General features: G+C 34.0%; 2 pseudogenes; both read right to left on the bottom strand.

Moving 5' to 3' along the window:
* Positions 1 to 69,301: 69,301 nt before the first annotated feature.
* On the bottom strand, positions 69,302 to 159,708 carry LOC130844555 (mitochondrial transcription rescue factor 1-like; annotated as a pseudogene).
* A 249-nt stretch (positions 159,709 to 159,957) lies between these two features.
* LOC130844556 (rho GTPase-activating protein 17-like) lies at positions 159,958 to 201,686 on the bottom strand (annotated as a pseudogene).
* Between the last annotated feature and the right edge of the window lie 86,672 nt (positions 201,687 to 288,358).

A 288,358-nucleotide genomic window follows, 5' to 3' on the forward strand; every position in this document is an offset into this window, starting at 1 on the left:
ATTACTTATAAAAATATTAAGAAGATTGTTTATTGCTCCTATATGTTGATTTTTAAACAATGTTGAGATATTCTATCACAGAATAGATTTTAAGTACATACATTGATTTCAAAACAATTTAAGATTAATCTGAAAGAAGAGCCAATATTAATCTTATTAAAGTTTTAAAGAACAAATAGAATATTCTTATTCTTAATATAAGTAATAAACTGAGATTTAAAGAGATAAGAGATATGCCTAAGATTAAACAGGTAGAAGGTAATAAAACTATTTAAACTTTCTCCAGTATGTCTAAACCTTACGTGTTTTCTACTGTATCACTGGATTCTCACTTCAATGTATATGATGATCTTTTCTGGAGTAAGCTTTCAGCTATTTAAAATTTTAAAATTATTTCAATCAGTTTTATCAATAAAACAGTCATATCAATCAAATAGCTACATCAATAAAATTATTTTCCACTACTTGAAGTAATTGGACCAGTTATAAAATATGCCTATAATTTTCTTTAAATGTTTCAAATTTTATTATTTACTATTAAAGTTTTTCTGATAAAACTTTTTGGTTTTATGCAGGATTTATATACCTGTTGGGCTACAACATAGGATTTTCAAACCATTTTGGTTTTTATAACCCCTAAAAGAATACACTCCTCTTTTTTACAGATTTCTATATTAATAACTAATATTTTTATTACAGTTTAAAATAGTTGCAAAGTCTTTACTTTTTGGTATACTACAATTATGGATAATTTAAACAAAAATTTCAGTCACTTTAAAGGTATCCAACAGTGTCTAATTACTTTAACATCTGATATTGTCAAGAAGAAAATAAATCAAGCCCTAAAGGAACATGACAACTCAAAAATACAGAATTAGCTGAGAATTTTTTGTTTTGCTTTTGCTTTTGACTACCATAAATAACCTGAATTCATGTAGGGCCAACAAATCTAAACTCTATGAAGTTTAGTGATTTCTCATTCCATTTATATGAACTTAAGCTACAATTGTTATATATATCCCACTTTTAATAAGTAGTCAGCAGATATTCAATTTCCATCAGTAGCTTAGAGCTTACTCTGATGTTGTGTTTTTCATAATTCGTTATCAGGTTAACTCTAATATTTCATTTCATCACGATTCTTTATTGAGCTTCCTCTGACATTTTATTCTGCAGAAATCCTCATCAGAACCTCTTACAACTGCTCCTGACAGTGTATCTAAAATATATAATTGGTCACATCCTTCAATAGTCCTTAGAACAGTTAGTTTCTCCATAACAGTCAAATAATTTCATGAACTAGTTCTTCTGTAAAAGCCAGAAAGTTTCTTTTTTCCCTCAAATGCCTACTTTCATCTCTTTTCTCCTACAGGATTTTGTGTTAAAGTAATATGTTTATTCAGAAGTCTTATTGATCACTATCATACAGCTCTAAAGAAAAATATATGTAAATTTAAATGTATTTTTATTTCCTGTGGTCATAATGCCAAATGTTCAAACAATTATTCCAAAAATAGTTATTTTTATAACCATTATTAGAGCAAAGTAGCTCATAATAAACATATTTCTAATAGTAACACATATCACGTATTAAGGTTGTTTTCTTAAAAATGTATCTTATAAAGCTTATGGAGCTAATTTTCTTCACTTGACTCATATTTGTGTAAATTAAATTACTTACTGGTGAAATGAGAATAATAAATTACTCTCATTTATTCAACTATTCTCATTTAATCAATTCTAATCCTATTTTTTCATATTTATAGATGTGTTGGGGAAACTTGCACATTTATGTGCATAGATAGAACTGGAAAATTATTTAAACTCATTCTTTGAATTTATAGGACTTTGTAAATAGGCCAAAAAGAATCAATAAAGACCTACTATAAAAATTAATGTCCATGATCATTGACTGACAGATTGTTTAGATATTCCTTTCCATTATACTGAAGAAACAAATTTTAAATAACTGTCTTGCAAGAGGATTTGATACCCAGACATTACAGTTACTCACATTCTTAATATTTCAGAAATATATAAAAGAAAAGTTTTCTTAACACTTAGAAAATACTAATACTTCTACATGATAATCTTTCATACAGAGCAGTGATTCCCAACAAGGGAATATTTTGCAACCTCAGGGATATTTAGGATGTCACACTGGTGGGGAGGGGGAGTGGTAAAGGAAGAAGTGCTACTGGCCTCTAGTGGGTAAATGTCATGGATAATGTTAAATATCCTAAAATGCACAAGACAGTTCCCCACACCAACAAATTATATGGCCCACATTTTCAATAATATAGAGGCTGAGAAAATTTGATCTAGAGAGATATTTTATTGATGGAGCTATAGTTAGGTGATGTTATGGTAAACATACCCACATTGGAAATTTTTCATCTTAATATATTTTTAATTTGACATAGCTAAAAAGATCCACATATTTAAACAAAATTTGAATTTTGTAGTACATACCAAAGTGACTTTAAAAGGCAAGAAAATGTTTCAAAATACACAAATCAATCAATGTGATATACTACATCAACTAAAGAAAGGACAAAAAAAACATGATTAACTCAATAAATGCAGAAAAAGCATTTGATAAAATTCAACACCCATTCATGATAAAATGTCTTTCCAAGGTGGGTACAGAGGAAACATATCTCAACATAGTAAAAGCTATTTATGACAAACCCACAGCCAATATAATACTCAATGGTGAAAAGCTGAAAGCCTTCCCACTAAAATCTGGAACAAGATAAGTATACCCACTGTCACCACATCTATTCAACACAGTATTGGAAGTCCTAGCCACAGAAATCACACAAGGAAAGGAAATAAAAGATATCCAAATTGGAAGGGTAGAGGTAAAATTGTCATTATATGCAGATGACATGATACTACATATAGAAAACCCTAAAGACTCCACACAAAAACTACTAGACCTGATAAATGAATTCAGCAAAGTAGCAGGATACAAGATTAACATACAGAAATAGGTTGCATTTCTTTACACTAACAATGAAATATCATAAAGGGAATGTAAAGAAAAAAATCCCTTTTAAAATCCCTTCCCCAAACAAACAAACACAATTTAGGAATAAAGCTGACCAAAGAGGTGAAAGACTTATATGCTGAGAACTGTAAGACATTAATTAATAAAGGAAACTGAAGATGATTCAAATAAATGAAAAGATATTCCATGCTCTTGGGTTGGAAGAATTAATATTATTAAAATGGCCATACTACCCAAAGCAATCTACAGATTTAATGCAATCCTATCAAATTGCCCGTGACATTTTTCACAGAACTAGAACAAATAATCCTAAAATTTAAATGGAACCATAAAAGACCCAGAATTGCCAAAGAAATCCTGAGTGAAAAGAACAAAGCAGGAGGCATGACTCCACGTCCCGCCGCCCCCCCCGCCCCCCACCATTTGAGACAATACTACAAAGCTGCAGTTATCAAAACAGCATGGTATTGGCATAAAAAGAGACATGTGGATCAATGAAATAGAGAGCCCAGAAATAAACTCACAAACCTATGGTCAATTAATCTTTGACAAGGGAGGCAGGAATATACAATGCAAAAAAGACAGTCTCTTCAGCAAGTGGGGTTGGGAAAGTTGGACAGCTGCATGTACATCAATAAAGTAAGAATACACCCTCACAACCATACACAAAAATAAACTCACAATGGCTTAAAGACTTAAATATAAGACACAACACCATAAAACTCCTAAAGGAGAACACAGGCAAAACATTCTCTGACATAAATCATACCAATGCTTTCTTAGGTCAGTCTCCCAAGGCAATAGAAATAAAAGCAAAAATAATCAGTTGGGACCTAAACAAACTTGCAAGCTTTTGTGCAGCAAAGGAAACCATAAATAAAATGAAAAGACGACCTACAGACTGGGAGAACATATTTGCAAATGATGAGACTGACAAGGGCTTAATTTCCAAATTATACAAACAGCTCATACAACTCAACAAGAAAAAAACAAAGAGCCCAATCGAAAAATGGGCAGAAGGCTAAACAGACATTTCTCCAAAGAAGACATCCTGATGGCCAACAGGCACATGAAGAGATGCTCAACATTGCTAATTACTAGAAAAATGAAAATCAAAACTATAGTCACCTCACACTGGTCAGAATGGCCATCATCAAAAAGCCTACAAGTAACAAATACTGGAGAGGGTGTGGAGAAAGGGAACCATCCTCCACTGTTGGTGGGAATATACACTGGTGCAGCCATTATGGGAAACAGTATGGAGGTTCCTCAAAAAATTAAAAATACAGTTGTCATATGACCCAGCAATCCCACTCCTGCATGTATATCTGGACAAAACTATAATTGAAAAAGATACATGCACCCCTATGTTCATAGTGTCACTATTCACAATAGCCAAGGCATGGAAACAACCTAAATGTCCATTGACAGATTAATGGATAAAGAAGTTATGGTACATATATACAATGGAATACTACTCAGCCATAAAAACAAATGATGGATGGACTTAGGGATTATCAAACTAAGTTAAGTAAGTCAGAGAAAGACAAACACCATCATTTATATGTGGAATCTAAAACATGGCACAAACCTATTTATACAGACTTGTGATGGCCAAGGGGGAGAGGAAGCAGGGGAGGGATGGAGTGGGACGTTGGGGTTAGTAGATGTAAACCACTGGATAAACAACACGTTTCCACTGTATAGCACAGGAAACTATATTCAATATCCTGTGATAAACCATAATGGGATAGAATCTAAAAAAAGAATGTATATATGTATAATTGATTCACTTTGCTGTACAGAAGAAATTAACACAACATTGTAAATCCACTACACTCCAATTTTAATAAAAGCATAAGAAAAGCAAGATAAATTGAAGAGGTGGACATTTCAAAATCATAATATATATCTAGAATAGCAGTTTTAGCTTAAGACAGAATTGGAATAGCATATAGACCTCTGAGAAATAGGAATTTGTTGTCATTAATAAAATAGTTTTAAAAGTTCTGGGTGTTATATTCTTGATTGCATTTTTGGAAATCACACATAATATGCAACTGAAAAAGCTGATTCATGAAGGAGAATATTCACCAGATGATTCTCATTCCTAGGAACTGAGAAAATGTGGATACTGAAGGTGAGAGTAAGTCTGTATCTCCCATTATGTTTGTTACAAAGCTGAACATTCTATTTACTAGATACATAGTTGCTAGAAAGAAAAAAAAAAGAGAACAAGAGAAAGAGAGAGAGACAAGGGCCATCAGGCAACAGCAAGCATTGTGTTTTGCTTTGATTTTTCATCTGAATACAATTGGTGCTACCATCTTCACTGTCCTTCTGATGATCTTTTTGCTATCTCAGGATACTTCCATAGGAGCAATGCTTTCTTTGACAATGAAGAGGGTATGGAAAAACAAGGTCGTTAAATTAAAATTGGCATCACACTTGCTGCCCTACTCAACAAAATATCTGAATTCAGAACATACCATTATGGGTCAAAGATCCTATTTTTAACGTAATGCTTTTCCATAACAGAAATATTTTGGAGACAGGGAAAGACATGAAGTCTGAATTAGTGCATGCTGCCTTGATTAAGGAAGCTTTATGAACATCAATATCTCAAGTTTTCTTTGCTGTTTTAGAAGTTTTGACATCTTAAGATATGATACTCAAATTCAAAAAAGGGTGGAAAATATTACTTTCATTTTTTTAAGTGGGAGAAGAAAATGAGAGCCTCACAATTTCTTGCCTGAAGACACATGTTTGGTAGATCAGTTTTAAAATGGAATTCATGGAAATTGGGGTCTGGCAAGTAATTCCTTTAAAGCTATTCATGTAATTTTCATGTGTGGAATGAATATATAGCTGCAAATAAATATATAGTTATAAATCTATCTCTATCCATAGCAGCTTTAATACTTTTTTGTTTCTCTGAGAATTGTCTGTTTATATGTCATCTATGGTAAATGTCCTGTTACTTTTCCTAATGAACTTTTCAATGAAGTGTAACATGGATTAAGAAAAGCATAAATATCATAAACGGGTAGTGATGCAAATTTTCACATACAAGTATCCAAGCACTCAGATCAGGAACAGAGATTATAATACCAAAAGGTGTATCTCTTCATTAAATGTAGGTTTTCTCTACCGTCTTCCAGCAATTTTTTTCTAGTTTGTAGCACAGAGATTTTGCACATTTTTAAAAATAGGTTTGTATTTGATGATTTTTGATGCTATTGTAACATTTTAAAATTTTAATGTTATATTAGCTTGCTATTAGTCCATAGAAATAAAAATTCGTTTTATAGATTGACCTTGTATGTAGAATCTTCTTTTTTGCCTATAAATTCTATAATGCGGATTCTTTTATATTTTCACATACACATTATAATAAAATATTATTAGTAAAGATTAATAAAATAATCTCAAATGAATAAGAAGAGAAGCCTAAGGAAAATATGCAAATGAAGCCTGAAGTGACAAAAGAGTGGGAAATACAAAAGAGAGGTAAAAGAGAATAAGGATATAGTGAAAAAGCCAATCTTAATTGTACTTGGATAAGAGAATAGGCAAGAGAAAATGAGGAAGAAGCAACTTAAAACCACGTTTTAGTAAAAATTATGTCAAATCAAAGGCAGTGACATAATCTTAAAACAGAGAAAAAAGGCAGATTACTTTTAAAGAAGTAACAATGATGAGATTATGTTATTCAACTGGACAATGGAACATAGAAGACAATAGAATCAATTCCTCCATGCTTAGATATAATGTGACAGCCTATAATTTTATGCACAGTAAATATAACTTGAATGTAAAAATAAATCTAATTTCAATAAAATAAATCAGAAAATCTGATACAAGCAGATCCACATAAAAGGACCCACTCACTGGCATTCTTTAGGTCTAAGAAAAATGATAAAATAATTATGAAGAAAAAAATTGAAAGATAAATATACAGGCAAATATACATACAAATGACCTAGCAAAAATACCAATAATGGCTTGGCTGCGCGTGTGTGTGCACTCGCACATATACATATATACATGAAATATACACCAAAAGTGGCACATAAATTGGGAAAGAATTAAAGTAAGATAAAATATGCTAATGTCTTTATGTTGTTTAGGAGGATATAAAAAATAATTTATATAGACTTTAACTTGGGGGTGCATAGTATAATCTCTAGTGTAAAAATTAAAATAACAAGAGTATTCATAACAAGTTGATAGAATTGAAATGTTAAAATCACAACAAACAGATAAACAGATAATCCCCCTACCTCAGTCCAAAGGAGAGTAAGTAAAGATAAAAGAACATAGCACATGTAGGAATTAGTGATACTAAATGTTACATGTTACATTGAAATACAAAATGCAATAATTGCATTAACTATAAATCTACAAAGAGATAAAATATAAAATGTAACTACATACCAGTAAAAGCAGAAGTAAAAAACTTCACAGCCACAGAGTAACTACTCCCAGTATCTGTTACACTCTTCATTTTGACTTAAGATATGAAATATGGTCAAATGAGAGTCAGAGAAAGGCAAATAATCTTTTTGTAGCAAAGTAAATCACAGTTTTGATATATAGACTCAGATTATGATAATAGAAGAGCTTACATTTCTCATGTAGATCAGATAAGTTTTAGAGGAAAGAGATCAACAAATATTAATAAATACTGATAAAGAGGTAGGAGTAAGTTTGAAATTCACTCTTATACAACCAGCCACAGACTTGAGTGGGAACTCTCACATGATTTGATTATTTCTTAAGGAAGAAGTTATAGATTCCTAGGGAAGTGGACAGTTTCATAATAAAGAGGGAAGAGTTTAAAGGGTAATGAAAATATGCATTACAAGTGATAGAACCAAATTAAAAGAAAATATGATTAATTCCTACAACTTAAATCTCATGCCCCATGAGAAGAAAAATGAAGAGACCTACTACAGCAATTTAACCGTCATGACTTTCCTCAATCCATGAAGAACTACTGCCTTGGAGAAAAGGGTTAATTATTGCATGAAGATATTGAGAAATAAATTTGTATCCTGCACCTAACACTATGCTTAGGTTTCTGAGGTATAGTGTCCAATGGGCTGTCTAGCCAAATAAATCGTCTATATCCTGAATAAGAATTAAAAAAATAAATAAACTTCTAGTCTGTTCTTCTGGTCTCTATCCCACTCATTTACTCATTTCTTTTTTCTATCTTTTCTTCCCCTCTCATGTAGCCAATGTTTCTTAAGTGAATGTGCTGAACCAGGCCCTCACAGGTGCAACATATTTCCTTCTCTCCTGGGCTCTCCCTTGGAAACATTTGGTTTCCCAGAGTAAAATGCTCCCCAGTTCTTGCCATTTATGAATAACACATGAGACATGAAACTTACAGAGAGAACAAAAGTGCTTTTATAATCCTATTATTTCTTCTAAAATATTTTTAGAAGATTTAAAATTACCATATGTTCAAACATAAAAGGAAAGAATTACCTAATAATTTTTACTAATATCTTTAAGAAAACCAGAAAGGATAGATTTAACAATCATATATTCTGGGATTTAAAATCGTATGTGCTATCATATAGCTGTGTTCTTTCTGCCTCTGATTACAATAGATGAAATGCCTTCTTCCAGTCAAGAACAAATCACTCTGTGTGCGCCATGGATCCTCACCACTAATGATGTCTCAGAGAAGTCACATCAGTCGTTATAGACTCTCCTGTATCTTCCACCCCTATGCATCTACATCAGTCCTTGAAATCACTAGTTGTCACCCTGATCTTATGGTCAATATACCCACCCACCTATCCCCTTTCACAGCCAAATGTTTTGTAGGAGTTGTCTGGATATGCAGTCTCATTTTTTTGTCCCCCAGTCTTTTTTTTTTTTAAGTCACATTTCCACTGAATCTAAACTGGCTTTTACTCCTACACTGCCACCTAAATTGGATTTTTTATGATCAGTGTAGGAAACATCAAGTGAGACAGCTGCTGGCTCATTAAGATTTCTTCAGTAAAAATTTCTTTCATCTTTCTGATATCTCTTGGCTAGGGCTGATTAAAATAAGTGTGGAGTCAGCTAAACCAAACTGAACTACTTATAAACCTTTAAATAGGATTTAAACACTTAAATAGTGAGATATAAAAACTAAAAACTGCTTTTCATCAGTCCTCCCCCAGAAAATGTCCACAAGATCCTCCTAATGAAACACCTTGGGGCATCTCATGTTTCTATCATCCCTGGCCTTAGATATTCTGCTCTTGTTTTATTTTGATGGACTCTCCTCTTAAGCAAGTATAGTCTATAGTCCAAACCATCACACTTTTGAGAGTTATTGGTGAGGCTCTTAATCATTATATCTAGACAAGCTGCATAACCAGGAACCTCCCAACAAAAGAGGACGTATGATAACTTTCCTTTTTCCTACATTTGGTAACCTAATGTAGTGTTAGCTAACACCTGCATCAAATCACATAATTATCATTTCACTTTGTGGTAAGAACATTTACAGTCCAGTCTCTTAGCCACTTTGAAGTACAGCTGACTGTTGAACAATGCTGGAGATAGGGGCACTGATCTGCTGTTGAAAATCTGTCTATGATATTGCAGTGACTCTCTGTATCCACAGTTACATATTCTTGGATTAAACCAACTGCGGATCATGTACAGATGTAGTGTTATATGGATTTAGTGAAAAGAATTGGTGTATAAGTGGACTCTGAGGTTCAAATCCCTGTTGTCCAAGGGGCCACTGTATATACTACAGCATTTCTGACTATAATTACAATGCTATGCATTTGCTCTTCAGAACGTATTCATATTTTAACTGCAAGTTTGTACTCTTTGACCAAAATCTCCCCAATTCCCCCATCCCTTAACTTCTAGTAACTACCATTCTATTCTCTGTTTATACAAGTTCAACAACAAAGCCTGTATGATGTTACTTACATGTGGAATCTAAAAAAGCCTGCATAGCTCTTGACATTCATCCTTTCTGGACTATATATGGTGGAGTTCCTCAGGGATCCTTTCTCCTCTCACCCTGTTAGCTCCTGGGTGATTCCATTCACTCAGAAATTGTAAAGTATTTTCATGTTATTGATTCACATATTTGTATCATTCACCGTCATTCTTTACCAAGTTCCAGATGCATGTACTCAGCACAAAAATAAGATGTTCAAGATTTACCCCTTGACTCCTTTGAAAATCTCTGTATATGCTGTTTCCCTACTCACATTCATGGGAATATGCCAAACCTTTTCCTATTTCTAGGATGTGTAGCTGTTTATCCTACTGCTGGAAAGACTGGCTATCAAATCTTCACCTGCTCATGCTCTACAATCTTTTAGGTTTTCTTGGAAAAAGACTCTCCTGACACTCCAACATAAATCAGGTCTTTCATTTTTTACTCTTTTTTTTCACAAAATTTATTGTCATATATTTATTTGTGTGGGGGAAAATTGTCATGGTCACCATGCCTCTTTGGTTTTTAAGCTGAGTGAATTTAGGAAACGTATGTTTTCTGCCTGATTCTCTCATTTATTCTCAGTGCCAAGCATAGTGCTTGACACAGAATAGCTTCTTATTATTTGTTGAATAAATACAGGCAATAACTCTGTTTTTCACTAAAATTCTTCTAAGATCAGCCTATTCTCCCTTACTTTCAGGATATGGATTTGTTGTCTACTTCATTGCCTAATTTTAAAATACTTTTATTTTCTTTGCATTAAAGCAATTTATTTCTGAGCCATTTAAAAATACATAGAAGAAAAAGTATTTGAAAATCTAAAGGAAAGAAACTGGTCATCATTTCTCCATTCCAAAAACACAAATTAGGTAAAAACAGCTAAGTGTCACAGAAATTAAATTATCATCAAAGTGAAGATCTCTAAATTTAACTAGGGTAAAATCTATAATATGAGAAAGACTTACTATGCAAATGTACTGTCAATGTCACTCACTTATTGGGATCGCCTCTTTTGTATTAGAGATCTTCTGTGTCATTTTTCTCCATTAGTTGATGATGCCATGTAGAAATTACAATTTTTTACATTTCAAATGTTGGAGATTGTTGCATATAGGCAATAACATATATATTAAAAATAATACTCACTGATTTTTATTACCCAGTATTATTTTATCTTACACGTATCATTCTCTTTTTAAAGGCAAACAAATCGTACCCTATTTAAGTTACATGGTCCAATGGTAACTAGCAGAAGAAAAAACAATTTTAGATATTTCTGCCTAACCAGAGAAAAAAATCTAAGAATGCAAAAAACATGAAATGTAACCCTGTACTATTAGAGTCACAAATTGTTGCTTTGAAAGACTTTAAAAAAAGTATGATGATCTTATGTACATGATTGCTCTACTCTTATACTTCCTTGAAGATTGAAAAATTAAAAACTGCGAAGCAGTTTACACCGTTTAAAAGCAGATGATGTATAAGAGCCACTTAAGTTTCAGAAGTGCTACCTGTCATTATATCTCCCACACCACTGAGAGAAATTAGATGTTTGAAAAGCTATAATGGTGCCTTCTACTTGGAATGCTCAGGCTTTAATTTCCCCTCTGTGGAGTAACTCTGATGTGATGGTGCCTGTCTCTGTTTAATCTGAACATGATACTCTTTCTTTATAAAAGGAAAATATAAAACCCTAAGAAATCTTTTTTGAATTTGCATTTATGCTGTCCATTAAAAAATAGCACTCCAAACCATTTCCATTATGTACAAAAATATGCCAGTTTCCTGCATTTTAAATCTTTATAACCAGACATTAAAAAGGACTCATTCTTCCTCAATTTCTATTGAAATGTCAGTGAGACAGAATTAGATACTAAAATGATTGTGAGACCAATATGCGTATGGAGTTTTCAGAGAAAATGATCCACCACTTTTGAGTTATAACACCTCCCCCAAGAATATAAAAAAAAAAAGATCAAAATTTGAGAAGGGGAGATTGTGTAAAATAGTTCTATGAGGCTCTTACCCTACTCATCAGGGCTTGGAAAAATTAGAACATGTAAATATATCCATTGCAGTCTAGATCAAGAACTCATGACTGAGCCACATCTTAAAAAGCTATTAGTGGTATTATGCATGGATATCTGAATTACAACCCCTCACTTATTCCCTCAGGAATTCTAGGGTGAGATGAAATGTTACAGGTCACTGATTTAGCAACAGAGCCCAGATAACTTTCAGAGTTTGTTGGATTGTTGTATATTTCAACTGCATCTTTTGTCCATGGTGGAGTCCTATGGACCATTTTTGATAGGGCTAAGTGAATCTTAGCAAAAAAGAGGCTGGTTCCACCAAAAAGAGGTTTTTTTCCACCAAACCACCCAGTAGGTGACAAAGGGAATGAAATTACATCTTAGAATAAAAATACAGGCACTACTATAAGGAAACTGTTGCAGAGGTAGTCCAGGAAGGAACTGCTGAAAAGTTACAACGTGCTCATGAATGAATTAGCAAAATCTTGTCCAGGGAATTTAGGGACACCATCTTTAAGCCTCCATCAGACCCACAGATCCCTGGGCACCTAACCTAAGGATTACTGTCCTACCTCTGACTTTTTAGGTTGAGAACAAGACAGCTCTAGTGAGTGATGCAGGACAGTTGTGTAGGGAAAGAGGAGGAAAAGGAAAACCTGTTGGGATCCCTTTTCCACCTTCAGATGTACCATATAAAAGAGCACAGTGAAGGAAAAGAAGAGATGATTCTGAATTTATTTATAACATCAATATGTAAGCATACATGTGATAGGATGTTCTACTTACTGGCTTGAGATGTATTTTTGTTTATTATAAAAAGGCTTTTTAACACCTATGAATTATTAGGGAGGTTACTGTCCTGTTCTAGGCTACATTAAAGGGCAGGGGAGTTTATAGCAGTAAATGTATTTGAAGGAACTGTAGGAGAACAAAATAAAGTTGTGCTTTGATGCAAAATTTTTTCTCATTTTATACATATCTATATATTTATATATACTTGTTCAACATGTAAGGTAAATGTAGACTAATAAAATACATTACATATTTTATATTTTGTAACACAGGAAGAAAAATTTATTTATTGATATTCTTTCCCATCCAAACTTCTCCAGTAAAATTCAATAGCATGGAACTGAAAATTAATCTAAAGAAGAAGCATCAGTTGTTTGGCAGCCTTGTTAATGAAAGTTCCTTTAAATATATTTCTCTAAGATAGCAATGAATAGGGAAGACTTGCAATTGTCTATAACATTATTATTATTAATCTTTCTTGTGTTCAAGAAAAACCTTTGTATGTTTTTATGACTCTTTAATGTGTCCTATTCAACATATCCTAGTAGTAGACTGAATAGAGTTCACCTAAAGATACGAACTTGTAAATGTTACCTAATCCCTCGAACTTGTAAATGTTACTTTAAAAGGAAAACATGTCTTTACAGATGTGATTAAATTATGGATCTTGATAGGGTTTTATCTAGGTGGGCTCTAAGTGTAGCCAAACAAATCCTGCAGAGGAAGGCTGATGCATATAGAAGAGGAGGTGGTAGGAGGTGGACAAAGCAAGGAACGGATTCTCTCCCAGGGTTTCCAGGGGAAGCGTGGCCTGCTGACTTAGTTTAGCTCAACGAAACTGATGCTGGATTTCTGGCCTCCAGAAGTGTGAGAGGATATATTTCTGTTGTTTTAAGCCACAGAAGCCACAGGAAACTAATGCAGCCCTTCAACTTCTATTCTCTTTTTCTATTTTTCTAAGATTCAAAAGCTGCAATGGACTTCTGTGGGTATTTATTCCAGCAGCTTTTTTTACACCGAAGTATAGGTGATTTACAATGTTTTTTTAGTTTCAAATGTATAGCAAAGTGATTCAGTTTTTTATATATATATATACACACACACAGAGATATAGATATACATGTATATGTGTATATGTATATATTTTTCAGATTTTTTTCCATTATAGATTATTATAAGATATTGAGTATATAGTTCCCTGTGCTATATAGTAGGTCCTTGTTTTTTACCTATTTTATATATAGTAGTGTGTATATATATGTGTGTATATACATATATATATACATATATGTTAATCCCAAACTCCTAACTTATATCTCCCCCCTCAGTGGCTATTAAATTGTGCTTCTCTGATGCTTACAGTTTCTATGAAGCTAATGAAGGGACCACTGCTTGAGGTTGAGTGAAATGACCTGTTTTTCATTATTAAATAATAATAATAATAGAAGTCCAGAAAAGCCACTTGGCATCTCAACTTTAATATAGTTGGTAGTTTACCCAATAGTTCTTCCTTCCCATCTTTCACGTGAGCAGAGCCCTGAGAGACAAAGGCATCCATCCTTTTCCCTCAGACTCACTGTTAGATCCTGAAAACTGCAAGCCAATCATTCCTTTTGGAAGTTATTGGTTTTGGGGGTGTTAAATGACTTAGTTCCAGTCAAAAATGCAAGAAGCAATGCTTGGGATAGGAAATAATAGGAGGTAATTTTGAACAAAGTATTTTGCCAAAAAAAATATATAATTCAGAAATAAATAATCTTTCTACTTTCATTTTGTTTCTGGATGTGCTATAGTTACTTTGTCAAGAGGGGGGTTACTATGAGCATCAAAAGTGATACACTGAAGATGGCAGAGCAGAGAAATGGAAAGAACATGGACCCATGACGACATGATGAAGCCAATGAATGAATGTACTATGGGAGACAGACACTTAATTTTAAACCATTTGGAGTTTGATTCTTTTTAAACATCTAGGCAGTTGAAACAATAGGAAGCAGAGATATATGATGACCAAATTATCTCTAAGTAAAACATACAGTTGATTACCAGAGCTGAAACAGAGTTAGCTGGTGCCAATATGGAAATAGTCAGGTAATGCAGTTATTAAGATGAACAGAGGACAGAATGAGGGTGGGCTTGGAAAGCAGGTTGATGTGAGTGAGACCTCTGTCCTATCTAGAATTATAGATTTAGGGAATCTTCTGAGACCTATATTTTAATTTTTCATTGCTGACATTGGAAGAACTTAATTTTTATGCCTAAAATAAATTTAAGCAATAAACATAAATTTAAAATATAAAATTAAATTAATTAAAATAAAAATTAGTTTCAGCTTTAATTCATTTATGCAAACAGCATTTAATCAGCATCTACTGTATGTATGACAGGAGCTGTTATGTGCTATGGTAATAACAGGTGCTAATTCTGAATATTTTAAACCACTACTTCATCTTGTTCTCACAAAAACACTATGAGCAGGGGCTGGTATTATCTGCCTCATGTTGATGATGGGTCATCTGCTCCAGATAACCAAACTGAGGCTGACATTCATTTCTCACTGTAACTTGCTCAGGGTTACGCAATGTAAGATCTGAAATTTGAAACCAGACAATCTGACTTCAGAACCCAAGCTCTTAGTCTCTTACATTATAACCTTATGGCAGCAAACAAGACAGACAACTAACAGTATTTTTAGTAGTAATCTGTTACCCTATTTGACACTTAAAAAAATTCCAAACTTTCAGAACTTCCCTGGTGGCACAGTGGTTGAGAAACTGCCTGCCAATGCAGGGCACACAGCTTCAATCCCTGGTCCACGAAGACCTCACGTGCCGTGGAGCAACTAAGCCCGTGTGCCAGAACTACTGAGCCTGTGCTCTAAAGCCTGTGAGCCACAAATACTGAGCCCACGTGCTGCAACCTACTGAAGCTCGCATGCTCTGGGGCCTGCATGCCACAACTACTGAGCCCGAGTGCTACAAACACTGAAGCCCACATGCCTAGAGCCCATGCTCTACAACAAGAGAAGCCACTGCACTGAGAAGCCTGCACACTGCAACAAAGTGTAGACCCAGCTCACCACAATAAGAGAAAGCCCATGAGCAGCAACGAAGACCCAACGCAGCCAAAAAAAAAAAAAAAAAGTAAAAGAAAAAATCCAAAACCCTTAAATGTTACATTATTGTTCTTCATTCAGATGAGGAAATTTCAGTTTAGAAAGATCAAGTTGCCAAAGATCTAAACGTAATTGGCAGCACTAACCTTGAATCGTGGTCCCACCAAATAAAAACCTATCTCCTTAATTAGTCTTATATTTATTGTCTGATTAAAATATTTAGACAAATTCCCCTAAGTTCAACTCATTAGAGGGCATTTAAAAAGTTATGTTGTATACTCCTTTATATGTGTGTTTGAGTGTATACTAAATATCTCTTGAAATTTCTTCAATCAATAAGGATATTATTTTTAAATAGATTTGTACATGTAAAACATGAATTAAATAATTAGAGCTAAAATTAAATCATAGGAAAATTTTTCATGGCATTAATATTTATACCATCATCATATTAACAACTATTATCCTAATATTTATTGAGTATATACAAATATAGAGTACAAAGGTAATATAGTATATACTTTTTATTAATAAAGGAAGGGAGAGACATAGAGGACAAAATATGTATTCTATATAAAATATATATGTACTGTGAAAAACCACTGTTCACTGCTTAATGTCCTGGGAATTAAACGACTAGATAAGAATGTATCTTCACAAAAAAATTTTCCAGATCATTTTTATAGTATCCTTTCCTAGAAGCAAATAATGAGTGCATGAGATATTTGGGAAAACCAATAATGTCTCCAGGGCAGCAGCATTTTCAAAACTGAAAAAGTATAAAATCTTGCAAGAAGATGCTCTGAAAAATTATATATAATAATAAATTATGTATAATATTAATAATACATTTTTTCAAATATGTTTTTGCTTACAGCTTTTATAGAAGGAAGCCACATTCATTTTAAAGATATATTAATCTTTAAGTACATGATGCCTTTTTAAAAAAAGAGTGTTAAGGGAAAATTAAGTTTACCAATAAATTTACTAATTTATCTTCCCTTATGTGGGAATAAATTAACCCATTTGTTATAGATTTTTCCCCTAGAGAAGAAATGTTTATGCAATAGTAAGTCATATCAAGGGTTTTCTGGTGTTAGGTACATGTGTATGTGTGTGTGTGTGTATATATATATAGACAGAAAGCAATCAATTCTAAAAGAACAGTATTGCATAATATTAAGCAAAAAGTTGTATCCAAGTTAATTAAAAATGAAATTATTGGACTGTTAAATGGGAAAATAAATTGAGTATGCTTTTATTTTAGAAGATTTTATATATGTTTGCTATCATTACAGCATCTATTTATGCTTGTCAAAATAAAAGAAGAACATCCCCATGTCTCCTAGCCTTTTGACATGCTATGTGACTTTGGTGTTAAAATGTGGATCAAATTTTGCTGTATTGCTCCCTATGGATGGCACTGTTGTGTGACAGCACTTTAGGTTGCATATGAAATGTTTGAACTCTTATTTTCAGCAAGGACTTTCCTGTTGCTCCCCAGGAATTAAAAAATGGGTATGTGATAACTGGAAACTTTAAAGAAACATTTGAGTAAAAATGACAGTTTTGACATCAAATATCTACCCTATGGCTTTATTTGCAAAGAGGGAACAAAAATGCATTTGTTTAATTTCTGAGAGGGTAAGTTTGGTACATTAGAAAGAAAATGGTTTTTTGAATCTGAAATTATCTCAGTTCAAATTTCAGATCCACTACTTAATATTTGGTGACAAGTTTTCTGGACTTCTATTATCCCACCATATGATTTATAATAACTAAAATATGTCTTGTGAAACCAAATAAAGCCTTATAGATCAAAGTGGTGCAAGTGAGTTCTTGTTCTCAATTCAAAAAATATTCCTCCTGTAGACACATAGACTAAAAGACAAAAACTAAAAGACAACATAGCTTCGAGAAAACATCTTCATGTACCAGAAACAGCATGGCCTCACAAAACAGTGATCCTGGTTGAGACTATTAGTACGTGGGATTCAAGATCATGAAACAGGTGGTCATATGGAGGTGTCAAAAGAACTTCTCTGAGTTCCTCAGTTCTGAAACTGAGCTCCAGAGCCATGTTTACAGACTGAAGTCAGGGATTTGTGTGGGGCATAACCCAAACCCACTGTGAAGTATGGCTGAGAAGAGCAGGAAAGTGGGAGGCAAGTCTTGCTACCAGGACCTGACTTTAACATGATTTTTGTATCTGTCATATTCCCAGGATCTGGCAGTCATTCAGAAACACTATCTGAGATACATTTTGGGAGGATAATATGAGCCTACTGAGGTAACTACAAAACAAGTAATCAGGGAGAGATAAAATAGAAAGTGGAGATTGAGGATAGTTTGAAGGAAAGGAAAGGAAGAAAGAATGATGGAAGGCAGAGAGAGAGAGAGATTCTATGCAAAGTGAACTTAGAAATAAAAACTCAAAAATACACGATAAAATTTAACACTAAAAAGGTTAGCTGGCAAAATCTAAAATTCAAAAGAGGAATTTTCAGAAAGAAATAAAAAATAACTATTTTAGTATGTTTACAGAGGTAAATAATAATATAAAAGACATCATCAAACCAATTAAGTCAAAAATGAAAAAATAATATTCAAATAGATATGAAAGTTTTAAATAAAAATGAAAAAATATTCAAATAGATATGAAATTTTTAAATATAGTCATTGATATAAAAGTGAAATAGGATAAAATCAACTAGATACAAGAGGGAAATGAGTTGTTCAATGAGTATAAAGTTTCAGTTATGCAAGATGCATAAGTTCTAGATCTGCTGCACAACATTGTGCCTATAGCTAACAATACTATATTTTGGAACCACCATACTGTTTTCCATAATGACTGTAGCTCAAAAAATTAAAAAAGAAACTACCATATGATCTAGCAAGTCCACTTGTGGGTATATATCTGAAAGAAATTACTATCTCAAAGAGAAATCTGCACCCCCATGTTCACTGCAGCATTGTTTACAATAGCCAAGATATGAAAACAGCCCAAGTGTCATCAATGAAAGAATGGATAAAGAAAATATAGTATTTACGTGTGTGTGTATGTGTGTGTATATATGAAACCTCACAGTTATATATAGTATATAAATATTTGTATTTTATATATATAATATAAAAACATACATAATGAAATTTTATTCAGCCAGAAAAAGAAGGAAATTCTGCCATTTGATACACCATGGATGAAACAGGAGGGCATTTTGCTGAGTGAAATAAACCAGAAAGAGAAAGACAAATTCTGTGTGGTATTACTTAAACGTAGAATCTGAAGGAAAAAAAGAAAGGTCAATATCACTGAAAGAGAAACTAGAATGATGGTTGCCAGGAGCTGGAAGGAGGGAGAATTGGAGAGATGTAGGAAAAGTGTATAAACTTTCAGTTATGACTATGTACTGAGGGTCTAATGTCAAACATGGTGGCTATAGCTAATAATACAGTATTGCATTCTTGAAAGTTGCTGAGTGTATATATTAAATGTTCTTAGTTAACTATGAAGTGATGGATGTATTAAAATTACCTTGATCTTAGTAATAATTCCACAATGTGTGTGTGTGTGTGTATATATATATATATATCAAATAATTATATTATATATATACTTCAAATAAATATATATTTGTCAATTATTCCTCAATAAAGTTGAAAGGAAATTTTAAAATACTGTGTTGTGCCCTTAAAATTTGTCAATTTAGATCGCTTGTTTAGTGTTCTTACCACAATGAAAAAATAAAATAAGATGAAACAAGGTTTTTAAAAAGGGAAGTAACTTAGAAAATTAAGAGGACATGTAAAGGATTTAGGAAGTAGAGACAAGGATTTTTAAAACATGTAGATAGCCATGAAGACATACAATACTTGGAGAATTCATAGCTGTAATATAAGGAAAATGCAGCTGAAGGAAATGACAGAATGGAGTGAAATCAATGTTTGAAGACATATTTGAGAATTTTCTAAAACTGAGGAAACAAAGGAGATAAAAAGACCTGAGTACAAAGCCTTAAGTATAAACATTACAAGTGAGAATAGCCATTCTGATTATAGATTTCATTTAACCCATTTAAGGTGCATTCATAGCTTAGAATTTAAAAGAAATGCAATATAGAGCAATTTAGACACCATAATAATGAACATAATAATTAAACACAATACTTAATAATTTAACACTAAATCTCTAGAGCATCAAGATTTATAATAAAATCTTGAAAATTTCCAGAGATAAAGGACAAATTTGCTACCAAAAAATGACATTTTGACATAGAAATTTTTACCAAGATCAACAAAGATTATGATAAAGTAATAGATTAAAATACTGAAAAAGAATGTCTATCATTCTAAATTTTATAATCAGGCAAGTCATATATCACAGGTGAGAGGAAAAGAAAAGATTAAGATCATAACACCATCAGTCCCTCCCTAAGTGAAATTTTAAAGAATGAATTTCATTGTTAAAGAAAATAGAATGCAGAGGGAAGTCATGGAGCCAAATATTAATAATGAGCCAGAATATTAATAAACTATTCAGTAAATTATTGCTTAATAATAACAATAAACAATTTCATGTGTCTGCTGACACAATAGAACTAAAATTTTAAATATCAATAATATGTTTTGGGAGCATAATGTGTAGTTGATAATAAGATTCTCATCAAAATTAAGAGTGAGGATAGGTGTACTGATTAATTGCAGATTTTATTTGATCCATTTAAGGTGTATTATAGATTAAAATTTGAAGACAAATATATAGCAATTTGAACATTAAATGTATAATAATACAATAACAACTTATTGAAAACATGAGTTCATGATATAAATGAATGAATGAAAATAAATAAGGAAGAAAGGAAAGCTCTTCCATGAATGTTGACTACGTCAACTAATAAATGTTGAAGGAAGAGTGAAGTTAGGAAATCAATCAGTCGTTGCTAAAAGCAGTAAGTAAAGTTTGATGAGGAAGCAGACATTTATCTAGTCTCAAAATATCTCACTGAAAATTATTCATTCATTACAAAGAGGAAAATAGTAATTTTAACATAAATGAACCTGGTGGACAGACTTATAAGTCAGTGGTAAAGTTAAGATCACTCATATGAGAGCAGACCAACACCTGGTTCCTGATATGACATACCAAGGATATAACATCATTTTTGTGATGGATGGATTTCTATTGAAAATTTGTAAGCTGAATCTAATTGTAAGGAATCATCTTATAAACTCAAAATGAGTGAAAGTCTACAGAATAACTGGCCTGTACTCTTCAAAAATGTTAAAGAAAGACAAAGAAAGTGTTAGTAATTTCTCCAGATTAAATTAAATAAAGGAACATGAAAACTAAAGGTAATTTGTGATCCTGAATTATATCCTGGACTGGGAAAAAGTTAATAGAACATTATTAAACAAATAACAACATTTGATTATGAATTGTAAACTATGTAATAGTATTTTATTAATGTCAAACATCCTAATTTCAATGCTTGTTTGCACTATGTTTATATAAGAAAATATCCTTGTTCTTAAGAAATTCACATTGACGCAGTCAGGAGCAAAGAGGCATAATGGTCTACAATTCTCTCTAAATAGCTATATTATATATATATATATATATATATATAATATACAGTTCTATATCTCATAAAATATATATTACATATACACTATAAATTATATATAGGTACATATTTATACATAATTTGAGAGAAAAAAAGAGACAGAAATTAAGGAGAAATTCTTATATATGAGAAATTTAATCTATAGTTTCTGCATCAGTAGAGGGATGATAAAGAAGATAGAAAAAATACTTAGATGAAGATGAAAATAAAGAGGCAAAAGAATGGTAAAAACTAAACTCAAAACATGATGATGTTATTAAAGAAAATAGAGCAGAAAATCTCATAACATAGATGCAGTTCTAACCCTGAATTGTAAGCAACTGGCTTGGCCTTAATCACTGATTCAAGTTATAGAAAATCATACATACACTATGCCTGTCAGTGTTTCTCCATGCAATGTTTCCCTAAGTCTTTAACAGACGTTTTCCAACACAAGAAATCCAAAGAGGGTATCATTTCCAAAAACTCTGGATTATCTGCTAGAGGTTAACAGTACCTCATTTTAGTCATGCCTTATTACTTTTTGAGAGTTTAAACTACTGAATATATGCATATAGAAATTATTGAATTATCAAAGCAGGCTCACACAAATCATAGGTTTTAACAAACACTACAAATAACTAAAAACCTACAAGCAAGACATAGACACAAACATAGCGTGTTTTACTGAGTTGCCTCTCATTCTGTCATATGCAGCTTCCAGGTTATCTCTTTCTCTGTTCTGGGATGTATTTTGGTTTCAGAGTAACAGATGAATGCCTAACAATTCAAGATGAATGCTGAACACTGACCTCCAAAGATGCTTTATGCCTTCTTAGTTTTACCTATGAGTCACATATATGGAAGAGAAATGTGTAAATAATATCCACTCTTCATTCAACCATGTCCCAAATATAAACTCCAGGTTTATTTACATTAATTAACTTGGGCAGCCTAAAATGCCTTGCTAAAAAGAAAGTTTTAAGGCAAAGACTCCTGAATGTCTTTACACTATTAAATGTTATTAGAGTGTATATAACTAGGTTGGAGGGAGATCACTCATTCTCTTTGGCATTTCCAATGTCACTCATCACTTTGGGCACCTCCAAGTAGGGAGGGAACATATCACAGGCCATTTATTATACTTTCTTTCCCACACAGCCAAATAAGTATCAAATTACCCCTAAAACATTAGAAAAATTCTGTTATTTAAAGTAAGGAGGGCTTCCCTGGTGGCACAGTGGTTAAGAATTTGCCTGCCAATGCAGGGGACACGGGTTCAATCCCTGGACTGGGAAGATCCCACATGCCACAGAGCAACTAAGGTTGCATGCCACAACTACTGAGTCTGTACTGTAGAGCCCACAAGCCACAACTACTGAGCCTATGTGCCATAACTACTGAATCCTGCGCAGCTAGGGCCCATGCTCCACAATAAGAGAAGCCACTGCAATGAGAAACAGGCACACCACAACAAAGAGTAGCCCCCGCTCATCACATAGAGAAAGCCTGTGTGCAGCAATAAAGACCCAACGCAGCCAAAAATAAAATAAATAAATGAATAATAAATCTTTAACAAAAAATAAAGGGCATGATATGTGGAAAATGATTCAAAATGGCAGAATGTGGAGAATGATATTTAACTTCATATTTTAATTTAGCTAAGTAAAAAAATCTTTTATTTTTTCAGGAATTTCTTATATATTTTTCTTTCAATTCTAGATAGGGTCACTCTAATATTTTACAGTTCAGGGTATTTTGTCATATGTCAGATGACAATTCTTACAATTATTATAAGTAAAGGGTTATGGGGTGCAGAAAGATGAGAAGTTGAATAAGGATATATTATTGACTATGATATCTTAAAGCATGTTACCTCAAGACAAATCTATTATAGAACAATTTTAATTATTTTTAAGTTGTATTTTGTTGTCCACTATTCAAGGAAAGTTTCACTAGCATTTAATTTCTTAGTAACTTCAAATCTACATTTAATTATGTTTATAGAAAGTGAAAAGAGTATGTAATTTATGGTTTAGTTGCTACTAGTAATTCTTTTTATTAACAAAATAACCCTACCATTTTCCCCATATTGCCCACTTAAAAATAAAGCACTTAAAATGTAACATTCAGTAACTTGTGTTTTTAGTGCATTCTATTGTGATAAATATGTGATTTTCTAGTTGTTAAAACCTATGTGACAATGCTACTATTTGTTGTAGAAAATTATTAGCTGTATATCAGTTGGGGTTCATTCAGGAAAGCAAAATTAGTATATTATGGGACAAAGTTATTATGGGAATTAGAATTTATATATTTGGGAAAAGAAATGGGGAAATGAAGTTCCACATAAAAGATGGAGAATCAGAGGATTTGTCCAGTGGTCACTTTGAGATGGAAAGCATGTCCAGATTCCAAAGTGTGATGCGGTTAAGGAAGTCTACAGGAAGCTTTGCCACTGTGTAGATTCTGCCTCTGTCTGTCTACAGTCCACAGTTTACTCATGGGCCAGTGGCGATTGTTCAACAAGGCCCATGGTAGGCAGAAAGAAAAATATACAGAGAAGAGAAGACTAAGGTCCAAGATGAAATGCACCTGTCCCTGCATCTGTCTGTCACTGTATCACTTTATGTGACTGCAATGTTCTTTAGAGAGCAATGACCACTGCTCAACTTCTGCCTTTCAGCTCTCATGTAGATTCCTCTTTAGGCCCATTCTAATGGAAAGTAGAGAGAAAGGAATTCTGGGACATGTAATTCTAGAATACACACATAGTCCATTGGCCACAGCAGTTTAGTCTCAATCAATAAGTAGACAATGTGCAACAAAAAGTTAGAATAAAAAGTTAACATTAAGAAACAACAAATATCTTAAATAAACAACCTAACTCTAAACTTCAAGGAACTAGGAAAGAAGGAAAAAGTCGAAATTTAGTAGAAGGGAAGAAATAAAGATCAGAATGGTGATAAATAGACACTAAAAATACAATAAAAACAATCAATGAAACTAAAAGTTACTTTTTGAAAACATAAAGCAGATAAACTTTTAGCTAGACTCACCATGAAAAAAAGAGGGCGGGCTCAAAACCAGAAATGAAAAAGGAGATGTTACCACTGATACCACAGAAATACAAAGGATCATAGGAAACTACAGTGAAAATTTATATGGTCACAAACTGAATGACCTAGAAGAAATGGATAAATTCCTAGAAACACACAACCTATCAAGATCAGTTTCATGGCTAATAAGGAGACTGAAACAGTAATCAAAAACTTTCTAACAAAAAAAAAAGTCCAGGATCACATGGCTTCACTGGTCAATTCTACCAAAAGTTTTTTAAAAAATAATAATACCAACCCTTTTCAAAGTCTTCCAAAAAAGGGAGGAGGAGGGAACACTTACAAATTCACTTTACAAGACCAGCATTACCCTGATACCAAAACCAGACAAGGACCCTACAAGAAACATTATAGACCAATACACCTATTGAATACAGATGCAAAAATCCTCAACAAAATATTAGCAAACTGAATTCAACAGTACAAGTAATCATACATCACAATCAAGTGAAAGTTATTCCTAGGATGCAAGGATGGTTCAACATCTGCAAATCAACCAGGGTGACATACCACGTTAACAGAATGAATGATAAAAATCATACGATTATCTCAATAGATGCAGAAAAAGCATCAGAAAAATTCAATATTCATTTATGATGAAAACTCTCAACAGAATGTATATAGAGGGGGAAAAAAGAATGTATATAGAGGGAACTTATCTCCATGTAATAAAGTCCATTTATGACAGATCCACAGCTAAAATTATTCTCAATAGGGAAAAGCTGATTGGTTTTCCTCTAAGATCAGGAATAAGATAAAGATGTCAACTCTCACCACTTTTATTCAATATAGAATTGGAGGTCCTAGCCAGAGCAATTAGGAAAGAAAAAGAAATAAAAGGCATCCAAATTGGAAAGAAGTAAAAATGTCTCTTATTTGCAGATAATATGATATTATAGATAACCCTAAAGACTCAACCAAAAAACTGTTAGAATTAATAAATATTCAGAGAGTTGTAGAATACAAAATCAGTATACAAAAATCTGCTGCATTTCTATACACTAATAATTAACTACCAGAGAAATTAAGAAAACAATTCCACTTACAATTCCATCAAAAAGACTAAAATATTCAGGAATAAGTTTAACTAAGGAAGTGAAAGACCTATACTCTGAAAATTATGAGACACTGATAAAAAGAAATTAATGAAGACAGATAAATGGAAAGATATTCCATGTTCATAGATTGGAAGAATTAATATTGTTAAGATATCCATACTACCGAAAGCAATTTACAGATTCAAGGCAATCCCTCTCAAAATTTCAATGGCAGTTTTTTACTAAAATAGGACAAATTTGTCCTATTTAAAATTTGTATGGAACTACAAAAGACCCTAAGCAGCCCAAGTAATCTTGACAAAGTAGTATAAAGCTGGAGGCATCACACTCATTGAATTCAAATTATATTACATGATAATATATAGTAAGCAAAATTGTATGGTATTGGCATAAAAATAGACACATAGATCAATGGAACAGAATAGAATGTCCAGAAATAAATACATATATTAATTAATTACATCAATTAATATTTGACAAAGGAGCCAAGAATATACAATGAGGAAAGGAGAATCTCTTCAATAAATGGTGTTGGGAAAACTGGACAGCCACAAGCAAAAAAAGGGAATTGGACCACTACCTTAGACCATATACAAAGATTAACTCAAAATGGATTCTAGACTTGAAAATAAGATCTGAAACTCTAACATTCCTAAGAGAAAATATAGGTGGTAAGTTTAGTGACATCTTGGTCACTTGTTTTTTGAATTTGGCATTAACAGAAAGACAACAAAAGAAAAAGACAAGCGGGACTATATCAAACTAAAAAGCTTCTGCACAGCACAAGATATCATCAACAAATGGAAAGATAACTTAATGAATGGGAGAAATATTTTCAAATCATATACCTGACAAGAAGTTGATATTTAAAAAATATAAAATACTCATACATCATATTAGCAAAACAAAACAAAACACAATCAATTAAAAAATGGGCAGAGGATCTGAACAGACATTTTTCCAGAGAAGACATACAGATGGCCAACAGGTACATGAAAATATGTTCAACATCACTAGTCATCAGGAAAATACAAATTAAAGCCACAATGAGATATCTTTCACTTCATACTTGTCAGAATAGCTATCATCAAAAAGACAAGAAATAACAAGTATTGTTGAGGATAAGGAGGACAGAGAACCCTTGTGCACTGTCAGGAATGTAAATTGGTAGAGCAGGTATGGAAAACAGAACATAGATTTCTCAGAAAATTTAAAAAAGAACTATTATATGATCCAGCAATTCCACTTCTGTATATTTATCCAAAGGATATGAAACACTAATTCGAAAAGATATATGCAATCCCCATGTTCACTGCAGCATTTTTATAATAGCTAAGACATGAAAGCAACCTAATTGTCCACTGATGCATGAATGGATAAAGAAAATCTGTAACATGAATACAATGGAATATTATTTAGCTAGGAAAAAAGAAGGAAATTCCCTATTTGTGACAACATGGATGGAACTCGAGGACATTATATTAAGTGAAGTAATTTAGACAGGGAAAGACAAATACTATATGATTTCATTTATGTGTGGAATCTAAATTAATGAAACAAAAGAAATAAAAACAAACATAGATATAGAGAACAGATTGGTGGTTGCCAGAGGCAGTGGTCGGGGGTGGGCAAAATAGGTAAAGGTGGTCAAAAGGTACAAGCATCCAGTTATAAAATCCATAAGTCCTGGGAATGTACACCATGTATAGAATAACTATAGTTAATAATACTGTATTATATACTTGAAAGTTGCTAAGAGAGGTACATCTTAAAAATTTCTCATTATAAGAAAACAAATTTTGTAACTGTGTGTGGTAATGGATGTTAACTAGACTAGTTGTGGTAACCATTTCACATGTAGAAATATTGAATGATATGTTATACATTTGAAAGTACTATGATAGTACATCTCAATTATAACTCAATTTTAAAATTAAATGAGTAAAAAAGTTAAAAAAATAAATTACATAATACTATAAAATTTGACATAAAATTAACATTAATAAAAACATAACCAAAGTATGTGAATCTATATTTTCCTATAGAACAGGTAGAATTACCCTAAAACACATTATAAACTTTACTCAAATAAACTACTTTGAGAAACCAGCCTTTAAATATATAGTGAATTATGTAAACTATATTTAAAGGGGTATCTCATATTTTCAGGGGTATCTCATATTCTAATAGGTATTGCCTAACCATAACTTTATTATTGCTATTTTTTCCTTCCACTTTTATTGAGGTATATTTGACATACATCACTAAATAAGTTTAAGGTATACAGTGTAATGATTTGACTTACATACCTCATGAAATGATTACCACAAGTTTAGTGAATGTCCATCAACTCATATAGATTTAAAAGTAAAGAAATAGAAAAAATGTTTTTTCTTTTAATGCGGACTCTTAAAATTTACTCTCAACAATTTTTGTATATAACACACATTGATAGCAGCATTAATTACATGTATCATGCTGTACATTGTATCCCTAGTACTAATTTAGCTTATAACTGGAAGTTTGACTGCCTTCATCCAATTCCCTCTCCCCTCATCTAGCCCCCCACCTCTAGTAACCACAAATCTAATCTCTTTTTCTATGTGTTAGTGTGTTTGTTTTTAAATTATTATTGACCTATGACACTTAGTTCCTGTTAAACTACATAGTGATTTGATATTTCTATACATTTCAAAATTTTCACAAGTCTAGTTACAATTTGTCACCATACAATGGCATTATGTAATTACTGAGTATATTCTGAACACTGTACATTTCATACTTGTGACATTTATTTTGCAACTGGAAATGTGTACCTCAATCTCCCTCTCCTATCTCTCTCCTTATTATTGTTATTTTTAATTTAGTCATGCAACTCAAACAAAATTATACTGAATCAATTAGGGCTATAGTACAGAATAAATGCATAAAGCACATTTAAGCACCAAGATATATCAAAGAAGTTATGATTATGATAGCATTTTATGTTTTCTGTTTTGTTCTTAGTCATGCAAAAAGAATGCCATAAATCATATTTTTAAGAGGAAATAATTTCTTCCTTCACCAAAAGTATTTATCTCTTATTCCTATATGGCTCTTTCTCTCATGCATTGTTGTAATTCATCTTGTGTTATTATCTCCTGCAAAAGAAGCAACTTTCCTGATAGCAGGCATGTTCCTTGTCCTATTTACTACACGCATACCTTGGAGATATTTTGAGGTAATTCCAGACCACCGCAATAAAGAGAATATTGCAATAATGCAAGTCACGTGGATTTTTTCATTTCCCAGTGCATATAAAAGTTCTGCTTACACTACAGTGTGGTCTGTTAAGTGTGCAATAGCGTTATATCTAAAAAAAAAAAAAAAGTGCATGCCTCAAATAAAAATAATTTTTTCTAAAATATACTAACCATCATCTGGGCCTTCAGTGGGTCATAGTAGTAAATAACATCAAAGATCACTCACTGATCACAGTTCACCATAGTAAATACAATAATAATGAAATAGTGTGAAATATTACAAGAACTACCAAAATGTGACACAGAGACATGAAGTGACCAAATGCTGTTGGAAAAATTGTGTCAAGAGGCTTGTTTGTTTGACACAAGGTTGCCATGAGTCTCCAATTTGTAAAATCTGCTAAGTGCAATAAAGTGAAGTACAATAAAACGAGGTATACTTGTATTTCCTTCTCTCAGTTCCTTTCAAAGGATGGGTATTGATAAAAAATTATTAAAAGATGAGACTATAAAATGAAGTACAAACCAACAAAACATTAATAATATTTGAATTAATGCCATTTGAAATGTATATAAGAGACATCTAAACAAATAGATTCTGAAAGAATAGCCAGCAATTTTAGGAAAGAAACAGTAATATCACTGAATATTAAAAGTCTATTTTTAAAATTGCCTGATTGAATTAATTTAGATTGTTACTTAATCTCTCTCTTTTTTTCTTCAATATTATCTTTTATAGAGTCCTTTTTTGGGAGGGTATGATATCTTTAATCACTACTTTGTTAGATGTGATAAGCAAAATTGTTTTAGATGTACATGTATCCCTGAACTTTATTACATACTATAAACACATTAAAGAAGATTTAATATGTCATGTAATTCATAAGTGGTCTTATGCTTGTTTACCTGTTCATGTATGGTATTTACCATTACAATTTTTGTGGCTTAGTTTATATAAAAGGATGAAATAGCTGAGTTTAAATAGGCCAAGTTTATAAAAACCTTAAGGAAAATAAAATTCTCCAGATCATAAACTAAGACATTATATAATGTTCAACTCTTCCTTTGACTTTGTTTATAGAAATTCAGACTTGACTGCAGTTGACCATATTTTTCAGTCTCAATATTCCAAAGAGATTTTAGAGTGGTTTATTTTATAAAATTAGAAGAAATTGGATTTTAGACCTTTATGTTGATCCACTCTTCAACTGTTAATGAAATCATTTTCCTTCATATTTGGATTCCCTTGTAACCTTATCATTTACTACATGAAGGTGAGATTCTTCAATCCTGTTCTTCATGACTTCCTGCAGGCTTCCTGGCCTGTCACCTGTAGATCATCATCTTGATTAATGGCAATTATATAAGATCATAGGCTCCCAGGGTGTAATGAAAGTTAATGAGGAGGAGGATGTCTTTAAACTAAGTTGAACTCCTTTTGGGGAGAATTTTTTCTCTCTCTCTCCTCTTAAAATAGTACTTCTTTTATAGAGACATATAGATTTTTGTCATTTCCTGTGGAAGAAAATTGTCTTCAAAGTATCATCGTGTAAAGGCGAAATAGCTATCTATAGTTAAAATGTAAAAACAAAAACACTTCAAAAACAAAAAAAACCCTCAGAAATATAAAAAATGACATGAGAGAATACGTGAAAGTGAGTCAGAAATAAAACAGCGTATAATACTTAAGACACACATGAGAAGGAGATAACCAGGCAAAAATAAGTGACACTATTAAAGGGCAAAGGGACATGTCAGTGCAGAAAATCTCGATATTGCCAAGGGTCTGAATGATCCTCTAACCTCAGTGTACATCAGAGAAACTTAAAGGTCATGCTGTACCTGAAGACCATATGATGAAAATGTGAAGACAGCCACATAAAACAATGAAATACATTTTAGCAGAAACAGATTTTTAAGAACTCTTTTAAAAAAATTGGATGGAATGCATCTTTGCATATTTCAAAGTCAATTCTTTGAGTTTGCTTTTGCAATATCTTTATTGTGTTTCTCATTTTGGCCTCAATTATTTTTCCTTACCATGTTTGTGATTAAAAATTGAGAGGACATTTTCACTATGATGCTAGAAAACTAAAGTGATCTGTGACCTGATGTGCCTGTAGAGAAATTTAATATTTCCCATAAAACTGCCTCAGTGTATCAAAAATAAAAGCTCTGTGACATACTTGAGAAAGGAAAGCAAAGACTGTAACTGTTTCTGGTAAGGTGCAAAAACCTGACACATATTCACATTATCTGTAACATTTTATTCTAACTGTGTAAGCAGTGCTAAGTAAAACAATTTACACTTGAAGTCAATTTGTTGCATGGTCTTCCAAATTTATTTACAGACCAAATATGTGAAGAAACAACTAACATCCTATTTTCTAGTACATATACTTGTTTAATATAAAGTACAAACCCCTGAAGACAAATTGTAAAATATGTGTAAGTTATATATAGTTATCTATCACTACTTTTAACATTTATTATGCATAATTGAGGAACTTTTCCCTTCCTCCCTCACTCCCTGGCTTCTTTCCTTTCTCTCTTTTCATTTACATATATAAATATAAAGAGAAATATATATGTGTGTGTACATGTATGTTCATGTTTATGATGAAGTACAATGAAGCTGTTAACATATTCATAAATCGAATTGAAGGACTTCCCCATGTTTTCTTGCTATTTATAAATGTAAATACTATATTTATAGTATGATGTTAATACTTTTATTGTACTTCAATATAAATAGGGACAATCATTTAACTACTTAAAAATTAAGTTGTCTTAAATGTTTAAATATTATGAATAATGCCCTGATGAATATACTTGTGAAAACAACTTTGAGCACCTCTTTATTTCATGGCATTCAATTATAGATGCATTTGACATTGAACAATGTATTTATAATTATTCACCACTATAGAATTAATGCACTATAATAATTTTACTCATTTATTATATGTTAGTAAATGCATAAATATATTCTATGTATCATTCTAGAAGCAAAGATATAGCAATAAAAAAAAGAAAAAAGCTCCCTTGACTTCACAGATTTTAGAGAGGAGATAGATTTAAAAAAAAGTATAAAAATATATAGCATATTAGATGTCTAGTTTTCTATAAAGGAAAATAAAGTTGAAAAAAGTAGGTAGTGATAGAGGAGGGCAATTTATTAGTGAGAAGTTAGTACTTGAATAAAGACATACGAAATACAAAAAATGGGTCATACAGTTACCTGGGAAAAGGGAATTTCAGCAACAGGGAACAAGTGCAAAGGCTTTGAACCAGTAGTGAAATATAGCAAGGAAACCAATGTGATGGGAAAAGGAAGTGGTGGCAGAGTATCAGAAGATAACCTTGGTGAGGTAGCTGGGATTGCAGATCATGTAGGGCCTTGTAGGCTTTTAAGACTTTGTATTTTGTTTTGAGTGATATCAGAAACCTTGGAGGCTTTTGAGCAGTGTGGTAAAATATCCAATTTGCTTTTTAACAGGATATCTCTGGCAGCTGAGATGGAAATCAACAGAAGAGGACCAAGAGTTACATCAGACTTTGAAAGGCATTTGCAATTTCCCAGGTGAGAGATGTCTGTGATTTGAGATGGTGGAAGTGGAGGTATTAAGATGAGGTAAAAGTCTAGTCCTATTTTAAATGTTGAGCCAATAAAATATTGTCAAAGTGTTGGAAGTGAAAAAGAAGACAAGGAAAGTGTTCTATGTGCCTCCAAAATTTACCTGAGCAATCAGAAAGATGGAATTATCATAAATTAATATGGAGAGATTTTGGAACTTGCAGTCTTGGGGCCAAGATGAGCATTCAGTTTTGGAAATGATGAATTTGTGATGCAATTGGTGTTTGGATGCAGTTGGAATTTGAGATGAAAATGATGAGATATGGAGTGTCTGCTTAAATGTGAGTTTAATGCTCATGTGCCAAGCTCAAGGAAGGAGATGTGATTTGGGGATTCTCCATTGGGTAGATTGTTCTTAATGCCATAAGACTGGATGAGATCATCACAAGATTAAATGACATAAAAGTGAAGAGATTCAAGATTGGAAAGCTGGAGGCACCAGCAATAAGAGTTTGGGGAGATAAGTAGCAATAAGCAAAGGTAATTAAATGAAGGGTCAATAAAGGCAAAAGGAAATGAGGAAATCATACTATCCTAAAAGCCTCATAAATTTTGGGGAGCTAAGAGTGATCAGCATCTTCAAATTCTACCCTTAGATCAAGATGAGATTTGAAATATAGTTGGATGTAAATGATTCAACAATAGTTTGACTAAAGTTTTCATCAAATAGTAAGGTTATGTCTAAAGGAGGAATACATTTTCCAATGTAGAATTATTTTAAATAAAATTTAAAAACTTATAAATAACACTTTAATATGTAAAAAAAGAAAATGCAGGTTTTTTTTTTTCTAATGATAGGTTAAAAAAATCAGTATCTTGTCACTTTGACATAAAAATGTAAAAATATATTTCATCTTGGCTCTTAGCAATAATGTTCAATAAAATAAAATGTTGTTATCTTTAAATAACAAGTGTTAAAAATGATATCGTGAGCACAGTTGAGTTATGTGGATGTACAAATTATCTGCTGGGATGCATTATATAAACTATGGCATTTGAATTAGCCCAATATATTAACATATGAATGAAATTCCCAGCCCAGTAAAACAAAACCTACACTATAGAAATCATCATGTTTTAATCAATGCCAGTTTCCAATTTGAGATAATTTCTGATTGTTCTGATTATGAAAGGACTATAGCTATTTTAAATGACTTCACAATCTGACTCTAACCCACATGTCCAACTTCATCTTCCTGCATCTCTCTGCCTAGGCCATCTACGTTTTACATTAAACTTACTGTCTTCTGAGCATAAATCCTTTTATAAGTCCATTTTTTAAAAATCTGCTTTTGTAACATGATCCCAGCTAGCTTTAAAGAAATAGGCAACCTATTCTTCACCCTCTCTCATTTCCTCAAAAACTTCTTGAACACACTTTTACTCATCTCTCTAACTCAGACCCCTGCTCCTGTGTTATGCATCCTGTGCACTGTGAACTCTCTTCCTGGCTTACAAAGTTCAAACCCTTTTTCCTTTGTCTTCAATGATCTTAGGTTTCATTGTTTTTTGTCCTTATTTTGTTGATTGAGAACTTGTCCCCTGACCTGTGCTGTGCAGAACCACATATTCTGTGGAGGGCATAGAGAGATTGGATGCTAAGTTAAAGTTCTCATTTTTTTGTAGGCTAGGCATGAGATCTTGGTGGATTATCTTGGTTTTGCTGAAGACCGTATTCAGGGTGATCTTGTCGTCTCTTCCTGGATTCATGTCTATTTTATGGATTTCCTTCAATTTGATATAATTTTGGATTGTTCCTTAATGACTTACAAGTGAAGCAAGCATTGAGCAAAACTATTGACTAAAATATTAAAGTAAAAATTGTATGTCTAGTAATGTAATGTTCCACCCTGTTCTCTCTAGTGGGTCAGTGCACCCATCCTGCAGTTGCTGTGAATGTGGTTGTTCATAGCTTATGGATGCCCTTCTTCTACAAAGGATTGCTCATTGGACTTGGCCAACTGAAGTTGCTTCCTCAGGAAAGTTACTTCCTCCCTCCCCCCATGATTGATTGGCACTGAGGTACAAAGTGCTAACCTCCCTCCCCTCTTTTTTTTTTTTTTTGGCTTCATTGAAGGACAGTTCCACTGGCAGAGGCATATTCCAGAGCACTCTCCCTCTACTCCCCAATTTTCAAACTCTACAATATGTACATATACAAAATAGTAATACATAATACAGAAAAAACAAGATCCAGAATAATGTGTATGCTATGCAACCATTTTTGTAAAAGAGAGAATATAAACATGTTTCTGTAAACATGGAATATCTCTAGAAGTATACACAGGAAGAAAATATATGCTACTTGAGTGTTTGAAGTATTAAGATAAAAAAAATTAAGGAAGAAAATTTATTCTCTTTTAAATGTTGTACTGCGTGCATACATTATGTATTCAAAAGTTTTATTGTTTTCATTGTCAAAGGTGAATGCTCTTTTTAGTAGGTGATTTCAATTTGTGTGGAAGGCTAGCCACTGTTAGGGATCAGAGGTAATGTCACAGAAATCAAATTGTGACCTCCTTTTGTCTGAGACAAATAAAGGAATTTGGGAAGGAATCAGTCTTAGCTATAATTAGGTCTCCTGATGGGTTGGAAGGCATCACAAGTTCAGATCAGCATTTTGGGGAGGGCGGGTGTGGATCTGGCAGTGGGGCTGCACACCTGACACCTGGACTCTACTTCTTTTATGAATCTGGGACAATGGAACCTCTCTGCCCCACGGAACAAGCTTCAGTATTCAGGCAGGTAGTCAGGGCAGAACTGTTAGATTGGCAAATGGCTGACTGATGAATTATGTATATTTTATGAATTATATTTTTATTGAATAGCTCATGCTTGTAAAATGTGAAAAATAACTTGCAACTAAAGGAAATACAGAGTAAAGATTCTGTGGAGAGGAGAGATACATCAGATAAACAAGAAAATATTAAATTAAAAAAAATTAAATTACATGTTGAAATATAAGCAAAATTAGATTTAACCAAAATATATTGAAAATAAAGATTGTGTAAGTGATTCAATCAGCATCTTTTAAGATTTCCAAGATATTTACCGAAACCCAAATTTAGCTATCTTGGAAAACCAACAAAGTTTAATCACTATATATATATATATTCATTTTGCTTTGTTTTATCTTTAGTTTTATAGGTACTGTCCAAGACTTGATGTCTACTGTGTCATTGAACAACAGGGCTGAGATTACTAGGTATGAGAAATGTCACCTGGATAGGGATTTAGAAAATAATTTTTAGATATGTGAGATTAGATTAAATGCTATGAAAATATAGTGCTTTAACCTTAAATATCCTGAGAATAATGATTGTTTAGACACTTTCTGTGATAAATATCACATACTATGTTATCTATTCCTATTATATTCATAGAATAGTGGCTCTAAATATATAAATGTCTCCCATCTCAAATATTTTGTTAAAATAGCTTTAACTATGTAACATTCATTTATAGGACTTTAATTTATAAGGACATTTTACATGCCAAATATGTACCCAGCTCTCTGCTAATATATGTATATTTATTTTATATATAAATGTGTAAAATACTATTTTTAACAAAAGAGCTTCATAATCTAGAGGGGAATAAGACATACTAAAACAAAAGAGCATTATAAGTCATTATTCTTGATAAAGAATGTAAAAATTTTGCATCATGTTACTTAGAGATTGTAGAAGACATAATAGGGAGCCCTGATTACTGGCATTTTATATAGAATGTTAGTATACTTCAAGGGACAGAATTTTAAGAAATTCTGTTTTTTGCCTGGTTAGCTAAGAAATTCAGTGTAAAACATAACTGTGTTTGAAACCACTGTTTTTGTATCATGATTTGATAGCACTTTTTATTATATGTTCCATGCTATTATAAACAGAGGGAGATATTATTTTATACAGGAGAATAAAAACTGCAAATACCATCTTCGATGAAAATGAAGAGAGATTAAAAAACAAAAAACACAAATTAGGTGGCGGAGCTGCAAGAACAGAGGAGATAAAACAAGACAGATGGAACTGGAAGCAGAGAGGGTTTCTGGACTAGGCTCTCTGAAAAGAGCTGGAAGAGTACAGTTCTCAAAAGTGAGGGCATAGCCTATGTTTACAACAGATGTGGGCATTGTCTCTGGGAGATTTTCTGAATGCTATTTTGGCCTAAGATGCAGCAAAAATGGACCTACATGAGAAATACCATAGGCAGGCCATATTTGGTTCATAGGACAAATCTGTTTCTGCAGTTGATAGAAAAAAAGACTGAATTTTGAACAGCTCCAGAGCTACATAACTTAGGTAATTGGGTCGGGGTTGGGCGGAGTGAGAGCTAAATGTACTCAATAGGCTTACACAACAAAACTCCTGGGCATAAGAACAAAGCTTGTTATCTAACTTAAAAAACAGCCCCCATCCTCTTTCTATCAACCCCCCCCCCCGCAAATACCACCCCCCCACACACCTTAAACACACACATATACCTTTGTCTTACAGCCAGCCCTAGAAAATACTCAACTATTTCAAAGAATGTATAGTCTAAAAGGGAGACAAGATAAGATCTATTCTAATGTATCATACTAGAAAGAGAGAGGAAGGGAGGTAGGGGGGAGGAGGGAAGGGGGAGAAGAAAGAAGGGGGGGAGGGAAGAACAGGAGAGGAGGGAGGGAAGAGAGAAAGGGTGAGTCGGCAGGCCAACAGGAAAAACCCTCTCCAGAAAAGAATACTTCATAGAAAAATATTGCCAAGACAAGAAACCTGAAAAAGGTGTTACTGAAACTTAAAAATAAAAGTCAGTAACATATTGGCCTGTATGGGGCTAGAGTACAAATTAGAAATAACTGATAGGGAAGAAATACTGAGGTAACAGAAAGAGACGTATAAAGTGACAAGTCGAAGCAATGGGAAAAAATTAAAGATTAAAAAATAGAAAAATTTGGAAATGTACAAAGCAGTTGTGATGCTTCTGTAATCACTGGAAATGAAGTATAGAGAGAACAAAAATTTTAAAAATAAAGTAAAATGATATGGGAAAAAGTAAGCATTAAAGTGATTAATAGGATAATTATAGAGACAAGCAAATAAATCTAGTATATACATAAAAAAAGCAAAATAAGAAAATTATTTAAAATAATTTAGTAAAACTTTCCAGATATGTGGTGACATATCTTCAGATGAAAAAGATACACATCTCAGAAAAAAACTAGTAAAGTACATTCAACATCAATACTTATGGCAATAAAATACTAGACTTCAAAGATTTAAATAATTCTATTAAAATTTTAGCCATATTTTATGATATAAGACTTAGAGTATTCAAAAACCAGAGATGTACTTAAGGACAATTGTGGAGCTTTTTCCATTGTTATGGCCTACAACCACACTGATTTGGGATGATCATATTAAGAAATGAACATGAAACTTTCTTGTTTACCATTTCACTACAACACACAGTTTCTGATTAGGCATTCAATAAACATTTGCTGAAGCAATGAATCAATCAATAAACAGTGTGGTTAATTAATTTCCTCTCAAATGAATTGGATTATTTTAGTCCTACTCTCATCTGGTAATTGTCAAAGCATATGTACCTGATTTTGATCTATAACACAGAATTTATGCAATTCAATGAGTTGTTGGATAAAACTACCAGGAACTCTACCACCTATCTAATCAAAACACCATTTTAAATAAGTAGTATAGAGATTTTACATAAAGGATATGCATTTAATACATTTTAACTTATAATCTTACATTACTTTTTAATCAGGTAAAATAATTTGATTGCCTTATACATGTACACAGTCTGGTCCCTTGTAGTGCTTACAGAAGTTTATTCTGATATTGATGCCTTAAGTCTTCAGTTAAGGGTGTCATAAGAAAGGGCACTTTATTTGATATTAAAATTATAGTGTCCATTGCTTAGGGAAGAACAAGGGAATACTTCTTAGGTCTTTTATTAGGAAACAATACATAAAGCTAAATGGAAAAGAAACTGAAGAGAGACAGTTTAAAGATAGTTGGATACTGACAGAGATCTTCAAGAGCAGATAGAATTTGAACTAAGGCTTGAGGAAGGAAAGCATGCCAACAAAGTCACCTCTAAGGACAAAACATTTTTATGCACAACAGACTGGAGTGAGGAATATTTCCACTTATAGTGAGTTTCTTGTCTAATTTTGAGCAGCAAATGATGGAATGTCTAGACATTTATGTCTCTGAGCTTGAGATCCTGCTGGGATGCCTAATCTAAGGCCGCTTATGACAACTTCTAAAAAGCAATCTCTGCTTCCTTCATCGACGCTGTTTGTTGAAAGTGCAACTTTGTCCATAGTCCTACATTTTCATCAACGTGGTCAAAAAACAACCCCCCACAATTGTAGTTTGCATCCTCTGAACTTAGTTATGCTGGACATACTTCATAAACAACATTTTAAACTTTGTTTTCTATTTTTTTCTCTGTCTCTAAGTCTCTCTCAAATCATCTCTGTGTCTGTCTCACTGTCTCACACTGAAATTAATATAATACTGTCACAAGCATTATATAATGTAATAATATCAATTTTTTAAAAGTTGTATTGATTTGAGAACTAACCAACTCTTTACAGTTAAATGTCAGTAACAATAGCTTAATGTTAAGGGATTGTGCAGGATGTTAAGATTTCTACTAAGCAGATCAACTTCCCACCAGGCAAGCACTACAGTGTGTCAGGGCTGCGAGTCTTAGAAAAATAATGGGGGTTGTTAATGAATAGTGCTCTAAGGGCTGAGAGGTGAGGACACCGACTGATGGAGAAGGCAAAGATTTATGGATTTATGTTAAGACAATATTGCTTGGGATTTTACAGGCTTCTTTAACTATTCAGTGTACTGTATTTAGTCCACATATTTCCAAATACTTGATTATATGATTACCCAATAGCCATTTGGACCTCATGGGGGAAATCATATGTATGTATTAATCTTCTTTGCATTATTTCTTTTTAATTAAAAAACAAATCCCAAGGAGCTAAATAATAAGGCCATAGAAATGAAGAAACAGAAACTGAAAAACAGTCAGTGCTGGCATTGACTGTGTTTTAAACTTTCATAAAGAGAAATAATAAGGTTGAATAAACTATTTTAATAATCCTTTGAATTATGTACTGATGCAATCTTAAAGCCCCAAAAGCCAGACTCTCCTAAAATATAAACAAAAGTGACAAAATCAAAAGTGACAAATGATTGCACATTACACTGTGATAGGTGTTATATTAAGGGAAGTGACTGTTAAATTGGGGAGGGGGTGATAGGGATGAAAAAAATCAATACAAAACTAAATTTCAAAAAGGAAGGAAAGGAGAAATGGGAGAGAGGAAGAGATGGAGGAAGCAGAAAAGGAAAGAAAGATGACACAAGTTGGAATTTGTAGACTTTAAAAATGAAAAGGAAGAAGAGTAACTTTAGGCTTATGTGATGACACAAGCAATGGAGGACTGAAAATTTATGGTGATTTAAGGATTGTAAGTAGAACAAGGTGGTTAAATATAAAGGTTGCAGAAGGAAAAATACAATTAAATACAAGAGTTAAATTGGAGCAAATTACCAGCTATGTAAAAGTGCTTTGTTGTACTTGCTGCAGAAAATAAAGAAACATTAAATGGCTTTAAATAGAGGTGATACCTAATATACTATTTATTTCTATGAGTATCAATAACATGCTCCTATTTATTTAAGTGACTATACTATTAATGTAAACCTATATAAAACAAAAAACATTCCATGCTGTGTTTTTTTTTTAAACAAATGCCTTCTGTCTCCTTTTCCTTATACACCCACCAGCTTATTGCTAGTCTCTCAACTGGTTTCCCTGCCTCCATTCTTGATCTTTCCAAACTCATCCTCAAGAATTGTTACAAAATTCTCTCTAAACTAAAATATTCAATCTGATCTTTAAAAAACTAGAGGCCTTTCTTTGCTCCCACAAAAAAGCACATACTACTTTAAAAAATTAGATTATAAGATTCATTCTAATCTCAAATATCAGTTCCATCTGCTACTTCATTCCACAGTGCTAGCCTCTGGGTCTAAGCTCCAACTCTACTTACCATTTCTCAGTATTTTTGACTCACTGATTGTTCAGTTTCCTAATCTTTGCCTAAAATACATCACGCACTCTTTGCCGCATTCAATCATCATAAAAAATTTTGACATCCCCCCGTTACATAGATGAGGAAACGCAAAAGCATATAATTTAGTAACTTACCAAAAATCACAAAACTAAATGAGGATCAGGATCTGAGGCTGAGGAATTTAGCTCCAGTGTCCATACTGGAACTGTGAAAGGAAGTTTTCAGGAAATTTTCTGAAGTGGTGTCCCAGCTAGCTAAGTGTAACAGGAAAACACTCCACCTGAAGTGGGAAAACAGTAATACACACTTCTTAAGGTTTAATTCTACGCAATGCATTATTTGTCACTTACAAATACCAGTATGTATCTGTGAAATTGATCTCAGTGCTCTCCTATACCAGACTGATTTCAATGTGCTCTAAAACCTGTGTTCTTTATATCACCATGCCTCACTCTTTCCATAAATTTTGTCTTTGGGCTAATAGTTTTGACCCATAATAATTGATAAAAGACTTGCAAGTGATAGTGCCAGACTAGTTGTGAATCAATAAAGGGGGTCATGCTGGATATTAAATTGCAGGGTTTACAATGGTTTGGGGACACTTTCAAGGAAACACTCAAGTTAACACAGAATGGTTATCAGCTGGTAAGAAGATGGACGTGCTTTGCTGTTGTGGAGGAATTATAAACAATCATTGCAGTCAGGAGGCTGATCAAAAATTGCATGAAGATTAGCATAGTTAAAATCAAAGCACTGCATTAATTTCAGGGACTGTGCAGAGAAGTGAAAAAAGATTTTTACGTAAAACGTGATCTCTTAATATGTCAAAAGAAAAAGAAAAAAACACTCTTAGAAGCCTTAGCCTTTTGCTTTTGTTTTGTTTTCTTTTGTTTTCAGTGAGAACCCCTTGATTAACTTATTTATAATTATCACAAAATGAAGTAACAGACCATAGAAGCAGCTCAAAAGCTAAAAGCTGGGACTAATGGTTTCCAGTAATGCATTTAAGAAGCTTGGAAATCGTCACTCTGTCCTAACAGCAAGTAAAAAGCTAGGCCGAAAAATCAACAACTTTTAGATCCCAAAGAGAAGTAAGTGAAAACGTACCCCCCATCCCCCGAAAATTGGAGAGACCGATGGGCGAATGCAGAGAATCATAACTTACCTGAGCAGAAATCCACAAGCTGAAACCTTAATGAAAACTAGCACCAGGGTAAAGAAAACCGAACTGCAATTGATGAATTTCTGGAGGCTCAATGTGCAAAACTCCGAGAATTAAAAACTCCAGGGGGGCCAAATCATAGTGGGGGGAACCCACACCTTTGTGAGTTTTACTTCTTGCAGTTTTACCAGGTTTTCACAATGAATAGTGAAGAAAACTTCCCTTATGCGTCCTGCAGAAGGAGAGGAAAAGGAACCATTTTGAAATTTTCCAGAACACACTGTTCTTAACAAGGTATGCCCTCAGGAGAAAGTATTTAACTAGAGCCTGACCCAGCGGGGATTTATCAGAGCCTAATTGACCCGAGAGAAGAGAAATAGCCAATTCTAGGTGGCTCTAGCCTTCCACGTAGAGGAAGGGACATACCCAAATCTAGTCCGCTCTAGCCATCCTGCTCCACCTATGGGGGGTGGGGTGAGTACTGAATAGCACATGTCAAATTCATTGTCCAGGGACACAGGCTCCTTAAAAGACTAAGAGCTAACAAAACAACTACAGCACACTTCCCCTCCCCCAACACTTTATCACCACATTACGAAGGCTTATTTACAGCAGTTCATTGTACCTAGTATATCACATTCAGCTATCAAGAAAAATATTAAAAGACAGATTAAAGGCAAAAATACAGTTGGAAGAGATGTAGCAAACGTGTGTGTAATGAGAATGCTTAAGACTTTCAGCAAATTTCAAGTATACAATACTGTATTATTAACTAGTCATCATGCCATTCATTAGATCCTCGGAACTTTATTTTATAACTGAAAATTTGTACCCTTTGATCATTTCCCATTCCCTCACCCCTCAGCCCTGGCAACCACCATCCTCTCTCCTTTTGTGAGTGGACTTTTTTATGTTTTAGATTGCACATATAAGTGATATCATATGGTATTTATTGTTCTCTTTCTTATTTCACTTAGCATAATTCCCTCCAGGTTCATCCATGTTGCAACAAATGGTAGAAGTTACTTCTTTTTTAAGGCTGAATAACAACTCATTGATACATACCACATTTTCTTTATCCATCCGATTTGCATTCTGCTAACAGTGTACAAGGGTTCCTTTTTCTCAAAACCCTTGCAAACACTTGTGATTTCTTGTCTTTTGGATAATCACCATCCTAACATGTGTGAGGTGATATCTCATTGTGGCTTTGATTTATGTTTCTCTGATAATTAGTGATGTTGAGCATATTTTCATGTACCTGATAGCCATCTGTATGTCTTCTTAGGAAAATCGTCTATTCAGGTCATTTTCCAATGTTTTAATTGGATTATATGGCTTTTTTGTTTTTGTTTTTATTTTGTGCTAGTGAGCTGTTTGTTTCCTATACACTTTAAATATTAACACATCAGATATACAGTTTACAAATATTTCCTATTTCATAGATTGCCTTTTCATTTTGTTGACTGTTTCCTTTGTGTGAAGAAACATTTTTACTCATTTATTTTTGAATTTTTCAGTTTTCTTCCTATTATTCATTTCTAGTTTCATACCATTGTGGTCAGAAAATATATTTGATGTGATTACAGCCTTCTTAAATTTGACTTGTTTTGTGATATGATTTATCCTGGAGAATGTTCCATGTGCACTTGAGAAGAATATATGGTGCTATTTAATGGAATGTTGTTTATATGTCTATTAGGATATTTGATTTATAGTGTTATTTACATCTACTGTTTTCTTATTAAATTTTTGTCTGGATGAAATATCCAGTATGAAAGTAGGGTAATTAAGTCCTCTAGTATCATTGTATTGCTATCAATTTCTCCCTTCAAGTCTATTAATATTTGCTTTAAATATTTAGTTTCTTCAATGTTGGGTATGTATATATTTACAATCATTACATCCTCTTGATAATTTGACCCCTGTATGACTATATAGTATCTTTCCTTGTCTCTTGTGACTGATTTTTACTGAAAATCTATTTTATCAAATATAAGTATAGCCATTCCTAATTTCTTTGTCCGAATTTGCATGGAATTTCTTTTTCCATCCCTTCACTTACTTCTTTTTTTAACACATCATACATATTTACTGTTTTGCACTGTCACTTCAGAAAACCTCATATCACAATTAGTCCTTCTCTCAACATATGTGTGTATACTTAAAGCTAAAATAAGTTTCTTCTAAGCAACATGTTATTGGATCTTTTTTTAAAAAAGATTTTATTTTTTATTTTTTTATTTTTGGTTGCATTGTGTCTTCATTGCTGCACATGGGCTTTCTCTAGTTGTGGTGAGTGGGGGCTGCTCTTCATTGTGGTGTGACAGTTTCTCACTTTGGTAGCTTCTCTTGTTGCAGAGCACAGACTCTAGGCATCTGGGCTTCAGTATTTGCGGCATGTGGGCTCAGTAGTTGTGGCTCACAGGCTCTAGTGCTCAGGCTCAGTAGTTGTGGCACCTGGGCTTGGTTGCTCCACGGCATGTGGCATCTTCCCAGCCCAGGGATGGAACCCGTGTCCCCTGCATTGGCAGGTGGATTCTTAACCACTGTGCCACCAGGGAAGCCCTGGATCTTGTTTTTGTTTGCTTGTCTACCCAGCCACTTTTGTCTTTGATTGGATAATTTAGTTCATTTACATTTAAAGTAATTAGTGATAGGTAAGGACTTTCTATACCATTTTGTTAACTGTTTTCTAACTTTTACAAAATTTTCTTTCTTTCTTCTTTTATTGCTTTCTTTTGTAATTTATTTTTTGTAGTGGTATGCCTTAATTCCTTTCTCTTTCGCATAACTATTATAGATTTTTTTCTTTGTTACCATGAGGCTCACATAAAACATCGTATATATAAATATATAAAACAGTCTGTTTAAAGCTGTTAATTACATGCAATTGAATACAAAAGCCTACACTTTTACTTTTGCCCCATGTTTTATGCTATTAATGTCACTCTTTACATCTTTTTATATTATGCATTCATTAACAATTCTTGTAACTATATTTATTTTTAATATTATTGATTTTTAGATTTTATACTAGAGATCAAAGTGATTTACACAATACCATGACAGTATTAGGGTATTTTTAATTTCATCATATGTTTACCTTTATCAGTGGGTTTTATATTTGATATGTTTTCATGCTGTTACTTAAGTGTCCTCTCATTTCAACTTGAAGAACTCCTTTTGAGATTTCCTGTAAGGCAGGTCTAGTGTTGATGAAATTCCTTAGCTTGTGTCTCTCTGGGAATATCTTTATCTCTCCATTTATGAAGGACTGTTTTGTTGGGTATAGTATTCTTGGTTGGCAATTGTTTTCTTTCAGCATTTTAGAAATATCATCCCCTCATTTCTTCTTTGCTGTATTATCAGTACCTAACACAATAAATGTTATATAGGAGGCATTCAATAAGTATTTGCTTATTCATTGAGTAGATACTGAATGAATGATCAATAAGTTTTGGCCATTTCAATTATTCCTGGGAAAAATAAATACGAATCTTGTAGAGATAGCCCTTAACTCCAGAGAGTGGCAGAAGGAGATTCTAAGATTCTGTGGACCCAAAAATCCTTATCTCCCACTCTCATCTGATTCCCAATCTGCTGCAAATGAAGCAAGAAGATACAAGACTCAGTTTTCAGCTACATTTCAGAAATGTGTGCCATCACAAAGATCTTTGAGCAATTCTGTTCATTTTCATTGATGTATTCACCAGAAATGGGACAGCATTCACCTGACTTTTAGCTTTCTAGTATAATTTATTTGCTGATTCTTTAGCTCATACCTAACTATAACTTTTTTAAGGAAAAGAGTAGGCATTTAAAACTCTCTTCTTTTAAACAAAGAAACAAAAGTGAAACCTCTACAACACAGCCAAGAAAAGAGAGGAGGATATTCAAAGAAGAGACAACAAGTAACATATATTGTTTACTGTGTATTCAGTTACTAAGTGTTCCAGTCCTCTTCTGTCAGGTATTCTAAGTGCTCATTTAATCCTCACAGCAATACCTTAGTTAAAAAGGTAGATAGCATTATTATAATTCCCATTTTTCAGATAAGAAAACTGAGTTCAAGAGAAGTAAAGTAACTTTATCAAGTTTTCACAGCAGAGATAGGGTTGGATCCCAGGCACTATTGCTCCAAAATCCATGTTCTTTAGTCACATCCCTCTATTACCTCTGACACAACAAAAAAGATGAGTGATAGGTAAAGCAAAGAAAACAATTGAACTGTTACAAAAATGAGATATACATTAAAAACAGCAAGTACTTAAAAGGAATGTCACTGAACACGTATCTAATGCAATAAAGAACAGACTGGTGAAAGTCACACAAAGAAACAAATGTCTTCTATATGTGGAAGAGAAACAAAAAAAAAATATCCAGAATATTCACAGAGGGTTTTCTTGAAAATCTAACAGAAAAATGGAACAGAAATCTATTAAAGATATCACAAAGGAAAACTTTACCTAAATAAAGACATAAAGCTACATAGTGAAGAAAGACACTGGAACTCACCAAAAAAGACACCCCACATCCACAGACAAAGGAGAAGCCACAATGAGACGGTAGGGGGGGTGCAATCACGTTACAATCAAATGCCATAAATGCTGGGTGGGTGACTCACAAACTGGAGAACAGTTATATTGCAGAAGCCCACACACTAAAGTGAGGGTTCTGAGCCCCACATCAGGCTTCCCAACTTAGGAGTCCAGCAATGGGAGGAGGAATCCCCAGAGAATCAGACTCTGTAAGCCAGTGGGATTTGATTGCAGGACCTACACAGGACTGGGGGAAACAGAGACTCCACTCTTGGAGGACACACAAAAAATAGTGTGCTCATCAGGACCCAGGGGAAAGGAGCAGTGATCCAATAGGAGACTGAACCAGACCTACCTGCTGGTGTTGAGGGGTTGCCTGTGGAGGTGGGGGGTGGTTGTGGCTCACGGAGGAGATGGGCACTGGTAGCAGGGGTTCTGGGAAGTGCTCATTGGTGTGAGCACTCCCAGAGTCTGCCATTAGCCCCACCAAAGAGCCTGTAAGCCCCAGTGCTAGGTAGCCTCAGGCCAAACAACCAAAAAGGTGTGAACACAGCCCCACCCATCAGCAGACAGGCAGATTAAAGTTTTACTGGGCTCTGCCCACCAAATCGGATTAAAGTCTTACTGAGCTCTGCCCACCCAGCCCTACCCACCATCAGTCCCTCCCATCAAGAAGCACTGCTCGAGCCTCCTAGATAGCTTCCTCAACAAGAGGGTAGACAGCAGTATCAAGCAGTATCAGCAGTATTTCATCTTGTGGAACTGAAAACCACAGCCACAGAAAGATAGAGAAAATGAAAAAGCAGAGGACTTTGTACCCGATGAAGGGACAGGATAAAACCCCAGAAAAACAACTAAATGAAGAGGAGATAGGCACCCTGCCAGAAAAAGAATTCAGAATATTGATAGTGAAGATGATCCAGGACTTTGAGAAAAGACTGGATGCAAAGATTGAAAAGTTTACCAAAGACCTAGAAGAATTAAAGAACAAACAAACAGAGATATGCAACACAATAACTGAAATGAAAAATACACTAGAAGGAACCAATAGCAGATTCACTGAGGCAGAAGGGAAAATAAGTGAGCTGGATGACAGAATGGTGATAATCACTGATGTGGAAAAGAATAAAGAAAAAAGAATGAAAAGAACTGAAGACAGCCTAAGAGATCTCTGGAACAATGTTAAATGCATCAACATTCGCATTATATGGGTCCCAGAAGGAGACGAGAGATAGAAAGGACCCGAGAAAATACTGGAAGAGATTCTAGTTTAAAACTTCCCTAACATGGGAAAACTTCCCAAGTCCAGGAAGTGCAGAGTCCCAGGCAGGATAAACCCAAGGAGAAACATGCCAAGACATATAGTAGTCAAGTTGACAAAAATTAAAGGCAGAGAAAAGTTATTAAAAGCAACAAGGGAAAAACGACAAATAACATACAAGGGAACTCCCATAAGGGTAACAGCTGATTTCTCAGCAGAAACTCTGCAAGCCAGAAGGGAGTGGCATGATATATTTCAAGTGATGAAAGGGAAGAACCTACAACCAAGAATACTCTACCCAGCAAGGATCTCATTCAGATTCGAGGGAGAAATCAAAAGCTTTACAGACAAGCAACAGCTAAGAGAATTCAGCACCACCAAACCAGCCCTACAACAAATGCTAAAGGAACTTCTCTAAGTGGGAAACAAAAGAGAAGAAAAGGACCTACGGAAACAACAATAAAACAATTAAGAAAATGGTAATAGGAACATACATATTGATAATGACCTTGAATGTAAATGGACTAAATGTCCCAACCAAAAGACATAGACTGGCTGAATGGATACAAAAACAAGACCCATATATATGCTGTCTACAAGAGACCTACTTCAGACCTAGGGACACATACAGATGGAAAGTGAGGAGATGGAAAAAGATATTCCATGCAAATGGAAATCAAAAGAAAGCTGGAATAGCAATACTCATATCATATAAAATAGACTTTAAAATAAAAAATGTTACAAGAGACAAGAAAGGACATTACATAAAGATCAAGGGATCCATCCAAGAAGAGGAGATAACAATTATAAGTATATATGCACCCAACATAGGAGCACCTCAATACATAAGGCAAATGCAAACAACTATGAAAGAGGAAATGCAAGGCAGAAACAGAGACACAGAGTAGAGAACAAACACATGGACACCAAGTGGGAAAAGCAGGGAGGGTTGGGGGGGGGGGATGAATTGGGAGATGGGGATACCAAATTGTACACTCTAAATATATGCTGTTTATTGTCTGTTAACTGTATCTCAATAAAAGTTCTTTAAAAAATAAAGTAAAATGTTAAAAAAAAAAAAGCTGCATAGTGGTAGTAAATACCATGTTCCTAGAAAACTTAACGCACAGTGGTGCACACAGACATATATCCTGATTGAGTATATTGGGTTCTTTTGCTCTTTTATAGGTTTTCCTCAGTGCAAATCAACTCCATAACATGAAGCTACTACAAATCAAAGGATAAATATACAAATAAAAAGTATAATCCAAAACAGATGTACAGTGCTCAGATGTGAAGCAAAAGAAAGCATTCTTTCACACACCTAGTAGTTTGAGGTCTGTTGGATCTGGTTGTCCCTGGTGAGGTTTCTAAAGATGGTAAAACTGACTTTGGTTACTAAGATGACTATGACCACATTGGACACAGCATTATCATGTGTCCATTTAAGCCAAAAAATCATGGATTGTTTATTTCTAAAAGTTTCTGTGCATTGAGGAAGTTGGAAAAAATTTACCTTCCAGATCAAGCTTATTTTAGCCTTAAGACCAAGTTCTAACTAAAACTATTGACTGGTACAGAAAGTGTCCTAAATGTAACTATTGTGATTCATGAATTAAAAAAAAAGAATATAAAGGTTTATTTTTGTATATGTGAGTTTCATGTATTTGAGCTTCTTGTCTTCACTTCCCAAACACGATTTGCATTATTTTGACTCCTTCAAATGTTTTTCCCTTAATTTCTGTTTTTAAAATAAATTTATTTATTTATTTATTTATTGGCTGAGTTGGGTCTTCATTGCTGCATGCAGGCTTTCTCTAGTTGCTGCAAGTGGGGGCTACTCTTTGTTGCAGTGTGTGGGCTTCTCATTGCAGTGGCTTCTCTTGCGGAGCACAGGCTGTAGGTGCACAGGCTTTAGGAGTTGCAGCACGTGGGCTCAATAGTTGTGGCTCACAGGCTTTGGAGCATAGGCTCAGTAGTTGTGGCTTTTGGGCTTAGTTGCTCCGCAGCATGTGGGATCTTCCCAGATCAGGGCTCAAACCTGTGTCCCCTGCATTGGCAGGCAGATTCCTAATCACTGTGCCACCAGGGAAGTCCCTCTCCCTTAATTTCATCATTTGTCAAATATGCCTTCAAAACAGATAATTTTTTAAATTGAAAAATTATGAACAGATACAGAAATAACAAGCATTTTAAGATTTAGTTGATGTCAGTGTGTGGTAGGAAATGTCTACCATTTTATTTCATAAGTGTACAAGCAAGATTTACTCATTATACTTGGATTTGGAATAGATTGCAATCCTTTGTTGACTTAGCACATGCCAATTACTATACAGGAAGTCAAGTAAAAAGTCATATCCAAAGCCCAGAGGAAAGATAACCGTGAGAATAATGTAAAACATTTTAAGAGTATACCAGGATTAAATTAGTACTGCTCAAATAATGCAGAAGACTTACAGTAACACCAGGAGAGTCTTTCCAATATACAAAAGAATCACAAAAGTGTTTTATACTACAAAATTTTTTAAAGAATTATTTTGTAGCTTTATGGATCCAATGAACCAAAAAGAAAATTGAATATCCCTTCCCTATTCATTTTTTTTCTATCCAAACCTCATCCTTTTGTTTTTCCCTGATCAAGGTGAAATTTTATTTTCAAAGTAGAGTTCTATGTCTCTGTATTTCTTTAGCCACATTTAATAGACTCATATCTTATTTCTGTATGTTTATTTTTTCTCTTCTGTACATAAAGCTCCAAAGGATTAAATATTAGTAGGCACTATATAGACAGATACTTCATATGCTCTTAAAACCAGTCAAATTTTTTGTTTGTTTGTTTGTTTTTACTTTTTCTGTGCCCTTAATATAAGGGATAGAATTAGTAGGTTTGATAAAGATTTACTTTTTATCTTGCCATACTGGACTTCTAAATGTCTTTTGGATTGGGTTTTAGAACATGAGGTACGAAAGTGGAGATGTTTCTTGGCTTGAGTCTCTTAACAGTAGAAAGGTACCAGTAGAAAAGTAGCTAGCAAGAGCAGGAAAAGACTAGCTGTGGACTTCAGGGCACTGCCATCCCTCTGGGTAGTCTGTGGCTTTGAGGCTGTTGTGATAGCTGTTGTTGGAGCTGATGTGCAGATTACTGGATTCTGTGACGCTGTGGGTAGAAATGGTGCTAGAAGGTGCAGCCTCTACCAGAAGCCACCGCAATAGCAAAAGTAACTCTTTTCTCTGCCTTCTCCTATCCCTCTTTGACTTCCACTCCTCCCCTAGAGGTTTCCAAGGACCCCTAGGCTGCCACTACTGGCAGGAAGACCTCCTACACAAAGACCTTGGGCACCCAGGCCCTTGGCAGTTGTCAGGGGCAAAAATATTACATTTTTAAAATGAAGAAATAATAAACTGTGGTTTCAGGCAGAAAAACATGTATGCCAACTAATGAAGCAGAAAAAACTCAAGTTTAGCTCAAATGTCTCGATAGTAACAGTCAATTCAAATTTACGGTAATGTAATGGCAGCTGAATTCTAAGTAATGCAAAGGATGACTCAAATGTTAAACACAAGCAAGCTGTCATTCATGCCTAGATACAGAAGAAAAACTTCTACAAACAATGTAAGAGCTTAGGGAACGTAGCACATGTAGACTCTATGGAAAGGTGTGATGAAATACTGCCCACTAATAGATTCAGTGAAATAAAGAATTCGGAAACATAGAAACCATGTCATGGAATAGCTGCTATTGAGCAATGCATCCATTTAAATACAGAAAACTACTACAGTTGCAAAAATTATGGTGTATAAGGGAAACATTATAAACAATGACAATATGAGATAATGTTATGTTATATAATAGCAAAAACATTGAGATAAAGTGGGAGAGGGAAGGTGGGTGGAAGTAGTGTGCAAAGTAATAAATTATATGATTTATGTTATGAAAATAACTTTAAAAAGAACTAAAAGACATCTGTATTCTTTACAGATGGCAAAACACATTTCCATATGTTATCAAAACAAAACAAAGAAACATAGGTTATGTAGCCAAAGAAACAAAGGAAATATCAGAAAGTTTATGCTGGCATTTCCTTTGCTGTATTGCTAGAAAACATACCAACCCTTCACATTCCCTCAAATATTTTGTTGGGTTTCTTTCTGCCAACATTGATAACTCCATTTTACCCACATCTTGGCAAGATTCTAAAGCTTTACAGCCACTTTCAAGCATTAAAATACTTCACACAATATAAATTAGCCTTTAATATCACATCCAGTTCAGTGTTTCTCTACTTTCCCCAGGTGGGGGATAGAATCTGAGGAAGAAGCAGAGAGTTAATTATTTTCATTCTTTGCTTTACCTCCTCCTTCCCTTTCTTCTGCAACTCAAACCCAAGGATAAAAATGAAAGTGATAAAACTTCCTCATGGAAATGCTATTTTAGTGAGTCTGTGCTTAGTAATTTTATCTCACATTTGATTCTTTTCTGAGAGGCATCTAAATGCAAACTTTTCAATGAGGGTACAGTAATGAGTCCTTTAAAGGACTCCATCAATCCATAATCTCCAAACTGCACTATTCCCTGAGTGTTCTTTCCTCTGTTTTACCTCTTCAGAGCTCCCTTTTAATGCTCCTTTGGTTGTTACGTGCCTGACATCTATTTTTCCTAGCACTTACCATTTCAAGATGGCATTCACATGAAAATTTACCTTATACAATTATTGCCTTCTATTTTTTGGGCACTGTTATTAAAGATTGCTGTCTCTACCCTCCTGCCTTCAGATTTTTCCAGGTGAGAGTCTGGCATCTTACTTCTCAAGATCCCCAAGTCAAGAAATCTCTGATACTCTGCTCTCATAGCAGTGTGGGCTAGCCCAATTTTTGAGATATATTAAGAATTCAATCTGACATTGTGATGCCTTTTGTAAGGGCAAGTACAAATTAAAAATAAGAAGTCTTTCAACCTGTTGAAAAATAAGTGAAAATAAAGGACAAGAGTCCCCCCCCCTTTTTTTTAGAGCATTTACTTTAGAAGGGGTGTAATGATAAAGTTCTTTATCAGTATTCTGAATATATGTAAAACTTCTTAAAATATTAATAAGCCTCTTGCCAACTTTATGACCTTGTCATGTATTTCTGAAGGAGCAGATAACCACCTCTTTGAAATGTATGCATCAAGATAGTAGCCTACTTTCCAGTTTCTGTGGGAAGGTAGAAGCCTGACTTTCTCACGGTGTCTAGTTCCAAATTGCAAAGCTACCTCCTATCATAAAAGATTGTCTTTGCCAACTCTTAGCAAATTGCCTGTGATGTCCATCACATTCTGGCTTGATGCATATTCAATATGGAATTGTTTTCTTTCTTTTCTATCACTCTGGAGAGGTTTGCTGGATTTGGAGATTTTATTTTTAATTACATTTCCCCAACATTGTCCTGCCAGCAGTCATTCTTTTATAGCCCTATTACATGCCTTGGGATATGAAAGCCTTCTCCTTTTCCATACTGAAGTAATAAGACATCACAGTACTCTCCAGGATCATGAGATTTTCCTCAATGAATTTCTTGTATGGACTGGACTTTGGTGTTCAGAATGGTTGTTTGTAGGATTGATTATAATGCCTTTCCTTCATCATGGGGGGCATTTTACTCTTTGCAATTTGACAATATTTATTACTCATTGTCCCTCAAATACACACAGAGATCCACACATATAACTGTATTTTCAGAAAAGATATTGGAAATGCGAGAACAGTTATCAGTGGTTACCTCAAAGCAATGAAATTGGATTGAGTATTAGAAACAGAGTATTTGGAAGGCTGCATAGACTTATTTTTTCCTTTCTTAAATGTAAACTTTTTTTATTTTATGGTAAAATATATCAATATATAACATAAGTTTAGCATTTTCATCATTTTTAAGTGTACAGCTCAGTGATACTAAGCACATTTACACTGTTGAGCAACTATCATCACTATCCATCTCCAGAATTTTTTACCATCGTAAACTGAAACTCTAAACCCATTAAAGGATAACAACCCATTCTCGCTTCCCTAAATCCCCGGTAACCATTATTCTACTCTCTCTATAAATTTGACTCTTCTAAGTCCCTTTACAAGTAAAATCATACAAAATTCACCCTTTGTGGTTGTATTATTTCATTTAACATAATGTTTTAAGATACATCCATATTGTAGCATGTCAGAATTTTTTTCATTTTTAAGGCTGAAGAATATTTTATTGTATGTATATATTGCATTTTTTATCCATTCATCCACTTGGGTTATTTCCATCTTTTTGCTATTATGAATAATGCTGCTATAAACATGGATATACAAATATCTATTTGAGTTTCTACTTTCAATTTTTTGTGTATATACCCAGAACAGAATTGCTGGATCATATAGTAATTCTATGTTTAATCTTTTGAGAAACCATGATACTGTTTTCTATAACAGTGGCACCATTTTACAGTCCTACCAGCAATATACAAGGATTCATTTTTCTCCACATCTTTGATGACGATGTTTTCTATTTTTTTTTGATAATAGCCACCTTAATGGGTGTGAAGTGGTATTTTATTGCAGTTTTGACTTGTATTTCACTAAATATTAGTGATGTTGAACTTATTCTCAAGTGTTTATTGGCCAACTTGTATGAACAAAAATCTATTCAAGTCCTTTGCCAATTTACTAATTGATTTGTTTGTATTTCTGTTGAGTTTTAGGAGTTCTTTATATATTCTGAATAACAATTCCTTTTCAGATGTATGATTTGCAAATATTTTCTCCCATCTAAGATTGCCTTTTCACTCTGTTGATAGTGTTATTTGATGCAGAAAGTTTTCAATTTTGATGAAGTCTACTTTTTTATTTTGTTGCCTGTACTTTTGGTGTCATATCTAAGAAATTATTGCCAGACTCAATGTCACAAAGCTTTCCCCCTGTTTCTTTTAGGAGTTTTATGCTTATGGCCCTTACCCGTAGGTATTTGATAAATTTTGTGTCAATTTTCATAAAAAGTGTTAGGTAAGTGTTATGCATTTATTTGCATGTGGATGTCCAATTTTCTCAATGCTGTTTTTTGAAAAGACTATCCCTTCCCCACTGAATGATCTTGACAATCTCGTCACAAGCTTTCATTTCTGGGAGTTCTATTGCAATCCATTGGGCTATGCGTGTTTATTTTGGTACCATTCTGCTTTGACTAATATTTCTTTGTAACAAGTTTTGAAAACAAAGTGTGGGCCCTTCATGTTATTCTCTTTCAAGATTGTTTTGGATATTCAGTTTCTCTTGCAATAACATACATTTTAGGATGGATTTTTCTATCTCTTTAAAAAACATAATTGGATTCCTCCAGCTCTGTTCTTCTTTCTCAAGATTGTTTTGGGTATTCAAGGTCTTTTGTGTTTCCACACAAATTAAAAAAAAAACTTTGTTCTAGTTTTGTGAAAAATGCCATTGGTATGTTGATAGGGATTGCACTGAATCTGTAGATTGTCTTGGGTAGTATGGTCATTTTAACAATATTAGTTCTTCCAATCCAAGAACACAGTATATCTTTCCATTTGATTCTCTTCTTTTCAATTTCTTTCAACAGTGTAATAGTTTTCCAAGTACAGGCTTTTTTCTATATAGGTAGTTTTGTTTCCAGGTCTTTTATTCTTTTTGATATGATGGTAAATGGGATTGTTTGTTTAACTCCTCCTTCTGATACTTTGTTGTTAGTATATAGAAATGCAACAGATCTCTATATATTAATTGTGTATCCTGCAACATTACCAAATTCATTAATGAGCTCTAAAAGTTTTCTGGTGGTGTCTTTAGGATTTTCTATGTATAGTATTATGTTATCTGCTAACAGTGACAGTTTTACTTCTTCCTTTCCAACTTGGATTTCCTTTATTTCTTTTTCTTGTCTGATTGCTGTAACTTGAACTTCCAATACTATGTTGAATAAAAATGGTGAGAGTGGGCATCCTCGTCTTATTTGTGATCTTAGAGGAAATGCTTTCAGCTTTCCACCATTGTGTATGATGTTAGCTGTGGGTTTGTCATATATGGCATTTATTATGTTAAGGTATGTCCCCTCTATGCCCACTTTCTGGAGACTTTTTATCATAAATGGATGTTTAATTTTGTCAAAAAGTCTTTTCTGCATCTATTGAGATGATCATATGGTTTTTATTCTTCAATTTGTTAATGTGGTATATCACATTGATTTGCAGATATTGAAAAATCCTTGCGTTCCAGGGATAAGTCCCACTTGATCATGGTGTATTATCTTTTAGTGTATTCTTGGATTCAGTTTGCTCATATTTTATTGAGGATTTTTGAATCCATGTTCATCAGTGATAGTGACCTGTAATTTTCTTTTTCTATAATATCTTTGTCTGGTTTTGGTATCAGGGTGATGGTGGCCTCATAGAACCAGTTTGGAAGTATTCCTTCCTCTGCAATTTTTTTGGAATAGTTTGAGAAGGATAGGTTTTAAAATTTCTGTAAATGTTTGGTAGAATTCATCTCTGAAGCCATCTGGTCCTAGACTTTTGTTTATTGGGAGATTTTAAATTGCTGATTCAATTTCCTTACTAATAATTGGTTTGCCCATATTTTCTATTTCTTCCTGGTTCAGTCTTGGGAGACAGACTATATTACAAAGCTACAATAATCAAAACAGTATTGCACTAACAGAAAAACAGACACATAGATCGATGGAACAGAATAGACAGCCCAGAAATATACTCATGTACTTATGGCCAATTAATCTACAATAAAGGAGGCAAGAATATACAATGGAGAAAAGACAGTCTTTTCAATTAGTGATGCTGGGAAACTGGACAACTACATGGGAAAGCATGAAATTAGAATATTCTCTAACACTGTACACAAAAATAAACTGAGATTGGATTAAATACCTACATGTAAGACTGGAAACCATAAAACTCCTAGAGGAAAACACAGGCAGAACACTCTTTGACATAAATGATAGCAATAATTTTTGGATATGTCTCCAAAAGTACAGGAAATAAAAGCAAAAATAAACACATGGAACCTAATTAAACTTAAAAGCTTTTGCACAGCAAAGGAAACCATTGACAAAATTAAAAGACAACCTATTGAATGGGAGGAATATTTGCAAATGATATGACTGATAAGGGGTTACTATCAAAATTATATAACCAGCTCATACAACTCAACATCAAAAAAAACAAACAACCCAATTAAAAAATGGCCAGATGACCTGAACAGATATTTATCCAAAGAGGAAATGAAGATAGCCAACAGGCACATAAAAAAATGCTCAACATTGCTAATCATCAGAGAAATGCAAATCAAAACCACAGTGAGTTATCACCTCACAATTGTCAGAATGTTTATGATGAAAAAGAACATAAATAACAAATGTTGACTAGGATGTGGAAAGGAAACTCTCCTACACTGTTGGTGGGAATGTAAATTTTTGCAGCCACTGTGGAAAACACTACAGAAGTTTCTTAAGAAACTAAAAATAGAACTACCATATGACCCAGCAATTCCACTCCTGGGTGTATATCCAAAAGAAAGAAAAAAATTAATTTGAAAAGATACATGCACCCCAATGATCATAGCAGCATATTTACAACTGCCAAGATATGGAAACAACCTAAGTGTCCATCAACAGATGAATGAATAAACAAGATGTGATGTGCATATATGGGTATATACATATATACACATACATACATACACACACACACACACACACAATGGAATACTACTTGTTCATAAAAAGAATTAAATTTTGCCATTTACAACAACATGGATGGACTTGGGGGGTATTATACTAAGTGAAATAAGTCAGATAGAGGAAGACAAATACTATATTAGTTACATGTGGAATCTAAAATATAAAACAAACTATTGAATATAACAAAAAAGAAACAGATTCACAGATATAGAAAACAAATTAGTGGTTACCAGTGAGAGGATGGAATGTGGGAGGAACAATATAGAGGTAGAGAATTAAGAAGTACAAACTATTATGTATAAAATAAGCTACAAGAATATATTGTACAGCACAGGGAATAGAACCAATATTTTATAACTATAAATGGAGTAATAATATGCTTCCTAATTTTGTCCTTTATATTCCATGATATATATAAGGCTAGTAATATTTGCAAAATGATTCTCTATTTTATTTTCCTTTTCTTAATGACTTGTACTGGAAACATAACTTTCTAGATTTTGTCTCAGGGGATCCACACAAAATATTCACTAATGACAATGACTTTTACCTACTTTCAATTTCTTGAATTGAGAAATCTCAACCAGCATCAAATCCAAATCTGAACTCAATATACTAATGCACTTCCCAATACAGTCCTTGTGTGCCTCCACATTGTCTTTAGAGTATTAATTTCAGGTGCTACTTTGGACTTTTTTTTCTTAGGGAACAGGCAGTTGCTGTATTCATTTAAAATACCTGTATGGCCCTGGAACTTACTGTTCAATTCTTTGAGTTAAATTTCTTTTGACTTTTGAGCATGTCAGTAAGCTACTGCTCAAAAATCCCTCATGGCTTAAATGGAGAATGGATTTGGGGGACAACCAATCTACAAATGCTTAGCAAGGCTTGATATTAACTACTTAAAGCTAGAACTTCTTAAATATTCCATGGTACACTCAGAGCTTAGGTGCCTTAAAATTCTAAAGGCACAAATTTTTAGCTCCTGTTGTATGAAAGACTTATGTGTGGAAGATTCTGTTCCCTATAATTGAGACAGGAAAAGCTATAATCATACAATTAATTCATGGTCAAGCACCAGTAGTCTGCATCCTGAAGCTATGTGAGCCTGCTAAATCCCACCCCTTTGCTGAGGCCTGCCCAGATGGCATTAACTTGCCAAGTCTCTTGTGGTTGGCACTCATTGAGGTTACACTTGCACTTCAAATTTGATTGAGTCAATCTCTAGCCACATTCAAACATATCTCATGCTTTTGCCTTTGTTGAAGACTGTAGGTCTCCTATGATTGCTGAGGCCTATGATCATTTATTTATGGCCTGGCACATGCAGCCTAAATATTAAGAAACTGTTGATGACCCAGAGAAACAGCCACTCACTTAGGGATAAAGCATCAATAAGCTGCAGTGACCTGCCAAGATAAAACATTAAAAAGCCTAAGGCTTCCTATCTCTTGCCCAGGCAAACATGTGAAAGCCAAATGTAACAACCATACATTTATACAGTTGTGAAAAACAGCCTAATTGCTTGAAATAGGCATCTTCAAACAGCAGATTCAAAATGCCTTCCCCAGATAAAAATAAGCTCTGGGCACCACACATATACCCTCATCTCAACCATAATCTTTCTGTAATGTTCATTTTGCTCCTCTATATTCTACTGCCTGCATATTTCAGCCATACACTACATGTTGAGGTTAAAAGGAGGCTCGATTAATAGCACTACACTCCTGCACCCAAGTGCTAAACTAGTGGAAAAATAATGACAAACATGTATATTGAAGACAAAGCAGATATTGGTGAATGGCTTTTCTAATATCGAGTTTTATGTTTATGATTGGCATTCCAAGCAAGGTTAGGCTGATACAGGCATCTCTTTTGAAGAATAGATCCTACACTTTGAGGAGAAAATCAGACTCATATTCCATCTGGGTAACTCACTATTGAGAGTAATGAGAAAGTATCGAGTCAACATATGCCCTTCCTTTATTCTAAACTTACCGGTTGCATAAGCCACTTATTTTTTCCTCCTGTATAGCGGGTAAATGAATGGACCTAAGTCAATATTTTTACATGAAGGTAACCTCCTCTACTTAAAAAGAGCATTGGAGTGTGGTAAAAACATTACTCACAGTCTGGCTCCAACGGCCTAAGAAGCAGGGAAACCAAAGGTATATGTCCAAGTCTAAAGGCCCAAGAATGGGACACGACAGTATAATTCCTGGTCTAAGGTGGAAGGTTCAAGAACCAGTAGGGTCAACATCTAAGAGATCGATGAGATTGATGTCAGCTCAAGCAGAGACAGTGAATTCACCCTTCCTTCCCCTTTTTGTTTATTCAGGCCCTCTGTGGATTGGATAATGCCCACCTGCATAGGTGAAAGCTATCTTCTTTACTCAGGCTACCAATTTAAATGTTTATCTCCTCCAGAGACACTCTCACAGACACACCTGGAAGTAATGTTTTACCAGCTTGCTGGGCATCCTTTAGTCTAGTCAAGTTGACACATAAAATTAACCATCACAAAGGAGTAAAACAGGTTATGAGGATGTGATGTCTTTTCTATTTCTTCTCCAGATTGTGTTTTTTTTCCAAATGTCAATTTCCCTTTCTCCCCTTATCAGGTAGTCTCCCTTACACTGCAAACCATGCAGTCCCTCTTAGACCTCATGAGCTGGGTGAAGAGACAGAAAGATCTTTTTGTATTTTTTAAAACATTCTCAATATGTCATTCCTATCATTGTCAGAAACTCTTCTTCCCTATTTTTGAAGTAGTAAAATTACCAAAAAAAAAAAAAAAGAAAAAAGGCATGAGTAACTTTTTAGGTAAGAATTTCTCATAAAAACCCTCCAAAAGTTCTGCCTGTTATAAAAATGAAAAAGAATATGTTTGCATAGAAAGAAACAGATGGAAGAGTGACATGCTAGACAGTCTGCTGGCTGGACTCACACTGGAGCTCTCCAGAAGGAAATTAAGAGGCACAAGGAGCATAAGAGGTAAAAATTGCTTGCTCCTTTGCCCTTGGTGCACAAATAATGCCATACTTCTAAATTTTTGTACACTACACTAGTACTAGGGTTTCTAGTACTAACACACCCAGATTGGTTGAAAGTCCATTCTCCATCCTTTGGATCTCAGAGTGGAAACTGGGCAGGGTGGGAGATTAGGAATCCTAGAAAGAGCCTCCAGAATTCCAGCTGTTGCTGAAGAATTTGTAAGTGGTATTGTCCCTTGCCCATTTGGTCATGAAGTCTCCTGTGCTCCATCTAGGTAAGCAAGGCCCTTCCATGGAGAGTGTCTCTGTGATGACTCCAGTTCTTCTATACTAAACGTAAGCACTAAAGGTAGAAACTAACCACGTTTCTTCTTGATGTTTGTATGATAGAGAAAATAAATCCACCTTACACATATATACAGTATAACTTTCTAATAGGCTATATTAAATTATACTGTCGTGTCCCATTCTTGGCCCTCAGTAAAGTAATGTAGTAATTCAGTTTATTTTTCATATTTTGAAAACAAAATTATTTTTGTGTGCCAAAAATTCTATGAGTCAAACTAGTTTAATTTTCTGAGATGTGGAAAGCCATAGGGGATATTGTGCTTTTTTATTTGTTTGTTTTTTCATATACTCATTATTGTATATTTGCCTTCCTCTCAATTTTGCTGTGAACCTACTACTGCTGTAAAAATCTTTGAAAATATATATTTGTTAGGCCTTTTCTCCATTTTTATTTCATGCAAGTTTTCTCTGGACAAAAGGAAAAAGTAATTCCACTGCGTCATTTTCCTTAGCAATCTACACGTTTGTTTTTATCTATTGTTAAATGTATCATTTTAATTCTAAATGATTAGATTTTATTTATTCTTGCTCCAAATTTAGCTAGACCTTACTTGTATAGATTTTTAAAGAACTGAAATGGAATAATGCCTTCTATTAACACTGAATATTGAAAAAATATATATGCTGAAAAGAATCATGACTTACACATGCATAAAATATATTCTAGTCTTCGGTTTTGTCATTAGCTAAATATCAGTTTCGTATGAAATGATATATTTTCTTTTATGATGTGAGTTACTTTCTCCAACACTTCACTGGTGTAGGGATTTGTGGTATAACTGGTTATATATTTTTAGAGGATTGCAGATTTCCTGTGTATATAATTATATTAGTAAAAATTAAAACTAATAGACATTTAATTCCACTGTATCTTGAAAGCTAACTCTTCCTTACTAAATAATGTATCTCTAAAGTTACAATCCCATGCCGAGCACTTTCTATTATATATATATATACCTTGTGAACATGTCAACAAATTTTTCCTTCCCTAGTCACCTGAAAGAAAATTTTTAAATAAGAAGAAATCGCCCCCGTTGGTACAGAGTAATAACTGTTATGTTGATGCAGGCTTTGATATGAAGAGTGCAAAGACTGGAGAACCCCAGGGGCCACTTAGAAGGGCTGCTGAGTTAACAGAGTCTGCAAGGCTAGACCTTCCTTGCACGTAATTGGAATTGGCCTTCAAGGCCCATTTATGTAGACTCATAAATGATATAGAATGAATACCTACACTTAAGCCATTCTCTGGTATTTTCTTCAAAGAATAAAGTATTTGTGTTCTTACGTGAGGAGGATTAACAATATTAGCTTTCCCCAGGAGAGGAAAGCTTCTATTTCCTGCTTGTAAAGAGAAACATTTCTATGGGCCCTTTCTCTATTTTTGACAAAATAGTTCAACATTGGCTTGCTGGAGAGGATCAGCAGAGCGAGACCTCTTGACATCGAGTGGCCCTTCGCAGCTCTTAAGGATGCGACTCCAACAGGTACCAACTTTGATTAAAGTGAAACATAGAATGGATCTTGGTGATGTAGGTTACAATTTTTTTCATATAAAATTGAAATGTGGATAGTGTATTATAAATATCCCATCATGTATATGATAGAATTATATTGCTGTTCTTTTTTTCTCCTTTCATGGAGGGAGGTTTTTTTTCCTTCTTAACCTCCGTTTATGGGTGAATGCACTCAGACCTGAGGAAATATTTCTCAGACTTCTGGCTCATACCTATGGGATGTGCTATGTTGTGTATAAAGGATACTGTGCCAGGATCTGCATGGAATTACTCTCCATCTGCTGCCCAGCAGATCTGCTGCGGGTAGAACTTTATTACCTTTAGCCCTCTGCCAGTATTAGCACCTGAATGTAGTTTAACTCCAGTCACTAGGCTGTATTTTAGGCAGAAACCTGACAGGAAGAAAAACATATTGCACAAAAGTGCAGAGTATTTCACTTTTCTTTCATGCTTAGGAGGGTGGTAAACAAAGCTTTACTTGCTGAGAATTTGACCTCCAATCTAAACATGGGATTTCTGTAGTTCTTGTCCATGTAATAGCTACCCTCTAGAACAAAATCTCCTCATTATACAGCATTTACAGGATATTGCTCAGCTCTCTGCAGTTGACAGTTGAGCAATAAAAGGGCTCCCCAGGGTTGCCTGCAGAATTGACCGGGGTCAGTCATGACACTGACCTTGGTGAGCTGAGTCAGGCTGAGCGCTCTCCTGTGCTCCATTATAAACGGCTTCAGCTTTGGCGGGCTTAACCTTCCAGTGCAATTCCTTTCAGGATATGTATATGCAAAGCCTCTTATTTGCTGGAGACAATTTTTCTCTTTGTTAGATAGATTTAATCTAAACATTTGAGTTGAGGGTCCTAAGGAGATACACTTGCGTGCTTCAACATAAAGTGAGGTTTTTACATACATTTTTGACAAGAATTTATAAAATAGGTGTGAGTTTGCACCATAATACTCACACGTGTCATAGTACTTTTTTTATTTTGAGAAATCAAGCTAAATTTGATGGTGAAGGCTAACAGTAAATTTTCAATATTTCCTTTTTTTTCTTTTTGAGGTATTAGTTTTCTATTTCAGTTATATCAGCTTAACACAAATTTGACGATTTAAAACAACAAAATTATTCCCTTACAGTTTTGTAGATCAGATGCCCAACACAGGTTTCATGGGTCTAAAATCAACGTGTTGCAAGGCTGTATTTCTTTCAGGAGAGAAATGCCGTAGGGGGATATTTGTTTTCTCACCTTTTCCAGCTTCTGAGACTGCTGGCATTCTTTGGCTCATAGGTCTTCTTCTCCATTTTCAAAAGGAACAGCAGATTGAGTTCTTTTCACATCCCATCACGCTGACCTCTCTGCCTCCCTCTTCTACTTTTAAGAGGCCTGTGATTACACTGGATCCGCCTGGGTAACCCCAGATAATCTCTTTATTTTAAAAACAGCAGATTAACAACCTGTGATTCTATTTACAACCTAGTGCTCCTATGCCATGTAAAGTGACATATTCATAGTTACCAGGAATTTGGATGTGGGCATTTTGGGGAAGAGAGCATTTTTCTGCGTACAACCAGATGTATGGAATCTCAAGATCTTAGACTAGACGGCTTAGTATTTCAGCTTAAGTGGCTGCTGTTATTATCAGTATTCAGTGTTGCTGCTGCCAGTTGAGAATGTTTTCCACCTGTTAGGCCCTGTGCTCTCCAATTGCTTGTTCACAAATGTACTCAAGGTCACTGGGCTTTAGGACCTGCCTCCTCCTGCATGCACACGTCCTCTCCCCACCTTTGAAGCACTTTGTGGGAGTGTCTCAATTCCTGCCAATGGCAGGATCATGGGATGTTTGTCCTGATCTTGGGATTGTCCATTCTTCTAGTGTCCAATCTAGGAATCCTCTCCTAGGGGCTGACCACGCCTTCTCTCGCACTGAAGTCACCAGCCTTTCTCCTCCTTATCCTCATCTACTACAGGAGGCTGATTCTTTACCGGAGTTAATCTTAAAACTCAAAAGCAAAAGGTGGTGTTGGGGGATATCCTCCATGGTCCATTGACTCAGGGTGGTTAGAAGAGCTTGTCTTTAGAACAATAAGGCTTAGTTATTGTTCTAGGAAGAAAAATGTGTGAGAGGAAAATTTCCAACATTTCTTTCCTTGAATTTGCTCTCCTTTTCTTACTCTCCTTCCCCCCTCCCCTTCTGGTTCCTTTCAGCATTTCTTGTTCTTGACTGTCTTCTGCTATATAGAGAGGGGAGGGAAGACACCCTAGAATAGATGATTTATTCCTACTACATTTACGCTTATATCATATTAATGACATGCATGCTTCTGAAATTGTCTCCACCTGCATGTGCTAGTTCTTTTCTCTGGGAAAAACAGAACATATTTTGTGTATTGCAGAGAATTGTGGGAACATAAAAGATGTTTGCTTTCCTGTAGCAGAGTAAAATAAAGTGAAAAATTATTAGGTATATACAAAGAAAAGGTGTATCGTAGTATAGACAAACTAAGGACAAAAAAATCTTTTGAGGCCTTTTGTGATAAACCTAAACCGTAAGTGATATGATAAGGTCAAGACAGAGTGATGTAATCAATGAGTATTATACTAAAAATGCTAATAAAAAATTTAAAAAAGAGGGAAGAAATCAAGAGAGAAAGAGAGAAGAAAGAAGGGAGAAAGAGAAGAAAGAAAAAATGGATGAAAGGAAATGAGAAAATTCTAAAGTCAAATGATATTTTCACAAAAATATGCTTGTCTTTAAAAGGGGCACATTTTCTTTGAATAATAAAATAAACTCCTTGTGCCATCTTATTGACATGACCACATTCCAGAATAAGCTTAGAGAGGTAATACCAAGCAGGAAGCTGACAAAATGAAGAAAAGTAGTGGCATCAATACGAAAATGATTAGTGCATTATTTAAGGCACAGCCCAGGCAATCACTACACCACACAGCACAAGGAAATCCATTGTGCACTACATATAAATTTAGAATTGAGCCAAGATTCGATTTTCAGATACCAAAGATGCTTTCAGTAGTGATTTGCTTTAGTAGTATTGCCTTAGGATACAGTATTTTAAATATGATGATTACTATGTAAAATTTATAGCTATGACCAAATTATTTTTATCTTGCCTTTTTTCTTTCTTAGTGATCTGTAATTGTGATCTTAAGTTGCAGTGATCTATAATTTGCAGTGATTCAACTTGAGATATTATACAATATAATGAAGTAGTTCTTGATATTTTCATTGCTGCCCTGATAGCAACGGAATGTAGTGACCTAGGTTCCTATCTCATGGGTACCTCCAAACCTCTTAAATTATAGCTTTTTACAACGTTACTTAAAAATCATAAACTTGTTCTCTGAAAATTCTGTTAAAGTGTTATGCTACTTGCGAAAAGTAAAAATTGTTGAAAATATATTTTCTTTTTTAAAACATTTTATTTATTTCTTTATTTTTTATTGGCTGCATTGGGTCTTTGTTGCTGCGCAGGGCTTTCTCTAGTTGTGGAGAGCGGGGGCTACTCTTTGTTGCGATGCACCAGTTTCTCACTGTGGTGACTTCTCTTGTTGCAGAGCATGGGCTCTAGGCACTCGGGCTTCAGTAGTTGTGGCTCACAGGCTCTAGAGCGCAGGCTCAGTAGTTGTGATGCACAGGCTTAGTTGCTCCACAGCATGTGGGATCTTCCTGGACCAGGGCTTGAACCCTTGTCGCCTGCATTAACAGGTGGATTCTTAACCATTGAGCCACCAGGGAAGTCCGAAAATATATTATCTTTTATTGAATATGTTTTGAAAATAAGTTTTACAGTCTGTAATTACAGGACATGACAAACAGTATCTCTCAATTTAAACAAAAAATAGAATAGTCTGCTAAATGTTTATTATTTTGCTTTCTCTATAGAGGAGTGACTTAACCTTTTCACTGCTGTATGCTTAAAACTCCTAGGAGATGGCTTGGCACACAATATGCTGTTAAAAATAATTTAGTGAATAAAAGAATACATAATATTTCATAGTGCCTCCAATTTAATAAATCATTGGCATACACTTACATTTATCTACATGTGAAAATCATGGGGGGAAATGGGGAGTTCATGTCTCCCTGATATGATTAGATTCACTCTTAGCTTTACTTGTTTTTTATTGTAAACAAGTTTGTTTATAAATCTTGGAAGAGGGACTTCCTAGGTGGCACAGTGGTTGAGAACCTGCCTGCCAATGCAGGGGACACAGATTTGAGCCCTGCTCCAAGAAGATTCCACATGCCAGGGAGCAACTAAGCCCGTGTGCCACAACTATTGAGCCTGTGTGCCTCAACTATTGAAGCCAACATGTCTAGAGCCCATGCTCTGAGAAGCCACCGCAGTGAGTAGCCCACTCACTACAACGAAGAGTAGCCACCGCTCTCATCAACTAGAGAAAGCCCGTGAGCAGCAACGAACACCCAAAGCAGCCAATAAATTAAATAAATAAATGCATACATAAATAAATGAATTTATAAATCTTGGAAGATTACAGACTGGATACTGTAATCTCTGAAATTACAAAAGGGGAAATACTTCCATATTTGTGTGTTTGTGAACATAATCTCTGAAATTATGAAATCTCTGAAATTATGAAAGGGGAAATACTTCCACATTTGTGTGTGCTTGTGAACAGAGAATATATCCAGAGGAGTAAACAACCATTAGAGCCATGAGGTAACTGGAAAAATTTGTACAGGCATCCAGGAATGATGACTTTGTACTCAAGGAATCTAATGTGCAGCCTGTATCCTCTGGGCATGTCTATCTCACAGTCCAAGATGAAAACCTTTAGTTCCAGGATCTAACATGGGATTTCCCTCTTCTTTCATTCATTAATTTTAGTATCAAAGGATGTAACAGTAAATAAGGTACAGTCCTTGATCTCCAGTAGTGGAAGGTAAAGTGAGAAAAGAAAACACACCTTAGGGTTACATCAGCACATATGTTGAGACAGAGTGGATGTAAGGAAATAATTTTAAGGAGCACTGAGAAAGGGCACCAAGTTTTTATGGAAGTCAATTTCCTAGGCAGTAAAACAATGCATCAAATCTGTTTCCCACAGAAAATCTAAAGCAGAATGTTGTTTATCCAAAATCAAATGTTGCAACTTTATGTGTAAATACAGGAAAGAAATTCAGTTTTTCTGGCTTCCATCACAGCTTCCCATCATTCGAGGTGATTGAAAATAAACAAAAATAGTAAAATACTGAATATTATTTTGTCATTGTGTTTACCACTTCTAAAATTATGTCTCCTGAAACTTTCCCATAGAATTTAAATCAATTACTCTTATCAAAAACGAATCAGCTTTTTGTTTGTATTTTTTAACCTGAAACGTCATAATAATAAAACAATTTCCTAAGGTTATATTTTCCTACTAGTTCCTATTTTCTCCTTCTACCCTAAACATTCCTATTTTCTACTCTCACCTCACTTCTTTTATCGTTTGCTTCCCACTTGGGGTGCTGTGTACAGGTACTCCTTTTCTGACATCTGCAGCCTGATTTTTCTATACACCTTGTCTGTCATACCCTAATTCTCTCTGACTTACAATTCCTTGTCACTCACATTGTCTCATAGACATGTTATCTTTTAAAATAGACTGTCTGTTACAGTTCCTCTCTTCTACATATTCCTTCTCCATCACTACACACCTATCCTCACTGTTATCTGCCTCTCAGACATATTTCCAGGCTAATGTCTAAATCAACAAAGCCAAATATGCTTACATTCAAAGAGTCAGTAATGTCAATGTATCATGTCTCAACTGCACAGCTATAGCTCCAAGTAGTGACCTAGAAACACTCAACTTCCTCCAGCATTAAGAATGCACTCAGTAAATCTCAACATTGACCCTCTCTCACTTATGTATGTGCACACACACACAATCTCCCACCCTCCCCCACAAACTCATACCCACACCCATATACATCTCCACTTCCCAGGGCTGTTAAACTCCATTGTTCTATCAAGGCCCAACCTCTCTCAGTGACTTCAACTGTTAGTGGTATTGAGAACACAGAGACACAGGAGATGGCCTGAATATTGGTGCATGGTACATAGAAGGAGGGGTACAACACTGGGAATCATATTAGTTTGTGAGTCAAATATCCTTGGGGCAAAAACGAGAAAACGTGAAGTCTGTGTGACAACGGAATCAAGGGCTAAGGGGAAGTGGGTGGCAACTATCTATGCATATGTTTTACATTCCTATTGCTTTTAAAAAGATAAGAAAGCATCATCAAACTTCATCTGGAATTATTCTTAAGAGAGATTACAAGAAGTTCTTTTTCTGATAAAAGTTCAAAGTGCAATCTCTAATTTACAACAAATAACACATATTTTCATACCTGAAGATAAATTTTAGAATAACATTGTCATTGATTATTTTGCACTGGAGAACATGGTGCTTTTTAACATGTTTTCGGATAAATAAAATGTTTGGAGGAAACACATATTTCACCAGGTTCTACCTGGGCCACAGAATTAGCTATAAGAAAAAGTGAGGCACATATTCAGGGTTACCCTTTCACTAGACCAGAAGAGTAAAAGTGAAACCATATAAGTCTAAAGGAGAGAAAAAAGGCTGTTGAAATCCAAAGTTCATAAGTTGAAACAAAAATTTACCTTCCTGGTTCACTCTTGAAAAATATGGGCAGGATCTCTTTTAATTTTTTTCTAATTTTTAAAAATTCTGCGTAATATATTATACCAAGATGCATACTACATATCAAACAGAACATGGAAAGCATCTGGTATTGTTCATAAACAGCTCAGAACTACAATTAAGCAGATTTTGTATCTTCAGGCCTGAACATGAATTAGATCTCTTCTTGTGTATTTTTTCAAAGTAATTGGAATTCTTCATCTCATCTTGTATTGATACAAGTGCCAAAGTCATTTTTCTGTGTAGGATTATTTTGGCCATGTGCTGGTCATTACATGTGTTATTTCATTAAAAAAGTTAGGGTTTTCTCTATTTAAAATTTTTCTTTTTTATTTAAATTATTTTCTGACTTTTGAATATTATATGGTCATTTCTAGGTACAAACACATTTTTCAAACACTTATTTTTTCAGGGTAAGCTACATCACTATCTCTGTTTCTGCTTCTTTATCCTGTCCAATGAGAAGATCCAATGTACCTCCCTCTTTCACTATTTGCTTTTCTTCCATAATTTTTTCTTGTTCAGTCTGAGTGCAACTTTGTAGAATGCATCTTTCATTTTACTTCTCACATTGTAGCATTTCTTGAAATCCTGGGCATTTTGTACTTGCTATATATATCTAATATGGTGATTCCTTTTCTCCTCAAGAAGCTATTATTGAATCAATGGTTTCTCTTACATTGACTGTATCTTAGAATCAGGCACGTATGACACATGGGATTTGCAGACAGTCACTTGAGTTCCTTGGAAATTGGTTTTCTCATTTTCTTCTTACATCTAGGCCTATCTTGAGGGAAATATCCTCCAGAAAATGCTGCACTATTTCTTCCAGGTCTTCCTATCTCTGACCACATTGGGGTCATCCTCCACCTCCTCTGCCTGCTCGCTCATCTCCTCTTCATCTTCTACTTTTTGCAGAGTCTTTTTACTAAATACTTTAGAGTTTATGTTACTTTTAAGTATGGAAAATGGAAAATGGAAAATATTTTCTGGAGATGTTAAATGCCTTGGGAGTCTCAGTGAGAGAATATGGAAATGTGTTTTATAATCCGATGCACTTAATATAGTATTAGAAAAATATAAGTATGGATTCTAGGAAGCACAGAGTTTGTGTGAAGAGGTTATCCCTTGGAACGCTCCCCAGGGTACAGTTCAGACACATAGCTTCTTAAAACCAGACAATCTGACACTAGTCATGGAAATTACATATAAGCTACCTTAGGGCCACTAGTCCCTCTCTCCCCAGGGCCATAGGAACTGCTGACCTCAGGGCCACTCCCTGCCATTCAAACACTTTTTTGAAATGTTTGGTTATGTGTGAGACAAAGAGTTGGAACTGAGAATCTGTATTGATCCGGTGCTTTATGTGGGCCCCAAGGTGACCATATATAGTGGTTTTCCCAGGACAGGTATCAGTTTCCACTTCTTATCCAAGCATAATTGTCCCTCTTTGTAAAATAAGTGATATCTTTGTCTACTTAATAAAGGGATAGAAAAGCTGTACTCACTGTCCAGAGAAGCAGCAAGCAATCTTTCCTTTTCCTGGAGCCCAGGGAAGGAAACAAAATCCTCCTAAGGAACCAGCACCTTAAATTTGCAAGTTCAGAGTAATACTTACACTTCTCTAAAACTCTTAGTAATAACCTTCCCACCCTCAGAGACACTTAAGAATAGGAGATGCCAGAGACTTACACAGAAGGAAAAATATTTTGTTAAGGATGAGCACACAATAAAGATAACTGTCACATAAGGTAATGGCATACCTGACAGCTATTAAGTTGACCCAGATAAAAAAAAGAAATAAAAAAACAAAAAAAAATTGGAACTTGAAATGATTGAACACAGCACAGACTATGGCTCTGTCAATTACCTACTTTTCCATTCTTTCTTCCCTCTTCTTGCTAATGAAAATCTCTCTGTCTCTCTGTCTCTCTCTCTCTCTGTCACACACACACACGCACACACACACACATACACATACAGTGTGACAGGGTTTGAATAGGTGGCTATGAGCATTTTCTACATCACTTAAGGAATTTACTGATTATCCAGTACCTCTTGTCTCTTCCCATCAGCCAGAACAAAGACACGGTGCAGATGAGTCAGCATTTACCTTGCCAGGAATGGTAACAGGAATAACAGCCTAGTGTTTGGCAGAATAATAAGAGGGAGAGAGTTGTGTCCCTGAAAATCTTATGGATAGAGCTGCCTATACTTCCTTCCTGACCTATTATGTGAGAAAAATACAGATCTATGTTATTTGAAAAACTATGATTTTGAGTCTCTTTTTTTTTTTAAAGCAGCTTAAACTATACCTTAACCAATAAAGAGAACATAACATAAATAAAATTGAAGTAAATTAGGTAAAAGGAGGAAGAGAAGCCAGAATGTAAGAATAAGACACCTGAAAAAATAGGTTACAATTTGAAAAAGGATCAAAATAAAATTGAAAAAAATTTAAAACTTGAGATAAACATAGAAATGTTACAAAATTACTATATACATATATGTATAGTAAATCTCTATCTTGTATATATGTGTGTGTATGTGTGTGTGTGTATATATATATACATATATATATATATATGAATGGCAAAGTTACATGGGAAGAGTATAAATAAGAGAAATGAGGCAATATTTTAAAAGAGAATGGATTCTAAAAAATTTTTCAGGATTAAAGAATGATAAGAATGGTCAGATTGCAAAAATTTCATCCCATGATGTGTTCATCTAGGCACTGTAATAAGTCTGCAGAACTCCTAAGGTAAATAGAATTTAATATAGGCAAGTAGATGACTTCAAAACATTAATAGTAAATGCAAGAAGTTAATGAAAAAGCATTTTCAAATAACCAAGAAAAATTATTGTCAACTTAAAATTCTACACCAAGTTAAATTATCCAGAAGGTTGAAGATAAAATAAAGTCATTTTCAAATAAAAAACAAGCACAGATTTCATATTTAATTGTCCTGCAATTTATTTTTAAAATGTATTGAAGTAAATAGGCAATTGAACTCTAGAAGATGAACTACAAAGCTAGAAACAATGTGAAAGAAATTAATAAATAAAATATTTTAAGTGTAATTAACTAGTGGGTATAAAATCCATAATATTATATGAAGCAATTAATTAAGAAAGTGGAGCATAGAAGATAGAAGGAGTGATTGGTTAAATGTTTAACAGAGTTTAAGGTTCTTATCTTATTTTGGAGGGGAATAGATATATTGATAACTTTTGACTATTAACAATTCATTTGGCCAAACTAATTGTTGACACCCACTGTCTCCAATTCCCCTTCTCATTTTTTTTTAATATTCATTAAAATCACACATTCAGCTTCACCTCTTCTCTGAAACTTCCCTCAGCAAAGTCAACAGTGACCTCTATTTTGCTTATTCAAATATCCAATTCTCAGTCCACATCTTACTTTATGAACTGGTGGCATCTGACAGAGTTGATCACTCTCTCCTCTTTTAAACATCTTACCTATCTACTATGACTCCATACTCATTTAAGTTTCATTCTAGCTGCTATATATACTTATTTTTCTTTTCATATCCTCCCTTATCTCTTCAACATCTAAACAGTGCAAGCCCCCAGAGTTCAGTTTTTGAATCTCTACTCTTCCCTATTTATACTAATTCCCTTGGTACTATTATCAAGTGTGATGTCTCTTAATGATTGTTTATATGCTAATATTTCTAAAAAATATATTTTTAGTCTGGACTTCTCTCCTGAATCACAGAAACACATAGTCGTATGCCCATTTCAGTGTTTAATTGACATCTCAAACTTAGCATTCTTTCCTATATCAGTTAATGACAATTTTATTTTTACAGTTGCTTAGGCCATAATTTTTAAAAACATGATTGATTCTTTTTTTTTTTTTTCACAACCTGCACTCAAGCTATTGGCCTCCTCTGTGCTTTTCCATCAAAATATAACCAGCATACATCATTTCTTACTATCTGGACTACTATATATAGCCCTGGACCAATTTCAGATGCACACAGACCACCTATACTTTCTATTAGTATTTTATGTCTTATTTTTCTCTCCTTTCTTTTGTCACTCTCTTAGCAAATTATTTTTGTATGCTTTTTTCTAAGATTGTTTTATGGTGATATTTGCTTCTGTTTTATTAACTACTGTATTCTTAGCACCTAGAAGTGTGTCACCAAATACTAGGAGCTCAATAAGTATGTTTTGATAATGTTATGGGATGACTGATATACAGAGGTTTAAAGGTAAGTGTTGAATGTAGAAATACAATGTATAATTTCAAATCAACAGCAGGAAAAAAGTCCCCATAAAAATGAAAGGAACTTAACAGATTAAATTTTACACTAACAATGAAAGATCAGAAAGAGAAATTAAGGAAACAATCCCATTCACCAGTGCAACAAAAAGAATAAAATACCAAGGAATAAACCTAACCAAGGAGGTAAAAGACCTGTACTCAGAAAACTATAAGACACTAATGAAAGAAATCAAAGAAGACACAAACAGATGGAGGGACATACCATGTTCCTGGATTGGAAGAATCAACATTGTGAAAATGACTATATACCCAAAGCAATTTACAGATTCAATGCAATCCCCATCAAATTACCAATGACATTTTTTGCAGAACTAGAACAAGAAATTTTATGATTTGTATGGAAATGCAAAAGACCCCAAATAGCCAAAACAATCTTGAGAAGGGAAGACGGAGTTGGTGGAATCAGGCTTCCTGACTTCAGGCTATACTACAAAGCTACAGTAATCAAGACAGTATGGTACTGGCACAAAAACAGAAATATGGATCAATGGAACAGAATAGAAAGCCCAGAGATAAACTATGGTCAACTAATCTATGACAAAGGAGCCAAGGATATACAATGGAGACAAGGCAGCCTCTTCAACAAGTGGTGCTGGCAAAACTGGACAGCTACATGGAAAAGAATGAAATTAGAACACTCCCTAACACCATACACAAAAATAAACACCAAATGGATTAAAGACCTAAATGTAAGGCCAGACACTATAAAACTCCTAGACGAAAAACATAGGAAGAACACTCTTTGATGTAAATAATAGCAAGATCTTTTTCGATCCATCCCCTTGGGTAATGGAAATAAAAACAAAAATAAATAAGTGGGACCTAATGAAACTTCAAAGCTTCTGCACAGCAAAGGAAACTATAAGCAAGACAAAAGACAACCCTCAGAATGGGAGAAAATATTTGCAAATGAATCAACAGACAAAGGACTAATCTCCAAAATATATAAACAGTTCATCCAGCTCAATATTAAAAAAACAAGCAACCCAATCAAAAAATGGGCAGAAGACCTAAATAGGCATTTCTCCAAAGATGACATACGGATGGTCAAGAGGCACATGAAAAGCTGCTCAACATCACTAATTATTAGAGAAATGCAAATCAAAATGACAATGAGGTATCACCTCACACTGGTCAGAATGGGTATCATTAGAAAATCTAAAAACAGTAAATGCTGGAGATGGTGTGGAGAAAAGGGAGCCCTCTTGCACTGTTGGTGGGAATGTAAATTGATACAGCCACTGTGGAGAACAGTATAGTGGTTCCTTGAAAAACTAAAAATAGAGTTACCATATGACCCAGCAGTCCCACTGCTGGGCATATACGCAGAGAACACCATCATTCAAAAAGACACATGCACTCTAATGTTCATTGCAGCACTATTTACAATAGCCAGGACATGGAAGCAACCTAAATGTCCATCCACAGATGAATGGATAAAAATATGTGGTACATATATACAACAGAATATTACTCAGCTGTAAAAAGCAAGGAAACTGGGACATTTCTAGAGACATGGATGGGCTTGGAGACTGTCATACAGAGTGAACTGAGTCAAAAAGAGAAAAACAAATACCATATATTAACATATATATGCAGACTATAGAAAAATGGTACAAATCAACCAGTTTGCAAGGCGGAAATAGAGACACAGATGTAGAGAACAAACATATGGACACCAAGTGGGGAAAGCGGGGAGCGTTGGGGGGGAATGTCTTGGGAGATTGGGATACCAAATTGTACACTCTAAATATATGTAGTTTATGTATATTAACTGTATCTCAATAAAAGTTCTAAAAAAAATAAAAAAATAAAAAAGTAAATAAATGGTCAGGCTCGCACTACCCTGTATTATGCCTTAATACAGAGGCACTGCTAGGAATAGCACCCAGGTCCTATAATATATCCTACTAGCATACATTACCTTTGGGTTTAAATTTTGATTATCCTAACTTGTTTCTGTACATGATGTTAATTACCTACCTGGTTATTCATTTTAATGGGCTTTATTGTCTTGTACTGACCTGGAATTTCTTCTCTTAATGTACACACACCAGCTTTTTGGAATATGTGCATATTTAATCAACTCATAGTCTCCAATTAAACTTCTGTTGACAATTTTTAAGTTACATTGTACATATATGCCTTTTCCTGAAAAGCCTAATGCAACTTGAATAGTCTTTCTAGGTATATGAAGTCATATTTGTTCTCACAATTTGATTTCTTAATCACTACTTAATTTATAATATGCTTAGTTTACAGGTAACAATGAAAAAATCCAATTAATCTTTCTTGAGTGTAAGTGCAAATTTGGATCTATTAACCATTATTATGTTTCAGGTAGTTTCCTATGTACCTGTTTTATTCACTGTAATCCTCCTCCAAAGTCTATGAAGTTCTAGGAAATACTGAATAAATGGTATCAGTTATTATGTGCTGATCTCCAGTCGTCTGTTTCTGAATATATTATCTTATTTATATTCATAATACTATGAGGTAGGTATTGCTATTTACATTTTTCAGATGAGGAAATGGAAGGAAAAGTTAGGGTAAGCTTTCTCAGGGTCAGACAGCTAGTTATTTCATCCCCAAATCTGGACAGTTAATCAATGAACTCTTAGTGCCTCATCCAGGTATCGGCAGATAGAAGTTCTGACCTGCGGTCACCAAAACATGGCACAGTGAGGAGCATGACTCGTGGCAGATGGATCTGAGTTTGAGTCCTGATCGTAGACAACCTAATTAACTTCCCTGAGCATCAGTTTTCTCTTCCATGAGTTACAGAATTTTTCTAAGGACCTGAGAAACTACCTATATGTTGAGTGCTTTGTAAACAGTAGTTCTTATATTATTAATTTAAAAAATAATATTATTAACATGAACAGTTGTTTGATTTGGAATAGTAGGATACAGAACAAGTCATTTCAATGAAAAATAGAGATCAGAAGTGAGTTAAGAAAAGGCTATTCTCATCTCAGAGGAAAATCCATTTCATTTCTCATTTCATACACGATCTAAGTTTTCCCAAGAGGGCCTTTGAGTAGAGCCAAGGTAAAAATGCCTCAGTTACCCACATTATCTTTGACAAAGTCCATGGATAAATCCCTGAAAACTGAAAAAAGACTTGGTGTTCACAATACTAACTAGCCTATTTGACTTTATTCTCCATGGAATAAGAACTGTATGACTGTATTGCTTGTCTGTATCATTTAAACACTGATGTCTCCACTCTTAAAATCACCAAATTATTTTAGCAAACTAAGCTAGACTTTTCATTGTCCTAAGGGACAAGATGAAAAACCCATTTTCAATAGGGAGAATCAGAGTAGCACAGCTTAATATTATCAACAACTTCCAGGTTCTAGGGACCTAGGATTAGATAGGTTAATTAGGTCACTGTTTCAGAGTGATCCAGGGTACCTTGCATTTGTCCCTTAAATATGTACCCCCAACATGACACTCTTTTACCAAAAGGAGAAAAGGGTAGAAAAATGTCTCTCTTCCACAATAATGCATTACAGACTCTAGCAAAGTACCAGGTATGTGGTGCCATACTCCTAAATGCCCCAATATTTATATCATATCTACTTTGATCTCATTTCCTGCTTTCCCTTCTGATAACGTCCTACCCTTGTACACATCTTAAGGCCATACCCATGAATATGTCTATAAAATTGGCCAAAGAACTACAATTAAGTGGTGGGTTAAAATAATTATGAGAAAAAATTAGCTAAGTTCTGTAGGTAATTATGTCAAAATTATTTTTCTTGATCTTAAATTATGCAGATAGTTTACCTAGACTGCTTTTTTATCTGGCATATTGAAATTGATATGTTTCTTTCAGAATATAAGAATATTAATCTTTATGAAGTATTTACACAGCTTAAATCTCCTTTTTATAGGAAACTATAGTCCTGGCTAGCATTTTACTAACCATGTCTATAAAAATAATATAATATACAGTATATGATTTATTTAAAACAAAAAAATCTCACTGTTTTAGTATATTTTGAACACATTGAATGTTCTACACTGACCCCCACAAGATTCTGCATATTTATTTGAAGTAAATTAGAAATTCTATCCTATAAGAAATGATTACCTTTTTTTGCCAAGTTATTTTTTTTTAAAGATTTTGTGGGAATTCTCCTTGCAAATACTTAGAAAACAGTTGAATTTAATGCAATTTCATGACAACATCAGTAAAGTATACCATAGACCAATAGTTTTGAAATACTGCTAAGCATCAGGATCACCTGAGGACTCTGTTAAAAATGCACATATCTGAGGCAATATCTAACACTTGTTTAAAAAAAAAATCTCTAAGGGAAATGTCTGCACATGAATATATTATATAGCATAGATTCTAGTGATTCTGACAATGTATTGTAATCTGGAAATTACTATCAAAAATATGTTTATCCTGTATGGAATTTAGAATTACACTGAATCTTCAACTGGCTTGCAAATAATATTTTACAAATATCTAAAGTGTATCTAAGGTACTTTTTTTCATGACCATTCAGTGTTAAGCTTTGTGCTTTCTCTCTAAATTGAACTGCTTTAGAAAATGCACTTAGGTAAAACAATGTACAGCTGCCCCTTGAACAACATGAGATTTAGCTGTGCAAGTCCACTTACATGTGGATTTTTTTTCAGTAAATAAGTACAATACTACACCATCTGTGGTTGGTTTAATTGCGGATGTGGAACCTCAGACATGAGGTTGGAGTATAAGGTTATGTGCAGATTTTCAACTGCTTAGTGGGTCAGGGCTCTTAACTCCCATGTTGTTTACAGGTCAACTATGTAATATGTATACATACATGCATATCTGGGATAGCATATTTAGAAACTAATATATGCTACTTTAAACAAATAATCCCACTAAGACATCTAAATTGACGTTTATTTAAACTATTCTAGGTGAGTTGATACTGGCAAATATATTCAATATAAAAAGGGTTAGATCTTTTTATAATTTACAATAAGCCATCTTTACTATTTTTTGTTTATCCTTATATCTTTGGCAACTAGAATAAGATCAGAACAGGGTTAAAATTTAAATATGTGTAGAGTTATTATGTGAAACAGAGTGATTGACTTGAACTGATGAATTTGCCTTTGATTTCTAGAAACATGTAATTTTTATAACTGAAAGATACTGAATATATCTATGATTTTGGTAAAATTTAAGTTTATACCACTTATGATAGTTCTTTTTAGTTGTCATAATATGTAATGACTACTTAATGTTCCAACATTTTTACCTTATTAACCTTGTAATATATAACCTGCTACTTCCAAAACAAATTAAGTAAATGCCATTTGCAATAAACCTATTTTCTAGAATACTGAGTATTGTTTTAAGCTTCATTCATTTACAATCACAGTAACATTTTACTTTTGTCATTTTGACAGTCAGTGAACCACAAGTTCCAGGTGAATGGTATTTGAATTTTCTATGACAATATATTGAATATGATTACTTCTGTTAATGACTTACATGGACTTGAATGTAAATACCTCATAACAACAAGATTTAGATATTTGTGATTCCAGACAGGTTTAATCCACAAACCTCATTAACAATCATGTATTATTTTTTGTGGACCCTTGACTTTATTTGAGTGTGTTTGAATTTTTACTGTGTCATTAGCAAAGTTCAAATAATTGATAGACATTATAAAGAGCATGGTAAAATATTATGTCCTTATTATCTTTGAATGAAAAAATAAATATATGTTGTGATGCACAGCAAGTTACTAAATTTTAATGGCTCTTTTTTTGTCTTGATGTACTAAATCAACATATAAATAAAAAGTACATGAAAATATAACTCTCTTGAACTCAAGTTTTGGAATCACTCCCTGATAACTCCCTTATCATGAATAAACTCCCTTATCATTTTTTCTTCATATACAATCTCTCATTAATTGTAAGTTTTTCTAGTCTTATTATATCTTTTGAGTTGCTCTTCAAAGTAAACTGCTCTTCCTTCCAATCTTTTTCCAATACTCACGACTTTGGCAAAAGAACAGAATATGCTTTGGTTCTCTATTCCACTAGAACTTCTGTCTCCCAACAACCTCTTTCCAAGTGATTTGCACCCCGATACCACTTTTATCATCTTTGTCACTGGGGTCATTTATGAAACTCCAAGACATTCATCCACTTCTTTCAATGATTTCAGCTCTCAGATCACAATTTTCTTGTTCAACTTATTCTCTATCATCATTTTTTTTAAATCTTAAAAATGCATAGTGAAGATTCTTCTAAAATTCTGGTCTCACTGATCTCTAGATATTTTAATTATAATAATCTTCACTGTATTTTAGGCAACCAACAAATAACTATATGTTAAACTGTGTCTTTATCAGAAATGTCCTATTTCTTATATTTTCAATTCTGAAATATTTTTTCTCACTACATACTCAAGCCTTTCTACCAGTCTCATTCCCATTAATTTTATTTATTGCAACCCTTATTAACTTGTCTGCCACAGATGTCAGTAGTCCTCAGTATTCTTGTGGCTTCCACTCATACTTCACCCAACCAAATCTCTAAAGTCTTTCACAGCAAGGTTCACAAAACTTAGATATTTTTCACCTTTTTTTCCTGTAATTGTTGGACTTTGGTGAATCCACTATCTGTTACCTCCATTGTCTGCATTTATCATGCAAAATCACAGTATTTTTTTCCTAAAATTGGAGAGACATGATATAATGTCATCTAATCTCTCACCATAGTTTGGCAAATTTTATTTATCCCCTGAGGCTAAGTACCCATTTCCTGCCTAGTCATCCTCAGTAGAGTAAATGTAGTCCTCTCATCTCCACTTTTGTTATTTTATTGAATGTACACATATTTTTCCCAGGTCAACTGAGCAGCATCCCAGCTACCTGAAGAAAAACCTTAATAGAATCTCAGACCTGTGTGAATCTCACCCTGCACTTTCACCCTCATTCTTGATTTGCTCCAAACTCTGAGAATGCATCTTGCCTTGTACCTGCTAACACAACCCCAGTGCCTCTCAATGCTTCAATTCCAGCCTCTTCAAAATTTATTCTATTATAATTGTTAGAGATGATCTTAAATGTCCCCAAACTCATAAGACAAAGTCTAGATATAGATATTAGGAGGATATATTTATTTCTAACACATATAATAAAGAGTAAATGTAACCAGGATAACACTCTCTTCTAAAATAGAAGCCCTATAATCTGTGAGACAGGCTCAGGTATTTTGTAAACATTGGTATCAAAGAAACACTGACACATTACAAAAGACAATTTATCAGCTCCTGAGGCAGCTCTACCTATTTTATGAAATGTTTGTTTATAAAATATTTCATAAAATGTTCAGCTCTGTTACCCTACTGTACGTATGAGGCAGGGACACTATGTCTCATGTGAACTGCTGAGTCAATAGTGAATGGCAGCATTTAGGATCACTTTTAGACATACAGTATTGCTGTGAGAATGAATGAGTGATATAGGTAATAATGACAAGCCCTTGGTTATTATCTCCTTTTGTTCACCATGCAGCTTCTAAATTTCATAACATCTCTCAAATCTTTAATCTTCTCAACTGAGAAAATGGTGAAACTAATATAAATTACTTCATGGCGTCCTTGGAAGCATAAGTGAGTTAATATGTAGAACAAGTTTAAAATAAGTGCCTATCACCTTGCATACACAAACACATACAAAATGTTAAAGATGTTATTACTCACTAAATATTTCCTTGCAATATTACCTCTGATCTTTACTGACACTGCTTTCCAAGCCTCCTAACCAATTAGCTACTGGCGACAGAATTCAAAGACCTTACATCAATTACTCCTTTCTCACTCATTTTCTGAAGCCTTTGTTGCTCCTTACCTCCTCAGCCTACTTGAGAGACATGAGGTTTCTACATCACTACACTATGCTGGTGGGTGTTCTGTTCCTCTGATTATTACAACTTATTGATGCTCATTCTATCTAGAAATTCACTCTCCATTTATAAGCTCTCCTCCATGATTTCATGCTCAATGGCTCTATTAGTTTGATTAGCCTGAAATAAGCTTTGCTTTGGCCAGAGCAGAGGCATTCCTGATTTGTAATTTTTACAGGCAGTTCTTTCCAGACTAAAATGAGGTGATAAACTTTTTTCTAAACCTTCCCTCACCTTCCCTATCTTTTCTCTCAGTTTAATACTCAGCTTCAATGCTAGTTTCATGAAGAATTTTCTATTCTCTTACTTTATATAACTGCCTTTAGTTTTGAACCTGAAATAGTCCACTTTTTTCTAACCCAGTTAAATATTATTATTAGCATTTTATCATGTTAACATGAATATTTGCCTCCTCTTTCTCTAGACTAGAGCAGTTTGATAGTAGAAAATGTACTTTACCATTGTATGCCTTGAGAATCCTAGAAGAAAGGCTTTTGACTTGGCAGGCACACAATGTAATTTGGTTGAATGGACTAAAGAGGGCAAACATACTTCTGACTGAAATTATCATAACGAGGTAAAAGCCCTGCAGAGTTCCCTGAGGTCATCCATGTCCATTTGTGGCTCTAGGAAAAATTACAACATGCAAAAGCATGTAATTAAAAGAGTTCTAGACTTCTTTTGTACATAATGTCTAATTACTAATAGGTGAAGCTCAGATATTATGTCCCCACTGCCACCTCCTGATGACAGAATGAAACAAAGCCATCTCTCTCAGCTGGAAAGTATAAACAAGGGAAGCATCCCACTGTCCTTTTTCTTGCCAGTCTTTCTTTTCTTTAATGCTTTATGCCACTTTTATTCCTCCCCCCCTCCTTTCCTTCCTTCCTCTTTCTTTTTTCTACCTTTCTTCTCTCCTCCCTTTCTTCCTTCCTTCTTTTTCTGTTATTTTCCTTTATAGTAATTCTTGACTCTAAATATGTTGAATTTTATTTATTTTATCAAAGTTATACATGCACATAATTTAAAGCAACAATTGGCTTTCCATAGTGTGTTATGGGATGGGCTAAGGTCCCCAGAACAGTGCTAACTTCTTTAGCTATCCTCACTGCCACTTTATATTTTGGCCCCTAAAATAACCTTTACTTTATTATGAACTTATCTATGCACTTAAAAGTAGATTTTATTATGTCCAACATTTCTAGGCATTTGGTAACAAAAGAATTTTTCTTTGATGTATACTATGCCATATTGCTAACATTTGAATTAAATTGTCTTCCTAGAAATTTCAGGTTTAAATCTGATTTTAATTTCTTTGGAATTTGTATTCTAAAAGTTGGACTAGGTATTAGAGTCAATTATTTTGACTATAAATATAAACATTCATTCATTTATTCAAACATTTATTTACACATTAATTGGGTAAATATCTATCAGGTGTCTACCATGTACCAAACCTGATTCTAATAGTGGGATATGCAATAATGTATAAAACAGATGAACAGCAAAGAGAAAAATATTTCATTTAGCTGACATGTTAGTGATAGTATCTGCACATCTGACTGCCTGATGTTTGGAATCCCATATTTATAATTCACAAATACATAGTACATGTTATGGTTTAATTTAGAAACATGCAGAAAAATATCATTATTTCAACTGAAAAAGACTACAAGCTTTCATTTTTGTTCATGGTTTTACTTCCAGTTAGTTATAGGTTATTATATGATCTAAAGTATTTCTATACTTTTTCATGATATTCTAACATGAAGAACAATGTTGAATAGATTTTCCTCCAAAAATTAAGTTTACATAATGAAACATGGACTCATACGTGCAGATACCACTCCATTTTTAACAGTCAGAAATATATAAATTTCAATGGTGGCATAAATGTTTGGCTTATGTTGACATTATTTAAGTATAATTATAGCCCAGGATATTTACTTTTATGAATTTTGAAATAGACCTGCTGAGTCTTAAAAAAGAAACACTATTTTTTAAATAATTTAATTAATAATATTGGAATTTTTTGAAATTTGCTTTTACAAACTGTAACCTTATGAAAGTTAATTCTCAGATGCTGACATCTAGTAACATCTTATATAACTTCATATTCAAGTAACAATAAATGCAGAATATAAATGTTTCTTTGGTTCACAGATAATATGTTGTGAAAGCTAAGAATGAATGGAGCGTATTTCATATATCTGAATGCCTTATTAAGACAATGATAATTAAAATATTAATATTGATAATTATGTGCTGACACTCAAAAGTCTCATTTTAAATCAAATAAACTATATTTCGTATTTGACAGATGAATTTTGTACATCATATTTTCTCTTATTAAATAGACTAATTTTTTAGAATAGATTTAGATTTAGAGCAAACTTGAAGAGCAAGTGTGTATTTCCCCTGCTCCCATGCATGACCAGCCCCTCACTATCAACATCTGTACCAAAGTGGTACATTTGTTATAACTGATGAATATACACTAACACATCATTTTCATGTCCTTACTTTACTGTTGGTATTGCATGTTCTATGGATTTGGACAAATATACAGTGACATGTATCCATCATTTCAGTATAATACGGAATAGTTTCATTGCCCTATAAATCCTCTGTGTTTTGACTATTCATCACACCCTCCCCCTTAACCCCTGGCAACCACTGATCTTTTTACTGTGTCGGTAATTTGCCTTTTCCAGAATGTCACAGAGTTGGAATCATACAACATGTAGCCTTTTCAAATTGGCTTCTTTCACTTATTACTATGCAATTAAGTTCCCTTCATGTTTTTTCAACGGCTTGATAGCTCATTTCTTTTTAGCAAGGAATAATATTCCGTTGTCTAGATGTACCACCATTTATTTATCAAGTCATCTACTAAAGGACATCTTGGTTGCTTGCAAGGTTTAGCAATTATGAATGAAGCTGTATAAAATGCATGTGCAAATTTTTGTGTGGACTTAAGTTTTAAACTCATTTGAGAAATAAATACCAATGAGTACAACTGCTGGATCATATGAGAAGAGAATGTTTGTTTTATAAGAAGCTGCCAGGCTGTCTTTCAAACTAGCTGTATAATTTTACATTCCTACCAGCATTGAATGAGAGTTCCTTATGCTCCGTATCCTCACCAGCATTCGGTGCTGTCAGTGTTTTGGATTTTGGCCATCCCAATAGACATGTAGTGATATCTCATTTTTGTTTTAATTTGTGTTTTCCTAATGACTATGATATGAAGCATCTTTTTTCACATGCTCATTTACCATCTATATTACTTCTTTGGTGCGGTGTTCGTTCAGGCCTTTTGATCATTTTTAATTGGGTTTTACCAGGTTGTTTATTTTCTTATTTACAAATTTTAAGAGTTTGGGGTATATTTTGGATGACAGTCCTTCAGTGATAAGTTTTTTGCAAATATTTTCTCCCAGTCTGTGGCTTGTCTTCTCATTCTCTTGTCAGGATTTTTCTTTTCAGGATATTTCAGAGCAGAAATATTTAATTTTAATGAAGTCAAGCTTATCAATTATTTCTATCATGGGTCATGACTTTGACGTTTTATCTAAAAAGTCATTGTCATGACCAAGATCATCTAGATTTTTCCTTGTTATTGTTTAGAAATTTTATAGTGTTCTGTTTTATATTTATATCTGATCCATTTTGACTTAATACTTATGTAAGGACTGTACCTAGAGTCATTATTTTGTAGGTGCATGGTCATGTAGTCTAGCAACATTTGTTGAAAAGCCTGTATTTTCTCGATTGTACTGCCTTTGCTCCTTTGTCAAAGAGTAGTTGACTATATTTATGTGAATCTATATAAATCATTTTAACATCTGGTATTTAATACTTACTATACTTTCTTGTAAACATTTATCACACTTTGTCACATTGTCTAAAAAAATCACATCTTTTTTTTCATATTATCATCCCTATTTCAACTGATAATCCCATTTCTTTCTGCTGATATTCTTAGGTGAATTATTAGAATTATTGGTTCAAGTGTGCTGTTTCTACATCTTCATCATATTATATAACTCCTTGTGACAGTTTAGGTATTTATCAGAATATGCATAAAACTCAAATATTACTAGTCATCTATTTGTTTATGCAATTTTCTGAATGACTTTGATATATTAGGCACTAATCTAGGTTGTATAATATCTTATAGTATATTCAGGTAGATTTGTATTACATGTAGACGTATAAGTGTATGCATGTGTGTATATGTATATATTTATTTATTTTTATTTATATTACCAAGATAATTTAGTTCCATAATGGAAATATGTACACAATACATATTGAAGCAGAGGATAAGCTATTAACTATTTATGAGAAAGAAGAGAAGATATTTAAACCACTATTTCACTTAATAATGTTGAAATGTGTCATACAAAACTCAGAGGAGACTTACAAAAATAAATAGTGAACATATTTTATAAATATCGGTATTTCTTTCCAAGATTCTACAGAAGCTTTTTTTGGACTAACACTAAAATATAACAATTCAAAGCATGAAGAAAAGGGACACAGACAAAATACATTTGATTATGATTAGATAACATGGAACTGCACAGTAACTACTCAGTATTGAGTGAATTTTTGATGGCTGCTCTTTAGTATGCAATTTAATGTATTAAAGTATATTATGCAATTTAAGGTATTAAGATTGCAATATTTTTCCTCTGGAATCGAAAGAAAAAATCAAAATATGCATTTTTCTTTCATAGTATGTTAAGCTTAGAAAGTGTTTTGACACTTTAAGACATTTTGTAAATGAAGAAACATTTCCTAGGATGTTAAATCTACTGGAAATGGGAGAGTTCCACTACACTGACATGAACAATGCTATAATTCTCACCCCCTCCCACAACACTGGTGTGACTTATACTGGCTAAGTGGAGCTCTCCCAAGGAAAGGAAAGAGCTGGCTGTAGTCCAAGGAAGTTGGTTGATTGAGCATGGCCACTGTGACTTCCTTCCCTGGGAGACTGGAATAGGAACTGATAGAAAGGGCATCTTCTCTCCACATAAATGGACATGTAACATGCAAACTTGAGATCTGTTAATCATTATATTTTTCAAGATGTGGAAGGTAGAAACAAAACGCTCAAATTTGTAGTGACAAGAGATAAGTAAACAAGAGACAAAGGGGAAACAATGAAGTTCTGAGTTTTCTCTGGTTCATCTAAAAAAGCATGCTTTTGAGACATAAAATATTATGAGTCATCTCCAACCTTCCTGATTCCTGATAACCAAGCACTGATTTTGGTATTTATCTTGCATTTATACTTATAAATTCCCTAACAAACACTTTTTTTTCTTTCTTCAAAGATTGGAAGAAAAACTTTTCCACATTCTATTTTATACTCCACTTATTTTATTGTATAGTAATTATTTCATTGCAAAAAGAAAATGAATACCTGTTGGAGCAAGCTTAAGAAAATGGTAGTAATTCTAATGAAAATACAAGTTGTGTTAAAAACAAAACTAAGCAAAAACAAACCAACAGTGATACCGATAAGGGTTTCCTCCCTCTGACTTCTGTTTCTCTCTGTTTTATTCTTCTCTTTATATGCAGACTTGAAACTTGAAGCACGAATTTTTACCTTCTCCTTTCTATATTTGGGAGATGATGGACATCGACAATTTCTATTTTGCACATTACATATTCTATCTAGAGACATGCTTTCCTCTCTCATTTTCTCTTTCTCTTCCAGTTTTCCAAGGAAAGGAATTTTATTGGCTCATGCCTAGGCCAATCATATATAACCAGGGAAGAAGAATCATGCTGTATAAAACCAACAGAATTCCCTACTGAAGAGATCATGCATTTAAATGTGACGTGAGGATAGCAGTGTCTATTAACTTGGGAGTCCATTATGTAGTTCTCCTTTGTGCCGATCTACCTTCCACTTGTGTTGGGATGTAAAGTGCCTACCCACACAAAACGTTCATCTTACTTTCCTTACCAATGCAGACATTGCTAATTTGCCATTATAACTTTATCATGAAATTCAAATGCACCCATTAAATCCTGCAAGGCAGAGGGCTCCAGGAACCTCTTTTAAATCAAGTGGCATGCAAGGTAAATCTAATTTCCCATATCTTTCCTCTTACTTTCTCATTATATCTTGGATCCATTGTATGAATATTATAAAAGGTACCCTTCATTATGTGAGTAATACCATAACTTCAGTTCCCTCACATTAATCTGAGAAGATGTTTTGGAGAAATGAAAAGATAAGGAAAATATATAAACATTTGTATATTACATTGTCTTAAAGAACATTAACATTGCTTACCAGGATTTTTATTTTCTAAAGTTTCAAAAATTTCTAAGACCCAAGCTATCCTATGTAAACCTCAGGCCTGAATTTTATTTTTAATATCCCTAAACTCTCTGAACATTGATTATATGTAAATGTATTCTGCTTTTTAAATTGATTTTCATGCATAATGGAATTTCCATGTCAAACATATGCAATATTTTAGTTAAAAATAATGCTATTAAACATTTAAAAAAAAAGTGCCATGACCTTAATTGTAACACATTAATGAAGAAGTAAATGATGTAATAGTATTTTGGTATAGTAAATTCATCTTCACAAAGGATTAGTATTTTGGGGGTATATCACCCACTTCCTGTTTTGTGAAAGCAATGAAATTATGTTATTATTTGAAAATATACATTATTTTTATTTCAATTTAAAAGAGCAATTCAGTGGTCACTTTTCCTTATTTATATTCTGGGTCAGAGTAAGTCCTAAAATTGAACTGAATACATTTTCATATTGTTTGCTTATATATTGGGCATTGGAAAGAGAAAAGTAAAAGGAGAAATGTGTTCTTTCCTAACTTTCTTACTCTGATTTTATTTCATGTTCACATTCTTCTCTATCTTCTTTCTTTCTTTTCTCTTCTTCTCTTTTTCCTTTCCTTTTCTTTTTTCTTTTCTCTTCCTTTCTTCCTTCTTTTCCCCCTTTCTTTCTCTTTTTCTTTCTCTTTCTTTCTTTCCTTCCTTCCTTCCTTCACTCCTGCACTCATTTTTACTGGTCACAGAGGGGCCAGAGAGAGGCTAGGAAATCAGGAACTTGGACTACTGTAGTTCTTGTGGAAGACAGCAAGAGTGTGTTTTTTGTATCACCATTTCTATGTGTGAAACAGCATATGTTTTCATTATGGAAATGGATATATTGGAGTCAATGCATTAATTAAAAAACATAATTTATATTTGATAGAGAAGCATTGATGATTATATAATATGATAGTGATTTGCAAGTAGCAAAACACATAGTAAAAATAAGAGATTGTACTAGCAACTCAGTGTGTTATTTTGAATAGTCTTGGACTGTGTATATCACAATACTACAGAAGATAGGAAGATTCTTCAGGAAGCACTGGGCTAAGATAAGAATTGTGAAGATAAGAATAAGAAAATCTCTTTGTATCATTCAAAATTGAAAGTAAACATAACCTGAATTTTTATCATAGAGTTTAGATACTATACTTAAAATTTTCTAGCAAAATGTATCATTTTAACATTCTTTCAAGAAACAATTTTATTATCAGATTAAATATTTCTAGCCACTAAACTATTTTGCCTACTGTAACAATTGTTTTGATAATGTGAGTTTCTTTTAAGGAATATATGTGAAAACTAGTAGGTATTGCCACATTTATGTTTTGTCAAAGTTACTTTTATGTAACTTTACCTTTTACACTTGAAAGCAAAACTTTTCCAAAGATTTTTTTTTAGTATTTTTCTTACTCCTCTTTTATTTCCTTTCTCTATTAACCTATTTTATGTTTCCCATGGCATATTTTCATTGTAAGAGGCTTACGATTCTCAACTCTAGGGCTTTTTCCACTTTGGAAAATAAAGTTACATCACATACTATGTTCTTTTACTCATATTTCTGTATTAGCAGGTTTCTAAAAATTAACCTTGCTCAGGCTGTGGGTTTCTGCTGACTCATAAAGGCACTGCTGCAGAAGCAGAACTAAACTAAATAGAAATATGCTTGCCTATGCATTAATAGCATTTCCGACAGGTTGTTCCATAAAGATAATACCAGAAGAAAGTATAAAAGTGAAACTTCTGTTACTATAAAACAATGACAAGATTTTCTTCTTTTCTGGGTTATAAACACTCCCCAAAGTCAAAGCTCGCCTTAGCAAAATTTGAAAGAAATGAACAGGTATTTCTTTTGAATCCTCTCAGCCTTAACATCCTCTTTTTCTTTCTACTCGAGCTCCCTTTCTTCATACTCCCTTTTGAACCTAGTCATCTCGTTCTTTCCCACAAAGAGAGAACCAATTGACACCCTGCCTTTGAATGATCTGAGCTCTAGCTCCTCTCACTAAGGGAGATGTGTTTTCCACGCTGGCCCAAGTTTTGGCAGTACCCAGTGTGTCAGGAAAAATAAAAAAGTGGACATACTGGAGCTCTTACTTGTAACATAGGGTTTGCAGAACCAAGGTAGAAGTGAAACTGTGACAGATCCTAGAAGGTTTCTGGCAATCAATAAAATAATACAAATGCCACCTAATATTTAATGAAATTTTACTTGTGATAAACAAATAATAATACTCTACAGATAATTTCTAGGTAACCTGCCTTAATCTGCAGAAAATTGTCAGCATTTCTTCCACCACATTTTTACGAGATACATGGTGATAAGTTTTGTTTTTCTGTAGGAACTGATTTTTTGGGGCCTGGCTCTCCATCCAAATACATTTTAATATTAGGAATCGAAGTTTTGACTCATATATCTTGCCTTCCTAACTACGCAGAGTTTCCAGCACTGTAGTTTAGCATGAATATCTGACACTATAAAAACAAACAAAAATTTGAAACAAAGTTAAAGCTTTGGTTGACATCTTCTCAGGACCTGGGTTTTATGGGCTTATCTCTGTCTAATATAACTTTATTATGCACATACCCTCAGATGCTCTCACATTCTGTGTCAGCTGTCTTCCTCCTCTCAAATGCCACACTTTTAAAATCTGAGTTTATTCTTCCTCCTCATCCTTTACGTTTCCCATGCCTGCTTGTGTGCAGAAAATCTAATAGCTCTAATTTAGGTAATCTCAAGGGGCTTGGAGTACAGATCAGATTTTGAAGAGACAATGTTCATGATGCTGTTCCTTAAGTCACTTGTTCAATCAGATTTTGAACACAGACACAAAATCCCCCTACTCCCTCCTTAAAACCCATAGTCATGCTCAGAAGCTTAGTGCATTATCTTAGTTAGGCAGACAAAAGGAGGGCAAAATAGTATATAAAAGTTTGATACAAAGCACATAGTGACTGATTGACAGTAATACTCCTACCTTCAATTTCTTCCTCAGGATTAAGTGTTTATGCACCAATTATGCTATGCTAAGAGCTTGTGGTGGTATAGAAAAGAGTGCCACATGAACACATTTTACAAGAGATAGCTTTTGTATAAGCTAAGTTTTGATTAAAAGTATACCCATACCGTTCTTGCTTTCACCAAATTTGGTTTAAAAACATTATTTTCATCCAGACAGTACTTTTATGGGCCACATCAAAAGAGCCTATCCAGTAAATCAAAATATGTCAGTGTTTTTTAAAGTTTTATATGGCTTCCAGCAGGACTGAGGCTAGGTTCTGCTAAGGCACAGTAAAAGTGTAAGGACAACTTGGAAATTGTTAAAAAATTCACTCTGCCTCTCATTAAATACTTGGAGTCTATACTGAATTATGTGTGGAAAGCAGGCCAGATTAAATAAGGCAGGAGGATTCTAAAGGGTACAAACTAGAGAATTCAGAGAATGAGACTAGAATCTGTGTGTGTGTGTGTGTGTGTGGCTTAATTATATTCCTCATGTGCTCCCTCATCAGTTGCTGTGCATCCCAGTGAGGATTTAGGGAGTTCTGAGCATCTGGCATTGCTCAGACGAGTCACATGTTGTGATTTCTCTTGCTTTGGGAACATCTAGGAAAGCTATGTCATTTGTCATTAACAAATGTATGTCCTTCAAACGTGTCTGTTGGCATCTTTATATGAACCACCTAACCTACTCATTTTGATGCTGAGACTCATCAGAAACATCTCTAATATGTTTATAACATTACTGCTATCCATTTCTAGGCAGAGATTTGATTCCCAGCCAGGGTGAAAAAGCTGCAACATGACATATGCTTGGCCCACCCTTCATAATACCACCACAAGGCCAATGTGACCTCAAGTCATCAGGGGAATAAAAACTTTCTGTTTATACAAATTAGCAAGGGACTGTGATTTATGTGATAGCAACTTGATCTGAATAAAAAGTTCATTTTAAATATTTATTTTGGTTTCAAACCAACACTTCGCTACTGCTCTGTGCACTAAGGCTACATGATAATATAAAGATTTTTAGTAGAAGCAGGGGTTTAAAAAAAGGACAAGGAAGAAAACATGTACTTAAATTCAAAATAAACTTTGAAAATCAATGTGGCTGACATCAGGGAGATAGTGAAAAGACGTGAATGTTTTTTACTGTGCCAGAAGAGTTTGAATAATTTTAATTGAGGCCTCTGAGAGAGTTTTTGGCTATGTTTCAGGTGAAACATACTAAAACACCAGAGACTAATACTCATTAAAATATATGTTTTTAAATAAATCATTATAAGAAGATGGTGTTTTCGACAATGTATTAATTACATGAAAATACACTTAAATACCCTAAACAGGTAAGCTCTAAGCTCTATTAGTAAAAATAACTTTGTGAAACATTTAAAATTAGGCTGTGAGGAAGTGCTTTCTTTCTATCTTTAGGACGGAAGTATTAACTCTTAGTGCAATTAATTCCTAGAAATCAATATGCTGGTTCAGAGTAAAATCTTGTTTTGCCACTTCACATAAGGAAGTTTCCTACGTGAATTATATTGTTCAGTTGCATTTTATCAAGCAAATTTTAAAATGCTTCATGTATTAAGGGTAAAAGCTTTCTAAATGTCAATTCATGTGTATGAGATCAGTTAAAGGTAATAGATGCTTTACTGTAGTCAACACAAATTATGAAGTTACTGGAAAAAGCATAAGCCCTTGTGAATTAGAAACTTGCATGCGTGTTATATTTGTCTGTAAATTAATTCTACACAACAGATTTGGGAGAGAAAACCATAAATAATTAGATGTTGTTTGAGTGCTGGAAAGTGGAATGAGCTTCACTTGGTATATGATTTAATTTAATTATACATTTTAATACAGCTTATTTTAACTCAACTACCTCATAGTCTAACTTAATTATGATATTTGAGGAATGTTTTAGAAGGCAATGTGAGCCAAAAATCTTAAAATGATTATTTTTTAATAAAAAATGTATTTCATTATGTAGTATAGCAAATCATTAAGGACATAATATCCTACCAAAGAAATATATGCATTATTTTCAGAAAATAATAATTTAATAACAATCTTTCTAAAAATGTTATAGTGACTGGAATTTCCAAATTAAACATTGCTGTTCCATTTAAAATAATACTTAAGATTGTGCCTCATGTAATGTATGCTTAAAGCAAAATATTAAAATATTTAACTGCTTTTAGCATATATCATGTATTCTATAAGTGTTTGTTAAACAGATTTGGAATATTTAAAATCTTTTCATTAAGTTATTTTCTTTAAATCTAAAAATATTAGAGGTTGAAAAGCACGTAAATTTATCTTTTTAAATTGAATTGATATCTACATGTGGCATTTGTGATCACCGATGAAGGACTGAATTTTCTAAATACATGATTTTAAATGTAAACCACATGCTTCTTTTAATAGTAATAATTCAAGAGTCTGGGGTGGTGGGTATAGTGCAATTGGATAATAGATTAAATAGGCAGATTGCTAACTTTCTAGCATATATGTTTTAGTGCTGTTTATTCTTTAGTGGTGAAATTTTGTCTTTACAATCATAATATTACCCAATAAAATTATGGAAAGTGAGATACTATTTCAACTCATCAGTTAAAAACAAACAAAAAAAAACACAACACAGTGTCAAACATGTTGAGATGATTTATAAATCTATAATTTGTAATCATTTCTCTTAGGGTGGCTTTGGTAGTATATACATTCAAGTCATTTAGGCTCCATGAGGCTTAAGAGCACCTAATGGGCCAGTTGCATTTTTATCTCAGAGCGAAGAGACTGATCACTCCCTGAGCCTACTGGGCTTCCTCTAAGCATATAACTTTTGTTTTGACTAATTAATATATTTAAATCATAAAACCATCTGTGATTTTAAATTCTTCTCATATGGTTAAAATTGCCTATTTTCCTTCTCTACAAGACCATAAAAGCTTTTATTACCCATCCCTAATGCATAAAACACGAAACAAAGCTCAGAAAATATATTTTTCATCATATTTTCTTACAAAGCCATAATATATTTTGCTATATTTGAGAAACATTGATCTCTGCCACTTTAGTGAGCCTTCCAATAAATGCTGCCCAATTCCCCTTCTGGTCTAAGATAACAGGAATGTCCACACACAAAAAAGTACTATCTTAGGTAAGAGGATGAGGCAAAGTACCAGCTGAGATTCTAAGAATGGATAGTTCTCATTACTGAGAACATTATTACCAATTCTAAGGCTAAATTCAAACAGAACCTGGTTATTGATGTGCCCACTCCCACAAACCCAGGGACTAAAGACTTTGGGCTGGTTTAAAAACCATACAGAAGAGAGATTGGTGTGTGTGGGGTGGGGGGTAGGGGTGCAAATGGGGAGGGCAAACATAAAAAGAAGATTTTCTCTTGGCAACCACATTTTAGTATTTACCATAAGATGTTACCCTTTCACCATTTCCTGTCTTGGAGGATGGATGGAGACATTATAATGGTTCTTCTCCCTGAAGAAAGAAAAAGAAAAAAAGAAAAAAAAAAGAAATGTATTAAAGATAAAGAAGAAAAAGAGATAGGGGAGAAGAACTCAGCACAACAGAAAAGCTAACTAGAAATAGGAATATACAAAAAGGATAAAAATAAAAATAAAAGTAAAATAAAAAATATGTTATAAAACTCGAAGATCCCTTAGGACTAAGATCATAATAAAAAACAAAAACAACATCAAAAACAAAAACAACAACAACAAAAACCAGAACTGACAAAAGAATGGATCAAATCAATAGAACTGAAGGGGGAAAGACAAAAGAATTTTGGTATGAGTATTTCCAAGAAGAGAAGACTGTCACTCTGTGCCTTAGACTACTGACTGTTTATCCATCAGACTTACTGTCTGGCTGGTATAGAAAGTGTTCCAGGAAGAACTGGTATATAGATATTAGTCAGATAATTCGTATTTGCTCATGTTCTTGGTTCTAAAGAGATAAGTGAGTTAAGTGTACGAGATGTATCCCTGCTGAAGGGACTCAAATATACAAGAAATTCTGTGCTATAGATTTGGAAGGGACAAAAGTCAAGTGTAGGAGGAGAAATGAGACAAGTAAATTGGATGAGGACGGGAATGAAGTCAGCTGACAACTGTTGAGGGCATGTGTAAAATTAAATTCACATTGGCCACACGTTCTGTTGTTGATGACCAACAGAATGAGGACAGCAACCTTGATACTACTTGCTAGATGCTGTTAATATTCCAACCTATATAAAATGACCCCTGCCAACTCATATGGGACACACGTAGCTGCATTTAACTCTTGACTTTTCCCTTTTCCATTCCCTGGTACCAGAAGCATAAGATGACAAGGGAAGACAGAGAGAGCATGGGAAGGCATATTACAAAATTTTTTCTCACTAAGACTTTGAGCTGATGCCCATTTCTTACTGAGTGAGGGTGGCACTTTGAATCAAATAAAATTGAAATGTTGAAATAGGCTTAATTCTTAATAATAAATATTGACTGAAATAATACTTGTTATCCAGGGAACTCGTTATCCAGAAGGGAAATTTTTGAGCAGAATATATCTATTACCTTTACTGGAAAAGCAAAATAATTTCATGTATCAAAGCATTATTTTCAAAAATTTTAAACATGCCTATCATATAGACTAGACATTAATCAAAGTTTGATTTAATTCATTAAAGAGAGAACTTGAAAGATGTGAAGCTCTTTATCATATCATTTGAAAAAATTTTCGTAGTCATTTGAGAAGAGTTTGCTAAGTTGGAAAATAGATTGATTAATGTCCCATAGAGCAATAAAACCTAAATGTTGGAGTCACCTTCTCTATTCAACAGACATCATTTGCATCTCTCCTGACAAAAATCTACATTATAGACTATAACTTCAAGAGACCAACCTCTAATAAACAGTCAACAGTAAATCAAATAGAGGCGCATCCCATAGAAAATTAAAACATATTTGAGTAGGCCTGTTAGCCCAGGGGTCATCAAGTTTTGCATATGTATATGAAAATCCAGATAATAAATATTTTAGGCTCTGTAGTATATATGGTTTCTGATCTAACTACTCAACTCTATCATTGTAGGGCAAAAAAGACATAGATAATGCAGAAAGAAAGTAGCAGCTATGTTTCAACAACATTTTATTCATAGACACTGAAATTTGAATTTCATATAATTTTTATGATATAAAATGTTCTTCTTTTGACTTTTTCAATCAATTAAAATGTGAAAAATTGTTTTAGCCTATGGATCAGCTAAAATCTAGGTGATGGGTCAGATCTGATCCCTGTATTAGACAATCTATCATATTTAAAGGACACATCGTCAGCCTTTTACTTTATAACCAAGTTTTCTTAATATGTGACTATTTATCAATTAGTTGAATCTTCCCACACCTGTTCTACCTACAATTGGAAGTTCTCCATTGAAAATGGTTTAAAGATACTGGACCTTAACCAGAAAGACAATGGACCCTAAGGAACATTGAGAAATATTTTTTTCTAGCTTTAACCTTATGTAACCCCAGACAGGCAAGTTACTTGGATTCTTTGGAGCTCTCATAGCCCAGAAACTTGAGCTAAATAATTTCTAAGATTATTTTTACATGTAAGACTATTTGCTACAGGTATATTTAAAATAAATGAAAATTATTTAGGAAAATATTTTCTCTACATTGTTTTTTCCACACTTGTAGAAAAATTTATGTCAAGTGAGAATTTTATTCTCAACCTCAAACACCTGTCAACATTATCTACATTTTATACAGCTTAGTGTTGCAAAGGGATTTACATTTAGAGTGACATAATATGTTTATCTTCATAAGGATTCAAATCAACAAGCATATGAGCCCTAGAAGCATTTAGAAAGCCAAGCAATGTTATGGGGAGGAAGTATGATAGAAATGAAGTTGTATGAAATGTTGGCAATTACCATTTTATTATAGAATTCTGAATGATGAACCACAGTAAGGAGGAAAAAGGCATTCAAGCCTAAATGAGCTATCTAAAATAGATTTCTAGTTCTATACAAATTTCACAAGCAAAATTATTTCATAAGGAGAGACTCTAGATTATTTAGAGATTGATATGAAAATTATAAACAAATAAATCTTCTTTGAAACACATCTGAAACATGAAAATGTATGGCCCATTTTGCCATCTGAAACTATTTAGACTCAAACATACTCCAGAGAAGAAATGAATTTTGAAGATAAGAATACTTTTTTACTTGCATAAATGATATGTATTAAATAAAAATTTTTTCAGTTACATCACTGTTAACAAGGCTGGTGACACTACCATAGAAACATTTTGTATTGTGATAGTTGACAAGAGAATATTTCTATCACCTTTTATCACATTTCTTCCTGGAGAGAGCGAACTAGTCCATCTGAAAGTTACAATTTGAATAGCTTGTAAGAATTCTGTGTTATGTGTTTAGGACAGCAGGCGGGGGGTAGGGGGAAGACAACAAATAATCTGAATATTTTATTAAAATGAAAGTTTGGATGGAAAGCTTATTATTCAAAAGTACGTTTTCCTCTAAATTACTTTTCTTCTCTCTCCTCAAAAATGCTCAGTTAAATAAAAGCAACATACTAAGCCCCCCAAATTTAGTGACATGACTCTTTGTGCAAATAAGCTTTCTTTGGCTTTTTCTTTATTAAACTTTTATTTTTGTCACATATAGCAAGGAAAGGTAAACCTAAGAAAAATCATAAGTAGACTAAAAAAGTGTTTAACACATTAATATAAATAAGAATTAGAGAAGTGTAAACATGAGTGTAAAAATTTTTAAAAATTACCACAACTCCTGCTAATTATACTTTCACATTGTTTAAATCACTGCAATAGTTACATTTATTATGTGCCTATTATGTTTCAAACACTGTACTAGATAGAAACTTCTTTTTTGTTCTTTTTTTAATAGCAAAGGAAGAGACAGACAGACTATTAATAAATGGGAAGAATGTAGTCAAATGTTAGAAAATTAATATTATGGAACAGTTCAAGAGATAGAAGTAGAAATCATAGAAAACATCATTTGTTACAATGCAAAGTAAGTTTTTTCTTCTACTTAGCTTGGTAATAATTTATATTAAAATCCCTGGAGTATTGGTGAAGACATTTCATGTAAGTTAACCTAGATTTTAATAAAACATATACTAAAGTAGGACAACAGTAGAGTACAAATAATGTCAATGTTAATAATTATAATTTTTCAGTTACATTTTTATATATATAAAGATTGAAGAAATATGCCACTTAAAATTCATAGGGCTGAAAACCATTACATTTTAGACTAACAAAATATAATTTTAAACAGTACAAAGAATGATATAGTTAATAAGTCAGAGTATTATAAAATATCAAGATAATATTTTAAACATATTTTCATTGCTTTTTCTCCTTATATTTTGATACCAATTCCTCTCAGGTTAATATCCCTGCCCTAAATCACTTTTCTTTGTACATTTTATACTTGTTATATACACCAAGTGGTTTTCAGGTATCAATAAGAATTGCTTTTGGTCATATTGTATGTTCTGCTTATGTACATATCTATAAATGTATATTTTTCTAAACCAGCTGTGTAATTTAAATGCAAACATATCTTAATTTTCACAAATTGCTTATCAAGAGTGACATACAGTGACAGTGAGCAATAGAATATATATGAATTTGGACAACTTTCACACCTATTTCTACTGATGCTTCCATGACATTGGCAGAGCACTTACAAGAAACTTTGAAAGGTGAAAGGTGATGCATACGTTTTTAAAGTTACTTACAAAAAAATACCTACACAAATGCATTGTATATCAAATATATCCCCATAGTCTCTAGTAGTTTTAATGTGAACTTTTACTGGAGTTATTTTAACATGAACACCCCAATTTTGAAGAAATACATATATATATATACAAACTCATTAATGTAATATAACATGCACAGTATAAATTATTAAAACTGAACACCTTCAAAGAATGTTCTAAAAATAAATTCATAGGGGAATTATAATGTTTCCTTTTCATATCCATTTGTATAAGTTGTTCTCACCCTCTGGTAACTCTGAGGGCCACTACTGTAGCTCAATAATTTGCAGCTCAGGGATGGGGAAGGTAGGTTTCCTGCTACCAGAATTTGGGGGTTGATGGTAGGATATATGTTTTTAAAATAGTTTAAAAATTGCTGGTATGGGAGAAGAAACTGGCAGTCTGAATCCCATAGATTTTTTCCCCCATTATGTATCTAAGAATCCATTTCTATGCAACATTTTTTTTTTTTCAAAGAAGGAGAACTTTGCCACAGAGGAAAAGGGAATTAGAGAAGGGTCATGCCATTTAGAAATCATGCCACACCACAAACCTAATGGTCAAATCTGAATCCAATAACAAGGGTATTCTAAGAATTTTTACATATCATCTAGGTACCCAGAGAAGAAGCACAATTCCTAAAATAACAAAGCCCATTTCACATTTGTAATTTTTTTTAAATTTTAAAACAATTATTATTATTATGCAAATTAATTCATCTGTTAGCTGACATTCATGGGAGTGGTGTGATCTCTTCTTAACAGAACAATAATATGTAAGGAGCAGAAGCCATGAGAAATAGGAAGGTATTGTAAATAATCAAAGAAGAAAAGCATATAACCTGTACTACCAATCATGCTAGTATAACATCTAATGAAACCTTTAGACATCAATTGTGTTGTATGAGCTGCTTATATATTTTGGATATTAATCCCTTATTAATCATATCATTTGCAAATGTTTTCTCTCATTCTGTAGGTCATCTTTTCATTTTGCCAGTGGTTTCCTTTTCTGTGCAAATGCTTTTAAGTTTAATTAGGCCCCATCAGTTTATTTTTGTTTTTGTTTCCTTTGCTTTAGGAAACAGATCCCCCCCGCCAAAAAAAAAAAAAAAAAAAAACAATTGCTACAATTTATAGCAAAGGGTGTTCTGCCTGTGCTTTCCTTTAGGAGTTTTATGGTTTCTGTTCTTACATTTAGATCTTTAATCCATTTTGAGTTTATTTTTGAGTATTAGGTTAGAGAATATTCTAATTTTATTCTTTTACATATAGCTGTCCAGTTTTTCCAGCACCACTTATAGAAGAGACTGTCTTTTCTCCATTGTATGTGCTTGCCTCCTTCATTATAGCTTAGTTGATCATAGGTGTGTGGATTTATTTCCAGACTTTCTATCCTGCTCCATTGATCTATATTTCTGTTTTTGTGCCAGTACCATACTGCTTTAATTACTGTAGCTTTGTAGTACAGTCTGAAGTCAGGGTGCCTGAATCCTCCAGCTCCATTTTTCTCCCTCTGGATTCCTATGGCTATCTGAGGTCTTTTGTGTTTCCATACAAACTGTAAATTTTTTTCTATATCTGTGAAAAATGCTATTGGCAATTTGATAGGGATTGCATTGAATCTGTGTATAAGACTGCTTATACAACTCAAAATCAAAAGAACAAACAACCTGCTTTAAAAATGGGCAGAAGACCTGAATAGACTTTTTTTTTCAAAAAAGACATGCAGGTGGACACCAGGCACATGAAAAGATGTTCAATATTGATCACTAAGTATCAGGGAAATGAAAATCAAAATCATAATGAGGTATCATGTCACACCTGTCAGAATGGCTGACATCAAAAAGAACACAAATAACAAATGTTGGCAAGGATGTGGAGAAAAGGGAACCCTTGTACATTGTTGGTGGGGATGTAAATTAGTGCAACCACTGTGGAAAGCAGTATGGATGTTTTTCAAAAAACTAAAAATAGAACTACCATATGACACAGCAATTCAAATTCTGGGTATATATCCAAAACAAAAACACTAATTCAAAAACATACATGCACCCCAATGTTCATAGCACCATTATTTACAACTGTTAAAATATGGAGCAACCTAAGCTAATATATGGAGCAAATACTCTTTATCCATTCATCAACAGATGAATGGATAAAGAATACTTGTCATATCTACACATATCAATATCTATCTATATATTAATATGTGTATATATACACACACAAACTACTCAGACATATGAAAGAATGAAATTTTGCCATTTGCAACAACATGGATGGACTCACATATTATGCTATGTGAAATAAGTCAGACAGAGAAAGACAAATACTGTATGATTTCACTTATATGTGGAATCTAAAAAATACAATAAACTAGTGAATATAACAACAGCAACAAAACAGACTCACAGGTATAGAGAACAAATTAGTGGTTACCAGTGGGGAGAGGGAAGAGAGGAGGGGCAATATAAGGTTAGGGAATTAAGAGATACAAACTATTATGAATAAAATAAGCTATGAGGATACATTGTACAAAACAGAGAATATAGCTGATATTTTATAATAACTATAAATGGAGTATAACCTTTGAAATTGTGAGTCACTGTATTGTACACTGGTAATTTATATACTATTGTACAGCAACTATAGTTTAATAAAAAAAGAAATCAATTGTGTTACACAAATGTTCATAATGATTTCAAATCATTCCTTAAAGCTGAATTGGTTTTACTTTCCAAATACATGTGCTCTGGGCATCTCAACACATAAAATGTAAGTTGGCAAGCCTGACTTAAATGCCCAGATAGGTTGATTAAGACTCTAATGAACAACTTTAATCATCTTAGTATGTAGTTAATGACTTCCATCTTTGCCTTGGTTCACTGGTTAATAATGAAGAAATAGAAAAAGTGGTGTGTATAAGATAACTTAGCAATTTGGTTTTCCATCAGTCAAAGATTGTCTCTTTATAGGGTGTCTGTACACATAATTGAAAATAAACTCCTTCAGGAAAATCTGTATTTATCAAAACTATATTTATTCTCTTAGGTACTGCATGGATTCAGTTAGTGACCTACAATGACATTTTATTTATTTATTTATTTATTTTAATTCAGGCTAGGAGGCTAAATGTTATAATTAACATAAAACTCTTCTTACCTCCTATTTATATATAACACACCCATGGGGGTCTGAAAAGTGGGTTGCAGTAACTCTAATTCAGTCTGGACTAGGATGAATCACTCATTAATTTTATAAGCAGTAGAGCTCAAAGCACACTTTCTCTTTTCAAGTTTTAGAAAGTAGGTTTGCAAGTCCTATGGGGTTTCCTTTACTATTCTAGGTCAAGCATCAGATTCTTTAATACAGAATGCATGTCACTTCTGAAAACTGCTTGTGAAAAGGACTGCAAGTCCTTTTACACATGTCAGGTTTTAGTCTACCACATATCTCCAACCCGACTCTCTTCTTTGTTCAGTGACATGCACACCTAACAACTAAACTGTGAACTAACCAAAAGGAATTGAAAGATACTTTTTCTGGTGGTAAAAATGTCCCTGTGAGATATGGAATAAAGTCTGAATATTTTCACTGGAGAATAGTTTATCAAATTTCTCTTTAGTTCACTCATAATCTATTATTTAAGCAGACAGAAGGCTGAAGAGAAAAAAAATAGTGTTAAACAAGTCCTTGACTTTATAGTGATATAAAAATAGTACATGACGTAAGGGGTCAAAATAATAAACTTCTCCAAGCTGGCCACTGAGTCATTTATTTTATAAATATACCCCATTTGCAAATGTAAAAGAAGAATAAATAATAAGGATTAGAGAAGATTAATTAAATTACATTTATTTTCTTTTACTTAAAAGATAACATGGGAGAGGAAATATAACATTTATTTTTACACCAACAAAATTTAACAAACAATGGAGACTACTTGTGTATACCCCAATGGCTTTTATGACCTCCATATTGCAAGAGGCCTGGAAAAGATAGTCTCAAATTCCTAATTTTGTGGCCTAGCATATTCTAAAGCACTTCAAGTTTTCTATGAACTTCTAAAGACTTGAGTTTTTATGGCTTCCTTTGTAGCAGTAGATACTTATTACTTAAGACTACTTTGGAAGAAAACAAAACTCTCTAACTCACCACATGATTAGTTTTTCTAGCCAGTGTCTGAGCTTATCAAATATATTTTTCCTTTCTTGAGAAGAGTTTTCTATTTGCAGTCACATTGCACTAGAGCTAGCCTACTGCAGCCTAGAATCTATAAGAACGTGGTTTTCTTCCCTCCCTGACCCCTTCAGTACAAAAAATTCTTCTTTTCTCATGCTTGATGTCTCTGCTACCCTATATTATACTATTTCTCATTTTTTCCCCAAAACACCAAATTCTTTCACTCACATGTTGACAAGGTGTCTCACCATTTTCCCTCTTTATTCCTTCATAGCTAAGGCAGATTAGCAGATTACCATTGGAACTGTGACCCAACACACAATCTGCCTTCTTACTTTCCCTGCAGCAGACAGACAAGTGGATGGTATCCCTTTTGCATCTGAACCAATCCACACATCTGGCCCTGGCACTGCCCTGCAAATACCAGCCTTGTTTCTCCTTATTCAAAAGTGCTGTTACAGAAGTGCTGTACATCACATTCTATGAAAATGTATATTCTGAATATTCTACTTTATAACTTCATACATTTACAGAACTCAAGGTGAGATTTATAAGAGGTATTATTACATAAATGACTGTGAAATGGGGGTACTTATTGCAGGACAAAATTACAAGAATATAAGAAGTGATACAGGAGGCAGATGTAAATAATGAAATTTAAAAAATTGCTGGGTTTATAAGTTTAAATGTTCACACAGTAGTGTTTTTAGTAAGTTCTCTAATTGAGCTTTCACAATCTAAAATATATTGGCAAAATAAGTTTATAGAGATATACAGTGTTTTGCTTTTAAAATTCTTGCTGGCTGTTTGGATTTTCCACACTTTTTAAAGTTTGCTTAAAATATGTCTTTATTATTTTTCTTCCCATTTTACTGAGGTATATTTGACATACAGCACTGTAAATGTTTAAGATATGCAGTACAATGATTTGACTTACATACATAATGAAATGATTACCACAATAAGTTTAGTGACTATCAATCACCTCATATAGATATACAATTTTTAAAAAGGAAAAACTTTTCCTTGTGATGAGAACTCAGGATTTACCCTCTTAACAATTTTCACATATAACATACAGCAGTGCTAATTATATTAATCATATTCTACATTACATCCCTAGCACATATTTATCTTATAACTGAAAGTTTGTACGTTTTGACCACCGTCTTCCAATTACCCCTCCCTCATCTCTGACAACCACAAATCTGATCTCTTTTTCTATGAGTTTGTTTGTTTTTGAAATATAATTGACCTACAGCACTATGTTAGTTCCTGGTGCACAACATAGTGATCGATATCTTTATACATTACAAGATGCCCCAACAATGTCTAGTTACCATGTATCATCATACAAAGATGTTACATTATTATTGACTATATTCTCCATGCTGTACAGTGTCAATTTTCCATATTTTATTCAATATGTTGGTACTCTTTAGCCCTATCATCAGTCAAAAGTAGTTGTCAAGCAATCCTAAATTTTACTTTTATTGACAATATTGAATTGTTGTTCAAAGCTAAAAACAATCCTAGTAATCATTGTTCAGCAATAGCTTTCATCCATATATTCACATATCTTACAAATAGAAAAGTATAAACAATTTCAAAGTAATATTTAAGTAACATGAAAACTTTCTAAATGGTTTTACTTTTATTTTCAACAATAATAATTAGCTTGAAAAATTCTTCCCACAGTATAATGCAATGACCAAAACCTTAGTATAGAGTTGACATACACATGCTGTCATTATGGACTTTTACATGAGAAAATTTACAAAGTAAGGATCTATTTGTATTAGGCAAAATGTGTGATGGGAATAAAAATATACATTCTGAATTGTCTAATGAAAATAGAATGGGATTATTCTGCTATATTCTGAAATTAAAGAATCTGTTGGGGCAGATTACCTGGGTTTGAATTCTATCTTTAATTCTTATTAACTCTGTGAACTTTTAGGCTTATTATTTTATATTTCTATGTTTTGACTTTATGTTTAAGATGTAGATAAAAACTGTGCTTCTTTGACTCCTGAGTTGCTGTATATATATATACACACACACACATTTATAATGCTTGGTAAAGGTTTGAAAAGTGTTATATTTTTTTCCTTTAGATCTATTAAACAAGAAATATCTGTCAAATTGGATGTCTCAGCAATAATGCAAGATGAAAGCTAGTGGAATGACCCAAAGAGAGAGATGGAAAAGGACAGAACCCATCCATTCAGAGCATAATAAGGTTGGAAATAATATCTAAAACATCTGCCTATAAATGCCAAATGCCACAGATACAGCCAAATGAGTTCATAAAAGTTTTAAGTTAGCCACTCCTAAATGGACTGGATCTAAAATTCTCTGAGAAGTATTTTCTCTTGTCTGTCCATTACCTTCTAATGCCAGAGTTGTTGGTATACTTTTTATAATCTTATTAGATTTATCTAGTAATTAGGAATTTGGGATTAGCAGACACAAATTACTATATATAAAATAGATAAACAACAAGGTCTTAATGCATAGCACTAGAAACTATATTCAATATCCTGTAATAAATCATAATGGAAAAGAATATGAAAGTGAATATACATATGTATATATACGTATATGTATATATACATAAAACTGAATCTCTTTGCTGTACACCAAAAACGAACATAACATTGTAAACCAACTATACACCAATAAAAATTAATAATAAAAATAAGGAAGAAAAAACAATTAAAAAGAGGACAAATGATCTGAACAAATACTGTATCAAGGAAAAGAGGTAGACAGAAACTTATTTCATGAAGGATGCTCAAAATAACTAGTCATTGAGGGAATAAAAATAAAATCACAATAATATACAATACATAAATACTAGACTATCAGAAGTACTGAGCATGGTGAAGATATGGAACTACTTGAATTCTCAAACATCACTGATGGGCAACCACTTTGGAAAATAATGTGGCACTTTCTTATAAGTTAAACATATACTTATTATATAATTCAGCAATTCCACTCCTAAGTATTACTCAAGAGAAATGAAAAATTATGTTCATATAAAAACATATACCTAAATATTTATTTGTAATCAACAAAAACAGTAAAAAATATACAACCCAGTGTTTCTGCAACTTTGCTATATCCATATAATGAAATACTACTCAGCAGTAAAAAGGGACAAACTATATACAAAAATATATTTGACATTTGAAGGGCATACATCTGGAGAAAACTATAATTTGAAAAGATACATGCACCCCCAATGTTCACTGCAGCACTGTTTACAACAGCCAAGACATGGGAGCAATGTAAGTGTCCATCAACAGATGAATGGATAAAGATGTGGTGTGTGTGTGTGTGTGTGTATGTATGTATGCATGTGTATATATATATATATTCACAATGGACTATTACTCACCCATAAATAAGAATGAAATGATGTCATTTACAGCAACATGGATAGGCCTAGAGATCATCATACTAAGTAAAGTAATTAGCCAAAGACAAATATCATATGATATCACTTATATGTGGAATCTAAAAAATGACATAAATGAACTTATTTACAAAATAGAAATAGACCCACAAACATAGAAAACAAACTTATGGTTACCAATGGGGAAAGGCAGGGGGGAGGGATGAATTAAGAGTTTGGAATTAAAATATACACACTACTATATATAAAATACATAACCAACAACGACTTACTGTATAGAACAGGGAATTGTAGTCAATATTTTATGATAACCTATAAAGGACAAGAGTATATAAAACTGAATCACTCTGCTGTAAACTTGAAACTAACACAACATTGTAAGTCAACCATACTTCAATTAAAAAAAAAGTTGTCTGCTTATCAAAAAAAAGTATATATATATATACACATATATATATTTGAGTCTCAAGTGCATTTTGTTAAAGATGAAAGAGTCTGAAAGACGCCAGACTCTGAAGTCTGAAAAGTGAATTATTCTATTTATATGACAACTTGAAAAACTAAAACTATTGTAACAGGAAACAAATAAATAATTTCCAAGGTCTGGGAAGAAGAAATGGCTACAAAGGAACACAAAGTTCTATTATTTGTGAAAATAGAACTGATCTTTGTCTTGATTGTGGTCACAAGACTGCATGAGTTTGTCAAAACTCATAAAACCATACAAAAATTATTTTATTTTATGTAAATTACATTTCAATCAGAAAAGGAAGTTACTGAAGACAATAGTAGGATGAGATCTCAAAGGAATTTTTTACTAAGAAAAGGAAATTGAGACTTCTAGAAATTTGTAAATAAAAAAGATATATTGAACATTTCAAAATATCTTGCTTTAAAATTCTCATTAGGCTAAATATAATAATATTTCTCCAAGTTTATTAAAGAATTTGTAAGTCATGGAGGTGTAACAAGATCAACTGTGGGATATTTTAGTGTTTAGTTTGTTTATGGAGGTGAATCATATACATTTCAATATTTATTTTCCCATCTATTATATTATCCTAAAAATAGACTTACATTGTCCAAGGTGTTGTCTGTCCTAGAATTCTATTATAAGGCTACATTATCCTAATAGGTAATTAGAAGTATTTTTACAGTTTCCTTTTCATTTGTTTATGTGTTAGTAAAAGAGAAAATACTTGGCACATTTGGCAATTTGTCCATATTATAATATTGAAATTGAAAATTTTTTGCTTTCTCATTAATGATGTTACCCATTGAACAAAGGCAAGCTGTGATATTGTTAAATAATAATATAGAACATAAGAATTCAATGTATCTAAGCCTAAGGAAAGTGTTATTAGTATCCAAAGTTTTAATGCTATAACTGTCATTGGAAATAAATTAAATTGTCTCATTTTAAGAAACAGGGAACCAAGGCCAAGAAGGGTGACCTACTTATTTAGGATGGTGCAGTCAAACAGCATCAAAGGCTGGAATCAATACGGACCCCCACACTATCAGTCATCACCTTTTCCACTTTGCTAAGATTTACTTATTAAAATATAAATAATTATAATTTATATCAGTTGATAACATGATTACTCAAATTGCAAATTACTAAATTCTGAGATGGATCTAGCAGTCCTATAGTTCTTACCAGTTTTTTGGCATCAAATATAATTTTGATATGGTTTCTGTATGAAAAATTATGTCAAAATTACACATAACACTCATTGAAATTTTGTATCTAAATACACATGAATATATAAATAAATGGTCTTAAGTGAGAGAAAGTATTAGGAAATATCAAACAGAAAGATATATTTACTCTCTAAAATCTGTTATGCAGTGTAGTCTGCCCTACTGGTAATGCTCAACTCTTAGAACTCAAATTAACCATAGAAAATAGAATTTATGGCATTAATTCATCCTAAAATTATTTTTTACAAATTATTATGAGAATGAAGTAAGATATTTTATTGATAAGCTTTCTGAAGTAACTGTGTTTCTCGAGTATATATATTTATTTATTTCAATTACGAGACTTAGCAAATGAAAATAAACTGAAAACTTTTCATATTATTTAATGCATTCTCAAATCTTTTCCTCCCAACTATAACTGTGCTTCAGTTCTATATTTGATTTATTTTTAATCAGCTGTAATATTTTTTCATGAAAGGTAAATTGGTTCTTTCTGAATTATAGTGTATTCACAATATTTTTGTAACATCTTTGACTCAATATTTTAAAGATACTGTTCTACTACTTTCTAACAACATGTGTAGTAGAGAGGAACTGTATAATCAGCATGAATTTGTTTCTTTTTAGGAATTGTGCTCGTTTTTTCCTTTCTAATATTTATTAAGATTCTTTCTTTATAATTCAGATATTTCTCCCAGGAATCCTAGAGGTCAGTTAATTTTTTTAAAAAATCACCTAGCTCTTGAGCACATTGACAGTGCCACAGCAGTTCCACAACTGCCTTTTCATTTTATTCTTAAATGTTGAATTTATTTGATCACCTTCTCTCATTTCCATGCTGCTTTTTTCCTTCTCTCAGTGAGAAGGCTTCTTAACTTTTCATCCGTATAACTTTGACTTCTTTTCCCTGATCTCCACATTACAATATTTAATATCCATCTGAATTTGCAGTATATACTATTTTTATTCTCTCCTTTTCTTATCCAGTCTCTACATTAGTTTGTTCTCAGCCAGACTTTTAAAAAATTATCTTCTCTTGTCATAAAACCTCACTTTTCATAATTCATTAGTCTGTATTTTCTAGATTTTATTGAGAAAACAAAAATGATGTTCTTTTACATTCTATTCTGTTTTCTAGAACAGTTTTTAAAGGATTGCTTTCATTTTTATTTTTGAATCCTACAGACTAAATGCAATAGAAAATCTTTAGAAACACTAGCTTGAATTTTTCTCCCCACCTCTAATTTTTCCATGAGGGATATATAGTTTGCTCATATACAGAATGGACCCTTGTTTCTGTGAGAATCTCTTCTCAAGTGACAGAGCTTGTGCACTCAGAGCCATTCATTGCTTCTACTTCAATTTCTGATGTTTATTATTTTTTTAACTGAAAATACAATCTAGAAGCTCTCCTATTCCTGGCATTTAATTATCTGTAGTGTTATTTATTAATTGATAATCTAAAATTATGCATAGTTCTTTTCTGGCCAGAACTTGAGAAGACACTTCCCGTATCCTTTTTTCCTTTGCCTAATTTAGGAAATTGTGGTCCCAGAGTCATCATCATTGTCATTTTCTGCCCCAAGCTAGACTGCAGTGCCAGGGAGTATAGAAGTGACACGGCTATCTACTCAGAGACATTAATGAGGGGAGTGCAAAGAAAATATGCCCCATCTGTTTTAGGAATCTACTTTCATACATCAAGGTGGTGATTCTGAAACATTTTATTCTCAGGCTCCTTTGCCCTATTAAAAACAATTGAGGAACCAAAACAATTTTTGCCTATTTGGAATTTACTATCTATATTCACTGTTGTAAAACATCAAATTTACCCAATCTATCTACCTATCTATCTAATCTATCTTTGTATACATAAAATGTTTATTTACTATGTATTTATTTTTTAATCTATTCAAAAATATTAGTAAGAAACTTTTTAGCCTAAAACATCATATAAAAATTAGATTTTCCAAAACAAATAAGAAAATAGTGAGAAAAGTAGCTCAATTTTACATGCAATGTCTGGCTTAATAGAAGATACCTGGATTTTCATATCTAGTTCTGCATTTACTCCTCTAATGCCATGAGTTTCTGAAAATTCTTATAGTACACCTGTGACAGAATGAGTATTACAATGATAGAAAATGGTTTTATTTTTCATGAAAATAGTTCTCCTCTTGCAAACTTCCTCAAAGGGTTGCAAAGGTCCCTATTGATTCCCAGGCCAAACTGGGAATTTGGGCATGCTGGGCCATGGGGAGGATGTCTCCTTAACACTCTTGGGGGGCCCAATTAGAATCAGGTTAAGTGCATGGCCACCAGGGTTTTATGCACAGCTCTGCCACTTACTTGCTCTATGTGCCATGAAAAGATGCTTCAAATCTCTGTGCCTCAGGTTTTTTATCTCAAGTGAGAATGGAGCTAGTGACTACTTTTTGGCTTGTCATTAGGATTTAAAGTTATTCTTAGTAAAATGTTTATATATCTCACCTCTTGAGATGTAGTAATCACTCAAAATTATTATCCTTCAGAATGGAAACAACTGCATTTTTTCAAGTGGCAAATCTGTGTCAGCTGAAAATTGTAATTTAAAATCTGCTCCACAGAATATAGAAATTGATGGATAGTCACCCTAAATTTTGACAATAGGCTAAATATAAATGGGGGAATCTTTTTTTCCTTGATTCTGAAAGGTATGGCAGAATTTGGTTGAGTAAGGTTCTGTCAATGATAGCTTACCCTCTTACTCTTGATACTTAGCATTGACTCCTAAATGTTTTGTTACTCTCTCAAATTATAACTTGTTTGAGAGTCCAAGTCTGGGAAGACTCATCAAGAGAGGTAGGAAAATCTACTTACCTATTAGTCTAAGAAACATGTTTCGAAACATTTCTGAGGTGCAAATAAAATAGTTCTCATTTATTGAGTGAAGGAACAAAATAGACATATAAGATTGATTAAAAATCACTCTAGATTATAAACACTATTAATACATTTCTCTAAAAATTCTTATTTACATGAATGTGTTATATTGTAATATATTACACAAAGTACATCATACTGGTATTTCAAATATTATTTGCCTGTATTATATATAATATTCATTATAATATGCATATATATACTGTATATATATATAAAATGCAGGTGGATGACATATATATGTTATATTTATGCATGTGTACATATGATATATAGGTGCATATACATATGTCCATATGCACATGCACATGCAGACTCTATAAGTGTGTGTCTGCATACATATATGTGTACACATGTATATACATTTCTATGTGTACTTATGTACATATATATAATTGGATACTACTTTTTCTCATTAACATATTTTCTCAAATCATGAAATGCATTTATAATTTGCCTTAATGTTTTCTTAATCAGAAGTCAACTTGTCAAAGCCATTAAAGTGTAACATTTATAATATATTATGGTACCATGGCTTTACTAACGGAACAGATGCCTTGGTATTTTCACATAGTATCAAGTGACGGGTTTAGAATAAGATCACTAGAAATAAGTTCCCACAATCCTCTCAGGCACTCTTCTTCATTCATTGAAGATGTCAAAATCCAAATCAGTGTTTTAATCCATACAACATCATGTTGTAATCTAAGGTGAATTTAATATTCACAGAAAATTCGCATAAATCCAATGTATCTACCAGTTTCTTGAGCTCCTAATTGCCAAAAACACTTTCTTGCCTTTCACCACAATCACTGACTCACAGCTTATATCTTGCTTATTATTTGTTGGGAGATAATCTCCATTAATATGATATCACTTTTCTACCCATCTTGTGAACAGAGACACTGGCTACCTTTGTTCTGGACTATCATTTCAAAGATATTTGTATAGTGAACATCCTTAGAGGATAGATATAACATGTTCCTCTAGATCAAAGGACAGGAATGCTTAGTTACTATATGAAAGTATCCAGGTTTCCTAAAGTCAGAGTTCCTCTCTTATAACACAAATGACTGTACCCTGCAGATATTATCTGGCCCTCTATTTGTAACCTTGTGGGAGTTGAGGAACCCACCGATCAGCACACAGACTACCTAAAGCCATACTAAGCTCACAGATACCCTAAAACACACCACCTGACACAGCCCTGATCATCAGAGGGAAAACTCAGATCCACACACCAGTAAGCAGGCACCAGACCCTTCCATCAGGAAGCCTATTCAAGACACTGGACAACCCCACTACAGGGGGCAGAGAACAGAAACAAGAGGAATTACTACTAGGTAGCATAAGGAAAGGAGACAGCAAATACTAGAAACCAGGCAAAATGAGAAAACAAAGAAACATCTTGTAGGCAAAGGAGTAAGATAAAAACCCACAGATCAAATAAATGAAGAGGAAATATGCAAATTGCCTGAAAAAGAATTCAGAGTAAGATAGTAAAGATGATCCAAAATCTCAAAAACAAAATAAAGTACAAGAAATATTTAACAAGGACCTAGAAGAACTAAAGAGCAAACAAACAGTAATGAACAACACAATGACTGAAGTTAAAAATACTCTAGATGGTATAAACAGCAGAATAACAGAGGCAGAAGAATGAGTAAGTGAGTTGGAAGAGAGAATGGTGGAAATAACTGCTACAGAATAGGAAAAAGAAAAAAGAATGAAAATAATGGAAGACAGTCTCAGAGACCTTGGGGACAACATTAAACATATCAACATTCAAATCATAGGCATCCATGAAGAAGAAGAAAAAAAGAGAGGTTCTGAGAAAATATTTGAAGGATTATAGTGGAAAACTTCCCCAATGTGGGAAAGGAAATAATTAACCAAGTCCAATAAATGCACAGAGTCCCATATAGAATAAACTCAAGGAGGAACACACCAAGGCACATATTAATCAAACCAATGAAAATTAAACACAGAGAAAAAAATATTAAAAGCAGCAAGAGAAAAAAAACAAATAACATATAAGGGAAAACCCATAAGGATAACAGCTGATCTTTTTGCAGAAACTCTGCAGTCCACAAGGGAATGGCAGGATATACTGAAAGTCTTGAAAGGGAAAAACTACAGCCAAGAATACTCTACCCAGCAAGAATCTCATTCAGATTCGACAGAGAAATCAAAAGCTTTACAGATAATCAAAAGTTAAGAGAATTCAGCACCACCAAACCAGCCTTACAACAATGGCTAAAGGAACTTCTTTCAGCAGGAGACAAAAGAGAAGGAAAAGACCTACAAAAACAAACCCAAAACAATTAAGAAAATGGCAATAGGAACACACATGTCAATAATCACCTTAAATGTAAATGGATTAAATGCTCCAACCAAAAGACACAGACTGGCTGAATGGATACAAAAACAAGACCCTTCTATATGCTGCCTACAAGAAACCCACCTCAGACCAAGGGACATGTATAGACTGAAAATAAAGGGATGGAAAAAGATATTCCATGCAAATGGAAGTCAAAAGAAAGCTGGAGTAGCAATACTCATATCAGACATATTATACTTTAAAGTAAAGAACATTACAAGAGACAAGGAAGGACACTACATAATGATCAAGTGATCAATCCAAGAAGAAGAGAAAACAACTGTAAATATCTATGCACCCAACATAGGAGCACCTCAATATATAAGGCAAATGCTAACAGCCATAAAAGGGAAATTGACAGTAACACAATAATACGAGACTTTAACAGCCCACTTACACCAATGGACAGATCATCCAAGCAGAAAATCAGTAAGGACACACAAACTTTAAATGACATATTAGAACATCCTGACTTAATTGATATTTATAGGTCATTCCATCCAAACCACAGAATACACTTTCTTCTCAATGCACACAGAACATTCTCCAGGATAGATTACATCCTGGGTCACAAATCAAGCCTTGGTAAATTCAAGAAAACTGAAATTGTATCAAGCATCTTCTCGGACCACAATGCCATGAGACTAGAAATTAATTACAGAAAAAAAAAAAAAAGCTGGAAGAAAATGGAGGCAAAACAATGTGCAATTAAACAACCAAGAAATCATGAAAGAAATCAAAGAGGAAATCAAAATATACCTAGAAAGAAATGACAATGAAAAGACGATGACCTAAAACCTATGGGATGCAGCAAGATAGTTCTAAGAGGCAAATTTATAGCAATACAATCTTACCTCAAGAAACAGGAAAAATCTTGAATAAACAACCTAACCTTACACCTAAAACAATTAGAGAAAGAAGAACAAAACAACACCAAAGTGAGCAGAAGGAAAGAAATCATAAAGATCAGAGCAGAAATAAATGGAAAAGAAATGAAGGAAATATCAATAAAACAAAAAGCTGGTCTTTGAGAAGATAAACAAAATTGGTAAACCATTAGCCAGACTCATCAGGAAAAAAAGGAGAAGACGCAAATCAACAGAATTAGAAATGAAAAAGGAGAAGTAACAACCGACATCATGCAAATACAAAAGATCACAAGAAACTATTACAAGCAACTTTTTGCCAACAAATTGGATAACCTGGAAGAACTGGATAAATTCTTAGAAAAATACAATCTTCCAAGACTGAATCAGGAAGAAATAGAAAACATGAACAGACTAATCACAGGTATGGAAATTGAGACTGTGATTAAAAATTTCCCAACAAACAAAAGCCCAGGGCTTCTCAGGCAAACCCTATCACACATTTAGAGAGGAGCTAACACCTATCCTTCTCAAATTCTTTGAAAATACAGCAGAAGGAGGAATACTCCCAAACTCATTCTACGAGGCCACCGTCACCCTGATACCAAAACCAGAAAAAGATGTCACAAAAAAAGAAAATTACAGACCAATATCATTCACAAATATAGATGCAAAAATCCTCAATAAAATAGTAGCAAACAGAATCCAACAGCACATTAAAAAGATCATACACAATAATCAAGTAGGGTTTATCCCTGGGATGCAAGGATTCTTCAATATGTGGAAATCAATCAATGTGATACCTCATATTAACAAATTGAAGGATAAAAACCATATGATATTCTCAATAGATGCAGAAAAAGCTTTTGACAAAATTCAACATCCATGTATGATAAAAACTCTCCAGAAAATGGGCATAGAAGGAAATTACCTCAACATAGTAAAAGCCATGTATGACAAACCAACAGCCAACATCATTCTAAATAGTGAAAAACTGAAAGCATTCCATCTAAGAACAGGAACAAGACAACGGTGCCCACAGTCACCATTATTATTCAACACAAATTTGGAAGTTTTAGCCACAGCAATCAGAGAAGAAAATGAAATAAAAGGAATCCAAATTGCAAAAGAAGAAGTGAAATTTTCACTCTTTGCAGATGACATGATATTATACACAGAAAATCCTAAAGATGTTACCTGAAAACTGCTAGCACTAATCGATATATTTAGTAAAGTAGCAGGATACAAAATTAATGCACAGAAATCTCTTGCATTCCTATACACTAACAACGAAAGAGCAGAAAAAGAAATTAAGGAAACACTCCTATTTACCACTGCATAAAAAAGAATAAAATACCTAGGAATAAACCTGCCTAAGGAGGCAAAAGACCTGTATGCAGAAAAGTACAAGACACTGATGAAAGAAATCAAAGATGATACAAATAGATGGAGGGACATACCATGTTCTTGGACTGGAAGAATCAACATTGTAAAAATGACTATACTACCCAAAGCAATTTATAGATTCAATGCAATCCTATCAAATTACCAACGACATTTTTCACAGAACTAGAACAAGAAATCTTACGATTTGTATGGCAACCCAAAAGACCCCAAATAACCAAAGCAATCTTGAGAAGGAAAGATGGAGCTTGAGAAATCAAGCTCCCTGACTTCAAATTATACTATAAGGCCACAGTGATCAAGACAGTATGCTACTCTCACAGAAATAGAAATATAGATCAATGGAACACAATAGAGAGCCCAGAGATAAACCCACGCACATATGGGCACCTTATTTTTGACAAAGGAGGCAAGAATATACAGTGGAAAAAAGACAGCCTCTTCAATAAGTGTTGCTGGGAAAACTGGACAGCTACATGTCAAAGAATGAAATTAGAACACTTCCTAACACCATACACAAAAATAAACTCAAAATGGATTGAAGACCTAAATGTAAGGCCAGACACTATAAAACCCCTAGAGGAAAACATAGGCAGAACACTCTATGACATCCATCAAAGCAACATCCTTTTTGACCCACCTACTAGAATCATGGAAATAAAATCAAGAATAAACAAATGGGACCTCATGAAACTGAAAGCTTTTGCACAGCAAAAGAAACCATAAATAAGATAAGAAGACAACCCTCAGAATGGGAGAAAATATTTGCCAATGAAACAACTGACAAAGGATTAATCTCCAAAATATACAAGCAGCTCATACAGCTCAATATCAAAAAAGTAAATAACCCAATCCACAAATGGGCGGAAGACCTAAAAAGTCATTTCTCCAAAGAAGACATGCAGATGGCTAACAAACACATGAAAAGATGCTCAACATCACTAATCATTAGAGAAATGCAAGTCAAAGCCACAATGAGGTATCACGTCACTCCACTCAGACTGGCCATCATCAAAATATCTAGAAATAATAAATGCTGGAGAGAGTGTGGATAAAAGGGAACCCTCCTGCACTGTAGGTGGGAATATAAATTGGTACAGCCACTATGGAAAACAGTATGGAGGTTTCTTGAAAAACTAAAAATAGAGTTACCATATGACCCAGCAACCCCACTACTGGGCATGTACCCTGAGAACACCATAATCCAAAAAGAAACAGGTACCACAATGTTCATTGCAGCACTGTTTACAATAGCCAGGACATGGAAGCAAACTAAATGCCCATCAACAGATGAATGGATAAAGAAGATGTGGCACATATATACAATGCAATATTCCTCAGCCATAAAAAGGAATGAAATTGAACCATATGTAATGAGGTGGAAGACCTAGAGACTGTCATACAGAGCGAAGTTAGCCAGAAAGAGAAAAACAAATACCTTATGCTAACTCATATATATGGAATCTGAAGAAATGGTACTGAAGAACCCAGTGACAGGGCAAGAGTGGAGATGCAGATGTAGAGAATGGACTTCAGGACACGGGGCTGGGGTGGGGGGTAGGGGACGACGTGAAAGAGTAGCATAAATATATATACACTACCAAATGTAAAATAGATAGCAGGAAGCTGCTGCATAACACAGGGAGATCAGCTCGATGATGGGTGATGACTTAGAGAGCTGGGGTAGGGAGGGTGGGAGGGAGTCACAGGAGGGAGGGGATATGGGGCTATATGTATAAATACAGCTGATTCACTTTGTTGTACAGCAAAAATTGGCACAACAGTGCAAAGCAGTTATACTCCAATAAAGAGCTAAAAAAAATAAAAGAAAATACAGAGGTCCAAGAAACATTAAACCTCACTATGAAGATATGAACTCTATAACACTTAGGCTGTGGATCACTCTGTGACAAGTGTTTAGATTTCTTCAATAAATACCTAAAAGGTTTTTTAAAAAGATGGAGAGGAAATTATTGTTTGAAAAAGATTTCAGACAAATGAACCAATGACATTTATTTGGACTTTGTCTGAATCTTGACTATAGTAATAAATTGTAAAAATTAAACTAAGAATTCTTGAAATAATTGGCCATATGGTGATATTAAGGAATTACTGTTAACATGATGACTTAAAGTTCCTTCAAAATAACCTAATAGAGAGAAATTAGGTCATGGTATAGATGAAAAAAATTGGCCATTAGCTGAAAATTGTTAAAGCTGGGTGATGTGTACATGGGAGTTCATTATAATATTATATCCCTTTTTAAATGAATTTTAAATTTACCAAAATAGAAATGTTAAAGAAATAAAAGAGAATATGATATATAATATATATACCCTCAGCCCAGCAGCATCTGGAAAGAGCCATCTAGTAGTCAAACATTACCATTTCTGCAACAAAATGAATAATATTCACCCCAAGTGAGAAAAATAAAGATTATCATTAATCTCAAAAAAAGAAAAGAAAAGAAAAGAAAAGAAAATGCTAATATTCTGGCTATTGGTGTTGCTGTGAGTACTAAACTTGTGTGTCTCTGACCCAGAATTGTTGCTTCTTCTACCACCGTCCATGAAACTGTGGCAGACTAACTTGTTAGCTGTTAAGGGAAGGCTTTCTGGAAGAGAAAGGATGTTAATCCAGCTAATTAACAAGGTTTGAGTGAAGTCTCTGTGAATTGGTAGTGAACGTATTGACTAAATTTTGTGGTTGACTGGCCAGTAAATGATTCTCCATGCTACTACCTGTTAACGTGACTGAGTAAGAGACGGGGTTGCTTGCTGAGTAGCAGGAAATAGGTTCAAAGACAGTTGCCCCCGAAGTGTCTAATTTGTTGCAAACTCTGCCTTACACAAGGGAAATTTTCTTGTCAATCTGGTGATCAGCCTCAAGTCCACTTTATTGTAATGAATAGTACCAAGATTCATCCTGAATGGGCAGAAGATTCTCTCCCTTTTCAAAGAACATTTACAGAGACACAAGCCCACGTTGCTACACTGAGCATAAAAGAGGAAATTTTGTGCCTGGTATGGAGAAAAACCTGGTGAATCATTAGAATTTTGGCTGGTTCACTTGGGAGAAAAGGTGGCAAGGCATGTAATGTTTGTTAAGAAAAATAGCAACCCTGAGCTGTCATAAGCTCAGCCCCTCCTGAAGTCTATCATGTCAGCCTTAGATCAATTCAGAGATGATGGTAGAAAGTCTCAGAATGTTTTTCAATGGGTTCTGGCTTTATTAGAGAGATTTCCCTGAGACAGTAAAGTCCTCAGGGAAATCAAAGATGAAGCAATGACTGTTACTGAGACTCTTACTGCCCTGGATAGTTTTCCATGATGAAGAAGGTGAACCATTGGAGAATAAGAAACTGGCCCAAAGAAATCCAGAAAAAAAAAAATCTGCTGCTAGTCCTACACCTAGGGAAACTCTGCTAGTTTTTATCTTGAATCTGAAAGATAATCTAATAAATGTTATCTTGACATAACAGAGGGAGCAAATGTCTGGATAGCAGAGGGAGTAAAGGTCTCCTCAAACAAGGTAGTCCCTGTGCAAATCAAATCTATGTGAGTCAAAGGGCATAAATCCCATAGCCATCACCAGAAAGCAAGGTGTCTGTGTCTACTATGACAAAGAACTCCCAATCTGTCAGTAATGATGACATTTCTGCCAGCTATAACGCTTTGGGTGGGCTGAAAACATTGCAAGTTTGTTTGATTGAGCCATAAATGACCACCACAATACTCAAAAAAAAAAAGTTTCTTCTTTATACCCTTTGATCTCTTTCTCCACCACTATTCCTAACTCAGCTGTTTTAAGGAAGAACTTGAAAACACCTGAGGCTAAGGTCTCTTGGAACCCAAGGGGGATTGGAGAGCACATGCATGCTCTTTTAATTATGCAGAGGAATTTAGGGAAGAGAAACCAATCAGAACTTTATGGCTGTGTTTGATATATACAGCCAAGTCACCACTTTACTGAGTCCTGTGCAAAACAAGAGATGTGAAGAGTTTTATCAAAATTAAACTGATGATGTTTAGGCAGAGTTCTCAGTGGAAAAGAGAAGCTGCCCTGACAAATCAGGTGTGGTCTTACCAGCCAATTCAATGTACTCTTCTTATTTCTTCTACATATGAATGTACAGTAGGAATTAATGTGTTATATGCTTATACTTCTTGGCCCCTTCAATGACAGAGGGGAGTCTTCTAATTGGGAAAATCCACATATAAAGAAGTGTTAGTACATTTGTTCCCTACCACACTAACGATGCCTTCAAGATACAAGTCTCTGTGAATGCCGACTTTGTTGATTGGCGTCTATAGAAAAGTGAGGCAGGCTTCCTCTAGAGGTACCACACAAGGTTTTGGATTTGTCACCTTTTATGCATAGCTACTAGGTACACTGATTTTAAAAACCCAGATTGCCACTGGGTTCTTGCTGAATATGAATAACTTAACCCATGGAGGCAAACTCTCTGGCCTATATTTCCATTACAGGTGGATCAGCTCAGATTTAGTGACCAATAAGGTAGGCTGGAGCCAATAAATCTTGCTTGTAGAAAATAAATGGTGAAAGATCTGCCAGCTTGATCCCAGTGGTATCTTGACTATACAGGAGAAAGTAAACAAAGTCACAGCTGCCCTTTGGGAATCTTTATCTCCCGCTTTGCCATCTGAAGCAAAGCTGGCTGCTCATTGAGATCTTTGGTCTCAGATTTTCCCATCCTGGTCCAGTGATGGCTCAGCTAAGCTTCAACCAGATGGTATCTATTACACTGGTATGACTATTCAAACTCAGTGCCAGCTTTGCAGAACTAAAAATGGATATAAATGCTCCTCTCAGTGAGCAAAACTCCAGGGATTATCATAGTTCTGACCAATATTTCTTGATGAAACTTGTTCAATTTTTACTCATTGTTGGGTTGTTAACTGTAGCCTAGTCTGCCACTTGGAAAACTACCTATTAGCATATTAAAGAAATCCTTCTTTGGGGCCACACACTCAGAAGGCAAATCACAGCTGCTGATCTAGTCATTTGGGTCACTCATATAGATGTACAAGCCCATTCTCTGATGAGGCCATCTGGAATTTAACTGCTGATTGAGCCTATATACAACAGATTGCAAACATTTTTGCTTGGACCCATCAACACACCAGATCTGGCGATGCATCTACATCATAGCCTGGACACAAAATAAAGGACTCTGTGTTTCTGATGCAGAGGCTATGACTACATGAAAGTCTTATGACTTATGCCAAACTTGACTTTGTCGTGTGGTTGAAGGAGGCCACATCATACCGGGCATGGACCCAGATTGACTATACTGAATATTTAAAGCAGTCTCAGGTTTATCAGTGGTGTCATACTGCTGTTGATACTTGTTCAATTTATAGTGTTCCTATTACAGTCCCAGCAGCTGACTCTGGTCACATAATTGTGATTCTTGAAACTAACATGTGTTATGTTTTCAGCTTTCCAGACAATCTTTAGTCTGTTAACAGTTTGACTTTTATAACAAATACTACCCAGCATTGGACTGAAAGTCAAGGTATTTTATAGACTTTCCATGCTTCCTACCATCTGCAGGCTTCTAATATTGCTGAGTATTGGAATGACCTCCTGAAAAATTGGCTCAAAAATTTGCTGACTGTAGTTCCTTCACTGCCTCCTGGTTCACACATGTTAAGAGAGTTTGGTCACTGAATGCAGCTGTCCCAAGGAAGGGATACCTTCTTTTTGGCCACTTCCTGGATAATTATCAAGTTAGAATGACTATGGAGTTATACAGACCTATTTTGAAAATTTGAGATTCCACTTTGAATGTTTCTTGGTGTGATGCAGCTCTCATTCTTCTATTTGCAACTCAATGCCACCTGAATGATATATTTTCCAGGTGACAGTCTCACCAAAAAGGATCCTAGACTCAAACCTAATTCTGGTTTGCTGCTACTTTGGTCCCCTTGTTAGAATGGTATAGCCCAATATAACAAGGATAAAGGTCACTTAGGTCATTACCTTAGGTCATTACTCTACCCCTATCTTAGGTAGAGAATACTGCTTGTTGAGTCACTCCACAGTGGCTCACAACCTCACATAGACCAAGTTAGGAGACATAATATTTTTATGGAAATTTTATAAAAAATGCTCTTGTACAAACATATAATGCTTCTGGATGAAAAAAAAAAATCTGTATAAGTAGGGTATGATTGAAAAAGTAGTAAATCTTTTAGCTTTCAGAATGGGAAACTGATTTGTAGTGCTGAAAGTATAGCAATAATCCAAACAACAGGGAGAGATGAATGTTGTTTGCATTTTTCAGAGGAGTATTTGGAGGTTTTACATGTAGGAAAATGCACTGGTTCAGTGGGGACACTGTCAACCTGATCCAGAGTCTGATGTAAGTCCTACTGGGGAGGTCCGCATTTGAAAGCAATATTCTCTTCCCAAGGATGCCATTTGTACCCCAGACTGTAATTATTGTTCTGAAGCTAAGCATTAACCTGACTCCCTCTCAAACATAGCACTTGAACGTTAGGAGTAATTTTAAGAGAATGGCAAGTGTTTAAGGAAACACCTCCAGTGGGTCATATAACCCTCAGAAGACTCTGGTGACCTCTTCAAATTGAGAGAGTAGCCTACCTTTACTTACGAAAGCTTCCTGGAAGGATAAATAGCTTATTTACACACAATCTGTGGGCAGTTTTCCTTATGAAGGGAGTCATCTAATTAGAAACTGTGATACAAAATGTGTTCCTGACTTTAGCTAAAGTGACCAATGACATCACCTCTGCCCTGTATGACATTCGAAAAAGCCTCAACACACTGACCAAGATTATTATTATTATTTTTTTAACTTTATTTATATATTTATTATCTTGTGGGGGGTGCACCAAGTTCAATCATCTGTTTTTATACACATATCCCCATATTCTCTCCCTCCCTCCAGGACCAAGATTATTATAGATGATAGAACTGCCCTCAACATCTTCCTTGTGGCCAAGGCAGCATCTGCACAGTCACTAGGAAAGCCATCTCTACCTGAATTAACACCTTAGACCCAGAGGAAAGGTAAACATAAAGACTTGAGGAGAAAGCTGCATGGTTTTCTAAGGTAAACCCTGATGTTCTATGAGTTGTTTTTTTGGTTTTTGGTTTTTTGTTTATTTTTCAAGCCGGTAGGTCTTGCTCCCTTGGGAGCATTGTTGATGTCAATACTGCATTTTTGATTGCAGGCAGATTGAAGGTATTACCTCCCAGCCTTTATTGGTTAGATTTATCAGTGCTGATGAACTGGTATGCTCTTGGGAAAATATATTAGAAGCCAAGATGATAGGCTGAGGAGTATGTATTGTTAGGAGATGAGTCTCCACAGGTGTCTTCTTGCATTTCTCCACATCTGGCAAACAGACACTGACTGTCTTTGCTCTGGACAAACATCCTTAGAAAAGGATATAGTGCCTCCCTCTGGAAAAAGGGCCTGGGGAGGCTGTGGAGAAAAGGGAACCCTCCTGCGCTGTTGGTGGGAATGTAAATTGTTACAGCCACTATGGACAATGGTATGAAGATTCCTTAAAAAACTAAAAATAGAACTACTGTATGACCCAGCAATCCCATTATAGGGCATATACCCTAAGAAATCCATAACTAAAAAAGATACATGCACCGCAATATTCATTGCAGCACTATTTACAATAGCCAGGACATGGAAGCAATGTAAATGTCCATCAACAGATGAATGGTTAAAGAAGATGTGGCACATATTTACAATGGAATATTCCTCAGCCATAAAAAGGAATGAAATTGACCTATATGTGATGAAGTGGATGGACCTAGAGACCGTCATACATAGCGAATTAAGCCAGAAAGAGAAAAATAAATACTGCATGCTAACACATTATATATAGAATCTTAAAAAAGGGTACTGATGAACTAAGTGGAAGGGGAAGAATAAAGACACAGAAGTAGAGAACAAACTTGAGGACACCAGGGTGGGGTGAAGGGGAAGTTGGGATGAAGTGAGAGAGTAGCATTGACATAAATATATACACTACCAAATGTAAAATCGATGTCTAGTGGGAAGCAACTGCATAAGACAGGGCGATCAACTTGATGCTTGGTGATGACCTAGAGGAGTGGGATAGGGAGGGTGGGAGGGAGGCACAAGAGGGAGTAGATATGGGGATATATGTATAAATACAGCTGATTCACTTTGTTTTACAGCAGAAACTAGCACAACAGTGTAAAGCAATTATACTCCAATAAAGATCTGGGAAAAAAAAAAAAAGTCCAGGTACACTTAGAGACTTTAAAGAGAGATAGTGTTTCTCTTTGGAGCAAAGGAAAGGCATGTTTAATACTTTTTTTTTTGGGGGGGGGGTTTCAAGGTTAGAGTTCCTCTTCTATAATGGAACCTACTACATGTTCAGGTGTCACCTGGACTTTCAAATGCCTGTGGGAATAGGAGCTAGAAGAATCAACATTGTGATACCCTGGCTAGTGCTACTGTTATGAGTAATAAACTGTCCTTTTCCGACCAAGGAGTCTTCTGTCATCATCCATAGAAATATGACAAGCTAACTTGTTTGCTTGAAGGTCTGATAAAATCTTTGTTACTGACAGTTTATACCAATAACTCTAATAGATATTCTTGAGTTCAAAACTCTATCATTACAGGCCACTTGGTTAAGTGCCACAATGAGTTTCAATCTCACTGTGTATACTACCTAACCCTCAAGCCACTCAAGCCTTCTTCTTGGATTTAGTAAAGGTTTAAAGTTAAGAAAATAAAACTCTCACAGCAGAAAAAAATGTTTCTTGTCCTCATCATTTCTTAATGGCATTCTTCCAAAAAGTGTACTTTATTTCTCCATAATAGTAAAGGGTTATGATGTTAGAAAGAGGAATAAAACAACAACAACAACAAAAAACAAACACAGAATGAGGAATTGGATCTGAGTTTTGGCCCAAATGTCAGGGACATGGGATGGGGTGATAATGTAGAAGGAGGGTTGGGATCTGCCTTGGGAGGTTACAACAGATTCTTTTCCGTGTGAAAGTGAGAAATCCTAAAAGAGAAATCTTGTGAGCACTGAGGAAAGAGAGAAGAATATGTGGCTTGTCGGAGGGATCAAAGAGATTTTAACAGCCTGGGAGCTGTGTCTCCTTTTTGCTTGCTGTTTACTATTAATTTGGATTCAGTCTCCATATAGTCAGATGTGATCTGCAGATTTTTGTCCAGTAAAAATGATAACCTCAATGCTTATATTTTATTACGTTTTGGCCTATAATATTTGAACATCTCTCCTCTTAGAACTTTCCCCCATCTCTCCATTCTCTTTACCCAGCGCTTCTCATTAACAGACCAGTGAATTAGGAATGCAAACTCTTGTTCTCCTCTGGTCTGACTGAAGAGTGATTACTGCTCAACCTAAAAGCCAGGCTTCTGTGGATCCTCTGCATCTCGAGCTCTGTGTGCTTGCCTCCCCTCTGTGTTCACACCACCCCGGCAGGCCTCACCACCTGGGGTAAAGTGTGCAGTGATCCGACTTTTCTGCTGTGATTGACTTTAAGTATCTTGCGGCATGGTGAGAGGGGAATATGAATTATTACTGGCTTCAGCTAATAAAGCTAGTTTGTTACAAATTCTTGGATTTTTCCAATTGGTTTAGAATCTGGAGAGGAGTTACAAAAAATTATCAAATACCTAGACATATGGAGAAAGGTGATTGTGTGTCTTTTGAATGTCACATAGTAGCACTGTCTAATAAGCCTGCCCAAAGAGATTTTAATCCTTTAGGTGATATGTCTCTCTTTTACCTAATGTTTGTATTTATTAAGGCCCAGTCTCCATGAAGTTAGATGCCAACTTGTAGAGTTTTGTCCAATAGAAAAGATAAACACAATGTTTATGGTTTAATTTATATTAGCTTGTTTTACACCTAAGCTAATTCCAATATTTTTAACAGCACAAATAAATACTCAGTTTCTCAAATGCTCACTGAACTAGTTGTACCACCACAAAGGTTCTCACATTAATGAGTTAAAAAAAAACTTTGATGCCTTTTCACTATTTATTAGTTTTATTTTTAATCTTCCCTGAAAATTATACTTTCGAAGAGGTATAATTAATTTGTACCCTGAACTGATAAACATTAAGCTTAACAGGGAGAAAAAAAAAAACTAAACTGAAACACAGTGGCATGTACTACACTAGATGAAGTACAAAATCATGTAACGGGAAAAGCACCTGCAAAAATGGAAAGAACAGGGTACACTAAGAATCATTTAAAGACAGGCAAAAATGGCTTGCGAGGGAGAAAAACAACAACAACAGCAACAAAAACAACAACACCAAAAACACTGTTGTAATAACTAGGTGAACAAACAGCTGAATGATGAATAGATTCAAAAGGAATGCCTCTAAAATTCACCAATGTCTGTGATAAAGAAAGAAGATTTTTCTGAAGCAAGACTGAGACAATACCTTACTTATTCTTTATTCTTGAGTAGAAATTTGTTACTATCTCTTCAAATTATATCCTTTAAGTTGGTCTCAGTGAATTGCCTTTTTTAAACTGCTGGTAAAAAATCCTAAGAAAGTCAGAATTATATAAAATCTGATTGAACCCAGGCCTACTTATTGGTTAAAAAAATTAAGTGGATAATTTGTTAAACTTTACTGAATAGGACTCAGTTTAACCATTATATATAGGTTAACGTATTCCTACATTGCAAAGCATATAGGAATAGTTTATAACATTCCTTTGAGGCTGAGGTAAATAAATTTCAATACCAAGTTCTGAAATCATATTACAGAAGCTGGTTAAAAAATGTTTGAAAGGAAAATATATTCTAATAGGAAGAAACAGAAAAATATTGATAATTATTCTTTTAAATGGAAGAAAAGAGGTGATCTCATGTGGGAAGCAATAAATGTAAAAGTAACTCAAAAAGAAAGGCTGAATATTTTTATAGACGAATAAAATTTTATAAGAACAAGGCAAAATAGATCTTCAGAAAAGAGAGATATGAAGGGAGAAGAAAGTGAAAAACAGAATTATAGAAATAAAAATTCAATAAAACTAAAAGTAAATATCCAAGAGATGGGGGCAATAATAATGATACCAGCAAAGACAAATGGTTATATTTAAACGTTTGAAGACTTAGGTACTAATGAAGCAAGTTGTAGTTGAAAATGATTTCCTTTTAAATTTTACTAAAATTGCTTAAAAGAGGCTGCCCAGGTTACATATAAGCATGCTCCTTTTTTTTTTTTTAAACTTTTTTCCAATATTTATTTCTTGAAAATATTTTCAATGTGCTTTAAAATGTTTGAACAAAAAAGCCAAATAAGTGACAAATACAATCTTTACGACTATAATGAGAGGAAATCTTTCCAATAGCCTCCTAATTGATCAATTAATTAATTAAAACTCCAACTATTCTTTAAAAATCACATTACATACTGAAGGATCATAGTGACATGAGGACCTAGCAACAGAGAACATTATAGGAAACATATAAGATGTTGAAATGTCTTGGCTACTCTCATAGTCTTACATGTAAGTTAAACATAATAGCAGAAAGGAAAAAAGCTTTTTCTTCATGTGGTTTGGCATATGGTCTAATATTTAAAGTTTATGCAAAAATCTGATGATCATGACCCTTGCAATATTGTAAAATCTGAATTGTCTGTTCCTAAGTATTAGAAATTAGCAGGAATCCTAGATGGATATATTTCGCTTTTGGCTTATTATTTTTCTTGGCATCCTCAGATGAAATATGCTTTGGTTAACATTTGGTAATTGGCCATGTTGTGTGCAATTGCAATCATGCTTTCTTCCTAAATGATCTGCATATGTATAAATGAATAGAGTCAATGTATTTTAAAGTGATGTAGTATCCCCTTCATTTCTCCTTCCTTCTTGGATGGGTCTTGGAATGCTTTAATTTGGAGAGTGATAGTGGTTTAAGTATGAACTCTCATAGGGACCATTTTGTATTTTATAGAGTGTCATCAGGAGAAAGAATAATCATGATAAGAATTTCGAACTCACAATGAAAGAAAAATAATGAAGACGTTTGTGACAAATTAGCATTTGAAGACCTTTGGAATAGAATTGATTACCCTAAATAACCTTGCTTAGGATCAACCCTATGTTCCACAAGTCAAAAAATAAACTTTCCACATAGCTTAGGAATTTACTCTGGTCAATGAGTGAATGAGGCCCTGCCTTATAGTTCATTTGGGGATAGTGTAAACAAAGGGCTAAAAATTAGAATCTCTTAATGCTTACTGAAAAAGATCCCAAGTAGGTTTTCCTCTGTTTAGGAGACCATCTTTGCAATGTTTGGGTAGGTCAAATAATAGTTTGAGGCCTAGGGAAGAAACTGAAACCATTTTATACGTGAAATTAATGAGAGTTCAAGGCTTAATGAATGAGAGGGGAAAAGGAAAGGATCTTGTGAGGTATTGGGGGTGGGGAGGTGGGGAATAAAGAGAAATTCAGTAAGAGACAAAGAAGGAGATAATGACAGACTGATGCAGAATTAAGAGACATACAAAGCCAGTTGGAAAGTCTTCATGGTGAGGATCTTTAAGACATGGATATATACTATTCAGTTTTAAGTTGAAGCCTGTACCGAGCAGTGATTTAATCCTCTGGCATTTCTCCAAAGAAGAATAACAAATACTAATTTATTAATTAAATAAAGATGGAGAAGGAGAGAAAAGGTGAAACTGCTTGGGACGACAATGCATTTATAAGAACTGAGACTAAAACAGAGATGTAGAATTCTGCAGAAACAGGACATGGAGCGTAACAGGTCTGGGAGAAAGTTTTCTGAGAACCTGTGTATGCAAGGTGAAGAGCGGCTCATTGTCACTAGCAGGTCATTCTAAAAGGGTCGCAGAAACTATACTTAAATATTAATGAAGTGATGATTATGATGTTCTGAAGGACTCAGGTAATATGAACTCCAGTGAAAGCTTAGGATTTAAACTAACTAGGTGAATATAAATTTGAAAATTTCTCTTGTATTACTATTCATTTTTAATGGCTATTTGTACTTATCTGATTTGTGTTAGTTCAAATGTCATCTGTCTTGCAGTATTATTTAATTACCATGGATCATGTTCCCATTGACCTCTACAAGACTCCTGGACATAAAAATGTTTATTTTTAGTAAGATGGAAATAACACCAGAATGTTTTTAGAAATAAGTATCCAATGAAGTTTTAATTCAAGTTTACTTTACTCATCTAGATAAGCTCAGGTAGCATAAATCATAAATGGTATAATTAATAGGCTTTTTATTTCAGGATAATAATTTGTCATTTCTGCAGTCACTACTCTGTTTATCTCAATTCCTTAGAAAAGCTTACTGCTATCACATGTGATGAAGCTATTGTGTAATTTGTTAGAATGGAGAGAGTGTCTGGTTAAAAAATTATCTTTCTTGGAAGTTCTATTCTTCCATGAAATCCATTAGTTATTCTTATTGTCTGAGTTGAGTAATGTGACAAGTCCAAAGCTTGACAATACCTAATGCAAAAATGCTCTCACTTTTATCCTGCAGGAGTAGTGAGATCATAGAGGAAAAAAAAAATCCTTCAGCTTTTGTGAGTTATTTTTGCATGAATTTTGACAATGCAAAATTTCATTCTACATTTAACCCCCTTTCCACACACACACATGAACTATGCTGTGTTAGAGGAATGATATAACACAACAAGACAAATGATGGAGAAAGTGGAAATTTAAACTTTCTAATGTTATAGAACAAAAACAGATAGGATCTGAGTATGTAGAGGTATCATTCAGCACTCAGTCAAGAAACAGAAGTCACTCAGAGTAAGTAGATTACTTGGCTACTTAGAATTAGTGGGTTAATATAGGGACATAATAACTTAATAACTTTTAGAAAACTAGAGAAGCTTAAGTCGGGAATTTTGCAGGGAATGGTGGAACAGTGCTTGTGTGAAGATTTCCACTTGTCTCAGTTGCCTGTAATTCCAATGTGGTCTTGATAGAACTGTTAGGATTCTGGGTACAATCTCTCAAAGGCCATTTGCTGAAATGCATGTCCTTGCCTTAGTTGCTGGGAGAATAATGACTTTTTCTATCTTTTAAATCTTTTGTGAATATCTCTCTTTGATTAGAATGAAATAAAATCCTATTAGAAACCAAACCTGAACTATAAACTTCAAAAATTTATTTTCCAGTAGTAGATGATACCAAATAGCAAAAAGATAATATCTGGCATCCCAGTAAAATAGCATGTATGCTGGCTTTGAAAAATCTGATGTGTCAGGGAATAATTATGAACGTGATAATAATCACTTTTTTACATAGGTTTATTTTTTGAACAGGAAATATAAAGATACTCACAAGGCTTAAAATGAACCACGTAACCACTCTCTATGGTACCCATGAATTTGCTTAAAAAAGGGATTTAGAAAAAAAAATACTCATATTTGCTTTCATTTAAAAATATATATATATATGACAGAAGAAGTAACAGTGGTTACTTGCTTTGCTGAGCTGTGTGTGGGGAGGTGGAGGGATTAGGGGCTGAACAGTTTGTAGAAATCAGTATGAGAGAATTTTTCAATACAGTCTTTCTTAAATTTTTATTTCTTTTCAAACTTTGTGATTGTGAATTTATTTCCAATTTAAACAATAAACATTTGAAAAAGTATGATTTTTTTTAACATTGGTAATTTTTCCCTGATACAAACATCATTTGCAAGGGCATATCTATAGGATAAATTATTATAAGTGAATTTGGGTCTGAGGCAGTATTATTTAAAGTGTTTCATTTAATGAGCTCTATAGGTGACACATATGCTAACCTAAAAAAAATTTATATGTTATGAGCAAATCTCCCTCTTTAAGGTTGACACCTTAAAGAGGTATTTATATTTTTTCAGCAATACATTTCCTATGTAAGGCAAGACATTTTCAAACTTTGGGATTTTTACCAAGTTTATAGGTGAAATATAGTGGCATTTTAACTTTTATTTGTACTGTTACTATTGAGGTTATACATCTTTTCACATCTTTAAAAGGCACTCATATTTCTCTTTCTACATTCTAACAGCATAGATTTATTAGTGCTTTATGTAAATGGAATTATACATTATGCACATATTTATGTCTGACTTACTTTGTTCAACATAACATTTGTGAGAATCATCTATGTTGCTGTGCATGTTTGTAGACCATTGATTCTCACTTATCTAAACTGGTTATTCATTCCTATCAATGTACCAACATCTATTTATCTGTTCAGATGATGAATGGTTTTAGGGTACTTTGAAGTTTGGTGCCATTATAAATAGTGTAGCTGGGCTCATTCTATTATATGTCTTTCATTAAATATATGAAAACAGTTCTCTTTGGTGTATATCTTAGATTAGAACTGTTGAGTCATTCGGTATGTATTCATTCAACTTGGTAGATATTGTCAAATAACATTTCAATGTAGTTATACAAATTTACTCTCACATCTGCAGTGTATAAGATTTCTTAATTGCCTCACATTCTTAACAACGCTTGGCGTGTCAGCTTTTTTTATTTTAGGCATTCTTCTGGTGTGTGCTGGTATCTCATAAGTTCAATTGCATTTACCCTATGACTAATAAAGTTGAGCACTTTTCATATTTAATTTTAATATTCTTTTTAATGAAGTATCCTTTCTCCAGGGAAAGCCTATAGCCAATGACTGTATAATATGGAGTATACAAACACCTAACTCCATTATCTCACGTCAGGTACAACTCTGGAGATATTCTAGCTCCAGAGCTGTCCATGAGATTGTAGAAGGCCTTTGTTGCAGTTGCTTCCCACTTCAATTTCTACCTCTGACAAATCCTGTTTCTTTCAGTCTCTCTCTTGCTGTTGTCTTTAAGAGTATTGCCCTATATACCATCCGCTCAGTTTTATCCCAGAGCCTCTTTCCCAAGAATTCTAATAAGGACCACAAAACTGGTGTTGTTAGAATACTGATAGCAACAAGAAAGTGGTAGTGGTACAATTGTTAAAACTTTCACTGGAGGTGGACTAAGGTTAGATATTGATGGATGAAATGTACCAGCAAAGCTGTACCTCAGCATTTTTGAGGTAGTTGGAAAGTAAATATAAGTACTTTTGAATTAGGTGGCTGATGCTGATTGTAACAATGTACTGGGAGGAAGCCAATGAAAGGCCGAGGGTGATTACTCACCAATTTAAGAAGTGTAAAAGTTAATGGCTCTCCTTAGAAGCACATTTTAAAAGCCAGCTTCTCTCCTACAGTTAGAGGACAGAAGAATCTAAGAAGCTGGCATAAGACTTAATTATTAGGATAATCAGAGAACCATAGACCTTTGTAGTCTCAATCTGGGAAATTCCCTAGAGCAAAGGCTGGTCTGGATTGGAAAGACTGGGATCCTGAGACATGGGATACAGAAATATGGGTCAATGCATATAACTTTGAAACCCCAGCTTTCTCTGAACTCTCTGAGTCTGCACAAATATCTCTCCCTTCTTTTTATAGGCAAGCCCTCCATGTTTGAAGATGATGCAGTAGCTTCATCCTTGTGAACAACTGTGCACTCCCCTAAGAATCTAGTCATTTCTCCCAAAGTCTTAACTAAGCCAAGTCACAAAATAACACAGTTGTGGAAGATCTTTGGTTGCTAAACAAAAAAAGGAATTATAACTTTTGAAGTACCCTGCAGGACCTGCCAATGTGTTCTGGCAGGATCAAAGAGCGTATGCATAGGACTAAGGTGTTACGTCAAGAGTGATGAAACGTAAAGTTGGATCAGAGAATATTTATCAGCATGGACATACTCCCCTGTGAATATGATTTAATACCTTAGCAACATTCTCAGAAAACAGTGTTATGATGGTTAATGTTATGTGTCAACCTGACTGGGCTAAAGCAGATTGTCCTCGACCAACGTAGGTAGGCCTCATCCGTTGAAGGCCTGAATAGAACTAAAAGGCTGAGGAAGGAAGAATTCATTCTCTCTCACTTACTGTCTAACTGTCTTCAAGCTAGGACAATCTCCTGCCTTTGGATTCAGGCTGGAACTTACACTGTCAGCTCTTCTGCTTCTAAGGCCTTTGGGCTCAAAATAAAACTGTACCATAAGTTCTCCTGGGTCTCCAGCTTGTTGACTACAGAGATCTTGAGACTTCTCAACCTCCATATTAGTGTGAGTCAATTTCTTAAAATAAACAAAGAAACAATTAAACAAACAAACAAACATTTATTGGTTCTGTCTCTCTGGAGAATCCTATAACGGTCCACACTAAATGAAGAAGAGGAAGAAGGAGGTAGGCAGTGAAGAAGTGGAGCAAGAAAGGTAGCCCACATTAAAAGACAGAGAAATCTCAGAACTATGATAGCAGATAATTGGAGAAAGAGATAGAAAAGTTTAATTGGCTGTATCAGTATGAATACATTAATGAAAGCTGGAAATCACCATTGGAAAATATCCACAGATGGGCACAAAGGACTCTATGTATCAAAGAGATAAGGAAAGTGCTAGTGAAGGGGCACCAGGAGAATCTCAATGGTAATTGCCCTACGTAGGCCAGAGCTGATGCTCAGGTGTGCTATTATACAACTGGGCTCCCTTTTAGCAATAGGGATAACAGGATCCTGAAATAATAGATGTCAAAACTTGATACTCAATCATCAGAAGGTACAAAGGAGCAATTATTATAATGGGTTTCAAGTTCAAAGTGGCAGCCAGAGGAGACTGACCTACAGAAAATTAGGGAAATAGTTAATAGAAACGATGAATTTAGAAGAATAGATTGGCAGCCAACAGGTTTATTCGTTAATTTACAAAATATAAAGAATCAAGAATGGATGATCAGCTACTTGAGGACAATCACATTATTTAAGTTATGGTCTCATAATTGGTTTCTGTGGTTTAATCAGTTCATGGACCTGTAAACCTTGACTGAAGCCCTTCTATATGGTTATGATACTATTAATTCTTTAAGGCTATTTATTTGGGTAATTATATCTAGAAAAATGGAAATATCCTGACATTCTGAGAATTACTGGAGACAGAATTCAAGTTGACATTAATTCCCAGGGATCAGAAGTATCATCATGTTCCTCCCCCCAGTAGAGTGGGGGTATATTGTATGTAGGCTAAAAGGTAATTGGAGCCTTGGCACAGTTCATAGACTCACACAGTGGTCATTTTCATGTTCTAAAAATGTGACATTAGAATGTACATTTTGCTGGTTGGTAAAAACTTGTCCTTGGCATGTGAGATAAAAGCTATTGTAGTGGAGAAAGTCAAATGGAAGTTTCTGATTTTGATCTTCATTCTGACCAAGAGAGTAAGTCAAGCAAAATGTCATACCTCAGTGGTATGGCAGAAAACAGTGACCACTTTAAGGAATGCAGGTATGATAGTACCATCATAACCCCATTTAATTCACCAGTCTAAAACCTGCTAACAACAAATGGAGCCTGCCGTATCAAGTTTATACCATGCAATCAATTTAGAAATATCTCTAACTGAAGCTTCTATGCCAGATGTGGCGTCTTTGAAGATCAGATTAACAATTCCAATTTACAATATGCAGCCATTGCTTTATAAACTGCTTTATTTTCCATCCCCATCAAGAAAAAAAAATTAAAGATACCTTATATTCATGCAGGACTATATCAGTCAGGGTCCTATCAGGTGATAGAAACCAGACAGTAATTTGAATAGAAAAGTTTAATATAACATTATATTAGCTTCTTATTGCTTCTGTAATGTATCATCACAAACTTAGTATCTTAAGCATCAGAAATGCATTATCTTAAAGTTCTGGAGGCCAGAATTCAACGTCACTAAGCTAAAGCTAAAGTTGTTGGCAGGACTTCTGGAGGCTTAATGGTGAGCTCATTCCTTGACTCTGTTAGCTTCTGGAGGCTGTCAGGATTCCTTGATGTGACTGCATCACTCCAATCTCTATTTTCCTGGTCACATTGTCTTATCTTCTTTTGTAATCAAATATCTTTTTGCCTATGTCTAATAAGGATACTTGTGGGGCTTCCTAGGTGGCGCAGTGGTGAAGAATCCGCCTGCCAATGCAGGGGACACGGGTTCGATCCCTGCTCCAGGAAGATCTTACATGCTGAGGAGCAACTAAGCCTGTGCACCACAACTATTGAGCCTGTGCTTTAGAGCCCGTGAGCCACAACTATTGAGCCCATGTGCTGAAACTACTGAAGCCCACGCACCTATAGCCTGTGCTCCCCAACAAGAGAAGCAATGAGGAGCCTGCGCACCACAATGAAGAGTAGCTCCCACTCACCACAACTAAAGAAAGCCCGCACACAGCAAAAAAGACCCAACAGAGCCAATAAAATAAATAAATAAATAAGTAAATTTATTTAAAAAAAGGATACTTGTGATTACATTTAGGACTCACCTGAATAAACCAGGATAATCTGTCCTTCTCAAGATTCTTAACTACATCACATCTGCTGAGTCTCCTTTGATGTATAAGGTAACATATTTACAGATTGCAGCAATTAGAATGTGGCTATCTTTAGGGGCCATTATTCAACCCATAACAAGTATTATCAGCAGGAGATAATGAAGTAATGGGGGTTGGCTAGTAAGAGGAAAACAGAAGTCTAAAGAATATAAGATTAGCAGATGTAAGGAGCAGCCTCTACCCCTAAAACTGAGAAAGAGCACATAAACAGACCCCAGGACTAAAATACAGATCTAATTGGAAAGAACACAGCCATAGCTCAATGTATAGCAAAGATGTTTTCTGAGGTTCTATGTTGGAAGGACTCATTGGAAGATTTCCCCCTGCACTGTTGGGAGTGGTTGTCACAGTCAGGTGTCCTTGTGGTAGCACTTTGCTGCAAAACTGCCTAAGAAGTTACCTGGAGAAGCCTTTGACAGGGAAGCACCCCACCAGTGATACTCTGTACAAAGTCAACTGAGTAGGGTACATCAAGAGATATCAGTCATGGAGAAGTGCTCTGCCACTCTGCTACAATGCTGTCTTAGAGGATTCTGAGAAAAGCTGCCTTTTGTAAGGTACCACATTCTTCTGGCTGCAGGGTATGGAAGAACAAACAAACCAAAATAAAAAAACAAAACTACTCACTGCCTGATGAGAAGAGCTCACCAAAACAAAGGAGAGAAATCCGGTCTTCTACCAATCCCTTGGTGCCCTCTTTTGAGAAAATTTAACACCATTCTGGCTTGCAAAGTAGAAGTATTTATATAGCTCTATTTTTTTTTTTTTTTCAGAGAAAGCAGTGTAAGGTATACCTGAAGTTGAAAATCAATAAATTGGTGAGTGACACTGTACACCTGTTTGGGTACTCAGCTTCTGTGTGTACCTTTCTGCCTAATTTTGAACTTACATACATCAGTAAAGTAGCTTTATATTTCCAAAATAAGAAACAATTATCCTTCGAATAAGTGAAAAAGTTCTCACTATTTCTCCCAAGTGAGGAAATTCACAATCCCAAGTCACTGTTCTGTTTATACTAATCATGCATCAAATTCATTGCAATCCCACTGAATATTGTCTTACCAGAAGACTAAATCTCCAAAAACTTCTATGTTAAAAAAAGGAAGAAGAAAAGAGAAGAATAAAGTGGTTGGCATAAACAAATAAATAAAAACATATAGTTAGCAAAGAGAAAGTATGCTAAAGTACTACAGTCTTTGTTTTTGTATTTAGTCACAGGCTGTAATTGATATCTATGGCTTCCACTGCTACCCACTTAATAGTTCTCTACTCTCAGTCAGAACCTCAGTTCTTTTATGTGATATAGTGACCCAAAGCTACTGAATCCTCAATTGTTCTCTTTTTTTTTTTAACTGTAGTTTTCCTTTAACTCTAGGCTATGGAAATACTCACAGCTACCTCATAGAATTCCTTGAGTTTCAGAAATAGTCCTTGATGCTCTCATTGTATAGAAGTAACCCAATTTCCCTTGATTGCTGGGATCAATCACTTGAGCCTATAGAATAAGCCCTGTTTCTGCCTGTTGGTTTAGTGGCATAAGAAACACAAAAGACCAGGTGGCAGTCTCATCCTCCAATGCAATGGAACTAATGCTATGCCCCTTGTTAAAGTAATACTTGCTTTGGAGATTAAGAATTCCAAGCCATCAAAATTCAATTTTTCCAGAACGGGAAGCAAAAATTCTGTGAGTAATTGAGTTTAATAGGAAGAGGAGCCACTTCTACTTCAACTCCTTGATTCCTGGACCCATGTATTCTGGCTATGGGTGAGATATGACTATATGATGGTCTCTGATTCAAAGCATATACTATCCTGTGAGATGAATCCCCAACTTTAAGTGGGCTTTCTCCCAACTGTCAACATACAAAATCTTTAGTAAGCCATATTTTAATTTGACCAGAAGTTAACTGCTCAATCACTTTGTTTTGAAATGAGCTTCTTTTCAGTATTGGTATGGAAGATACCACGATGATAGTATTGGCAGAAGCAATGAGGCAGGGAAGACAAATCCATATAAAGAATCCGTGTCCATCCACATGTGGAGGAATTTTAATCCCCTCTGTCATGAAACAGGCTTGATGAAGGCCCAGTGGAGGTGCTGGACTCCCAAGTGAATGGTGCCATATCAAGGTTCAGTACTGATCTCTGCTTTTGATAGAATAGCTGTTTAATAGTAATATTAACAAGGTCAGCCTTGGTAAAGGGAAGTTCCTGTTGTTGAACCATGTGTAGCCTTATGCCCATCACCATGGTCACAATTAAGCTATATGAATCAGTGGCCTAGATCCTTATCTCATCTTAGAACATTGCTTAGAACATCTCCCTCAGGTCATGCATATAGTTGCAAAGGTAGTCCCTTAATGAAGGAGGAAAAAGGTCATATTTCGTATATAGGTAAGTCAACAATTTTTCTTACAATTATGACATATATACATATATAAAATATATAAATTATATGTGTATTATATATTATAAATTGTATATAATACATATAATTATATCTAACAAAGTTAACATTTTTTCAAATGCACCTGGAAAAATTACAGAAATGACCATATGCTAGTTCATAAAAGAAAATCTCTATAAATTTAATAGCTTTGAAGTTATTCAGAGAATATTCTGAATTAAATTATCCACAATTAAATTATTCTGGGAACACATTTTAAAAAATAAACAGAAAATTTCCAACTGTATAGAAACAATGCAGTTCGAAGAAATCCACTATTCAAAGAGGACATTAGAGCATAAATTAGAAAATGTCATTTACTGAGTAAAAGTATAGAAGTTACATATCAAAATCTGTGGGAATATTCTAAAACAACATTTAGATCAAAATGTGTAAACATAAATTCTATGTTAGAAGAGCAGAAAAGCTGAAAGCTCAAATCAATGATTTAGTCTTTGTTCTAATAATGCTAGTGAAAGAACAGGAAAACTTAAGGAAAGTAAAAGAATTAATACAGAGAAAGGCAGAAAAAATTGAAATAGAATATAGATGCACCTAGTGAAAATCTACAAAGATAAAAGATTAATTAAATTGCAAATACCCAGTACAATAATTATCAGGAAAAATAGAAAACATTAATTAAAAGTATTTAAAATTAAAAAAGAATATGTCACTAAAACTATCAAAAAAGCAATAATAATATCAAAAATTTTCAGCATTAAATTAAACTTTTTTCTATGAAATAGAAAAAATACTTAAGATGCAAGTAAAAAGAGTTAGAAATAAACAAAAAATTGAAAATCTAGATATTTGGATATCTATTTTAAAGAAATCTTAGGTGCACATGGATTCACCAATAACCTCTCAAAATCATTTTAGACAGAAGTAACTCAATCTAGAAATATTCAAAGAAGGTTCCAGGTTATAACCTAGGGTAGTTTACTGTACATATGCCAGGTTGCTTCAATATTGGAAAAGAAATTTACATTATCATTAGGCTAACAGGACTTTACTATTCTTACTGATTTAATTTCTACTTTTTCTATCACCTTTGAGAGAAATTTGTTTAAAAAAATTACCATCACTGTTTTGGAATTTTCCCTTTTTACTCCTCTTTTTGAAACTTGCTCTGTATCTTTGGAAACCATGCCCATGGGTGTAAAAATATTTATCATGTGTTTTGTAAGCATGCATTTTTTTCCTAATCCAGTTTATCAATCTTATTACTTTATGTGTATTTATTCTATTTACATTTGAACAGAGTTCATTTTGTGTCTACCCTCTTTTTATTTTTCTATTTGGACCATCTTATTTGTATTCCTTAATAAATTTTTTCTTGTGTTCCTTTGGATTAATTAAAATATTCCATTTATTTATCCATTTATTAATTTCTTTCAGCTCCATAAATATTACATGCCTTTACCATTTGGAGTCAATTATTTCTTTGGTGAGGTAGTTTTCAGTTTTATTGCTGTTCCTTTGAAGATAATGTGTCTTTATTCTCTGGAGGACTTAATTTTTTTTTTTTTTTAGGTTGCCTTACTGTGATACTTCTAGGTGTGGTTTTCTTTATTTTTATCTTCCTTGATTTTATAGTAATTATCAAATCTGTATTATGATGTCTACCTTTAGTGTTTCCACACTTTTGGTCATTATCTCTTCAAGAATTGCTTTTCTCCATTCTCTTTTGCCTGTTCTTCTGAGGCTTCTATTGTCTCCATAAGAAAATTTTAAAAATTTGCCTCATATGAATTTTTCTCTTTCTTGTATTTCTATCCATTTTTCTTTTTCTGCTTCAAGCTGGTAATGACCTATACTTTAGTTTATCAGCTCTTTCTTCTGAGTCTAATTTGCTTATTATACTTATTTATTAAATTCTTATTTTGAGATATTTTCTTAGTTCTATAATTTCCATTTGATATGTTCATTTTCAGTTCTCTGATAAAGTGGAAAATTGTATCTATCCAATTGAACATATTAATCACAATTATTTTAAAGTCCATGTCTGAAAGCCTCATTACATCACCTATAGTTGTATTTCTATGCGTGTCTCTTGTTCCTGCCTCCAGGTGTATGTTTATGATTTATTATTGAAAGCTAGGCATTCTATATTAAAAATTGTAGAAGTTCTGCTTGATGTTAACTTCCTACACTGTGTTGTTTTTCTACATTAGGCATTCAGAGAAAGCAAAGACTAATTTAGCATGAGATTTGAGCTGATTTAAAGCTAAGTTTCAGTCTTTATGAAATCTATTCCAGTACCAATTAGCCATTACTCCTGTAGTATAGTACTTGAGCATTCCAACCGAAAACCTGGATTTTACCAGTCATTGACACACACTTCAGGGTAACTTAAAATCCAAATTCTGTCACCCCACTATTAGGAGATAGTCAAAAGCTCTGCTTGGCTTGTCAACATTTTATCAGCTGCTTACAACTAATCAGATATCTCAAGAGGAAAACCGACACTAAATGTCAAGATCACTTCTCTATGCTTCCTTTCTTCCCACTGTATTGGTCTCACAAGTCCTACCTGCCTCAAGATCTCTCATTTCTGATTTTGTCTCTCTAGCGCCATGAGAATGCCAAAATCTTTATTCAGCTTCCAGCCATTTAGCACACTGCTTTGTGCTCAGCTTCTCAGCTTCTAGGCAGGAACCTTTGAATCAGAAAACACCTGCAGGAGAAAAGCTTAGCACAGTGTGATGTTCAACAATGTATTTTATTTCTCTTCAGTTCCCTTGGTCAATCAAGTCTTAGTTTCCTTGGTAATTCTCAAATGATTTCAAAAAAATTAATTTTTCTGTATTTTCTCCAGACTTTGTTCTTGGTGGATAGTTTATTTAATACAGGTTTGTAGATAGAGCTTTGCATTATTTTTGGAAAATGCTTAACTCTGCTACTGTTAAGTTTTTTCATCAATGAGATCTCTCACTGTATGTCTTTTCTCCACTTCTTCCTATCATCACTGCTTTAATTTGAGCTGCATTTGCAAGCTTTAATATATTTTGGCATCTTAAGGTCATACTTTTCTCCTGTAATTTCTGTAAATATATATATTGCTGTTTTTGCACAACTTGTAGTAAGCAAAATGGAAAACACTATTTAAACAGTCATCATCCTAGAAGCTCAAAGTTTAATTTTATGGTGGTCTATATATGTGTCTTTGGAGGTGGTAACCTTACTGATGCATTTTATGTGAAAAAATACAGCAGAATAATACCTAAATATTCTTTATGTACACAAGTATATAAATAAGACATATTTAATATGTTTTGCTTAGATTGAAATAATGATAAAAAAAGGTATCATATGCATCTTATCTATGAAATATATACTATTTGCCAGAATCTGTGAAAACAAATATTAACAAACTCTACCTTAAAACAGTACAATGTGAGAAATGTATAAACATACAAATATTTACATTAAGTATAAACAGTGCGATGTATACAACATAGCAAGGTGTGGTTTTTAGCATAGAGATTTGACCTCAGAAATATCTGACTCAAATACTGATTATATCACATTCTAGTCTTATAAATTTGATCTCTTTGTTCTCCTTAAACTCAAATTTCATCGTATGTAAATGGAATTTTTGTTATTAATTGCAATAATGTATAGAAAATTCTTACCACAGTAAATTCTTAACTTTAGAGCTCAACAGTGCATTGTACCAGCATTGTTAGCATAAAATGTTCATGTTGCAGGAGGGTAACTCAAGTAATTCTTATGATATGGGGAAGATGCATAGAAAGAATAGGCATTGATCTGAAATATGGACATTTTGCAAATATTGTCCAGCTATAAAAATAAGTGTTGGAAGAACAATCTAGGTAGAAGGGAGAGAATACACCAATATTATAGGCATTGGGCTTGTGCATTTGGAGGACTATTCAATATGACTGGCATGGAGATTCTGTTATGAAAATGACAGGAGTGCGCCTGGGCATGAGGTAGAGTCAGATCATAAAGAGCTTCGTAAACCATTTTAATGCACTTGGATTTTATCAAGTTGGTTGATGGGGAGACATTAAAACATTTTAGATTAAAGTAATCAGATTTTAATTTAAGGAAAAACATTTTGGCACAGTTCAAATGATGAAGTTTGTGGACATGATATACAGCCTGTGCTCTTCTCTAGTGTTGGAGTAAAATTCTAAATGTTATTGCTTGGAAGTGTATAATAGGCCTCATTATAGACAAATGCTTTTACTAGTTGGATTTACTTTAAAGTAATTATAAGAGCTATTAGAACTAATAGTTAATCAACTCTCAGAATTATGTTACAATGCCAAAGTAAACATCTGTTTATTAGTTTGCTCAGTAAACAGGCACTGCATGTCCTGTAGACATTTCACAAAAACATTCAATGATCTAATCAGTTCTTTGATACACACGATTTATTCTGGGGTTTACCAGTTACTTTGCCAGTTACTTTGTCATCATTACCACAGCCACTCTCTGTTGTGTGACTCTGAGAAGTCTTCTAATTAAATTGTGAAAATTAAAAAAAAATTGCTTGATTTAGTCACGGAGGTTTATGATATTTATATTACTTATATGATCACCCAGAAATAATATGTATTCAAGTAGGTTTTTATTAGTGTAAAGATTGTAATGTTTTACTGTATAAAACTAGATATTTTAACGTATCTAATAATTGTTCACTTACAAATAGATTGGAACAACTGATTAGCCAGAGACTAATTCATGAGATTCAAAAATGATTAAGTATAGTTGAAAAAGTAAAAGACATATTGATTCCTATGAATTACCCCATAACTCTTAAATACAAAATTCAGTATAATGCTGACACTTCTAATAGATTATCACTTCTTTATAATAATTAGGAATATATTAACCATTGAATGAAATATTGAAGTACCATGCCACACCATGTTATTTTATGAATGTCAGGTTATGAATTTAGAGTAGAAATTCAAGGACCCACAATTACTTTTTTTCTCTTTTCTTGAAGCTGAATGTTATGATCAAAACTAAAGGACACATATTTTCTTCATTAATTCTCACTTTGAATATCATGAAGCAGACTCTTCCACTAACATAAGCAAATTAAACTCAGATTAAAAATATGCTAAAGCAAAAATTAAGAATTATATTTTTATTTTGCATAAGTCAAGAACTACTCAAGCTACCTAATTTTCCAGGTTATTATACGTACATATATAGATGTCATAATAACTTTAACAATGTCTGTGTAATACTCTATTATTCTGGAGATTCTTAGGGATTAATTTTTAGTTTCAGATAAAATTTAGGCTTTACAAATGTATAATACCATTTGATCACAAGATGTTTGTTTTCCTTAGAAATATTTTTTAAAATGTGATTTGAAATGATGAAAACTCCATATGAAAACTAAAATATTTTAGAATCTTCCTTGAAACAATTCTATCTCAAAACAATTCTACAACTGTACAGAGTGATAATAAGTAGTCAACCATGTTTAGAAGACATTCTGGAATTAAACTTCTGTGTTATTCAAAATAAGCCCTTGTGTTTAGGTGGACCATCAAATTGAAATAGAAGGAAATTACTAAACAATTATGATAATGTGAAATTAGCTCAATGATCTGCTTTTTGCTTTTACCAAATATCTAATGTAAATATTTTATGACTAAGTATGCTTCCAAATCTTGAGGGTAGTTACTCATTAAATCTTTAGGTGTGATGTAGCATGTGTGTGTCTGTGTGTGTGTGTGTGTGTAAAAATTAATGTGAAGTGATGGGGCTTTGGGTTCAGATGTGTGGAGTGAAATCAAGAGGGTATGAACAGAAAGAGGTGAGTTGAGGAAGAACAAAGATTAATAAAGTAAACTGAGAAGTAGTGGTTTGAGGTAAGTTTATATGAATATTTCCAAAATGGGAACCCTCAGTATCACTACTTCAGCACCACATCTATTCCTCTTACTATATATGTGTTTATGTGTGTGTGTATACGTGTGTGTGTTTGTTGTTGGCGTTAAAAGTGACAACTTTCTCAGAATACCTATGTTTCAGAGATGAGGATGTACCCTAGGAAAACTCCCGTTACTGCTGGAACAAATGCACTTTTTTTGTAAACCCATAATGTTGATGAATGTGCATGGTAGAACATCATTTTAAACACTCAGACATGATCACGTGTCTGGATGGCTATGTTTTAAAAAAAATTTTTTTGAATCTCTGTAATAGCAACTAAACTTTTGTTTGAGCTAACTGTAATTGTACTGTTGACCAGCAAAATATGAATTTTGATTGACTTAAGACTTTGTCATATTAAAAGTGCAAGTTAAAAATTCTCAAAGATAACCATGGAAAATGTAAAAGAAATGGATTAAAGGAGATCAGTCCAAAGGAGTAAAGAAAAGGAAGCAACAACAAAGAAAATACTGAAGAAATTTTTAAAAAATACAATCTAGAATATTATTTACTATTTTTATCAGTGGAAAAATCAGTGAAAAGAAAGCAGTAGAGATAAATCCAAAATTTTTTCATTAAGGTAGACTCTCAGTTTGGTAAAACATATAATAACTAAAGAATAAAATCCAGCTGCTGTATGCTCTTTACAAGAATAACTACAGGCAAGCTCCCAAACCAAACTCTCAAATTAGACAACTTTGGATAAGATAATCCATTATTAAAAATAGAATTGGGTGTAATTTTTATTTCTTAAAAATGAATGCAAGGGCAGGTAATTAGAAAAATATTGAGGAATTGAACAAAATTATTAAAAGTCATATTTACAGAAACCTAAACCCATATTCATATTTTATAAAGCACATGTGAAAGATTAACAATTGACTATATAGTAGACAGAATCATTCAGAGGGTCTAAGTCTTTGATTAGCTGAAACAAAGGCAGGAAGTATCTCTCTTAATAATCTTGTTTTATAAGGAAAATGAACAATATTGATTTATAAGCCACTGTTGAGTTTTCTGATGTTTTCAGCCCAAATATTCCCAAAATAAATACACCAAATTCAGGATAACACATTATTTTGCTACTGCCTGTGCTTCTGTTTTTTTTTGTTTTTTTTTTAAATTTGCCTGTGCTTCTTTGAGTCCCACAGTAATTCCTTTTAATAGGTCTTTCTAAATATGTTAATATTATATTGATGTTGTTAATTTTTGCCTCTGGCTATAAATGTTTTAAATGATTTTATCCTGAAAGCATAGTCATTTAATATCATATAAAATAATTTTGCTTACTTCAGATTTATTTTATATAGAATGGCATGTATTTGTAGCATGTACAATCATTGTGTGAATTACTTTGTTACTTACATGTCCATTTTTCTTTTTTTAATACATGGTAGCTCACTTTATATTTTCTCTTTACTTTCAGGTTTTGAAACATTCAAAAAATTGAATGGGCTAATGAGACCCAGATCATTTGGATGAGATTTTTTTTGTTTGGCGCTTGATTGATGCTTCTTTTTGTTCTCTTTTTAATCTTAGAACAGTTCCACTAGATTTTTGATATTTGATATTTGACATAGACATTTTGAAGAGTCTAGGATAGTTGTATTGTAGAACTATTCACATTGTTTCCTCTGCATTGTTTTTTAAGTTAATCAGAATCTTTTACTCATTTTTCTTTCTTTCTTTCTTCTTTTTTTTTTTAACATAGGGGAGGGTTTTGATATGGTCCCACATTTAGGAGTATCTGCCCACACTTTTTGTTTCTTGTTCTTCAAACACTGTTTTATTAAGATATAATTCACATAAAATATAATTTACCTATTTAAAATATACAATTCAGTGTTTTTTTAGTATATTCACAGAGTTATGCAACCATCACCATTACCTAATTTCAGAATATTTTCATCATCTCAAAAAGAAACACCAGGGACTTCCCTGGTGGCACAGTGGTTATAAGAATCTGCCTGCCAATGCAGGGAACATGGGTTCGAGCCCTGATGCGGGAAGATCCCACATGTCGTAGAGCAACTAAGCCCCTGTGCCACAACTACTCACCCTGTGCTCTAGAGTCCGTGAGCCACAACTACTGAGCTCATGCACCACAACTACTGAAACCCATGCTCCTAGAGCCCATGCTCTGCAACAAGAGAAGCCATTGCAATGAGAGGCCCTCACACCACAACCAAGAGTAGCCCCCGCTCTCTGCAACTAGAGAAAGCCCACACGCAGCAACGAAGACCAAATGCAGTCAATAAATAAATAAATAAATAAGAAACACCAGACTCATTAGCAGTCATTCACATTCTTCCCAATATTAGCTTCTGGGAATTGTTAATCTATTTTATCTTTCTATAAATTTTCTTATTCTGGACATTTCATATAAATGGAATCATACAATATGAGGACTTCTGCTACTGATTTCTTTCAATGAGTATAATGTTTTCAAGATTCGCCCATAATGTATCATGTTTCAGTACTTCAATCCTTTTTATCACCAAATAGTACTCCCTTGTGTGGACGTACCCTGTTTTATTTAGCCCTCTTGTTTAGTTGATTGGCAATTGGTTTACACTTTTTAACTACTATGAACAATAATTCTATCAGCATTAGTACAAATTTTTTGTGTGAATATGTTTTCAGTTCTCTTGAATATATACCTAAAAGTAGAATTCCTGGGTTATATGGTATCTGTCTATTTGACATTTTGATGTACTGCCAAACTGTTTTCCAGAGAGACTGGATTGTTTTACAGTTTTAAAACCAATAGATTCAATTTCTTCACATCCTTGCCAGCACCTGTTATTACTTATTTCTTAGACACTAGCCATCCTAGAGGGTGTGAAGTAATATCTCGTTGTAGTTTTGATTTGCATTGCTTCAATGGCTTGTGATGTCTATGTGTTTATTTCCATTTACATATTTTCTTAGGAAAAATGAGTATTTAAATTATTTTCCCACTTTTAATTTTTTGTCTTTTTATTGCTGTCATAAAACTTCTTTATATGCTTTGGAGACTATAACCCAATCAGATACATGATTTACAAAAATTTCTTCCATTCCTGAGTTGTCTTTTGTTTCTCTTGGTAGTGTTCTTTCAAGCACAAAAGTTTAGTATTCTGATTGATTAAAAATCATATATGTTTTCTTTTGTTGGTTATGCTTTTGATATCATCGCTAATAAAATACTATTAAATCCAAGGTCTTGAAAATACTCCTAAGTTTTCTTTAAGAGCAGCTTTGACATTTTGATATTTGATCTATTTTGAATAATTTTTGCATTTGATCTGAGTAAAGGTCCAAATTAATTCTTTTACCCAGATATCTGCTTTGTACAACTCTTACATAACTTTTGTAAAATTTATTCCTAATTAGTTTATTATTTTTAATGTTATTACAATGGAATTGCTTTCATAAAGTTATTTTCATATTGCTTATTCCCAGTGTATAGAAATACAACTGATTTTTGTCCATTGATCTTGTATTCTGAAAACCTGCTAAACTCCGTTATTGGTTTTCATACTTTTTAGTGTGTGAATTCCTTAGCATTTTCTGCACAGAACATTATAACAGGAGAGTTGGATTAAGGTGGTGGAATAAAAGGAAGTGAATTTCAACTATCCCCACAAACACATCAAAAATACATCTACATGTGGAACAATTATCACTGAAAATCAACTGGAAACTGAAAAAAGGACTGCTGTACAACCGAGGCTGTAAGAAAGAATAAGAAAGATACACATATAATCAGGTAGGAAGGGAAGAAAACCAATCGGCTCGAGACCTGTGCCACTGGGATAGGACTCAGAGAAATAGGGACATAACACTGGTGGACACCCACCTAAGGGATGAATGGTTTGTGCCACAGATTGGGCACACCTGTGTTCTTATACAAGGTAGACAAGCCCTCTTAGCTAGCTGGAGGACCACTGAGGCTAACTGAGGGGTGGGTGGGAAGCCTTGTCTCCACTCTTGAGGAGCATTCAAGTGCTGGCTTGCCCCTGAGGCAGGAAGAAGAGACATCTGCTCTAGGAGTTGACTGGTCTCCATGACTGATTCACCACAAGCCCCTGCCCAAGCCAAGTGACCCCTCCAGCTCCACTCACTCCACATCACAGAGTGCAGCACTGGATCTGGGGTGGCCGTGACTGGGGAAAAGACTTAACCATGGGACTGAGAGGTGACCTGGTCCTGAGGCAAAACCTTGGTGGGGAGTGGTGTTCATTGCTGGCTCTTACTCAAGCAGCAGCACCCCAGAAGCAGCCCAGATCTCTGACAACGACCGCTCCACCACAGCTCTTCCCCAACCATACATGCTGAGAGGCCACAGGGGCCCCTTTTGCTTTAGCACTCCCTTACTCTGGGGCAAAGGTCCTGGTGTGGGGAGAGGGAAAAACACACACTTAAAGGGAACAGAGCTATAGCTCAGGCCCAACCCTCAGGGCTTCACTCCAGCAACTTGGGAATAGACCATGCACTTGATAGGGCTGCCACAGTCACTGACCAGAGACAAAGTCCTGCCTTACAACCAGCTCAAGCTCTAATGCCTCCATCTCCAGCTTCACCCCCTTCCAAGGTAATAGCTACCACATCTAATGAAAGATGTGACTTGCATCCGTGTCAAATCCAGCTCCCTCACCAAAGGCGTCAAGCATACAAAGTCTGTATAGGGATGTTCCCATATAAGATCAGCCCTTTAAGACCACAATAGGTAATTGTTTCACCTAAATTCATAGAGACAGAGAAAGTTAAGCAAAATAAAAGCACAGAAGAACTACTCTCAACTGAAAATGCATGAGAAAATCCCTGGAAAAATAAATAATGAAAGAGAAATAAACAATCAGAAGAATTAAAAACATTGGTAATAAAAATGTTAACTGAATTAGGGAAAAAATTGATGTATACAGTGAACACTTTAACAAGGACTAGAAAATATTAAAAAGACCCAATTAGAAATAAAGAACTCAATAGCTGAAATTGAAAAAAAAACACACTAGAAGGAATAAATAGCAGACTAAATGATACAGAAGAACACATAAGTGATCTGGAGGACAGAATAATGGGAATCACCTAATCAGAACAGCAAAAACCAACACAATTTTTTAAGTGAAAATAATTTAAGAGTTCTCTAGGAAATATTAAGTTTACCAGCATTTTCATTATACAGTTCCCAGAAGGAGAAGAAAAAGAGAAGGGTATCAAAAATGTATTTTCAGAAATTATGGCTGAAAGCTTCCCAAACCTGAAGAAAGAAACAGATATCCAGGTACAGGAAGCACAGAGTACCAAACAGGATGAACCCAAACATATCCACACCAAGATATATCATAATTAAAATGGCAAAAGTTAAAGAGAGAATTCTAAAGGCAGCAAGAGTGAAACAAAGAGTCATATACAAGGGGAATCCTGCTGACTTTTCTGCAGAAACTTTGCAGACCAGGAGGGAATGGCATACTCAAAGTGCTGAAAGGGAAAATCTCACAACTTAAGACACTCTCTACCCAGCAAGATTAACATTTAGAATAGGATGAGAGATAAAGAGCTTCTCAGACAAGCAAAAACTAAAGAGTTCATCAATACTCAATCTACCCTAAAAGAAATCTTAGAGTCTTCTTTCTGTGGAAAAGAAGAATCTATAGGAAAGAGAAAATCCCACTAGGAAAGGCAAATATATAATAAGAACTGAGGATCAACCAATTAAATAAGCCAGTAGAAATATTAAAAGACAAAAAGTTTAAAAGCAATTATAACTATAATATAAACAGTTAAGGGATAAGCATGAAGATGTAAAATATGACATCAAAAACACAAATGTGGGGGAGGGACATAAAAAGTTAGGACCTTTAGAGTGTTTTTCAACTTAAATGACTATCAGTTTAAAATAAGTAGATATAGTTACAGGTCAACATATACGAAGCCCATGAAAACAACAAATCAAAAACCTACAATACATAAACAAAAACTAATAAGAAAGGAACACAACAAAAAGAAGAAATGAACAGAGAAGAACTACAAAAATAACTAGAAAACAAGTAATGAAACAACAATAAGTACATACCCTATCAATAATTACTTTAAATGTCAATGGACTAAATGCTCCAATCAAAACACAGTGCAGCTGATTGCATAAAAAAAATGACCCATCTATATGTTGCTTACAAGAGACTCACTTCAGGGCTAAAGAAACACACAGACTGAAAGTGAAGGGATAGAAAAAAATATTTCATGCCAATGGAAATGAAAAGAAAGTGGGGGTAGCAATACTCACATTAGACAAAACAGACTTTAAAAGAAAGGCTGAACAAAAGAGAAAGAAGGGCATGGCTAATGGGTACAGGAAGAGATGCTCGGTGTTACTAATCATTAGAGAAATGCAAATCAAAATAACAATGAAATATCATCTCACCTGTCAGAATGACTATCATCACAAAGTCTACAAATAACAAACATTGGCAAGGATTTAGAGAAAAGGGACCCCTTGTACAATGTTGCTGGGAATATAAATTGGTGCTGCCATTATGGAAAACAGTTGGAGTTTCCTCAAGAAACTAAAACTAGAACTACTGTATGATGAAGCAATCATACTCCTGAGTATATATGCAGAAAAAATAGAAACACTAATTCAAAAAGATACATGCATCCCAATTTCATAGCAGCATTATTTACAACAGCCAAGATATAGAAGCAACCCAAATGTCTATCAACAGAGAAATGGATAAAGAAGATGTTATTTATATGTATTTATAATATGGACATCTTTGTCTTACCCCAAATCTTTACAGGAAAGCACCTCTAAGTATGATATTAAATTGTAGTTTTTCATAGATAACTTTTACCAGTTTGAGTATTTTTATAATAAAAGTGTGTTTGGCTTTGTCAAATGCCTTTTTTTCTGTCTATTGAGATGAACAAATTATTTTTCTTCTCTCTCTATGGCACATTACAGTGATTGATTTTTGTATGTTTAACCAAACTTGCATTACTGAGATCAATCTGGTTATGCTGTATTATCATACTATTTGGTTATGGTATATTATCATTTTTATATATTGCATAATTCAGTTTACTAGTAGTTGTTGATTTTTACATTTATATTTGTACAGGTAATTTGCCTATAGTTTTCATTTCTTGTGGTATCTGTCTGGATTTGGTATGAGAATAATACGGATCTCATAGAATGAGTTGGGGTGAAGTATCTCTCCTTTTATGTTTTGGATTAGTTTGTGAAACGTGTTAATTCTTCTTTAAACATTTATCAGAATTCGCACATGAAGCTAAGCCTGGATTTTTTTTATGGAAAAGGTTTTGATTATTAATTTATTTTGACAATATTTGCCAGGGATCTTATTACTTTTATGGTGAATCTAATTTTGGAGGCCTTTATTCTACTATTCTGGAAGTGTATCTTTTTTGGGATGTTATTTAAAAGTAAATGTTTTATATGAACTCCTCACCTGTAATGGCCTTTGGTAGTTTAAATCTACATCTCCTTCTAGATTTTAGGTTCTTATTAGTTAATTTTTAGATTAGCCTTTAATCCAACTTTTCACATATATTGAAATATGTATGAATACTGCATAAGGAAATTTAGAGATAATGGTGAAATGCAATTGAACACACCAATATCTTTCAATATCTTGAAAGGGATAGAGCATTTAACTAATCTATAAATGTGTTCTAATATAGTTGAGTGGGTGCCTTGCTCTTCATTAGCTACCTCATTTTTGCTAAGATCTCTGAAGAGGTATATTTTTGGTTTGAATTTAGACTTCTTATTTTCATGAACAGAGTATTTGAAGAAAATTATATAAATGCATCCTTTGATGTGGACTTCCTAATAAATTCCAGAAAAAAAAACTGCCTTACCTATGATAATTCTATAAATATGTGTGGATATCACCCTACTTCTCTGCCTATTCTGGGTCTGGTGTTGAGTTACAGTCACGTAGCTCTACTATAGATGATGTAAAGTGAAAAACATTTACAGGTAATACTATTGTTTTTCAGGGAATTTAAAAAAATGATATGGAATTATTTTACTGCAATACTAAGCCAGGATACTGTTCATGCAAATGGATGCCTACTGGATTTATGTGCCACTTATTCATGATGACCTGAAAGAATTAATGTTTTCATAGTTGAATGAATCTCAATATGCACCTTCAATAATTTTTTGAAGAATTGAGGCAAATTCACAGAGCTCATGAAGTTGAAATTGATCAAATAGAATTCTATGCAAAGTAAGACTAAAAAGTACAAGTCAAATGGTTTGTAAAATATATATAGATATAAAATAAGACATATAACAATTACTTATGCCACTATTTTTCACAAGTTACTTAGGGTAAATGTATAAAATTTTAGAAGTTACATCACATTTATAATTTAATTAAACATAAATTGTTTAAAATTGTTTATATCCTCCCCAATTTTTAACACCAAGTACTCACATGTACAAACTACAGTCTTATGATAAACAAATTATTTTACATTTTTGATGTCTGATTTTTCACTTCATATTTCCAAGCTTCTTTCCTTCTTTCCAAGCTTTGAACCATTAAGAAAATTGGAGTAAATCGTGAGTGACTCAGCCCCTCTCCTCCCAACAAGGTGGCTCAGGTAAAATAATCATGTACATCTGACCTTTAAAATGTAATACTCCGGTGATTGCAAAAAGGCCAGTTTGATGCTTTACTGTGCTGCTGCACTTTCACATGTAATACTCAGGAGCTGACATTTATAAAACTGCTGGTGCACTCTGGAGACATCCTGTTAGCTGAGGTGTTATATGAATCTATCTTTATCATGATAATGGATATGTAAGTGTGTTAGAGAATAACACAAATCTTTTGAAAGAAAAGAGATTTTATCATTTAGTTAATTGGATAATTTGAGAATAAATGTAATTTCATAGTTATTTGCTGTTAATATACAAATTCATATTTTACTCAGAGTAACAATTTGAGTAAATCAGTAAGAGAAACATAAAAAATGTCAAAGATAAATGTAAAACACTTTTTAATAATCCACAACAGTTATTGCTTTTTTCCCACCTTCCCTATATAATATCACTGATACAGATATTTATTTGTTAATAATTTTCCTCATAGAAGGCAAGTGGAAGCTATTCCATGTGCAGCTAAAATTAAAAACAAACAAAAAATCCTACTAAAATCATTTTTGTGTGCTTTGCCAAGACATTATTTCTAATATGTTTCTATATTTTAATAAATTCAAATGAGAAAATAATTGAATATTGTTTAAAAATATACTGAATAATTTAGCAATCATATCCAACTTTAGAACATTTGAGCCATCAAATACACATGCTATGCATAGGTTTAACCATCCTGATGAATTTCTTCAAGATTATAATCGAACAGAAATTAACTTCAGATATGTAATTTTGTCTATTATTTATATCTATATTTTTATGTGTTTTTTACAAATTGGAATATCTGTGTCCAATTATTTACATTATAAACATCACTATATTTCTCATGTTTAAAATATGATATACTTATAATTGATAGAAACTCTATTTTCTGTGAGATTTTTCATGAATTCAACTAGATATTTGTATAATATCTATATTCATAATTATATTTATTATTTTAATTTAAGTATACTTTCAAAAATATGCAAATTCACATTTCATTAAATTTAAAAATCAGTGATGTTTACTTAAGCCATAAAAATATTTGCAAAAATTTTGGTTTTGTTCATTCTTTGTACAGCAAATCGACCAATGATACATTTCTGAATGGACACCCACATAAACACACTTACAGATAAATACATTTAAAAATTAATTCAAATTATACTGTATAACTCTGTATACATTTGTAAAGATTCACAGAACTGAGCACTTAATGTGTGAATTTTACTGTATATAAATTATGGCCTTCAATTTTAAAATGAAAAAATCTATTGTCAACACTTATACAAAGCCTGGCATGTGGTAAGAGTTCAATCAATATAACTTAATAATATAATTGTCATTGATTGCACAAAAATATATAAAATAAAAATTAAAAAATATAGAAACATTATCACTCAATTTTGATAAAAGTTACTTTGCTGTCCTTTACTTTTTCTTAAAAACCTCCTTTGTGGGTCAAATTTCTAAAATTGAAAGAAAGCATTTCTCCAATGTGCATCACTGGAGAATAAAAAAACATCATACCTTGCCCGGGGCATATAATCTGTCATTAGTATAAATTGACTTAAAATATACCAACATTGAATGTGAATGCCCGTGTTCCATAAATTGTACGTACAGATTTTTGAGTTACATTTACTAGAGACAGTTTTCTTTGCCGTATCAATATTCTTGTAATATCATATCCATTGTTAAATAAAAATACTCCTAGAAGAATTAACTTGTGAATTAAATCTAAAAGTAATTGAATGTTCTTAAGCAATATTCAGTATCTTTTAGTCTTTAAGTGAAAGCTAAAATAATTATTAAGGTAGTAAGCTTTCTCAAAATATGGCACAAATACTAAAAGTAATATTGACTGCTTTTACTCAAAGTTTCCAAATCTTTTAGTAAAATGTAAAAGATCTCAAGACAAATATTCAATAACAGTAAAAGTTACAAAACTTTCTATGAATTAATTATAATTTGTGAATGTGCAATCTACAGCAAAAACAAAAAAATTGTTATGATAAACCTTAAGGTAAATACTAAGTGCATTTTGAATAGGATGGTGCCTTATTGCTTTCATTAGTATTATTATGGTATATCATTCTCTGCCCTTTTGTTTTTAACTCAACTATGACTTTAATGTGGATTTCTCATTTATGACAATTAGTTGGGTCTTATTTTGTTTATTCATTTTGGTACCTGTTTTTCAGTTGGTGTGTTCAGAACATTTCTATTTGAAGAGAATATTAATACAGTTGGAGCAATGTCTATCACATGTGTCTGTTTTCTATTCATTATATTTTTTGTTGTTTCTTTTCTGCCTTTTCTGGTTTTAACTGAGTATATTATATGATTCCACTTCTCTCCTCTCTTATCATGTATATCATTTATATCTCATTTTAAAAATGTTTAGTGGTTGCTCTAGGGTTTAAAATGTATATTTCAAAACAATCTAAGTTCACCTTTGAATAACACTATACTGCTATACATGCCACTACTGTACTGCTATACATGTAGGGCAAGTACCTTGTAATAGAGTATTCACATCCTTCCCTCCCATCCTTTGCGGCATTACTTTATTTATGCCATAATCAATCCAATACATGTGCACTCATTATTTTAACAAAGTGTTATCTTTTAGAGCATTTAAAAATAAGAAAAATAAAATACTTTATTTTTATTCTTTCTCTCGTACTTTTCCTTTATTTAGATCCGATGTTAGATGAATAGAATTTTCCTTCTCCCTGTGGAACTTCTTTTAATGTCTTGCAAGGCAGGTCTGCGGGAAGGTCTGTTTTTATTCATATGAGGAAGTATATTTCTCTTTCACTTCTGAAGGATAATTTCCTGGAGATGAAATTCTAGTTTGTTTTTCCCTTTCACTTTCAACACATTAATTATTTAACTCCCCTCACTGCCTGCATATTTTGCGCAGAAATTCCACTATAATTCTCATCCTTGCTCCTCTCTAAGTAAGGTGTCACACATCCTCCTGTGGTTTCTTTTAAGATTATCTCTTCATATTTGGTTTTCTGTATATAAAAATAATATGCCAGTGAATGGATTTTGGGGTGGGGGAGGTATTTATCCTATTGATATTCTCTTATCTTCCTTGATGGATGGTTTGTTGTCTGCTGCCAAGTTTGGAAAGCTCTTGGCCATTATTTCTTTAAATATTTCTTCTGCTCCATTCTCTATACTTCGTGTATTTCACTTCTGTGTATGTTACATCTTTTGATATTGTTAAGCAGTTCTCTGATGTTCTTTTGTCTTTTATTATTGTTGTTTTTAAAATCATTTTTTTTTCTCTTTGTATGTCAGTCTATAGAGTTTCTACTGATCTTTCTTATTCCTCACTGATTCTTTTTGGCCATGATGAGTCTACCAATGAATCCATTAAATTTATTCTTCATTTCTCTTACTGTTTATTAGATTTCTAGAATTGATTTTTTTTTAAAAAATATTTCATTGTGTATTGCCTTTTAAATCTTTCATAACTTCATCTTTCTGTTTACATTACCCACCTGTTCTTACATGTTAGATCCCTTGCCATACTAATCATAGTTACTTTTAATTTCTTCTCTCACAATCCCAATATCTATTTCATATCTGAATATGGTTTTGATGCTTGTTTTATCTTTTCAGGCTGTGTTTTTCCTTGACTTTTGGCATGTATTTTAATTCTCTGTTGACTATTTGACAGGTTGTATCAGGTAACAGAATGAGGTACATACATTTTTAGTGTAAGAATTTATGCTAATTTGGCTAGTACTTGGGTTGTGTTATTTAATGGTTAATAAGTCTAATACCTATTTTAGCTTTAGGTACAAGAAGCTTCAACTTATTCCTCTAGCATGGTTTGGTTTTGTCTTCTTTCTTGGATTCAGGGATTTTCTATATGCTGCTCTTAGAGAGAGTCTGTGCCTTTCACCTGTAATCCACTGTAATTAAACTGGAGCCCTGTTGGAGTGGTGGTAAGGTGTTAGTAGGAGCATTCTATAAACTGTAACTTTAATGTTCAGCTCTTAATGGCCTGCATCACATGACTGTGGCTTTCACAAGTGTTTCTGTTCCTTCTCCTCACACCCTACTCCTTTCTCTAACTGCAGAATTCCCAATCTATTTCTTCAAAGTCCTGTCCCCTAGTGGGAATCTTGTTGTTTCATTTTTTCCCTTCCAGGGGATGATGGAGCAAGGAGAAATCTTCTTCCCCCAGGTAGAATATGCTTCCAGAATTGCACTCTGGTGAAGTTCTTTCCCTTGAAGTAGAGGCCACTGACACTGTTAGGGTGCTGCTCATCTTTCACAATGATCACATTTTCCCTTCCTCTTCTAGTGCCATGAGGGGATCTTTCTCAAATTCTCACTATGATAATCTGGTAAAATTTCCAGAGAGAAAATTCACACAAGGTTGGGCTCCCGTTAAAATAGCCTCCTCCACTCCCTCCTACAAGACTGAGGCCTCTTGGAGTTTCTCATTCTCACATTGAACCCTTCACTGAATAATCTATGGTGCTCCCAAGTCAGCCTCTTGGTTGGCAACAGATGAGTTATAAGTTATAAATATTTCTTCATGAAAATATTCATCACAGTAGAGACAAATTGGTTACTATTTCAAATCAACATTGGTGGGAGACTTTAAAATATATCTGAGGTTATTTTTGTGTTATTAATCTCCTGTCAACAACATAATCCTGGAAAAATCTGTAGAGGTGGGACATGGCCAGGAAGCAAATCCTCAAGGGCTGTTTGAGCAACTTGAAGTGGCTTTTATCCAATTTCCCTTCATGATGGGATTTGAGTTACTGTATGTCTATTTTCAGAATAGATTGAAGAATTCTTTTGCTAAAAAGTCACTTCCCTAACAGTCACTAAAATGCTGCTTGGTTTTATGTTCCAACCTGGGGCATTCCAAGTTTATATAATGTGCCCAAGGCACACACTTTATGGAAACCATCATAAAAGAACTCTGTAAGATGTTATCCATTACTCAAAAACCACATTGTCCTTACCACTCACAATCTGCTGGAAAGGTTGAAAAACCCAATGGTTTTTAAATTAAATGGCATCCTTGAATTAAAATTAGTAAAATTTTGAAAAGCCTTTCATTTCTTTGGCTAAAGTTACTCCAATTAGCCCTAATGGCATATAGTCCACTCACTCACAGACACGTTGATTTACCCTCTATGAATTAGTAACTGAAATGTCTACGTATTTAGAGGTTTTTCTCTTTCGTACAAGCCTATGCGCTGCTACAGGCAGTCATGGCAAAATATTGCAAGGGACTTGTGTACTATACCCTGTCCTATCACCAACAAGTTAAGATTGTCTTCCTTCTTCAGATCTTGAACAAAGAGCTTTCATTTACCAAAAAAGACATCAGAGCAAAAAAACTGCTCTTGAACCTTGTTGAAAGCAATTTTATCAGGTCCTATTAACAACAAAAAAAGCAAGTTTCAGGAAGTCAATGCTTAGGTTTACATTTCACAACTAAAGAAACAATGTAGAACTGCACACAATTGGATGGATACTCCAATAGGGGATCTCAAAGTGAAGAGTCACAGAGCTGACCCAAGACCTTCAGAACAAGCAGATGATGTTAGATAGTGGGCTGCTTCCACTCAAGATGTGTCAAGCCTAGGTCTGTTTGACACCTAAGTCCTGTTTTATTTTTCACTTTCTCGCTTATAATCATTCTTCTCATTTTTTACAGATTCCTCATTGTTGTGCACCTATAATGCCCCTTTTCTCCTTTCTTTCCTCTTTATTATATTTTTTAGATCAAAACGTACACATTGTAAATGAGTCAAAGGGATAAAAAGGTATAACATGGACATTTTTAAAAAAATACACATTCCAAGACAGTTTTTAGATTATCCCGAATGTAGTTATTGCCCTCAATTTTACCTACTATCAACTATACCATGCATCACCAGACCTCCATGATAAACCTTTCTGGCCAATTCTGCTCTCATCAAATGATACTTTAGGGAATTACAACTGGATAGCATTTTTACTTGCAACTATATGAAAAAATGACCATAAACAAATCAACCTGTGACTTTGCTAGTGCCACTCTCTCCCAGAAAAAGAAAAGAAGAAAAAAAAAGCATTATAAATCAATTGATCAGATGATGGATAATTCTGGTTTTGAATTCAACAATCTTTATAGGGCAATAGGCCAAGTACTTGCCCCCTGGAAGAGACTAATAGAAATCCAAATACATAACTAAGCTAATGTAAGGCTTTGATTCTGCATCTTTGAGTGCACCTACCAGGTTTATTTGTAGCCAGGATTCCAGGTTTTGTTTGCCTGAGACAAATAACTCATGAAATTTAGGAATAACATTTGAAGATTTTTCTATACACAGAGACCATAATTCTACAATAACCAATTCTGGAAATTCTGACCCAAGCACAATATCAAAAACAAGGCCACTCATTTATTCTAACATTTTACTTATATAAATTATTGATTCGCTTTTTAATATGAAAAATCAGAGCAGTGTCCCCATTGGTGCTAATCATACACATAGAAAAGAGTGAAGGAAACTTATCAGTAACTCTGACAGAAGTTATTAAAGATATCACCTCTGCCCTAGATGGACTATAGGTCAGTCTGAACCCATTGGTATGACTAGTGACATGGACAGTTGCATTGCTCTCAGCTTCTTGATGGCAAATTATAATCATGTCTGTGTCATCACAAATACTTCTTGTTGTATTTGGATGAATGAAACGAGCAAAGTAGAATAGACTATATATTATTGCCTTAAGGAAGAAGCTACTTGAATATCTAAGTTTTCTCCTCCTGATTTATGAGACTTGTCTGTTGGCCTGGGTTGGGAAGGTTGGGTTCCTGGTTCCAAACATCTTAAGTGAACTATTAGTTATTGTTACTTTGTGTTCATTTTAGTAGTCATTATGCTGTTCCACTACATTATAGCCAGGATCTTAAATGCCTCTATGCAGCTTCTCTTTTATCAGATGATTACAAAGATGGTACAACAAAAATGTCAAGAATAGTTTTTCATAAGTTGCATAAGAACACAACTGAACAATCCTAAAGCTGTGAAGATCTGGATCTAGCCCTTCCTCAACTGGTCAACTTCTTGCAAAGGACAGCATGATCAGAAAGAGGACTGAGAGACAGTATACATACAAACAATGGCCAGGCCGTATATGACAATTAGAACTCTTACCCACAACCTGTGAAGGAACTAACCCAGGAAGACAAACCACTACTTGCCCAGGCATTGACCCAGAATAGTCAAAGACTTTTGGCTTCCTGGTTGTTTTCTCCTGCTTCCAACTAAGGACCAACCAGTGAAAGTCAAGTTAACACAAAAAGTCATGGTTTGAGAAGTTTAGGAGAGAAACGGACCACACTTAATACAAAATGATTTTGCAGCAAGAGTGAAGGAGAAGCAACTCCTTCCTAATATTTAAGAATGAAAGTCCAAATAGCAGGAAGTAGGTAATTTATAATTAATGTATTTTATTAAATAAATCGTTAACACATTGCTTCTTATTCACTTCAAATTGCCTTGGCGCTGCCTGTGTTAACAGCTGTGACTAAAGCTTCCTCTACACATCTCAGCAATAATACTCTTTCCAGTCTAGGTATTTTGTTTTGTTTTGCTTTTGATTTTGGCATAATTTTTTTTCCCATTTAAATAAATGCAACTTCTCAAGACATAAGTCATTCAGCTTTAAGTGTCAGCCTCTACTTTTTCCTCAAGCTGGGCAAAAGGCAAAATCTTGCATAGGAAGGTCTTCTTCCCTCTAATGAAATCTTTTCACTGGTTTCTGAAGATATATGCTTGCCTGCCCTATTCTACTCACCAGTAAAGTAGAGGTCAAGGGCTAGGAGGCAGCTTTTTTCATAAGGCTGTCTTTCTATATCATCCATATTCAGCAAAATGCAGCTGGGCAATTTCTGCTTCCTGAATATGAGTGCATTTCAGGAAATACGCTACCAAGTGGTTTTGAAAAACTAGAATTGTTGTCATGAAATATTATAAACTTCAGTTAATCCTAAGTACGGAAGATCACAAATCTATTACTAATTGGAAAGCTGTTAGTGCTGTGTTGGTGAGGTTGCCATCCCCCACTGAGTGGGCATCAAGAGAAAAAGGGGATGGGGGCACACTGGGTCAGTTCATGGCTTTGGTATTTGTCTTGGTCTCAGTAAGATTTCACTATGTAACAGTACAGTCTCAAGGTTACTCACAGCTTGAATCGAAGAAGCTAGAAGTCCTGGACTGTCCTCTTCTGGTACAGTACTAAGGGTGTCGGACTCTGTAGAAAAGTGTGAGATGACTGCTCAAGTCCATGCTCACTAGGAAATGCCATGGGGTTGGAAGGGCTCTGGCTACGCAACCTGGCTGGCCTATGCTGGGGCTGTGTCAGTGCATGTTTGTGAGGCTGTATAGGACAGGCTATGGTTGTACCTGCAGGGCCCAGAGATCTGGGAGGCAGCAGAGGGCTAGCCTAGATCCTGACCTGTATGCAGAGTACACGGAGCATTTGGTGAGAGACTGTTTGGATGCTAAGAAATTCTTGGACAACTCTGGCCCCCAGGATAGCCAGGAGGTGGTTTTCCTGGTTTCAGGGGTGCTGGAGCAGGATTTTTAACAGCTTAGAGCAAAGTATGAGTGCTAAGATCAGAGAAATTGTGAGCTGTGCCAAATTATGAGCTGATGTGACCTGGCAACTGCCTGAGCTTGGTTTTGGCGAATAGTTATCTGACTCCATCCAGTTCCTCAGCTCTTGCTCCAGCATGTCCATAAAGTAGAAGCAGTCCTATCCCCTTCGCTGCTTTCAACCGTAGAGATTTGGGAGGGTGCTCTGGGCCCACTGAAGCCAAGGTGATGTGATCTGTAGATGGGAGAGGCAGCTGGAAAGCAGGGGATATATGCTTTCTTTAGAGTGCTACCCTAGAAGTCCATAAGCTTCACATTTAAGTTCTCCTTCTTAACCAAGTTGCCTTCTTTTACCACCATACTGGCAGGCCGCTTCTTCTTCAGGGTCCCTGAGTTAGTCATTTCCAGCGTGGGAAGAGTGATGGAATTTGTGTGGAGATGTACAAATGCTCCAATACATTACATTTCACCTTTACAGGGAAGAATCAGTCAGCACACTGACTGATTGGTTTGATCACCATGGCCACATGAATGGATGTGGCTACAGCCATTTCAGCAAGCAGTCCTTCATTTTTGGCCCATAATCAGTTAGGCACAAAAATGATTGCAGTGCATTTTGTTAATGCTGCTAGTATGAGCAAGCTCTGCAAGGAACTTAATTAAATACCTAAAGTTAATGAAATTTTGTGATGGCAACTTTTGACCTGTTCTCCATAAATCTTGAAGATTTTGTCTTAATCCTGTACACTTGCAACTTGTGCCCACTATTCACATAGATTAAGTTATCAAAATTTAAGACAACTTCCATAATTAGGACTTTAAATCAACAGCTTACAGCACAGGGGTCTGAATAGAACTCATCCAGGTGAGAAGTAGAGCGGTCTAAAACAGCTCAAAGTTTCTTTAACTTGGAGGCCCCACTACCAATTTTAAAATGCCCTTCACTCTGTGATTGTCTAGGAGAAGCAGTGACACAGGCTTCAACCAGAATCATATGAAGTATTCTTTCAAAGGTGTTCCCAAAGCTGGTTTTCCACCCACCTATCTTGATTGGCTCACATTTCAAGGAGGGCCCTTCCTAAGACTGCTAATGCTTTTTGATGGTAATCTGCTTGGACTTCTAATAATGAAACAAAGAATTTGCTATACTGCCCTTCTTTGGCCACCAGTTGCACGTGTCTGCTGCAACTTGATCTTTGCAGTGTTCTACTTGATTTCCAGCTTTAACCATCTCTTAAGGTATCTATTTTTTATGGAAGTCCCTGAAAGTTGACTTCTGAAGATTTGTGAGTTTAGTTCCAGCTAGCTCTAACAAAATTCAAGTTTATCGAGCTGTTTCCTCTGTTTCTGGGTATTTAGGTATCTCCACTCCTGTTATGCCGTACAGAAAGTCCACAATCCTTTCTTCAACAAAGGAAAGCGCTCCATCATGCTGAGAGAGTTTAGAGCTAATTGATTCTCAGCATCCCCACATGTGTCCAGCATCTTCATCAAGAGAAAGTCTTCTAGCTGAGCTGATGCTTCTTGAGTTTTGAAAGGGGTTTTCTGTACCTCCTCTGGCATTAGTGCCATGCTGGCCCTGGAAGCACACCATCAGGCTCTTGTGGGGATGGTGGCACACTGACTACACCATGTCAGTGCACAGGCTGAGTTGTAACAGATCTTCACAGAGAACTTCTGTTTTCTCAGCTCTACCCACAGTTTGGCTGGCCAGCTGCTTCATGCAGTGGAACTTCTTCACTGCAGCAGTGGTGGCCAGGCTTTAGGGACTCAGACCTGACAGGACAGGGCAGCAGCATCAGTAGTTCTCCAGGCCTGCCTTTGGCCATGTTATGTGTCACTCATGGTGACACAGCCCTGCTTCCTTTTTTAAGCCATCTTACCTCAGGTTGCTCTCTGATAGCATCTCCAAATTGAATTTGGCTAAATCATCATGTCAGTCGCATGAAATTCATGGAAGCCTGGTCCTTCTATCATGTAAACTGTGGAAGTGTGGAAACATATGGAATATACATGATACAACTTTATTTTGAAATTGATTGCATAGTGCAAATATAAACATTTAATATTCATACAATTTGAATCTTTGTAGGAGAAATTTTTCATTGCAAGATGTATTGTTCTTTCTTGTAAGAAATAATTAGAGCCACTTAATTGCCATTTCTGGAAAAAAATTTTAACTTGGTTGTTGCTGAAGTGTGACCTTGAAAGTGACTTGTCTCTTTAAAAATGGAAATGGTGAAATATGTACTACCAAAATACAAATTTACTCTGTCTTCTTTTAAAGTTACTTCTGAAAATATTCCATACATAATCTCCATCTACAGTATAAGCATCAATATTAAGATGGCAGCTAAGGGATTTTGTGTCTTCTATGCACTCTATCCACTACTGAAAACCAAACAGTTTTCTTTTTTTTTTCTTTTTTTTTTTATCTTAAGCATTTTATTTTATTCTTTTTTTTTTTTTTGGGGGTACACCAGGTTCAATCAACTGTTTTTATACACATATCCCCATATTCCCTCCCTTCCTTGACACCCCCCCTTGAGTCCCCCCCACCCTCCCTGCCCCAGTCCTCTAAGGCATCTTCCATCCTCGAGTTGGACTCCCTTTGTTATACAACAACTTCCCACTGACTATTTTACCGTTGGTAGTATATATATGTCTGTGCTACTCTCTCGCTTCTTCTCAGTTTCCCCTTCACCCCCCGCCCCCTCCCATACCTCGAGTTCTCCAGTCCATTCTCTGTATCTGCTTCCTTGCTCTTGTCACTGAGTTCATCAGTACCATTTTTAGATTCCGTATATGTGAGTTAGCATACAATATTTGTCCTTCTCTTTCTGACTTACTTCACTATGTATGACAGATTGTAGTTCTATCCACCTCATTACATATAGCTCCATCTCATCCCTTTTTATAGCTGAGTAATATTCCATTGCAGCACTCTTTACAATAGCCAGGACATGGAAGCAACCTAAATGCCCATCAACAAATGAACCAAACAGTTTTCAGTTAATACTGTCTCTAGTTAATTACTCTATTGTTGCCACAAATGTCACTACCTTACACATAAAACGAAAGAGCTTCTGAGTGTTAGTTTCAGTCTTTATATGATAAAGAGTTTGAATGGTCAGTATGCAGTGTAGTATAAATACACTTTAGACAAACTGAATTTAGAAGGCAATGACATGGATGCAATTTGAGAGAAGATTTAGCGTTTGTTTATATTTTGCAAGTTCAACATTGCTGAGTAATCAAGATTACTGGAAGATAGTTTATCAGATTCCTTCAAGAATGCGAAATGGACAGTTAAACTGACAAAGTCTGCATAAAAGGAGAATAAATTATTAATTTACACACCAAAGAGAAAGGTATCCTGGAAAATATTTTCTAAGCAACACTTTTACTAGTTCTTTCACCAATCATGCTAATTTTTGATTCACAGACTACATACTAATAACAGATTTTTATTGAAAAAGATGTCGATAGCTCCATTATTTGTCACTTCTTACCTACACATCTGACATAATTCCATAGGGTATTTTCTTTAAATTAAATATTTTTCCTGAACAAATTTTGGCCTCAATTCTCTTATAGTCAAATTGGTTCAAAAGCTCAATGTCATTTTTTTCAAACCACAGGCACTTATGATGTATTTTATCACAGAGAGGATAAATAACTATGTCCCTATGTCAATTCCTCAGCAGGAAAATTGTACTATAGTTGTGTAAAAAATGATTTGTGGTTTGCCAAGAAGCATAAATCAGTCAGAGTTTTATGAAGAAAAGGGATAATCATCCTTAACAAAAAGGAGCTATTGTCTGAGAGCAAAGTGCACATACTCGAGTTTGAATTTGACCAAATCTCTAGTAGGAAATGTATGAGGAAAATTTCAAAGGCATAAGGAGATATTCAAGTATGCTTAACTTTTATAAAATCAGAATCATGTAGTTGAATCTCATCAAACTGGGCAACTACAGATAGAATGTTTCGCCTCTGCTCTGGTATGATGTGAGCACTGTTGACAGACATTGCATAACATATTGCTATGATTTTTGTAATGTAAGAACATTCATAATATCCACCCATCTTACATTACTATTTTCTCTGTTAGATGTTACTAGGTTTCACAATGCTTTTCATGGGTTTCTAAAAAAAAAAAAATCTGGGTTGTGTTTTATCTGTGAATTTACTAAACTACATTTGGCTCTTAACTGCTATATAGCTGTGACTGAAAGTGGAGCTCTTCCATCAAGATGCAAAACCTCAGTGCACACACAACGTGTACAAGCCTCACTCAACTTAGTTTGCTTTTGCCTTTTTGTTCTCCTGGTTTCAATCATTTCAACTAGAACTATTGTGTAATAAATCATGTATTTAGAATGAGGCAAGGAATAAATGAAAACAATACTATCAAAAACACTAGATTGACAGAGCTGGTAGCTTACATAAAAGTAGAGAAAAATTACAGGAACTGCTTAAGCAGTTTTCATTATAGACTCAAGTTTTACATTGATGTTTTAAAATGTGTTATTTTTACCTTGAGACATCTTGAATGGAAGGTAGCTTGTATCTTGCTGCTGCTTTTCTACTAGGGCAATGTATTTTATTTTTGAGTAGTTATTTATTCCTTCTTATTAGATTCAGTGGTTTTTCTTTTATTAGTTTACCATGGGCATTAAACACAACTATGTATTGTGTTTTATTTGTTTTTTGCTTTTTGTTTTTTTAAGCTCCTTATTACAATATAATTGCTTTACATTCTTGTACCAGCTTTTGAGGTACACCAAAGTGAATCAGCTGTATTTATAAGTATATCCCCATATCCCATCCCTCCCTCAACTCCCTCCTACTCTCCCTGTCCTGGCCCTCTGTAACTATGACTTCATCATCTGAAACATCACCACTAGAGCAATGAAAAAATATTAAATTTTGCTATGCAAAATTTCCATATATTCTTTTTGCATTTATTTATTACAACTCTAGGTATTAAATTTGGCTTATTAAAAACAGTGACTAAGCAAAGAATGTAAGTAGCCATCTGATTCTAAAACATGGTATCAGATCCTAGTTAGAGAGATGTTAGAAGCCAGTTTTATGACAGTGTCTCTATTTTCCATATTGAAAGTACAGACATACTCTTAAGAGAAGACTCAATGTTCTATGGTAGCTATCTTTTGTTTTACCATCTCTATAGTATTTTCACCAACCCACCCCTTACATACCTACTTTATTCTATGTGCTCTTCTTTAGCTAAACTATTTTAATATTTGGTTGGCTTTAGAAATATAATAATCAAAATAAAATAGTTATAAATGAGTTTGAAGTGAACCTGGAGTATAAGGAAAATTTCTTAACCCGTAAAGGTTATTTATGTAAATTCCATAGTTAACAACACAGTTTATGCTCCTGTTGGTGAAAACATGAATGCATTTCCCATAGGGCTGAGAATAAGGGAGAATTTGTACTTTCAACTTTTCTTATTCAACATTATATTTGAGATCCTAGCAAGTTCAACAATGGAAGAAATGAAATGAAATGAAATGTATACAGTTTACAGAAGAAGTAATAAAACAGTTTTATTCACAGTAAAGATAATGTTCTACATATAAAAGCCTAAGGAATATACAAAACTACTAGAATTAATTTGATAAGTTCACTTGTTATAATATCATTATTTAAAATTCAGTTGTTGTCCTGTATACTATCAACGAACAGCTATAAAATAAAAATATAATTTACAAAAGCACTGAAGAAGATAAAACATGTATGGATAACTATAAACATATATATATATCAGACCTCTACAATAATACCTAAAGAACCTTGTGATATAAGTCAAAGAAGACTTAAATAGACACTTATACAATGTTTATGGACTCAAAGACTCAATATTGTTATATAATTATCCCAGAAATTACTATTAGAATTAACAAATTCTAACAAATTTCTGAAACAAATTGCTTTTGGGAGTTGATAAAATGATTCTAAAATTCATGTAGAAATTCAGGTCTAAAATAGCCAAGATGATTTTGAAGAAATATGTTTAAACATTTTGAGAAATCATACCATTTTATGTCATAATCAAGACATATTATAGTATTGACATAGAAATAGATTAGTAGATAAATTGAACCAAATTAAGTATCCAGAAAACAGACATACATTTATATGGCCAATGGATTTTTTAAAATGTGAAAGAAAGTCATCAACAAATTGTTCTGGTACAATGAGCTATTTATATGTGAAGAAAATGAATCACTGTCTCACAACACACACAATTTGAGATCGAAATTTGATCTTAGTCTGAAAGCTGAAACTACATATCTTCTACAAGAATGCACAGTATAATATTTTTAAAATCTTGGTGTAGTCAAGATTTCCTAGAGAGGACCCAGTAAGCATTGACAATAAACATCTTTGTTAAAAAAAAAGTTAAGCAACAAGACACAAGTATGAAAATTAACAGGAAGTCACAAAGTGGGAGAAAATAAATGTTATACATATGTGTTTGCCGAAACACTTATTTCCAGAATGCTTGAAGACATCCCACAAGTCAATAATGAGCAAATAAAATCAGCAAAATAATAAAGACTTCAAAAAGGCAGTTATATATTTACCAACAAGTTAATAAAGAAGCAATTAGTGGGACCTCCTTGGTGGTCCAGTGGTAAAGAATCCACCTTCCAATGCATGGGATGTGGGTTCGATCCCTGGTCAGAGAATTAAGATCCCATATGCTGCGGGGCAACTAAGCCCTCGAGACACAACTACTGAGCTTGGGCACCTCAACTAGAGAGTCTGCGAGCTGCAAACTACAGAACTCATGTACCCTGGAGCCTGCACACCACAGCTAGAGAAGAGAAAATTCACAGGCCACAATTAGAGAAAAGCCCATGCGTTGCAATGAAAGATCCTGCATGCCTCAAAAAAGATCCCCTGTGATACAACTAAGACCTGACACAGCCAAAAATAAATAAATTAATAAAAAAAAGGAGCAATCAGCATCATCAGTTATGAAGGGAGTGTACACTCAAGTATAGCACTGTGGGTGAGGAGTCCAGCTCCTTCTCAGAAACCTATGTGTGATTTTTCAGGCCTGACCATGCGTGGCTAGAGAGGCTTTACCTGGCAGGCTGCTTGGGGGAAAGCTGCACTTCCCATATCAGAACTGGCGCACAGCCAGTGCACTGCAGTCTCTGAAAGGACTTCAAGCAAGGACTCAAGTCCTGTCTGGCTGGTTATGCTCCTACTATTATCTGCATTTCTAATCCAGGCACTTACTCCAAAGATTGTGTAAGTGAATAGAATCATCAAAAGTACTGTGCCCTGTTTCAGATGACTTATTAGGCTTAATTCTCTTAAAGAACATTGATTTTACTAGCATTTTCAGTAGAACCTTCATGTATTCAATAGGTAATTATTAGATACCTCCTGTTGCCCTGTACTATGTAATGCTTATGATCTCTTGAAGAAGACACTCATTAAAAGGGTTTATCGAATGTGCTGAGTTTCATGATGAAAAGAACAAGTGGATTCATTTGCAAGAATATTTCCTTAAGCAAAATGTAAATACATCCTGAATAATTCTCTATTTTTGGATGAATAATTGAGAATAATTTAAAAAAAATTTATGGTCTTTAGTGTTATGTCATACTATAAGTCTGTAGTCTCTTTTGAAATAACATATCAAATGCAATATCATTATTAACTATTATTATAATTGTTACAACAATTATAGAAAATATTTAACAGGCACTTATTATACCTGATATTCTTTAAGTACTTTACATGGATAAACTCTTATTTCTCAAAAATAATTCTGTGAGACAGATACTAATGCTGTCACCATTGTAAGAGAAAAACATGACTTACATAACTTAGGAACCAAATTTTTAGGGGAATTGTGCTTTTTTTTTCTAGCAAATATCAAGAAAAGATGGAAATTCTTAATTCGAAAAGATACATGCACCCCTGTGTTCACAACAGCACTATTTACAATAGCCAATAGATGGATACAACCTAAGTGTTCACTGACAGATGAACTGGCTTAGCCATAATAAAGAATGAAATGATGTCATTTGCAGCAACATAGATAGATCTAGAGATCATCATACTAAGTGAAGTAATTAGCCAGATAAAGACAAATATCATATGATATCACTTATATGTGGAATCTTTAAAATGATACAAATTAACTTATTTACAGAACAGAAATAGACTCACAGGCATAGAAAACAAATTTATGGTTAGCAAAAGGGAAGGGAGGGGGAATAAATTAGGAGCTTGGGATTAACAGCTACATACTACTATATATAACATAAATAAACAACAACATCTACTGTATAGCACAGGGAACTATATTCAATATCTTGTAATAATTTATAATGGAAAAGAATCTGAAAAAGAATAGATACATACATGTATAACTGAATCACTTTGCTGTACACCTGAAACACTGTAATCAACTATACTTCAATTAAGAAAAAAAGGAACTGTGATTTTTTATACCCTTGGTTACCAAGATGAGGTACTGTCTCTAACCACAAATTATGACATCTTTCAGCTTCTTTGTTTGCTCCACAGTAGAATGACATACTTAGTTGTTAAATCTGGAGAATAAATCACTGAACTTAATCTACAGAGCTGCTTCTTAATCTTTGCGATTTCTTGTTCATTACTGGGAGGGCTGCCCTTATTAAAGCTGCCTGTAACTGGGTGGATAAATCAGTTTATTTCTGAAGTTCCATATTAGAACTGCCACTTCATCTAACCTAAGATTTACTATGAGTAACTTGACTATGTTGATCTCCTTCCACCATTCCTCTGTATTTTTTAAAATTCTTCAGACTCTTATGTAAAAGAGATGTTACTCATTAGATATCATTGAAAAATCTAAGGTACACATTGTTTTTACACAATTATCTTCTTTGAAATACATTTACCAAATAACTATTAAATTATTTACAATATTGTGCTTCTGATGCAGTTGAAGTTAATGAATTATTAAGATTATCTTAGTGTAGACCAATGTGCATTCCTACCATATTACTTTACATTTAAGAATTATGAGGTCAGTTGATTTTATGATATGAAAAATTGAGGGGAAATGAAGTACACACTTTTAAATTTTATCTGAGGCCTTCATGTTTGAATGGATAATAAATTTACAGCCAAGTTATGAAATTTAAGCATTTGAATGCAAGCATGAATACAAAAAGATGAGCAAGTCCCACTACCTTACAAATTACAATAGCGATTTGAAGTTTCCATGAGTAGGCTGGGGAAATAAATTATTCACTGACTGACTTTCACAGGAAACCCTTATAAATTTGATCCTGATTGAAATTTTTTCTTCTCCTAAAATGGATTAAAAAGCTGCTTTTATAAAAATTCAATTAGCACTCACTTTATAATGCTAGTATATACGTCATTTATGAAGTCTTCTTTGGGAATATTCTCATCTTAAGGTAGATCAAATTTGCTCTTATTAAGAAGATCTCAATTAAGATTTATTTGAAATTTCTTTTTTCTTTTATTTTTTTAGCTCTTTATTGAAATATAATTGCTTTACACTATTGTGCCAGTTTTTGCTGTGCAACAAAGTGAATCAGCTATATTTACACATATATCCCCATATCCCCTCCTTCCCATGACTCCCTCTCACCCTCCCTATCCCAGCCCTCTAAGTCATCACCCATCATCGAGTTGGTCTCCTAGAAATTTCTTGTGATGAAGCAAACTAAGGATTTGTTGATATAAGCAAATGATTTATATATTGATTTGCTCTGCACAGCACAACATTGCTCTTAGCAGTAGGGGATGGTTATTTAAGGAGCCAAATTGCTCTGCAGGGTGTAGATAGAGCCAGGCAATGAATGGCTCCAATCAAACCACCCACATTCTGGCGGGATGTGTGTGGCCGTGGCATCATAGATGCCATTACCCAAAATGTGCTGCTAATTGTAATCTCTATTCTGCATCCAGGAGAATTTAAGTGATTTTTGACTGGTAAAGTCTTATAGCAGTGTTAAATCTCTATAATTTAACTACATCAAAGAATTTCTTTATTCACATTAAAAGAATATCACAAGACAGCTGACTATACTATATATATATGCACACACAAGCACAGACATCAAACATTGGGATTCGGACATATTTATTGCTATATCTGGAAGACTTGAGACTTAGGATCTTTTTGAGTATATACATCATTCTGTGGGAAGAATCCAGGCACAACAAGCTTAACCCAATGTGAACCTTTACTCATCATTGGAAGTAGTAATTTGTCATAAATCATATTGTCTGTCACACCAGTTGTTTCCAGGGTCAGGACCTTGGGTGTCCAGGTGGGTCCTAGGACAAGATGGTGCTATAAGTAATTCATGAAGAACGGCAGCACACGTTGCCCTACTTTGGGAATCCTGTAATAAAACGGAAGCCAAAGGTAAAGGAGTATTGATCCCATGCATCCACAATGCTCTTTAACGGACTGTCAGCAGCTGTCTGAGTGGGAACTGTGCTACACCACAGAATGGGAGAGTGATCATGCAGAACAGAGAAAGGCGAGAGGGAGACGAGGTGGCCTTGTCAAGTGCAGCAGAGTCTGGCGACACTGAAGTGCCCAGTGAAGAAGTGGCACTGGCTTTGTATGCTGATATAGAATTACAACCACATGTAGTAGGAAAAGTTGTCATAATAGCAATTATTAAGGCCCACTCACAGACGACACATACACAAACGCTTGTAAAACACCCTCTAATAAGTCCTGGACATGCTTTGAGAGCACTTCTAAAGGAGTCAAGTTCCTCACTCTGTAGGTGGAGGTTCAAGCTGATAGAAATTTTCCACCATTTATTTCCATGTTAGGTAAGGTCAAAGAAACTTTGAAATACATTTAAACACTATGTAGTTTATTAATAATTAATGGAAATGAAGAAACCAGAAAATACACAAACCTTATTTTATTTCTTGTAACTAGGCCTATAATATGTCTCTATATGACTTTATATATGTAAATTATTTTAAGGGTTAATAAAATCATGTTCCTGTTTATCCCTATTTATATTCCTTTTAAATTAATTAATTAATTAATTAATTGGCTGCTTTGGGTCTTTGTTGCTGCACGTGGGCTTTTCTCCACTTGCGACAAGCGGGGGCTACTCTTTGTTGTGGTGCGCGGGCTTCTCATTGCAGTGGCTTCTCTTGTTGTGGAGCACGGGCCCTAGGTGCGTGGGCTTCAGTAGTTGCGGCACATGGGCTCAATAGTTGTGGCTCACGGGCTCTAGAGCACAGGCTCAATAGCTGTGGCACACGGGCTTAGTTGCTCCGTGGCATGTGGAATCTTCCCAGGCCAGGACTCAATCCCGTGTCCCCTGCATTGGCAGGTGGATTCTTAACCACTGTGCCACCAGGGAAGTCCCAGCCCTATTTATCTTCTAGTTCTTCTTTTTCAGATGCATGCTCCTTTCCAGTTACCTGAGGCTACCTGAAGTGAGATTAGCACACACGCAACACAACACGTGACAGTACAAGCTCTGAAATGAGACAAACCTCTGAATTCAATTTTAACCAATTTGAACTATTATACTATTACCATATATACTCCTTTTTTGGCCAGCTCACATCCAATGACTAATTTCTACAAGAGTAATTATCACCAGTTATCATCATTCATGATTTCCCTGTCTTAATTATATTATATATATATATATATATATATATATATATATATATATTAAAATAAGTAATTCACATGTTGTTTGTGAGAATTAAATGAAATAATGTACATAGAGTGCTTTTAATAATGACAGGTGGGACTTCCTAGGTGCACAGTGGTAAAGAACCTGCCTGCCAATGCAGGGGACAGGGGTTCGATCCCTGCTCCAGGAGGATTCCACATGCCACGGAGCAACTAAGCCCATGCGCCACAACTATTGAGCCTGTGTTCTAGAGCCTGTGAGCCACAACTATTGAGCCCATGTGCCACAACTACTGAAGCCCATGCACCTAGGGCTCATGCTCCGCAACAAGAGAAGCCACTAAAATGAGGAGCCTGCACATCACAATGAAGAGTAGCCTCCACTCGCCACAACTAGAGAAAGCCTCTGTGCAGCAATGAAGACCCAATGCAGCCAATAAATAAATTAAATAAATAAATAAATACATTTATTAAAAAAATAATAATAATGACGGGTGTATATCAAGTGCTTGATGAATATTAGTCTTACCCCTTATGCACCTTAGGATTTGCCGTGAACTAGTTTTCTGGCTTGCTGCAATTCGAGTCAACCAAAATCCACATATATATGTCGAACCTATTTTACATTCTGGAGCTCATCTTGCCAGTTAGAGGATTAACATAAGGAACCTTATGTTCAAAGTTCAATGACTCAGCATTAAACTTTCCCTCATTCAGTCCCCAATTTTGATTTTCATCTTACTGTCAATAAGTGAGCATTTGTTTCTTTTGATTCCAGTGCCTCATTCCACAATTGAGTTTGGGGGTTTCTGCTTTGCCTCAAATGTTCTTGATTATTGTTGATGATTGGTATCACCCATTCACTCACAGTGCCCACATATAAACTTTCACAAAATCGTGCAGCAATCCAAATAAATTTAATATTACTTTCAACTCCATTTCACAGAAGAGAGAATTGATACACAGAAAGGCTAAGTAACTTCCTTGAGGTCACCAGGCTGTATGTGGCAATATGTGATTGTTAACCTTGGCTCTCTGGCTTCAGTGCTTTTACTTTTAACCACTATGCTATGTTGTTTCTCATAAAATACTTAGCATAGTCCCTATCACCTAAGGCACTCTAAATGAATGTAGTTACCCTTTTCCCCATTTCGTGTTTACTAGTCAAGTTTCTTTGATGGTCTCCATAGTCTTTCTAGGGTTGCCAGTCTACATTTGACACTCTCGTTGCTTGATTACCTTGCCTGATTTGACTTTCAGTCTTCAATTGATGCGAGATTCCTCTCTACTGCTTTGAACTTTGGATTATCATCTCTTCCCAAATTATTATTTACTAATTATTTGACTAGCCATTGGAGATTTGACTCTAGTTTTCTTTTCCATATAAATTAAGAACTTCGATGAGGCTGGTTTTACTGTTGGTGGAAAAGTCTTCTCTTAACCTACACAAAGCAGTTATTTCTTCTGTACTTAGGATCACAACCATTCTTGCTTTTCTAGGACCCAGCTACTGGGATTATTGTTGGCAGACAGCCTTCAGATGCTCCAGCCTATAGTGATGACTCAGTTCTATATATCCTCCTTGCCCCAAAACACACCGATTTCCAGGCCAGCTCACATCTAATAACAGATCTGTGCAGGAATATGATGACCTAGCCATCTTAGCCTAATTGGGGACAATTATGAAAGCTGTTATACCTATAGAATTCCTAGTGAAGTTGCTTGAGGCTGTTATTGGGTCTGTATCATAGCTGATATCTCCTTCTGCACAATTCATCTTCTTTCCACAAATGTCTATCCCATGACTATTCCTTAATAAACATCCTGCCTTCTAAGTTTCATCTTAGAGGCTGCTTAATTGGGGAACCCATTGCACAACATAATTAATTAAGCTTCTTGTTTATTTCCTAGGACTTTGAGCTCTCTGTCTTTATAGGTTACTTCTAGTAGTATTTACATACATTCAAGTCAATTTTATATTCCAATAATAACAATGATAAAAATCTCTCTCAACTTCATACCATAGTAATCTCTCTCTTAATTTTGACCAGACATAGTATTATGCTTGAATGGTTGTCCACATTATCTATTTGCATTATTTATTTTAATCTCATTGCCTCCTTAATGCATTGCCACGTTTGCAAAAATGTCATTTTACAAAACTGTTCTTGTCGAGATTAACAATTCTTCTAAATCCTATATACGCTTTTCCATTTACTATATTTGAAATAGATCTTTAAGTAAAAATCTTCTCCTTCAAAAACCATCTTATTGGACTCCCTAGGTGGCGCAGTGGTTACGAATCCACCTGCCAATGCAGAAGACACAGGTTCAATCCCCACTCCAAGAAGATTCCACATGCCACAAAGCAACTAAGCCCATGCACCACAACTACTGAGCCTATATGCCACAACTTCTGAAGCCCACGTGCCTCGGGCCCATTCTCCACAACAAGAGAAGCCACTGGCAATGAGGAGCCTGTGCACCACAATGAAAAGTAGCCCCTGCTTGCCCTAACTACAGAAAGCCTGGGTGCAGTAATGAAGACCCAATACAACCAATAAATAAATAAATAAATAAATTTATTTATTTTAAAAAATCCTATTTTTTAGCTTCAGGAATACCAATCATTCGACTTCTACTCTAATTCTTGAGCTATCACTTTTCTTTCCTTTTGGGGGTTGCCCTTTAATGATTCTGATCACTAATTACCATGTGGAGTGTCCCCACACCACCAAGCAATTCTCAGACACCATCTGGTTATCCGATAATGCAAATCAATTCTGACACTATCTATCTGGAGATATCACCAGATCCCACAGGTTAAGGTCTCAGTCCTACAAGATTGCCCACCCCCTCCACAGATGCCAATCACAAGTCCAGATTGTCACCATCACCTATGCTACCTGACTGGATACACACCAGAAGTTCACATGATCTCCTCTTCAAGTTCCATTAATTTGCTACAGCAGCTCACAGAACTCAAAGAAACATTTTACTTAGTAGATTGTTGGTTATAATAAAAGGAACAGTCAGATGGAAGAGATGCATAGGATAAAGCATGGCGAAAAGGTATGAAACTGTCATGGTCTCTTCAGTCATAGCTCTCTCCTTACACCTCCCTCTACGTGTTTACTAACCTGAAAGATCTCCAAACCCTATTCTTTTGGATTTTTGTGGAAGCATCACTACACAGGCATGGTTTAACAATTGCCTATTGATGATTGAATTCAATCTCCTCTCCCCCTTTCCTCCCAAGAGGTCAGAAAGTTGGACTGAAAGTTTCAACCCTCTAGTCATAAGGTTGGCTCCCCTGGGAAATAGCCCACATCATTAGGATACCTGGGGCTTTCTAAAGGTAGACTCATTAACGTAACAAAAGACATCTTTAGGCTCTCATCATCTAGGAGATTCCGAAGGTTTTTGGTGCTTTTTACCAGAAACAGGGATGAAAACCAAATATGTTGAGAAGGGAAAATGGAGCTGGAGGAATCAGGTTCCCTGACTTCAGACTATACTACAAGGCTACAGTGATCAAGACAGTATGGTACTGGCAGAGAAACAGAAATATAGATCAATGGAACAGGATAAAGAACCCAGAGATAAACCCACACACATATGGTCACCTTATCTTTGACAAAGGAGGCAAGAATATACAATGGAAAAAAGACAGCCTCTCTAATAAGTGGTGCTGGGAAAATTGGACAGCTACATTTTAAAGAATGAAATTAAAGCACTTCCTAACACCATACACAAAAGTCAACTCAAAATGGATTAAAGACCTAAATGTAAGGCCAGACACTATAAAACTCCTAGAGGAAAACATAGGAAGAACACTCTATGACATAAATCAAAGCATGACCCTTTTGACCCACCTCCTAGAATGATAGAAATAAAAACAAAAATAAAAAAATGGAAGTTAATGAAACTTAAAAGCTTTTGCACAGTGAAAGAAACCATAAACAAGATAAAAAGACAACCCTAAGAATGAGAGAAAATATTTGTCAATGAAGCAATGGACAAAGCATTAATCTCCAAAATATACAAGCAGCTCATGCAGCTCAATATGAAAAAAACAAACAACCTCATCCAAAAATGGGTGGAAGACCTAAAAAGACATTTCTCTAAAGAAGACATGCAGATGGCTAACAAACACAGGTAAAGATGCTCAGCATCACTAATCATTAGAGAAATGCAAGTCAAAGCCACAATGAGGTATCACCTCACATGGGTCAGAGTCTCAGAGAAGCCATCATCAAAAAATCTACAAACAATAAATGCTGGAGAGGGTGTAGAGAAAGGGAACCCTCCTGCACTGCTTGTTGGAATGTAAATTGGTACAGCCACTATGGAAAACAGTATGGAGGTTCCTTAAAAAACTAAAATTGGAACTACCATATGACCCAGCAATCCCACTACTGGGTATATACCCAGAGGAAAACCATAATCCAAAAAGAAACATGTACCATAATGTTCATTGCAGCACTGTTTACAATAGCCAGGACGTGGAAGCAACCTATGCCCATCAACAGATGAATGGATAAAGAAGATGTAGCACATATATACAATGGAATATTCCTCAGCCATAAAAAGGAATGAAATTGAGTTATTTGTAGTGTGGTGGATGGACCTACAGTCTGTAATACAGAGCAAAGTAAGCCAGAAAGAGAAAAACAAATATCGTATGGTAACTCATATATATGGAATCTAAAAAAATGGTTCTGATGAACCCAGTGGCAGGGCAAGAATAAAGATGGAGATATAGAGAACAGCCTTGAGGACATGGGGTGGGTGGGAGGGGCAAAGGGGAAGCTGAGACGAAGTGAGAGTGTAGCATTGACATACATATACTACCAAATGTAAAATAGATAGCTAGTGGGAAGTTGCCACATAACATAGGGAGATCAACTCGATGATGGGTGATGACTTAGAGGGCTAGGATAGGGAGGGTGGGAGGGTGTCGCGGGAGGAAGGGCATATGGGGTTATATGTATAAATATAGCTGATTCACTTTGGTGTACAGAAAAAAAGTGGCACAACAGTGTAAAGCAATCATATTCCAATAAAGAGCTTAAAAAATAAAAATAAAAAATTAAAATTAAAAAAGTACATAAACTATGCCTGAAGAATGGGGATGAAGAGTCTCAGAGAAGTAGACTATTATTAGAACATGTCTTGCTTCTTGTGCCTGAAATATTTTGAACTATTGGATCTGTTGTTATATAATTTATATCAAATTTATGAAGTTTTTAGTCATAATTTTTCAAATATTATTTTCAGTTTATCCATCCTATCTTCTTTGGGGATTCCTATTACACATACATTAGACTGCTTCAAGTTTTCTGGCAGTCAATTGAAGCTCAATTAATCTTTTTAGTCTTTTTTTTCATTTTTGTGTTTCATTTTGGATAGTTTCTATTGCTGTGTCTTATCTGCCATTAATATCATCTGGTGTATCTTTCATCACATGAATTATAGTTTTTATTGCCACAACCTCGATTTGGTTCATATTTTATTTTCTATGTCTCTACTTATCTTTTTGAGTATATGAAGTATAATAGTTACATGAAATATTTAAAATCCTTGTCTGCTAATTATAATATCTGTGCTAATTTTTGGACTATTTTGATTAATTTTTTTTCTACTCATTATGGGTTATATTTTCCTACTTCTTTGGTAGTCTGGTAATTTTCTATTGTATTGTGGACAATGTGTTTTGTTTTGTTTTTTTGTTTGTTTTACACCTTGTTGCATGCTGGATATTTTTATAATCTTATATTATTGAGTTTGTTCTAGGATGAATTTAATATATTGTATTGGCCAAAAAGTTCACTCAGTTAATGAATATATTGCTCAAGAATGTTCTCCATGAAAATGAAAAATATATCTTTTATTTTTACTTAAAACGGAATGAACTTTTTGGCCAACCCAATACTTAGAAAGAGGTAGATCCTTTCAGGCCTTGAGACTTACTAGGCAGGACAAAATCAGTGCTTAGTTTAGAGCTGATTATTCTTTACACCTAAGGCAGGACTCTTCTGAGTACTATAACAAATACTTGGTAACTTATGAAATTTTCTAGTACAATCCTTTGGGAACAGATATTATTCTCAGCCCTTTGTGAGTGCCAGATACTGTTACTTTTAATCCATTTAGATAGTTCTTTCTTCAACATTAGAAAGTTTTCTAGAGCCCATGTGCTAATCAATACCCTACTGAATATTTGAGGGGGATCTCCAGAGTTCTCTCTGTGTGAAGCTCTTTCCTCTTTGATACATTATCCCACAAATTCTAGCTATCTTCATCTCCTGGAATCTCAACTCCACTTCCTTAATTAGGAAGTCGGTTTTCTCTGCCCTCCCCCAATACTACCAACTTGGAAACTCAAGGCATTAAGCTTAGACAATTGTAAGATTTACCTTGTTTGTGTCTTGTCTCTCAGGAATCACTATTCTTCATTGCCTGATATCTTAAAAATTGTTGTATTGGATATTTTGTCTGATATTTAGTTATTTCAGGCAAGAGGTTAAATTTGTCCTATATTATTTCAAATTGGCTGACAATGGAAGTCCTGGATAACATATAAGAGCAACCTTTGCTGGTTCTCCCTACATTGATTTACTAGGCGGTATTGTTTGATTAATTTCCATTAAGATCATATGCTATTTGTCCTACTGGGAAAGTCTGTCTTTATATAAATTGTACGTATATGATATAATTATATTTGTGGTTAGAGGAATAGGATGTAAAAATCATCAATAAGAAAAAAAATATACATAAAGCTTAATAATTTATCTTGTAAAATATTAAACTGAATTTCATAATATTTGCTTATTGAAAAAAGACTCACTATGTTTTGACATGTCTAGCTAGGGTCTTTGGCTGTGAGGATATATATCTATATCTATGTATAGATATCACTGAACACATATTTCATTATATTTGCAATTCAATATATAAATATAAATTTTCTTTTAGACAGAATGGACTGATTAAATTTTAATTAATCTTGAAGAGCATCTGATCTATTTAAACAAATGACTTTTCAGTCTATTGTCTAAGATTCCGAAGAATTTAAACAATTTCTACCGCAAACAATTTTCCCTGTGGTTTTTTTTTTCAATTTAATGATAAATCAGATTTACTATAATAAATTAGATCACTCTATACTTCATACTGAGAAATCTGAAATCTAAAACTTGCAAGGTGAATATTTCAGTGTTCTAAACTCAGTAAAAATATGTACTCCAGATTTATTATTCCTGAATCTCTTTCATGTGTATCTGTGTCTCCTAATGTTCCTGTGGTACTCTTCTTGATGTCCAGGCCTAGACTCTGTCACTGAAAAGTGTAATATCTGTTATAAAAACTATGTTTACTTTTATACATACTTTTGACATAATGTTGTTTAGGTTCTTATGTTTTCAATTAAAGATACTACCTTGCTAACTATATCAAATTTATTTATTTATTAGCATTCTTTATCAAAACAATTACTGAAAAATTATTCATCTACTCATTTGTCACAAAAGGTTTTATTCTCCTTATATTCTGATATGTGCCAGATTTTATACACTACTTGCTATCACATGCTATTATTATAAAATAGATGTCTTATACTATATAGTATATTATACTGAGTACAAAAGACACTTCTAGAAGTCATCTAAACAAGATTTTTGCTCTTTCTCTGGGCCATAGATGACAATTTTCATTATTTAGAAGTCTCACTGTGTATCATTCACTCCAGTCCCTGACTTTGTTATGCCAGTTACCTGTGATTATATATCAGGAAAAACTATATTAAAATGAGATAATTTTGATAGTAACTATGGCATTTATGTCACAAATTTTTTTATGTAGGGAAATACTGATGATAAAATACTCTCTTGAAGAAATATTAACAAAGTTAAAATTGATATAGTTTATCTCTTTACTGTTTCCTTTCATATTTATCCTTAGACTTCCATAAAACAGTATTATATAGAGATTATAGGAAGTAGAGACACAGTCATGACAGGCCAGATTGATATCTCATAGAAAATTAGTCTTTTCAACCATTGTGGTGTGTTAAAAGGACTTTTGTGGAAATATTTGATACCTTTACTATTGCTTTTGTTTTGGGAAAGTAAATCTATTAAAAACTTAATCAGCCAAAATGAGATACTAATGTGAGATACAAAATGAGATAACTACATACCCATCAGATGGCCACTATAAAACAACAAAAAATAACAAGTGTTGGCAAGGATGTGGAAAAACTGGAATCCATGTGCATTGCTATTGAGAATGTAAAATAGTGTAGCCACTGTAGAAAATAGTATGGTGCTTCTGAAAATAATTAGAATTACCATGTGATTCAGCAATTCCACTTACTGGTATATGCCTGAAACAAGTGAGAGCAGAGATTCAAATAGATATTTATATACCAATGTTCACAGCAGCATTGTTCACCAAAGCCAAGATGGGAATAATTCACATGTCTCTCAATAGCCCAATGGATAAACAAAATGTGGTATATACACACAATAGAATACTGTTTAACTTTAAAAATGAATAAAATTATGCTTTATTCTACAATACAAATGATCTTGAAGAAACTATGCTAAATGAAATAAGCCAGTCACAAAAGGACAAACATTGTATGACTGCACTTATATATGGTACCTAAAATAACCAAATTCATAGAGACAGAAGGTAGAGTGGTGGTTACCAGGGGTTGGGGGAAGGGAAGAATGGGGAATTATTTAGCGTGTGCAGAGTTTCAGTTTGGGATAATGAAAGAGTTTTGGAGACAGTGGTGGTGATTGCACAACAATGTGAAGGTACTTAGTGCCACTAGATTGTATACTTAAAAGTAGTTACATGGTGAATTTTGTATTATGTATATATTACCATTAAAAAAAAAAACTTTAAAGGACTATCCCCATTCTGTCACAGTTGTAATAATTAGCTATTATTACTTAGAAACTTCAGGGATTATATAAATTACCTTTAAAGTATAAATTTCAAAACCTTATTAATTGGAACTCTTTAAGGAGAGCATACGGACTTTTAGCTGAGCAACATATGCATCAAAATGCTTATGGCAACTGGACAGATTTATATATATATATATGATATTAAATATATAATATTAAATTATATACATATATATTTTCTTCTAAGAAATAGTGCTAATAATGATATACAAGGTTATTATATTAGGCTATTTCCATTTTTTAGCTTGTTAAAAATGACTTGTTAGTCATATTGGAGTATACAGGGCCAGATAAAATGTCACAACTTTTCTTCTGAAACTTTTTGGGTTGTGTATTTCTATAGCTGCTGATTTACAAACATTGTCAGGGTTGGACAGTTCTAGTATATCTTTGCTGAGGCACAGCAGAGCCAACTTTTAGTAGGAAAATACAGGGACCTTTGATCCCACTTTATCTAAAGAATAAACAGGATTAGTTCAGCAAAGTGTAGAATTTTACAAAAAGAAGAGTTTACCTTAGGATGATGTAGAAAAATGGTACAAAATGGTTGCAAGGGGAGACAATGTTATCAAATGATGGGAATGTCATGTGGATATACTTTACAGATGAAATAAATTTCCTAGGACATTTAAGCATTTTAATTATATTTAGGCATATAGGGATCGTAAATAATTATTTACAGACTCTCGTAAGCTCAAGTAGGTTTAAGAACATTGTAGGGAATCTAGATAGAAAATTATATTATGTAGCCATTTCCTGAAGAAAAAAATAAGTGCAAATAGCACAGACAGTAATCAGCTGTCTTCTAGTATACAATATTCCTTTGTGAAGAACTGATGTCCATTCTTTTCAACTTCATGAATTCTCTTTCAAAAACTGAAATCTGCTCAATTTGTTTCTCTGGCAGGAATCTTACATATGTCCCTACTGCCTATAAAAGATTTGTACATTTCTTAGAATGGTATATCAGGAAGTTCTTTAATGATCTGTACTTAGGGAAATCTAACCTCCTTCCCTGTTTTCTTGATCCCCTCTCTCCCTCTCCTTTGCCTTTGCATGTATGATATAAAACTTGTTACTGTAAATATCATACTTTCTTCCAAATCTCTACATCATTTCATGTATTACTCCTCTACTAGGATGTGGTAGATATCTCTGCTTAATAAGTTATGAGAGGGTACTATTTCTTGTCAATTACTACTATCTTAGGTGTCTAGCAGACAAATTAGCTATTTCCAGGGTGAGAACATTAAAAAAGCATACATATAAATAAATACACTTGGAAATTTTGATCAATTTAGGGACAAATTTGGGGGAGGTAACTGTAACACCACACCTTCTGTGTCATTTTTACAATGAAATATTTAGTACATATAAACATTTATAATATTTATACCTGTTTAATGATTATTTATAATATTTTATTGGCATTTAACTTTATTTTATAAGTATAAACTAGGCAAATAGTTTATTCTTTCTGTTTTAAATTAAATGCAATGAGCTATTCAAAGTTAAAAATTCAGTTCTGTTGGTTTACTATTTCAGCAGTACCTCTTTAAATAAGATATCCACCTTGGTCTATAATAACAGTACTAAAAAGAACAAATTTGTTGAAGGAAAAAAAAATCTAGCCAAATGGGAAAAATTAAAATATACAGTTGACCCTTGAACAAGGTGGGGGTAGGGTCACCAAGCCTCCCTGAAATCAAAGATCTAGGTATAACTTATAACTTATAGTCAGTCCTCCATATCTGTGGTTCTGCCCCTGAATGTTCAACCAACAGGGGATCATGTAGTGCCATAGAACTTACTACAGAAAAAATTCTGCATGTAAGTGGACCAGTGCAGTTCAAATCTGTGTTGTTCAAGGGTCAACTGCAGTAATTTGATACACTGGAAAGTTATAAAATGGTCACAAATTGTCATAACCACACAAAAAATAAGATCATTACTGCTGATAAGCCTTTCTGGGTCTGCTTCAAAACAAAGCTCAATACAAACATCAACTTAATCTTGTTAATATTTGACAGTGTAAGAAAGTACTTAATAATGTATTTTCTTTAATTCAACATATAAGAACATAAAGGAACATCGAGGACCCTTAGGGTGGAGAGGTTCCGAGGTTTTCTACAAACATATACATTGAAAAATAACTATTCAGGGAGTGACCAGTTATGGTGATCTAGGATACTCCTTAGAAACTACAAATTTCAGACGTATTAGTGTTTCAAATAAGTAATATATGTGCCATATGTATTTATTTTTATCTTCCTTTGTTTATTTTGACAAATTAAATATACTTTCTCTATATTCAGCAGAGTAAGAATTTAAAGTATAACAACAACCTTGGTTATTCTGAATTGAAGAAACAATGGTGTTTGCTCTAAAAGACTGAAAAACTATTTTTAAAAAATACTGGCAATAACACCCATAGAGAACCAGCTGAAGACCAGCAGTTGATGTCAGCAACCAGAAAGGACAGCAAGGATCCCGACATAACTGGGACAAGCAAACTCTGAAGTCTGGATTACTCCATTAGAAGTCAAGTAGGAGGCTCTGGGGAGGGAGCATTGAATCCAGGATGCTAGAATACTAGGGAGTCCTCAGACACAGGGAAGATTAACTGCAGAGAACTCTCACAGAGCCCTGTATCAGAGTCTAAGACCCGGTTTCATCTGACTGTCTGCAACTGTCAGTGCTGGACACCTCACGCCAAACTACAAACAATACAGGAACACAATCCCACCCATCAGCACACAGACTACCTAAAGCCATATTAACCTCACAGATACCCTAAAACACACCACCTAACATAGCCCTGCTCATCAGAGAGAAAAGACACACAGCCACACATTGGAAAGCAGACACCAGACCCTCCACCAGGAAGCCTACTGAAGACACTGGACAAACCCCAACACAAGGGGCAGAGGGCAGAAACAAGAGGAATTACTACTAGGCAGCATAGGGAAAGGAGACAGCAAATCCTATAAATTAGACAAAATGAGAAAACAAAGAAAAACCATGCAGGCAAAGGAGCAGGAAAAAAATTCACAACACCAAATAAATGAAGAGGAAATAGGAAAATTTCCTGAAAGAGAATTCAGAATTATGATAGTAAAGATGATTCAAAATATCCACAACAAAATAAAGAAAATACAAGAAACAGTTAATAAGGATGTAGAAGCACTAAAGAGCAAACAAACAGTAATGTACAATAAAATAACCAAAATTAAAAATAATCTAGATGGCATAAAGAGCAGAATAACTGAGGGAGAAGAACGAATAACTGAGTTGGAAGACAGAATGGGGGAAATAACTGCCACAGAGCAGGAAAGAGAAAAAAGAATAAAAAGAGTGGAAGACAGTCTCAGAGACCTTGGTGACAACATTAAGCGCACCAACATTCAACTCATAGGCATCCCACAAGAAGAAGAAAAAAGAAAGGGTCTGAGAAAATATTTGAAGAGGTTATACTGGAAAACTTCCCAAACACAGGAAAGGAAATAATCAAGTCCAAGAAGCACAGAGAATAAACCCAAGGAGAAATACACCGAGGCACATATTAATCAAACTAACGAAAATTAAACACAGAGAAAAAATATTAAAAGCAGCAAGAGAAAAGGAACAAATAACATATAAGGGAAAACCCATAAGGATAACAACTGATCTTTCTGCAGAAACTATGCAGGCCAGAAGGAAGTGGCAGGATATACTGAAAATTCTAAAATAGAAAAACCAACAGCCAAGAACACTCTACCCAGCAAGAATCTCATTCAGATTCAATGGAGAAATCAAAAGCTTTACAGACAAGCAAAAAGTAAGCGAATTCAGCACTACCAAATCAGCCTTAGAATAATTGCTAAAGGAACTTTTCTAAGTAGGAAATACAAGAGAAGGAAAAGACCTACAAAAACAAACCCAAATCATTAAGAAAATGGTAATAGGAACACACATGTCAATAATCACCTTAAATATAAATGGATTAAATGCCCCAACCAAAAGACACAGACTAGCTGAATGAATACAAAAACAAGACCCTTACAAACACTGTCTACAAGAAACACACTTCAGACCAAGGGACACATATAGACTGAAAGGAAAGGGATGGAAAAAAATATTCCATGCAAATGGAAGTCAAAACAAAACTGGAGTAGCAATACTCATATCAGACAAATTAGACTTTAAAGTAAAGTCTATTACAAGAGACAAGGAAAGACACTACATAATGATCAAGGGATCCATCCAAGAAGAGCATATAACAATTATAAATATCTGTGTACCCAACATAGGAGCACCTCAATACATAAGACAAATGCTAACAGCCAAAAAAGGGGAAATTGACAGTAACACAATATAGTAGGAGACTTTAACACCTCACTTACATCAATGGACAGATCATCCAAACAGAAAATAAATAAGAGCACACAAGCTTTAAATGACACATTAAACCATCTCGACTTAATTGATATTTATAGGACATTCCATCCAAAAATGACAGAATACACTTTCTTCTCAAGTGCACATGGAACATTCTCCAGGATAGATCACATCTTGGGTCACAAATCAAGCTTCAGTAAATTTAAGAAAATTGAAATCATATCAAGCATCCTCTCAGACTACAATACCATGAGACTAGATATCAATTACAGGAAAAAAAACTGCACAAAATACAATCACATGGAGGCTAAACAATATGCTATTACACAACCAAGAATTCACTAAAGAAATCAAAGAGGAAATCAAAAAATATCTAGAAACAAATGACAATGAAAACACAACAATCCAAAACCTATGGGATGCAATAAAAGCAGTTCTAAGAGGGAAGTTTATAGCAATAGAGTCCTACCTCAAGAAACAAGAAAAATATCAAATAAACAACCTAATCTTACACCTAAAACAATTAAAGAAACAAGAACAAAAAACCCCCAAAGTGAGCAGAAGGAAAGAAATCATAAAGATCAGAGCAGAAATAAATGAAAAAGAAAGGAAGGAAACAATAGCAAAGATCAATAAAACTAAAAGCTGGTTCTATGAGAAGATAAACAAAATTGAAAAACCATTAGCCACACTCATCAGGAAAAAAAGGGAGAAGACGCAAATCAACAGAATTAGAAATGAAAAAGGAGAAGTAATAACTGACACCTCAGAAATACAGAAGATCATGAGAGACTACTACAAGCAACTATATGCCAACAAATTGGATAACTTGGAAGAAATGGATAAATTCTTAGAAAAATACAATCTTCCAAGACTGAACCAGGAAGAAATAGAAACTATGAACAGACCAATCACAAGCACTAAAATTGAAACTGTGATTAAAAATCTCCCAGCAAACAAAAGCCCAGGGCCAGATGGATTCACAGGCAAATTCTATCAGATTTAGAGAAGAGCTAACACCTATCCTTCTCAAACTCTTCCAAAATATAACAGAAGGAAGAACACTCCCAAACTCATTCTACGAGGCCACCATCACCCTGATACCAAAACCAAGCAAAGATGTCACAAAAAAAGAAAATTACAGGCCAATATCACTGATGAAGATAAATGCAAAAATCCTCAACAGAATACAAGCTAACAGAATCCAACAGCACATTAAAAAGATCATACACCATGATCAAGTGGGGTTTATCCCTGGGATGCAAGGATTCTTCAATATACGCAAATCAATCAATGTAATACATCATATCCACAAACTGAAGGATAAAAACCATATGATCATCTCAATAGATGCGGAAAAAGCTTTTGACAAAATTCAACATCCATTTATGACAAAAACTCTCCAGAAAATGGGCATAGAAGGAAATTACCTCAACATAATAAAAGCCATATATGAGAAACCAAAAGCCAATATCATTGTAAAGGGTGAAAAACTGAAAGCATTCCCTCTAAGACCAGGAACATGAAAAGAGCGCCCACTCTCACCATTATTATTCAACATAGTTTTGGAAGTTTCAGCCAAAGCAATCAGAGAAGAAAATGAAATAAAAGGCATCCAAATTGGAAAAGAAGAAGTAAAATTGTCACTCTCTGCAGGTGACATGATATTATACATAGAAAACCCTCAAGACTCTACCAGAAAACTGCTAGCACTAATCAATGTATTTAGTAAAGTAGCAGGATACAAAATTAATGTGCAGAATTCTCTTGCATTCGTATATACTAACAACAAAAAAGCAGAAAGAGAAATTAAGGAAACTCTCCCATTTACCATTACAACAAAAAGAATAAAATACCTAGGAATAAACTTGCCTAAGGAGGGAAAAGACCTGTATGCAGAAAACAATAAGACACTGATGAAAGAAATTAAAGATGATACAAACAGATGGAGGGACATACCATGTTCTTGGATTGGAAGAATCAACATTGTGAAAATGACTGTACTACCCAAAGCAATTTACAGATGCAATGCAATCCCTATCAAATTACCAACAGCAGATTACTAGGACAAGAAATCTTATGATTTGTATGGAAACGCAAAAGACCCCAAATAGCCAAAGCAATCTTGAGAAGGAAGATGGAGTTGGTGGAATTAGGCTTCCTGACTTCAAACTATACTAGAAGACCACAGTGATGGAGACAGTATGGTAAGGGCACAAAAATAGAAAGGAAGATCAATGGAACAGAATAGAGAATTCAGAGGTAAACCCAAGCACATATGGGCACCTTAACTTTGACAAAGGAGGCAAGAATATACAATGGAAAAAAGACAGCCTCTTCAATAAGTGGTGCTGGGAAAATTGGACAGCTAAATGTAAAAGAATGAAATTAGAAAATTTCCTAACACCATACACAAAAGTAAACTCAAAATGGATTAAAGACCTACATGTAAGGCCAGGCACTATAAAACTCCTAGGGGAAAACATAGGAAGAACATTCTATGACATACATCAAAACAGGATCCTTTTTGACTCACCTCCTAGAATAATGGAAATAAAATCAAGAATAAACAAATGGGACCTCATGAAACTTAAAAGTTTTTGCATAGTGAAAGAAACCATAAACAAGACAAGAAGGCAACCCTCAGAATGGGAGCAAATACTTGCCAATGAAGCAACGGACAAAGGATTCATCTCCAAAATATACAAGCAGCTCATGCAGCTTAATACAAAACAAGCAAATAACCCAATCCACAATTGGGCAGAAGACCTAAGTAGACATTTCTCCAAAGAAGACATACTGATGGCCAACAAACACGTGAAAAGATGCTCAACATCACTAATCATTAGAGAATTGCAAGCCGAAGCTACAATGAGGTCTCACCTCACACCAGTTAGAATGGCCATCATCAAAAAAATCTAGAAACAGCAAATGTTGGAGAGGGTGTGGAGAAAAGGGAACCCTCATGTACTGTTGGTACAGCCACTATGGAAACCAGTTTGGGGTTCCTTAAAAAACTAAAAGTAGAACTACCATATGATCTAGTAATCCCACTACTGGGCATATACCCAGAGAAAACCATAATCCAAAAAGAAACATAGCATAATGTTCATTGCAGCACTATTTACAATAGCCAGGACATGGAAGCAATCTAAATGTCCATCAACAGATGCATGGATAAAGAAGATGTGGTACAATTATACAATGGAATATTCCTCAGCCATCAAAAGGAATGAAATGGAGCTATATGTAATGAGGTGGATAGACGTAGTGTCTGTCATACAGAGTGAAGTAAGTCAGAAAGAGAAAAACAAATACTGTATGTTAACTCATATATAAGAAATCTAAAAAAAAAAAAAAAAAAAAAAGGTACTGATGAACCCAGTGACAGGGCAAGAATAAGGATGCAGATGCAGAGAATGGACTGGAGGACATGGGGTTGGCGGGGTGGAAGGCAAAGTGGAAGCTGGGACAAAGTGAGAGAGTAGCATAGACATATATATACTACCTCCTGTAAAATAGATAGCTAGTGGGAAGTTGCTGTATTACAAAGGGAGATCAACTCGATGATGGGTAATGCCTTAGAGGGCCAGGACAGGGAGGGTGGGAGGGAGTCATGGGAGGGAGGGGATATGGGGATATATGTATAAATACAGCTGATTCACTCTGGTGTACCTCAAAAGCTGGTACAAGAGTGTAAAGAAATTATATTCCAATAAAGAGCTTAAAAAAATGAGAGTTTCTTGCAGAAAGCATATAGTTGTTACAGATTTTGGTAGTTATTCTGCTTAATGTTTGCTGTAGCTATAGGTGTCAGAGACTTCAGTTTTATCTAGCGTTCTTGTCTCATCCTCTGTGGTTGTCTTTGAATTTTCCTAAGAACTCCTTCTTAAATTGTATCTTGCAGATCTTTTCAGTTGTGATTCTCTGTTGTTATACTTGAGCCCTGTTGAAATATATGATGGGAGGGTGTGTGGAGGGAAATTGTTCTGTAATTTTAACATTGTTTCTGTTTTTGGTGGGCCTGAATCCCCAGGTTGTGACTTTCACAAGTATCTTTTAGCCTTTTTTCCCCTCCTCTACATCAGACAGGAAGGTTGGGGGCTGTGGGAATGTGGCTGGAGTTACATAATTGCTCTTTCCCCTGATAAAGCTCTCCAGTAACATAGTTTCCCTTGGAGTTTTGATCCTTGCTGTGGAGAATATTCTAGGAATATTTTGTTTATTTTCCTTTTCCTCTGCCCAGATTGAGAAGGCATTGTTATTGGTTCTTCAACATGAGAACCTGGTAGGATTCCTGGAGGTAATATCCACAAAAATTTGGACTATTTCTCAAGTTAGTCCACACTCAGTCTCAGTCAGTTCGTCAAAATGACTGTATGTGTTCTTATCATTTTACGACTTCAGAAGTTTCTGTTCCAGGTAAGTTGATTTAAATTTTAATCACTGTATTTGCCTGCCTCTCTGGAGTCTTGGTGGTAATTTTTTCAATGACCTCAAATTTCTGATGAGTCTAACAAAAGTCACTGCTTTTCATTTTGTTCAGCTATTTTCCTATAATAATGGAATAATAACTTCCAAGTATTTTACAGGCTGGGGCCAAAACTGGAAGTCCTACAATCACATTTTAATACCAAGAAAGTATTTTACAAGTTATAAAGACAAAAGCTGTAATTTATTACAGGTAGTACATATCTAAAGACATTAGGAATAGATGAGAAATTATCTTTATCAAGCAATATTTATTAATTTATAAATCAATTATTTGATAAAAGTTAGTTTCTCTAAGTTAATTACTTATTCATTTTTCTGCACTTTTCCCACAGTTTTCAGCATGAACATGGATTATCTTGTCATAATTCAAATGGAAAAAGCACTGTAAAAGGCAGTATTGTAAAGAGTAATTTCAAGTACACAAGGTAGATAATTGCTTAGGAGCCACTGAGGTTTGCTTTTTTCATATAAATGATGTTATTACTTTATTTGTTAATTAATTGTAGTGCTTTTAAAATAGGGTGTATTCTAAAACATCAGAACTGATATTCCTGATTATATTCAGAATATAATGGCACAGTTTTCCAGCAATGTAAATGACGTGCACTGCCTACTGCTGAAGAGGTATGTGTGGTTCTCTTCTACCTTTATTCAACTTGAAACCTCTGGGATGCCTCTAATGGTGTTACTGGCCCGCAAAAGTACTGAGCATTGGTCATCTGCTAGCTTTAATAAGTCACTTGAGTTCGTTTTTTGAAATGAGTGCTTTCTGCAGTTTCTAAAATGGTGTCTACAATGGTCAAATCAAGAATAAAGTTAATTGGGAAGTGCAACAGTGAGGACCTGACATGAATTGAAGAATAATAGAAGATAGTGGTAAGATTCTAATGAAGATAACATGACCATTAATGTGAAGAATTTGTTTAATGTTCTATCATAACTCTTCATTAGGGATAAAACGCTATTAGTGAAAGGCATGACTTAGTACAATTTCACTTATGGATGTAAGCTTTTAAAATTAACACTTTACATTTTGATAAATACATCAAGTGCAATATATAGATTCACAAGGGCTCTAAATGTCATCATCCTTGAAAACCAACCTTTTTAATTATTTTCTATTCACAATCTATTATACCCATGGGATTTGGCCCTGCTAATTTGCTTAGTATTCTATTTCTTCCACATCACTGCCGATATATAGGGTCCAAACCAGGGTATCCAAGAGCTGGAAAGTAACCCATTATTTTAATGAGTGCATTTCCTATGAAAATAAATGTTTCAGCTCATATTAATTCTAATATTTAACAAATGTTTTAGTAGCTTTCATTGGTTATTTGTAGTAAAATATTAAATTGTTTTAGTTAATTGTTAGGTTGTTTATGTTTATAGACTATTGAGGACTGCAAACTAATGACTGATAATTTGACTTTTCTGGGAAATCAGTGATTTAACCTATTTTTTTTAAAAAAAGTATGTTGATTGTCTCATACATATTGGGTTTAATTTTCTGTTTTATCTACTTTCCCTGGCAATAATGTTATTATTTCTCATAAGTAATTATTATAGTTCTGAGTAATATTATCATCTCAAACATGAGATGACATTTGATAGGGATGTGAACTCACATAGTGAACAGTATATAAATGACCAAATATTCAATTTTTGATTATCAAAAACTACAACTACGTATAATCCAAAGCAAAAGAAGCCAATCAAGTCAACACAGTCTATCACTTATAACAGTTCTAACTATCATTGTTTGAGGAAAGAAAAATAATAGAATGAAATGTGTTCAGTACGTGGTCTTTATTCCTAACCCTTTTAAACATACTTTTGAATGTTAATTCTGTTATTTCTAAATTAATGATGATGATGGTTGGATGGTTTAGGGTTTATATCCTGTTAAAGATTTCAAAATTCCCTTATAAATATTAATGTCAACTTAAAACTAATATTTTTGCTGATAGTATTTCTTTTAACTATGAGCAGTTTGAACTCAAATAATGGAAAAACACATTGGCAGTGTTATTAATAACACTTGGCATATCTAATTTTTTTTAATTTTCCACATATCTCAATATATTACACATATGCTATTTCATTTTTCTGTGGTAATTTTAAAGCTAAATGGAAATAAGGTATAGTGGCATTTTTCTATTAAATTACCAGAGAAGAAACACATTTTATGTGCCTATAATATATTGCGATAAAGACTAGAGACTAAATAATGAACAAATTCTGCTCCTTGCCCTCATTCTTATCTTTTAATAGTGATTTCTCTTACAGGGGCCATACTAGATATTTTTGACTAGCTTATTTTTTATAGAGATTACCTCACTCCAAGGTGCATCCTATATGCTTCCTTCTCATGAAATTTCTGGCATAAAAATTGGTATTAACAATCTGTTTCCTTTCATTCTGTCTTTATATCTATCTGCCTATCATCTATCCTTAAATATTTTCATTTTTCTCTTATGAAATTATTACTGATTTAAGGTATATGCTCTAGAAAATACAAATAGTAACTGTAACTGATTATGATGTCAAATAGATCACAGTCTTGGTTGAGAGATAAAAATGTGTAAGTAATAAAGAAATATGCTAAAACCAAGGATCAGTTTATTTGCATAACTCTGTGAATATCATCTAATCTGACATAAAATAAATGAAAATAAATCAATATGGGGCTCTAGAGATGGAAGAACATACTTTGAGTAGTGCAGTAAAAGGTGGCTTTGAGATATCAAAGCTTAGAGAGACAGAGGAGATAGACACATTTTTTACTTTAATACAGATTTTGAATTTTCAGTCAATATTTGTTCATTGCATGGAACTACTGTGTTCTTTAAGCACACCTTTAAGAAAAATGCATGTCTCCTGTGTGTTTCTCCTTTACTCTCACACAACTACCACAGTCACAACACTTCTGAAACCAGATGTATGAGATTTTTTTCCCACACCAATAAGCAATTATCTGTGACACTGGCTGGGTGCCATACAATTTAACTAAATTCTGACACTATCTACTTGAAGATAACATCAGATACCACAGGTTAAGGGCTCAGTCCTAAGACATGACTGCCACCACCCCCACTTCAGATGCCAACCACAAGTAGTAGGTCTCCAGAGTACCCACAACTTCTGTCCAACTTGACTAAAAAATCTGAGGTTCCCATGATTTTCTTCCCCTTGAATTTGACTATTTGCTAGAACAGCTCACAGAATTCAGGGAAAGACATGTTTCCCAGTTTATTATATAACAAATGAGATGGCAAAGAATACAGGTGAACATTCAGATGAAGAGATACATAGGGGGAGGTCTGGGAGGGTACTGAGTATAGCAGCTTCTGTTTCCATGGATTTGGGGTGCACCACCCTCCTGGTAGGTAGATGTGTTCACCAATCTGGAAGCTCTCCAAATCCTACAAGTTTGGGATTTTTATAGAGGCTTCATCACGTAGGTATGATTGATCATCGATACTATTGCCGGCTCCTCTCTCCTCCAGAGTGGAGCTGAAAATTCTAAGCCTCTAATCATGGCTTGCCCTTTCTGGTGACCTGCCCTAATCCAGGAGCCCATCCAGAGTCACCTCATGAAAACAAAAGACACAGCTATCACCCAGGAAATTCCAAAAGACATAGGAGCTCTGTGTCATTAACTTGGGATCAAAAATCAAATATTAGAACAAAAGATACTCCTAGTGCTTCACATAAGAAATTACAAGAGTTTTACGAGCTCTGTGCCAGGAACCAGGGGCGGAGACCAATGTATATATATTACAACATTTAATGTCAATTTTACATAAAAGTAAAAGCCATTATATAAAAGTAAAAGCCATTTAGAGATGAGATCATCTATAAATACTCCACTGTAATATTAGCTTAACCTCAGGTAGAAGGGGAAAGGAAGAAAGAATAATTATGTGGTACAGCAGAAAAAAGAAAAAAATACAGTTTTAAAAAAATGTAATGCTGCTATGTGAATGTCATTCTCTCTGCAATGTGATGTTCTGATTTATCGTTGTTTGCCTTTTCTATTTCACATGGTTCTGATGAGAGAATCAGAAAAGATAATATATTTTGGATTTAGAAATATTTTTGTTATTTTTGAATTTGTTATTTTATTTTCCCCCAGTACTGTATTGTACTGGCAAAGATTCTGAAAGACTTTTATTCAAAGTAGAAAAATACATTGAAAATAAGGCATCTTGTTGTCATTGCTCATATCTTATTGTCACCCATAATGACTAAGCGCTGAAGGATATGGGATTTTGCTTCTACCAAAAAATAATACTAATAATAATAGTAACAGTATTCCTTTTGGAATTGAGAGGACTCTAAGGATATGTGAAGCATAAGAGCTTGTCAATTCATTTTATTTTATTTTTTTTAGAATGATGTATGTTGAATGAAATGCCACTGTGTAGGAAATGATCATTCCATAAGTAGTACAATTTCCTTCACCTTTTATTTTTTAGAAAATAATTGAAGTCACTTTCTCTGTGACCAATCCTTCATTTAGAGTGAGGATTAAAATGTTATTCCATTGTTCACCTGCATGAAAGCAGCTGTCATGCACATTTATAGCAAGTGCCAGAAAGGAAATGGAATATTTCAGTACCACAGAGAGTTTTATACTCTGAAGACAGCCATCAACCATTATATTATGTGAGCAAATCTACTTTCCTTTAAAAAATCTATTGGAAATGATGTTATATCACTTTATTTTATCACTATATTGGCATTGTAATTGTATTTGCCTTAACTTAGTTTGTATGATGAATTCTGAATCGACATATTTCTAAATTACAATTCAAAAGGTATATAATACTTGAAGAAAATTCAAAGTAATCAATCATTATAGTACATAAAGCTAAGTACAAGTTAATGTATAAAAATATGTTTTAGTACTTCCCTGGTGGCGCAGTGTTTAAGAATCCACCTGCCAATGCTGGGGACATGGGTTAGATCCCTGGTCTGGGAAGATCCCACATGCCACGGAGCAACTAAGCATGTGTGCCACAACTACTGAGCCTGCACGCTAGAGCCTGTGAGCCACAACTATTGAGCCCACATGCCACAACTACTGAAGCTCACACACCTAGAGCCCATGCTCTGCAACAAGAGAAGCCACTGCAATAAGAAGCCTGCTCACTGCAATGAAGAGTAGCCCCTGTTCACTCCAACTAGAGAAAGCCCATGTGCAGCAACAAAGCCCCAACACAGCCAATAAATAAATAAACAAATAAATAAATAAATTAATTAAAAAATATGTTTTATGTTTGCTGTTTGAAAAATGTTTAATAAATCAAATCACTCTATGAGATGTAGATAAAGACATATAGGCTTGAATTAGGATACCTAGAACTTTTTTTACATCATGCACAAGTGAAGGAGTGTTATAAAAGACAGGTAAAGTGAATTCTTCAGGGTATTTTTTTCCATTCAAAAACTGTTTATGGAATTGATATTATAGTTTATATTTCCTTTTAATGACAATCATTTTCAGTAAGTGTGTGTGTGATTTTTTCATTCTTTGACGACTTTAGAATGTAATTTATTAACAAATTATGAAACTAAATTCCATGATCAGGTGAACATATCCTTCTGGCCAAGAATGAAGAGTTAGCAAGTCTCCATCATTGCTTTGTTCATAGTGAGTGTAATTTCTTTCTTCCTTTTCTTTCTTCCTTCCTTCCTTCCTTCCTTCCTTCCTTCCTTCCTTCCTTCCTTCTTTCTTTCTTTCTCTTTCTTTCTTTCTTTCCTTCCTTCCTTCCTTCCTTCCTTCCTTCCTTCCTTCCTTCCTTCCTTCCTTCCTTCTTTCTTTCTTTCTTTCTCTTTCTTTCTTTCTTTTTCTGGTTTCTTTTACAATCCAAATGGAATTTTTAGCAAGATATAATAATACAACAAAAAGTAAAAAGAAACATTTCAGAAATTTTACTTTAAGTTTCTTAGTTTTTAGACAATATTTCTTAACATATAAGTGTTACTCTTTCATCTCTCTACTCACCACAAATTTATAGCATCAAAGGCATAGGTTTTGGGAATACCTCAGTTGGAGTTTATGTTCAAATATGAATTCATTCCATTACTTTTAACAAGTCATATAATCACTCTGAACCTTACCTAGGTAACAATAGGACAACTGGAAATAAATACAGAGGTCTCTATTCATGTAAAAACATAAATATATAGTTAGGGATATACATCTTGCTGGTATTTTATGTCTAATACTAATATTTTTGGATAAAATAGTTTGTTTCAATACTTTCTCAAGATTACTTGCAAATATTTATTATTTAATACCTTTAATTAAACTACTAAACAGTATAAATAACAAATAAATGAAATAATTATCTTTATATTATGTGCACAATTAACAGAAAATAAATTCTAGGCTCAAACTCTTAATTAGAATTCTAAGCTAAATTATTTACCTTGTTTTTACTGATGTGAAATATAATGTAAGATTTACATATTGAAGAAAAACCAAAAGGTCTGTTGTATTTTAAGTTACTTTAAAAATAAATAGTAGCTCAGCAAAGGAAACCATTGACAAAATGAAAAGACAACCTACTGAATGTGAGAAAAGATTTGCAATGATATGACCAATAAGGGATTAATATCCAACATACATAAACAGTTCACACAACATTAAAAAAAAAAAACAAAAACAAAAACCAATTTGAAAATGGACAGAAGACCTGAATGGACATTTTTCCACAAATGACACGCATATGGTCACCCCGCACTTGAGAAAATGCTCAACATCACTAATCATCAGGGAAATGCAAATCAAAGCCATGATGAGATATCACCTCACACCTGTCAGAATGACTATCATCAAAAAGAACACAAATACATCAGTGAGGATGTGGAGAAAAGGGAACCCCATACACTGTTGATGGGAATGTAAACTGGTACAGCCACAGTGGAAAACAGTATGGAGGTTTCTCAAAAACTAAAAATAGAACCAGCTGGATATATATCTGAAAAAAACAAAAACATAAATTCTAAAAGATACATGAAGCCCAGTGTTGACAACGGCATTATTTACAATTGCCAAGATATGGAAGCAAATTAAGTGTCCATCAACAGTTGAATGGATAAAGAAGATGAGGTATGTATATACAATGAACTACTACTCAGCCATAAAAAAGAACAAACTTTTGCCATTTGCAGCAACATGGATGAACCTGGAGGGCATTTATGTTAAGTGAAACAACCCAGACAGAGAAAGACAAATACTCTATATTATACTTATGTATAGCATCTAAAAAATACAACAAACTAGTGAATATAAAAAAAAGAGGTAGACTCACAGATAGAGAAGAAAAGTGTTTACCAGTGGGGAGGGGAGAGGGCACTATAGGGGTGGGGGAGTGGGAGGAACAAACTATTGGGTGTATGATAGGTTCAACACAGAGGATATAGCCTATATTTTGTAATAACTGAAATAGAAAGTAACCCTAAAAAATTGTATTAAATTTTTAAAAAATGAAACAGTATATATGAAGTAAAACATCTTTTTCAGAATAGGAAAGACTAATTAAATTTAGGTGTTTGTTCTACCACTATTCATAAACCATGAATTACTTGAAGCCCTAGACTATGTTCTCAAATGCTCCTTCTTCATTCCTGCAAATCAGCTTCAGTGATATAACTTGTGGATTTTCAATAAATGTTGAAAGTCAGAGGGTGAAGCTTAGAAGAGTTTGCTTTATTTTTTTTCTGATTTAAACAAAGATATATGTAGCAGTTGAAAAGAAACTCCCTAGATTTCTTTTTTATTTTATGACCTTTTGGATGTGATGGAAAATGTGTGAGACATTTTCTATAACGTCATCTGGAGGATTACACAGCCTGAAAACCATCCTCTGGTACAAAATACTTTAAAAATTGGATAAATTTTATTATAAAACATATACCTTAGCTGGCAAGAAAGTAAGGAGAATGCTCAGAATCACCATCACCCTCCCAAGAAAAATGGATAAAGTATTTTTTTCCAGAAAGGCTAGCCAGCACTGTAGCAGGAGTCTGCCCTGAAGTCAGGTGCTAATCCTTTAGGGCCTAGAACTGTGGCTTAAATAACCAGTAGCAAGAAGCAAGGGACAATATCTGTATCCTCTATTTGCACATTGTTAACATATTATTCTATGATCTATTGTAGATTTATTGTAGAAATAAAATTTTGTCCACGTATTTGAAATGTCACATGTATCATGTATAAATTTTATAAGTTCTTGTTTTAAGACTAAATTCAATTATTCTGCTCTGCCCATCAATTATGCTAACTGTACTAGATTAAATGCTATATAACAATATGAATTACAATGTCTAATATAGTAAGTAGGTCTTTGCAAACTATTTTGGTTGATTTTTATCAGACACTTCGAAATTATTTCATAATATTTCAAAAAATATTATTGAGCATTTGATTAAATTGTAGCAATATAATATATTTTATGTTGGAAAGAATGACCAATTTTTAACATAGAGGCCTCTTATCCAAGAAAACGAAAATTTTCATCTTTTGTTCATTGTTTATTTTATATCCCTCAACAGAGATTTGAAACTTCTCTAACATGTGTTCTGCATGTATCATTAAATCATTCTAGTTACAATTAAATGTCATTACTACATACTATATTTTTATGTTATTCTCTTCTTCAGTATATAACAATTCTCTTCTTCAGTATATAACATCTGTATGTCCTATAAATCAATCTGTAAGCAGATTGATTTAAAGTACTGATATATCATATAACAGTGTCCTTTGAAAAACTCTTCCTATAATATTTAATCATACTTTAACAGGATATCAGAATTCTCCAATTTTCTTTTTTTTTTTTTTAAGAACTTTTATTGAGATAGTTAACGTACAATAAACTGCATATATTTAGAGTGTACTATTTGGTACTATTTTCATAGAAATTATTCTTAATAGAAAGTAATGAAACCGTGTTTTTCTCATTAATGATACAAACTATGTAAAGGATAAAGTAGAGAAGGTGGTGGGGTTGTTTCTCTGAGGATTTATCAGCCTCATTGGGAGCACTGATGAATGAATATTAAGAGACTGTTGCCATTGCCAAAGGACTGAATTATCTACGTTCGCCCAGCGTTATCATTCTCCGAGTAAAGCTTTATGGTGAGGATGACTAATTAATCTAATATAACTGGAGATGAGTTCTTACGTTTACATTTAGTAAGGTCATTATTTTGTTCATACCAAAACTTTTGAGAGTAAAATATACAAGTTTAACAAAAGAAAAGGAAGATAGTTTCTTTTTTATTGAATTGTTGATTTATAATATATTAGTTTCAGGTGCATAACACAGTAATTCAGTATTTTTGTAGACTACACTCCCTTCAAAGTTATTACAAAACAATGGCTATACTTCCCTGTGCTGTACAATATACCCTTGTTGTTTATCTATTTTATACATAGTAGTTTGTATCTCTTAATCCCCTACCCATATCTTGCCCTTCCTCACTTCTCTCTCCCCAACAGTAAGCGCTAGTTTGTTCTCTACTTATGTAAGTCTGTTTCTGTTTTGTTATATATATTCATTTATTTTTTTGGACTTCACATATAGTGATAATATAGAGTATTTGTCTTTCTCCATTTGATTTATTTCATGAAGCGTACAATTTTATGTCCATCCATGTTGTTGCAGAGGGCAGATTTCATTATTTTTTATAGCTAAGTAATATTCCATTGTATGTATGTGTATATGTATATATATATGACATATTCTTTATCTATTCATCTGTTGATGGACACAGGTTTGTTTCCATATCTTGGCTATTATAAATAATACTACTACGAACACTGGGGTGCATGTATCTTTATGCATTAGTGTTTTTTTTTATGTTAAATAAATACCCAGGAATGGAATTGCTGGATCACATGGTAGTTCTATTTTTATTATAGTTTTCTGAGAAACATCCATACTGTTTCCCACAGTGGCTAAACCAATTTACATTCTCACCAACAGTGTATGGCTGGGGTCCCCAACCCCTGGACCGCAGACTGGTACTGGTTTGCAGCCTGTTAGGAACCAGGCCACACAGCAGGAGGTAAGCGGCGAGCGAGCAAGCGAAGCCTCACCTGCCACTCTCCATTGCTCCTGATCACTTGCATTATGGCCTGAACCATCGCTCACGTTACCAGCTGAACCATCCCCTCCATTGTTCACATTACTGTGTGAACCAGCCACTCCCCGAGTCTGTGGAAAAATTGTCTTCACTAAACTGGTTCCTGATGCCAAAAGGGTTGGGAAACACTGGTGTATGGGGGGGTTGCCTTTCCTCCATATCCTCACCAACATTGATTATTTGTGTCCATTTTGATGACAGTTATTCTGACAGGTGTTAGGTGTTACCTCATCATGGCTTTGATTTACATTTCTCTAATATTTAGCAATGTTGAGCATCTTTTCATGTGTCTGCTAGCCATCCATATGTCTTCTTGGAAAAATCTCTATTTAGGTCTTCTTCCATTTTTTAATCACGTCATTAGCTCTGATGTGAGTCTTTTGTTAGCATACAGAAGGGTCTTGGTTTTTTCCAATCATCCACCCTATGTCATTTGATTGGAACACTTAGTCCATTGACATTTAAAGTAATTGATAGGTGTGTGTGTATTGCCATTTTGTTATTTGTTTCCTATTTATTTTGTGGTTCTTCTCTGTTCTTTTCTTCCTATTTTAATGTCTTCCCTTGATTATTTTCTTTAGTGTATGCTTGTATTCATTTTACTCTATTTTATCCATTGTAGATTTTTGATTTGTGGTTCCCATGGGGTTCATATAGGTTGACCTATAACTATATACTTGCTTTAATCTGGTAGTCATTTAAGTTCAAACACATTCTTAAAGTAATTCATTTTTACTCCCCTCCCCCACATTTTGCTTTTCTGATGTCATATTTCGAATCTTCACATTAATCCCTTTACTCTTTATTGTAGTTATACTTGCTTTTACAATTTTTGTCTTTGAATCATTGTACTAGCTTACTTATGTGATTGATCCTCAGCCTTTACTATATATTTGCTTTTACTATTGGGATTTTTCCTTTCCTATGGATTCTTACTTCTTGTTATAGCCCTTTCCTTTCAACTTAGTAAAGACCATTTAACATTTCTTTTAGGGTAGGCTTAGCATTGATAACTCTTAGTTTTTGCTTGTCTGAGAAGTTGTCTCTCCTTCAATTCCAAATGATAACCTTGCTGGGTAGAGTATCCTAATTGCAGGTTTTCCCCCTTTCACCACTTTGAATATATTGTGCCACTCCCTTCTAGCCTGCAAAGTTTCTGCAGAAAATCAGTTGATAGCCTTTTATTATGTTTTGTATAATACTAATGTTTTGTATTATTTATCTGTTAAATTGTTTATTTCTGTTTCATTTTTTTTTCAGGGGTTTTTGCTTTCTCTTTCAGTTGACACAAATTCCTTTGCCCCTATTTTTGCTTATCTTCCTCTGTCTCAAATTAGGTGAAACAATTACCTCTGGTGGGTGCTGAAGGGGTGTCCTTATGTAGGAGGATCTGCATAAAATCCGTGTGTGGCCAGTGACTTTGGTAGGAGAGCTGGCTGGATTTGACAGGAACAGAAGTCACATCTTTCTTCAGGGTATGCTGGCAGCTACCAAGTTTGTAGGAACTAGTTTTATTCAAAGACATCAGCCTATCTTATATGCTGTAATGTGTTTGTTGACCTCAGCCATAGATGTCATCATAGTATTGTGCTTACAAAGTGCTTTAATAAGTACGTGACTGGCTTATGTTGCTTACCAATAATATAATTGCCTTCTTTGTGTTCACTTGACAATTGCTTTGGCAGTGAGCTTTCACCAATTCAGTTTATATAACCAACTCTAAAGGGCTGAACTGAAAATTTCCTAGGAGCTTAAATATTTTAGCAGTGAAAACATTACTCATATATTAACACAACAAGATATGGTTTGCTGTGAATTTTCATTTTGGGGATAAAAGCAAATATAACAGATGAGCCTTTAGGAAGTCAAGGAGACATAAGAAATATCAAAAGGACTGACTTTAAAAGACATTGTTGTCAGCTTGCACTTTCTTCCTGGCTCTATTAGAGTTGTTTTTAATGGACCACAAGACAAAAAGAAGGAATGTTTTACTGTATTAACAACAGCCACTTTGAGTACCTGTCCCTTTAGTTGATTAAACTGCTGGACACTTTCAGGGTGCAGGAAAAAAAAAAGCCATGGATGTAGTTTAGGGGCCATGTTAGTAAAGTTTGCATGAAACAACTGATTATTAATTTGGAAGAGTTAATCATTAGTTAAGACTTTCTAACTGAAATTACTTAAATAATATGAAATGTATTAAATATTTAATAAGTTAAATATTGACTCCAACTAGTGTAAGTCAGAAGAAAGAGTAGGCCTTGATTTTGACCTGATTATATCCTGGAATTATTTTGTTTCAGTTATCTTCCATATGTTAGCTTCAGTCATTCTCTATTTAAAGTGGTTGCTGTCATTCCAGATTCATGGCTGTGCTTGATTTCAAGAAATATAGTTTTTGTGATATGGCTTTCTGTTAAAAGAAAGGAAACATTTCCTGGTAGTCACTAGCGAATTAGTAATCATGTTTTATTTTACAAATTGATTTCAATGCTCATTTCTGAACTAGCCACGGCAAGAAATTACACTTTGGCTAATCAGGACTCCTTTTGAGGCAATAGAAGTGGTCAGCTTCCCAGAGGCACATTAATTCCTATGGAAGAAGGATGAAAATTAGAAAAAAAGTTCTTCCGGAGAATCTTAAAGTGAGGAATGGATGTTTGATGGGCCTCAAGGAAATTTTATTATTCGATTGAAATCAACTGACAAATTATTTACACTGTGATGAAGGGCTCATAGTATTTTAAACATTTGTTGAAATATTTTCTTCTTATTTAATTCTGACATACTTTTCTAAGGATGTATCCATTTTTTATAGATTTTTAAATTATACTGATAGTAGAATTTAAATCTTCATATCTTAATTCTTTTTCTATTTCAGCTCTGTTATTGACATGGTAGAGTTACATATCTCCAGCTATAACTTTTTGTCTTTTTGCAGTTTTATCAATTATTGCTAACATAATGCAAAGTTTTAGTGTTATGTGTATATATTTTCTTTATGATCATATCTTCCTCTATTGTTACTTTTCTGCTGAATTCAATTTTGTAAGATATGAAATTGCTACTGTAACTTTATCTTTGACTTGTATAAATGTCTCTTATTTGTAATGTTTCTGTGTATTTTTGTATTCACTGAGTCTTTTGTAAAGAACACATTATGATATTTGGTTCTTCTATCCATTATTAGGGTTAGTTCTTACATTGGTAAGTTTAATCTCATGCCACACTGTTTAATTCACACAACTTAATTCTGATATTATACTTCACATTTTCCACTTATTGTACATGCCCCTTGTTTCTTTTACTCTCTTTTTCTGCTTTTCATTGGATATAGCAAGCTTACTCTAAGTCTAATATCAATTGTTATTCTTATCCTAATTGCCTTTACTTAAAATCTATACTCATATGAATTAACCTTTGTGGATTTAGTGTAAATTACTTACACACAGATATGATAAAAGGCAGTGAATATGTATATATCATTATAATCTCTCTTCTATCTATCTATCCATCATCTATTGATCTATTTATCTATCTACCTACCTAATCAAGATACAGATACATCCTAACAGGCAATTACTAATTAGACAAGCAAAGAAAGATATCACAGGAAAAGTAAACTATAGACCAGTATCTCTAATGAATGTATATACAAGAATTCTCAACAAAATTATAGGAAACTGAATCTGGCAATATGTAAGAAAGGATTATACACTACAAGCCAATGGAATTTATCATAGGAATGAAAATTTGGATTAACATGTAAAAATCTATTAATGTAATTAAGGACAAAACCCACTCATCTATGATCTCTCAATAGATTCAAAAAAATTTTTTTTTACAAAATTCAACACCATTTCATGATAAAACCACTAAAACACTAGCAATAGAATGGAACTTCCTTACATGATAAAGTATACCTGTGAAAATCCCCCTAAGGAAAAGAACAAGACAAGGATGTCTACTCACACAAACTGTATTCACATTACACTAAGTCCCCTACATACAGAAAAGTTCCATTCTGAGAGTGCATTAGTAAGTCCAATTTTGTTCCTAAGTCCAACAAAGTTAGCCTAGTTACCCAACTAACAAAATCGGCTATGCAGTACTGTACTGTAATAGGTTTATAATACTTTTTCACACAAATAATACATAAAAAACAAACACACACACAAAATAAAGAAAACATTTTTAATCTTACAGTACAGTACCTTGAAAAGTATAGCAGTACAGAACAACAGCTGGCATGCAGGGGCATGTTCATATCTTTAAAAGTTTGCAAATTGAAAGTTCATATGTAGGGGATTTACTGTATTTGGGTGATTCTGGCTAAGAAAATTCAGCAACAAAGTGAAATAAAATGTACGCAAATTGCAAAGGAAGAACTAAAACTATCTCTATCACAGGCAGCATGAAATCATATACATGGAAAAGCCAAAGGAATACATTAAAAAATCATCAGAACTAAAATATTAGTTCAGAAAGGCTGCATGATTACAAGATTAGAATATAAAATTGTCTGTATACACTTGCAGGGAACAATCTGAAAATGAGTTTAAGAAAACTATTTTATTGACAGCATCAACAATAATAAATCACTGAGGAATACATTTAAAAAAAGTGCAAAGCTATACTCTGAAAACTAGAAGAAACTGTTAAAGGAAATTAAAGAAAACCTAAATAAATGGAAAGACCTCCTGTGGTCATGGAATGTAAAAGTATTGGTGTCAATACTCAACCAATTTATCTACAAATTCAATACAATCCTTAGTAGTATCCCAGCCAACTTCTTTGAAACAATTGACAAGCTGATTCTAAAATTCATATGGAATAGTAAGGAACCCAGAATAGTCAAAATAATCTAGAAAAAATAGCTGGAAAACTCTTTTTTATTTCAAAAAATATTATTAAAAAAACAGTAACTAAGGGGGAAACTGAGGCTCAGAGAAGTCACCGGCCCAAGGCCAAGCATGGAGCTGAAGGCAGAAGCAAGGAAGGAAGAAGGGCTGGAAATGGAATTGATGATCCACCATGCCTACGTGATGACACTTCCATACAAATCCTGAAAGTGTGGAGTTTGCAGAGTTTCCAGAATCCCTAAGGTAGGAAATGGACTGTAAGAAGGCAAGGGTGGAAGCAGGGAGAGCAGTGGAGACTACTGCATTGATTCAGGCAAGAGATGACTTTGGAGAGAAGAACTGAGATGGCGGAGTAGGAGGATGTGCGCTCAGTCCCTCCCTCTTGCAAGAGCATGGAAATTACAAATAAGTGCTGAACATTCATCGACAGAAAGACATTGGAACTCACCATAAAAAAAACACCCCACATCCAGAGACAAAGGAGAAGCCACAATAAGATGGGAGGAGGGGCGCAATCGTGTTAAAATCAAATCCCATAAATGCTGGGTGGGTGACTCACAAGCTGGAGAACAGTTATACCGCAGAAGTCCTAAGGGTTCTGAGCCCCACGACAGGCTTCCTAAACTCGGGGTCCAGCAATGGGAGGAGGAATCCCCAGAGACTCAGACTTTGAAAGCCTGTGGGATTTGATTGCAGGACCTCCACAGGACTGGGGGGAACAGAGACTCTACTCCTGGAGGGCACACAAAAAAGTGAGCTCACCAGGACCCAGGGGGAAGGAGAAGTGACCCCACAGGAGACTGAAGCAGACCTACCTGCTGGTGTTGGAGGGTTGCCTACAGAGGTGGGGGCGGCTGTGGCTCACCTAGGAGACAGGGGCACTGGCAGCAGGGGTTCTGGGAAGTGCTCATTGGCATGAGCCCTCCCAGAGTCCATCATTAGCCCCACCAAAGAGCCTGTAAGCCCCAGTGCTAAGTAGACTTAGGCCAAACAACCAACAAGGTGTGAACACAGCCCCACCCATTAGCAGACAAGCAGATAAAAGTTTTACTGAGCTCTGTCCATCAAATCAGATTAAAGACTTGCTGAGCTTTGCCTACCTAGCCCTACCCACTATCAGTCCCTCCCATCAGGAAGCACACAGGAGGCTCCTAGATAGCTTCCCCAACAAGATAGCAGACAGCAGAATCAAGCACTATCAGCAGTATTTCATCTTGTGGAACTGAAAATCACAGCTGCAGAAAGATAGAGAAAATGTAAAGGCAAAAGACTTTGTACCAGATGAAGGGACAAGATAAAACCCCAGAAAAATAACTAAATGAAGAAGAGATAGGCACTCTTTCCGAAAAAGAATTCAGAATAATGATGGTGAAGATGATTCAGGACTTTGAAAAAAGATTGGATGCAAAGATCAAAAAGCTTACCAAAGACCTAGAAGAATTAAAGAGCAAACAAACAGAGATATGCAACACAATAACTAAAATGAAAAGTACATTAGAAGGAACCAATAGCAGATTCACTGAGGTAGAAGGGCAAATAAGTGACCTGGAAGACAGAATGGTGATCATCACTGATGCAGAAAAGAATAAGGAAAAAAGAATGAAAAGAACTAAAGACAGCCTAAGAGACCTTTGGGACAACGTTAAACGCAACAACATTCGCATTATAGGGGTCCCAGAAGGAGACAAGAGAGAGAAAGGACCTGAGAAAATATTGGAAGAGATTATAGTTGAAAACTTCCTTAACATGGGAAAGGAAATAGCTACCCAAGTGCAGGAAGCACAGAGAGTCCCAGGCAGGATAAACCCAAGGAGAAACATGCCAAGACATATAGTAGTCAAGTTGACAAAAATTAAAGACAGAGAAAAGTTATTAAAAGCAACAAGGGAAAAACGACAAATAACATACAAGGGAACTTCCATCAGGGTAACAGTTGATTTCTCAGCAGAAACTCTGCAAGCCAGAAGGGAGTGGCATGATATATTTCAAGTGATGAAAGGGAAGAACCTACAACCAAGAATACTCTACCCAGCAAGGATCTCATTCAGATTCGAGGGAGAAATCAAAAGCTTTACAGACAAGCAACGGCTAAGAGAATTCAGCACCACCAAACCAGCCCTACAACAAATGCTAAAGGGACTTCTCTAAGTGGGAACATAAGAGAAGAAAAGGACCTACAAAAAAAAAAAAAACAAAACAATTAAGAAAATGGTCATAGGAACATGCCTATCGATAATTACCTTAAATGTAAATGGACTAAATGCACCAACCAGAAGACACAGACTGGCTGAATGGATACAAAAACAAGACCCATATATATGCTGTCTACAAGAGACCCACTTGAGACCTAGGGACACATATAGACCGAAAGTGAGGGGATGGAAAAAGATATTCCATGCCAATGGAAATCAAAAGAAAGCTGGAGTGGTGATACTCATATCAGATAAAATAGACTTTAAAATAAAAAATGTTACAAGAGACAAGAAAGGACACTACATAAAGATCGAGTGATCAATCCAAGAAGAAGAGATAACAATTATAAATATATATGCACCCAATATAGGAGCACCTCAATACATAAGGCAAATGTTAACAACTATGAAAGAGGAAATCGACAGTAACACAATAATAGTGGGGGACTTTAACACCCCACTGACACCAATGGATGGATCATCCAGAGAGAAAATTAATTAAAATTAACACAAGCTCTAAATGACACAATAAATCAGCTGGATTTAATAGATGTCTACAGGACATTACATACAAAAACAGCAGAGTACACATTCTTCTCAAATGCACGTGGAACATTCTCCAAGATAGATCACATTTTGGGTCATAAATCAAGCCTTGGTAAATTCAAGAAAAGTGAAATCGTATCAAGCATCTTTTCTGACCACAATGCTATGAGACTAGAATTCATTTACAGGAAAAAAAACTGTAAAAAACACAGACACATGGAGGCTAAACAATATGCTGCTAAATAACCAACAGATCACTGAAGAAATCAAAGAGGAAATCAAAAAATACTTAGAGACAAATGACAATGAAACACAACGATCCAAAACCTATCAGATGCAGCAAAGGCAGCTCTAAGACGGAAGTCAATAGCAATACAATCCTACCTCAAGAAACAAGAAAAATCCCAAATAAACAATCTAACCTTACAGCTAAAGAAACTAGAGAAAGAAGAGCAAACAAAACACAAAGTTAGTAGATGGACAGAAATCATAAAGATCAAAGCAGAAATAAATGAAATAGAAACAAAGAAAACAATAGCAAAAATCAATAAAACTAAAAGCTGGTTCTTTGAGAAGATAAATAAAATTGATACACCTCTAGCAAGACTCATCAAGAAAAAGAGGGAGAGGACTCAAAGCAATAAAATTAGAAATGAAACAGGAGAAGTTACAATGGACACCGCAGAAACATAAAGCACCATAAGAGATTACTACAAGCAACTATATGCCAATAAAATGGACAACCTGGATGAAATGGACAGATTCTTAGAAAGGTATAACCTTCCAAGACTGAATCAGGAAGACATAGAAAATATGAACAGACCAATCACAAGTCATGAAATTGAAACTGTGATTAAAAATCTCCCAACAAACAAAAGTCCAGGACCAGATGGATTCACAGGTGAATTTTATCAAACATTTAGAGGAGAGCTAACACCTATCCTTCTCAAACTCTTGCAAAAAATTGCAGAGGAAGGAACACTCTCAAACTCATTTTATGAAGCCATCATCACCCTGATACCAAAACCAAGCAAAGATACTACAAAAAAGAAAACTACAGACCAATATCACTGATGAATTTAGATGCAAAAATCCTCAACTAAATACTAGCCAACAGAATCCAACAATACATTAAAAGGATCATACACCATGCTCAAGTGGGGTTTATCCCTGGAATGCAAGGATTCTTCAATATATGCAAATCAATCAATGTGATACACCATATTCTCAAATTGAAGGATAAAAACCATATGATAATCTCAATAGATGCAGAAAAAGCTTTTGACAAAAATTAACACCCATTTATGATAAAAACTCTCCAGAAGGTGGGCATAGAGGGAACCTACCTCAACATAATAAAGGCCATATGTGACAAACCCACAGCAAACATCATTCTCAATGATGAAACACTGTAAGCATTCCCTCTAAGATCAGGAACAAGACAAGGATGTCCACTCTTGCCTCTACTATTCAACATAGTTTTGGAAGTCCTTGCCACAGCAATCAGAGAAGAAAAAGAAATAAAAGGAATCCAAATTGGAAAAGAAGAAGTGCAACTGTCACTGTTTGCAGATGACATGATACTATACATAGAAAATCCTAAAGATGCCACCAGAAAACTACTTGAGCTAATCAATGAATTTGGTAAAGTTGCAGGATACAAAATTAACAAACAGAAAGCTCTTGAATTTCTATACACTTACAATGAAAGATCAGAAAGAGAAATTAAGGAAACAATCCCATTCACCATTGCAACAAAAAGAATAAAATACCTAGGAAAAAACCTAACCAAGGAGGTAAAAGACCTGTACTCAGAAAACTGTAAGACACTAATGAAAGAAATCAAAGATGACACCAACAGATGGAGGGACATACCATGTTCTTGGACTGGAAGAACCAATATTGTGAAAATGACTATATTACTGAAAGCAATTTACAGATTCAATGCAATCCCCATCAAATTACCAATGGTATTTTTCACAGAACTAGAACAAGAAATTTTATGATTTGTATGGAAACACAAAAGACCTCGAACAGCCAAAGCAATCTTGAGAAGGAAAGACGGAGTTGGTGGAATCAGGCTTCCTGACTTCAGTCTATACTACAAGGCTACAGTGATCAAGACAGTATGGTACTGGCACAAAAACAGAAAGGAAGATCAATGGAACAGTATAGAAAGCCCAGAGATAAACTATGGTCAACTAATCTATAACAAAGGAGCCAAGGATATACAATGGAGAAAAGGCAGCCTCTTCAATAAGTGGTGCTGAGAAAACTGGACAGCTACATGTAAATGCATGAAATTAGAACACTTCCTAACACCATACACAAAAATAAACTCAAAATGGATTAAAGACCTAAATGTAAGGCCAGACACTATAAAACTCCTAGAGGAAAACATAGGAAGAACACTCTTCGATGTAAATAACAGCAAGATCTTTTTTGATCCACCCCCTAGAGTAATGGAAATAAAAACAAAACTAAATAAGTGGGACCTAATGAAACTTCAAAGCTTCTGCACAGCAAAGGAAACTATAAGCAAGATGAAAAGACAACCCTCAGAATGGGAGAAAATATTTGCAAATGGATCAACAGACAAAGGATTAATCTCCAAAATATATAAACAGTTCATCCAGCTCAATATCAAAAAAACAAACAACCCAATCAAAAAATGGGCAGAAGACCTAGATAGGCATTTCTGTAAAGAAGATATATGGATGGCCAAGAGGCACATGAAAAGCTGCTCAACATCACTAATTATTAGCGAAATGCAAATCAAAATGACAATGAGGTATTGCCTCACACTGGTTAGAATGCGCATCATCAGAAAATCCACAAACAGTAAATGCTAGAGAGTGTGTGGAGAAAAGGGAGCCCTCTTGCACTGTTGGTGGGAATGTAAATTGATACAGCCACTATGGAGCACAGTATGGAGGTTCCTTGCAAAACTAAAAATAGAACTACCATATGACCCAGCAATCCCACTCCTGGGCATATACCCAGGGAACACCATCATTCAAAAAGACACATGCACTCCCATGTTCATTGCAGCACTATTTACAATAGCCAGGACATGGAAGCAACCTAAATGTCCATCAACAGATGAATGGATAAAGAAGATGTACATATATACAATGGAATATTACTCAGCTGTAAAATGCAATGAAACTGGGAGATTTGTAGAGACATGAATGGACCTAGAGATTGCCATACAGAGTGAAGTGAGTCAGAAAAAGAAAAACAAATATTGTATATTAACACATATATGTGGACTATAGAAAAATGGTACAAATCAACCGGTTTGCAAGGCAGAACTAGAGACACAGATGTAGAGAACAAACATATGGACACCAAGTGTGGAAAGCGGGGAGGGTTGGGGGGGGATTAATTGGGAGATTGGGATTCCAAATTGTACACTCTAAATATATGCAGTTTATTGTGAAAAATAAAAAAAAAATAAAAACAGTAATTAAGACAGTGAAGTACTGGCATAAGAATAGACAATTTAAATCAATGGGATAAAATTAGGAGATGAAATAAAACCATGTGTCTATGGTCAACTGATTTTTGACAAGGGTGTCAAAATCATTCTCTGAGAGCATTTATAATATCTTCTTTTGCTATTACTAAATTTGCTCTGTGCCGAATTTTAATTATATATTCTATATGGCATCCTATAAGCCCTTTGAAATAGAATTTTTATAGTTTTTATTTCCAGAAAATTTATGCCCATTATTTCTTGGCTATTTTTTCTTAGGCATGTTTTTTCTCTTTCCTAACATCATCTTGTTTATTTCTTGTAATTTTTTTTTTTACTTTTTCTTCTGGATTTCTTAGCATTTATCATGGATTTCTATCATTCTTGCTGCATTTTGAGAAAATTTTAATCCAGCAGTTTTTGCTTCATGAAGTGAATTATCCTCATCTTCTGTAATAGTGATTCTTCTCCTTAGATGTTTAATTATTTTGTTTATGTGCTCACATTCCCCTTATAATGTCAGCATTCCTCTCTAATAATGTGTATGGAGGTATGGCCAAAGGGCAGGTCTCAATTTGCATTTATCAATGTGAGCTTGAGAAGATGGAAAAGATGGAACTCAAGCAAAGTGACTCAGGCAACAAAAACACAGATAACCACCCTAATTTGCTGCCACTCTGCTTAGGAAAATTTTCTGATCACCGAGGAAACGTCTTTAATTTTTATTCTACCAAGACTCGTCATTTAAAGAAAGAGGGGTTATAAAAATAAATACCTAAAAATAGCTGGTTATCTAGCACTTTTTTTTTAATCAACCTCTCACCCCAGCAATGATGTGACATACTCATACACTTCCAACACTGAATATCCTACGCACATAACACTGTTTTTGGTTTTTGTTTTTCTCATCAATGTTGATGTAGACAATGATGTTTCTCATTTTTTTTGAAAGATAAAATTCATTTCTCATTTTCAATTCTGTGGATAATCCTGCATTTGGGGAAGGAAGGCTGAAGTCTATCCTAGTCCATCTTTCTGCCAGAAACGAGAATCCTTACGATCTCTCATTCAAACATGTCACTCCTTTTAACTTCTAATACTTGTTAGTATATATTATTCCTTCAACTTAGAGTAATTTGGGATGGAGATGGGATCCTGAATCATGTGGTAACTGTACCAGGCTGATGAAATCTCTACCGATTTTCCTCCAGAAAGATTCTAAATTTTACCAATACATAACGATTTGTTTTCAGTAAATTGTAGTAAGAGAGAAAAGTTTTGGGGATCCAATGAAAGTGATATTTTCAGAGTATTAATTTTTGAATAGAAATGGATAACTTGGAAGCAGAAAGACAATGTTAGCAACAAAGTCAAAGTCATGCCTTAAGTTGATATCAGTGAGAATAGTAAAATAGGAAATTTGTCATTTGATTAAATTTAAAAATGACCTGCCTTGGGACTGATTTTTACATATGAAATAGAATAGTTCAGATAAGATTAGACAGGATAAGTGCTATTGATATGTAAAGAATAGAAGAGGGGATGGGAAAAAAACTTTTATAGACCACATTGAGTATATTTCATTTGCTGTCTATCAGTAGATTCACATTAGATAATGTTCACAAAATAATGGGTACAAACTGCTCCTTGACTTCAGTAATGATAGTTATATTCTGTACTGGATTTGAGCTCATCACCAAAGTTATTGTTATATATTTGCAGTCATAGGAACTTCTCCATCTGTATATACCACAAATAAGGAAATAAACCATGAGTTCTTACATGTTCCTCAGTGAGTGAATAGAGTTATTCCAGAAGGAAGCTTGATACTTACAGAGATTACTTTTCATTGAGTATTGACCCAGATAAACAGCTTAGAATATTGGGGAAAAAAATCAGAAGGTTTGAAAATAGATTAATATTCAAATTTCTACCTCTCTCTTACTTTTCTATAGCCTTAGGAAAGCTAGTCAATCTCTCCTTACCTCAGTAGGGAAAAACATATGTAAGATTTTTTTCTATCTTTATTTTGCTAGTTTTTATCTTTATTATTTCAACAAATATGTATTAAGTGTATAGCTTGTGCTAAACACAACAATAATTACTGGTGTGCAGACATTAAAGATTCTGCTGTGAAGGCACTTAAAAGGAGAACACAGATAAGTTAGCCACATCTATGTGCTACCATGATATATTCTAAAATAATTGTATTAGAAGGTTACTGTAAGAAGACAGGAACAACCACCAAATCAAATTGGAAGACATAATGCCTTATTTTATATATCAATTATGAAATTATGTGTTTGAAAGAAAGCATAAAAATAGACTTTAAGCAAAGCAGACAGTTCATTCTAAGGCAGTCATGAGAGACCATGGATAATGTATCAAACTGGGCTACTATGCTAAATAATGATCCTCTCCACCTTAGTAATTGACAACAGCAAAAGTTTATTTATGGTGGATGGAATAATTTTGTGGTAGAGGAAGAAGACATATGTCAGACTCAGGAGCTAGCTCTCATATAGCTTTTGCTCAGAAAGTGACATATAACACATCTGTATATTAATCAGTGTTCAAAGAGAACCACAGCGCAAGTCTGATTTCATTAGAGAAAAGAAGTACAATTTTATAAGAGAGGTGGGCTTGGCAGACAGGGACAGCAAAGAATTTGAACAATGACAAAGATCACCACAGGATATTTTGATAGTTACATATAAAATTTGTCAGGCTTGGAACACAATATACATTTAAGAAGTGATAGGTGTAGTTGGAAATGTTGATATGATATGTCATGAAAGGGCTTGCATGACAAACCAGGGAGTTTCATTGAAGGATTATATGCATTATCCATTTTTCACTAAAAATATTCAGTCTGGTAAAGAGAGAACTCATTTCTGAAAGGCAACACTAAGAGCAGGGGGGTGTGTTATGAACCACTGCAGTAAATAATATAGGTTTAAAAAGACGAATGTTGAAATAAGATTGTATAAGAAACACTGGAAAAGTGAATGATAGTTTGGATAAATAAGTAGTAGGTTGCACTGGTGAGAAATTGTGGCCAATTTGATAGCAATGACAAAAAAAAGTGTTGAATTTTGTCTATTTGATTTGGGCAACTCTATGAGTGGTGGTTACCCTCCATCAAGATTAGTTGAGTAGGTATAATCTAATAGAGGATGTTCAGAAGGCTGTTAGATTTATGTATGTCAAGAGTATACCCCTAATTTGGAGAAAAGACTAAAGTGAACTGTATATTTAGGGCTCTAAATATGTAAGTACAACTTATGCTGTAAATCTGATGAGCTCAATTATGGAGGATGGGAATATATTTGAAAAGATTTGTTTAGGGACAAAATCTTTGAGATGCCAGATATGGAAGTTCTAAATGGAAAGAATAAAAATACTAAAGGGATGAAGGAAAGAAAGTGGAAGTTACTAAAAGACAGAAGGAAACAAAAGGTAGTGTTTTACAAAATAGGATTGTTCAGAAATGTCAAATATTTCCCAAAAATAGGAGTGAAATTGATATTAGATCCAGCAATTAATATCTCATGAGTGAATTTCTGGTTAATATATTTGGATAAGTTCAGAATTGGATGCACCCCTTCTGCTTCAAATGTATAGCAAAAATACACAAACACACTAATTGCTAAAAAAAAAAAAGAGAAATGTAATTAGGTTAAAATATGAGATCAACATTTTGTGGAACAAAAATGAACTATAAACAAAAACATCTGGGGTGCTGATCAAGATGACAGAATAGGAGGACACAGAGTTCATCCCCTCACACAAATACTTAAAAAATATATACACGTGGAACAACTCTCACAGAATACCTACTGAACGCAGGCAGATCTCATACAATCAAAGCTGCAAGAAGGATCACAATGTAACCAGGCAGGATGAAAGAAAAAATAAAGGAATCGAGGGAATCTGTACCCTTGGGGGAAAAGGAGAAAGGTTCTTTCACCCTAGGAACCACCTTCATTGGTTGAGAGATCAGCCAGGACATATAGGGAGCTTCAGAGGTTCAGAGGAGAGTTCAGTACCTGGCTTGAGGCAGACAGGACAGAGAGACCAGGACAGATGGTCCTTGCCATTTAGCTGTACTTCCCAGCCTGAGACGTGTGCCTGCTGGTACATGCAGTGGCTTGGTGCTAAAACTCAGGCTTCAGTGGAAAGACCCAGGGAGAGGACTCAGTTTGGCTGTGTGGAGACAGTCCAAAGGGCCTGAAATGTGGTCCGGGCTGCAACCAGGTATGTGCACAAGATGCAGCCCGGGTCTGCATAGGAGTTTCATTGTCAATGTGAAAAAGGAGGGGTGTGGCCCCACTATAGCAGACTTTGTTCAGTATGCTCACAGAGGGTGCTGCTCCACCACTAGGAACTCTGAGAGCATGCAGGAATTGCCTGTTTACCCATGTGGAGGTAGTGCTAAAATCTAAGCTGATTCTCAGCAGGTGTGCTACTTCCTTATTTACTCCACCAAGGGCTTATGTGAGCACAATACCTAGGCGACATGTGAGCTGATTACTGATATTTCCATAGCTGAAGCTGTCAGGTGCCAGTGGCAGCAGGCTTTGTGGGCATGTGCACATGGAGGTGGGATTGGGGTCTGTGCTTATTCCTGGAGCTCCCATAGCAGGTCTGGGTGCATGACTGGTGGATCTGTGCCAGTGGCTTTGTGAGCACAGCCCTTGAGGGACCTCTGGGCTGATTACTGGCATTCTCATTGCTGAGGTGGGATCAAAGGCAGTGCTCCAAACAGTATACTTTGTGAGTGCAAACAAAGGGTGACAGGCGACATCTCAGAGCATGTGTCCCAGTGGACAGCTCTTGGGAAGGAATACACAGTGGCTTCTTTCCCAGAAGGAGTGCTCCAGTCCCATCTAACTCACACTGCAACTTAGATACAGACCTGGGGGCTTCTACACCAACAACTGGGGAGCAGACCCTGCCCTAGACCGCAATACCAATTACACCCCCATCAAGGGGATAAGAGCCAGCATACCCTGAGGAAAGACATAGCAGGCATCCATACCAAAAACAGCCCTCACACCAAAAATATTAAACTGACACAGGCTACTGAGGGATTCTACCATATAAAAACAGCCCTTCAAAACCAAAGTAGATAACTGTTTCTCTGAAATTCAAAGAGTCAGAAAATATAAGTAAAATAAAGATGCAGAGGAACAACTTCCAATTAAAAGAACAAGAGAAATACCCTGAGAGTACACATAAAGAATCAGACCTCTCCAGTCTACCAGACCCTGAGTTCAAAAAGGAGATAATAAAGATGCTGAAGGAATTAAGAAAGGCTATTGATAGAAAAGCAGATCACAGTTACAAGGAACTAGAAACTATAAAAAGGAGCCAGTCAAAATTAGACAATTCGATTGCTGAGGTGAAAATCAAGGTAAAGGCAAAAAAAAGCAAACTAAATAATGCAGAAGAATGAATAAGTGATCTGGAAGAAAGGATAATGGAAATCACCTAATCAGAACAGCAGACAGAAAGACAAATGAAAGCAACATATGAGACCTATGGGATAATATAAAGCATGCCAATCTATGCATAATAAGGATCTCAGAAGGAGAAGAAAGAGAAAAGGGGTTAAAAAAGGTATTTGAAGAAATTATGGCTGAAAACTTCCCAAACCTAAAGAAGGAAACAGGTATCCATGTTCAGGAAGCACAGAGGGTGAAAAGCTTAAAGTCTTCCTGCTAAAATCTAGAAGAAAACAAGGATGCCTGGTTTGACCACTTCTATTCAACATAGTAATGGAAATCCTACCCATAGCAATTAGACAAGAAAAAGAAATAAAATGTATCCAAATTGGAAGGAAAGAGGTAAAATTGTAATTATATGCAGATGACAGGATACTATACATAGAAAACCCTAAAGACTCCACACAAAAACTCTTAGAACTGATAAAAAAATTCAGCAAGATAGCAGGATACAAGATTAATATGCAGAAATCATTTGCATTTCTTTACATTAACAATGAAATATCAGAAAGAGAAAGTAAAAAAAAAAAATCCCTTTTAAAATTACATCAAAAAAGTAAAATACTAAGGAATAAATCTGACCAAGGAGGTGAAAGACTTATACACCAAGAAATATAAACCAGTTATAAAGGAAATTAAAGATGATTCAAAGAAATGGGAAGATATCCCATACTCTTAGATTAGAAGAATTAAGATTGTTAAAATGACTATACTACCCAAAGCAATCTATAGATTTAATGTGATCCCTATCAAATTACCCATGACATTTTTTCACAGAACTAGAACAAATAATAATAAAATTTATATGGAACCACAAAAGACTAGAATTGCCAAAACAATCTTGAGGAAAAAGCTGGAGGCATAACCTGCCCAGACTTCAGACAATACAAAGCTATATGTATAAATACAACTGATTCACTTTGGTGTACCTCAAAAACTGGCACAACAGTGTAAAGCAATTATATTCCAAAAAAGAGCTTAAAAAAAATGTATGGTATTGGCACAAAAACAGACATGGATCAATGGAACATAATAGCAAGCCCAGAAATAAAGCCACACACCTCATCTATGCTCAATTAATCTTCAACAAAGGAGGCAAGAATATACAATGGAGAAAAGACAGTCTCTTCAGCAAGTGGTGTTGGAAAAGCTGGACAGCTGCATGTAACTCAATGAAGTTAGAATACACCCTCACACACTCTCACACCATACAGAAAAATAAACTCAAAATGGCTTATAGACAAATATAAGACATGACTCCATAAAACTTCCAGAAGAGAACATAAGCAAAATAATCTGACATAAGTTGTAGCATGTTTTATTAGGTCAGTTTCCCAAAAGAAATAAAAACAAAAATAAACAAATGGGACCTAATCAAACTTACAAGCTTTTGCACAGCAAAGGAAACCATAAGTAAAACAAAACAAAAAGACAACCTACATACTGGAGAAAACATGTGCAAATTATGTAACCAACTGGGGCTTAATTTCCAAAATATACAAACAGCTCATACAACTTAATAACAAAAAACAAACAACCCAATTAAAACATGGGCAGAAGACCTAAACAGACATTTCTCCAAATAAGACATATGGATGGCCAAAAGGCACATGAAAAGATGTTCAACATCACTAATTATTAGAGAAATGAAAAACAAAACTACAATAAGGCATCACCTCACACCAGTCAGAATGGCCATCATCAAAAAAACTACAAACAGCTAATCCTGGAGAGGGTGTGGATAGGGTGTGGAGAGGGTGTGGAGAAAACACTGTTGGTGGGAATGTAAAGTGGTGCAGCTGCTATGGAGAACAGTATGGGACTTCCTTAAAAAAACTAAAAATAGAGTTGCATATTATGCAGCAATCCCACTCCTGGGTATATATCCAGAAAAGATGAAAATTCTAATTCAAAAAGATACATGCACTCCAATGTTCATAGCGGCACTATTTAGAATAGCCAAGACATGAAAGTAACCTAGGTGTCCATCTGTGTATGGATGGATAAGGATATATGGGGGGAAGGGGGAATATTACTCAGCCATAAAAAAGGAATGAAATTTTGCCATTTGCGACAACATGGGTGGACCTAGAGATTATCATACTAAGTAAGTTAGGGAGAGAAAGACAAATATCATATGATATCACTTATATGTGGCATCTAAACAAACAAACAAACAAAATGATACAAATGATACTTACTTACAAAGCAGAAAGAGACTCACAAGCATAGGAAACAAATTTATGCTTACCAAAGTGGAAAGGTGGGGGAGGGATAAATTAGGATCTTGGGATAATAGAAACAAACTACTATATATAAGGTAGATAACAGAGACCTACTGTATAGCACAGGGAACCATACTGAATAGCTTGTAATAATTGGTAATGGAAAAGAATCTGAAAAATAATATATTTTTTAACAAAAGAATATATATATAAATACATACTTTGCTGTATACTTGAAACTAACAAAGCATTGTAAATCAACAATACTTCAATAAAAAAGAACCATAAATTCAGAAAATTGCACTTGTATAGAATGTCTCAAAAGACCAGTACAAAATTAAGTAGTAAATGCTGCAAATTCCTACTAAAATACATTTGAAAGTTTATTCAAATTTATTTTAAAGTTTTCAACTTTGAGAATTTTTCCACAATTAACTTCTAATTTTATTTTTCTTTCAATTAGAAGCACTAAAACTTTGAATTTTATACTTTTATTTCAATAAGAATAGTGTTGCTATATAAAATACAGAACTCATGTAAATTTGAATTTCAGATAAAAAGTGAATTTGTTTTGTATAAGTATGTACTATATTTGAGAAATGCTTAGAGTGGAAAAGTATTCGTTGTTTATCTGAATTTAAATTTATCTGAACCTCTTATATTTCTAATTGTTAAATTTAGCAATCAGTGGGGCTGAAACAATAAATAATTTAATATTTATTCAATTTTTTAAAGTTAATAATTGGAAAATACATGCAAATGAACTTTCTTTTTTTTTTCTTAGACTTTACTATCTATATTACCAAAGTCTGTAAACTACATAAAACTGTTCAAAGACCTTTGGGGTGCTGTATAGACTATTTGGTAAATGTTGCCAAGGCAAACTTTTATATCTATGGAAAAACACATTTACTACTCTTCATCATATGAAAAAATTTCATGCGTTTTAAAGGCTAAACTGTGGAAAGCCAAATTTTAATTATTAGAAGAACTTATAGCAAGCTCTATTTATTCATCTTAGGGTTGGAAAATATTTTTAACCAATTCACATCAAAACAAAATCAAAAGATGATTTTGAGAGCATTAATATTAAAAGTATCACATTACTTTTAAAATACCATAATAAGAGTAATTGGGCAAGCCATGAGTGGATATTTGCAACAAATATAAATTATTATATTTATATGCAAAATATATAAGCATCTCCACCATTTCAATGGTGAAAGGACAACAAAGCAAGAATTTAATTGCCAAATGTCATGAAGAAGCATTTCACAGGAAAGGAATCACATGTGGCCCATAAACCCATGAAAAAGATGCTCAATCTTGTAAATAATCTAAAAAACATTAAAATTTAACACTTTATACCCAATAGACTGATAAAAAGTAAAGAGTCTGTCAATGCCAAATCTTGGCAAAAAATAATGCAGACTCTTCTCATAAGACCATACGTTAGTACCGCCATTTTTAAGTCATTTTAATAGTAGCTTTTAAATAAACGCTATATTCTATTTGATTCAGCAATTTTATTTCTGCCTATGTATCCTAAAATAATTATTTACATATGTGTAAAAGAGATGTAGAAGAATGTTTACAGCAGCACTGTCTTATGATAACAATAAAAACTATTGACACAAATTTAAATTAAGGAGTATAATGGAAAAATGAATTATGGCACTACAGAAACAATATATCAGTGAAAATGAATATATTAGATAGATGAGTCATGATATAAATCATGAAAATATATTGATAAAAAGAAATTGTAAAATATATCATACTTTTTATATAAGGTATATTTTGCAGATACTTACATAATTGCTAATAATATAAAACCATGCAAGGAATAGCAGATATCACATTCAAGAGAGTGTTTACTTATTACTGAGAGATGAGGGAGGAGTAAAGAGGTTATTTAAACTTATCTGTATTTTTTATTGATTGTATTGAAAATATCATAAACAAATATGAAATGCTAAGTTTTAAGAGGCAACTGAAAATAGATGTTAATGCTCTGGAATTATATGATTGCATTCAAATTTTAGCTTGCCATCTGCTAGCTGTATGACCTTTGATGTTATTTAATTTCCCTGTGAGACGTCTTCATTTATAGAGGGGGTTGGTAATAGTATATTCATCATAAGGTTATGAATATTACATGAGTTAACATTTATAAATTGCACAAAACCCTATATTGATGTTTGAAAAGTAAGGTAAAATTAATAAGATGGGTATTGTGTATTTGGCTGTTAACTAAATAGCTCTTATAAAAATAATTTAGGTGATTATTATAATGGCAGTATTAAAGCAGTTATGTGGCAAAGAACAATTTAACGAACAAAAGAGAAAACAAGTGTCCGTTTCTTTCAAGAATTTTGGCTATAAAAAAGAAGAGTGGTAACTCTATGTCTGGGTGGCCATGGGATGAACTTCTGCTTGTATACAAAGCCAGAAGACCAAGGTGAAAGGTTGAGTGGACAGTTCTGGAGAGAAGGAATGAGACTAAGCCCAGCTACTAAAATTTGGGAGCTAGTTTAATCTTGAGCCTAATTAAAGTCTTAGTTTGGTGAGGCCTAGGGTCACTTCTTAAGAAAAGAGCCAAGGGTAAAAATAAAGAGAAGATTTTAAAATGTTATTAATTCTGAAAAAGAAGCTGACAGAATTCCTAACTGAGGGCCTCTGTTTATGTGATTAATTTCTGACAACTGCAAAGGAGGTCCTTGAGGACAGTCGTTAAAATCTGAAGGGAGAAGTAATAGTAATGAATTAGGGTCAAATAGATAGTGGTATCTCAAAATCACTGTTTTATAATATTTTCCATCAGAATTATAGAACATAACATTGAGGAGTAAATAGTAAAGACCGACTGGTGAAACTGTTTATGTATTTGTTTTATTGAGAAGCATATAGAGTGATGATTGGAGTGGGGGCTCTGGTATCTAAACCCCATGGTTCCCATTAAGACTCTATTCTTTGCCAAGGTATTTAAAGTGTCTGGATTTCTGTTACAGTATCAGTAACATAGGCACAATCACAAAACTTACATCACAGAGTTGAAGTACCTAGAAGAAGTAACTAAGACATAGCTAACATATGGTAAATGCTATCTATCATACTTACTTCTATTATTATTACTTTTGGGTACTAAGATCAAATTCTGAATCTATGCCTCAGATTATTCTTTTTTATGAACTATGATTGTTTTAGTTTAGGTTTAATAAAGTATGCACCGATGTAAAGAATAAACTACCTCAATATAAAAGTCTACATATGCATAAATCATACTGACTTCAAGATAGCATTTTCTTTGGAGAATGGACAAGAGTAAATGGGCTAGAGGAGGTTCAAATGTATCTGTATCACTTTATATTTCTAACCTGTTTTTAAGTCTGCAAATACATTTTTAGGTGTAAAACAATTCTAATAATAGTCACCTTTTTTTAGCATTTACTATTTGGCAAGCACTGTGCTAAGCACTTTGCATTATGCACTCGTTCTTTGTATCTTACATATAGTTTATATATATATATTGTTTCTGCTCAATATTTAACAGGAACACATTTTAAAAACCAAGTGATGAAAGAAAATAAGAGGAAAGTGAGAATATTCTTCTTAGGAATATTTTTTGAGCAAAAGCTGCAAGACAGAGCCCTTTGTGACACTTTGAACAAACTGCTTGGCAACCTTTTTGTATAGTGAAAGCACACTGTGGCAGAGTGCTGGGGGTATTGCTTGATCCTGAGGTTGCAATCATAGCCAAGGAATGACTTGAGAACTGGTTAAGGCTTGATAAACCTAGACAGTTGGAGAGTATTTGTTTTACAATTTCACAGAGAAGAAACAGATTGATCCTTTAGAAAGTACTGTTCTCAAAATCAAACTACTTTAGGGAAATAGCAACCTGAATTAGGAAGAAAAGTAGTTATTTTTGCCAAAAATTATAATAAGTTCTGTTGAATGAGAAATAATTTTATTACTATTAGTACTGATTCAACATGCAATGTTATGGCCACTAAAGTTTCTGCTAACACCTCTTTTAGAAATAGATCAAAATATATGTGTAGCAAAACAGATCCTTTGTTAAATAAATTTGCATTTATGTTGCACTTAATTTTAATGCTATATATCATTTTTTGTCATCTTATTTTGATTACTAGTTTCCTTAGTATGACCTTTACAAAACTTTATTAATCTGAAAAATAACAATAACTGAAATCTATTGATGGAACTGAAATCTATAATCCATCCACTGGACTATAAGCTCTCTTAGTACTTTATACACTTGAACACTATTCAACACAAGTTTTCATGCCTCCCCCTCCACACTTCACAAAACAGAAAATGCAGGCTTGGGTAGCAAATTGCTGTTAAATAAAAGAAAAAGATGTCAATTCCAGAACTATCTGCATCAAATTCAATGCTTTTTTTCCCACTACTTTTCAGTGGCAGTCACTTTTCATTTTATAGAAAAGCACAAACTAATGGAGCTAAAATACATGACATTTGATTCTAAAGCATACTATTTGTGTACAATCTCCTGTTATTCTCACATATGCTGCACCACATCACTTTCTCTAAGAATCCCACATCAAAAGGTGCTTTGTAGTTTCGCCAAATAACCTCAGGTATGATTTTATCATTTGTTTCCTAAACAACTCTGAGAGGAATACATAGCTTGTATAATTATTGTACTTTTGTGAAGAAATTCAGAAGTATGCTCAGCTTGCCCAAGGTGACAGAGCACATATATGTTTAGGATTTGAACCCAGAACTTCTGATTTCGAGAGCAAGTACATTTCTACAACTGTCCCTTGGTTTTCTCACATCAAAGAAACGTAAAGTGCTTGGAATTTGATGAATGCATTGATATCTTATCATTAGATTGATCATCTTATACCTGTGCTAATACTATATCTTCTCTTTCTACCTCTCAGATAGCAAAAGGCTATTTATTTATTTATTATTTTGGAACTTTTTAATTTTTAACTTCTCTAAAAATAAAGTCGTGACGGATATACAGTGCCCAGCCTTCGTTAAAATCCGATGCGAACTTGACGGAAAATTTAGTCTCAATACCGTCTTCCCAAAGAAATACAATACTGAAAGGAATACTATGATTAGGAAGAAATTTAGAAGATTGTGGAGATTCACAGGAGAGGTCCTATTACACGCGATATAATTTTTTTTAGTAGAAACTGTTAAACCACTTAACATTACTTTTTTCTTTTTATTTCTACCTACCGCCCATTATAGCCTGCTTACCCCTTCTTTAGAAAACAGAGTCAATGCGATTCCACTGAGAAGAGAGCTTTAGTCCATACAGAGAAAAAGAAGTCTTTTTTTAATCAAGCAACAATATTTTGAAGAAAAAAAAACATAAAAGAGCTTCAATAAAGGCACACTTTATTTTATAAAGATATTCTCTTCCTGGTCATTAAGAAGATAACTTTGCATCCACAGCAATAAAATATATAATTATAAAAACTGTCCCATAATCAGAGTGCAGTTCAGTTTTCAATACTAAGTACTCTTAGGTGTGTAACAACGTGCATTAACATTTAAATGGAAATGCAGCACTCATGCTATCATACTTGACTTGAAGTTTAGCTTTTCTTAAATTAGCTTTCTAACATTATTTTATTCACTGGACCAATTTATTTAATTGTGAAGTTTCCACTTACACTAAGATTGACATTTTGCAAATTTTAAGATACTACTTCTTTATTGTAGTATAAAAGAATTGTGATAGGGTGAAATATAAATTTGTATGTATTTTTTTAAGATACTTTAAAAGAGGCCTCTTGTTTAGCACTTATATCTCAGTATGTACATGAGCATTGGACTGGTTGTTAGGACCATGTAAAATTTCTTTATTTTTTCCTAGTAAAAAGTTTTATTGAGATATAATTGACATACAATAAACTGTATATATTTAAAGTGTACAATTTGACTTTTTTCTTATTAGTCATCTTTTTTACACATTTTAATGTATATATGGCAGTCTCAATCTCCCAGTTCATCCCACCCCAACCCCCCCCGCCCCTGCTTTCCCTCCTTGATGTCCATATGTTTGTTCTCTACATCTGTGTCTTTATTTCTGCCTTGCAAACCAGTTGGTCTGTACCATTTTTCTAGATTCCATATATATGCGTTAATATATGATATTTGTTTTTCTCTTTTCTTACTTACTTCACTCTGTATGACAGTCTCTAGGTCCATCCATCCATGTCTCTACAAGTGACCCAATTTCATTCCTTTCTATGGCTGAGTAATATTCCACTGTATATATGTACCACATCTTCTTTATCCATTCATCTGTTGATGGACATTTAGAGTGCTTCCGTGACTGGCTTTTGTAAATAGTGCTGCAATGAACATTATGGTGCATGTTTCTTTCTGGATTATGGTTTTATCTGGGTATATGCCCAGTAGTGGGATTGCTAGGTCATATGGTAATTCTATTTTTAGTTTTTTAAGGAACCTCCATACTGTTCTTCATAGCGGCTGTATCAATTTACATTCCTACCAACAGTGCAAAAGGGTACCCTTTTCTCCACACCCTCTCCAGCACTGATTGTTTGTAGATTTTCTGAAGATGCCCATTCTAACTGGGGTGAGGTGATACCTCATTGTAGTTTTGATTTGCATTTCTCTAATAATTAGTGATGTTGAGCAGCTTTTCATGTGCCTCTTGGCCATCTGTATGTCTTCTTTAGAGAAATGCCTATTTAGGTCTTCTGCCCATTTTTTGACTGGGTTATTTGTTTTCTTTATATTGAACTGCATGAACTGTTTATATATTTTGGATATTAACCCTTTGCCTATTGATTCATTTGCAAATATTTTCTCCCATTCTGAGGGTCTTTTTATCTTGTTTATAGTTTCCTTGCTGTGCAAAAGCTTTTAAGTTTCATTAGGTCCCATTTGTTCATCGTGTGTATATTTATATCTGTATATTTTATAAAAGCTTATTTTGAAATTCACCATAGAAAAAAAATTGTAGACCATAATTGTCCTGAATTAAGAAAGTTATATTTAATCATTACTAGAAGGATTTACATATTTAAAAATCCCAATATATCTAGCAAAATATTTTTAATTATATGAATTACTTGGATATAATTTTATTTTATTTATAGTGAATATTCAAAATATATAGAAATTTGAATAACTCAATTACAATACAAAGCAGTTTTAGGACAATGTTAACATCAATGTAATTTCCTTCCTACCTATTACTAACTCTAAGTAATCACCCGTTACTGATTCAACCTGCAGCTGGGGATACAAGGCAGGGCACTAGCAAAGTCTTGAGACCTGAAGGAATCTAGGGGGAAAGTAGTATAGAAGTAATTGTCCCGAGAATTATGATCAAATCAGAAACTAGCCATAGAGAATCTGGACTTAAAATGTGCAAATACTCATTATTGTAAAAGCCTTCATCAGTCTTGCATAAGTGTATTTACAGTTAGAGGTCACCAAAGTTAAGAAGCAAAAGGATAGCTTTGATGTTGGTGAGGCTGCACAGTCACTAAGAATCGGGGAGGTACTTCTAGGTGTTTTAAAAGGAGACCGAATGTAGAATGGTTATGATTGTTTCAGGTTCTTCAACAATTACATAGGAACAATATTTTCAAACATGCAAGGTTCCAAATAATTGGATTTTTTCTTTTAGAATTACAGTACCTTTACTTAGGTACTCTGAGGAGAGAGCAGGATAATGGATGGGGCTGGGGGGATGGTGCTTTCTGAGCCCCACTAGGCGATTGATCAGTCCTCAACCAACAGCAGCTAGATTTTTTGGAACTGAAGTAACTGAATTTCGTGATGGTGAGACCATTGGCCTCTGGTTACTTCAAAAGCATCTCAGCTTCCTGGAGCACAGATGCTACTATACTAAGGACCAGAATAATGGAGAAATTTCCCAAAATTCACTGGCCATACATTCATTCTCGGGAGCTATTTTCCTGTCCAGTGGTAAAAATCATTGGCAAGCCAAAACAACTATAAGCAGAGCTATTAAGGGCTCACTTACACTATTCAAGGATGAACTTGGATAGTCCTGCCAAGTTAGAAATGCATCCAAATATACAAATAGTAGGAGGTATACATATCTTATGAAAGATAACAGAAATGAGGACTGTAGCAAATATACCAATAATTTTTGTTATATATATATTTCTGTTCATTAACCCTTTTCCCATCTTCTACCTCTACTATTTTTTGTAAAGGTATTAGGACTGGTTGGTTATTAGATTACACATTATTCAAGTGAGGTTATGGCTGCACTAGAAGAAGAATTACATCATCCAGAAATGGATACAAGTTACAGGAATAATGAGGTGCTATACTGATGAGTGGAACTGTGTCTTTTCTCTTCGAGGTAAAGGTGAGTGTGTCTTCATTAAATGGGATATTTAGATCTTATTAGACAGAAGTATGATGCTGTGGTTTAGGAGGATGGATAAGAATGAAACCAGCCTAAGAGATGAATAGTATTAGAGAGTCTGTTGACATTTTACCATGATTATTGTTTCTTTCCAGGCCCTCCCCAGTGTCACAAGAGTTGGAAGATTAGAAACTAAATTTTTGCCAGCATATTTACAGTTTAGGACTTACCAGCAAGAAGCACATGTGGAATGTCGTGGGTAAAGGAGAGACCATTATAGCTTCAGCAGTAGTAGTCCGGCAAATGGGCTTCCACACATGGAAGAAGTAAGGTTTCATCTTCCCGTGAATTACACGTTTCTGTGCAATATGCAGCTGGGATCACTGGAGGCAACTTTCGGCAATTCCGTACTTTCTAAATTCTTGAATAGTAGCAGATGTATCTCTAACGTTTATCCCTGCAGCTCTTTCAACTGTTTCTTAAGCTCTTTTTGCTTACTGTGCCTAGATTATTTTCTGTTTTCCTGAAGAAAACTCAGTAATACTGGAAAGCCAGTATTACTTGAGGAAATCTTCCTTCCTATTTTGTTCCCTTCTACAAATCCCTAGAATTGCTCACTGGACACTGAAAGCCTGCAGAAAAATTTACCTGGCTTTGTAGAAGTTCTGGCCTTGTTCCCCATTCTCTATACTGCTCAGAATTTAGCATTATTTTGTGAAAAAACTCATCATACATTTCAGGCATTTGCATTTTCCTAGTTTTTCAAAAGAATCACTAAAAGCTCTATTGGTCTTTCTTTTCTCTGTTAGAGACCCAAAATTCTCCACCCAGCATCAGCAAATGGGGTACTAGGGAAAATCTGGCTGGTAATTTTCTGCTCACCTAAGAATGGTTTGGTTTCTCTGGATTCTTTTTGTTTTAAATCTGGTTCCCATTCCTTCCATAGTTGTCAGATACCTCTTAAAGCTCTGCTTTTATGTTTTGTAATGTAGCTACTTTTTGTTTCCCTGCCTCAGGAGCACTGGCTAACAACTTAGCTGCCTTACAATGTACTGAACTTTCTATTAACAGAAATGCTAAACTGCAAACTGGATAAACATGTTAGGCATTTTACATGGAGGAATGGGACTATCATCCTGATTATGGTGAATTAATCTACTCTAAATTTGGTGTGTGTTTTCTAGGTAAATTTCCAATCTGTGGCTCTATGACCATATTTCTAAAGTAATAAGTATACTGCTAAAAGTTCTTAGCAGCATTGCATATCACGTGTATGTTTGTGTATTACATGTAATACAGCTGAATTAATTTAATGTTATCAGTGTTACTTTCTCTTCTTATAGATTAATTATTTATTCAAATCTTTCAAGAAAATCAAAGATGTGTGCACAGGATATTACATGTTTGGGAATTAAGACAGCAGATGTTGATTTGAGAAGGCAGTGGTCTTAAATTTGAGCTTGCATCAGAGTTACCTGGGGAATTGTTAAAACATAGATTGCTAAGCCCACTCTAGATTTTCTGATTCAATATGTCTGGAGTAGGGTCTGAAAAGTTGTACGTCTAACAAGTTCTCACTCTGATGCTGCTTCTGGGGAACACAGTTTGAAAATCACGGGTATAAAAACACAAAACAATTGCATGATTGTACTTTTTATTTTGTGCTTGATATAAATCTGAAATCTGAAAAGTGCAGGTGAGGGCAGAATGGCCCCGATAGCTTACAGTTCTGCTCTATAATTTGCACTTACAAATGGCCTGTCAAGTTGGTTATATGATCAGCTATTTAAATATTGATGAGACATTTTTCCCTCACTGCTATGCATTTTGTCAATCTACATGCAACACACATTATTTTCTCGTTTTCCCCCTCACTGTATCTTCCTCCAATAATTTCCTGTAAAACTTTCTGCTTACGTCTGATGGGAATAGCGGCAGCTCAGGTGATCCATCAAACTATAGCTCCATGTCAGCAGCTTTTCAAATAATATAAGGTGATCCTTACATGACATAACCATCAGAACGCCACAAAGAAGAAGTCACAGTTGTCAGCTTGGGTCATAAACCACAGGAAATCTCAATGAGCCTTCTAGTACCTGCCAAGATTAGTATTAAAGAGACAGGAGATGGAAAGATAGCATGGTTACAAATGGCAAGTAAATATGTCTTTCAATATTAAAATGCATACATTATAGCACCTATACTATGGCCACTGTTGTTACAATTATGTTACCATTTTCCTGATTTCTAGAAGTAGAATTTATATAAGGCATAATATTTTAGAGATTACTCATATGTGGAAAATACATTTTTAAATTACAACTACTCATTTAAGCATAAAGGGTTTAATTTATTTCAATAGATAAAGGTAATAAAGATGTGATTGTTTTGGGTTCATTGCTCAGGTACATATATTCCTGCCTATAAAATAGCTTTTATTTTGAATTTTCCACCTCAATTATATCTGATGTGTTATTAGTCAAGTTTTATTTAATTATAATTTGATAATGAAAAGAGAATAAGATATTTATCTTGCATTTTCTTCCTTTACATTTACCTGTTACTACTTTTTTTAAATTTGGCAATATTTCCAAACCAGTTAAAGAAAGAGAAAAAAGATCTAGGGGTTTTTGTGTTTGATTCCATGGAGGAGATATTTACCCATGATTTGTAAACATGAGGAACATGTTTTCCAAACTCAGTGGATAGATAGTATGAAAGAAGGGAGGAAGGAAGGAAGGAAAGAAGGAGAGAGGGAGGGAGGGAGGGAGAAAGGAAGGAGGAGAAAAAATAGCAAAAACTCCTTTGACAAAAACAGTGCTGGGCAACATATGAATTATTGAAGTTGCAGAGGGTGAAAAAGATACAAAATTTTAATGTAAAAATTTTAATGTAAAAATAGACTTCTGAGATTTCTCCATATTATAAAGGGCAAGGAAAGGGGAGGGAGGAGGACAGGAGGGAAGCATGGGGAAGAGGGAAAAGAAAATAAAAGAAAGAAAAGAAAAATAGAAAAACTCCTTATGACAAAAATAGTGCTGGTCGACATATGGATTATTAAAGTTGAAGAGAGTGAAACACTTAGATTTGTAATGCAATTTTAATTTAAAAGTAAACTCCTGAGATTTCTCCATAGTATTCTAAATGATCAAATGTAGATTGACTCTCTTTATCTCTTAACCTTTCTATTTTTTTAATTTCTTTGCCATGTTTGCTATAAAGGCTGTACAATTATCTGAACATACTTTCAAGGTTTCCAATATATTTTGTTGGTGGTTTTTTCCCAATATTTTATGATCATGGTTTTAATCTCGAAAGACTCTTTCATATTCTTTGTACTCTATATAGTGTAATTTTTTTTTTTTAAGGATGTAATTCCTCTCAGGTTATTTTTTCCCTTATTTGTTAGGGATTTTTATTTGTATTGGTTTTTTACTTCATTTCCTACAATGCTTATTAAATCACTTATGTTATTTTTGAAATTATCTTCCTTTTGATATTTTTTCCTTTACATGCCTAATTGTTATCATTGATATTTATATTTAAGAGCGAAGTAATGGATAATTGGCTAGGTTTCCTGTGCTGTCTGATTAGTAGGATTGTTTCTTGATATATTTTTCCATAGGTGGTGCATCAAGAGAAGTAAGCTAAATTACGCTTTAGTGACAAGCATTAATTTTAGTGGCTTGAAACAAAGATTTACTTCTTGCTCATGTTAAATTTCCACCTGGGGTTTGTGTCTAAGCTTTATTTTAAATTGCCCTCACTTTGGGACTTGCGCTGCCACAGCAGTTTCTATTTGGATTTTAATTGGCCTTCATTACGGAAAGAAAGAGAGCACTAATGACTCTGCTGTCAACAGTTACATGCCCCAACCTGGAAGTGGTGCTGATTGTCTAGAACTAATGGCAGGAGCCACATTCAACAAGGCCATGGCAGTCCCATTATTTGCCTCTTGAAAGTCAGAGGATAAAGACAGAGATTTATAATAGTCATTAATCACTACTATAGGTCAGAATTTGATCAGGAGCTCAGTGCATGATAGAATGCAATATGTTGATCCTTAGACTTCAATTTATGATGCTTTAGTTGAGAGGGTTCTGTAAGGAAGTGAACTTTCTAAGTGTTGAGATGAGAAAGGTTCTTCTCTAGGAAACCACATCTACACTAGATCCTCAGCTTTCTCCAGAGCCTTTAATCAACTACATTAAAGAAAAATGGGTTGCTACTTTTCCTTGATGTCAATTCTCATTGCCTCAGTTCTGCATAATGAATGAGTGGAAGAAACAGATTGGAGGTGAGCTCTGTTTTCTTTCTGTTTGCTTTTATGCTTTCACAGTTTTGTACTTGATGAATCAGAGCCAAGACCACGGTAGAGTGTCAGTGCGAGGACTGCATTACAATTTCTCTTGCACATCCGCATAGCTTATATTAAACAGTAACTTCCTATGAATTTCGGCCAATAAATATGCTCATCTAACTTATCATTTAAAAAGAAATTTACTATTATAGGTTAATTGTTATCTATTTTTACATTTTAGTCTCAGTAAGGTTTCAGGAGGGAGAATCATGTGTCCAGTATGTGTGTCTGAAAGGAGAAGCTAAAGTGTGGGGTGTTTTTTGGTTTTGTTTTATTATTTAATTTTTAAATAAATATTTTATTTTACAATAATGAAGTTTTATACAAAATGTTATGAAGACTGAGAGTTCTCATATACCTATACCCAGTTTCCCCTACTAACATTTTATTTTACTCATACATAAATTTGGAATTTGAATAATTACACTCCCCTGAATGGTTTATGTGAAATTATTACAGATTAATAATATTTCCTCTTCTAGCTTTTCCATAGTCACAGGGTTAAAAAAAAACAACTTTTCTTTATTTCTTTTTCTTCTTTCATATTGCTCACTTTTCTATTCCTTTTGTTTTAAGTGATAATATCTAAAAAAAAATCAGTTAAATATGGTCAAGAAAACCAATCAGTAGTGCAACCATAAACAACGTATTACTGTCAAATTGTAGGGAGGTCTCTAGACGTAGAATTCTCTCCTCAGTTCATACTTGGCCACGTTATTAATTACATGTGTAAGTGCTGATGATAAAATAAATGAGAGGTTATTCTATCATACCTGTGTCAAATCTATCAATATATCACAAAATATAGAGAGAGGAAAGAATGATGAGTTTAAGATAACAAAATTAAACTTAACTGGAGTATCCTATACTGTATTCCTCCCAGTGACAGTTACTAACAGTGAAAGAAAAGAAAACCAAATTCAGCAACATTCAACAGGCTATCAAAGCATCTTCAGTCACAGTAAAATGTCCTCTGCATGTATCATTTCATAGAATTCTTAACCACATAAAAGATATAGCAGTAAAATTATTGTTATAATGTTATAAAGAAACTGAGGACCCAAGAGGTAACTTTTTGTGCCTCAAAGTCAAATAGGTAGTATTAGAAAAAATAATTCAATCTAGGCCACATAAACTCATTATGCAATAATAAGTAAAAATTGCAATTGTTTTGTGTCACATACTTATACACAGCTGGGTTGCATTATTTATGATTGTGGTTAGTAATTCTGTAGAACATTTGGAAAATTTCAGTACACACAGAGTAATTTATACAGGATGAATAAATACTTGGAAAGACATTGAAAGGACAATGGTTGAGGATGCTCAGAAAAGAAGGTCATGATAACACTCCTCATATGAAAAACAAATGGCCTTAGAAGAATATTAGTGACAGAGTGGGGTTTAGATCCTTAATTTCTTTGTATTTATTGTTTTATGTATTGGATCTAAAAAATAACTGACAGAAATAAAGGAGGAACTACTTTTTTTCTCTGAAGCTCACTGAACTGCAAGCTAGCTATTTGGCATGTGTGATAGGAATCTACTTTCATTTTTTTTTAAAGCTCTTTATTGGAATATAATTGCTTTACACTCTTGTACCAGCTTATCAGGTACACCAAAGTGAATCAGCTGTATTTATACACATATCCCCATATTCCCTCCCTCCCGCGACTCCTCCCCACCCTCTCCGTCCAGGCTCTCTAAGGCATCACCCATCATCGAGTTGATCTCCCTTTGTTATACAGCAACTTCCCTCTGGCTATCTATTTTACAATTCGTAGTATGTATGTCTATGCTACTCTCTCACTTCGTCCCAGTCTCCCACTCGCACCTCGCCCCTGCAACACCCGTGTCCTCCAGTCCGTTCTCTGCATCTGCCTCCTTATTTTTGTCCTGTCACTGGGTTCATCAGTACCATTTTTTTTTTTTTTTTAGATTCCGTATATATGAGTTAGCATACAATATTTGTTTTTCTCTTTCTGGCTGACCTCACTCTGTATGACATTCTCTAGGTCTACCCACCTCATTACATACAGCTCCATTTCATTCCTTTTTATAGCTGAGTAATATTCCATTGTATATATATATATATATGCCACATCTTCTTTATCCATTCATTTGTTGATGGGCATTTAGGTTGCTTCCATATCCTGGCTATTGTAAATAGTGCTGCAATAAACATTTTACAGTACTTGTTTCTTTTTGGATTATGGTTTTCTCTGGGTATATGCCCAGGAGTGGGATTATTGGGTCATATGGTAGTTCCATTTTTAGTTTTTTAAGGAACCTTGAAACTGGTTTCCATAGTGGCTGTACCAACAGTACAGGAGGGTTCCCTTTTCTCCACACCCTCTCCAACATTTGCTGTTTCCAGATTTTGTGATGATGGCCATTCTGATCGGTGTGAGGTGGTACCTCATTGTGTCTTTGACTTGCATTTCTCTAATGATTAGTAATGCTGAGCATCTTTTCATGTGTTTGTTGGCCATCTGTATGTCTTTGGAGAAATGTCTATTTAGGTCTTCTGCCCATTTGTGGATTGGGTTATTTGCTTTTTTGGTATTAAGCTGCATGAGCTGCTTGTATATTTTGGAGATTAATCCTTTGTCTGTTGCTTCACTGGCAAGTATTTGCTCCCATTCTGAGGGTGTTTTCTTATCTTGTTTATGGTTTCTTTCACTGTGCAAAAAGCTTTTAAGGTTCGTTAGGTCCCATTTGTTTATTCTTGATTTTATTTCCATTATTTTAGGAGGTGGGCCAAAAAAGATCTTCCTTTGATGTATGTCGTAGAGTGTTCTGCGTACGTTTTCCTCTAGGACTTTCATAGTGTCTGGCCTTACATGTAGGTCTTTAATCCATTTTGAGTTTATTTTTGTGTATGGTGTTAGGAAGTGTTCTAACTTCATTCTTTTACATGTTGCTGTCCAATGTTCCCAGCACCACTTATTGAAGAGGCTGTCTTTTTTCCATTGTGTATTCTTGCCTCCTTTGTCAAAGTTAAGGTGCCCATGTGTGCTTGGGTTTACCTCTGAGTTCTCTATTCTGTTCTCATTTCAGTTTTATTTCCTGGAAAGCTGGATGTGATCTATGTTATTTTTCTTAACATTAGTAATTCCCTTGGCAAGTACATTCTATCTGCATGGATAGATGTGTAAAAGAGCTATGACATATGAAATATCTGAATGCATTTCTGTCTTTTTGCTGTTTTTTTTTGTTGTTGTTGTTCACAGCATTCTATTTGGCCAAAGTTTCTATCTGTCTCGATAATGCAGTGTGCTCTTCTAATGGGTGGGGGAGAGATGGTTAGAAATTAAAACTTTTACAGCAGGAATAGATAAAGAAAGACAAAATTTGGATTCTTAATTTTGTAGCAACATAATAGTCTGGAAAGCCTGGTAATTTTTTTATAAGAGAAAAATAAACTTATCCTTTAACATGTATTAACAAACCAAGAATGAGACCTGGGCAACCAGATTACAAACTATTTCATAGTGTAGGAATAAATTCAAAGACTCATGATAAATTAAAAATTTTGCTGACCGGTGGAAGAAAAACAAGAAAATAAGAGTCTGAGGTAGGAGAGGAAAGCACCAAGATTAACTTTAAACGCTCCTTATGCTGATGAATTTGAGGTGTTTAGTATGTTGATGGGTGGAAAGAAATGCCAGGAAAGGCTCTTACTGCCCTGCTTTTCCTTTGGGACTCTAGGAGGAAACTTTTCAACCTTGCACTGACATGGGGTGGTCTCACCATGTAAAGAGGCTAGTATAGAGTGAATAAGCAGAGATAGGGGTTATTTAACTTCACTAACCTTGCTTGAAGTACATTAACACACATGATTTCTTACATTTCCTTGATGATGACAGAAGTCAGCCTAATTAAAAGCGTGTCAGTAAGATCTAAATGTCCTTAAGTCGCCACCACCAACTCCAGCAGTTGGTGAGTTGAGACCACAGCAGAGGATGTGGCATAGAAATCCTGGGCCAGGGCCTGTGGAGAGAATGTAAAAGAGGCTTAGAGGACTTGGGGGAAAGGAGACCTAAAATGTTTCAGCGGTTTTTATGGAGGCCTACTGGGCTTTAAGCAAGACAAAAGAATGACCAGATCAGGAATTAAAGCAGCCAAGGGCTTCAGCAGCAGTTAGTCTCTCATCCAAGAAAGGAACAGCCTTATCTCAGCTCTTGCTATCCAGGGAGCAGCTCAAACCAGTCCCTCTACAGTAGATACTATAAGGAACCAGTGTATAAAACCTGAATACACGGATGCCTCACTCCTCTGCTATCACAAAGTTATGGAGAGCCACTATTTTCTCCATGTACAAGGAGCCAGGAGAGAAGTAAAATCAAACAAGAAGTATTAAAGTCAAAGGAATTTATTGAGACGGAATCATCAGAGTATCTAAATATATCAAAATAATTTGCTTTCCCTTTTTACTAAGTCTAAATCAAGGAAATTTTAATCTGGCTATGTCAATGTTTTCTTTGCAGAAACCATTCATATGCATAAGTATTATTAGCAATTTCCTTGTTTTGTTACTGATTTTTTTTTTTTAAACGAGGATATTTTGTTTCCTCTACCGTTATTGAAATTTATGGGAAGGAATGTTAATATCAACTTCAAACTTTAATTTTTCGTACTTTGAGAAAGTTTTAAACATAACAACATACAAAACCTACATATTTCCACATATTTGTTCCTGATTTTACATTCTAAAACATACATTTTCAGGTACCTATGTTCAAAAACATATTAGCAATGCCAAGGTATCACATATATATGTTATATTATGAAAAATTAAAGCACATTTTGTTGATAACGTTATACAAAAAAACAAAATATTGACCAACTCTATTAATTGTCAGTGATTCTTCACCTTTTGTTAAAGAAAAAGGTGCCTATTTTTTAATGACTCTGACACAGCTTTTAAAAGGGAAAAACAATGATAAATACAAAAAGGATTCAAGGATAAAAAGGAATACAGAAAACAAGTGCTTTGTTTTATATGATATTCTTAATAGTCACACAATTAGCTCTCAGTTTTAGGTTAATCTGAATATCACATGTGCATGCTTGTACTCTACTAATTACAGAAGATAACCATTCTTATTTGACGGGTAAAATGTTATTCTTATTAAATGGACACCTGGGGCCTTTCTTCCACTCTTCCAGTGCACAAAAACCAAATGACAGTTCTAATTTATTCTGAAATTTTCCTCCATTTTAACCAGCCAGTCTTTTCTTCAATCCTACTCTTAATCCATAATAGTGAGACTGTTTAATCATGAAGAAAAAGATGTTTACCTAAAAAGACATAGCAATGTGTGTAGCCCTCAGACACCTGTTCAACATTTCTTTGTGGGTGGATTTAGCATAAAAATACTCCATGACATTTGTTAGTTAAAACTGACATCTTTAAGTAAGTAGACATTGAAGGTTACATACAAGCTTCAATTAAGTTGCACGCCTCCAGATCTGCTTGTGGTCCTACATACACTGAAGTTAGGTTTTCATCTATATAATCATTCTAAATATCTTATTATTATAGGAAATACAGTCAGGTATATTTAATTTTATCGACTCTGGCTTATGACTAGATTGTTTTAAGTTTTACTTAATAGTAAGATACAATTATTTACCAGAATAAGCTCAATCTTGTCCCAATTTCATCTGGTTGACTGTTCTGCTTTTGTTGTTACTATTTTACTTTCTTAACGCCCTCCTTACTCCTTTGTCTTTTCCCACAACTATTTTGCTTTTATTTTTGTTTTATGCCTCCCCCTACACTAGGAATAACATGCCTGCTTTCTCCCTTTTGGAATATGAAGAATTACCACGTCATGCCTGTCTCTTCATTGTATCTGGAAGCAGGTAACTATTTTATTAGCTCCTCAGCTCCCTGCTCCACAGATGAAGAGGATTTTTGCCCCAGGATACATCATTCTCAAAGTTTCACTCATACCTGATTTACATGATTTAAGATAATTTAACAGATGGGATTTAGGATTTATATAAGATTTTGGACTTAGAGTTGATGCTGTAATATTTTGAGAATTTGGGGGATGTTTTGTTGGGTGAATGTGTTTTGCACATGGGATGGACATTTAAAAATATTTGAGAATAACAACTTCTTTAACATAATGGTGCAGGAGTACAAGAAGAAACATCTCTAAGTCCTAACCCCTTGTACCTGAGAATATGATCTTGTATGGAAATTAGTCCTTTGCAGATGTATTATGTTAAGGATCTCAAGATGAGATCATCCTGCATTAAGGGTGGACCCTACATCCAATTGTGAGTGCCCTTATGAGAGACACAAAAGGAAAAGACACAGAGATGCCAAAAGGGAAAAGCTACATGAAGACAGAGGCAGAGACTGGAGTGATGTACCACATGCCAAAGCATATCAAGATGTGCCAGCAGCCACCAAAAGTTAGGAGAGTGGAACTGAACAGACTCTTAGAGACTTCAGAAAGAATCCAATCCTGCTGACATCTTGACTTTAGACTTCTGGTCTCCAGTATTGTGAGAAAATAAGTTTTTGATGTTTTATGATTCCAAGTTTGTGCTGATTGTTACAGCAGTACTAGGAATATATAATCATCTTACCATATGATCTGCAATTGAACTCCTAGACATTTACATACTTATAAAACGTATAACCATGTAAAACATGTATGAAAAGGTATATAGCAGCTTTATTCATAATCACCAAAGCTGGGATCAGCTCTTCAGTAGGTGAATGTGTGCACAAACTGGTATATCCATTCAGTGTTATATTTAGCAATGATTAAAAAAAAAAAAAAGCTAGCAAGCCACAAGACAAACTGATAAATCTTAAAATGTATGTTACTAAGTAAATGAAGCCAGTCTTAAAAAGCTACATACTATAAGCTTCCAATTATACAGCATTCTGTAAAAGGAAAAACTACAGCAATGGTAAAAAGATTAATATTTGCCAAGAATTTGAGTGGAAATGGTATTGAAGGGAAATTGAATAGAAGAAGCACAGGGGACTTTTAGGACAGCAAAACTGCTCTGTATGATACTGTAGTGGGGAATACAAAGCATTAAGCATTGTCAAAAACCCATAAACTTTACAGCACACAAAGATACAACACTAAAATATGTAATTAAGAAAAATCATTTAGAAGTTTGGGGATTTCAGGATGGAATGCAGAATGTGACAAAAGTACCAAACTGCATGATTCATTCTCTTGATGGTGTCCCATGATTCATGTAGGCTTTCTTCACTCATTTTTATTCTTTTTGATTTTTGTACCCCTAAACAGCTAACTTCAAATGATCTGTCTTCAAGTTCGTTGATTATTTTTTTGTGTGATCAAGTCTGTTGAATTTCTCTATTGAATTTTTCAGTTCTGCCATTGAATTCTTTGGCCCTAGGATTTTTGTTTGGCCATTTATGGTTTCTATTTCTTTATTAAATTTCTCATTTTGATCATGTATTGTTTCCTGATTCTGTGTTCTCTTGCATTTTATTCAGTTTCTTTAAGATAATTACTTTGAATTTTTGCCAGGCCAATCATAATTTCTTTAGGGGTAGGTTACTTGAGCTTTATTAGTTTCCTTTTATAGTATTATATTTACCTGATTCTTCATGATCCATATAGCCTTATGGTGTCTGTGCATTTAAAGTAGCAAACATCTCTCCTAGTCTTCATAGAGTGGATTTAGCAGGTAAAGGCCTTCTGGTGATGGGATTACCTCTAGAATTGCAGTCTAGATGAGCTGGAGCCAGTTAAAAGGCTGTCACCGAGTCTGCAGTTGTCAGGCTTGTTTCCAGGGCCCAGGTGGGTATAGATGCTATCTGGTGGGTAAGTCTTCCACACCTAGTGGCTCCTGGAGTGCAGCTTGAGAGGGATAGAGCCAGGTGATGGGCTACATCAGAATCCATATGCAGGGCCAAGTCCCGTAGTTCTATCACCCAACACACAGTGGACATGACTCCTCCTAGATCTTTGGTATGTGGTTCTGGTGTCAGACCCAAAGCCTAATGGGTCTGTAGCAGTCCTCAGAGATATGGAGATGTTTCCATTTCTGCAGCCAGGACCATGGGTGGGCAAGCCAGACACTTGGTTGTAAGCCTGGCTTCTCAAAACAGCCCTCCACAGTCTTGGACTCTGCACCGAGGTTTCACAAGTCAGGATTCCAAAACTCCCAGGAAGCTTTTGGGAATGTATGCCAAATTATTGCTGCTGAGGAGGAGTACATGTAAAGAAGTCTTATTCAGCCATTGTGATGACATCACCAGATTCAGATCTATATTTCTTAATATGTATACTCACAAATTGATAATAAAAGAAATTCTTAGATACAAAAAATGTTACAATTTCATAATAAACTCAAGTAGTATGTTACATTATAGTAACACTTTAAATAGTCTGTGGTAGTAAATTTTGGAGGTCTGAATTACTGAGCGACAATAAATCAATATATTAAAAACTACCAATGATTGTGGGAAAGACCAATTTCAAGACAATTTTAGATTACAATATCTAAGGTATAAAGTCTACCTACAAAGCATAGAGTAATATATTAAAAATCTTCTTAGGTAGAGTAAACATTTTTAAATGTCTCATTTTAAAAACATTTACAAATTAGAATAAAGTTAAATATGAAAACAAAGTGAGGGAGCTCAGAAATCATGTCCTTTAAAAGTAATTCATGAATTCACATTCCCACCAACAGTGCAGGAGGGTTCCCTTTTCTCCACAGCCTCTCCAGCATTTATTGTTTCCAGATTTTTTGATGATGGCCAGTCTGACTGGTGTGAGGTGATACCTCATTGTGGCTTTGACTTGCATTTCTCTAATGATTAGTGATGTTGAGCATCTTTTCATATGTTTGTTAGCCATCTGCATGTCTTTTTTGGAGAAATGTCTATTAGGTCTTCCACCCATTTTTGGATCGGGTTATTTGCTTTTCTGGTTTTAAGCTGCATGAGCTGCTTCCACTATGGAAAACAGTATGGAGAGTCCTTAAAAAACTAAAAATAGAACTACCACATGACCCAACAATCCCACTCCTGGGCATATACCCTGAGAAAACCATAATCCAAAAAGAAGCATGTACCATAATGTTCACTGCAGCACTATTTATAACAGCCAGGACATGGAAGCAACCTAAATGTCCATCAACAGATGAATGGATAAAGAAGATGTGGCACACATATACAGTGGAATATTACTCAGCCATAAAAAGGAATGTGGAACCCAATGACAAGGCAAGAATAAAGATGCAGATGTAGAGAATGGACTTGAGGACACGGGGTGGGGGACGAAGGGGAAGCTGGGACGAAGTCGGAGAGTAGTATTGACATATATACACTACCAAATGTAAAATAGATAGCTAGTGGGAAGCTGCTGCATAACACAGGGAGATCAACTTGATGATGGGTGATGACTTAGAGGGCTGGGATAGGGAGGGTGGGAAGGAGTCATGGGAGGGAGGGGATATGGGGATATATGTATAAAGACAACTGATTCACTGTGTTGTACAGCAAAAATTATATTCCAATAAAGAGCTAAAAAAAAAGTAATTCATGAGCTAGATGCATTAAATGAAGATGAGTACACTCAACTATTAAAAGAAATGGTATACAAAGGAGATAGTAGATTTAATATTCTTCTAGAAATAATACTTAAGTCTAAATTTTGGAGTTAGGTAGAGGCAGACTTTGGTTCAATTTAAACAATGAAACTAACCTCTGGACACTGGACTTGTATCATAATATGTTCTTGATTACCAGAGATTTTCTAGCAGTAGATAGAAGACTCTCCTCCAATTGTAGGATAGTGAGTATCCCTATATTGGATCATGAATTAGAATAGATATTTTGTATTATGATGCCTTCTAAATTTAATATTCTACCATTATGTGATTTTTCTTCATAAATATCTCAGTGTATTATTATAAATCAGGGGTTATACCATTTACATAATTCTTTTCCAGATGTAACTCTCAGATTGGGTATGACCAAGCAAAGAGTATGCTAGAGTTTTTCATGAAATAACATCACCAAAAAATAATTTACTTCAAATAAACTTGCCATTATTGAAATATGATAGAAGGATCATTTGTGTCATCATAGAAGTTGTTTCATTCTTCTAACCAAAATATAAGCAATATTGTGCATCGGTGAGGTTATAATTTTTATTGTTCTTTTTTGCTTTATTTCCTTTCTGTAAAAATGAACTAGAAACTAAAGATTATTTCCGAGCAAAAATTGCTTATGAAAAAGAAATTGTACCTTATCAAATGCATCAGCAGCTTGTATTTAACCTCTTTAGAACTGAAATAACCTTAAAATGTGTGTTTACTTTTTAACAAGTAGATGACAAATACTGAAAATTTAATAGCATTGTAGGTGGTAACCTTTTTCTTTTAATTTCCAAAAGTAAAGCAGATACAAAATATCTAATAATTTACCACTTTATGTCAATCACATTGCAATAAATAGCAATTAGCCTGAACTCTCAGCCCAAATTCTAGTTTTGAACTTTCTTTTTCTCAAGTAAAATTTGGTTCTGAGACAAAATAAATGCAAGAGTAATTAGGTTACTTTTTTATCTTGCTAGTGTATCATGTAATTGAATGATGGTTCAGAATATTGAAGACATCTTCGAGTTTGGAACCTACTACAGTATTGTCATTTATTTAATGATAATATTCTCTCTCCTCTCTCTCTCCCCTTGTGATTGAAATTAACTTTATGGGATGAAATTGCCTTTTAATAATGATTGATCTTGTTTCCACTGTAAAAGATATTTATACTCTCATCTACCTTCTTAACTATATGAAAGCATTAAAAATAAAAAAAAATATTTTACATATTCTGTGAGCTGATCAATTTAAATAAGAGATATAGCATTTTATCCCATCATTTAGTATACATGTAACCAATAAAGCAATTCATTAGCCTTTGTATTTAAAAGATATCATTGTATTGCTCCCTCATGCATTTCTTCTCTCTGTCAAACTATAGTCAGATAGATGATACTCGTGTCCATTTTGGAGAGCTCAGATGAGCCTATATTTCATTTCTGTTGATGCCAATTTCTGGATTTCTTGTTGAAGAATACAAATACATATATACAATACACAAAACAAAAACTTTAAGAAACTTAAACACATCTAATTGTTGTAAGGATACAATTATATTACATTATAATTACATGAAAACTTTACTGAAATAAAGATATATTGATCATGTATGCAAAGAGTTTATAGTATTTTTAAATTTGTAATGATGGTTTGATTTCCATAATATTTTCATCTGATTAAACTTTGCTGTTTTCCTGTGAATTTTACACATTCTTTTCAAATGTCTTCTCTCCTTGTTATGTGTCAGTAGGGCAATGACCTGATTCAATTAGCAGTTTTTCTATTATTCTTTAGTGCATGAATATGAGAGCTACCTTTTTTCTCTTAGCCCAATCCATTGATGCATACATAATCCAACATATTGATAAAAAAATTGAATATATGTAGCAATTAATTTTATTTTGCTTATATCCCTAAATTCTCTATAAAAGCTGTTATACTTTTATTATGTCTGCCTTATTTTATGTGCATTTACCCACAATACAAAGATAAACTAAATTAAAAACTAAAATATATACCAAATTCTAAATGGGATATGTATATACTAACTCATTGACTCATAAGGATATCTCATTTAAACATACTAGGGACTTCCCTGTCTGTCTGGTAGTTAAGACTCTGTGCTTCCAATGAAGAGGGCAAGGGTTCAGTCCCTGGTTGGGAAACTAAGATCCCCCCCACACACAAAAACATATTAAATGTACACAGACGAGTCCTTTCTCATGACTCTAAGTGGTTGTAGTTTCTAAATGTACTAATTTCTACTTGAGCATTGATCATTAAATTTATATAGTTTTATGCAACCAGGCACTTAACTCAGAAGCTCTTGGGGAAAAACATACTGGTTAGAAAAGGATGGAATAGGAATAATTTCTTGCCACTAATTTTCATTCTTACACTTGAAAGATAGGACACTATGAATTAGATATTAGATACCTCTAATTTCTCTTACAGAAAGGATATGAAATAACTTGAATATAACCACTCAAAAAAAAAAAAAAAACTAAGCCTATTTTTATATGAAATGTGAGAAGCTGTGAAGTATTAGAAAAAGTGATGCCAATAGCACTCATAATCTTTCCTGGAGAAATTTTTTTCTCTGAAAGCCAGGAAGAATGACCATTCTCTCCATATTTAGATGGGGATTATTTTACTTCTCTTCTTATCATCCTTCTATGTGAAAGCACGTAATAAAAATTAATGTATAATTGAAAGCAGCTCTCCTTCCTCACAACTAAGAATCAGGTTGATTAAATGAATAAGACTTTGAAGTAAAACATGAAAACTCTCTGTAAAACTTGCAATGTTTTAATTTTCTATTCAGAATTTCAAAACCTCTAATAGCAGATTCCATGCTATTTAAAATTTGTCAGCACTGCAGTTATTCTGATGAAATTACAATAAATGTCAGTGAAGAGGAATTTTAATAAGTAAAGTAATTTCTGAGTTAAGCATACTTTTGTTCCCTCCAGAATTTTACCACCTGCTCAAGCAGCACATTATTCTGTCTCAGAATAAAGAATATTCATATTTCTTCAAAGGTGACAATGAAGCTACTTGGATATTAGAGTTGTTTAAAGCATCAGGTTAGCATTTACCTAAGATCAACAAACCCTAACTTAGCCAAGATTGCCAAAAGATGGCATAAAGGAGTGGCTCAGGTACTCTGGGAATATGCTGACCGTATTACTATTTGATCATTGGTGTCTCTGATTTTCATATTAGATAACTTTTCTTAATAGCTCCTTGTTTAATCTCTTCACTGAATCTACACAAGGGAAACATATGTAACTGCCTAAAATCATTAGCCCTTAGAATAATATTTTAATGAGGAAAAAAGTCATCAGTTATGAGAAAGTATTTAGAATATTTAGTAGACTAGACATAGAGGGTTGGCACTTCCCTATTTCCTTTTTGCATTCATTTGCCACTGATGTTGAAGACAGGTTTTTTCATTTGTCACATATTGCTGCATAACAAATTACCCCACAACTGAGCAGCTTAAATAACATTTCTTTTCTCACCATTTCTGAGGGCTAGGTATTTGGGAGTTGACTTAGCTGGGTGGTTCTATCTCTTAGGTAATTGCAATCTAGATGTCAGCTGGCACCACAGTCAACTGAGAATGTGACAAAGCTAGAGAACCTGCTTCCAAGACCGTTTTCATCTATGGCTATTAAGAGGAAGCCTCAATGCCTCAGTGACTCTTAGCACATGGTAACAGTTCCATGTCACATGGGCCTCTGCATAGGGCTGTTGACTGTCCTCATGATATCCCCACAGCGAGTGATTCCTTAGAGCACAAGGTGACATAAGGGTTTTGATTACTTGGTCTCAGAATCACACATCATCATTTTTGCAATACTCTATTGATTACACAGGTCGACCCTATTTGATTTGGGAGAGGATTACAGAGGAATATGAATACCAGGAGATGAGGTTCATTAAAGTCCATATTGGAGACTATGCTTAATACTCAGCTTTATTAAAGTAATATCAACGAAGGCTGGAAATAAAACATTATTGCTATTTTATGCATATGCACTTTTTCAGATGCTCCCCTATTACAAGTTGCTGAGATTTGCTTTGAAAGAATTTCAAAATATCCTTTCAAAATAATTTCTCATTTTTCTTAATTAAACGGGTTCTTCAAGTCGAGAGTTATCTCACGTGCTTTCCTTATTTTCTTCTTTATGGTCAATGTTTTCATCCCACTATTTCATACTCTTCTGATATTTGAGTAATCTACATCTTTTCAGGCCTCATTAATGTCTTACCTAATTGACTGTGATACCACAAAAAACTCTAACTTACTCTAACAATTCTAACCGTCAACTTGGACACATACTGTGTTTTTCTATAATTAGTAATGGTTTGTATTTGAAGGTGTTTTTTCTTAAGAAGAATATAATTTTGTCGAATTGATAACATCTTATACTCTTTTTAAAAATTCCTCATTACGTCACTCAGGACAATCATGAGCACAAAATAATATTTATGCAGTTGAATTATCTATACAAAGGTAACTGTTCATAGCATCTCAGACAATGCTCTGTGCCAAAAGTACTCCAACTTATCTGCCCCTTGAGGGAAAGAGAGACTCTTCAGATCAGTGATTACTGCTGTTATGGCTCTTCAGCCTACGTTTTTCTATTTGCTGTCATTAATTCATTATTATTTTCCTGAAAAATAATAATTTCCTGTTGATCACAATAAGTTAGAAAAATAAAGTTCTAGTATATATTTTATAAAGCTACTCTCTAGTCAGTTTTACTTTCTTGTTAAAAGATTTCTTTTAAATTTGAACTGCTATTTTCAAAAAATCTTCATCCTGGGGATTTTGTCATAACTCAATTAGAACTGACAGCACATTTCAAATTCCACTTTTACTTGAACAAATTACTGTACCAAACTTCCTTCAGGCTGTACTTTGATTATTAATTAGCACACATATCATGTAGCTAAAGGAAGATAGGCATTTTATGGCAAGAGTTTTTGCCTAATTAAGTGTAACAGCCTATTCATTTCCAATGACTTTGAGGTTAACTTTTAAAAATCATTTTTAACTCCTTCCTTATGATTCTTAGTTGTAGCAAACATAAACATCTGTGGATTTCGGCTGTGCCTAGTGGTAAATATTATTACCAGTCTATATTCCAGTAATGGTTTTGTTCTAGAAAGGCAGCTTCCATTTATTTGGTTATTGTTGCCAAGTATATCAAAGTTTACAATGCTCTATAATAAGTAGATTTTTTTGAATTATAAAAAAGAAATCAGATGAGTCTTCCTAGCCATCTTTTGGAGAAGATAGGTTTCATGAATTGAATATACATTGTAGGAACTTAGGAAGATTCTATTAACTTTATCAGTAATGAATGTATTCTATTCTTCTAGTTTGAGCTCCAAAATATGTTTACAGATGGTTTTCAGTCTCACTCATCCAGTAATGTTCTCCTCTCCTGCCTGGCTGTCTGTTTCCTACGTCAACTCAAGGAGACACCTGAATTCTGACTCCTATTCAAATCATCAATCATGCTCGTTCCTATGTTTTGAGCCTGGAGTATTTCACAACCACCAATTGTGCTGTGTCTCCTGATTTGGAGACAGCAAAGCAGAGGTCTCAAGAAATGCTTCACTGCTGACCACTGCTACCTCTGTCATGTTGTTTCTCATCCAGACAATGAGGCTGCAGCAGTCTCTTTTCCTAGTCACAAACAACTACTGTAAATGATCACCACCTCTTTAGCTTGTCGAAATGTAAGGGAAAGAAAAAAATTCTCCTTACCAGTCATAGAGTGGTATGATTAAGTGAGAATGTGTCATATAAAACTTTCCCTGATATTTCAGCCTAGTTCTATTAAAGTTTAAACTCCCACAGGAAGCTTGGACTATGCTAGATCCTAGTGTCGACCATGTTGTAGATGTAGATTCATACTCACAACTGTTAGCCTGTTTCTGCAGGATCAAGTCCACGGATTTCATTTATTTTTATATTGTGATTTTTCTATCAGGGGACTCATTACTCTACTGAGCACTGTAGTTCATACTCACAAGCTTAAAGAAATACATATTTCACAAGAAAGGTAATAAAGTCTTTGTTCTTGCCCTCCAGGAAGGCATCTTGGCTCTTTATAAGCAATTTTCTCCACTGCTCCTCAGCAACCATTAAGTAAGTGAATATATTTTTCATACAGAGGGAAAATAAGTCCTTCCTCAGCAGACAAACTGAAGCATATCTGAGAACATGCATATGGATGTGCATTTGCATTAGGTTTATGTATATGTATGTATGTGTGTATATAAATATAGTTCAGGATTTTGGGTTTTTTACTTTGTTTTGTTTTGTTTTGTATTTACTTCACCCTTCATCAAAAATTCTAGGCACATACTTGAAACATTTATTAAAATATAACTGCCAAAAGGGAGAAGTTGAGTAAGCAGATAAAAGAAAGCGTTTTAGTTTTCCTTATTGTGTATTGATAGCACTCTTTTGGATACAAGCACTCTACTTATAGACAGAAATAAAAATAATAATGACAAAGAAAACTTACAAAACTGTATGTCTTAAGAGACAAAAGTAATGTCTTACAGACTCTCCTAGAACTTGGAATATGATCACTTTGAACCAGGTTTTTTGTAAAATGGTAGATCAAACACCTATAAGAACAAATTTTCCTGTAGTTTACCTCTGCTGCTATAAGTTTATCATCCCATGCCTTTACTATGCATTTATTAATGACAGAAACCTGTTACTTTTGCTATCATAGATTTCAGATCATTTTACTTTAGGGGGTTGCTCACTGATGCTATTTCAATTTGCGGTCTAGTGGTGGATCTAATGGGCCACTTAAAATACAGCAGATTTTCATCTCATCTATAAGTTTCTCTCCCATATAACAAAGTCTGTTGTTGGCTCCCAGGTATCATAAGCAAAACATAACTAGCTTATCTCAATATTTCAAACAATCTATGTAAAATACACTAATCACATCTCTCAGTTGTCAGACTGTCACACAGTTATATGTTTATGAGCCAACATTTAAATTAATAAATTTAATAATTACTGTATACCTCACCATGTACAACAATTGATCAGTGCTAAGAGATACTCAGAAGTTTAACAATTAATGGGTTTATATAATTATGATATAAAGTTGAAAACTGATGAAACAGTGATAAGATGAATTACAAGAAAGGTATTATAAATTATTTACCAATTACACCAAGTGAGTGACAGATTAAGTGAGAAAACTGATAAGTATACAATCATGTAACCTCATAGGCAGGCTTTAAACAGAAAGGTCACCTCATAGTTTGTCTAGATAATTCTGTCATTGTAATGGTTCAAATAAATCATCATATATAGATCTTTTCAATATGTAATTGCCTGAACATTCTGAGTATAGAAAAGCATAACACTAATGAAATAGTATCTGAGTTGATTTATTTGTAGAAATAAAAATGGACACATGGAAGGTGTCTACTCTCTCATCCTGCTTTCTTGAGGACTTCCATCTAAGAATCACGTCACCTAACAGGAATGAGGAAGCAATACATCACAATTCATGTTTACAATCATGCTGGTCACTTTGACAATGGCCAGTAAAGTCTCCAAGGATTAATTTCAGTTTAGAGCTAAAATCTAATCTAAAACTAGCACTGTTTATTTTCATAGGTTTTCATGCTGTTGTCTTATTTTCTTTCCAATAATTTAATTTTATGATATAAATATGATAAAATACACAGATAAGTCTATAGATCAATGAGTTTTGAAAAACGCACACAGCCATGTAACGCACACCCGTTTAAGATTGTTCCTTTATGCCCCTTCCAGTCAATCCTCTACACCTTCTGCTTCCAGATATTATTTCTATCATCAGAGATGTGTATTGCCTACTCTAGAGCTTCATAATAATGGAATCAGATAGTCTGTTCTTCCTAGTGTTCCACTTCTATTTCTCACCAAAATGGCTTTCAGTGATATCTCTGCATTTTTATCGTTGCACGTATCAACAGTTTGTTCCCTTTTGTTGCTGAGCAGTGTTCTATTTTATTAATATGCCACCGTTTATCCATTCTTCTGTTGATGGATGCCTAACATTGGTTGTTTCCAGATTTTTCCTCTTACAAATAAAGCTACTATGAAAATTCTTATTTAAGGTGTTTAGTGTTCTTTTTATTTCTCTTGGATAAATTTTTAACTAGACATGAAATTCATGGGTCATAGTTTTAAGAAAGTGTCAAGCTGTTTTTTAAAGTAGTTTATGCTTGCATTGGCAATTTATGTCTCAGTTGCTCTACTACTTTATCATCATCTAGCATTGTCAGTTTTTTTGAATTACTATTCTAGTGTATGTGCAGTGTTATATTATTGTGGTTTTAATTTTTCCTTCCTGGTAACTAATGATGTTGATTATTTTTTATGTGCTTTTTGGACATTTGAGCATCTTCCTTTATGAACTGTTTAAGACCTTCTTACACAGTTTTGCTCAATATAATGTTATAGCAGAAAGAGCGAGAAGGCTAAGAACAGGAAAATAGGAAATTATTTCTGTGCCTATATAGTCATGTGCAAATCTTTATTCTACACCTTTAAACTAAAACTATGTTCTTTGGCTTATCTAACTTTTGTAGTTACAAAAAATAAAATATTCCCTGTAATTTCCTCCTCTTTTTTATGTGTGTGTGTTTTCCCAATGCATCATTGGATGGTAAATATTCCTTAGATTTTAATAATTCAATAATTTAACCATATTTTTCTATTAAATTAATATTCCAAATAGACATAATTATTTAATTATCATTTTCTTAATTATTCTCATAATTATTTAATTATCATTTTCTTTCTATAATACTTGTACAGTGATAGTTTACTTACAATTTAACTTATGAATTCTCTAATTCCAATACTATGAATTTCATGATTATACTCAATACAAAGCTTACGAGTAATATTGATCACTGTATTAATTATGCAATATTTAGTGCTGCATTCAAAACAGTAAAATTAATGCATTATATATATACTGTTAGTCATTCTTGAAAGCTGACATTTGATGTTTTAATCATTCATAGTTTCTAAAATGCTTTCTTGTAGTAAAATGTGGTAAAATGTCAGGTGAAGAGAATACTCAAGAAACTCTTTATATAGCTGAGATTTCTGTTCATACAAATCATGCTGGCAACTATATTTGTAGCTACGTGGAAACAATTGTTGGGAGAATATGATGCCAAGAATCAGAGATGGGAAATTGAGCCATGGAGGCTTTTAATTTTCTGTGTCCAGTTGTCTCTTGCTCCAGATGCACTCAGTCCTTGATGTGAGACAATAGCTTTCCATTTTGCCTACATTTTGACATATATTTTCTGCTAAATTTATGTATTTGACAATCATGTATAGAATATTTGCTATGAACCAGCACTGATAAAAGCATTTTTCAAACACTGACCCAAGACCAACTTATGAGTTAGATACTATTATTTCTCCAGTATTACAAATAAGGAAACTAAGCCTCAGAGAATTTAAGAAATCTGCCTTTTTTAGTTATTTATTGCTTCATTACAGATCCCCCAAAACTTAAAAAGACAACTGTTTATTTGCGTATGATTCCGTGGGTCAGCACTTTAGTCTGGACTCAACTGGGTGATTCTTTGATCTGTTTCACCTGGGGTCACTCATGCAACTTCAAACTCCTGGCAGCTCTACTGGGGATGCATGGTCTCAGATGGTTGTACATATACAACTGTCGGTTGATTCTGGCTGTCAAGTTCAGCTCCTTTGTCCTCCTCTGAAGGACACTCATCCCTAGTGAGCTAGATCTATTTTTTTTTTTAAAGATGGATTGGCTCATGGAAGTGTTCCAACATGATGAGAATATGAATCCCAAGTCCTCTTACGACTTAGGCTCTGCAACCTGAGCAATCCCACACACTCTATATTCTGTTGTTCAAGGTAAATCAAAATGCAAAGACAGATATAGGGATAGGAAAATAGATTACACCTCATAAGCCTACATTTTAAGGAAGTGTGCATTTTAAGGAGAGGGGCATTATGATGGCCATTTTTGCAAACATTCTACTACAATGAACAAAGTCACATAGATAACAAGTTGTAGCAGCCACGTGGGCCATGGTTGTAACTACTACACTATAATGTTTCTCATGTAAAACTAAACCCTATATTAATAGACCACATATTTGCCTTCATAAAAAGAATGTAAATTTTTTCACATTCTTTCTATATCAGGGCATAATATAAAATAAAAATTAAGGTATAGTGTATAATTACTAAATTATAAAATAAAAATTATACACACTCATACATGTACACACAGAGTGATTTACTATGTTATTTATTCCCTATATTGAGGTATTTAAAGCTATGTGCCCTTGCATTAAATTATTGTATTATAAGAATTTTTATTGCATTCTTTTGGGTACTGTGACAAGGAGTGTTTCTTTACAGAAATCACTGAAAAAACTAAAGGTATGACATAGCTTAAAGGAAAAGCTGTCTTATGACTAGATCTTCAGGGATTCAGAGATCACATTGTATTACAATCTAAAGTTTTTTTTTTGTTTAACAAAAAGTAAGTATAAAGTCAACCTCTGGAATTTTTTTAAATAATATGTCAAGGCAGTGAATACAGTAAGTACACTTTAAATATGCCTTTCTTAAAAATTTTATTGCTTCAGTTTCTTGAGCCAGACTACATGTTTTTGAATACCAGTTCCACTGTTTACTAAATGGGTGAATATGAGCCAGTTACTTAGCCTCACAAACCCAAATAGTCCCCATCTATAATTCACACAGAACTTTCATAACTTTTAAATAGACATTTTCCTTATTTTAAAGTTTTTTAAAGATAATCTAAGAAGAGCACTTAGAAGAGGGGTTAGCATAAATGCTCATAAATGTTGGCCACTCGTTTAGCTATTTTCAATAAGAAGTTTTTTGAAGATGCCAAGAAATTTCTAGATTAGTGATAATTTTTAGCGAAACTTCCTATGACTACTGAAAAGCTCTGTATTTAATGTTAATTTAAGATTAAAATGTTTGTAGATGTGCTGGATTTAGGTTTAAAAAGCTTTTCAGGCACACTGTAGCTGTCAAATTATGTTTCTAGTACATTCACATTTTTCAAGTTGGTTGTGATAAATAAAATAGATAACAGAAATACAGTAGAGAAATCAATGAAAGCAAAAGTTGTTTCTTTGAAAATATCAACAAAGTTGACAAACCTTGCCTAGAATGATCAATAAAAGGAAAGAGAAAATACAGTTTTACAAAACTGAGAATGAAAGGGGGAGAAGAATCACTAAAAAATATAAAAAAAGCATAAGGAAATATTATGTAAAAACTTTACACTAGTAAAATAGTCAATTTAGATGACAGGGAAAAAAAATTCCAGAAAGAAGTAGAACACCAAAACTGAATTAAAGAGAAATAGAAAGCCACTTATCTTTCACAACTCTTCCAGAAAATAAAAGAGGAACATTTTGTAACTGATTTTATGAGGCTAATATTACCCTGATACCAACACCAGATAAAGTCATGTTAAGAAAACTAAGGAGTAATAGCCATCATGATCCTTAAAGAGCCAAATTTAGCAACATATAAAAATGATTATACACCATGGCCAATTGGAGTTCACCCCAGGAAATCGAGGCTGGTTTAACATCCTAGTATATATACATACTCTTATCAGGTGTATCTAGTATGAACTATCATGTTATATTATGTTATGTTATGCTATGCTATGTTATAATATAATAAGAACATTAGACCTGGACTTTTGTCTCAGGGAATTTGTATTTTATTAGAAAGATAAAGACAAAGAAAAGTAAGATCTTTTCAGATAGTGATAAGCACTGAGAAGTTAATATAACAGTTCTAGGGTTTGAAGGGAGAGGAGGTCTACCTTAGACATCATGATCAGAGAAATCCTCCCTGATAATATTTAGTCATTATCTCACGCAATTCCTAGTATACATTATGTAGCCCATACATCTTTGCTAAATATTAGAATTCATGAATAACTTAAAATATTTTCTACTCAAGTAATTTATAAGGAGATAAGTGGATATCCAATTAATGTAAATGAGACTATGAAATTTGAAAAGCAGTATATTTCAATTAACAATAACTAATATAAACTTATAGATTAAGTGTTCATCTCAAGACAATGTTATGAGTAAATTATAAGCATCATCCCTCTCATTCACTTCTCACAAAGCTCTATTATCCTTTTCAGCAGATGCAGAAGAAGGACTTAGAGAAAGCACTTGACTAAGGTCCTATTGTCCAGAAAGGGGGGGATGTAGGTGTGTAACCCAATTTCATCTGACTTTAAAGTCTATGCACTTTTCAATAAATATTCTGTATTTTGATTAAAAACATGAATAATAGAGCAAAAGAGAAAAACATTTCTAAGGTGAAGGACAATACATACTAGATGATGCAAAAAAGCATACCAAAATAATACAGAAAATTTAAAAACTTAAAGCCATACTTTAGTAACTGTTTCTAGTGTAGTTTAGTTAAAAAAAAAAATTAATTTCAAAATATCAGATTAGGATTTGATTTCAAACACTCTTTGCAAATTGTATAGCCTTATTATCTTTTTATTTCTCTCTGTAAATATAGCATGATAACTAATATTATAGAAAAAACTTTAAGGCCCAAGTGTGAAATATATAATTTTTTAAACTTTTTACACGAATTGACAGGTGAACTTAAGGGCACAAATGTCATTTATGATTAAGAATCATAACCTATTACATTCTCAAAGTGGATTTTACTCTATGCTGAACTTAAATCAATATTTTCCACTTCATGATTTCACAGAAAATAACTTTGTGTCTTAAATATATATCTATATCTACATATATCTCTATATAGCCATATCTATATTATCTATATCTATTTACATATAGCCATATCTATGTTTACCTATTTATCTACCTACCTATCTAGATATAATTCTCAGAGCTGAAGAACAGTCATGAAGAATAAAAGAGATGATGCAGAGGAAAAGACAGAATTGCATAACAGAAGCCTATATGTGAAATCTAATTCTAAATTCAAAGTCTGATGACTTTAGTAATTGGACTACAGTTTCCTCCAGTGCAAAATAAATACATATAAAACTAAATCTCTAAGTCATTATTGTAGAAAGTTTATTCAATTATTTTTCAAAACTCCAATTATTTAAATGGTTTAATTTTAAAGATTCTATGGAAAATGTGGCTCTCTGCATTTTTGTTTGCTTACGTGTCTGCATTTAACATTAAGTTTTATTCTTGATATTCTAGATATTGTGGATTGTCTTTCTCAATTTCCATTTATCCCTTCCTTCTTAGAGAAGTTGGAAAGCTGAAGCTTTATTTCCTGTATTCTCTTGCAGCTTTGGGTCTGGATTTAAGAAACATCCACAAACTAGTAACATGCGCATAAGGTTTGGAAGATAAAAATGAAGGACAGGCCAATATCCTGGATATGTTTGTCTTTTTTGGTGGCAAACAGGGTGGTTGTAAACATTTGAAGGTTTCCTGTAGCTGCCATTCAGGTCTCTTTATCCAGCTTCTACTTTGTTAAGAGACAGCTGTGGCATCACTAAGTGGCAGCTTCTTGACATTGGTTTTTCATAACTTGAACTTCATTTTCAGGGGTGTATGCTTGATGTCATGGCTCCAGTTCTCAGTGGTAGTAAGAGAATTCTGTGGTAAATGGGAGTTATTCCTTATTGGTATCCAAGAATCTGCTCCTTCAGTGCTTATGATTTGTGACAAAACCTGTTTAAAACCACCTGTGTTGAATGGTTTCTGTTTCCTCTACTTCACTTGGCTGATACCATAGTGGATGCAAAAACAGATGTTCAAGGATGAAAATCTGATTTTTGTTTGGTTTGGTTTGGTTTTACCTGGCCTGCTTGGATGTATGAGTTGAACTGGCAGTTACAATTGGAGGATGACAGTTGTACAGTCCAGAAAAAGCAGTGGCAGAAAAAGTACTAAGAAAGATATGGCTTCAATGAATAGTCACTGCTACAATAGACTTTAATGGTGAAGAAGAGGAATGTAAGAACCGGGAGGTGGGCTGGTATCCTCTGGCACTGGAAAACTTTAAGAAAGACAATTGAGAGCTTCCTCCACAAGAGAGCAGACAGCAGTATCAAGCAGTATCAGCAGTATTTTGTCTTGCAGAACTGAAAACCACAGCCACAGAAAGACAGAGAAAATGAAAAAGCAGAGGACTTTGTACCAGATGAAGGGACAGGATAAAACACCAGAAAAACAACTAAATGAAGAGGAGATAGGCACCCTGCCAGAAAAAGAACTCAGAATAATGATAGTGAAGATGATCCAGGACTTTGAAAAAAGACTGGATGCAAAGATTGAAAAGTTTACCAAAGACCTAGAAGAATTAAAGAGCAAACAAACAGAGACATGCAACACAATAACTGAAATGAAAAATACACTAGAAGGAACCAATAGCAGATTAACGGAGGCAGAACGGCGAATAAGTGACCTGGAAGACAGAATGGTGATCATCACTGATGCAGAAAAGAATAAAGGAAAAAGAATGAAAAGAACTGAAGACAGCCTAAGATACCTCTGGAACAATGTTAAATGCACCAACATTCGCATTATAGGGCTCCCAGAAGGAGAAGAGAGAGAGAAAGGACCCGAGAAAATATTGGAAGAGATTATAGTTGAAAACTTCCCTAACATGGGAAAGGAAATAGCTACCCAAGTCCAGGAAGTGCAGAGAGTCCCAGGCAGGATAAACCTAAGGAGAAACATGCCAAGACATATAGTAGTCAAGTTGACAAAAATTAAAGACAGAGAAATGTTATTAAAAGCAACAAGGGAAAAACAACAAATAACATAAAAGGGAACTCCCATAAGGGTAACAGCTGATTTCTCAGCAGAAACTCTGCAAGCTAGAAGGGAGTGGCATGATATATTTCAAGTGATGAAAGGGAAGAACCTACAACCAAGAATACTCTACCCAGCAAGGATCTCATTCAGATTCAATGGAGAAATCAAAAGCTTTACAAACAAGCAACAGCTAAAAGAATTCAGCACCACTAAACCAGCCCTACAACAAATGCTAAAGGAACTTCTCTAAGCAGGAAACATAAGAGAAGAAAAGGACTTACAAAAACAAAAACAAAACAATTAAGAAAATGGTCATAGGAATATACATATCGACAATTACCTTGAATGTAAATGGACTAAATGCACCAACCAGAAGACACAGACTGGCTGAATGGATACAAAAACAAGACCCATATATATGCTGTCTACAAGAGACTCACTTCAGACCTAGGCACACATACAGCCGGAAAGTGAGGGGATGGAAAAAGATATTCCATGCAAATGAAAACCAAAAGAAAGCTGGAGTAGCAATACTCATATCAGATAAAATAGACTTTAAAATAAAAAATGTTACAAGAGACAAGAAAGGATATTATGTAAAGATCAAGGGATCCATCCAAGAAGAGGAGATAACAATTATAAATATATATGCACCCAATATAGGAGCACTTCAATACATAAGACAAATGCTAACAACTATGAAAGAGGAAATTCAAGGCAAAAATAGAGACACAGGTGTAGAGAACAAACACATGGACACCAAGTGGGGAAAGCGGAGAGGGTTGGGGGGGAATGAATTGGGAGATTGGGACACCAAATTGTACACTCTAAATATATGCTGTTTATTGTCTGTTAAAAAAAAATAAATAAAAAATACTCAAAAAAAAAAAGAAAGAAAGAAAGAAAACAATTGAAAGTTCTGGGCTTTCAATTCATAATTTAAGGTAGATTTTTATCTGTATTTAGTAGTGTCAGGGTAATAAAACCAGAAATCAGATGGAGGGTTTTATCCAGTAATGGAATTTATAAATTTGTTGGTCTCTTATGTGAAGGCTGGAACATTGATTAGGAAAGAGTAGCATTAGAGAATCGGAATGGGGTCATGTATAGGAATTTATCTGTATATGAGCTGTGTGTATCCTTAACCCCTGAGCCTCTCCTGGCTCATGGCTGTGCATGTTTTGGTAGAGACCTTTTAGTCATTCACCTGAGCTCATTGCTTTGGAATGGAATACCGATTCTTCTCACTGCACAACTCCTACTACCTCATAGCCTCTAGCCAGATAAGTTGATTCTGAGAGCATTTGTCCCAAGGGATAAATAAAAGTAGAATCAAGATAAATATACTAAATGCCAAATATTACATTATTTCACCATTTATATTGGCAAAAGCCTGATAAATTTATGTGGAGCTACATTCTAAATGTGCCAGAAAGGAAAGGAAATAATACATTAGGTTAGGACAACTTAATCAATATAGCTATACTTACATAAGATTCTAATTGTAATGTGCCGTCCTGAGCAGGCAGGAGTAGTAGTTTAAGCAGTTTGTTTAGTTGTCTGACTAAACCCAGTATTACAGGTAGCTCAGACTAAATGAATATGAGATACCAGTCATTTACTGGCATAATTTATAGGTGTAACTGGTCATTGGCTCCAAAACAATGTTAACCTCTGCAGATCTGTAATATCACTGTGTTCTACCAGAGGTACCGTCTAAGGTCAGGTGATAGAGCATTGGCCTGAGTCATTTTCAGAGTAGATTCTGTAATTAGGAGAAGCTAAGGATTTGCCCTGAAACTTGTCCCTCCCTATCAAAAGAGAACAATAAAATCAGTGCTAAATTCCTGGGGGAACTGCAGAGATTCAGGGTGGTTATTCTTATCACAACTCCATTTAACATGTCTGTTTGGACTTTGCAGATGAAACATGGCAGGAATGGGAGCTAACCACATAAAATCTGATGATGACTCCAATTGTTCCAGATGTAGTCTCTTTATAGGAGCAATTAACTTTGCCCCTGGCACCTATCATGCAGTTATCAAACTGCCAAAAGATTTTGCTTTCTACCAATAAGTAGAAAACATCAGCAGCAATTGGCTTTCAACTTATAATGACAGCACTAAAACTCTATAGTCTCTTTTCTCTTTATAATTCTCTCTCATATTTCAGTTTGAGGAATCTAGATTAACCCAACATCTCAAAAGACATTATGTTGGTCTATCACATTAGTGTCTATGTATTGACAAGAGAGACATAGCTGATATCCTTTAACATTTGGCAAGAAAAATTGCTTGCTAAAGGGAGATTAAAAACCTATCAAATTTCAGCTTTACACCTCAGTTATGATTGTTGTGTTTCCCGGCCTGAATTAAATTAGAATTTCTCCTTTAAAGGCAAGGATGATGCCCGTTGTATTCCCTAGGACTAAGAAAGTGGCACATGGTTCATTTGTCCTCTTTTGACCTGAGAGGTATATGACAAATTGAATGTGCTGTATTTTGCAAATTAATTTTTAAGGCTACAAGGTTTTGAACTTGGGGTCCAACCCTCAAAAAGGCTCTAAGAGCTGTCCTAAGTTGTAGTGAATGCATCTTTGCCCCATATGTCCTGGCAGAACTAATGACACTCAAAATTTCTATAGCATATGAGGAGGTGCATTCAGGCTACTGCAAGTCCTCAAAGAGAATTCGGGTTTGGAGAAAATCCTCCTTGGGCTCTAGGAAAAACTAAACACCACTGGCCTACAAGTGAGCAAGCACAAATGAATGGGCATTATCTAATTCACCAAGTCATAAATGTGTGAGCAGCATTCCTGTACCATCAAATGAAAATGCAATATAGGAGAATGGCCTCAAGTCACCATAATGAAGGCAATGGTCATATTCAACACTGTCCAAAATTTCCTTATGTCTCTTTTGTGGGTGTGTGGTAAGGATACTTAACATGAGATCTACCTTCTGAACAAATTTTGAAATGCTCAATAGCATATTGTTGACTAAAGTCACTATGCTATACAGCATACCTCTAGAATTTATCCACTTAGCATAATTGAAACTTCACACCTATTGAACAACTACTCCCCATTTGTCCCACTCCTCTGCCCAAGTCAACCACTATTATATTCTCTTCTATGAGTCTGACTCTTTTAGATATCGCATATAAATAGAATCATGCAGTATTTGTCCTTCTGTGTCAGCTTATTTTATTTAGCATGATATCCTCCAAGTTAATCCATGCTGTGTCAAAGGGCAGTACTTCCTTTTTATAAAGGCTGAACAATATTCTATTGTGTGTATTTAACACATTTTCTTTGTTCATCTCTCAAGAAACATGAGTTGTTTCATATTTTGGCTACTGTTTGGCCACTGTGGATAATACTGCAATGAATGTGTGAGTGCAGTTATCTCTTTAAAACCCTGATTTCAATTATTTTGGAATATACACCCAGAAGTGGGATTGCTGTATCACAACATGTATATAAAAAGACACTCAATATAATTAATTATCAGGGAAATGCAAATAAAAACTACAGTGCTATATTGCCTCATACCTGTTACGACAGCTATCAGAAAACAAAAGATCTCAAGTGTTGTTGAGGACAGAGAGAAACTGGAACCCTTCAACACTGTTGGTGGTAATGTAAAATGTAATTGTGTCTCCCCAAACCTCATTACGGTGAAACCCCAATCCCCAAGTGATGGCATTTGGAAAGAGGTCTTTGGGAGGTAATTAGACTTAGATGAGGTCATGAAGATGGGGATCTCATGATAGACTTGGTGCACTTATAAAAGGCGACACCAGAGCTTACTTGCTCTCTTACTCTTTCATTTGAGGACACAGCAAAACAACAACCATCTCGAAGCCAGGAAGGAAGCTCTCATCTTACCATGTTGGCATCCCTATACTAAAATTTCCAGCCTCTGGAAATGTGAGAAAATACATTTCTGTTTGTTTAAGCTACCGATCTATGATATTTTGTTATGGCAGCCCAAGACAACACTGTTCATTCTCTCTCTCTCTATTTATATTTATATATATACACACACACATACATACACATACACATATATGGGCTTTATATATATATGTGGTCTTTTCATCTCTTATTTTTATATGTGTTGGTGTGCTGGTGGTAGTGGATATAACATTTACTTCCTGGATTAAAGGATATCAAGGTTGTAGTAGATTTTGACAGTTATAGAAAACAAAAGAGCATCATCAACATTCTCCTGAAATTCTCTGGCTTCCTTCAGTGAAAGTCTGTTTTGGCAGCAGCAAAGCTTTCTTCATTCTGATTTTCTGATCCTTTTGCCATAGCTATGAGGTTGGGGCACACAATTATATCAGTTGCCTCAGAAATAGTAAATATCTTGATGGGTCCATCAAGGGACATTCCTGAATTCCAACCTAAAACTTGCTCCTCTGCCCTTCAAAATATTTCATTTGCTCAAGGAATAAAAAAAAAGAACGTGTCCTGCTTAAAATTTTTGATTTTATGCTTTGAACCATGACTGAAAAATTAAATGTGCTCATTTTGAAGAATTTGACAGAAAAAAATATATATACACAAGCAAAGAAATTGAAATCTTCCAAAATTCTACTATCAAGGAATATCAAGAGATAATCAATCACTGTTAATAATATTTTGTATGTGTCCTGATGATTTTAAGTGTACTTATGATATTTTCAACAAAAATTAGACTCTAAACGTTGGTAAGTACCACAATGCTTAAAAAAGACATTTTCTAAGTATTCTCTCTGATTTTAGGCAAGTAAACCTATAGAAAATATGTCAATTAAATTTTTTAAAACTGAAATGTGATTATAAAAGTATAAAATCTGAAAAGTTACCTTGACTTTTTTCTTTTTTCCTATTTAGCCTCTCCTTACTGATCAACACGTTTACCATTTTTTCCCTTGATTCCCTCTTGCTTCATTCATAAATACAGCTATCTTCATTTCCTATTCTCTCCTATCATTAAAAGACACTTTGTCTTTATTTCCATATTTTTTTTCCTTTTTCCTGAGCTGATATAGCTTATCTCTTTTATCACATTTTTCATTCCCTATGGAGCCGTAAGAAACTGAGCCAGCTAAAAACCTTCAGTATACAATATTCTTAAAATGATACCTTTTGTATCCTAAATAAGTCAATGTCAGAAACAGAATTTATGCAGAGCATTCCTAAAATAATGATAGCAAAACTTCTGACATTTCAATATATTCATGTGTTAATACTAAAGAAACTCTAGATAGTGAGTAACAAAAGCAAGGAATTCTGACTTTCTGCTTTATTCACAGAACTTTTACTCAGCATAAATGCTGAAAATATGCAACAACATTACTAAATCTATTAGATAACCAAGTGACCTTAAATTATTTTCAAAAATCTAAAACTATAAAATATCTACCATCTTACCCATGCCTCAAATGCTGGTGAATATTGATTTAGAGTATGACAGTGATGAGATAACTATATATTAAACATATTTTATTTAAAAAACAAAAACAGAATTTCTACTTAAAAAGATTAATTTGGACCTGACCAAAGAAATAATTATAATCAAAATGTATCAAACATCTCTATTTTAAATGTATTTTAGTACTTAAGAAATTCCTGTATGTCCTAATATTAAGCATCAACATTTTCAGATTAGTTATCTGCTTAGTTAATTTCTTCTGTAATTCTGTAACAATGTATCATCAAAATCTTAGTTCCTCTTAAAATTTATTACATTTATGACATTTGATCATTGTCATCAAGTTTAGGAAGCAGACTTGTTTAGATGTTAAACATTTAAATGGTACAAATGTACAAACTCAAGTAAGATTCATCAAATGATTTTATGAGATTATGCCCTTAACATGATATATTTCTAAAAAGCAATTATAACTGTACAATAAAATGAGAATGATTATAATACAATGCATAACTATTTTCTTTAATAAATCTATTTCTCATCAGGGGATTAATAATTTATGGAAAGACTCCCCCAAAATGAATTAACTAATGTGTGACATCATAGCCCTTCCAGAATTAAATATTTTTTGTGCTGTTTAATACTTTTTGTGTTTTGAAACTGAAAGACAGTTCAACAAATGGCTAGAACTTTAGTATTACAGATTCCTGATGACCCAGAGCTCCTCTTGCAGTGTCTTTCTGAAAATGGCAACTGTCTCCTTGGATCTGAGCTCATTGTCATCCTGTGCCTAGTTTGGATTTGCGCTAGGATCTTTCCCAGTGTTTGCTTATTTATGTTGACAGATTAATCTCCCTGGGGATAACAAAAGTCTCATTATCTGTAAATACATGTGATTTTCCCATCTTGTGCTCATTCACATCAATACAGAATAATTCCAAAAGCTGTTTTATTCCTGAGGGAAGAGAAAACAACAAAAGGGCTACTTGCTCATATAAGAGAGAATCAGATTACCTTAATATAGATATATTGACAGTACAAATCTATCAAGGGAGACTTTTTCAGACTGAAATGTATTCCTTACTAATGTAATTGTATTTTAATAACAGGTATAAACAATACAAGCCCATCAGATATTACGGCTATTTGATATGGAAAATATTTAAAATATTCTTCCTGTGCAGCTATACATTTTTTTTTTTGTCCTGGAACTAAGTTATATAAAATATGTGGGGAAATTCTGAAGACAGGCCAGAGGCAGGGCTGACTAGGAAGGAAGATGAAAGATAAATAAAATACAGATGGGTTTCTCACTAAAACATATACAAAGACAAAAAAAAGAGGAAAAAAGGGAAAAAAAGAAAAGAAAGAGAAATAGAAAAGAAAAGAAAAGAAAAGAAAAGAAAAGAAAAGAAAAGAAAAGAAAAGAAAAGAAAAGAAAAGAAGAGAAAAGGAAAGGAAAAGAAACAAAACCAAAACCAAAAGGAAACCTGACCGTTTCAGGTGGAGGGAAGAAAATCTCTTTTTTTTCTGAAAATATTTTGATTATATGCAAATAAAGCTATGCAAAATTAAAAAGTTACCAGACGGTTTATATTAAACCAGTAACTAAAATATAAAATGTTTTTGGTCCCAAAATTTAAAGAAAATTGAAATAAGGATAAAATATTAGCAATTTTCTAAATCTAGAACTAAGGTTTGAGTTTTGTAATTCTTTTTTACTCTTATTTATTTCTGATGCTCAGTATCTTTTTTTTGTCCCCATTTACAACTGTTTTCTACCTCATTTCAAACACACATTTTGTTCCTGCTTTATCCTTTAAAATTGTAGCCTGTGCTCATTCCTCATCTCCCACCACTGTTGAATGTACTGACTTCCCTATTATGTTTCAAATGCATCTGATATAGTTTACATATAGAGAAGGTAAACAATGTTTATGGGTCATATTTTCTTTAGATGTAAATGTTTATAAGCCACATTTTCAACTACAGTGTAAAGCTAAGTCTGCAAAACTACTTTTGACTTGGGCAAGTGGCTTAATAGACTATAACTGTCATTACAATTTGATTGATCCATTACAAAACACTTAATAATATTAACCACATTTTTAATATATGCCTTTCTTTATTTGTATTAAAAAATAAAGTGCCCAGTACAAACAAATAATGTTTTTGAAGAGGATGTGTTAAAGTGTTTGGTCCTAATGTAAGAGAATTAAAACAGAATCGTGTAAATCTGTGCAGGGACACAAAAGTCACCTTGATTGCTTTGTCATGACTGAAAGTAAAAATTAAATTATTTAAAGAGTTTGTGGGGCTATTGGAGCCCAAGTGGCAAAGTTTATGATGATTCCATTTGCACTGGGGCTGACAAACATTTAAGGCTGTGAAAAATTGCTATTACACACATAAGAAATTTATGTTCTTCCCTTTGATATTGCCCAACTTAAATATATATACATGCATACTGTATATTTTATATATAATATGTATCTAGCTATATTTTTCTTTGCATTAGAAAAATAGCATTAAAATTATGACTGCTGTGTTAAATGACCTTTGCTAGTTTTTACAATTTGCCTATAATTACCTGAAAATAATTTAAACAAACTAATTTACTATGAGTTATTGGTCAGATTATTTATTCAAGTTGCTTTGACAGTTAGTTGAGTTTTCAAAATTGAAAACTTTAGTTGCAAAATTACCACGTTTAATATTTGTTTGTTTGTTTAAGAGCTATCAACTTTGTTCAACTTTTAGGACATATTAAAATTACTTAACATATTTGAATTTTAGTTTCCTTCATGTGTAAAATAAAAAAAATACAATCCATGGGCTATTATTGGAATTATGTTTAAGAAATATAGGATTATTTTTACAATGGCTGGCATGTTTATTTGCCTATATCTATGAAATGAAAGCTGGATCCTTAGAATCTAAGAAATTAGCCTATAGATACACTTTTAATAGTAAGCCAATATATGGTAAAAAGGAGAACAATTGTGTTATTTACAATAACTAATACTGGGAACAACTTAATTATACTTCAATATGTGTTAAATTATAGTTCTGTTGGTTATGCATATAAATGACAGACTAACTTTCTAATTTCATGCCTTTAATTTATGCCTTTCTAATTATAGGCCTTTAAAGTACGGTTAATTTATGGTACAATCATGAAACAGAATACTATGCATCATCAGTGAAGAAAGAAAGCTCTGTATATACTGCTATAGGAGTATCTCTATCACGTAAGCAACAATAGTGAAGAGTAGAACCGTGGCCAATATTATATGTAGTTTCTCAGCTTGTACACTACACAACTTCAGGGAACTCCAGGTAAGGTGAACTGCTACCAATGGAGTTCTGATCTGCACAAATAAAATATTATTTTTATTAACATACAGGATTTCTTTCCTATTGCTGCTGTCAGAAATTACCAAAAATTACCAGAAAAATGTGGCTTAAAATAACACAAATTTATTTCCTTATATTTCTGGGGGTTAGAATTTCAAATGGGTTTCACTTTGCTAGAATAAAGGTGTCAGCAGTGCTATAGTATTCTTCCTAGAGGTTCTAGGAGACAATATTGCCTTTTCTAGCTTTTAAAGGCCACTTATATTTTTTGGCTTGTGTTTTTTTACTCCTCGATATTCAAAGCCAGCAACAATAGATCAAATTTTTATTATGCTGCCATCACTCTAGTTCTCCCTCTTCTGCCTCACTCTTCCACTTGTAAGGACTCTGTGATTATATTGAGACCACCCAAATAAGCAAGAAAATTTCACCATCTCAGAATTTATCCATTTCTCTAGGTTGCCCATTTTATTGGCATATTATTATTCTTAGTGATATCTTGTAATTCTTTGTACTTCTGTGGTGTCATTTGTAATATCTGCTACTTCTGATTTTATTTATTTGAATCTTCTCTTTTTCTTGATGAGTATGGATAAAGATTTACCAATTTTGCTTATATTTTCAAAGAACCACCTCTTTGTATTGATCTTTTTAAAACTGATCTTTTAAGACTAAATCAGGAATAAATACAAAATATAAACAAGCCAATCAACAGCAATGAAATTAAATCAGTAATAAAAAAAACTACCTACATATAAACATCCAAGACCAGATGATTTCACAGATGAATTCTACCAAACATTTAAAGAAGAATTAATGCCCATCCTTCTCAAAACAGTCCAAAAAATTAAAGACAAGGAAATGCTTCTGAACTCACTCTACAAGGCCAGCATCACCCTGATACCAAAACCAGACAAAAATACCAAACAATAAATAAATAAATAAAATAAAATAAAATAAAATAAAATAAAATAAAATAAAAAAGAGGAAGTTACAGGCTAATATCACTGATGAAAATAGATGCAAAAATCCTCAATAAAATATTAGCAAACTTAATTCAACAATACATTAAAAGGATCATATGCTGTGATCATGCAAGATTTATCCCAGGGATGCAAGGATGGTTCAACACACACAAATCAGTCAATGTGATACAGCACATGAAAAATTCGAAGAATAAAAATATGACTATTCCAATAGATGCAGAAAAGGCCTTTGACAAAATTCAACATCCATTTATGATTAAAACTCTCCACAAAGTGGCTACAGAAGGAATATACCGCAACATAATAAAGGTCATATATGACAAACCTACAGCCAACATCATATTCAATGGTGAAATGCTGAAAACATATCCTCTAAGATCAGGAAAGGGACAAGGATGCCCACCCTCATCAATTTTATTCAACATAGTATTGGGAGTCCTATCCACAGCAATGAGACAAAAAAGAGATAAAAAGCATCAAGTTGGAAAGGATAAACTAAAACTATCACTGTTTGTTTATATATATAAAGCCCTAAAGATTCCATCAAAAAACTATTAAAATTGATCAATAAATTTAAAAAAGTTACAGCATACAAAATTAATATTCAGAAATCTGTTACCTTTCTATATACTAATAATGAATTATCAGAAAGAGAAATTAAGAAAACCCCATTTACAATTTCATCAAAATAAGAAAAAACAAAATACCTAGGAATAACTCTAACTAAGGAGGTGAAAGACCTGTAATAAGAATGCTACATGACACTCATGAAAAAAACTTAAGATCATACAAACAAATAGAAAGATATACCATACTCGTGGATTGGAAGAATTAATATTGTTAAAATGAACATACTTCCCAGGCAATCTACAGATTCAGTGAAATTTCTATTAAAATACCAATGACATTTTTCACAGAAATAGGACAAAAAATTTCTAAAATTTACATGAAAACACAAAAGACCTCAGATAGCCAAAACAAACTGGAAAGAAAACAAACCCAGAGGTATCACATGCCCTGCTTTCAAACTATACTATAAAGTCACAGTAGTCAAAACAGAATGGTACTGGCATAAAAAAGACACATAGACCAATGGAACAGAATAGAGAGCCCAGAAATAAATTGACATTTATATGGTCAATAAATCTACAGCAAAGGAGGCCAGAATATACAATAAGAAGAAGATAGTTTCTTCAGTAACCGGTGTTCAAAAAACTGGACAGCTGCAAGCAAAATAATCAAACTGAATTACTTTCTCATATCATATGCAAAAATAAACTCAAAATGAATTAAAGACTTAAATGTAAGTCCTGAAACTGTAAACCTCCTAGAAGAAAACATAAGCAGTACGTTCTTTGAAAAATATGTTTTTGGGTATGTCTCCTCAGGCAAGGGAAACAAAAGAAAAAATAAACAAATGGAAACTACACCAAACTAAAAAACTTTTGCACAAGGAATGAAACTATTAACTGAAGCAAAAAGGCCACTTACTAATGGGAGAAGATATTGGCAAACCATATGCCTGATAAGGGTTAACATTTACAATATACAAAGAACTCATATAATGCAACATCAAAAAAAAAGGAAAAAACCTGATTAAAAAATGGGCAGAGACAGTAACTGAATATATATTTTTTCCCAGAGAAGACAAACAGATGGCCAACAGTCACATGAAAAGATGTTCACTGTCACTAATCATCAGGGAAATGCAAATTAAAATGACAAAGAGATGTCACCTCACGTTATTCAGAATGGTTATTATCAAAAAGACAAAAAATGACAAGTGATGATGAGTATGTGGAGAAAAGGGAACTCTCGTGCACTGTTGGTAAGAATGTAAATTGGTGCAGCCACTATGGAAAACAGTATGAAGGTTTCTAAAAAAATTAAAAATAGAATTACCATAATATCTAGCAATTTCACTTCTGGGTATTTTTCCAAGGAAAACAAAAACACTAATTCAAAAAGATACATGCACTCCTATGTTCACTGAAGCATTATTTACAATAGGCAAGATATGGAAGCAACCCATGGACAGATGAATGGATAAAGAAAATGTTACACACACACACACACACACACACACACAGAGTAGAATATTAGCCATAAAAAAGAATGAAATCTTGCCATTTGCTACAACATGGATGTATCTTGTGGGTATTATTCTAAGTGAAATAAGTCAAACAGAGAAAGACAAATATCTTATGATTTCACTTGTAGGTGACATCTGAAAAAACAAATGAACAAACAAAACAAAAAAGCAGGGGCTTCCTTGGTGGCGCAGTGGTTAAGAATCAGCCTGCCAATGCAGGGCACAAGGGAAGATCCCACATGCTGCAGAGCAACTAAGCCCACAAGCCACAACTACTGAGACTGTGTGGTGCAACTACTGAAGCCCACACGCCTAGAGCCCATGCTCTGGAACAAGAGAAGCCACCACACTGAGAAGCCCATGCGCCACAACTAGAGAAAGTCCGAGAGCAGCAACAAAGACCGAACGCAGCCCAAAACAAACAAACAAACAAACAAATAAATCTTAAAAAAAAAGAATACTGAAAAAAAAAGCAAGGAGTAATAGATACAAAGAACAAACAGGTGATTGCCAGGGGGAGCTAGGATGAGTGAAATAGGTAAAGGAAATTAAGAGGTGCAAGCTACAAAGTAAATGAGTGAGGGGGATAAAATGTACAGCGTGGTGTACATAGTCAATAATAATGTAATATTTTTATTTGGTGACAGATGTTAACTAATTTCATTGTGATGCTCATTTTATAGTGTACAGAAATATTGAATCACAATGTTGTGCACTAAGAACCTACTAACCTACTTAGTGTTGTAAATCAATTATACCTCACAAAAGAAACACATTTATAGAAAAAAAGATTAGATTTGTGGTTATCAGAGGTGGGGAGGTGAGGGGATGGTGAATTTGATGAGGATGGTCAAACAAAATAAATTTCCAGTTATAAGTTAAATAAATACTAGAGATGTAATGTAAAACGATGAATATAATTAACACTGCTGTATGTTATACACGAAAATTGTTGGGAGCAAATCCTAAGAGTTCTCATCACAAGGAAAAAATATACTTTCATTTTATTTTATTTGTATTTATATGATGAATATTCACTAAATATATTGTGATAATCATTTCATGATGTATGTGAGTCACATCATCATGCTGTACACCTTAAACTTCTACAGAGCTGTATGTCAATTATATCCCAATAAAACTGGAAAAAAATAATTCCACCATCTCAAGGTTAGCTGATTAGCACCCTTAATTGGATCTGCAACATAACTGCACTTTTCATGTTAACCTACCATATTCACAGGTTCCGGAAATTAGGGCATGGTGTCTTTGGGGTCCGTTATTTTGTCTACTACAGGTCTTCTTAGCATTAAATTATTAATAAATAATATAGTATTATTAGTGGATGCTTTGGGGGAAAGGAGAATTCTTTTTTATAACTTTATCTTTCATCTTTCTATGGTGTTTGAACTCTTATCACCTACATGCATTTTTTATAAAAGTAGATTTAAAATGTAATATTTTTTTCTTTGATTTCAAATGTTCAACTATGTATAAGAATATTTTTTTATTTATGTATATTAGCTCCCCAAACTCCAACTAGAAAATGAGTGACAAGACATAGTTGCTGACTGAGGTTTCCTCCTGGGCTTTCCCTGATTGAGTGAGCATTATATTTAGAAATCCAGCTAACACTGGCAAACCTAAGGAATGTTGGCATAGAAAATGGGACAACAACATCAACTATATCTCAGTATATGCCCATTCTAAGTGTCCATGAACAAATGTGAAATGTCAATATAAAAACACACATTAAAGTAGATGTTAAGTTCAGGATAGGAATAATTTTTAACAATAGAGACGATGATAAATGAATTGCAGGCGAACATGAATTTTTTTTAAGAAAAGAAAGCAAGGTTTGAATGAATTATGCATAATTTTTATCAGGAAATGACATATAAAAAGCTATTTGAAGCACAATCAATTTACTTCAATAATAATTAATACTCCCTTTAATTTAAGGGACATATATTCTACTACATAGACCAATTTAAAACTCTCGTTGAATTTTTTTGCAATCTGTGTGAATTCTTACTACCTGAGTAATAAGCTATGTGCATGCTTGCAGGAAATACAAATATCTATTAGGGTAAGTGAATTGGTATGAAGATTAAGTTAGCTATGAGTATGCCACAGTGCTGGATAAGAACTAGTCTGATAGTTGTTTACGTATTGATAGTCCACCTGTACTAAGATGCCCCCTTTTCTTTTCTTTGAAATAGCATGGATGCTATACATTTAATGTTGTGTTCTAAACTTTCATGTAATATTATAACCTATTCAACTTTCCATACATATATATTATCTGTTATATATATATATATATATATATATATATCATATATATTATATATAATCTTTTCTGTGTAAAAATATTTGATGAACTTTTACACTGAAAATAAAACATATATGCAGAAGTGCACAAAACATAAAATACAGCCAAACAGATTCATCAATTATGAGAATGAATGCACCAATAAAATGACTAACAAGGTCATGAGATAGCACATTAGCAGAAGACTCTAAAGCTCCTTCCCAGTCACCACTCCCACCCTGTTCCTCAGGGTAGTTGTTTAATTTCTAATACCAAAGATTAATACCCATTCTTGAATTTTTTATGAATGAAATTAAACAGCATGTATGCTGTATTTGACATCTTTTGCTAATTATTTTGCTGTAAAATTTACCCATAGTTTTTTATGTATCAGAAATTGTTCTCTTCATTACATTAAATTTTTATATTTTGATACTAATAAACAGGTATTTACTTTTTCATCCTTCTGTAGTTTGGGGTTATTAATAAAGAATGTCACTGTGAATCTTTTTATAGATATTTTTGGTGTACATCTATACTAATTTTGTTGTTAATATACCTATAAGTTAAAGTCCTAGGTCATAGAGTATATGTATGTTCAACAGTTTTACTGTCTAACAGATATACAAAAATAATTATACCTATCTATAATCTCACTAGCAATATATAATTGCAGTTGTTCCATATCCTTGCATACTACCTACCCATGGTATTTTCTGTTTCTTAAATTTTAAGTTTTGTTTTAAACTGTTTGTGTTTTTAATTTGGTTTCTTTCTGGTGACTAATAAGGTTGAGCCCATTTTCTATGTGTATTGGCCATTTAGACAGAATCTTTGAGGCAGTGTTTGTTCAAGTCACTTAATCTTTAATTAGTTTACCTGTTTCATTCTCTATAATTAGTTTTGTCTTTTGCTTAAGTACTTTGCCTACCACAAATTATGCAGACATTCTCCTGACAATGCTTTCTTCTCACATTTAAATGTACAATACATCCGAAATTGTCTTTGTATATGATGTGAATTATGGGTCAAGATTCTTTTGTTTTTATAAATCTATAGATATTTAATTGGTCCATGGTCATTTTGTCTAAATCATTTTTTCATATATATGTGTGTGTATATATACACACACATGTAAGTCACTTTATTGACTCTTTATTTTTGTACCATTAGTCCATTTATCCAAGTAATATCAGACTGTCTTACCATAGATGTACAATTAGTATTACTAGCACACAGCAAAAGTCCTCCAACTTCTTCAGTAACATCTCAGATGTTCTTGGACCTTTTTATTTCCATATAAAGTTTAGATTCAGTTTAAACACACATACACACACAAAATATATTGGGATTTTGGTTGAAACAACCTATGTATTTACTTGGAGAATACTGACATTTTCATAATAATGTACCTTTCAATCTATTATTATGGCATACCTCTCCTATTATTTAGTTTTTTTCTCTCAAAAAGTATTATAACTTTTTTTAATATTGCTGTTTTTGTGTATCTGGGATCACTTTTCTTTTGCCTGAAATAATCCCTTTATAATTTTCTTTAGTAATGAATGATTTGCTAGAGCTAAGTTGCCTAAGGTTTTTTTTTTTTCTAATTTTTAAAATTTCAACTTAATTTGTAACATGTATGTTTAATACATAAAGAAATTTATGTTAGTTATTCTCTTTCTTTAGGAATGTCATTCCAAATTTTTCTGTCAACACTTGCTGTTTTTGAGAAGTCGACTTCCAACTCATTGATGCTCCTCAAAGGCAATCTTGTCTTTTCTTTTGGCTATTTTTAAGATTCTACTTTGTCTTTAGTTTCAACTCATTTTCATATTTTGTATTTATATGTGGTTTGATTGGTTTCTGCCCTATTTATGGAACTTCAATTAAATATATAGTGTATTTATTTTTACCGTATTTCTTGAGTTATTCTCAAATTCCTTTCAGTACTTTTTGTCATATTCTTTCTCTATGTTTCACTTTGCACATTTTTGAGCTGTATTCTAGTAACTGATTATCTTTTCAGCAATTTCTAAAAAGTCATTAATCAGATTCTTTAAATATAAGCATACATATAATACTAATATTTTTTCTACAAGTTTCACTTCTCTGTCATTTTTCCACTGTCATTTAATTTCTTGAACATATTTAAAATTATTTTAAGTTTTCTACCTGGAAATTTCTGCAACTGGATTTTTGTGGTTCCATATATATTTTCTTTTATTGTTTTTTGGACAATTACTTTATTTTTAATAACTAGTTATTTTTATACTTGTTTTATTTTTATAAAGTGACAGACTATCAACTTTTGTAGAAAGTAATGATGGCTCTGGGTAATATTATGTTCCTCCAGAAATAATTTTGTTATAGGCAAAACTGAGTGAAAAAAATGCTTCTTTCCTTGTGAGTCTGGTTCTTTCCTGTTCTCCTTCCTATTACTTCTAGGGTATAGCAGTCGAAGAGCCCTGGCTATTTAACAGGACCCTCCTTTTTGGTGTGTCCTTGGACTGCATTTTCTTCCCCTCTAGCTCTTGTAAGTTAGTTTGTCTCTCAGCCTTTACAAGGAAAGTTTTACTTTAGAATTCATAACTGCCTCAAGCAGAAAAGCAGATCCAACTATTGGATTTAATGCTGTTGGTTAACTTCTTTATTTCATTCTCAAAAAGCTGACCGCCTTGCTAGTTTCCCAATGTCAATGGCTTCAGAGAAGTATTTTTATTTTTTTCCTCCAGTTTTCTGATTGTTCTCAGCAGCTTATCAATGATTATCTTAGATTTACCAAAAGCAGCAATACACATTCATTGTAGAAATTTTAGAAACAAGACAAAGAAGAAATAATGAAAGAGAGAGAGTGAGAGAGAAGGAAAGAAAGAAAGAAAGAGAGGAAAGAAGAAAAAAAGGGAGGAAGAAAGGAAGGAAGGGAGGGAGGGAGGAAGGAAGGGAGGGAGGGAGGAAGGGAGGGAGAAAGGAAGGAAGGAAAGAAGGGAGGGAGGGAAGAAGGAGGGAGAGAAGAAGGAAAGAGGGAAGAAACGAAGAGACTATAGGTATGTAAAAATGACAAAATAAAAATCACCTAAGATCAAATCATACATACCTAATCACTATGAAAATATACCAGCCTTGTCACCAAGTTTATATATATATATATATATATATATATATACACACACACACATACACACAGTTATTTAATAGCTCACATCAAGTGACCAAATTAGTAAAATGTCCAGCATTGTTGACTCGCGTTCTGACTTAATAATCTTAAATTAGGCAAAATGTATCAGTCCTGCATCCAAAATTAGGCAAAGAAAAACTAACAGGGTTTCAATACTTTAAATGTAAAAAAACTATGTCTACATTACCATTGATTCAATAGTGGAATTCATATTAATCTCTATCATCTTCTACCCACATTACACATTCAAATCATTGACATAGGTCTTGTTTTTCCACCTTCCTTCAATCAAATCTAAAATAAGCCCCATTGCATCTTTGTGCATTTTATGATGATAAAATAAATAAATGAATAATACATTTGCTGGTCACTTTACTCCCCTAAATAGTCTTATACCATTTATTCATAAGTGTAGTCTCATTAAATATTAAATGTATATACATTTACACTAACATTGAGAAAGGAAGATTCCTTTTCCCCCTCTATTATCAACAGTTGTTATTTGTTGTTTTTTTGATAATAACCATTCTGACAGGTGTGAGGTGATATCTCATTTTGGTTTTGAATTGCATTTTCCCAATGATTAGTTATGTTGAGCATCTTTTATCTAGACTCCCTCTCCTCCAGCTTGAACTTGGTCCAGGCTATACACCTTTTTGTTGATTTATTTTTCTGTTTTTTTGGACTAAAACTTTCACTATTCAATAGGCTGCTTCTAGCTTCTTTAATGCTGAAGTGAGAAAAGAGAAACACAGAAAATAGGAAGTGTCTTTTTCTACTAGCACTGGTATAAAGTGTATTTGGTTCTTTCATCCTTTGAAGATCTCTGAAAATGACTCTTTCTTTTGGTATGCTTAATGAGTCTTTCATAATTTCCTCCTAATGCTGAGATTCTCTAAACTGTCTGACTCTTGCTGACCACTTATGGATCCCACATTGCCCATGGTTTCCCAAAGCTTATTGCCATACTCTGTGAAATTCTAGTAAATTTCCAGTAGACTCCTCGTTACCGCTGTCTCTTGAATCAACTTTTGGCCCATTGTCTGCTATTTGGTAGATATTTCTGACCTACCATCCATTTGTATGCAGTCTCCTAACACTCCAGGCTGTTCTGCTATTATAGGTTAATTTAGCTAGATATTCTCTCCCTCTTTTTTAAATTTTTTCCCTCAGGCGTAAGACACTATTGTATTATTGTCAGTTTCTCCTTTTACATCTGTTAGTATTTGCTTTATATATTTAGGTGCTCATGTATTGGGTGCATATTTGTTAATGAGTGTATGTCCTCTTCTTGCATTGATCTGTTTATTATTATGTAATGCCTTTCTTTGTCTTTATTATAGACTTTGTTTTAAAGTCTATTTTTGCTTATATGAAGATTGCTACCCCTGCTTTCTTGTTGTTTCCATTTGCATGAAATATATATTTCCATCCCCTCCCTCACTTTCAGACTATGTCTTTAGCTCTGAAGTGAGGCTTTTGTAGACAGCATATAGAAGGAGCTTGGTTTTTGATCCAATCAGTCACCCTATATCTTTTGATTCAAGCATTTTTTTCATTTACACTTAAAGTAACTTTTGATAGGTGTATACTTATTGTCATTTTATTACTTGTTTTCTGGTTTTGTAGTTCTTCTCAGTCCATTTCTTCTTTTTGTTTCTTTCCTTGTGGTTTGATTATTTTTCTTATTAGTATGCTTGTGTTCCTTTCTTTTTAGTTTTTCTGTATCTATTGATTTATGGTTACCATGGGGTTCATAAATGTTGACCCATAACTATGCCTACTTGTTTTAAATTAGCAGTCATTTAGGTTCAAAAGAATTTTAAATGATATACCTCTTTTTAACCCCTTCCCCCATATTTTATGTTTCTGATGTCATATTTTATATCTTCAAGCATACCCCTTAACATATTGTAGTTACAGTTGCTTTTGCAATTTTTTTTGTCTTTTGATCTTTGTACTGGCTTATTTAAGTGGTTGATTGTCAGTTCTTACTATATATTTACCTTTCCTACTGGAATTTTTCCTTTCCTATAAATTCTTACTTCTTTTTCTCTTAGAGAAACCATTTAACATTTCTTTTAGAGTAGGTTTAGTATTGATGAACTCTTTTAGTTTTTGTTTGTCTGAGTTCTTTGTCTCTCCTTCTATTTTACATGGTGATCTTACGGGGTAGATTTTCCTAGGTTGCAGGTTTTTACCCTTTTAGCATTTTGAATGTATCGTGCCACTCCCTTCTGGCCTGTGAAGTTTCTGCAGAGAAATCAGCTGACAGCCTTATGAGAATTCCCTTGTATACAACTCTTCGTTTTTCTCCCTGCTGCTTTTAAGATTTTCTCTCTTTTTAATTATGATTTGTCTTCATGTGGATCTATTTGGGTTCATCTTATTTGGTACCCTCTGTGCTTCCTGTACCTGCCTCTCTCTTTCATCAGGTTTGGGAAGTTTTCAACCATAATTTCCTCCAATACATTTTTGATCTCTTTCTTTCTCTCTTATCCTTCTGGATCCCTATAATGTGAATGTTGGTATGCTTGATGTTTTCTCAGAGTTCTCTTAAATTGTTTTCATTTTTTAAATTTGTTTTTCATTTTGCTCTTTTTATTGGGTGATTTCTCTTATTGTTTTCCAGATCACATATGTGTTTGTCTGTATCACTATCGATGGAAGTCACATCTTTCCTCAGTTTGTGTTGGCAGCTCTCACCTTGGTAGGTGGTGAGGTGGAGAAGAAGTGGCTAGAGTTGGTGCTGGGTATGAGGCAGGACTTCTCCTCTGCTCAGTGGCAGTCACTGTCCAATTGGGAGTGGAGTCTGGTCCCAAGTTGCTGGAGCAGAAGCCCTATGGTTCAGGCCCAAGCTAGATCTGTTCCTTAGAAGTGTGTGTTTTTCCCTATCCCCACTGCCTTTTGTTTTAAATATGTATATAGTAATATTTGTTTTAATATTGTTGCAATTATTCAATTTTTTCTTTTATATTTTGAGTTTGCTTGATATATTATTTAATGGATCAATTTTCCTAAATAAAATGAAAACACATCAAAATGTTTTTTTTTCATATTTAGGTTTTTAATTCAGGTGGGATTTGATTTTGTGTATTATGTGAGGTTAGTACCTATTTCTTTTATTTTCAATATGTAAGTCTAGTGACTCTTACTTTTTAAAGTTTTTGCTTTTTGTTTTGCTTTGGATAGCAGAGGTTGTTACATACTGATTTGTAATGTCATTTTAGAATACAATAAATATCCTTATCACCATGCATCTGTTTCTGGGTTCTCTGTTTTGATCATAAATCTACTCTTACCCCCTGAGTAAATATATTTTATTTGCTATGCTTTTCTGTAAGTATTGCTATGGCAATTTCTCTTCCTTTTCTTCTTCCTTCTTCTCCACCCCTTCTTCTTCTTCTCCTCCCCCTCCCCATTCTTCCTCTTCTTCTCTCCTCCTTCTCCTTCTTCTCTTTCTTCTTAACTAGAAGTTTGTCCCTCTTAATTTCCATCACCTATATCACTCATTCCCTCCACCTCTCTCCCCTCTGGCAACTGCCTATTTGTTCTCTGTATCTATGACTCCTTGCTGTTTAATGTTTGCTGATTTGTTTTGCTGTAGATTCTACCTATAAGTGAAATCATACATTGTTTGTTTTTCTCTATCTCATTTAGGCTAATACCCTCTAGGTTGATCCACGTTGTCACAAATGAAAATATTTCATTTTTTTTATGACTGAGTAATATTCCATTGTATATATGTATGTGTGTGTGTGTCTGTGCATTTTTACACACACACATATATATGTATGTATGCCACATCTTCTTTATCCATTCATCAATTGATGAGCAGTTAGGTTGCTTCCATATCTTGGTTACTGCAAATAATGTTGCAATGAACATAGGGGTGCATATATCTTTTCAAATTAGTGTTTTTATTTGCTTAGGAAAAATATCCAGAGGTAGGATTGCTAGATTATATGATAATTCTATTTTTAATTTTTTGAGGTACCTCCATATTGTTTTCCACAGTGGCTACACCAATATACATTTACACTAACATTGAGAAAGGAAGATTCCTTTTCCCCCTTCTATTGTCAACAGTTGTTATTTGTTGTTTTTTTGATAATAACCATTCTGACAGGTGTGAGGTGATATCTCATTTTGGTTTTGAATTGCATTTTCCCAATGATTAGTTATGTTGAGCATCTTTTCATGTGTCTTTTGGCTATCTGTATGTCTTCTTTGGAAAGTTGTCTATTGAGGTCCCCTGTGCACTTTTTATCTTGTCATTTGCTTTTCTGATGTTGAGTTATATTAGTCATTTGTATATTTTAGATATTAAACCCTTATCAGACATTTGCAAATATCTTCTACCTTTCAGTAGGCTGCATTTTTCTTTTGTTGATAAATTTCCTTTCCTATGCAAACCATTTTTAATTTGGTGTTTTCCCATTTGTTTATTTTTGCACTTTCCTTGCCTGAGGAGACATATCCAAAAAAGCATTGTTAAGATCAATGTCAAAGAGCATAGTGTCTATCTAGTCTTCTAGGAGTTATGGTTTCAGATCTGAAATTTAGGTGTTTATTTTATTTTTGTATATGGCATAGAAATTAGTCCACTTTGTTTCTCTTTCATGTAGCTATTCAATTTTCACAACACCATCTATTGAAGAGGCTGTCTTTTCCCCATTGTATATTCTTGCCTCTCCATGTTGCAGATTAGTTGACCATAAAAGTGTGGGTTCATTTCTAGGCTTTCTATTCTGTTCCATTGATGTATGTGTGTTCTTCTGTGATAGTACCATACTGTTTTGATTATTGTAGCATCATAGCTTTGTAATATAGTTTGAAATCAGGGTGTGTGATACCTCCAGGTTTTTTTCTTCTCTTTATTCTTCTTTGTAAAATACTGCCTTAGCTGATCTTGAATTTTTACATTTTTATATGACACTGGAAAATTTCCAAATTACATTAAAAACTGTGTTTTGATTATTATTATTTTAAAATGCATATACAGAAAATTCACTTCTTTATGATATTAAGTTTTAATATCAACTAACATGGTATGTTATTCCAATCATAAATCTTCTTTTATGTAATGTATTTTTCCAAAATGATATTATAAAAGGTTTCTTTAATTTATCCCTAAGTGCTTTAGAATGTTTGTTGTTATTGAGTATTTTATTTCCTAATGGTGGGAAGTAACAGTACAGCAGTGTCTGCCATCTATTTTTTCCTTTTACCAGTAGGAAAAAATATAAGTTACACAAAGTAAATGTAGTAACATATGGCTTAGAAGGGAGGAATGAAGTCAAGGCTAATGTCTTACATTTTAGTTGTCATTATGATGGCTAGAAAAGTTACAGAGATGTGAGGCTTTTCTGCAGCAACTTTTAACCATGTATTCTCCATATTTATTGGTGTCAAGAGGCAACTGGGGTCAGATGGATCATACTCCATGTCCCAGTGTCCATTCTCCAGTTTTGTGAGTGTTTCTAGACCTCTTATGAAAATGTCAGGAAGACTCAGCCGACCTGTTCATGGGTATCAAAAAGCAGTCACAGTATGGGACTTCCCTGGTGGAGTAGTGGTTAAGAATCCACCTGCTAATGCAGGGGACATGGGTTTGATCCCTGGTCTGGGAGAATCCCACATGCCATGGAGCAACTCAGCCCATGTGCCACAACTACTGAGCCTGTGCTCTAGAGCCTGCGAGCCACAACTATTGAGCCCAAGTGCCACAACTACTGAAGCCTGTGTGCCTAGAGCCTGTGCTCCACAACAAAGAGGAGCCACTGCAATGAGAACCCTGCACACCACAATGAAGAGTAGCCCCCCTCATCGCAATTAGAGAAAGCTTGTGCACAGCAATGAAGACTCAATGCAGCCATTAAATAAATAAATAAATTCATTAAGAACAAAACAAAACAAAAAACAGTCACAATAGCAGCAGTAGCTGTAGTGCAGGATTCAGATGTGAGAGCATCAATGCTAATTTAGGGGGAGATTGCTAGAGACCTGGCCTAGAAACCACTCCTCCAACCCATTAAACGTTTCTGCAAGCACTGATTTTCCAAGTTGAATAAACTTAATTTTGTTAAAATACCCAGAGTATTTTCTGTCTTTTACACTAAATAATAACTGATTCAGCATTTGGTATTATAAGTATTTTAAGAGTATTTCAATGTTGGGAATCTAAATTAAATTGCCTAAATTGCTGAATTGGAAGGCAATGATTATAAGGTGGCCAAAGAAAAATGTGACCCTAGTAATCTATGTCACACTATGACAATATAGTCACTTAATGAGTGCCTAAATTCACCTGGAATGCAGTATCTATTGAAGGGAAGACTCTAGCAATGTTGATGAGTGCTCTGATTGAATATGATGAAGGGAATGAGGAAATCAACGTATGTTAGGGTAGACTAGTTCTATCTATTTGCTAGTATCAATATATAAAGGCATTAAAGAAATCTACCAATTGTTGAAAATGACAAAATAGGCTTCAAAAGGCAGAGTAAAATGTTATTTTGTTTAAGTTGTGACATCTGTCAAGATGACTTTTTTTCATATATTTTTCACTTGAGCTGAGATAGGAAAGGTGAGAAGAAATTAACTGAGGTCTGAAATGAAGAGTACTCTAGACATCAGGATTAAATTAAATGTAATTAAATTACATCATATAAAATCCCAGTAGGTGTTCAATAAATACTCATTAAATTTCTCCCTTCCCTTTTCTAGACTAACTTACTTTATACACATTTATCCAGCATAAATTTACTTCTGAGATCTGAGAAAGAATAGATATATGTATACGTATAACTAAATCACTTTGCTGTACACCTGAAACTAACACATTATAAATAAACTATATTCCAATATAAAACAAAAATTTTAAAAATGAAAAAATACTTCTGAGAAATACAGAAAATACTCCCTATATTTTTTCTATTTTTCTGAAAATTTGTGGTATTTTAGAATATTTAAAGATAAAGGGAGGAACAAAATTATTACATGGTTTACAAAAATGAGGAAAGGGGACAATATGATAACTTTGTCTTCAACTATACAGATACAATCTATAAGCTTCTGTTCAATGAAAATTGTCTGGAATATATGATGCTCTTATTGTCATAATTTTCTCAGAGGTTAGAGAAGCAAAATATAATTGAGGAATTGCCTCGATGCACTTTTTATCAAGAAGAAGTTGCCTACTGAAATGATGAAAGCAAAAGCCTTATGAGAAGTTACATTATGTTAGAGTTTGCAATAACTACAGGAAAATTCTATATAAAATCAATTTTTTTTCTACATTTCATAAGAAATATAGGTATTATTCCATGGCTCTAAAGTTGATGACTTCAGAGAGATTCAAGTGTCTTCAAAGCAAAACTCAGACTGTCAGTTTTGCTAAGGCAATGAGTATGATTCCGTTCTGTCATTTACAGTTCTCAATATGTGTGTTTGAAATGAAAAAATAATTTCATTAATTAATATCCTAATTAAAGTGTGAAAAAATATATAAAGAAGTCAATGTAACTTCTGAAGTCTTTAACATTCACTGAATATAAAAGTAAAGACAGGTCACTGATCATTGTTTCAAAGAGAGTTATGTGATGCATTAAAATGTATTTTAAAAAGTTTATAAGCTTATAACATGATATCCATGAAGACTTAAAACAATAAGATTAGTCTCACAATGACAGTGAAAAGGGATTATGAAAGTAAAGACCAAAGTTAGACAAACCTCAGTGCCAATGATAATGTACTTAATATTATAAACTACATGTAAACATTATTAAATAAACCAGATATAATAAAACATTATCAACTGAATTAACACAACATTTTCAAATAAAATTCACATTTTACTATGATCAATCTGGATTAGATTGCAAAACAGCCACAGTAGAGCTGTTACATATTGCAGCTAAGATGTAATAAGAGTGAAAGGATGAGTTTTCATGTGCTATTTTGAGATATCCAAGAACAAAAGAAAACACAATGTGTTTTTACAAAATGAAAAATAGGAGACGATTTTGATTGATTCTATGGAAATTTTAAGTAAATTATAGCCACGGAAAAGTTAACCATGTAGATGCTGGTGGGAGGCAACAGAAAAACAGAAATTTTCCAATATATTAGTTACATAATTTCATCTTCACCTGAGGTGTCAACTAATGTATTATGTCTCAGAATATAGAGAATATTTTCAGAAAAGCAAACCTTCAAAAAAGAGATAACTTGAAAGATGTGACCAACTATAACAAGTTCACCAAGAGAGAAACAACATGAATCTTACCAACAAAGAATATTCTAAGAAAAGAAGATTTTGTTTCCTTTTAAAGCAAATATCCTCAGAAGGATTTACACTTGGCCTGTCAGAACTCAGATAGTGAAGTCAGCAATTATTTACCTACCTATGAGCAGAGGTCATTGCAAATAAATAGAAACAAAAATATCTTTGGACTTCTGAGGGATATATTTAACATATTTGGTTTATATCTATAAGAAACGATGGTAGAAATCTAAGTGTGCAGATAAAAAAGAAGTACTATACGGCACAAAAAGAACCACAAGCCAGGGGAGAATAAAGAAACTACTTAAATAATCTCAAGGCAAGTGCAAGGAGTATTTGATTTCATATCAAGGATACATGCTGTGCTAAAAAAAATAAGAATAATAATTCCTAAGCTATTTCAACATAAGTGTATGTGAACCCAGCAGATTCTGTTTTCTTCCTTTTTATCATAAGCATTTAATCCCATAAAAATATATTCTAGATGCTAGAATGTCAAGGTCATATGATAGTGTCAGGAAATGCAGATGGCACAATTCTGTATTTCAAAGATCATTCTTCAAGTTTAACATTTTCTTTTAAGTTATATAAACTGCATCCAATCTATACGCTCAAATCAAAGTTGGAAAAATGTTATTATTGAAATTAATTGAATTTTAAAATGTATTCTATTGAAATTAACTTAAGTTTTAGTTTTTCATACTTTTATCAATTCGCTAAACGCCTGAATATTTTCCTTCATATGCATGTGTTCAGAAAACTAACTTCATAAAATACATGGCAAATATCTTAAATAAGATTTTGAACTTAATACTATGTTAATTTATAGTTAGGTAGATAGATAACTTACATGTTGTAAATAAGAACTCAATCATATCTTTAATGTTCAATGCTACTACTAGTAATACAATATGTAATACAGATTATAGTCAAGGATTTGTATAGTCATACAGAATTTGTCCAATATATTAGACATTATTTTATTTTATTTTTAACTTTTTATTTTATATTGGAGTACAGCCAATTAATAATGTTGTGACAGTTTTAGCTGCAGAGCAAAGGGACTCAGCCATACATATACATGTATCCATTGACATTATTTTAAAACAGAAAATTTATAAATAGTGATGTGTACATTTGGGGGTATTCTACCTCTGAAAGATAGTGAAATTTATTTGCTATGTATTTTGGCATTTTTAGTTAGCACTGATTGAATGTTTCCTTAAGTATTTCAAAGCTATATTTGAACATGTAAACAGTATTTTGAGTTACCCTAATTTTAGAAAATAACATAGCAACAAAAAAAAAAAAAAAAAGGAAAAGGAAAAAGAAGTAAGTATTAAAATGATTTATTTTATCCAAAATTAGAAATGTCTTATTCTGGCATCACTTAAGTAATATATAATATGGATATTGCTATAAACAACAAGGTGAATAATACTTTGTTTTTCTGTAATTAAAATGCAAGCCATTGTGTTCCTTCTAATGACCGTATTTCATAAAATGTTAAGATGTAGCTCTGAAAAGTATGTCAAAATGCATGCAAGTTACCTTTTAGAGGAAAACATCTGAAAACTTGATTTCTAATTTTAAATCTTAGTACAAATGCTTTGATGTCAATAAACTCCTTATAGGCAATATTTATTGAATGTCCATATTAAAAAAAAAAACAGGTGTCATTACAACTCTTTAAGTAGCATAAGTAGTGTCACTGCATATATTTGAATAATTGCTTTTAGCAACTGACTTACATAAAGAGATCCATATTGTTACTTTCTATTTTTACAATGTTATATTCTTGATATTTCATAATAGCTCTCTTTCTCCAAGCTAATTTTGACTAAAATACTAAGAAGATATCAAACAGGGAAATTTGCCACAGCTCCAGAGTCTAGCAGTAATGCTATATTAGTTAGAATATGCATATAATTTATATTCAGCTGTAACAGGTGCACAGAATAAGAGAAATAAAATTTTAAAAATATATTTCACACTCACGTAGAAATCCAGGGCAGATATGAAAGCTAGACTGTGTCTTGGATCCACATTACTTATACCTTCCTTCTCCAACACTGAAGGTATGGCCTTTATCCTCATGACACAAGATGCAGCTCAGCCCATCATATCTAAATGTATAAATTATCACATTAAGTTTAAATGTCCTAAAACCTAATTAAAAGGCAAAGACTATCAGGAAAGATAAAAAAGCAAAATTCAACTCTATGACGTATATTCCAAACCTCATTTTAATATAAAAGCACAAAGACATTAACATTTAAAGAATGAAAAAGGATATACGAACCCAAAGAAACCTGGATTAGTTGAGTTGCTAGCAGACAAACTGGATTTAAGAATGAAGACTATTACCAGGGAAAGGAGGGTCAAAAATTGATAAAGATTTCAATTTGTCAAGAAGGCATAAGAATCTTAAGTGCTAATGCACCTATTACAAGAGCTTCAAAATATGTGAAGCAAAAATTGATAGGAATGTAAACAAAAATAGACAAATCCACAATCATGGTCATAGAATTTAATTCCTCTCAATAGCTGATAGAACAAGTAGAAAGAAGTCTGTAAATATATAGAAGATTTAAACAATGTTATCAACAAAATTAATACAATTTACATTTCTAGAACACCCTATCTAATATATATTAGGTGAGGTAGCAGTATATATATTCTTCTCTAGTGCATATGAACTTTTATTGACAGACTATATGCTGAGCCACAGTAAACAGTTTCAGTAGATTTAGAATATCTACAGATATTAAAATATGTTAATATTATATTTTAATATCAAAAAGTTCAATAATGTGAATAAAGTGGGTAAATTCTTTGAAAGATACAGCTACCAAAAGGCACCTATAAAGAAAAATAAAGTGTCTTCCTATATTTATTAAAGTAATTGAATTTATAGTTAAAACTCTTCCCACAAAGAAATCTTCAGGTCTAGATACATTTATGGGGGGGAGGAGATTCTACCAATTCCATGCATACTTTATCTATAAAATTGAAGCATGAATACTATCCAACTAATTTCATGAGTTCACCATTGTTCTGAAATAAGAACCAGGAAAACTAATGTGTGACAACAGTGAAATGACTGGTGGCAGAAAATGTGCTTATACCACATGTGAAGCACTATAATATCTCATGAAAATACATGGTGTTAAGTTAAAGATGGATCAAATAAACCTTATGGCAATCAATAAATAACACAACAGAGAGATTTAAAATGAAACAATAAAAGTGCTCAATCCAGAAGAGGAAAATAAAACTAAGAAAAGAGAAAACTGATGACAGAAACAGAAGATTTTTATTGATATGGCATATTTAAAACTAAAATGTATTAATGTATATATTAAATGTAAATGGGCTAAGCAATCCAATGAAAAGTGATTTCAAGAAAACTACAACCTGATAGGCCTAATGAGCACAGATACAAAGATTCTTTAAAATTTTACCAAATTGAATACAGTAATATACAAATTGATAAAATATCACAACCAAGTGTGGTTTATCACAAGAATTTAAGGTTGATTTAACATTCTGAAACCAATGAATGCAACTCACCATATTAACAGACTAAAAAATTTAAAATATATGATCATTTCTGTTGATGCAGGAAAAGTATTATACAAATTCCAACAGCCATTCCCTACAAGCTTCACTAAACTAAGAATAGTAGACAAATTCTTCAATTTGATGAAGGGCAACCTCAAAAAAGCTCACTGGGTCCTGACTGGTATGGCTTCTATTAAAAGCCATGGTGAACACTTACTCTCAAAAGTATTCATAATATTTAACTATTGCAGCATAAATTTTTAGAATTAGGTGAATCATAGTATTAAATCAAATATCTGATGCTTCTTTAAATTGCTTCAAATTACTTGCCTTCTGAGAAAATAATCACTTATATTTTTAAAGATATTTGATTGTTTTAATTCCTTTACATTTTAAATATTTTCACAAAAAGGTATTTATTATGCATAAATGATTTTTTGTGTTACTTGAAACTGAGGTATATTTTTCCCTTTGCTTAAGTACAAAAAAGGAGAAGATGAATCTAAGTTTTTGCAACTATAGTTATGATCTTACATTGCAAAATACACTATTTCTCTCAATAATAGTCAGCAGGAAACTATAAACCTGATATCTATTTGACTGCTTCTGAGTCATTTGCCTGAATTCTCCATAAGAATAATCTCACAATAAGAATTAAAGGAAATATGAGAAAATAAGCCAGGGGCTCTAGAATTTGGTAGCATCATTTTCATGGTCCTGTTAAAGTAATATGTTATATTTATTTAAGGATTATAGTCTTCTACACTGGGAAGACATTTCTAACTAAAATTAATTGGACTAGTATATGAATAGACTATTCTGTTACTCAGGCGTACTTTTGGCTCTTTATACACAATAAAATATAAATATACAAAGTTTGAAATAAAACACAATGGCTGAGTGCTGTGTGGGAAATATTTAGGCTGGCCCATAGAAGTAGCTCAAAGATGCCTCAAATTGATGTTTTTAAGGTACTTTGAGGGTAGAAAACATTTTTCTTTAGGGATTATTTGTGACTATCTAAATTTTCATTTGGGGAAGGAAAAGGTGTTGAAGCTTCTTATACCAGTCTGCATATGGCAGTTTTCCTCTACAGATGGTTTCTTTGGTGAGAGACGAGCCAAGGTCATTTTAATGTTTAGCATTCTTACAGCAAGTATATTTTGGCTCATTATGTGTCATGAATCAAAAATAATGTTATGCTGGTCAAGATGACCCAAACAGAATTTTTTTTATCATTATACTTACATCTCCAAGTGATATTAAATAAGTGTGCTAAACATACTTAGATTGTTACTCTTCCTCTGATTCCTGAAAGCAAATAAGGCAGGGAGAGAAACTATTTCTTCCACCTACATTTTCAGGGAAGAAGTGTGAACATTATGAAAAATGTGTAAACTTAGAAATACAGAGATAATGGAGTCTGAGCAAGATAGACAGTTTTTGCAAATGTCTGTATCTAAATCTGTACTATGAACTTGAATTTTTGAGTCTTAGCATTGTTCCTACAGTTCTACTAGGACTGGAGAAACAAAGCCATATACACTCATGGTTTAGGAGAAAAGTTAAACCTAAGTAGCTTAAGCTTTCCATTCCAAGGGTGTACATCCTGAGAGTCTTCTTTCCAGAATAAGAATTGTCCGGGGTCTCCCCAGGATCAGAAAGCCCTCCTTATTTTTTTCCACATGCCTTGTGCTAAATAATGCTTAACCTATTTATACACGGGAGGATTGCAAAAATCTGTCTAAAAAATAAATGAAGTTAACACAAATAAATCTGAATACCTAGGATTTCTATGACTCAATTTCATCTAACTGAAAATAAATTCATGAGATTAAAGTTCATTTTAGGCTGTGCTTGAGAGTGCATCTCTCAGATTTAATAGTATTCTTTAAATATTCTCTAAGCTTTGTTATAGTCTCCTCTGGAAAAAAAAAGTAACACCTTAAATGCCCCTAGAGGGATTTAACAAAAACTATATCATAGCTCTTCAATGACAATTCTATGATAACTCAATCTTTAAAAAACATTTATTGTTTCCACCATAAGAAATATGCATCTTTGTTCTGAGAATTCAGAGGTAACCATGGTATTTTGTTTCCATTTTATAGATGTTTCAATTTGCTCAATGTCACATATCTACCAATTGTTGAACTGAGATTTATGAGGGTTAGTCAAAAATTATCCGCACTCTGGCTGTAGCATTTATTTTAATTAATTTTTAGAAAAGACAAATACTTCCTTTTTCAACATAATCTCCTTGCTTTTCAATACACTTTGCCCATCTGTCAAAAAGCTTTCGTATTCCCTCATTAAAAAATATTTTAGGCTGAGCTGTGGAGCCACGAGTGCACCGCTGTCTTCACTTCTTCACCAGAAGGCAGAAGTGAATCTTCATCCTCATAGGGCTGCTTTCAGGGGACCAAATAGGTGAAAGTCCGAGGAGCAAGATCAGGAATAGAGGGAGGATGTTTTAACACGTCAAAACGAAGTGATCCACAACAAACTTAGATTTTGAAAACTGTGCGAGATTGGTACCTAAATAACTCAAAGAAGAGTATAAATAGAAGCATTTGGATATCTCCAAACAAAATTTAGACCGATACTCTAAGGAAGGTGAAGACTTCTTAAAGAGAATCATTACTGGTGACGAGACATGAATTCATCATTATGAGCCTGAGAGTAAACGGCAGAATATGGAATGGAAACGTCCTAAACCTCTGACCAAGAAGAAGTTCAAAAGTCAACCATCAGCTGGAAAATTGATGCTTACAGTTTTCTGAGATTCTCAAGGGCTGGAACTGGAACATTATCAGGAAAAATCAACAGTGCTCGTTACAGTGAAATGCTTATTGAAGAGCTGAAGCCTAAAACTCAGATTAAATGCAGAGGACTGCTATCCAAGGGCGCTGTGATCTTGCATGACAATG

Source organism: Hippopotamus amphibius, chromosome 2, assembly GCF_030028045.1.
Source record: "Hippopotamus amphibius kiboko isolate mHipAmp2 chromosome 2, mHipAmp2.hap2, whole genome shotgun sequence".
In the NCBI taxonomy this organism is placed as follows: domain Eukaryota; kingdom Metazoa; phylum Chordata; class Mammalia; order Artiodactyla; family Hippopotamidae; genus Hippopotamus; species Hippopotamus amphibius.